This window comes from Pleurodeles waltl, chromosome 4_2, assembly GCF_031143425.1.
Source record: "Pleurodeles waltl isolate 20211129_DDA chromosome 4_2, aPleWal1.hap1.20221129, whole genome shotgun sequence".
Classification (NCBI taxonomy): Eukaryota; Metazoa; Chordata; class Amphibia; order Caudata; family Salamandridae; genus Pleurodeles; species Pleurodeles waltl.
In genome coordinates, this window is record NC_090443.1 from 116815891 (window position 1) to 117104248 (window position 288358).

Genomic DNA, 288358 nt, shown 5'->3' on the forward strand with positions numbered 1-288358 from the left:
CATCCAGTCGGGCCAGGCCCTGCGGATAAACCCTCACTGCGCATGGCCAAAGGCAGTGTGCAGCATTGATTATATTAACATGTATGCTAAAAACCCACAGAAATACACTGAAAACAACAAAGGGTACAGGAACGGTATACTTAGTGTCAGAATTCACTCACACAAAACCATCGACATTCAGCAATTATAGCTATGGTTAACTCAAGTTACTATAAATTGGGCTCTAAGGTAACTATAACTCACGCCCTCACCATGCACAGCTAATTACTCCACATATTATGTCACTCATGGCACCTTCTATGGCATCATTGAAATTTTCACTGAAAATTTTGCAATAAAATAATTTATGAAAAAACTGTGCATGGCGTGTGCACGAGTTATAGTTACTTTTGGTCGCGAGTTGTAGCTACTTGAGTTAACCATGACTATAACTGCTGAATTTCTAGTTTTGTGAAAGTAAATTCAGAACCTAACTATAACGTCGCTGTAATCTTTACTTTTTCAGTGAATATATATAGATATATTCACTGCAAAAACAAAAGTTACAAGGATGTTATAGTTAGGTTCTGAATTTACTTGCACAAAACTATAGAAATTCAGCAGTGAGAGTTATTTAAAGTAACTATAATTCATGGCCTAAGGTAACTATAACTTGCGCCACCGCCATGCACAGGTTTTTCTTCAATAAATTAACTTCTAATGTTTCATTGATATTTTTATTGACATTATAAAAGTTGTCATGGGTGCTGTAATATCTGGGGTAATTAGCAGTGCATGGCGAGGGTGGGAGTTAGAGTTACCTTAGGTTGCAACTTGGTGCTACTTGAAATAACTCTATAACTACTGAATTTCTATGGCTTTGTGTGAGTAAATTCGGAAACTATAACATTCCTGTAACCTTTGGTTTATTAAGTGAATTTTTAAGGTGTTTGTAATTATATTTCCTAACTATAATGCCCCTGCAACCTTTTGTTTTTTCAGTGAATTTCTATTTTTTATTTTACATAAAATAGTTTTCATTACTATCGGCAAATCCAACCACTGCCGTACACAAACTTCAGACGCGCGCAGCGGGGTTGGCCGCAGGGTCTGCAGTCAACCCCCTATAACCTCCCAACCCCATCCTGTGCAAGGCTGGCAGACGTTGGCCGCAGGACCTGCAGCCAACCCCTATATCCACCCAACCCCACGCTATGCAAGGCCTTTGGCATGCGCAGCTGGAGTTGGCCGCAGGGCCTATCTCTCTGGGTGTGAGAAGGTATCTCTGGGTTTGAGAGTTCTGTGAGAGGGTCTGCCTGGGTGTGAGAGTGGGTGTGAGAGGGTCTATGTGAGTGTGAGAGTGTCTGATTGCACTCCAATAGATGAAAGATGCATTTACGCTCACAAAGTATTTCAGATTGTTTTTCAATACGGAATAGCAAAGTAAACACACTTGCTTTGTGCTCAATAAAACCAGGAGGTATGATCATTTACCTTTCCAGAAACGGAGCTTCAACTGGGGCACCAACAACATTTATATTTGTAAGTTCTTCCTGGGATTTACTTTCTGTGAAATGAGCATCATGGGAAGAATGGAAGCTCACCCGCTCTTTTATTCAACAAGAGTCCACAGTTTGCACAAAATGTCTACCCAACTGGAGAACTATCTACTAGTTAGGTAGTAAGTGCTACCTCATTGGGTAAATGGGTAGTGTGGGAGAGAGAGGATGCTGGGGGGGAGGCTGTACTTGGTCCCGGGGACCCCATTCCCTGGCCTTCAATAAATGGAGGAGGAGAGGCGTAAGGCAGTCCCCCTCCCCTGGCCGATTTTGTCCCCGGGCACACCATCCCCAAGTGCCCGTCCTTAAAATATTTTTCTTTTTGGGAAGGGTGGCCGTGTGGTAGCTCCCCAGGCCACTCTCTGCCCCGGAAAGCCCATTGGCCAGGGCCCGGCCACACCATATACTTTTCTTTGAGGGGAGTGTGCCTCCCCGGGCCACTTCAGACCGGGGTCCCCATCCCCCGGGACCCAGCCATCTGTCCTAGGTGCCCCACAGCGAACCCAGTGTGGAATGGGACCATGGGGGAGATTCAAGGCCCCCGCTGTCCCAGACGGTTCTCTGCCTCCTTTGGGAGCCGGCATTGCTGTCACAGACAGGGAGTTCCTAAACATGCAGCTCCCTGTCTGATAGAACAATTGTTTCCTCTGTTTCCCTGCCCACATGTCTGCGAGCAAGGAAACAGAGGAACACTCTGCTCCCAGCAAACGAGAGCTGTATGACAGCTCTCGCTTGCTGGGAGTGGAGTGCTTAATCTGATTTAGCAGGAGCTCTCAAAGCGCCCACCAAGTCAGAGCAAAAAGATATGTTCTGGGGGTGGGTACCCCGGGATATAACAGGAGCTGGCCATGAGGGGGGGGGAGGGGGGGTCACTTCATACGAGGCGGCATGCCTGGCTGCGATCATCAGGGTTCTCTCCTGATGTTCAGACCACACTGCTTGACCTGCCATTTGATGGAGACAAACTTTTTGGATCGAAAGCCGACTCTGCCTTGGAGCAGTTTAAGGAGAGTAGAGCCACGGCAAGATCCTTGGGACTGCAAGCGGCCACCTCCTCTTCTTTAAGGTCATTTAGGAGGTTTAGAGGATTTGGTTGTGGCGCTTCCTTTCGTGGCAGGCTCCATGCAGCAGGACAGCAATCTTCAGAAGCTCTCCCTTATAGATCCTTCAGGGGCAGGGGTAGAGTACGCACTAGAGGGGCTGCCCAGCAGCACTCTGCATCTTCCTCTTCCTCCAGAGGGGTGCAGCAGGGAAAGCAACCTTAGTTCTCCATCACTCCCTGTTCACACATCTCCTGTAGGGGGGAGACTATCTCACTTTCTTCGAATGTCAGACTCCTGGGTCACCGATATTGTGGGGAAAGGTTATGCTCTTCCTTTTCAGGAGTTTCCTCCTCCCATCCCTCCCCGCCCATCCTTCTGTTCGGAAGACCATCTTCTGTTACTGCAACAGGAGGTGATATCCCTTTTGTTGAAAGGTGCAGTGGATTTGGTCCCAGAGCAGGAGAGGGGTCAGGGCTGCTATTCAAGATACTTCCTGATCCCCAAAAAGGATGGTCGGTTGAGGGCAATCCTGGACCTGAGGATTTTGAATTGGTTCCACAAGCAGGAAAAGTTGAAGATGCTGACCCTGTCACAGGTTCTTTTGGCGTTGAACGAAGGAGATTGGATGGTGTCCGTCGACTTGCAGGATGCTTACTTCCATATTCCGATCCTCAAGTCCCACAGGAAGTATCTACGGTTTGTGGTGGGGTCGCCACACTATCAGTTTGCGGTCCTTCCATTTGGTCTTACTTCGGCACCTCGAGTCTTCACAAAGGTAATGGCGGTGGTTGCAGCGGAGCTTAGAAGAACGGGGATAGCAGTATTTCCTTATCTGGACGATTGATTGATCAAAGCCAAGTCTCCGGAGCTCTTGCGGCATCACTTGCAATCGACAACTCAGTTGTTGTTCGATCTGGGCTTTTCGGTGAACGTGCCCAAATCTCACCTAGAGCCCTCTCAATGCCTCCTGTTCATAGGGGCAGTACTGGACACAACATTGAATCAGGCCTTTCGTCCGCCGCAGCGGATTCAGGACATTCAGGCGTTGATTCCAATGTTTCAGAATGGAGCGGTCGTTCCAGTCCTCAAGGTCCTTCGTCTGCTCGGTCTGTTCGCTTCTTGCATTCTGCTGGTCACTCATGCATGCTGGCATATGAGGGCCCTTCAGTGGTGCGTCCGCAGGCAGTGGTTTCAATACAAAGGAGATCTCGAGGACTCGATAACGATCTCCAGAGACGCTGCAGCAGATCTTCAATGGTGGGCTGCGGTCGGCAACCTTTCGCAAGGAAGGCCGTTCTCGCTACCTCCGCCGGTGGCCACGGTTGTAACGGATGCTTCCACTCTAGGGTGGGGAGCTCATCTGGGGGACCTGGGGATCAAAGGTTGTTGGTCTCCAGTGGAACAGAGGTTTCACATCAATCTGTTGGAACTGCGGGCGATACGTCTGGCTCTCAAGGCCTTCCTCCCTTCCCTTCGCAGTCAGTCGGTTCAGGTCCTGACAGACAATACTACTGCGATGTGGTATATAAACAAGCAGGGAGGAGTGGGGTCGTATCTTCTCTGCAGAGAAGCTCTTCGGCTCTGGTCCTGGCTTCAGGACCATCGGATTTGCTTGGTAGCAAATCATTTGGCCGGAGTTCTGAACGTGCGTGCGGACAGTATCAGTCGGCTCATCTCGACCGATCACGAGTGGCCTCTTCATCCAGATCTGGCCCTTTACATCTTCCAGAGGTGGGAATATCCACAGATAGATCTGTTTGCCACTCTGGAGAACGTGCACTGCCTGTCGTTTTTAAGCCTCCAGTATCCAATACAAGGAGCTTTGGGGGACGCTTTTCAGATGTCCTGGAAGGGTCAGTTGCTTTACGCGTTTCCTCCCATACCCTTGATTCCTCGGGTTTTGAGGAAGATCCGTCAAGATCGGGCCCAAGTCATCTTAATAGCCCCGGATTGGCCAAGAAGGGTATGGTACTCAGGTCTTCTCCAACTCTCTCTGTGCCCTCCACTCTGTCTCCCGTACAGGGCAGACCTCCTCTCGCAGTCGCAGGGGCAGGTTCTACACCCCCACTTCCAGAGCCTGCACCTTCATGCCTGGAGATTTAACAGGGCAATCTGAGTTCCTTTTCTCTCTCGCCAGAGGTGGTGGAAGTTATTTTATCGGCCAGGTGGCACTCCACCAAATCCATCTATGCAAGCAGGTGGGCTAGATTTGTGAGTTGGTGTGGAGAGAACCAAACTGATCCCTTGAGGGCCCATTTGTCTGACGTATTGTTATTTGTTCTATACTTGGCACAGAAGGGTTGTGCAGTCGCCACAGTTAAGGGTTATTTATCAGCGCTATCGGCTTTTCTGTGCCTTCCAGATCAACCATCCTTGTTTAAATCGCCCATTGTATTAAGGTTCCTTAAGGGTCTCACTAATAAGTTTCAGCCCACTCCGTTTGTTATGCCACAGTGGGATCTTAACTTGGTATTGGCCTTTCTTATGGGATTGCCATTTGAGCTAATGCACTCTTGTCCATTGAGACTTCTAGTTTTGAAGACTGTTTTTCTGGTGGCCATAACATCAGCTAGCAGAGTGAGTGAGCTGCAGGCTCTTAGCGTAGAACCCCCATTTATTTCCTCTTACAGGGACAAAGTGGTGTTAAGGACCAAGGCGGCTTTCCATCCGAAGGTTGTTACACTCTTTCATTTGGGACAGTCCTTTACTCTCTCTTCTTTCTATCCTCCACCTCATCCATCTAAGGAGGAAGAGAGGCTTCACCGGTTGTGTCCACGAAGAGCGTTGAGCTTCTTCGTCGACAGGACGAGGGAGTTCAGGCAAGATGATCAGCTCTTCGTCGGTTATGTGGGGAAGAGGAGAGGCAAAGCTGTCCACAAGAGAACGCTGTCCAGGTGGGTCATTCTTTGCATCAAGTTATGTTATTCTTTAGCAAAGAAAGAACCTCCTGTAGGGCTCCAAGCCCATTCCACCAGGGTTAAGGCTGCTTCGTCGGCCTTGGCTAGAGGTGTTCCTGTGGTTGACATCTGCAAAGCGGCAACTTGGGCATCCCTCCACACTTTTGCCAAGCATTATTGTTTGGACTCTGAGGTTAGGAGGGATGGCCATTTTGCACACTCAGTGCTGCAGGATTTCTTGGTTTGACCATTCAGGCACCCACCACCGGAGGCGGTACTGCTTTGGGACTCTATTCTTTAGGTGAGGAATCCACAAGTAGTTGTATCCATCAGAAGAACAAGTTACTTACCTTCGGTAATGCCTTTTCTGGTGGATACACTAGCTACCTATTCATCACGGTCCCACCCACCTCCCCGTTGCCTGACTGGTCTTACCATGAATTCCTTGGGTGAGTGCCCGTATATTGTACATATGTATATGATGATGCAATGTTTATATATATAAATAAAAGGAAACCTGTGTGGATATGTATATATATTTATACACATATTTTGTGTTGATCATTTCTATTGGTTACGTTTCATATTATTGAAATAAAAGTTGGTATATAAGTTTGATTGATGTACTCATATCACATCTGTAATGTCAATGTCCTCCTGTTCGCCTCAAAGGCACGTAAAAAATAGTGATAACTGACGTCTGCACGTCGACGAGGACCTCTTATTGGCTGGATGAAGTCATACGTCGTTGTGTGGGAGTCGGGCAATTGTTATGTCATCGTCGACGTGCAGAGCTAGAAGAAAATTTCCGTCGAGAGCTGGCACGTGGGGAAAATTCTTTAGGTGAAGAATCCACAGGTAGCTAGTGTATCCACCAGAAAAGGCGGTTACCGAAGGTAAGTAACTTGTTCTTCGCTTCCATAAAATTTTAGGTGCTATTTCTTTGAAGGGTCATTTTGTAAACCGTGTTGATGCATGCGAGTATTTCGAAAAAATATTCCTAATGGGAAATCAGTGTACCCATATTCAACAAGATTATGAGAAGCATGAAAATAATAAAGCACTGGCAAAGCCAACCTATCCGACATTTTTTGTGAGTCTTTTGGTCAATGCATGCCTTGTTTTGGCATGACTTTTGTAACAATTTATTGTTGTGGGAGCTGCCAGGCGCTCACCATTGTAAAAAACACTGGCAAAAAGAAAAAAACGTTTTTGGTCTTAAAAATCACACATTGCCACCACTGGCATAACAAAGGCCCTGCAGCCCCTCTCCAGGGTCCTCCTCAGCACAGCACCTGCCCTGGGTGTGTCTGGGGGGGGCTCCATGTTCTTTGCAGGGGGGACCCACTCCAGTTTCGTTATGCCACTGATTGCCATAGTAGTTCCTGGTCCTGAACAAAACTGCTTTGGGTGGCAATAGGTTCCTTACGGAAGAGCAGAATGTAATCACTCACAGTAAAGCCAGTTGATAGATAGAGAGAGAAATAGAAGTTAAATAAAAACAAAATGTTTCTGTTAATGGCAGACCTAATTAGGGATCCAATTCTCAAAGAAAGTCACAAAAGTGCCCCCAGGTATATGTCTTTGAATTTGTGGCTTTCATGAATTCACAAGAACTTCCAGAAGGAGACCAGGAGATCGTATTTGTGAACTGTATTTTAGCACGAGCAAATGTGCATGTGTAGATTTTCTGATGGGAAAACCTATTGAGTGTTTACAAGTTCACTTTCCCTCTAACCACTTTGTTCCCAACCCTGGATGAACTTCTACGTCTGCCATTGTCAGGAGTAAATTTCCAACCTTTCTCATTATGGGAAAAGATTAGGGTAGAGCTGGTGAAACTCCTTAAAAAATGCAAGTTAGTAGGTTTGCAGACTCAAAGGCATTCCAGCCCTGGAACTATTGCTTACTGCTTCCTCCATCCCCAGTATGTAGAACTGCGGAAAGGTGGCAAAATAAGGAAATTACTATAGTAGGAATTTAAATTGAAAGTATTCAAGCCTTACTATAGTAGTAGCCCTGGCATAATCAGAGAGGTTATTAGCAGTGCTCTTACATAATGAGATGGCGCCCATAATATGTCCTCTCACTACATGGCACCAAAGGGACAAGTAGAATTTTTTTACAGGACAATTAGATTTAAAAAGCAACCTGTCCCATGGACAAGTAGCTATTTTATTAGATTCCACACCCCTGATGTCCCTACATTTTCAAATTTAAATTTTCTTTAATCTCTCAAAAATTACTGAACTTATTTACACCAAATAACAAAAAGGGTGCTTTCTGGACCACAAGCTAGCTTTCTGCTAAATTTGTTGTAAATCCATCCAGTGGGCCGGCCGCTATTCTCGTTCGAAATCCCTATGAAAATTAACATGGAGAAAACATGTTTGGGGACCCCCTCCCCCTTTTTTCTCGGGCCCCTGCTTAACGGATCACCCCGAAACTTTACAGACCGCAGCTGACATTTTTTGGAACATTTCGTGAACATTAGTCAACCGGCACCAAAGATATAGCAAGTAAAATATGCTTTTTCTATAGAAACTAGGTCCTAACTTTAACTACCTAGTGGAGATTGCCACTAAGTAGAGAGAGAGAGAGAGAGAGAGAGAGAGAGAGAGAGCAAGAGAGATAGAGAGGGGGGGAGAAAGAAAGAAAGAGATACATAAATATATAGCCGTTGGGTTTCAGATCTGTCAAATTTAACCTTTATTGTTATGGAGCAAGAATTTATGTAAATCAACACTGGCAGTCACCTCCCTATGTTATTGTGTTACACAAATTTACACATTTCTTACATATTTTCTTCATAGACATATTCCTACACTAACACGTAATGTGATAAATGAAATTGCATTGTTTCCTAGGCACAATTTACTCATGTTTGTTTAGAATACAGTAATTGCTGGTTTACCACTCTGAGCTTTGCAGTTCCAAGGATGGAAGCTCCTTCTCATCTTTCTTAGCCTTGACAGATTTTTGCATTACATTATCAAACTGAGGAGGTGAGAGGAAGGTGTAGCAAATTTACTGCAGGATTTCTTCTGGTTCTGTTCTTTTAATTTTTGTTCTTCCCATTTCTCTAATGTCTCACCTAATTTACAGAGGCAAACTTACATTTCCTAACTATGTGCACTGTCTGACATGCTTCAATCTTAAAAAGTGCACATTTAGGAGCGATGTAGCCACTGGATTACCTGCTAGAACCCTTAAGTCACTGCCTTACTTTGCTAAATGTATTTCAAGCAATCATTTGTATACCTTTATGCATAACCATTCACAGCTAAAACAAGCATTAAATTTACACCTCTCAATACCAAGCTCATTAACCGTCCAGTTAAAAAAAGATAGAAAATATTATTGTACAGGAACAAATTAAATGGGGACATAATATTTCAACAAGAATGAAACACTAATCTGAAAGATCCCCACCACCCTACCATGCTGAGCCCTTTTTAGTCTATTTGGGGTAGTTTGTGCTTGGGCCTCCCTAACTTTTTTGTCCACATACACTATTGATGCCACATTTACACCCTTTTTCCCAACATCTTGCTGATTCTAAAGATACCCAAGGTTTGTGAATTCCCTTGGAGGGGACCGAGGAAATAGCAAAAATATTGGTAAATGAAAAATATTTTTTTTAAGTGCTCTGGCTAAAAGTATCTGTTTTTTTCCATAAACACATGGTTTGATGAGCTAAAGTAACCAACTTCCCAGCTTTCATGTACATGTCGAGCTGAATCAAAAAAACTAACTTTTCACCACGATTTTGACATTTTTCAAAGAGGTAGCCCATTTTTCCTATTTTTGTGCTTTCCTTCTACTTCAGGTTGTGGTAGAAACAGGCTGGAAGCCCATGGGTTATACAGGAAAGCTACATATTTCTGCCAAAAACTAGACACAATTCTAAATTCAGCACAGGTTCATATGTGTATATCCCTTAAGATTTTCCCAAATAAACAAATTGTTAAAATAAAGAAATATTGAAAACTAATAGGAAAGAAAGGCATTTGTGATCATGTTTTCATATGTAATTTTTTTTCGCGATGGGTGATTTACAAAAGCGATGTACTATTAAGTTCTCTAGACCCTTTTAGATGTAGGGATATATATATATATATATATATATATATATATATATATATATATATATTTTGTAGATACTACAAGAACCCAATATACCCGGATCCAACAACTGAGCTGCACGGTACAATGACTTTTCATTGTATACTGAGTATAGACCAATTCATGTGGTGAAATATTCATTTCTGTGATGGAAAGATTTGAAATCTGCAGGGAGCTACAAACTTCCAGCCACACAGCATTCCCCTAAGTCTTTTGATTTAAATGTTACCTCACTTGTGTGGTAAGGCCTAGTGAAAGCAATAGGAAACTGCCCAAAATGGAACATGGACACATCACATTTTCCACACCAAAAAGCTACACCATTTTTACAAAGTGGGTGACTCTCTATTTTGGGCACTAACTCAGACGCACCTAGAGAAACCTAGCAAACCTGCACATTTTTTTAAACTAGACAACAGGAGGTCAATTGTGATGTGCTCTGTGCGCATCCCATTAGTTGTTTTTACCCACAAAGCCATGCAAACCTCAAACTTTGCATGCAATCACACATTTTCTTTACATCTCTGTGATCACAACTTCTGGAATCCACAGGAACCCACAAAATTCCTGCCAATCAGCATTACTTGCCTTGTGCCAATAAAGACACTGCCCCACTTGTGCGGCTGGGCCTAGTGCCCATGACAAGAACAGGTCAGTCTGAGGTCAATGGGAGAAGGCACACCATACTGCAATCCCCTGCTTGTCTACTTTTCAAAAATGTCTGTGGTTAGTAGGTTTCCATGGATGGCAGCCAAGTACAGCTCCAAATCTCACAGCTGCCGCTATTGCTCATCTATTCATGTAACACTTGAGGGCCTTTTATATCAAGGTCTGTTGGCCCACCCACAGAAGTGAGGTACCATTTTGATTGGGAGACTTTGGGGAATACTGTATGGTAGGAAGTTTGTGGCTCCCCACATATTCCAGACATTTTCCTCCCAGAAATGTGAGGAAAATGTGTGTTTTTAGTCAAAGGTTGTGGTTTGTGGGGTGTTATGGGTAAGAAAATGGTGTGGGATGCATGCAAAGCACATTGGGGTATTCACCTGCATCTGCCCCACAGGGGGCAGAAAGGCTGCCTGCTTTGTTCTTTGGGTAGGGTCATGACCATGCACATGGTGGACGGCCCCACCCATACATTTCTTTTAAAATCAAATCCCTGATATATTGTGGGGTATACACCCCCATACTCCTATTGGGGCAGATCAGGGTTTACCTGGCCCCGAGGGTTAAAAGACTGATGCCCCATTTAAATGGAGTGGGGGCATGGTCTTGCCTGTGGGTGGGTACCCCTCACCGTTATATTTTAAAAAATGCTTTCCCTGGCATCTAGTGACCTTTCTGCAACATCCGGGGGAGGTGGGGCAGATTGGGGGTGCTTAACCCGATCTGCCCCACAGGGGGGCAGAAAGACTGATGACCCATTTAAATGGAGCGGGCCTGATCATGCCCATAGTGGGGAGATCTCCCTTCCCTGGTGTCTAGTGGGTTTTCTGCATCCCGGGGGGGGCAGATCGGGGGTAATTACCCCCATCTGACCCCCAAGGGAGGCTGAAAGATTGGTGCTCATTTAAACAGGGTGGAGGCATGGCCATGTTCATGTTAGGCAGCTCCCTCATTTATTTCTAAAAAAAAGAAATGCTTCCCTTATTTCTATTAGGTTTTCTGACACTCCCCGGGAAGGGCAGATTGGGAGTAATTACCCCATTGCCCCCCCAGGGGGGCAGAAAGACTGATGCCTCATTTAAATGGGGCAGGGGCTTGGCCATGCCCAGACTAGGCAGCACCCACCCTTATATTTTAAAATATATATTTTCCTGGCTACTAGTGGGCTGTCTGTCCCCCTCTCCTTGGGGAGATGATGGGGTAATTACCCATATCCTCCACCCCACCTGAAAGACTGATGCCCAATAAATGGGGTGGGGACATGGCCATGCCCATGTTCAGCAGCCCCCACCTATATATCTAAAAAAATAAATTATTTAAATATTTTGTGGGGAGCACAAGTCCTTACCCTAATGGGCCGCTGCCACCTACTGGGTGGATCCCTGCTTGGGGATCACTCTCCCTTGGCGATCCCCAGGCAGGGATCTACTGAGATAAAGTATTGTTGGAAAGGGGAGATTCTCTGTTCTCCAACAATACCTCTCCCACCCAAATCAGTGTCAGGGGGACTGAGATATGCCCCCGAGCACTGATGTAGAGAAAGTAAAATGAGTTATTTGGCTCACTTTACTTTCACTTTACTGTATTAATGTCAGTGTGCCCTGCCTGACAACCGCACTGGGGAGATAGTGCAGGTATCAGCCACTGGCCAACACCTGCACCCAAAGGGTTAAAGACAACCAAGAATTACAGTGTTTAAATTTATGTGAATTTCTTTAATGTTATTTTTGAAAGAGAGGTCTTTTTACTTACTTATTGCGAGAGCTGGGGGAAACTTGTTAAAGTGTCATAGAGTTCTTATTGGACTATAGAGACGGGACCTGAGGGCAGGGTTCTAGGTTTTTTTAAGCTAACAACCATAAATATCAGCTGGAAAGTGTGTGAGCAGCAGACGTATGCAGTGGGCACGACAATGGTGCCCCAAAGGCACGCCCGTCTGTGCACGAATGGGACCAGGGGCCAGGACCCTTGGTCCAGCTTCAAAAACTAAGGTTAGCTACACTGCAGATTCTCTACTCTCCTTGAGGCCCGTCTCTCCCTCCCAATCCTGCTTCCCACTTGGTTTTCAAGCCAACAAAAGTTATTGCTCTCTTTGTAACTTTACACTGGTGGGGAATGAAGGTGAGAGTATGAAGGATGATAAAATAAGATTATAGAAGCTTAGTCTCATCAACTGTAGATCCCTCCCTTTCCATAGGTATGAGCTTTTCACAGTTATAGAGGAGGAACCGTTTGATGCCTTGTCTCTGACGAAGACTTGGCTGCATGGCTGTTCCATATCAGATATCAATCAGGCACTTTCCACAGGATATTACATATGCCGGGGAGACCGTATGCAGAAAAAGGGAGGAGGAATTAGTTTAAAGGACACCTATAAACATGTCTATAACCACCTCGATATACCGGACTGTGAAAACCTGGAATTCACCATTAATCTCTCCCCTACTTTCTCCTTTTAGGGGATTTTATTGTATCAACCTCCTGGTCCAAGCTTCAGGTTCAAGGATACTCTGAGATTGTGGCAGGTCTCGGTATAAGAAAAACGAATTATACACTGGTACGAGATTTCAATATTCATCTTGAGGAAATTAACAATGCTCAAGTGTCTAAATCTAAATTGTTTGTTGTTAATTTAAGGGGCCTACCCACGTCAAAGGTCATCTGCTAGATACAGTGTTCAATAAAGAGGCCCTTCTTAAAGTTAAAAGTGTACGACAAATAGCTTTGACCAATTATGTCTATGTATAACTCACTCTGGAAGGTCCCTCTATGGTGCCAGGAGTTAAGACTCAGCCCATCCAGGGTCAGAGATGGTATTAATTGAATAAAGAGACCTGGCTATCTCCACTTGCTAATAATAAACCTTTGCCAGGTAATAACCTCAAAGTAGATAATACTAGAATCAACACCTGGATACAATTCCTACTGCCATTCTAAAATAAGGTAACAAAGAAAAGGTCGCCCCATGGTTCAACCAACATTTAATGCATCTTAAAAAAGGATGTAAAAAGCTGGAGAGGTTATGGAGGCATCAATATTACAATGAGGCAAAGGTGGCTTATCCGGCCACCACTTGCTTCTATCACCAAGAGATTAGAAGGGCACAAGCTGTCTATTACGAGGATCTATTGGTTAAAGCAGCCATTCCCCCTACGGAGCTGTTTCGGATCGTGAAATCCCTGAACAATCTCAATTCGGGAAACCCTCCACCTAATCCCTCAGAGGACCACTACAATGAGCTTGCAGCTTATTTGCAGACTAAAGTTGTCTTGATTTACAGTAAACTGTTAAAGGGGAGAGAGAGACTAGCTATAACAGGAGAGACAGTATCCATGATTGAAGAAATAGAGAATTACTTTGGTTACCACCCTATCACAGAAGACTCACTCCTGGCCTTCCTAGGGAAGGTGAAATCTGGGTCCCCTTTGGATGTGGCCGCCCTCATATTTTCTGGGAAGGAAGACAAGTAATATTACCTGTCATTCAGGATTTAATAAACCTTTCCAATACCTCAGGTGTGGCCCCCCAAGAATGGAAATGCGTGGTAGTCAAACCACTGCTAAAAAATGTTGCCCTTGACCCTGCTTTGCCAGCGAACTACAGAACTATTTCCTTGCTGCCATTTTTGGGCAACGTTCTCAAGAAGCATATCAACCAGCAGCTCTCTAGACATTTAGAGCTAAATTTGCTTCTCGACTAAACTCACAATGGTTTTCGTCCCAAACACAGCATGGAATCAGGCTTGTTGCTGGTTACAGAGGAAGTCAAACAAATAGGGGAGGTTTGGCAGCAACCATTCTCCTCGATCTGAGTGCTGCGTTCAACACTGTTGACTGTGGTATCTTAGCACACATGTTAAGTGAAATAAGGGTAATGAATGGTGCCTTAAAATGTCTGTTCTCCTTTCTTGAAGACAGATCTTTTCAAATCTGGAATCCTCTGTATTTTTCAGAGGTGCTGCCCCTTACATTTGGGTTCCCGCAGGGGCCTGCATTAAGCCCCCTCTCTTCAGCATTTACATGCAGCCACTAGCCGCCATGGTCAAGGAATTCGTTATGTCTATTATATCTTGTGCTGAGGTCATCTCCCTTATCCTAGTAACGGTACTCAGGAACAGTTGTGTCCCTGCCTGGAAAAAGTGGCTCAATGGATAGCAAGCTGTTCTCTGAAACTGAACAGAGACAAAACAAAGCAATTAATGGTGAGGAATAAAGGATCTCCTTTGAGTATACTAGGCTGGGCGAAGAGCATAGGGACCCCTAAAAAAGCCTCTGCACCATATAAAAAGCCTAGGAATATGGCTAGACAGCTCCTTGTCGATGGAAGCACAGGTAAAAAAAATTGACCTGTTCATGCTTTGCCATTTTGAGAACACTGGAAAATTATGGATCTTCCCCCACCACTCAATTTACAAGAAAGGTGGCCCAGGCACTAATATTGTCACGCTTGGACTAAGGAAACTTCTTATATGTTGGCTCACCTATAAAAGTCTTAAAGAGACTTCAAGTGGTCCAAAATGCTGCGGCCAGGACAATTTTTAAGCTGTCCAAGCTCCCCTCTGTCAAAGAGGCCTTGGCATCTCTGCACTGGCTCCCTGTGGAGAAAACAATAAAATTCAAGATCCTGTGTATCACACATAGGACATTCAATCACAGAGGACCCAAAATGATTAGGGATCTTCTCACTCCCTATACCCCCAAGAGGACATTAGGATCCTCTAATACGGGCCTGTTGAAGGTCCCTCACATCCAAAAGGCCTGATGGGGAGGAATATCCTTTCACTATATATCCCCCAAACTGCAGAAACTATGCTCATCGGATTGAGAACAGAAACGAATTAAATTAATTTTAGGAAACTTAGGCCTGTTTAGTGCTAACTCACACACTGCAGGGAAGCCTCACAGTAGCCATGCACTCTATAAATCCACATAAGATAAGATGTTATCAACATTCACACCCGAGATTTTGGCACGGAGAGAATAATAAAATGAGTTTAATTCCACAAGAATACCTGATTTTTGTGGGAGAAGACTTAACCCTCCCACTTGACCGCACTTTAGATAGATCCTCAAAATGCAAATATAACCATCCTAAGCTCCTAACGTTATGCAGAACCTCTGTACAAAGAATAAACTGAAAGATACATAGAGACAGAAGATTCTGATTCCAATGACCGCACATCCTTAGCATCCCCCCCATACAGATGACTGATAACTATCTACACACAATACCTCTATAACATGAAACACTTGCTGTTTGCAGTAAAAAGAAATAAAAGAAAAAAGTAGATTTAAAAAAAGTGATAGACAACAAATAACAGGAAAAGAAGTTGTGCCTACATTAAATTAATAAACGGCTGACCCTTACATGTCATTAAATGGCACTGTAAAAAAGGCCACAACAGTAGTGAAGAATGGGGGGTTTCAACTGGAATGGAACGCAGCAGGACATTCTGTCGGAAACACAACTGATCTGTTCAATGGCAGAGCTGGAACCTTTGTCAAAAGGGGAGTGTAGAGGGAGCAGGTACAATATGGCATCCCTGTATTAAATTAGAGAGGAATAATTAGAATAGGGTGAGGAGTGTCCCTACATGAAAGGGAAGTGGGGCGTGGTTGAGAAGGGAAAGGAAGAGAAGGTTGGGTAAGGGTGGAGGGGCACAGGGAGTAAAAGGAGAGGAATAGAGGTGTGAGATGTCTCTGCGAAACAAATGTATAGGAATGACAGGGTGGGAGTTGCCAGCAGAATAAAGGTGAGTGGAAGAAAGGCAAAGTGGTGGGGGGTTTTCACTGCGCAGTACAGCACTGTAGGGGATGGAAAGGGGAAAAAAGGAAAACAACATTTTGAGTATGACTCTGTTAAAATTGGCATCCTCAATGACAGATGTAACATTATTACCTCAGCAATTTCAAAACAATCTTAATGTAGTTGACATTTCTAATGCTGACTTAATTACATGCACCCCACAAACAAGCAAATGCATTTTGGAGAATGAATGACGAAGTTTTGAGAGACCCAGACATAATTGGTAAAATAAAAATTGCTGATGAAAATAACCTCAAAGTGAACTCCAAACCATACATACTACTTGGAGGCTCTTAAAGCTACTATCGGAGGCAGTCCACTCAGAACAAGATCAAATATGAAACAAAGAAATGAACCAGATATTAGAAAGGTTAGAAAAAGAAATAAAACTAGAAATTCAACAGACATGCTAAAAACAACAAGCTATTACATTAATTGAACAGGAAATGATACAAACACAACAAAATGTAACAATGTAGGGAAAGAATTTGGGTCACTGTAATGATATTTGTGTTTTGACCACTGACTCTGTCGCACCATTTTGCACTTGGTTTAGCTGTCCACGGTCACATTAGCGGTCACAAGTTTACAGACTCCATTTTGTATTCAGCTTAGCCTTAAGTTCACCGCCACCTTAAAGGTGTGTAGGAGGCTGGCCTGGTTTGTAGTGGGTACCTAGGGGTACTTACACTCTGCACCACGTCCAGGTATCCCTTATTAGTGTAGAAGAGGTGTTTCTAGCAGCTTTGGCTGATAGAAAAGGGTAGCTTAGCAGAGCAGCTTAGGCTGAACTAGGAGACATGCAAAGCTCTCACTATACCACTAGTGTCATATGCACAATATCATAAGAAAACACAATACACAGATATACTAAAAATAAAGGTACTTTATTCTTATGACAATATGCCAAAAGTATCTCAGTGAGTACCCTCAGTATGAGGATAGCAAATATACACAAGATATATGTACACAATACCAAAAATATGCAGTAATAGCAATAGAAAGCAATGCATGCAATGTACAGTCACAATAGATTGCAATGAGAGCACATAGGTATAGGGGCAACACAAACCATATACTCTAGAAGTGGAATGCGAACCACAAATGGACCCCAAACCTATGTGAGCTTGTAGAGGGTCGCTGGGACTGTAAGAAAACAGTGAGGGTTAGACAAATAGCCCACCCCAAGACCGTGAAAAGGGGGTGCAAAGTGCACCTAAGTTCCACAGAGAGCACAGAAGTCGTGATAGGGGAATTCTGCAAGGAAGACCAACACCAGCAATGCAACAACGATGGATTTCCAGACGAGAGTACCTGTGGAACAAGGGGACCAAGTCCAAGAGTCACACTCAAGTCGGGAGTGGGCAGATGCCCAGGAAATGCCAGCTGTGGGTGCAAAGAAGCTGCCACCGGATGGTAGAAGCTGTGGATTCTGCAAGAACGAAGAGGACTAGGAACTTCCCCTTTGGAGGATGGATGTCCCACGTCGTGAAGAAGCTTTGAGAGGTGTTTCCGTGCAGAAAGACCGCAAACAAGCCTTGCTAGCTGCAAGGGTCGCGGTTAAGGTTTTGGGATCCTGCTGTGGCCCAGGAGGGACCAGGATGTCGCCAATTACGTGAGGAGACAGAGGGGGCATCCAGCAAGACAAAGAGCCCACTCAGAAGCAAGCAGCACCCGCAGAAGTGCCGGAACAGGCACTACGAATAAGAGTGAACCGGAGCTCACCGGAAGTCACAAAAGGAGGTCCCATGACGCCGGAGGACAACTCAGGAGGTCGTGCACTGCAGGTTAGAGTGTCGGGGACCCAGGCTTGGCTGTGCACAAAGGAAATCCTGGAAGAGTGCACAGGAGCCGGAGCAGCTGCAAATCACGCGGTACCCAGCAATGCAGTCTAGCGTGGGGAGGCAAGGACTTACCTCCACCAAACTTGGACTGAAGAGTCACTGGACTGTGGGAGTCACTTGGACAGAGTTGCTGAGTTCCAGGGACCACGCTCGTCGTGCTGAGAGGGGACCCACAGGACCGTGATGCAGTCTTTTGGTGCCTGCGGTTGCAGGGGGAAGATTCCGTCGACCCACGGGAGATTTCTTCGGAGCTTCTAGTGCAGAGAGGAGGCAGACTACCCCCACAGCATGCACCACCAGGAAAGCAGACGAGAAGGCGGCTGGATCAGCGTCTTTGCTACTTGGTTGCGGTTTTGCAGGTGTCCAGAGCAGTCAGCGGTCGATTCCTTGGCAGAAGGTGAAGAGAGAGATGCAGAGGAACTCTGATGAGCTCTTGCATTCGTTATCTAAAGAATTCCCCAAAGCAGAGACCCTAAAAAGCCAGAAAAGGAGGTTTGGCTACTTAGTAAGGAGGATAGGCTTGCAACACAGGTAAGAGCCTATCAGAAGGAGTCTCTGACGTCACCTTCTGGCACTGGCCACTCAGAGCAGTCCAGAGTGCCAGCAGCACCTCTGTTTCCAAGATGGCAGAGGTCTGGAGCACACTGGAGGAGCTCTGGGCACCTCCCAGAGGAGGTGCAGGTCAGGGGAGTGGTCACTCCCCTTTCCTTTGTCCAGTTTCGCGCCAGAGCAGGGCTGGGGGATCCCTGAACCGGTGTAGACTGGCTTATGCAGAGATGGGCACCATCTGTGCCCATCAAAGCATTTCCAGAGGCTGGGGGAGGCTACTCCTCCCCAGCCTTGACACCTTTTTCCAAAGGGAGAGGGTGTAACACCCGCTCTCTGAGGAAGTCCTTTGTTCTGCCTTCCTGGGCCAAGCCTGGCTGGACCCCAAGAGGGCAGAAACCTGTCTGAGGGGTTGGCAGCAGCAGCAGCTGCAGTGAAACCCCGGGAAAGGTAGTTTGGCAGTACCCAGGTCTGTGCTAGAGACTCAGGGGATCATGGAATTGTCTCCCCAATGCCAGGATGGCATTGGGTGACAATTCCATGATCTTAGACATGTTACATGGCCATGTTCGGAGTTACCATTGTGACGCTATACATATGTAGTGACATATGTATAGTGCACGCGTGTAATGGTGTCCCCGCACTCACAAAGTCCGGGGAATTTGCCCTGAACAATGTGGGGGCACCTTGGCTAGTGCCAGGGTGCCCACACACTAAGTAACTTAGCACCCAACCTTTACCAGGTAAAGGTTAGACATATAGGTGACTTATAAGTTACTTAAGTGCAGTGGTAAATGGCTGTGAAATAACGTGGACGTTATTTCACTCAGGCTGCAATGGCAGGCCTGTGTAAGAATTGTCAGCGCTCCCTATGGGTGGCAAAAGAAATGCTGCAGCCCATAGGGATCTCCTGGAACCCCAATACCCTGGGTACCTCAGTACCATATACTAGGGAATTATAAGGGTGTTCCAGTATGCCAATCTGAATTGGTGAAATTGGTCACTAGCCTGTTAGTGACAATTTGTAAAGAGAGAGCATAACCACTGAGGTTCTGGTTAGCAGAGCCTCAGTGAGACAGTTAGGCATCACACAGGGAACACATACATATAGGTCACAAACTTATGAGCACTGGGGTCCTGACTAGCAGAGTCCCAGTGACACATAGCAAACATACTGAAAACATAGGGTTTTCACTATGAGCACTGGGCCCTGGCTAGCAGGAGCCCAGTGAGACAGTGAAAACACCTGACATATACTCACAAACGGGCCAAAAGTTGGGGTAACAAGGCTAGAAAGAGGCTACTTTCTCCCCCCCCCCCCCCCCCCCCCCCCAGCAAACGAAGGACAATAAGGCTAACCTTGGCCAGTTGAGACTTTATTGTCTAAGTGGTGATAAGTAGAGAGTAGCTCTGCAATAGACTGGTTACTCCCTTTATCATCCACTATATGGTTACTTCCCTGTGGGGATGTAAACCACCCTGTTTGAAGTTTTTTAGCTAAGCAACAATGTGAAGATATATTTTCAGAGTTTCTATCAGTAAGTTTTAGTTTAGAGCAGTGGAAATTGTCCACTGAACCTATTTCTAGTGATGAGAATGCCAGACAGGGATGCTGTCTCAGTAAAGCCATAGCTGGGCAAAAACTTTGTCCATATGGCTGGAAGAGGGAACAGGGATGCTGTTTCTCTTTAGTTGGAGCAGGGCAGGGATGCTGTCCTATGAGCTCCACACTAGGGCAGGGATGCTGTCCTAGGTGTTGTGAGGCAGTGCAGGGTTTCTGCACTAAAGTTTCTCTGGGAGGGTTGGAGGGATGCTCCATGTTAACTAAAATGGTGCTCTTTTTGTCACCAATATGAGTTATCCCACAGAGAGGTACTTCCACCTCAGGGAGTACAGCTATGCCAGCTGATGATTCCCTTGGAACAGGTGCCACCCCAGGAGAGGTTTCTCCCACCACATGAATGGTATCCTGAATGGTAGGGTGGTTAGGGGATACTGTGATACCCTTTTTACCTGTTGTTGGAGAGGGATCCTGAGTTTTCAGGCCTTCTCTCCTTTGCTTTTTAATTTCAGTAGAAATGAGAGGGAACAATTCCTCAGGGATACCCAGCATGGCTGCATGGGTATAAAACTCTACATCAGCCCAACCTGAGGCCTCTAGGTCATTACCTAAGAGACAGTCTACAGGTAAGCTAGGTGACACTACCACCTGCCTAGGGCCAGTAACTCCACCCCAACTAAGTTGAACTATAGCTAAGGGAAGAAACTTAGTGGAGTTATGGACATCAATAATCTTATACTGTTGTCCAATTATGTGTTGTTCAGGAGCCACTAGGTTTTCAGTCACCAAAGTGATACTGGCACCTGTGTCCCTGTAGGCCTGTGCCTCAACACCATTTATTGAAACTGTCTGCCCGTACTTATCCATTGTAAGGGGACAAGCAGCCAGTGTGGCAAGGCCAATGCCACTAGGTGTGACAGAAACTGGCTTGGGACTGACTACCCCAGTTTCTATGATGGACCCATAAGTGAACCCAACTACACCCTTAGTTTGACTGTTGCCAGCAGTCCCACCACTAGTACCACTACTGCTAGGGGCACTAGAGCTTGATGTATTAGTGGTGGTAGGCTCAGGGGGTTTACCTGGACAGGACTTATCCCCTGGACTATGGCCTCTATTTTTACACACAAAGCACCAAGGCTTTTTAATGTGTGCAGGTTGTGAAGAAGAGGAAGAATTTGTTTTATCCCCACCCCCTGAAGAGTGTTTAAGATTTGAAGAAGGATCTTTGGTTTTACCCTTATCCCCATGCTTATCTTGAGATTTCTCACCATCTTTCTTCTTGCCATCCTTGTCACCACCTGTATGAACTTTTCTGTTCACTCTGGTTCTGACCCATTTGTCTGCCTTCTTTCCCAATTCTTGTGGAGAGGTCAGATCTGAGTCCACTAGATACTGGTGCAACAAATCAGACACACAATTATTAAGAATATGCTCTCTCAGGATTAAGTTATACAGGCTTTCATAGTCAGAAACTTTACTCCCATGTAACCACCCCTCCAAGGCCTTCGCTGAATGGTCAACAAAGTCTACCCAGTCTTGTGAAGACTCCTTTTTGGTTTCTCTGGACTTGATCCTGTACTGTTCAGTGGTTAAGCCATAACCATCTAGGAGTGCATTCTTAAGAACTGTAAAATTATTGGCATCACTTTCCTTCACAGTAAGGAGCCTATCCCTACCCTTTCCACTGAAATATAGCCATAGGATAGCAGCCCACTGCCTTTGAGGGACCCCCTGTACAACATAGGCCCTCTCAAGTGCAGCAAACCACTTGTTAATGTCATCCCCCTCCTTGTAAGGGGAAACTATCTTGTGCAGATTCCTAGAATCATGCTCTTTTACAGGATTACTATCTTGAATACTGCTGCTGCCACCATGGGGTCCAACCCCAACCTCTGTCTTTCTTTTTCTAAGTCAAATGCTTCCCTGTCTAGATTCAGCTGTTGCTTTTTAAGCTTCAGCCTGGACTCTTCCACTCTCAATCTATTGAGTTCCCTTTCTAACACTCTGTCATCAGGGTTGGTGGGTTGGGCATGCCTAGACACAGAAAAATGGTGTGAATGGACAGAGGGAGACCTGTCCCTAACAGATGGCACTCTAACAACCTGGCCTAAAGGATTGACATCCCTACTGTGATGAGAGCTCACATTAGTACCAGCTATGCTAGGTGGCCTGCTAAGGAGCAGGTTGGGAAGGTTCCCATCTAACACTTTTGCTGGGGCTACCACAGAATCAGAGTGTGAACCATCAGCTAATCTGTCACCTGATGTGCCAGCTAAGGCCTTATCATCTTCTACGAGCAAATTAACTAACAATTCTCTAGAGGGATTCTTCCCTACCCCTAAACTTCTATCAATGCAGAGACTCCTTGCACCTTTCCAGTTAAGGTGGTCATAAGCTGTGCTGGCCAGATCCAGAGTTTGACCTGTAGCAGACATGATAGAAAAGGTTTAAGGGACAGAAAAAGAAAGAAAAAGTTTCAGAACTTTTTAAGGAACAGAAAAAAAACTTTTTCAACTTTTAAGAAACTTTTTGAAAGTTTAGAGTTACTTTTCAGCACTTAGCAATAGAGTAAGAGAAGAAAAGCAAAACTTTTTGGTTAGGTGTATATACACTGAACTTGTTTTGTATATTTTTCTCTTATGAAAAGTACCAAATGACAAAGTGATAAGTGGTTGCAAGTACTTATCCCACCGCTGCACAACCAATGTAGGAGGCTGGCCTGGTTTGTAGTGGGTACCAAGGGGTACTTGCACTCTGCACCAGGTCCAGGTATCCCTTATTAGTGTAGAAGAGGTGTCTAGCAGCTTTGGCTGATAGAAAAGGGTAGCTTAGCAGAGCAGCTTAGGCTGAACTAGGAGACATGCAAAGCTCCCACTATACCACTAGTGTCATATGCACAATATCATAAGAAAACACAATACACAGATATACTAAAAATAAAGGTACTTTATTTTTATGTCGATATGCCAAAAGTATCTCAGTGAGTACCCTCAGTATGAGGATAGCAAATATACACAAGATATATGTACACAATACCAAAAATATGCAGTAATAGCAATAGAAAGCAATGCAAGCAATGTACAGTCACAATAGATTGCAATGAGAGCACATAGGTATAGGGGCAACACAAACCATATACTCTAGAAGTGGAATGCGAACCACGAATGGACCCCAAACCTATGTGAGCTTGTAGAGGGTCGCTGGGACTGTAAGAAAACAGTGAGGGTTAGAAAAATAGCCCACCCCAAGACCCTGAAAAGTGGGTGCAAAGTGCACCTAAGTTCCCCAGAGAGCACAGAAGTCGCGATAGGGGAATTCTGCAAGGAAGACCAACACCAGCAATGCAACAACGGTGGATTTTCAGACAAGAGTACCTGTGGAGCAAGGGGACCAAGTCCAAGAGTCACACTCAAGTCGGGAGTGGGCAGATGCCCATGAAATGCCAGCTGTGGGTGCAAAGAAGCTGCCACCGGATGGTGGAAGCTGTGGATTCTGCAAGAACGAAGAGGACTAGGAACTTCCCCTTTGGAGGATGGATGACCCACGTCGTGAAGAAGCTTGCAGAGGTGTTTCCGTGCAGAAAGACCGCAAACAAGCCTTGCTAGCTGCAAGGGTCGCGGTTAGGGTTTTTGGATGCTGCTGTGGCCCAGGAGGGACCAGGATGTCGCCAATTGCGTGAGGAGACAGAGGGGGCGTCCAGCAAGACAAAGAGCCCACTCAGAAGCAAGCAGCACCCGCAGAAGTGCCAGAACAGGCACTACGAAGAAGAGTGAACCGGAGCTCACCCTAAGTCACAAAAGAAGGTCCCACGACGCCAGAGGACAACTCAGGAGGTCGTGCACTGCAGGTTAGAGTGTCGGGGACCCAGGCTTGGCTGTGCACAAAGAAAATCCTGGAACAATGCACAGGAGCCGGAGCAGCTGCAAATCACGCGGTACCCAGCAATGCAGTCTAGCGTGGGGAGGCAAGGACTTACCTCCACCAAACTTGGACTGAAGAGTCACTGGACTGTGGGAGTCACTTGGACAGAGTTGCTGAGTTCCAGGGACCACGCTCGTCATGCTGAGAGGGGACCCAGAGGACCGGTGATGCAGTCTTTTGGTGCCTGCGGTTGCAGGGGGAAGATTCCGTCGACCCACGGGAGATTTCTTCAGAGCTTCTAGTGCAGAGAGGAGGCAGACTACCCCCACAGCATGCACCACCAGGAAAGCAGACGAGAAGGCGGCTGGATCAGCGATACAAGGTTGCAGTAGTCGTCTTTGCTACTTTGTTGCGGTTTTGCAGGCGTCCAGAGCAGTCAGCGGTCGATTCCTTGGCAGAAGGTGAAGAGAGAGATGCAGAGAAACTCTGATGAGCTCTTGCATTCGTTATCTAAAGAATTCCCCAAAGTAGAGACCCTAAATAGCCAGAAAAGGAGGTTTGGCTACTCAGGAAGGAGAATAGGCTAGCAACACAGGTAAGAGCCTATCAGGAGGAGTCTCTGACGTCACCTGCTGGCACTGGCCACTCGGAGCAGTCCAGTGTGCCAGCAGCACCTCTGTTTCCAAGATGGCAGAGGTCTGGAGCACACTGGAGGAGCATTGGGCACCTCCCAGGGGAGGTGCAGGTCAGGGGAGTGGTCACTCCCCTTTCCTTTGTCCAGTTTCGCGCCAGAGCAGGGCTGGGGGATCCCTGAACAGGTGTAGACTGGCTTATACAGAGATGGGCACCATCTGTGCCCATCAAAGCATTTCCAGAGGCTGGGGAGGCTACTCCTCCCCAGCCCTGACACCTTTTTCCAAAGGGAGAGGGTGTAACACCCTCTCTCTGAGGAAGTCCTTTGTTCTTCCTTCCTGGGCCAAGCCTGGCTGGACCCCAGGAGGGCAGAAACCTGTCTGAGGGGTTGGCAGCAGCAGCAGCTGCAGTGAAACCCCGGGAAAGGTAGTTTGGCAGTACCCAGGTCTGTGCTAGAGACTCGGGGGATCATGGAATTGTCTCCCCAATGCCATTTGGCATTGGGGTGACAATTCCATGATCTTAGACATGTTACATGGCCATGTTCGGAGTTACCATTGTGACGCTATACATATGTAGTGACATATGTATAGTGCACGCGTGTAATAGTGTCCCCGCACTCACAAAGTCCGGGGAATTTGCCCTGAACAATGTGGGGGCACCTTGGCTAGTGCCAGGGTGCCCACACACTAAGTAACTTAGCACCCAACCTTTACCAGGTAAAGGTTAGACATATAGGTGACTTATAAGTTACTTAAGTGCAGTGGTAAATGGCTGTGAAATAACGTGGACGTTATTTCACTCAGGCTGCAATGGCAGGCCTATGTAAGAATTGTCAGCGCTCCCTATGGGTGGCAAAAGAAATGCTGCAGCCCATAGGGATCTCCTGGAACCCCAATACCCTGGGTAATTCAGTACCATATACTAGGGAATTATATGTGTGTTCCAGTATGCCAATCTGAATTGGTGAAATTGGTCACTAGCCTGTTAGTGACAATTTGTAAAGAGAGAGCATAACCACTGAGGTTCTGGTTAGCAGAGCCTCAGTGAGACAGTTAGGCATCACACAGGGAACACACACATATAGGTCACAAACTTATGAGCACTGGGGTCCTGACTAGCAGGGTCCCAGTGACACCTAACAAACATACTGAAAACATAGGGTTTTCACTATGAGCATTGGGCCATGGCTAGCAGGATCCCAGTGAGACAGTGAAAACACCTGACATATACTCACAAACAGGCCAAAAGTGGGGGTAACAAGGCTAGAACGAGGCTACTTTCTCACAAGGTGCAAGTATTTTTCCGTGCACAACATGTTATGCAACGTGTTTTCTCGTTTATGTTTTTATTCTGCGTGTCTGCAAGTTCTTTCTCATCAAGGGCTAGGACATGATGTGGAGGAGTCAGTCAGTCAGCAAGATAAGGATGTGCTAGGATGATATTTATGGTACGGCAGGGAACAGTTTAGTTTTGGGAGGGACACCTTGGGAACATGGCCAGTTCCAACGTGTTCCTTTCAAAGCTGACCTGAAGTAGCTTTGAATAACAGGGAGTGGGGGTTCTAGAAATCTCTTCTATGGCTGGTTTAAGGTATTTAAGAGACCCAGGATTGACAGTGGGAGGTTCAGAGACTTCGGTCAGGATTAGGACGTCAAATGCCTGACATCCTGTGAAGGTAGATCTCTCTTTCTCTTCCACTGCCGATCTTGGAGTCTACGGCTTGAAGCTATGTGACAGAAAGATGAAGAAGCAACTGTGCCCCATGGTGATGAAGTTGTACAAATTATTTGCTTTGCATTGTTTATGAATATATATAAATATAGGTATCTGTATCTTTGCATATATATATATTTGCTGTTTATAGATTGAAAATTCTTTGTACACGTTCTAATTTTATTGTGGTGCACATTTTAAAAGTGCACTTTGGTTGTACTGACCTTCCTTTATGAGCCTTGCAGAGTGATTTAATAAATGTCTTCTTTAGACTAAGAGGTGCATTCCGGAGATTCTTTTAGCTCAGTCAGCAGTAAAGCAAAACAGTCACCAAACAAAAATCTTACTGAAAATTTAAACAAACCTGATGAATTACTTCAGCAGAGATAATACATGCATAATTATTGTAAAACCACAAAAATGTAGTTAAAGTAGTAAAGAAGGTTGTTGGAAAAGTTACATTTTGCAAAGCACCAGGTCTAGACTGTTTTGTAGCTCAATTTTTCAAAGATTATGGTCCGAAAATGTATAACCTCTACTAATAAGGAGGGGTGTAATATTGAAACATATCCCTCTTAAACGGGGAAGGAGAGAATTCTATCCTTTTTTGCCAGCCTTATTCTAGAAATGTAACCACTATTACAATCTATCAGAAATAATCCAGACATCTCAGCAGGAAACTTTAATGACATAACAGTCAAAGCTGCAGTACATGCTTGTGACATTCTAGTATTAATTGAAAATGCTGACACCTCCATCAAGGGTCTGATAAAACAATTAAACAATATTCAGAAGTCTCAGAGTACTCCTTAAACAAAGGTAAATCTCAAGTAAGACATTTGAACGTTTTGTGATCTAAAGAAACACTTGACAACTCTGGTTTGGCCTGGCAATCATGCTTCTTAAAGTATCTGGGCATAGAGCTGAATGGCAATTAATTAAATATAATGAAGTGAAAAGCCTAAAGGTGGCCTTCAAAATTCTTATCTTGCTGGGTATGAGAAGACACTCTAAAAATAATGATAACCCCAATTGTTATTTACCCAATGAGGACGTTAATGGCTAATTTACCCAAGGGACTTTTGATTAGAGAAGACTTTAAACTATTTAATTTTTGGAAAGGTGAAAGATCATTAATTTCCCCAGTAAAGTGATAGCTTCCAAAAGATGAAGGTGGCATGAACTTAGCAAATTTCATATCCTGTCAAACGGCTGTCATGTTTAAACAGGAAGTCCTGTGGCTTTCACCAAGTAACTCTCATGAACCAGTTTGTTTCAGATTGAGAAATCTATCATACAAGACTTGCGTTTTTTCTTAGCTATCCCTAAGATAATAATTACATATTAAAGAAAAAAAAATCCCAGAAGATACCAAATATGTAATTTTAAAGATCAACTCGAAGCTAAAATCAAACACTCCAACCTTGCTTCACTTTAGCAAAACAAGCGAAAATAGAGGACTCAAGCTTAAACTGGAATTAGTGGATCTTGAAAAGTACTCATTAGTTTATTATCATCGATCTGAGAAAGATCCTCTTAGATTTATTAATCTTTAAGGGATCTTCTCAGTAGACAGTTTAATATTTTGTAATTTCCTACAACTAAAATCTATTATCTCCAGCTCACCAGATATGTGTGTGAATGTATTTGCTTTGCCTAATTTCAAAGTTAATCAAACAGGCCACAATGCCTCAAAACCTGTGGTCTTTTTCAACAATGATCCACACAATTACTTCTACAAATACAAGAAAATGGGAAAAAAGACGTTTCCGATAAACAATCCATTGACAAAGATCAGATTTATTGGCTGCAAACACACAGCTCTCAGTTTAAAGACAAATTACCCCCTCAATAGCCCAGAAGAATTTTATGTTGTTACATAGAGCACTTCGGACGTAGAATTGCCAATACAAACTGCGTATGAAAGACGAGATTTACACATTCTCAGAATTAATATCTAAGTCCAGCAATCCAATTCAGATCATACCGTGCAATGCATGTAAGTCTAACTTTGTGATTAATGAACATCCTTTACTGATTTCACATTTTTATTCATACAGTTGTCCGTACTTAACATGGTCCATTGGTCATGGACTTCTTAAGGGCTACAATCAAGAAAATGTATGAATATTACTATAAAAAGGAATTGTGATTAAAAACAATATAAACATTCAAAGTAATGTAGACATTTACATCAAAGATATGCAGAGTTGTGCATTACTGTTATATCATACGCCTTGAAGAGAATTTTCAAGATTTCGTTCTCCCCAGGAGTTAAACGCATAATGCATATGATAAGTGCTGTATGTTACATCTCAGTTCACATACTAGAACCATCGCTGGTTCACTCACTTTTAACATTGGAGTATGTGTGCTTGGGATGGGTATAAAACAGGGATAATGAAATACTGAGCATTGCATGCATGATGAATGTATGTGCTGGGTGTATATATGCCTAAAAATGATACAGCACATGGGGGTGTATTACTGTGCAGTGTGTGCAGGATAAATGCACATGATGGGTATAAGTGTATCTGTGAGTGGTAAAATACATGAAGGATGCAGTGTGTGCATGTATAATGAATATACTGGATTTATGTGTGCCTATGAGTGGTACAGCACTTGGAAGATGCAGTACTGTGCAGTGTTTGTATGCACTCGGTGTGTGTGTGTACCTGTGGATGGTACGATACATGGAGGACCCTGGGTTTCATTGTGTGAGGCCCAGGCCTGAATGGTGAAATTACTGTAAGCTGGGTAGGACACGCATTGGGGAGGGGAGAGACAAGCTTCTGCTGTACTCTTCAAATGGTGCTCTTTGATTTAGCAAGAGGTCACAAGGAAGGGGCCTGGTCAAATCTCAGGAGATGGGGCTGACATGAGAATCATAAAGAGTGGGGCAGAGGGCCCTGGGCTAACCTTTTGATGCGCATATCACTGTGGCTGACATCTAGGTGTGAACTCTAGCCACTCCCATGGCCTGTGTTCTGGGACTATGAGCTTTAGAGACACACCTGCTATGACAGACTGATTTTCATGAGGCAGAAGTAGAACCCCAACAAAAGATTTGAAAGACTCAGGCCCCAAATCTCATGTGGAGTCTGGAAATGGACCATAAGAAGAGGAGACTGAGAGCTCAAAAAACTGCCATCTGCCAAGCAGCCAGATGGGCTGTGAGAAGAAGGGGAAGCTCTGAAAGACTTCTGCCAGTGACCAGGACTGGGGGCCAATGCCTGCTAGTCTGCCTGCTGGGTGAGGGGACATCACCCATTGAATCCAGGAGCACATTCCCTGGGGAACTTGGAGCACTAGAACCAACCTGCTTCCAAAGACCAGTGTGCCCTGTGAAAAAGAGGTGAGTGTTGGAGAGTGCGAGATCCAGTAGGGGCCCTGTTGAGTGAACTCCCTTTGTGAGGTGAGAGGAAACAGCTGATGCACCAATCCGGTCATTGCCTGTGTGCAAGACGGAGTCACGACCCTGTATGCCAGGACAGGGATGCTGTGAATTGAGCTGTGTGTCGTACTGCACCCATCAGGCCACAGCCCTTGCACAGCACCAAGCTGGTGACCCTATCAGCCAGGGAAGGCCACCGTGAAGACTGCCGTGTGGTAAGGGCCAAAACCTTGCACCTTAGTGGGTGGTGACCTCATTTGTCAAGATGGGACGCAATGAGAATTTCACCATGCTGATAGAGATGGCGCCCTGGGCCTGTGAGTTGTGGTGACCTTGTACGCCAGAGGAGGTCACCGGGAGCACCAACAACTGCAACTTGTTTTGCCTCTGCCCTGGAGAAGTGAGGATGCTGTGAGACGACCTGCGCACCATCACCTGGGCGAACAAAACCAAGACAGGCTCGCCACAGCCATCCTCCAATAGGAGACGAGACTAATGCTTACCCCACAGGAGGAGCCGACGACAGCATCCCGTTGCTTCAGGAATGCATTTGTGAGTGAGAGACTCTGCACCCACTGAGTGCAGCTACCTGGCCTGCATACGGCTGACTCACCAGAAATCAGCTGCAGCAGGCGCTCGTGGACCGGAAGAACTCATGAACTCCGAAATCTTCACAGTTGCTGATGTGGGTTAAGGCTCATTTCAGGCCTGTTGGTTCCAGGGGAACTTGGTGCTAAGTTAGTGTGGTACCACTGGAACACTATTGACTTACAGTTAGAGCCATAGTGGACTCTTGAGGCTTGGACTAGTAGTCGGACATACCCTTAGTTACCAATAGTGAATGGGAATAATCTTGAGTGCTAATGCAAGGCAGGAGTGAGACTGGGAACCAGGAAAGAAATACTAGAGAACCGATCTCAGGGGAGGACTATGCAATTGTTTGTAAATGTTTTATATTTCTTTTGTGTGGCTAGCGGTAGAAATATAACCAGGAAAGAAATACTAGAGAAACGATCTAAGGGGAGGACTATGCAATTGTTTGTAAATGTTGTATATTTCTTCTGTGTGGCTAGCGGTAGAAATAAAATTATTCTTTCTTCATAAAAGTATTAGGCTGGACAATTACATATTGCTCCGGTTAAGCACATTTTGAGTTGTGAGCCTGAGTTCACTATTGTGTATCCACTTCGGTATGTTGGACTGCTTGGACCACGCTTCTATTGAGAGTAAAAAAATGTCTAGCTTACATGTCAAGAATTTTCACTTCTATTAAGGACACAGAGGCGAGGATTAGGCTTTCTCTTTCTTTTACTGTCTCAACACAGCATCCAATCAAATAACAGTAACACAAAAAAAACATCAACACCCATGATGCTTTACAGTAGATCACATGTACCAATCACATCTCACGACTCCTGTCCATATAAATCATGACCCCTTGTGTCACTTCCTCTTTCTTTGTCAAAGTCAGATAAACAACAAACATCAGGAAGGAAACTGCTTACAGAAGAACTTTTCTAAAGACCACCGGATCCGAAATCCTGGAACACTAACCAAGCTCAACAGGTGCCATATCCAGAAGGAGCAGAATCTCTTCCAAAGGGAACTAAATCCACAGAGCTGTCGTCTCCAAAAGCTGAACAGTGGAAGTTTCATACTTCACAGAGGCTTCTGATCAGACTCAAAATATCAAAAACTGAAGATACTATCTCCCAAATAATAGATATACAATTATCAACACTTTTGTGACCAAATCTATAAAAAACACAAGGGAGGGAAAAATTCATAAACATGCATAAAAAAAATTCCTAAATTCTTAACATTAAGCCCTGATAAGAGTCATAAAAATATATGGAAAATGTCACTTACCCAGTGTACATCTGCGACCAAAACACGGAGCAAAAAGGAACACGTCCGAACCCGATGGCGGAAAAAAAACAATCTAAGATGGAGTCGACGCCCATGCGCAATGGAACCGAAAGGGGAGGAGTCCCTCGGTCTCGTGACTCGAAAAGACTTCTTCGAAGAAAAACAACTTGTAACACTCCGAGCCCAACACCAGACGGCGGACTGTGCACAGCATGTGTATCTGCAGCTACACATGCCATCGAACATATATATATATCGGAGGGATAATCCTCGCCTCCGTGTCCTTAATAGAATTGAAAATTCTTGACAAGTAAGCTAGAACATTTTTTATTCTATGACAGGACCGGAGGCTCCGATTATGCTCGTTTAAAGTTGTCCAATTACCACTGTAGCTACATCAACCACAGCTTTGTGGTACAATTTTCAAAAAGTAGACTCAGAAGACCAGTCTGCCACTCTTATAATGACCTCTAAAAGAGAACCTAAGGCATATGCCTTGGAAGCCATGGCTCCCCTTGCCGAAAGTGCCCCAATTTTTTCTGTATCTATGCCAGCTTCACTCATCAACCATTTCAACCATCTAGATAATGTAGCGGGCAAACTGCCTTAAAAGGTTTCTGTAACGATATCAATGATTGACTCTTAGAGTCTTGTCTGAATTCTTCAGTGGCTACTTCATATGCTTTCAAACTTTGAATTATACACAATTGTGGGTTATCAGGAAACATTGGATATGTTACTGACCTGCAATTCGTTTTTGTCCTTCTTCTGATGGTAAAGGTAACACCTTCAGGAGAACAAACTCTCCCTGTTAAATCCAATGCCCTGACATCTGACACTCTTTTACAGGAAATAAGGCTTAGCAACATAGTTAATTTCGCTGCAATCTGTTTTCTAGAAAGATACCTATTAGAAGGCCAATTATCTAAAAATATCAACACAACATCCACATCCCATAAGGAAGAATACCAGGCCTGAGTAGTATTCAACATGCGGATACCTTTCAAACCAGAGGATGTTCCCCTACAGGCTTACCTTGAATAGGTTTATGACCAGCAGAATTGGCAGATCTGAAGTTATTGACCGTTCTATAAGCCAATCCTCAACCTGCGAGTTCAGCTAAGAAACTTACAATCAACCCAAAGTCTGAGCCCACAAAATCGAAACACTGCACGTCACACCAACTACTCCATCTGCGCCAGGCTGAAGAATACCATTTATGAGTGCCTGCAGGCCAAGCCTGTTTGATGAAGTCTACAGCTTGCTGCGAAATGCCTGGGGATTTCCATCTTGACCTGAAACCATCCAAGCCATCAATATCAGTTTCTCTGACAAGACCAGTGGATTTTGAAGGCCCTCTGGACTCATCAGAAGATTCTGACGAGGGGGAATGAGAAGCGGAGGAGCGCAAGCTAACTGCAGAGCTACCGGGAACCACGATTGAGCTCTCCAGAATGGGGTCATCAGAACAATCTCCACCTTCTGTCGCCGTATGTGAGACAGAACCCTGGAAATCATCATGAATGGTGGAAAAGCATACCCCCGAAAGTGCGTCCAGCCCTGAAGAAAGGCACTTTGCAAGAGCTAGAGAGTCCGGACGCCAGCTGAAAAAATCCATTATCTGAGAGTTGAGACGTGAAGCAAAAAGATCCACGTCGCAAGGGCCCCACTCCCTGATTATCTGGAGAAAAATCATTGGATCCTGTTTCCAATCGCTAGAATCCCTCAGAAATCTGGAGTTCCAGTCCGCTACTATATTCTGGGAACCCGGAAGATAAACCGCTATGACAACCAGACGATGGCGGAGGCAATAATGCCCGAATTCTTTGGCAATTATTGCCAGGATCCTGGACTTTGTCCACCCCTCCCCCAAATTGTTGACGTACAGGACTGCTGATATATTGTTCATCTTCAACAATATGCAACAGTTCGTCTTCAGAGGGGAGAAGCTCTTTATGGCAAATGAGCCCGCTAGAAGCTCCAAGCAATTGATGTGGGGACTCTGTTCCAATCTTGACCATCGTCCCCCTGTCACCAAAGAACCGCAACGAGCCCCCCAGCCACAAAAACTGGCATCTGATTCGATCACTACTTCTGGGTAAGAATCGAAAATGGCTCTGCCGTTCCAAGCCTCCATATGCCCTAGCCACCAATGAATTTCCAACCTGACTTAGTTGGAAACTGAATCTGTTCTCAATAATTCTGACCCTTCCGCAGATGTTGGATTTTGAGTCTTTGCGGAGCACGATAGTGAAGGCGAGCCAGAAATATGGCCTCAATAGCCGAGGCCAGAAGACCCACTAACCTGGCAATCGTCCTCAACAACACAGTGACTGACTAAAGCAATCTTCAATTCTCTCTTGATGTTGCAAATTTTCTGAGAGGGCAGAATAAGTTGTGATCAGACTGAATCTATCTTGAATCCCTGGAAATCTATCACCTGAGACGGACTCAATAGTGACCTCTGCACATTGATAAGGAAGCCCAGCTCCTGTAAGAGATGAATAGTCCATTCTAAATGAGTCAGAAGAGTATATGCATCTTGAGCCATCTTGAGCCACCAACAATATGTCGTCCAAATATATGATCAGTCACACCCCTTTGGCTTAAAGTGATTCCACCACTGGTCTTATCAGTTTGGTGAAGCACCAGGGGGCTGACGACAGACCGAAGGGGAGAGCATTGAACTCCAGACAGTGACCCCTCCACAGAAATTGTAAGTATCTCCTGTGTGGTGGGAAAATGGTAATCAAGAGACAGGCGTCCTTGAGGTCCTAGGGGACCATCCAGTCGCCTTCTAATAGAATATCTCTCAACATGTCTGTACAGAATCCCAAAACTGAAATCTTTGGGGTTTAACACATGTAGATGACCCCCACCTTTGTTGTCTACTAAGAAAATGGGGCTGATAAAACCGTATGGGTGGGGGGACCTCTGTGTCGATCGGGGCTTGAACCTTTAAGTCTATAAAGGACTGATCTGCAAGGGAAAAATACATCTGAGGAGGGGGTTGCAATTGTTTTCGAGTACTGAGAAACATCAACCTGAAGCCTAATACTGTGTGAAGAACCCAAGGATCTCCAGAAATCTGTTTCCAATCATCCAGGAATAATCCCACTCTGTCCCCCAGTAGTACCTGAGAGTGCGGAATAATGCTTACCAGAATATCCAGTGCCTTGAATTGCTACTTGTTGTCCTCAGCGGGATCCTCTACGAAATCTGGAACGCCCTGCTCTGGCGCGAGTGGGGTAGAAGGTGGTGTCTGAAGACTGCTCTCCATACCAACCTCCTCTTCTTCTTGGGTAGTAGCTCTGAGGACTTGAGAAAGATCTGCGGCCGGACATTCGCCCTCCGTAACGACCGGCCCTGAGAAAAAGGCCACTTTTGAAAACCTTTTTGAGTGACATATGTGCCTTGTCAAGGGAGGAATAAGTAGAATAGAATTTAGCCAGCTCTTTGATGAATGAGGCCCCAAAGAGAAATCGGTCGGCCAAAGGACCAGCTTCTGAGGTGGCCAAATCACTTAGTTTAGGGTCGATATGCATAACTATGGACTTCCTGCATTCGGATGAGATCGTGCAGTTAGTTTTGCCAAGTTGACAAATGACTCTTTGTGCCCAACCTATTAAAACGTTGGTTTCCGCCGATGTCTCTGATTCCTTGGCATGGAAAGCCAATTCCAGACTTTTTGTCAAAGGTCCAGACATGTCTAACAATTTGTCCTGGCAGTTAGGCCACCACCTGTCCAGACCCTTTTTAGGGTCCCTGGCGAATTTCTTCATAAAGGTCACCATAGTGGGGTAAATTTCTGGAGTGTCTGCAACCTTGCCATCTAGATCAGGTCTAGGACATTCCGCTCGAAGGCGTGACCGCACCTCCTTATCAAAACTCTTTTACGAATGTGGGGCTATACATACTTAGCTACCTCCGGAGGAGGAACCCAATTGGACGCCCTGTGGTGGATAATCTCGGTGGGATCGAAATCTAGTACCTTAGGAGGGGAAACTTGTTTTTTAGGCTTCTTACTAGCACCGGGAACTTCGGAATCATCAGAATCCTCAGATGAGGTATTTTTGTCTGAAGAAGAAAAGGAAACAAACAGGGTATTTTTTGACACTATATTTATGTTCACCCACCCGTTTGCGATGAAGTTTTTCAAAAGCGTCAGCATGGGCGTCCACAGACGCAGAATCTAAACACTTTCCTATGTTCTTAGATTTTTATGTAGATTTTGACCCTTCACCCTGAGTCTGGAGTTCTTGCATCCAACCCTGGGTGCGAGCGTAGTCAAGTAATTGACCAGAAAAAGGGCCCAAAGCCATAACTTAGGCATCGTTGACAGGTTGTTGAACCCTGCAATCAAGGGCTTCAACCAGGTTCATCTCCAACTGATTAACAGTATCTTCAGAGAAATACCCTGATTCATGCTCATCCCATTGAGCCATTCTCCTGATATATATATATATTTATTTAGATATAAAAATGATAGGCAGGAGATAATAATATAGGGGGAGTGTAAAAACCCATGAGAGGCTTAACAGGCCAATAAAATGTGGAAGGAGCAGCCTGTGTAAACAGACACTCTAGGCAAAGCCTTTTAATTTATTACAGCCCACGAGCTCCAAGCAGGAGGGCGTATGTGGAGCACACTGAATGAAATGGGGGCCTTCACGTGTTCGCGCTACGAAGAAACGAGCCGATCTCTCCGAGGAAACACTCCCATAAATAGCGTCTCGTCAAAATGTGGCGCAACACAGCAATCTACTGTAAAGCATCATGGGTGTTGATGTTTTTTGTTTTACTGTTATTTGATTGGCTGCTGTGTTGAGACAGTAAAAGAAAGAGAAAGCATAATCGGAGCCTCCGGTCCTGACATAGAATCAAGTACAGAGGGGGTACTTGGCCCAGAGTCTCTGAATCCACAGTAGGTTGGGCCTCCGAAGATGAGGAGTAAAACGCCTCAAATCCCACGGATGGGCCCAGTAACCCCTGCTTGCACCGTGGCCCTCTGAAAGAGGTTTTGACACTTCATATACTTTGCTGCATCAAAAAGTGGGTGTCATTTTAAGTTGAAGTGTAAGCCAGTAAGCTAAGTGTAACAGCTACATGAATTTGCAATCCTTCTACCCCCTGTACTGCAGTGACTTTGTCCGTTAAGCACTGTTACATGTTTCGACCTTCCTCTCAATTTGGAAAACTTAATAAAGTAGTCAAAGCTACCAAAAACACTGTTATCTGTATTTAATTAAACTTGAAATTCACACCAGAACACTGTTTTTTAATATTGAACTGCACTATACTCCTTTGCATAAAAGGGTGTAGGTGGCCTACTTTTGGGCATAATTTAATACATTTCCTGATTATTATTAATTCAAAACTTAAATGGCGTAAGGTGGAACAGGTTAAAAATCAGTAGGTGGATACTCTACTGAATTTTAGGCCAGACGTATGACCTTTTGTTTTGAGACTTGCATTTTGCGACCCTTTTGAGAATCACAACTTGCGAGTTGCAAAACAAAATGTACAAAAGTGTTAAGTACACTGTTTGCGATTCCCAATGGGGTCGCAAATGACCTACCTCATCAATATTCATGAGGGAGGTTGCAATTTGAGACCCAAATGGGAATGGTGACAGCAGACCACCATGCCTGTGACTGCTTTTTAAATAAAGCAGTTTTTTGTAAATGCAGCCAGTTTTCCTTAAAGGAAAACGGGGTGCATTTCAAACAAAAAATGAAAAGTTTTCTTTTCATTTTTCAGAGTAGGCACTGGTTCATGGGGCCACTACCTTCTCTGAAAAAATATTTGTGCTTCCATTCACAAAAGGGAGAACCCTCCTTGTTTGTGAATGAGTTGACACCAATTTGAAATAGGTGTTAATCTCAATTGTTTTGCAATCGCATTCACGGTTGCAAAACGATCATACAATTCAGATTCGGTATTAGGAAGGGACACCCTGAACACGCCCCTTCATAATTCTGAATTGCAAAACATAAATTGTGATTCGGTAACAAGTTACCAAATCGAAATTTGGGCTTTGTACATCCCAAAAAACTGTTTTCTCTTCGCAAACTGTTTGCCATTAGAAAAATGCTTTGTACATATTGCCCTTTATATTTTGTGTATATAGTATAGGACATAATCGTGTTTAAGATTTAAAAAAAATGTGGCATGATTTACATTCCCTGTCATATAGTCAGTTCTCTACTAAACTTTATTTGCTGTGAACCGCCCTCATAGGAGTTTACGCTGACTGACTGCAATCACCTCACAAACCCTTCTTTTTTGCCCGCCCATTTGCTCCCTCTTCTGCTTGTGAGAAGCTGCAGGGCCCTCCCTCTCTTTAGAGGAATCCTGTTTAGCATGCAGCCCTCGCCCTGCATAAATTATGTTCATGACGCAGTTGCTAAAAAAAATGTTCAACTAAAAAAACTGCATTCAAGTTTATAAGCGAGGGGACAGCGGATATCTATATATGATTTTTTACAAAACGTACCGCTTACGCGTCTGCGACAATTCTAAATTGGGAAAAAGTAGCACGGCACGGTTTTGGCATAAAATGTCTAAAATATTTATATAGTAATGAGACGAATACTGCTCCCCTTCGTACGTCTTTGTGCGGAAAGCCGAGACCTCCAAATTAACTGCCGCCCGTGTTTACACACCAGTTCACTTTCTATATCTTTCTGAGATAAACTGAAAAAAATACTTGGCGCAGAATAAAACGGGACACTCTTCGCCTCACGGATCATCTCAAAACGGGTAAGTAAACCAGGATTTTACTTACGGGGAAGGAAGCCCGGAAAATGGGAGGTTTTTCTTTCTTGTAGTGTTAATATGCAATGGGTATTAATTAGCATAATTTATATATTTATGAATAAAAGGAGAATTTAAGTATTAAAGATGGACGGTTGGTTAACGTTGAAAAACGCGGTGGAAATCCACTACCAGGAACACGTACCAATTTAATTATATAGCTATATATTAGTCTTGTTTGGGTCTTTGTGAATCGATGGGTCGCTTTTTATTTTTTTATTGTTAACCCGACCTTCGCAACGCGAAAATGGTGGCGAGAGCTTTGCGCGTTAGGCGTGAGAGGAACGTACTGCGCTGGCGCAGAAAGAAAGCCTGGTTTAAGTAGAAAGAGAAGATATACCTCATAGGGAATTGGCTAAGCTTGACCTGAGGGAATCTTGAGAAAGTGCTGTACACGCAGGCAGCCATTTTGAAATGGGCGGTGGTGTCGTAACTCCTATCTTATGTCCATCACCCCTTTACGCTTCTTCCCCAGGCAGAAGCGTATGTTTGTCGCTCGCTAGAGCAGTGACTTACAACAAGAGTCATGTAGCTATAATCACATAGCAAAATTGTATTTGGTTATGATTACTAGATGATGATCGTTTTCCCAGAAGCTGTCAAGGGGCAGCGGCATCGTTATTATTTACTGAGTGTGAGACTAATGTGTTTACCACGCAGTTTTATACCGGTAGTTCCATCTAAAGAAGATGTATTGCCTGCGTTCCACGGATTGTACTATTGATTATGTAATTGTATAAGATGCAATTCAGAAGGTTCAAATAACACACAAGGACTAGGACTAGAAGATGAGCCTTATAAACGTTACGTGACCGCTGTTTTTTTTAATAGTTCGAACGATGACATAGCAATCCTTTGCACCGTCAATAGTTCTCGCCTATGCACGAGCTAATGGCTTTGCCAATGTGTTTTAGGCATGCTGTACACCAGCGTTGCAGCTGTTTATCATGGCTAAAAGTTAGTGTTGGAGAGGAGTCACATAGACTGGAGTAGTGTGTGTGGTAACAGATGATACCAAGAACAATGATGTCCTTGAAACAACCTTTATTGGAGCACTCACACACGCTCCTAAGGAACAAAAGCTTCTCATCCTGAGAGGACAGAAAACGTTCCATTCTAAACATTCTAAAATCTGAATTCACTATTACACATCTCCTCAAACAAACAAGATGAAATAAACAAATGAATAAAACAAAAAACTGCAATAAACTTTGTAAGATAAGTTCCTACATTAGATAACACATCGTAATATAATTTTTTAAAAACACTAAACTAATGTTGTCTAATACATTATGTAATCATTGTATTTGTTTGGTAATTTTTTATGTCTGCTGGCCCTGACACCAGACTCATTCATATTAACATTTGAAGAATTATATTCTTCACGATGACCCAACAAAGTATTGTCGGTATAACCTGTTCTACTGTTTGAATAAACTTTGATTGATTCACACCAAAAATCAGGATCAGATAGATGACTTAATTCGTGACAGCCTTCAAAATTTACACGTGCTAATCTGGAACAAGGCCACCATGAACCATTACTCAACATAGCTGAAGACCTCCCAACCCTAATAACTTTCCAAGGTTTTGAATACTTTGATTCTCCCTTTCTGACATGTGTGGGAAGCTTGATCTTAACCCAATCATCAACATTAAAACTTAGACACCCTTGTTCATTTTCCTTGCACTTATTTTTGTTCTTAAACTCAACATTCATCTTGGCCTCATTGTATATCCTATTCATGTCATAAATCTGTACTTTGTTTTGCAACCAAGATGGATTTAGACCTAGTCTTGGTTTCGTTCCTTTCAACATCAAAAAAAGTAAAACATTTAGTTGAACAATGAGATATACAGTAATAGGACCAAATCATTTGTGCAACATGTTCCTTAACATTAATCTTAGCATTTAATGCCAGCTGTACTGCCTCTACTAAAGTTCTATTGAATCTTTCAACTAAACCGTTCATATTGGGTGCATATAAAGCAGTTTGTTTATGTTTAACTCCTAGATTAGACAAGAAATCTTGTAATTTAGAAGAAGTAAACTGTGTACCATTGTCAGTAGTGATACTATCAGGATAACCTTCTTTTCTGAAACAATCATTTAGAAACTCAATTACTTTATCAGTATTGGGTCGCTCAATCCACTTATACTCAACCCATTTGGAGAAATATTCAATAATAACCAATACATATACTTTTTCCAAACTAATACCTTCATAAGGACCAAGTAAATCCATAGCTAAATCCTTCCATGGTTGTTCTGGAAACGGTAATACATTAACCTCAGTTTTCTGTGTCTTCAAAACTTTATCAGAATCCTCAATGAAAACAACTACCTCTGAATCCATGTATGACCACCAAAACTGATCTCTCAATTTTTTTATAGTTCCAGATTGTCCCAAATGTCCAATATGGGCTATAGAAATCAACTTTCTTATTTCTGTAGGAGGTGCGAAACATTCACCCTTAAGTAACAACTCATTTTCTATGGACAATTCATTTCTAACTTTCCAGAAAACCTGTAAATCCTTTGTTAAAGATTTCTCTAGTGGCCAACCTTTTATGATAAAACCCTTCACAATTCCAAGAACTTCATCTTTGTCATATGCTGAAACCCATTCTTTTTCTGAAATGACTTCAGAGATCAACAGTACTGCATCTTTCGCACTTGCAACAACACATTCTTCAATCACTTCAGAATCTGTAGACATTTCCTTACTGCCAGATAATCTTGATAAACAATCCGCTCTAGTATTCCTTGTACCTGGCAAATAAGACACAGTAAAATTGTATTCATACAATTTTGCTAAAATACGCATGAGTCTTGAAGATGTTCTACTCATACCATTTTTAGATAATAAAGAAATAAGTGGTTTATGATCAGTTCTCAATTTGAAATGTTTCCCCCATATATACATTTTAAAGTGTTCAACAGACCACGCACAGGCAAGTGCCTCACGTTCAATAGTTGAATACCTACACTCAGTTTCAGACAATGCCCTAGAATCAAAAGCAATGGTTTGTTCAACATTCCCTTTGACTTGAGTTAATACTGCTCCTAATCCTGTTGAACTTGCATCCACAGTAATAACATTTACTGCATCACCAGAATTTGGTGAAAGTGGTTTCAAATTTACAATAGACTTCTTTAACTTGTTGAAAGCATCAACCTGATCATTAGACCACCCAAATGTTTCATTTTTCTTTAGTAATACACGTAAAGGCATAGCTAAATCGCTGAAATTTTTGACAAATTTAGAATAGTACTCACATAGGCCTAAAAAGGAATGAACCTGGTCTTTGTTTCTGGGCTCCTTAATGTTTTGTATCAGCTGTAGAGAATTTTTAATATGTGATATCTTTTTCTGATATAGAATGACCTAAATAGTCTATTTCATTAGTTAACAATGTACACTTGTCCAAATGAATCGTCATACCCCTATCACTTAGGATTGACATCACCTTGTCCAACTTTATATAGTGTTCCTCTTTTGTAGCTGTGTCGATCAAAATATCATCCCGAAAAGCAATGCCATTCCCAACATCTTTAAATAAACAATGCATACATTTTTGAAAAACAGAAGCAGCTGATGCCAAACCAAAATGCATGCATTTATACCGAAAAACACCATCTGGAGTAATAAAAGTAGTAATGCAACGAGACTCAGGAGTTAACTCTACTTGATGGTATGCTGCCTTCAGATCAATCTTTGAAAAAAAATTAGCACCCTCTAACTTTGTGAAAAGCTCTTGAATGTGTGGAAGTGGAAAACAATCCACCAAAATTTGCTTGTTCACAGATCTTAAATCAGCACACAAACGCAAATCTCCTGATTTTTTTCCGCACCAGAACAATTGGGGACACCCATTCTGCAGCATCAACAGGCTCAATAATATTCTCCTTACACATTCTGACTAACATCTCAGATAACTCCTTACTGACCGAAAGTGGAACATGCCTTAATTTGTGTTTGATAGGAACAGCATTTTTTTTTAAGTTGAATGTGATGTGAAAGTCCTGTCACCTTACCTAACTCTTTGCTAAACAAAATTTTAAATTTGTCTAATAACAACTCCAACTTATCTGTACTTGTGTTCAAAACTTGGACAGACTGTATATTATCAGACAGATACACTGGATTCTTGGCATTTGGATTGAGCACCATTCCCATTTTCTTTTGGTGACGCCAACCAATAACATGTAACCCACAATGGCAACATATACTTTTCCAATAATTGCCCTGTTTAAAAATTTGATCTCCGCTATAAAGAACCCAAGCATATCAATCTCTTTGCCCCCAAAACCATATACTTTGACATCATTTGGTTCTACCTTTTTATCACCCCAGTTTTCATAAAAAAACCGATCTGACAAGATAGTATATGGTGATCCAGAATGTGCCAAAACTTTCACATTCAAACCATCAATGACGATTTCACAATCAGGTGGAATATAGGGTTCTTTGTCAATTTCTGTGCAGTTAGTACCCTTCCTGGCCTTTTCTGTATCAGACTTATTTAAAACCTTATGTAAAGTTTTGCCTTCTTCATTAATGCATGAAACCTTTTCCTTAAGACTTAGAATGAAACTATCTTCCATCTCGTTATCAAACTTTGATTCCTGCAGCGTAGATATTCTTCTGTTGGCTACCGATCTGCAAACATTGGTCATTTTGGCAATCTTGTTGCACTTTAAACATTCTTTGCCTTTGGCTGGGCAAAACTTGAATTGAGATGCATGTGTTTTGGAACCACACTTATCACAAAATGTTTTATTGACATTGTATCCTGAACTTTGTTTGTTAATACTGACTTGTTTTCCTTTAGAACATTTTCCTTTGTTACTAGCCTCATATTTCTCTGTATCATGTAAAGCTACAGCTGCAATTTCTTTGCTAATGTCATCCACATTAATAGCTTTGAAAGATTTTATTGTACATTCAACACTCTTAGCCGTGTCAATTGCTTCTCTCAAAGTGGGATTGCGTTGTCTAAGCAATTGTTCCTGAATCTTTTTATTCGAACAGAAAATAATTAACTGATCTCTAATATAAATATCCGCTGTTTCTCCAAATTCACAGTCTGCAGCCAAAATTCGTAAAGCAGAAATATATGAGTCAACTGACTCATTAAGTTGTTGATGACGTGTGGAAAAACTTATACCTTTCCATAACAATGTGTGGTTCCTCCGAAAACCTTTTTTTAAACCTATCTACAGCTTCTGAAAAACAGTCATAATCTCTGGCCTCTGTGCCAGATGGTGGTAGAACTGGAGGTAAATGCTCAAAGATGTCTTCAGCTTCCAAGCCAATTAAGTTGAGTAGTAACGCTTTTTTTCTGTGTGATTCAAATGAATCTCCATTAATTGCCAACATGTAGTTTTTAAAATGTCAGAACCATTCTTCCCATTTCATAGTAGCCTCATTAGCAGAGTTTAAAAATGGCGGAGGAGGATTACCACAAATGTTATTCACCATGAATAAATAGTCAAGGATAGAAAATAAAAATGAGAGTTTTTCTTCTTGTTTTTTTTTTTTTAAACCGCAGTAATGTGCCTTTAAATGCACTTTGGTATTACAAAAAAACACTCTTCACCTAAGATGGCCGCCGATTAATGACGTTGTTCTGTTACTAATCTTTTATACAAACAAAACTGTCTCTAAGATGGCTGCCAAGCAACTGCCAATTCAGATAAATAGTATGCAGTTCAGTCAAAAATGTTCTGCCTCACCACTTCCAGTTCCTGAAAGTATAGCATCTATTCTCTGAGAAATCCAACATCACCGGAATGCAGGAACACTCCTAAACCGTCTTCGTCTGCCATCTACAAAGTGCTGAAGATTGTCGAGTCTGTGGTGAGTACTCCTGGTTTATAAATCGTCGCCAAAATGTGGTAATAGATGATACCAAGAACAACGATGTCCTTGAAACAAGTAACCTTTACTGGACCACTCACACACGCTCCTAACGAACAAAACGCTTCTCATCGTAAGCCGATAGAAAACGTTCCATTCTAAACATTCTAAAATCTGAATTCACTATTACAGAGTGTTGTGGAGTGGCAGAGTGTGTCAGGTATTGGATTGGCATAGTATGGAGTCGCGCTGAGTGGCATAAACTGGAGTGGCGTAAAGTCGGATGGTGTAGAGTGCATTGGCGTAGAGCAGTGGTCTCCAAACTTGTTTAAAAATAAAAATCATTGGGCCCCCTTCAGAATTTTTCACAATTATTTTATAAAGATGGCAATGTTTAAATATGTCTAGATGTATTTAAACATTACAGTTAAGGACTGTTGCCTTTTAAAAAATGTAATAACATGTTTCTGTCTAAAACAAACCAATGTTATCTGTGTAATGCTTCTTTTGGCCAGAGCCTGGCGCCCTCCCTGGGATCACTTGAGGCCCCCCAAGCGTGGCCCACCCCCCCAGTTTTAAGACCTCTGGCATAGAGTGTTGGAGAGTATAGTGGCGTAGAGTACATTGGCATTGAATTCAGAGGCATACAATGCAGTGTTGTAGAAAGCAGTGGCATAGATTAGGGTGGTGCAGTCATAGCTGCCAAGTTTCCCAGGTCCATGCATGACATGCTGCTCCAGTCCAGTTTTTTCCTTTGAATTCTAGGATTTGTAATCCTGATGTTTAATGGAATAAACAAAACTACAAGTGGCAGAATTCAAAGAAAAAACCTAGGCTGTGGCACCACATCATGCATGTAACTGGGAAACGTGACAGGGCTGCATAGTAGAGTGCAGTGGCACAGAGTAGAATGCAGTGCCATAGAGTAGAGTGGTGCAGAGTGGAGAAGAGTTGAGTGATGCAGAGGGCAGAGCGCAGAGGAGAATCGAGTGGCATAGAGTGCAGTGGCATAGAGTGATGTAAACTATAGTGCCATAGAGTAGCATAGAGAGGAGTAGTGCGGAGTATAGTGGTGTAGAGTTCAGTCGCAGAGAGTGCAGTTTTGCAGAGTAGAGTGTCAGAGTACAGTGGAGTAGAGAGGCGTAGAGTACTCTGAGGCAGAGTAGGGTGCAGTGGCATAGAGTACAGTTGTTAAGAGTAGAGTGGTGTAAAGTGGAGTGGCATGGAGTAGAGTGTTACAAAGAAGAGTGAAATGGCATAGAGTGGAGTGGTGCAGGGTAGAGTGCAGTTGCTTAGTGGCATAGAGTGTAATGGCATAGAGGAAAGTGGTGTAGAGTGCAGTAGCATAGAGTGCAATGGTGCAGAGTAGATAAGATTGGCATATTCTGTATTGGCAAAAAGTACAGTGGCGTAAAGTGCAGTGTTGCAGATTGGCATACAGTACAGTGGCGTAGAGTGTAGTTGTTCAGAGTAGTTTGGTGTGGCCTAGACTAGAGTGGTTTAAAGTAAAGTGGCGAAGAGTGCTCTGGTGTAGAGTAGTGAAGTGTGCATTGGCATAGAGTAGACTGGTACAGGGTATAGTAGAGAGGTGTAGCATAAAGTGTATTATGCAGTGGCATAGAGTGGCATAAAGTGGAGTGGTGCAAAGTAGAGTGCAGTGATGCATAGTAGAGTGGAGTGGTGTACAGCGGAGTATGCATGATATGGTAGCACACTGCCATTATAGATAACATAGTTTCAATTGAAAAGACCATTACATTTGCACAGGCATACCGTTTTACTAATAAAACTATACATTGCACAAATGAAAATGTGTGGAAATTGCATCACCTAGTGTAATTATTTGTTTTGATCATATAAAAGTATGTGTTTTCAACACACTTCAGAAGTATCCAAAAACTTTGCTTCATTTGTGTTACCTATTCTGAAATACTTACCCAGTTCATTTAAATGTAGTCATGTGCTAGAAAAAACCTCTTCCCTACCCCCGGTATCCAGCAGGATTGTCACATAAATCCTCTCACTTTGAGGTCAGAGAAAGAAAAGTAAACACGTGACCACAGAAGACAACACTTGACATTTGACCTTGGCCTTTGAATGCACAATAAATGTGACAAGATAAGAAGAAGATTTAAAGGACTGTTTACAGAAAGGAAGTTCGTGAAAGGATACAGTAAACACAGTTTAGGCAATGGAAGGAACAAACTGAACCTGGAGAGCCTAAAGCAAATAAAGCCAGCACATAGAAAGTCAGAAAATGTGAGTTACAAACCACAAGGCCAATGGTAATCAATGGGCATAATGCCTTCATAGGTCTTCTTTCTAAAAGTCCTTATGATGTCTTTAGCAAACTAGACAGCCTCGCTGTCTGGTGGGCTGCAACCTAAAAAAAGGGCTGGTGTAACTCTCAACTTGCCCATAGTTTGCAGTACCTTATCTGGGTAGGTACTGTCCGTAGGGAGTACCTGCACTTCTTTAATTTTGAAGGAATAGTACCTACACTTCTATATTTCCACTTCAAGCTCTGTCTTTTTGTGACCCTTACCCCGAGCTCATCAAACAACAAAGCAGTGAGATGACAGCAGATCCCAAAAATCTTTTTTTGCCTTCTGTTGGTGGTTGCCATGGTATTCCTTTATTAACTCAGGACTACAATTACCCAAACTGTCAACTCAGTTGTATTTCGCATGTCACCCACTTTTTTCTTCCATTCACCCGCCTAACAAAATTGCTGCATAAAATTTAATGGAGTTGCATGCTTTTCAAACCTACATCACCCTCCAAAAATTGAATCAGTCGCCATTGATCTTTATGGGATCACCATTTTAAATGTCTTATTTCACCTGCATGTTTGAGACAAGAGGTTGACAGGTATATGTACCAGAATGAAAGGACAAAGATTCACTGAAATAGCTCTTTTGGATAGTGCATACACTGTAGAATAATTTGCATCTATCCTACAAAACAATTGCCAATATTGTGCTGTACAGAGGCAGTGTTCTGAATGGTAACCCCCTGATTCTTGTCAATTTTGTTGGGAATTTTATGGCCAGACCGGAGGCTCCTATTATGCGTTTCTTTTCTTACTTTATTAAATAGCAGCAGTCAAGAAACTACAGTTCCCATAAGGCCAGAAGAAACGGGCCAATGGGAACTAAAAGGTGTACAACAACAACAACCAATGAACATGTACATAGGGTATTATGACATCACTTGACTGCGAACAGCCCTCTTTTTCTTGCTGCTTGCAGTCAAGTTAAGTACCTTAATTATTTGCTCTATACGTGTGTTTCGTTATATTTACTTAAAATTTATTAGGTGTACTGTATTTTCTTCGTTATTGGTATTACGTGCTTTAATGTTCCCTTTTTTTCACCCAGTCGGAAAGTTGCCGCAAATTTAGTTCGAGCGCCGCTCCGCGCGCTCTCTTATGCCCGGTAGCGTCTCCTCAGACTCGCGCGTTCTATTTCAGCGCGTCTGAGGAAACGCTGCCATTCAGTTCAGCGCACTTGCGCAACGGACGTTTCTGTCGCTCGGCGCGCACATTTGGACTTATTGCCAGCTATTGAAAGGCTTTCCTCCGGTTATTCTTTTGAAAATAATTCCACTTGCCTGCACATTCGTTCAACGCCCGCAGAGTCCTTCCCAGCACACGCTGCCGGCTTTTCAGCGTGAGAGGTTTTTCTCTAGACCCTTCTTCCTCATTCTTCCCTGGCCACACCTCCAGTACCTCTCCTGTAGAGAAAATTTGTTAAGGCACGCCCATAGGCGGGGTTTTGTTTTCCCTTGCATTTTTAACCCCTAGTTTGCTGATTTCACTTTGGAAAGAGATATTTCTCCTTCCAGACAGGATAATTTGGAGGATGTAAATGATATTAGACAAGAATTAAATTATTTTATAAAATCCTCTGTACAGCAGGCTGTTGCTTCATCTATAAACAAATTATCCAAGAACCTTGAGTCTTCATTTGCAAATTTAATATCCAAGACTCTGTCGGCCCAGGCTGCGGGGGAATGCAGTCAGCGCCTATCCCATTCTACTCATAAAAAACCTCAGAAATTGGCGCAAAAGGATGGTGAGGTTTCCTCACATATGGCGGAGGACGCAGTTCCTCAAAAGGCTCCTTCCAAGGAGTATAAAAATATGGAAAATACCCAGTCATCATTGAAACATAAACGGAAATCAAACAACATTGTACCCCCTATGATAATTTCTTCTGTTCAGGATACGATGATGACATGCCTGATGTGGATTCAGACTCTATTGTTTCTGACAAAGATGACAACGTTTCCCACTTCCAAAAAACCTAAAACATCCTCTGTAGACAATTCCGATTCCCGTCCTTTGTTGGATCCTGAGGGTTTCCCGATGTTTGACCCGATGAATTCCACGGAGTGGGCACCGGCAGACTATGTAGCCGAGTATATTTCAGCTAAAATAAATTGTCCCTTAGAAAAGCAAACCAGAGCAAAGCTAAAATCTGAATGCCCTCGCCCTTCCCTTCCCCATAAGTCCTCCTTAACTCCCTCGATTGATCAACCCTTGCTCATCTTTTTTACAAAGCTTGGCAAAGACCATTGCAAGGAAGTTGACAAGGCGTGTTCAGGCTGTCAAGATAAACTTTTAGATATTCTTGGTCCCCTTTCCCGTATATTTGATATTGCCGAAGCGGCCAGACTGGATGGTTTTTTTATAGATCCAGAGGAACTTTCACTGTGGGAACAACGCTCTGTCTGTCTCTTGGGGAATGCTAACACAGCTTTAACTCATGAGCGGAGAAAGAGCCTTCTATTGAAACTTGACCCCAGGTTGGTTAACTTGGCTACGGTGCAACCGTATTTTCATACTGAAGGTTTACTGTTTGGAGAATCCTTTATCAAGGATCTAGGAAAATACATAGCAACCTTCACGTCGTTGGACAAAGCCCAACAATCTTTAAAGAAGATGTTTAGCCAGCGTGTTTTTGGCAGGGCCGGCAGAGGGAGGAACCGCTTTGCCGGCCGCACCTTCCATAACCAAGGTTCCAGAGTCTACAATGGTTCCTCTTACCAAGATTACAGACCGCAATTTTACCCTCAGAGGGGCAGAGGGTTCCGCTCCAGAGGTTACAGGGGTGCCAGATCCTCCAGCCAGACAGGTAAGCCTTTCTTGTGGTCATGTCCCTATCGGAGGGCGTCTTCGCCATTTTCTTCCAAAATGGTTAGAAATTACTTCAGATCCTTGGCTTCTCAATACTGTACAAGGTTACATCATCGAACTTTATTCTACCCCAATTCAACCTCGTCCTCCTCTAATTCCACATTTCTCTGCAGAAATGTCAGTCCTTATTTCATCAGAAGTTCAGTCCCTTATTCAGAAAAAGGCCATCACTCTTACCACTTCAGATCCGACAGGTTTTATCAGCTCCATCTTTCTTGTTCAAAAGAAAAACAAGAAGATGCGTCCTGTTATAAATCTCAAACATTTCAATCATTTTGTAGTGTACCAACATTTCAAAATGGAAACCATCCTCCACCTCAGAGATATTCTTCTTCAAAACGATTGGATGGTGCGTCTGGACCATCAAGATGCATATCTGGTCGCTCCAATCCATCCAGAATCCAGGAAGGTTCTTCAGTTCCAAGAGCTATACCACCTCTATCACTCTACCTCTCTACCCTTCGGTCTCTCTTCTGCTCTGTGCTTCACCAAACTCATGAAGCCCGTAGTGGCTTTTCTCAGAGCTCAAGGTGTGAGACTCATCCTATATCTGGACGATATCCTTTTATTAAACCAATCTCCTCAGTTGCTTTCGTCCCATCTAACTCTCACGTGTTTTCTTCTATCGGATCTAGGATGTATCGTCAACAGCGAAAAGTCTCTTCTCACTCCCACTCAAGTTATAGAATTCTTAGGTTTTCAAATAAATTCAGTCTCAGCCATTCTTCTTCTTCCTTCCTCAAAGATCAAATCAATCAAGTCAGAAATTTTACAGGTCGTACGCAATTCCCTTATTTCACTAAGATCTCGGGCCCGTATCGCGGGTCTTCTCTCTTCCTCCATTCAAGCGATCTTCCCAGGTCCTCTCCATTACAGGGCTCTTCAAAGATTAAAGATTTGTCACCTCAGGAAAGGACTTTGGTATTCAGACACCATTCCGCTAGATCACGATTCTCGCACAGAACTTCAATGGTGGATAGACCATTTAGACGCATGGAACGGAAGAACTATCTTTGCATCAGCCCCAGATCTTGTGTTAGAATCAGATGCAAGCCTCTCAGGTTGGGGGGCCCGTTGTGGACCAATCTCGACTGAGGGTTCATGGTCTTTAGAGGAGATCAGATTGCATATCAATTGTTTAGAGATGCTTGCCCGCTCCTTTGCAATCAGAAGCCTGGCAAAGAACAGGGTATGTTGCGCTATTCTACTCAGAATGGACAATATTTCGGCAGTAAGATATATTAATCACCTCGGAGGGACAAAATCCAAACCTCTGGTGGAATTAGCCAAGAGCTTTTGGGAATTTTGCCTTTCAAACCATCTTTCAGTTCATGCAGAATATCTTCCAGGAACTCTGAATTCCGCCGCAGATTGGCACTCACGTTACCTCCGAGATGCCAGCGACTGGAAACTCCATCCAAATATTTTTCAGCGAATTCAGAATATGTGGGGTCCATTTCGGATCGACCTTTTCGCTTCCCGTCTCAATACTCAACTTCCCTTATTCTACAGTTGGCGTCCGGATCCATTAGCATTAGCAGCCAACGCTTTCTTTCAGGATTGGTCATGTTTTTTTAAACTATGCCTTCCCTCCTTTTCTCATGATCAGCAGGGTTCTAGCTCAGATCAGGCGCCAGCAGGCCTCGGTGATTCTCATAACTCTCTTTTGGTAGTCCCAAATTTGGTTCCCAACTCTGTTGGAACTGGCAATAGATATTCCTTACCTCCTCCCATCCTTCCCGAATCTTTTATCAGATCCCATGCATCATCCTCATCCCCTCATCTTAGACAACCTGCTTACCCTTTCCGCAAGGAAGATCTCGGGCATTCCCAATCTTGCCCTTTCATTTCGACAGAGGCTTCCCAATATTTATCACAATCTTGGGCTCCGGGCACCAAGAAAGGTCCTTATGGCATAGCTGGTGTTTGGGAAGACATAGCGATCCCTCTTCTGCAGATGTAATCTTCATTGCAAATTGTTTGGCAGCTGGAGCCAGTAAAGGCAAAGCTTTTCGTACCATTAACCTATATAGGTCAGCAATCTCCTCTAATCACTTATATGTTAATGGTAAGCCAGTTGGTGAACACCCACTTGTTTGTCGCTTATTGAAGGGAGTAAAATTTTCTAATCCTCCAATGCCAAAATACATACCGTTATTGGATGTTAATATTGTTTTAAATTTTTTATTGTCATGGCCTGATAATTGTATGCTTACTCTAAAAATGTTATCCGCTAAGTTAACTATGCTTTTATGACTTGTTTCTGTCAAACGTATTTCGGAAGTTAGAGCTTCGGATATTTCTAATCGTCAGTTTACCCATTCTGGTGTTTTGTTCACAGTGACTCGCCGGACCAAGACTAATTTAACTTCTGTTTTTTATCCTTATTTTCCAGATCACCCTAAACTATGTGTCGCACAATGTTTAAAAGTTTATGAACAAAAAACTGCAGATTTAAGAACCTCCTCTGCTTCTCAACTTCTGATTTCTTTCAGGAGACCTTTTAATCCGGTATCTGCAGCTACCTTAGCACGTTGGCTCAAATGGATTATGTCCCTAGCTGGCATCGATACTTCCATGTTTGGTGCTCATTCCTCTAGTGGTGTGATGGCTTCTAAAGCATTTTGGGTGGGGTCTCGCCTTGAGGATATTCTTAAATCTGCAGATTGGTCTAACGATAATGTTTTTATTGCAAACCTGTTGAGAATGTTTCATTGAATGTAAAATGCTTTGAACTCGCATAATAGGAGCCTCCGGTCTTGCAATAAAATATAGATTTTCCTAGTTCTTTGACGGAAAGTCTTAATTTTATTAAAGACACGGAGGCGAGTATTATCCCTCCACTTGGATGTAACATTTGTTATATTTTTTCCCCCCATCTTCTAGCCTCAGCACAGGCGATACCACCATCATCATAGGACTTCAACTGCGTCCTGGCGCTCCAGTTTCCTATCTTCGCTTTCTCCCGCTAGTGTTCTTCGAGGCATGGATGCTTCTCTCATCGACCGTTCTCCATTTGCTGGAGTATTGAACTTTTGCTCTGAACTGTTGGCCAGCATTCTGGCTATTCTTATTATTTTTGCCATATTTCCATTTTTTAACTCTGACTAACCTCTCGCAAGAAAAGAGGGTTGTTCGCAGTCAAGTGATGTCTTAATACCCTATGTACATGTTCATTGGTTGTTGTTGTACCCCTATTAGTTCCCATTGGCCCTTTTCTTCTGGCCTTATGGGAACTGTAGTTTCTTGACTGCTGCTATTTAATAAAGTAAGAAAAGAAACGCATAGTACTCGCCTAGGTGTCTTTAATAAAATTAAGACTTTCCATCAAAGAACTAGGAAAATCTACATTTTTGCTTCCTTTTCAGCCAATCCTGCTTCCCAACTGATAAGACTGCAGTATAAAGTCATAATGCTTTGCCTCTAAACTGGTGTACAACTGTAGTGCAGTACACCATTATATCATATTAAGATTATAATATCTTTATTTTGGACTTTCTCATTATTTGACAGTCAGGCGACATGTTGTCCAGGATGCAGCTGACTTTCTCATCTTCATCCTTAATTGGCTGATTGCACTGCAATGATTAAACGGTTGTCTTTTGACAGTCTTTCTGGGCTTACACTTGGCAGATGCAGGACATCTTGCAAAAAAACACCAAGCTCATGGTTCCCCCGTCCCATTTAAAGGTAACCTCTGGGTTATTTCTGGAAAGGTTGCTATAATCCAGGAAAATCAATACATATTATTCCTGTGTTGAGTTTAAGGGTTCACCCTTGATCAGAGATGATATAGCCCTGGAAAGACTTGGGGGGTCATTATGACCCCGGCGGACGGCGGTAAAATGGAGAAAAGCACTGCCAACAGGCTGGCGGTACTTTTCCCCATAATATGACATTGGCGGTTTGGCTCAAGCCAAACCGCCAAAGTACCACTCCGTCCGCCACAGTGGTAACAGGCGTCACTAGGCCTCCCGCAGGAATATGACCCCGCCTACCGCCATGGTTTTCGTGGCCTCCTTACCGCCACAAAAACCATGGTGGTAGGCACTATCAGTGACAGGGAATCCCTTCCCTGTCACTGATAGGGGTCTTGCCTGCCCCCTCCCTCTCCCCAGGTTCCCCCCCCCCACTCACCCAACCACTCCAGACCCACCCCAACATACATGCACCTTCACGCACCATCGTACACACTCATATACACACTCATACCCACATTCACCCACGCATGCATAGATCCGTTCACACACATATCCACACTCACTGAAATACATACAAGCACACGCACTCACACATCCATACATGCACACATATACAACACGCAAAACATACCTGTATTCACGCACACACAAACATTCACACACGCCCACACACACACACACAACACCTCCCTCCCCTGTCGGAGTACCCGACTTACCTGATTTCAGGGGTTCCTCCGGCAGGAGACGGGACAGGGCGCTGCTGCCAGCATCTGCGTCTGCCAGCAGAACACCGCCAGGCCCTATCATGTGTCATGATACGGTCTGTGGCGGTCTACTGGCGTGGTGCTGTTGCTGGCAGCAGCACCACCTTACCGCCATCTGCCACCATGGTCGCAGCCGGAATTCCGCCTTCCTTCTGGCGGAATTCTGGCTACAGTCATAATTTGGCAGATGGCTGGTAGCTGCAGCAACGGTCTTTTGGCAGCCGTCGCTGCGGCAGTAGATGTTTTTTACCACCAATGTTATAATTAGGGCCATAATTTTTGTCAACCTAGACAAAGCAGCCGACAAAATGGAAATGTCAAAAGAGTTGGACATTCTGACCCCCATCCTCCACACTCCCAATCAACATTGATATATGACAATAATGACTTCGTAATGATGGCATCCTTTGATGTCAAGAAAAATAAAGTAGAAAACTTGGATCAAAGGCTCCCACCACCACTTTTGGCAAGAGAAAATACTTATTACTTATCCCTCCCCTTTGGCTGCTTTCATATACTCTATCATTCTAAAGAATTCAACACAGAATAAGAAATCAGCTGTTTCAGAGGAAGCAGAACAAGGCCAGAGTATACACCTCCACATAGGCAGGGGCCAGAACAACAGGTACATGGTGGAAAAGCGAAAAAGAAATCCCAAATCTCTAAAAGGCAAGAAACACAGCACATCAACAAGGTATACTATATCCCAGACATTATGGTACACATACTCCTGGACAGGAACTCTTTTCCCTAATTTCTCCATCCACTTTCTATATACTGAGACCAGAACACTAGTCATTTTTTAAACCCTGCAAAACAGACCCATTTTACTGCCAGTGCTTCAAACCCGTGCTTTATTAAACTAGCGATAAACATATTTGAGTCAACCATAGAAGCACAAGATTTTTAAAAAAGTCGGGACCGTAGAGAGTAGCTTCTTGCAGAATACCTAAGTGAGCCTGGCTTTCCCATATAGAACCCTCCAAGAGATGATCAAACCAAACATGATGAGGATCAGCATTTTCAAAGGAATTCGCCTCCAGTGACCTGTGTAAACACACACACTACACAGACTGGAAAGCTTTTTTCTGCTCAAATACTGGCCACAATGTTCGAGGATGCTTTAGGTCAGGTAATTCCACTTCATAAGGTTACCACTTGAAGAACTAAAAACCTTAGCAATGGGCTAATCCCCCTCTCATGAAGCCTCTATGGTTTGAGACACTGCGTTACAAGAAAAAACAGTGATTCCTTTAGTACCAAGTCTTCTTAAACCTGTTAAGAACAATTCTTTATTCCATTTCCACCAGGACCTGGACAGAAGAGAGCCCTGATTCAAATCTTTGGTTTGATTAACACCCCTGCCTCACAAATTGGCTCCAAAGCAACATGACAGTGTTTTAGGCTCTACTTCAAATTGCCTAAGGGGAGCAGGTGGATGGGCTCTGTGTGTCGGAAGGTGTGCTAGAACTCATAACACCTGTGGCCCAAAGTATTTACTGGTGGTTGATATTAATTCAAGTATTCTGTTCTTAACATTTGTTTTTTCAGTAAAAGCTTGGCAACAATCTTGAGAGTTGTGAGTTATTCAGCCCTTATTGGTTGCTACAATGCCACATGTGCTTGTTGTTCTACATACAGAGGAATAAAGGCAAAATTGTTTTCAAGAGACAATCAAGGGAGGTTGTCAAGGAAGGTATGGTCACTTTGCATCAGACTTTACAGCAGACATCACTTATCCTCTCAATCAGAAATGGCTACTCTTTTTTGTGCATTTCTTTATTAAATTGTTCAGAGCAGCAATACGGTGGGCAGTTCCCATAATGCACATAAAAAAATCACCTTCTATTCTAATTGTATCATTACAAACTTACATCTACAGATTACCATGATTGATTCATGTGGGATCATACTTTTGTTGCAGTACATTTATGTCTTTATTGTCCAGTTTACTAGTGCTACTTTACAGTATGTTCCAATTCTGTACTGTATATGAATGTAACAAAATACGAGTCAGCAAACTAAAAATAAAGTAAAACAGAACATAAAGGCATATAACAGATTAATAAAACAGCAATTGACAGTGACTGCTGTGCAATAAAGTACAGTGTAGTATAGCATAATATAGTATAGATGTCCCAAATAAGTTCAGGGTTATGCTGCTAAATGCAACACTTCATTCCATATCACATCATAGCATCTCAGCAACCTTTCCTCACCCGTGAAGGGTATTTCGTATCTGTGTTTCAGAAGCCCAAGACATTACAGTATCATTTCTTATTCCCCCAAAACTTATAGGTGTATGGCTCCTGTATTGGTGGTTGGGGTGTCGAACGTTTTACCACATCATTTCCAACTTGCCCATAAGTTTATGATGCTTCTGCTAGCGGCCATTAGGGGTAGTGGAGGTAGAAGGGTGTGTGTAGGGTGGTTCCTCACAGGCTATGTACTATAAGTCAACAAGGTGCATAAATGGTCCCCATATCCTATCAAACATGAGGAGGTGGTCCTGTATCTTGTATATACACCTCTCATGGGTGGATAGTCAAAATAGTTCTGTCATTCACTCCTGGTGCATAGGTATGGTCGGGGTGCACTTGTGTCTCAGGATCACCATGGACTCTAAATGACCAGGTGTTAAAATAAAGAACTGCAGCACAACTCCACAGGATTGTCTGATGAATTATTGAAGAGAAGAGACAGAGAATATCAAGGGCCCAGGGAGCAGAGGTTACCTGTCACTGGGCTCATAACACTTAAATGTTCTCCAGTAGAATCAATTGTCCAACAATAAGAACAAACAAATAATATAAAATCATACACACCACAGAATGAAATGACAGCATGTAGAAAGAGTAATAAACCACACATCTTCCCCACATAAACAATGCGTTACATTAATACACAGAATACCGAGAAAAACAATTGCACTTTTTCAGTTACCAGATTACTCTTCAGTTCATGAACTTACAATGAACCTTTTATGACTCATGTACTGTGTGGACGTGCAGTTCCTTCAAAACCTTGACATTATAGCTGTTGTTTTGATGACACCATCTCTGCAGGTTATTAACCCATCCTCACTTTGACTGGGACACTCATTGTATGCTTTCTTACGATTCTCTAACCCACACACACACCTGCACCACCTCCTAGCAGGTCAAAAACAATTCTTGCTACTCTCAAAATATCCCACCGTTGACCATTCGTCACTCCCACTGCATTACCTCTCACTTCAGTCACTTGTACAGGATCTCTAAATTTGGATAGACCTTTCCATCACAAAATGGATCTCTAATGTGTACCCAGTACCCAAAAATGACTTTGGATGCTGCACACACTCCTCTCCTTTTGCCATTGCTGTTACTGTGCAATAAGCCCTGAATGTCACTTGTCTGTTTGGCTCCTTTGCACAAAATACTTATGTAGGAAAGTGCCACTGTTGGCATGGTTACCCCCCACTTTTTGCCTAGTGTCGATGCCAACTTTGATTGAAAGTGTGCTGGGACTCTGCTAACCAGGCCCCAGCACCAGAGTTCTTCCCCTAAAACTGCACCTTTGGCTCCACAATTGGCACAGCCATGGCACACAGTTAGGTCCCTTGTAAAAGGTACCCATGGTACTAAGGGCCCTGTGACCAGGGAAGGTCTCCAAGGGCTGCAAAATGTATTATGCCACTCTAGAAGACGCCTCACTTAGCACATGCACACTGCGTTGCAGCCTGTGTGTGCTGGTGGGGAGAAAAAGACAAAGTCGACATTGCACCCCTCTCAGGGTGTCATGCCCACAAACCACTACCTGTGGCATAGGTAAGTCACCCCTCTAGCAGGCCTTACAGCCCTAAGGCAGTGTGCATTGTACTACAGGTGAGGGCATAAGCTGCCTCAGCAATATGGCCCTACAGACTCTAAGTCCATTCGTAGACATTGTAAGTGCAGTGTAGCCATATTGTGTATATGGTCTGGGAGTTTGTCATTACGAACTCCACTGCACCATAATGGCTATACTGAATATTGGGAAATTTGATCTCAAAACATCTCAGCACAATAAACCCACACGGATGCCAGAGTGGGATTTATTGAACAATGCACACAGAGGGCATCTTAGAGATGCCCCCTGTATGTTAGCCAAACTGCTAGTGTAGGACTGACCGATCTGTGCCAGGCTGCCACTTTCAGACAAGTTTCTGACCACATGGGGTGAGAGCCTTTGTGCACTCTGTGGTCAGAAACAAAGCCTGTCCTTGGTGAAGGTGCTTCACACCTCCCCACTGCAGGAACTGTAACACCTGGTGGTGAGCCTTAGAGGCTCAAGCCTCGGGTTACAGCCCAGGAGCACTACAGCTAGTGGAGATGCCTGCCCCCCGGACAAAGCCCCACTTTTGGCGGCAAGTCAGATGGAAAAATTAGGGAAAACAGGGAAGAGTGACCACCCCAGCCAGGACCACTCCTAAGGTGTCCAGATCTGAAATGACCCCCTCCCTGCAGAATCTTCCATTTTGGTTTGGAGGACAGGGACCAAGAGGGATAGGAATATGCCCCCTCCCCAAAGAGACTGGGCACAAGGAGGGTGTAGCTACCCTCAGGGACAGTAGCCATTGGCTATTGCCCTCTGACCCCTAAAACGCCCCTAAATCTAAGATTTAAGGCCCTCCCTGAACCCAGCTCACCAGATTCCTGCCAACCTACAAGAAGAAGAAGGACTGCTACGCTGAAACCCCCAGGAGAGAAGAAGGAAGACAACAACTGCTTTGGTCCCAGCCCTACTGGCCTGTGCCCTGCTTCAAAGTACCTGCAAAAAGACCAGGGACCCGTTCAGCGGGCCCAGCGACCTCTGCTAACTCCAGAGGACTGCCCTGCACTCAAAAGGACCAAGAACTCCCGGGGACAGCAGCTCTATCTAAAGAATCCTTCAACCAAATACTCCCACCTGACTCCCGATGCGTGAGTCTTGACCCCTGTGCATCCGATGTCCAAGGCCCGTGTCCAGGTGGTCCACCCAGCAAGAGAGGCTCCCCAGGCGACTGCGAGCAAGTGCCTACCCTGGGTTGACCTCTCCACCCCTCCACGATGACGCCTGCAGAGGGAATCCCAAGGACCCCCTGACCGTGAAGCTCCGGATAAAGATATCCAACACCAAAGAACACACTGCACCTGCAGCCCCTCAGGCCTTGGAGAAGCTGACCCCTGGTGCCTCAACGTTCAGCAGGCGGCCCTCCTACCTGTCCGACCGGTGGTGTGCCCGAGACACCCCTCTGGACCTCACCTGCAGCCTCTGAGTGACCCCCGGGGTTGCCTCATAGACCAGCATTGGAAACCCGACGTCCTGGTTGCACCCTGCACCTGGCGGCCCCTGTGCCGCTGAGCCTGTGTGTTTGGTACCTATGTGTGGCCCTTCCAGTGTTCTTCTAATCACCCCTGGTTTACCCTCCGAGCCACAGGTACTTATCTTTAGGCAGACCTGACTCCAAGTACCCCCTGTCTCCATAGGAGCTCTCGTTAAATTTGCTCAAAATTTGACCTCTGCACCCGGCCGGCCCTGGGTTGCTGGTGATGGGTGTTTGGGGTTAACTTGAACCTCAACCAGTGCACTTCTTAAAACCCAAAGACTGAAACTGTAAGTGTTGTACTTACCTGTAAACCAACCTAACATTTATTTCCCCAGGAATTGTTTCTGAAAATTGCAGTGTCCATTTTTATAACAGATTATTGCCAATATTTCTAAAACTGTATTACTTACCTACTTCAAACAAAGTACTGTTGACACCTGTGTGAAATACGAAACGTTTAAGGTACTTACCTGAAACTTGAATCTTGTGGTTCTAAAAATAAATGAAGAAATATATTTTTATAACATAAAAAACATTGGTCTGGAGTTAAGTCATTGAGTGTGTGCTTCTTCTATTTTCTCTGTGTGTACCTCAAATGCTTTGCACTAACCTCTGATAAGCCTAACTGCTAGACCACACTACCACAAAAGAGAGCATTAGTATTATCTACTTTGTCCTCTGTTAAGCCTCTGGGGAACACCCCTGGACTCTGTGCACACTATATTTCACTTTGATATAGTATATACAGAGCCAGCTTCCTACAACTTATATCACACATCATTAAAACCCTTTACCATTCATAACTGACACTGCATTGAAACCACCTTCCTTCCTCACATTGCTTCAAATGGAACAACACCTGTGACAGACTGCTATAGGACCATAATATATCCCTAACAGACTCAATATAGTCTATTTTTCCCCTATATACAGTCTTAGAACACTCAACAAATACTCTATTGAATCTTTCCACCTTGCCATTGGCTTGGGGATGGTAGAGTGGTGTATGCAAATATTTCATACTTACTATAAAAATCCTTCAGAACAGTTGAAGTGAGCTGAATGCCGTTATTTATTATTAGCTTTTCAGGAACTCTCTTTTGCAAAAATATCTTGAGCTAAACATATAACATTGACTGTAGTAAGTTCAGATGCCGCTTTGACCTCCAGCCACCTCAAAATGTGATCTACTAACATAATCATATACTTCAAATGACCTGGAAGAACATGGAAAAGAACTAAGGAAACTACTGCCCCCCTCTGCCAAACCCTTGTAGGTCATTCCACTGGAGCTAGAGTGGAAACTGAAGCGACAATATGCTTGTCACTAAGGTTACAGTGAATACAGTTGGTTACTACCACTTACACCCCACATTCCATTACAGGCCACCAGAAACTGTTCTTAATTCTCCTTTAGGCTGCAGCCATTCCTATGTGATCTACATGAGCTGTTTCAATGATTCTTTGTCTTATGAGTAATCCAACTTCAATTGTTAACTCATCCACTCTTTGCAAAACGGTTGTAAACCAACCTCAAGTGACTTTTCCTTGGCGCAGGCTGTGATCACATATTTCATGACCTCATTCAATACCACATTCTTCTTTCGTTTAACCAACCCTTCATTCATGTCAGGATATCTCACATCATCTTCCACTTTAGCTATAATGCACACTTCTATATAGCTTTTTCAGGCAATTTATCCCGTATCCCATCATCATAACTCAAACTAGGGAAAAACGGCCTTCACATTTTTTCCTCCTGCAATCTACTCTACTTTGAATGTGAATTCAGAAACTATGCGGCTAGTCTAACATTTGATATTTTGATGCTTTCACCTGATAAAATGCACACTGATGGACAATGGTCTTTTCTGTTAATTCTGTACATATTCAGGGTTCAACAACTCTTCATCAAAAGTGTAGTACTAAAGAAATGCAGCACAAACCCCACAGAAGTTTCTGATGACTTTTTAAAGAGAAGGCTGCCACAACAAGGGCACAGGGAGCAGAGAGTAACTCACTGGGCTCATCAGACAACACTTGAATGATCTGTAAAAGAAGACACTGTCCACCAATAGGGGTGACTGGAATATTATAACACAGGGGTCTTCAAACTGTGGGGCGGGCCCCCCTAGGGGGGCCTCAAGTGATCCCAGGAGGGTGCGCAAGTTCTGGTCAAAGCAGCCATTACACAAAAAACAGTGTTTTGTTTTAAGAAAAAACATGTTATTGCATTTTAAAAAAGGTAACAGTACTTAATTGCAATGTTTAAATACATCTAGACATATTTAAACAATGCTATCTTTATTAAATAATTGTGAAAAAATTCTGAAGGGGGGGCCCCAATGATTTTTATTTTTCAACTGGGGGCCCTATGTATGAACACATTTTCCCATAGAATGGGTAAAACCCTTTGATATATCTGGCCCTAAATTACTAAATTACATAATGGAGAAATAGTAAAGCTCCACACCAGGTTATCATAATAATGCTTAACATCCAACATGACAAGCCCATCAAAAAAATAACTTTTGTTTGGCAGAAGACTGAACAGCTTACGTATGGGTTTTCATATTTCCTTATCAGACACTTTCTGGACGTAATATATGTTAGATAAGCAGCTGTGTATTTGGATACTACTAGTTTTTGCTGGAGTATCCTTGGTCTGGTTCCTAAGAATACTCAGTGGGTTAAGCACAGGGCATTACAGATGATACATTGTGAAATTGTAGACCAATTTAATGTTGTTCCGGGGTAATGTGATTCCAGGATTTGCTCTGAGTTTTGTTTAGGAGATTTGGTGCTCCTCGCTAAAGCTTGCTGACCTATTATGCATGAGAAAGTGTGTGGTGGGGTGTAGCTTAATTTAAACTCTATATGAAAAGTCTAGGTATGAGAAAAAAATGTTTTAGCATTCTGAGCGTATTCAGAGAAGATTTCACTACTCTGTTGTCCCTATTTAAGAATGCAAACTTGGGTCCAAATGTACGAGAATTCCTAGATTTCAATTAGGTCTTTTGAGGGTGTACCTGTCCTAAATCAACAGGCCAGGATAGCCTTCCTAATGCCGTAGACTCCATCAAGATGCAAGTATTGAGGTTTTGGAACTTAAACAACTAAGTATGAAGGATTGAATTAGTACTAGCAGAAAGCTAAGGTAAATCTTGAATATTTCCATGTAGTACTGGTCAAAGGTGTATGGGTACAAGGAAATGCACACATGTAAGAGTATAGTCAGTAGTGCTGTGGGATGGATAGTGTTGTATGCAGCAGAGAAGCCTTGCAGAATTAGTTCATCTGCCCCATTAGAGTTGGCCTAGATGCTGAGCTCATGTGTGGTTGAGAATAGGATGTAGTCAGCCCTTATCCTGGGACAAAAGCCAACAAGTACGTAAGAAAATGTGGATTTATTCCATAAGTTCCAGCCTCTCGATGCAGTGCCTTTTCCATCTGCTTGTCCAGGAACCATCTGTTTGTAAGGGAATTTATGTCAAGACCAGAGTTCTCTAACAGTGGCGTACTGCTAATCAATGCACATTTAATTTATTTTTACATGTTATCAGTAATGAAGGAAGCATTGGTGATAATCTCTGCTACTTCTGCAAATGTTTTGATTCATAGAATTTCCTTGAAAACTGTTAGAGCATAGCTTGGCCGGGGATCCAGTATTTTGCTTTGTAATATTAGTTATTTTAAAGATCCTTTGTACAGAGGAGGGAAGTCTCAAAATTGCTTCTTAGCTACAGAAGTTGGCAAATCTGGTTGCATGTATGTGTCATTTGGTGCTACCTTGAGAAAAGTATGTAGTTCTTTTATCTTTTCCAAGGAGCAAAAGGCAAGGGTATCAACACACATGTGCAAAGGAAACATTTTATTTATGCATGTGATATCTATTATAAGGTAGAAAGTGGCTTTTCAGAAGCCTACTTATAGGTACTTTATGATCTGACCAACATCCACGATTCCAGCCTAGAAAGTGATAATTTGCCTAATATTTCCCCCACTCCATTTAGTAATGAGAGAGGACAGCAGTTGGAGGGATCATCTCCTCATCCTTTCTTATGGATGGGTACGATTATGGCGGACTTCCAGGAGGAGGGTATAACCTTGTGGGTCCAGATGGAGTTACAGGCGAACATTAAGGCTATAGACCACTAGGCCTGATTGCTCAAAAACACATCTCTAGGAACTCTAGACCTGGGTGGGTGTTAATTGGTAAAACTGACTGCATTCCGTTCTCAGAGCCCTACCTTGTTAAATCTTCATACGCAGCTTTGTGGTTAAGGTAGTGAAATGCTGTATCCATGTCTCGAGCTTACATTTGAGTCTTGAGTTCTTTAGAGGTCCTTAACACCCCTATCTTACAAAATCCCAGAATGCTTTTTTTTGATCGACTGAGGCCTACCGGACTTCCTAAGCCATATACTGTAATTTGCTCTTTGTAAATTTGATTAATTGTTTATAAATCTTTTTCACATCTAAAAGCCTTATTTCCCCTTTCTCACTGTCATGTCTGTTCTTAAGTACAGCCGCAGGGGCTCTTTTAGAGTTAAGACATTCTTCGTGGAACAACTCAAGGTGGATAGATCTGAACGTACAAATGCAGGCTCCCTTCCTGTACTTCCAAACTAAAAGCCCATTGCTTCCCCTAGTAATTCCAGCTTTTGTATTATGACCTCACCTGAGTCGTCATTTGTATTTATAAGGTATAAATAAATAGCCTTTCATTGTTTCATTAATGTAAAATTGATTGATGTTCAATTGTTATTAGTTCTAGATATAGTTGACTGCTTAGATTCGTCACCACTTTGCAAAGCTGGGACCTACAATTTGGTAGCTTGTCATTTTGTACCACTGTTGGCAAGTAGAGCAGAAACTACTGCTGGTCGAGGTCACTTTCTAGTCTTTGCCCACAGACATGTTCATAATCAAGTGGCAGGCCTCCAAGTTCAATATCATATATTCAATAATACTTTCACGATTGCTAGATCTGTACGTGCGTTTTTGGTGGGTTGACTGGTACAGTGCAGACAGTAATGCTTGCATTTGTAAGGGGCACTGGCCTAATCTTCGAGAATCAGTACATACATCCTTTGATATTTTGTAATAATTAGGCAACTATGAAGGTGTGTTCCTTCACGAATACCTATAGTATAAGTTTTGGTGTTTCCAGAGAAGATGAAAAAATGTTTTATTAAAACAAATGAAATTATGTAAAATGAAACAAAAATATAATTGATGATCAAGAAACAATTTGGTAATTTCCATAAATAGTTGGGGCATTCTTTAATTGGAACGTTAGATTACTCATTGACGATCTACAAATCTTTAGTGGTAAAAATGTCAATTGCACCGAACCGTTTGAATCATTTCTTATAAACAATTAATGTGGGACGTTTAGATTTATGTGAAGTTAAAGTAGTACCAGAACTACATAGAAAGTGACACCACTGCAAAAAAAGACTTGTGTCACAAGTCAAGTACGTCTACCCTTGTTAAAAATCACAAACATAACACTGATATGTAACACCCGACTGTAAGATTAATATGAAAATATAGACATATGCCAGCTATTTTAACCATTACTATTTCTATAACCTGAGTTACAGCCCCGAAGTCTAAACCAGTAAGATCTTTATTACCTAAGGGATATCTGTGCTGTATACTGCCAGGAACTGTGAAAGCCTCAAGACACCTCTAAGTGTACTGTAGAAATGTAAGTACCCATGATGCAATGCATGATTGAGTCTCGGGATTTTGGCAGAAAACTGTTAGTGCTATCCAGACAGTGACGCAGATGGTGACAGTATAATTAGCATCCGTGCTCGCAGTATGACAGAAAAGGCTATAAAAGCACCACACTAGGACATGCATAGTGTCACGAGCTGGTAAAAAACATAACTCGCGCTCCTAATCAAGTATCTTGTGTGCACCGCGAATAGGTGTAAACTTACCAAGCACCTGGGATCCCGAATGTGAGACACAATGCTCTCCTTTATAGCTTGTATCTGCACAGCAAGTAATAAAATGATATTAAATAAGCTGCTCACTGAACGCTTTACCGTGAGGTTAAATTATCAGGGTGGAGACTTCCTCCCCTTAGGTGTAATTGTGCACTGTCTACATAATCTTACTATGTGTAATATATATTGTTTTTAGATTAATGGTTCATGATGTTTTTAAAATAATTTGTCTTTTAAATTGGTTGTACACACCATTGTTTTCTCCTGATGCGGCCTTTAAGAAATAGGCCCAAACGTGTCCACCATATGGATTGTCAGAAGCCCACGGTAAAGACTCATAAGAATCGTTTGGATTGTGGATCGTTGCTTTTGATTCATAGGAGATGTTGGACACACAATCTTTCCAGCCGATCCTTTATCTTGACTTTTCTATCATTTGATGGTTCATAATCGAAAATTTGGCCATGACCATCACTGTTAGGATAATGTTTGAACGAGGATTGAGTAGCAATGATGTTATATGATTTATAGGCTTGATTAGCAATACAATTTGCGTTTATGATAAACATCATAAGTGCTGTGTTATGTGTTAAATTTGTACATATATAAAAATATATCCGCTTTATAAAAAATTCTTCTAAAATAACATATACTGGAAAGTAATTATATAGCCGATAACAGTTCAAGTGTTATTGTCTATAATGAAAGATTTTGACTAATCCCGCTAGATAACCTATGTTTTTTATCTTATGCTTTATTGTCTGAAAGGCTGGCCCAGCCTAATTTCTTAACCATTTGTGCAAAACCCCCGTCTTAATTATTTCCAACCTTTTAGTGTGCAAGCCCACAGCTGGGCATCCAAGAGAGAGATTGTCAATACTGATGAAAGTTTCAGTCTTTTGACAGACATATGACTTTTAACTGCCTACAGCTCTATAACATGTGAGCTGTTGGAATGTGTGGTGTTAAGTTTTCTATTATAAAAATGAGCGCACTGTATCACTGGCTAAAAACCCAGAGTCATTGAAAGTCACTTTCATGACTCTGGCAAGTAGTTTTTTGGCAAGTAGTGCTCAGAAGGTACGGGAAAGAATTGATGGTATTTGTGTGACATGTATGATGGTCGGATATAAATTATATTTCTCTGGAAATGCCCCTCTGCTAAGGACTTGATGGCATTATCCAGACAGAATCGCATGCAACTTCTAATAGTTTAGTATCAGAGACGTTTTAAGGCATGGGCAAAGTTGGCTCTGGCCCATGGCCCCAGCCTTTTAGGCCCCCCCCCTTCGAGCCAGTTCTGTTCTGCAGAGAGTCTTGCCCTGATGATATTCAATCATTCTTAAGCAGATTGTTTTTAAATACCTTTAATTTATTTTTAGTGAGGGGGGTTTGTGAGAGCCTATTACAGATATTTTGCAGAGAAATGTTGTGTTTATGTTTCATGCAATATCCATAAAAAGTTTCTTTTAGATCAAAACAAGACCTCACATATGAGAAATGGGAGGGCGTCACAGAGATTATTTGCAGTAATATTAGTAAATTGCTGCTATGTTACACTATTGAAAACACACATCACTATACCTGAATATTTGATGTAAACATTTAGAATTTGGACACGTGTGCCTGTGCACTGTCAGTGATCTGGCTATGGAGGGCATGAAAGAGCTGAAATTGGATAATAAATGCAGAGCTGTTCCAAACAGGGCCCCTCAAATTACTTTTGGCCCAGGGCCCCTAAAATTCTTAAGATATCCCTATCTATTATTTTTCCAGTACGACAAAGAGGACAAAATCTCTTTCCAGAGCTTCAGGTGAAAAAGATGACGTACCTATCAATCTAGGGGAAAAAAAGGAAAATGCACTTTTAATTATGATTGTTTAATAGCTCACTGATGGAACTAAGTTTAGCAGAAAAGAAAGCAGTGGCAATCTACATTTGCAGATGAAATCTACAAGCAAAAGGTACTTTTCAGGTCCTGGAATACAATTTAAGTTTGCCTCATTGAAGACCACTGCGAGTTCAAGAGATACATTTGTACTAAGTCTGATTAGGTCTGCCTACGTTTCAGCACCTTCTCTCTTGGCCTCTACCATGGTTTACAAGTCTATCAACCCAACTCAGTAAGACTTGGTCCTTGGGCATGAACAGCCATATATGATTTATTCCTTCCTTTTGGATATTTACCTAGAGTAACCATACCAGGTTTGGTGTCTGTATCCCCCATTAATCTTTATTTCCCTTGCAGTGACATGCCTGAATAATCCCCAAAAATGCATACATGAGAGACAACCTCTCCCCACCAACATAACAATGGTAGTGCTTGCAAAGTATTGCAGGATACTGCGTTTCTACGTTTCCTTTCTGACTGGGTTGAAGAGGCGGTGTATGTACTGTTTTTCACGTTTAGGTACTAAGGACCACCCTAGCTGGCACTTGTCAGCAAACAAAGCACATATGACATTTTGTGTTCAGAGTCATACTACAAGAAGTGTATTATAAATATTCTTATTTTACTATTAGGTGGAGTGGAACAACCTCTGCATGGAGCCTGAACAAGATCCAAAAGACGAGTGCCAAAACGTGTTGGTGTGCGCACAGCGCATAGAGGAAAACAGAAGGTGCCTTACTATATATTTTATTATGTTACTGTAATTCTGCAAGACTAAAGCCTCCCTGTCTCCATGATCTGATACCTCTGCATTCAGGTACTCCCATCAGCATTGGACTCTAACCTTTCCTCATATTCAACAATAATAGGGCTGGCTAAGACTGCATTGGGGACCTTGTGGGAAAAGACGATACAGAAGAGGAAGGAGAGGCAAGGTTGCAATGACAAGGCTTTCAGTCAAATGGCAACTTTTTGTAAAGGCAGCATAATCCCAACACGTTTGTGAATGACGTTTCTCGCCATACTATTTCATATCTTTTTAACAAGGAAGAGATCAGTCCCTTCAATAAAGCTTTGAGTAGGACATTGGTGTAGACAGGCTTTTAAACAATGGTGTGAATTAGGTGGAAACTATGGATTCGCAAATTGTCTGGATATGCCTACTCCTTAAGTCACCATAACAATAACATGTATTGTTATATTTTGTCGTGTTAGTAGTTTTTTGTAGAGCGCACGTACACCAGAACAGTTTCTTTGTGTTGGGTAACAGAGGAAAGAACACTGCTTGCAGGAATTAATCATAGGCCTGTCTGAAGAGCCTAGTCTTCAGGAGTTGCCGGAATCTCATATAGTTGAGGGTGGATCTGATCTCTGGAAGGAAGGAGTCATAGAAGCAGGGAGTGAGAACAGAGAATCTGGAACCCCCCAGTCCGTTCTTTTTAAATGAGGGGACTGTGAGGAGATTAATGTGAGTGGACCTTAAGTTGTGATTGGGGGTGTATGTTTTGATTCTCGATGATGTGGAAGCTGTACTTTTGCCATTGAGGGATTTAAAGATTATAGCTAGTTTTAAGGATGGAAGGCTGTTCTGCTGGTAGCCAATTGTCTCATCAGAGGAGTGACATGGCAGCGTCTAGGCTGTTGAAAGATTAGCCTTGCTGACTGGTTTTGTGCCAATTGTAGTCTATGATTTAAATCTTTTGGGAGACCAAGGTAGAGAGAGTTTGCATAGTCTATCCTTCAGATTACTAATGCAATAATAACCTAACCCATGGCTTCAAATGTGAGGAGTTTGCCAATCTTCTTTATTTTGTGCAGCTGTAAAAAGCAGGAGGATGCTAATGCTCCTAACTGGGGTTTCATGGGCAAATTCGTGTTGACAGGGACTCTGAGACTCTTTACAGAGTTCTTGGGTTGGGGGCACTCATTTAGGGACAGGTGTGGAAAGAAGAATTCTACAAATCATGCTTATTTTAGGTTTTGACAATTTCTGTATTGGCAAAGTTTAGTTTTAGTTGATTGCAGTTCATCCAGTCATGGATGAACAACATAGTGTCCTGAAAGGTTTCCTTAGATTTGGTGGAGTTATCAATGGTAAACAGTAACTGCATATCATCCACATAGTTATAGATTCTGACTTTCATTCCTTTAGGGAATTCACTAGGAGATTAATGTACAGTTTGAATAGATAGGGGCATATATTAAGATGTTTATTGAAGAATTTCAGGGGCTAGCTTATCATCATAGATAAACCTTCATAAAGCTACATTTAAATAAAACATTGTGTGTTCAGATTCTGGCAGTACATTGGTTAACATGCGAAATTTATAGAATGTCCAACTATAAAAAAATGCCGAAATACAAAATCATGTTTTCTGTTGTGTAATAGTGTTAAATATGATAATTTAAATACATTGCATTTAGGATTTTTTAAACAGAACTTTGGCTTTGATGTACATTTTGCAATTGCAGACCTTGTGATTCACATAATCTTTGCGAATTTGACTGTGAAATGTTCTTTTGCTATCTACTACACCCATCACAATGAGATGTGTCACTGATTATATTCCTGCAGTTACATTTGCAAATATTTGAAAAGCTACAGACTTTTCAAAGCAGGCGGTTTCCCATTTGCAAAGTTGAAGCTGTCACGTTTGGATAGTTTCCCCTTTGGGAGTTGTGACAGGCGACCTCAAGGGGGGTAGGGAGTAGTCCAAGGGACCACTGCCTGCTCCCTCCAATGTGCTCCCAAAAGGAAAACATTTTTTTAAAGTCAGCAAAGGTTCCTTTAGAAACATGGCTTTACCACGTGGGAATTCAAACGCACGGATGGTAGTCTACTACTGATTGAAAGCCAGTATCCTTGTGTTTGTAGCCTGTTCCAGGAGGTCCCAAAAAGCACTGGTCCTATTTAATATGCACTAGGGAGATCATTCCGAAACCAAATCTGACTAGTGCTTGTGCCACGCAACCTATTAGTACATGGATTGCATCACAAAATCAGACACAGGTTGCAAACAGTTGGAGCCAGATGTACGACCTAGAGTTTTACGACTTGCAACTTGCGAGTTCCAAATTGCAAGTTGCTAAACCATATGTACAACAGTTTACCTCACACAGTTTGCGATTCCCAATGGGGTCACAAATGACCTATCTCATAAATTTGCAACCCCACTGGGAATGGCTGCACTCACAGGTATGGTGGTCTGCTGGGGAGAGCAGACCACCATGTCTGTGACAGCTTGTACATAAAGCAGTATATATTTTTTTAAATGCAGCCAGTTTTTACTTAAAGGAAAACAGAATGCATTTCAAAAACAAAAATGAAAAGTTTTCTTTTCATTTTTTCAGAGCAGGCAGTGGTCCGGGGGGACCACTGCCTGCTTAGAAAAAATATTTTCACATGCAGGCACAAAGAAGAAGGGGTCCCATTGGGCGGCGATGTCCCAAGTGCAGAACATTTGTCTCACAGAGCCCATTTAAGCACTCTCCAGCCGCAGTCACAGAGACGACAAAATAACCCTTCCCTTGAATTTCCACCATCTATGACAACTAGACAGATTGGTACTCTGCAGCATCTGGATCATATGACGTACAGTCAAGACTGCAAGTGGTAGTTTAAGATCGGTGGCTACATTTTTGGCCTCACTGGTGTCTTATATTGTTAAAAAGCTTGAACAGTGCTATTTTTACCACCATACTGGTAAATGGCTGCTTGTTAGAAGAACTTTAAAGACATGCTGCGTTCGCTGAAAAGGTCGCCGCATTTGTTGATAGCTCTAAAGTACAAAACAGAACTTAAAACAATAACAAACACAAAGCAACATTATCGAATACATAGAATAGCACTACGCAAATCAAATTTTGAATAACTCCTACCATATCTGCACAGCAAATGCTGCTCATCAAGCCAACTCAACCGTGGGTATGGTGTTTGGATACCAAAACCTCAAGTAACAATGAGCATGTTCCAAACCATGTATTATTTCTTATTATTGGCTAAACAGAGAAAGCACCTTGATCAGGCTGAAAAAAGTCTTATGGGATCAGTGGGAAATAGCAACGTGGCCTGGTGTATAGAATGCCGAGTATGGGAAATGTTGCAGTGTTCCTTAGTGTTTGCCCACATTTTAGAGTGGTGGCTTCACTCTTGTCTGTATTTTGGGCTAGTGTTCACGTAAGAGGGTCCTTTAATATACTGAATATTTTTCAATTGCTTGGAATATGCAACCTTACCCACTTTCTGCAATAGATCCACCAGTTAAAAATGGTGCTAATTCTTAGCAGGTAGCTCTTTTGCATGTGGAGTAGGATCCTTTGCATGCTAAAATGAAAGGTTATTGTTGCATTATTTTTTTCAGGTTGAAGGGATGAAAATTGCCTCCATTGGGCAAGCATGATCTAACAAGGCCCTAAGGTTTCCCAGGATCACTTTTAATCTGAGTCTAGCTAAGTATTTCCGTGGAAGGGTGGAGCACATTTGATAATATTGTAGGAGCAGTGATGAGGATAATGAAATATTTCCTAGCTATCATACAGAAGGATTAAATTATTTTAAGGACACAGAGGAAAGGATTAGGCTGTTCTTTCTTCACTTTTGTTTACCAACAACCATTCAGAAAACATTAGAAAAGCAAAACATCATATCAAAGACTTAATTTCCCATGAAACATTATGAAGAAACCAGAAGAAACAGTTTGTCCAATCAGAATTCAGTAACATCCTTTAAGACTCCCTGTGAATGCTGATTTCTCCTTTTTCTTCCTGCAACCACAGCCAATCATTTTGAGGTTCAGTCTTGCTTAGTGAAATCTGTCCCAGAGGAAAAACAAACACAACATAAGTTTCCGTCTCCAAAAAAGGATATATTATATCGACATGGGTTACAATACATTACCCAATGAAGATAACTTGTACATCATATTGAAACCAGAAACCAATCAACATCAGAACAATGGGTTACTTACATGTAACTCTCATATTATTCCTTGAATAACATACTCTGTCATAATCTCCTTCCTTTGGGTGGGGAGAAAGAGATCCAGTCTCAAGGGTGGGCTAATCCTCGTGCCTCTATGTCCTTAATAGAATTGAAACTTTCCGCTAGGATAGCTAGGTAATCTTTCATTCTGTGTCAGGACCGGAGCTGAGGATTATGCTGGTTTAAAACTTCCCTACCACAAGCAATGCCAGGTTTTGGACTGGTTGAAAATAAAACCTCTTAAATGTAAAATCCGTGGCTCAGTGCGCTGCATTAAGAATATCTTCCAAACGGGCCTCCAAAGAAAACGCTTTGGAGGTCATGGCTCCTCTTACAGAGTGCGCGCTAAACATGGTAATGTCAATGCCAGCTTCCTGCATAACCCATTTGACCCTCCTGGCAACAGTCAGAGAAGAAACTGCTCTATGAGGTTTAGTGAGAGCAATTGTCGTTCCCCTTGGGGGCAAAGATCCTTTGTCATACCTTCATACGCTTTGATTGCCCTTACAACACACAAGTTTGGAATATCTGGAAACGTAGGATATGATACAATCTTCGAATTACATTTTGTTCTTTTGGAAATATGAAAAGTATCTCCCTCCAGAGTGAATACTCTATCTGTTATGTGTAGGGCTCGCACGTCTGAGACTCTACGACATGATATCAAGCATAGTAAAGTGGCTAGTTTCGCTGACATCTGTTCATGTGACAGATACCTGGCCAGGATTTGAACAGGCGCAGGAACGTATTGACATCCCATAATGTAGAGTATCTGGGTTCAGGAGGGAGGGATAGGCTAATGCCCAAATACAGTTTACATACCAAAGGGTATTCTCCCACCAGATGTCTATCCAGCTGTAAGTGGCCTGCCGAGATTGCTGAGCGAAAGGTGTTAACAGACCTATACTCCAATCCTTCTGAGGCCAATGATGCAACGAAATTCAAAACACCAACCCAAACATCAAGACCAGGCTGAGCAGTATCTCTTGGTTGTGCTATCCGCCCAGGCTTTTGGGAGCAGTGAAGCAGCTTCTTGTGAAATGCCCAGGACTTTCCAACGCCTCCGGTATTCCAAGACCAAGTGATGAGCATTACCCTTGGGATCCCAGAGAAGATCTGGAAACAAGAGTAGACGGATTGAAAAATCCCAGGAAAATTCCATCAAAACTGGAAACCAAACTTCAGCTCTCCAAGTCGGTGTGATGACCACCAGGTCCGCCTGCTGTCTCCAAACTTGGGTGGACAGCTTCATGATCATGGCAAATGGAGGAAAAACATACCCCTGCTCCATGCTCCAGTCCTGGTGAAACACATTTGTCACCACTGCATTAGGGTCTGGTCTCCAACTGTAGTATCTGTCAAATTGATGATCCAGTCTGGAGGAAAAGAGGTCCATTATGAAAGGGCCCCACTTAGATTGTATCTCATGGAACACCCATGGGTGTAATTTCCAAAGGTTTGTATCCTGCCACTGTTGTGAGTGCTAATCCGCCACCTGACTTGTTTTCCCTGGAAGATGTTCTGCCATCACTGAAATCTGGTTGGCCAGGCAGTAGTTCCAAAAGCTTTGGGCTAAGTCAAAGAGGGTCTTAGATCTCGTTCTCCTGAGATGACTGGTGTAGCGAACTGACACTACATTATCTATTTTGAGGACGCAACATTGGGCCTTGTGCTTTGTCCAGCATTTCAATGTAAAGGATCCAGCTCCAAACAATTTATGTGAAGAATCTCTGTGGACAACCATTTTCCTCCTGCGGACAACTCCTCGCAGCGGGCTCCGCTACCCTAGCCCCTGGTGTCTAATTCTACCACCAAGTTGGGCTGGAAGCCAAAAATAGCTTTATAATTCCAAGCTTCCATGTGGGAGACCCACTAGTTCAGTTCCTCTTTGGCATCTTCCAAAAAGGGAATTGACTGAGAGCAGGTGAGGTCCCATTGATAATGGAAGATCTTGAGGCGTAGTAAGGCTTGATAATGTAGGAGCCCTGGGAAGATGGCCTCTATGGATGATGATAGAGACCCACTATGCGGGCGAGATGCCTCAGTGAGGTAGTAGGTTTTCTCAGAGTCCTTTTGAGTTTGTACTTTATCTTCAGGTTTCTAGATGGAAGACTGAGTGCGGCCTTGACTGAATGCAGTACAAACCCCAGAAATTGTGAGGTTTGGGTTGGAGTAAGGGAAGATTTCTTCTCATCGACCATGAATCCGAGTGATTCTAGAAGGTCGATGGCCAGTTGCAGATGACCTGACAATCTGTTTTGACATTGATCCATAAGGGGGATGTTGTCCAGGTAAATAATGTGTCAGATGCCTCGGGCTCTCAGGTGTTCCACCATGGGTTTCAAGAGCTTGGTGAAACATCATAGAACGGATGATAGACTGAATGAAAGGGAGGTAAATTTGAAGATCTGAAACCCCATTGAAATGGAAGGAAATGCCGGTGAGGAGGGAAGATGGGAATTGTGAGGTAGACGTCTTCAAGACCAAGCACATCATCCAATCGTTTGCTTCCAGCAAGTCCCTGAGGTAATGGATACCTTCCATCTTGAAGTGGTGAAAGACAAGCCACTTTTTGAATTCCCGTGGATTTATAATGGGATGTTGGCCCCCATCCCTCTTCTCAACCAGGAAGAGGTTTCTGAGAAAGCCATAGGGATGTAACTGAGATGAGACGATTGCCCCATTCTCCGTGAAATCTCTGAAACCAAAAGATTGTCCTGAGCTTGAGAAAAGGATATGGGGCTCTGTCTTTGTGGTTGGAATGAGGAACAGTAGAAATCTATTTAGAAGCCCCATATTGTTTGAAGAACCCAGGCATCTGATGTAAGAGCCTCCCAGTTGTGAAAAAGTCTGATAGTTTGCCCCAAGTCTGATCCCCAAGGGGGGTTTTGTAGGAGCTGGTGGGTCTAGAGTTTCCCCTAGAACCTTCCTGGCGGGGTTGCTTCTCATGGGATAGAAGTTGCCAAAATGGGAGGAGGAATGATGGAGAGTGTGGCTGGTTAAACGCTCCCTTCCATGACCAGCCCTGGCAAAAACACGTGGAGTAAAGATTCTCTTAATAGAGGTATGAGCCTTATCACAATTTGTGGATAAAGGGATCCCTGAAGAGACCTCCTTGAGCGACCGGACCTCTCTCAGATGTCGCTAATTCACCTAGTTTTGGGTAAACTTTTATTAAAAGGGATCTGTACCCTTTGGTGGAAATCGCACAGTTGGCATTTCCAGGAAAAATGATGGCCTGTTGCGCCCATCTTGACAATACCGCTGGGGAGATCAGGGTGCTGGATATGTTGGTCTCTTCAGCCATGTCCAGGATTTTGGATAGGGGTCCCCCCGCTATATCCAGTATCTTATCCTGACATGAGTTCCAGGAGTGATCTGTCCCCTTTTTTGAATTACGTACTAATTTTGCAAAGAAGGTGACCATCCTGGCATCGATTTCAGGAGTGAGGGCAACCTTGCTATCCAGGGCAGTGCAAGGACACTCTGCCCTCAGGCGACTGCAAACTTCTTTGTCCAGGAGTTTCCTCAAGCGCCTATTATGGAAGAAGTAATGTTTGGCACTGGAGATGACTCTGCGGAGCGGGGGTGTAACAGTTTGTCTAGGTCTAGTATGTCTGTGGCTTGGGGGTACGAGGGGGTCTTATCTAAATTGGAATCATCTGCCGGAGGGTGAGGGGATTGCTAGATGGTTGCCAAGGTCTAGTTGACGCATCATCGCCATTGGAGGCATTAGGAGATTCATCCCCATCTAAAGGTTCTGGGGAAAGGAGGAAAGGGGAGGGGCCCCCATAGTGCCAGGAAGTATGATAACTGGAGTTTCAGGAAGGGGGTTGGAGTCCATGAAATCTTTTTTAGGCCAGCAAAGGCGTCCAGATTGACCCCCAGAGTCGCCTGGGGGTTTGCACTTAGTGTCCGTAAGAACAGTTGGTTGCCCAGGAGATGCAGGGTCAAGAGGCCCAGAGGAGTCTTTCCTCAGAGCAATGGGTTGTTTGCACTGCGCTGCCATCTGGAGGAGTTTCTTCTCCAACGGCGCCACTGCCTGAGACACTGCCTTCATAATAGAAGCATCCATGATGTTACAGAAATTGTCATCAATAGGAACGTAGATAATTTCCTCTTAGTATGAATAAAGACTGTGCACAGATCATTAGGAAAAGGCAGAGTAAATACTGGGTCAAGCCCAGGAGAAATGCAAGAATACTATAAGGTATAGATAGGGCAGGCCCCCGGGACGCTAACACTCCCTTCAGATTTCCCTGAGAACTGATAATATAATACGGCCTGGGTTGCGTCCCAAAATGTAGCCGAACATCGGCCAAGTCTTACCAATACTCCAGGTGAGGGCTCAAGTAGTAATTTCCAGGTATCTTTAATTATTTGTAGGTGCTGACAGCACCTGTATACAGTACGGCCAGTCGCGCTTCACCTGAGGAATTGGGTGAAATTGATGCGCCGGCTGCCAAGGGTTAGAGCACCCTGAGTGTGAAGAGACTCAGGTGCGGGGACCTCTAGTGGTCAGATGACCGCACCACCCTATTGAGCCCTGAAACTGACATGATGAGCGGCCTCAACGGAGTGATAAATATTTGTAACAGCCGCGCTGCAAAAGTAAAACAGTGAGAAGGTACTTAGCTGAAGGATGCGGAGCAGTGAAGAAAGACGGGGAAGTTGCGTCTGCAAGGGGTCTTGAGGGAGGTTACTGGATGCTGATTGGCCAAACTATTTATTCTGTTTTCTTCCCAATGTTTCAAGCGAGATTAAGTCCTTGATATGATGCTTTACTCTTATAATGCTTTTTGAATTTCTACTGGCAAATAAAAGTGAAGAAAGAACAACCTAACCCTCGCCTTCGGTCCTGACTTACAATCAAAAATTGATATTCAGAGGTTAAGAAGAGATGTCAGAATTGATCACTGATTAAAGATGCCAGTACTCTCCCATGTATGACTTGCTTATCCACGTGCGCACATTGCCGCAAAATATTCAGAAATGGCCATTTTCAGCAACACATTCCCATAGTATGAATGTGCATCATCATCTTTCAAGAAACATGGATTCCTCAACCTTTTGCAGAACATTTGTTTACAATGTTTTATTTGGAGGCATATCTTGAACCAGAAGTCAACAGCGTTTATAAAGCAGTGTGGCGGAGAATGCCAAATCTTTTTCATTAGTTGTTTTTTACTCAAGGTATTTTTTAAAGATTTTAAACAATAACTGTAACAAAAAGCAAAACTCTAATTGCAAATAAAGAAAAATGCAATTTGCTTTTCCATCCCGTTCCGTGACTCTGTCACCAATCCCCCATTCTGTTGACATATTTGTTCATATAAGTATCAGCGGTTTTCTTAGCTTCCTTCTATGACATATCTCTAGGCTGATCACTCTGCCACCTCAAATGTTTGTGCAACGGTGGAATTTACATTCTCAGCCTGGAACTTGATGTCACATTGGTTAATTTTTTGCACTTTTTCCATCTGAATTTATCTGGCAGAGTTAGTTACGGTCAGAATGGGGAGTGCACTGTGCACTAAGCCCTTTGGTTTCCGTAGAGGGGTACAGCAGGGGTTCATCCCGGTAGCCATACTGTTTATTCTTTACTTTAACAATCTGAGCAACCATTTGCTGGGAAGTGGGCATCATGTACCACTGGTAGGGTGTTTCTTAGCACTACTACTTTGCCCGTGTTTCTCTAATTACCTCAATTCAGATTTTACATTGTGCTATGCTCTGCTGCTGAAATTTTATGTGTTTAAATCTGATTCTTTTACAATTGTGCTATTGAAATTAATCGGGGGTACCAGGGCCTTTTAGAACTGGTTTTACTTTGTGCTTACTTCCCTGCTGTCAATGTTCTGGGAGAGGGGGATTCGGGCAACATCACAAAATAAAATGATGTCCTAAGATCCTTGTTTCCAGTCCAGGGAGGACCTGGCCTTGCAGTTCGGGATGGACAGTTCCCAAGGGAAACAGGGTCAAGACTGATTTGCAAATGGCTGGGTCCAAACTGGGGTGGCATGGTGAGCAAAAGAACAATGGGTTAGACCCAGATCTGTGTCTGGGGATGAGTGCTTGAAAAGTTTCAACACTCCGTCCATCATCCTTGTGGGTTGCTAATAGAGGGGGACCCGGGGCCTTTTATTGTTGCTGCCATTCTTTTTTAGAGGCATGTTGAGTGAGGAACACTTGTTTAAGCGGTCTCGCTTGTAACTTTTGCTGCACAACTGCCATCTTGGGGGTGCAACGGATGGCCTGGTTAGAGGGCTATTCTTCCTCCTCTCTTGTTTACTTAAGGATGGCCATAGCGCAGACACGCTGAGACTGGTACGGTGTCTCTAGTCACCGCTACTTTGCCCGCGTTACTCTAATTGCTTCAATTCTGATTTTACATTGTACTACTGACTGCTGCTAAAATTGTATTTGTTTCTTTTATGATTGTGCTTTTCAAAACTAACCAGTTACCAGGGCCTTTTAGAACTGTTTTTACTTTGTTCTTACCTCCCTGCTGTCAGTTTAATGGGAGAGGGAGATCCGGAGCCATTTGTATTTGCAGCTATTCTTTTTTTGGAGGCATTTCTAGTGAGGCGCTCATGTTTAAGTGGCCTCACTTGTAACTTTTGCTGCATAACTGCCATCTTGGGGGTGCAACGTACAGCCTGGTTAGAGGGATAGTCTTTCTCCTCTCTCGCTTACTAAAGGATGGCCATAGCGCAGACATGCTGAGACTGGTAGGGTATCTCTCAGGCACTGATACTTTGCCTGCGTTACTCTAATTGCCTTAGTTCTGGTTTTACTTTGTACTACTCTCTGCCGCTAAAACTTGATCTGTTTAATTTTGTTTATTTTACAATTGTGCTATTGAAATTCGTTGTGAGTACAGGGGCCTTTTAAAATTGTTTTGACTTTGTTCTTACTTCCCTGTTTTCAATTTTATGTGGGGGGTCTGGGGCTTTTTATTGTTGCTGGCATTCTTTTTTGGGGGCATTTCGAGCAAGGCACACTAGTTTAAGTGGCCCAGTTCATACGTGTTTCTGCATAGCTGCTACCTTGGAGGTGCGAATGATGGCCCGGTTAGTTGGTTAGTCTTTATCCTCTCTCTCTTACTAGAGGATGGTCGTAGAGTGGATGTCCCACAGGCACGCAGAAGATGCGCCAAAGGCAAGCCCGTCAGCACCCGTCCGTGCCTGAATGGGTCAAGGGGGCAAGTCCCTTGTTACTCAGACTTGAGGACTTTCTCAGCTAAAGAACTTAGAGCTCTCTGGCCCACCTGCCCTAAAACCTGTAGAGCTTCACTTGGCCCATCTAAGAGTGCACAAACTTGTACTCTCTGTAATTTTTAAATACATCCACATGCTACCCAGGTGTACTCCACCATAGGACTTGCTCCCTCTCTAGACCTGACAAGGAGTAGCAAAGCCCCATCACCACACTCTGGGCCTAATAGCAAATTCTGTTTTTATAGCCTCAATGAGCATTCTCTACCCAGTCATCATCAATATTTCCATGACTTTAAGGTGGATCATGACCTAGATGTCACGTTCCTGACTGAAACATGGCTCCAGGAGCCCTCCTCGCCACATGTGATTGTGGCCCTTCCCTATGGCTACTCTGTCTTGAGGAGGAAGAGACCCAACAAAGCAGGAGTGAGTATTACTGTCATGTTTAAAAACACATATAAATGTAAACTACAAAAATTGTCTGTCCCTTGCTCGCGAAGCAGTGTCTTTCTCTATGGAACTTATCGATAAATTTGCCATATCTGGTGTTTTAATTTACTGCCCTCAGGGGTAAATACAAAAGTGCACTTACAAATTACCTTGAGCTCTGTAGAACAGTTTAAGCAACTTTCTATTCCAACCAAAATATTACAGCTCAAAATAGCCCCAAAACGCTTTTTAAGTTTGTGCGAGAATGATCAGACCTCAATAATGCTGCTGCCTGTCTTCTACTGTCCCAGGTCCAGTGTGAAGAAGTGGCACATTTTTGTTAAAAATGCTGAGGACATTCAACTTTTGCTGAAAGTGGGCAGGCATGTCCGACTCCAGCCCTGCACTAATCTACTGTCCTCGCTCACGGCATCCTCCATCATACCTGCCATAACGTCCACTCAAACAGTGAACTTCCCTGCCATTCAGAAACTTAACGCATGGGACACGTTGGACTTACTACTATTTAGATCATTGGTAAAATCCATAAGATCAGGGCTCCCTTTTCCTCTAGCGAAGCTTATTACCCTGGACCATGATATTCTGACAATGCTAGTGGGTCTTCTTCTTTCCTCCTTACAGGTACGGCACATTCCTCAGCCCTCGAAACATGCTGTGGTCTTGCTCCTCCTTGAGTAACCCAATTTGGACCCCTTGAATTTATCCAACTACAAACCAATCTCCATGCTTCCTATCATGGCCAAAATCATGGAAAAGCAGTTCAACAGACGAATCTGTACTTCTATGGAGATCCATAACCTGCTTCATCCCTCTCAGTCGGGGTTTAGATTGGACTACAGTACTGAATCCACCCTCCTAGGAGTGACAGAACATCTCAGGTGGCTCTTGGACAACAGCAAGACTGCAGCACTGATCTTACCAGATCGCAGCACTGCCTTTGACACAGTGTCAAACGCCACGTTGTTGGAAAGACTGGTCAACCTAGGTATACAAACATCAGCCTTATCTTGGATGACATCCTTCCTGAGCGACCACATTTTTCAGGTCTCCTCGGTGAATGCCTCTTCCTGTGTCATGCCCTTAAATCAAGAGTTCCTCAAGGTTCAGCTCCAAGTCTGTATTTATTCATCATCTGTGTCAGACCGTTGGCTGACCTGGTTGAAAGGTTTGGCCTGACTTTATTTTCCTATGTGGGGGACACACAAATCATCTTCTGTATGTCTTCTGCTCAGGACCCTAACCCGGAGTCCCAGAATTCCTGTCTGGTTGGTGTGCCTTCTTGGATGAATATTAACTCTCTCAAACTTAGCGGAGAAAAGACTGAGGTACTGGTGCTGGGAAAGGACTTGTCCCTATGGGGCCCATGCCACTAACCTCAAAACCTGGGCGCCCTTCCTACGCCGGCCCAAAAGGTGAAGAACCTGGGCTTCTTGCTGGATGATAAGCTATCCATGAAGCTTCAGGTGGTGAAAATGGCTGCCACTTGTTTTGCTGTACTAAAGTGGCTACAGAAATCTTTTGGATTCTTCTGTTCTAAGGCCAAAGAACTGTTATCCAGCCTCTTATTTTACTTAGATTAGATTACGGCAACGTTCTCTACTTGGGAGCAGACAAAGCTCTATTACGAATCTTTAAGTAGTCCAAAACTCGGCAGCCAGGATGCTCTACAGACTCCCTAAAAGTGCATCAACCTTCTCTCTTTTGAGGGCGCTGCACTGGCTTAAGAAGAGGGTCCAATTCAAAGCTCTGTGCCTTGTGCACAAAACTAGATCAGGAAATGGCCCCGCTTTCTACATGATTTGGTGAGACCCTATTTGCCGACTCACACCCTAAGCTCCAGCAATCTCTTTTTATGCAGTGTTCTTATGGGAGGCCGGCTATTTGGGCCCTAAGATATGGAACAACCATCTGTTAAACTTGAGAAGGTGCACCTCTCTGTCTTTCTTTCGGAAACAGTTGAAGACCTTGTTGTTCTGAGGTTGTGGACTCTGGCTGTATCCTATATGTCTCCTAGCACCGGGAAATCCGATGTAGGTAGCTGCTGCACTCAACAAATCTTAATAATACCACTGATTGGCAAGCAGCAGGTGCCTGCATTACTTTATGCTGACAACACTGTTCTGCCAGAAGCTTATTGTGCCAAATATCGTTGTCTTCTTCTTTTTTCGTCTTCTAAGTCCCATGTTATGGCGTGTGATGCAAAGGGTGGCAACTTGAGATCCACCCATGTTAACTCTAATATGTTGTCAGCTGTTTCTAGCTTCCCATATTTGGGGGTTTGCTTTGACTATAAATGCTCTGAGTCTAACAATTTAGCCAGTAGCACCACTTGTTGAAATCTATGGCACGTAATGCATTACTGCTGCAGTTTGTGGTGCAGGAGTATGGGAATATGCATCCACCCTCAGCCCGCAAATTGAAAAGAACCGCGATTGCCGCAGATTGTTGTTGCAGCCCCCTGGCTACCCACACTTTGCCTACCAGGAGGAACAGGCCCTCTCATACATTGAGGATTACATTAAACTTGCTCCCCTGTATCTTTTTAATAGAAACCTAGCCAGCAGTAAGCAAACAAACAGGTCACATGTATCTGTGTTTAGACACGGCTTAAAGTGGTTCAAAAGCATAACCTTAAGGCTTTTCCACCCTACTCTCTTCCTGTCACTCCATTGTGTGAGACGCAACCATTGGACGAGGTCAATGAGGTGGTTACGCCACCTGCTCAGTGTCCGAATAGGAACTAGTGATACCCTCTCTGCAGTCATTCCATATCACCCGTACCTTCTCCTATTTCTGAGGACAACCGTGGCTTTCATATGCCACCTTTTTGGCCACATGCACCAATCCATGTCCCACTTCCAGTCTTTCATCTGCGGTTCCAGCGACGCCCTCCACAGCTGCACACTATTACGCTTGGCTACAGCAAGGCCCAATGGCATCCAAATCTGCTGCAGTTTAAGTCAGTAGAGTCCCAGATACTAAGAAAGCACAATTTAGCTGATTTTGCCATTGTGCTCCCGCACAGATCATTCATGCATTTGATCACTGCCTGACAAAAATGTTGTATCTCGGGGCAAAGCCATATAATGTAAATGAATGAGCCTTAGTGGCCACACTGTTGGTCAGCAGTTAGCATCAGAGAATAATAATTTTTTAACCTAAGTATATATTGTTTGATTTTATTTGATACAATCTCAGCCATTATTATTCTGATATTCGCAGTGTTTTTATACTAGTGCCTACATTTCATGTTCTGGTTCCTTCGCATAATCAATTGTGGTTCCTCTTCTTCAAAAAACATTTTTTATCTTGTTTTAACGTGTTGGCTGAATTTTCCAGGCTGGAAGTTGCCACAGTTTATAGAACCAGTGAGCATGGCTTAGTGCCTTCCTCCTTTTTTATTGAGGAGCTAATATTCCCTTTGCTGTCCCTATCAGTTGTTAAAGGACCACCCTATGGGTGAAATGTATTTGCATATAGTTTTGATCATAACAAAGACCGAAGCAACTCAGTCCTCGTTGTTCCGGCACTTGGTACCCAAAAAGATCTCATTAATGTGACTGACAAGCTCTCTCCATAATATCACTAGTTTGGGGCATCTCCACCAGCTATGTAACATTGTACTTGTTTGTGTCCTACAACTCCTGCAGCTGGAGGCTGCTAATGGGAATGTGTAGTGTACTCCTTTTTGGGCTCATGTACCTTAGGAAAAATATGCTATAGACTGCTTCTATCAAGGTAATATCTCTGACATTTTGAGCATATGTTTTCAGTCCCTTACTCACTGTCAGAGATTTCTCTAGTGACAGCATCTCTCCTGATATCTCCACCATGGCCTAGCCTGTTCTTCCCCAAGGATTTTACACAGACCTCTAATCATGCTTCTAGATTCAAAATGTGCCCAATCAATTTTTTTTTAGTCTGGTCAATTCTCTTGTGTCAGGTTTCCTGTTGGTGGGGTGTTAGGCAGGATGCCTAAAGCTGTAAGTATTGTAAGCCAGCCACCTCCTTCAGGCCAAATATTAATTTACATTGCTCATATCATTTAATTTGCCCCTGATGAAGTAGGTCAGAGAAGAATCTACATTCACCATCTTGTGATCTCTGTTAAAAGACTCCGCGTTGAGACCTGTTGGAAATTCTGAGTTGTAATGTACTGACTGGGGTGCTCAGGTGGGGTAATATATGATAACCCTTTTGTTCTGACTCGCACCTCCAAAACCCTCATGACTGGAAAAGCTAGGTAAACGTTTTGTGGTGTTTATGTTTTGTGAAACAGGGCAGATCTAGTAGGGATCTACCTACTACCTAACTATCCATCTTTATCTATGTCTTATTCCACTCTCCCACTGTGCACTGTAATATAAAGTGCAAGCGTGCTTCATTATAGTGTTGGATGATATCCAGGCAAGCAAGATAATCCCCACTTTCTGTTTTGGAACCATCAACATGTGGTTGCTGAATCTGGTTCTTCCATCACCCGGGCAAATGCTAGCAATTTTCTTTGCTGGGTTTTTTACTCTTCTAGCAGAATTGGGATGGGTAACACCTGTAAAACCTGAGGACCATCAGAAGGGGCAAATCGTACATATTTGCTGTTTCATGTCCTCCGAATCTGCGACACCTCAGATTTCTGCATGTTGATTTTGTAATTAGACATTTAAATTCATTCCAGTTCCAATTCAGATAGGAGGCTGTTTAATGATGTCAGGGGAACAGTTAAAGTTATCTTGATATTGACTGTGTGCAGACATATTTTGTGTTCAACAATTTCAAATTTTTATCTTTTAATTTATTTTCTCCTACTTTTATCAGCAAATGGTTCTACAATCAGGATGAGTGACGGGGGCTCTCTTGCCTGGTGCCTCTTTGTCAGTAGGCTTGCACACTCAATCTGCCATTACCTATGATTCTTGCTAGGAGTGCCTGGCAGCTCGCTTATATCAATTGATCATGTTGGGGCCCAGGCCTGTATGTTTTTTAAATTGTCTATAAGAAATCCCAACTAACGCGACTGAATGCTTTTTCTCCATCCAGACTCACCAATGTTAGTGGGTTCTTTTTCTTTGAGGTCTTTTCAGCTTGGTGAGTGATTCATTGAACATTGTCTGAATCTTGCCGTCTTTGGACAAATCCTTCTTGGTCTTCATTTACTAGATATGTCAACCCCATGTCCAATCTATTTGTTAATTATTTTGGTGTAAATTCTGGCATGTGTTTTTCGGAGAGCTATTGGTCTACATGAGGCACACTCATTGGGTATTTCCCAGGCTTAGGAATGAGTGTAACGCGTGCCTCTGATTGCTGGAGTCATGCTGCCACTTTTTGAAAATTATTGTATAGATGTGTTTTTATAAAAGTGTACGGAGGTAGTCTGAAGCCCTGGGGTTTTGTTTAGCTGCATGTCTTTTATGGTTCTACGAGCTTCGTAGATTTCTATTGGGGTTTCCAATTCCTCTGCTTCATTTTGGAGAATGTGTGGTAAGTGACTTGCCTCTAGATATGTTTTGTGTTTATTGAAGGGTTGCTACTATTCCCTTAGCCCTCTTCCCGGCTTTAGTGGTTACCAAAGTACCTTCTTGAGCTTTAGAATTACCTACACATGCCTTCCCTTTCTGCAATTGTAATCTTTATCTTATTGATATGTAGTAGATTAAGTTGTCTTTTTGTATCCGTGCTCTTATGTCTTACAGTTCTGGTGAGATTAGTTACTTCAGCACTTCTGATGGCTTATTTTCTTGTAGCCTGGCCTCTCTTGATGTTTTATCAGTCCTAGTGATTGCTATCACTCCTACCATTGACTTGAAGGAGCCAGTGGCGGCTTGCACCTTTTTAAAGCGATGGGGCGGGTAAAGTGCCCCACCACTTTGCAATAAAAAGAAAACCCCTTTCCTCAAAAACCCCAACGTAAACCACCCCTCTGCCCTAAAACCCATTAACACAAATACTACACATACATGCACTACACACTTACAGGCACTACACACGTACATAACATTACCCACATGCATTACTCAAACATAAAAAAAAAAAATTCAAAGGCACTGCACGTCCTCCTCTGTGTGCTTTTGCTCTCCGATGTCAGAAGAGCTCCTCTAATCCATACAGGCGCTGCTCTCATGCTGTCAACCAGCTTAAAGAAGCGCCTGGATAGGATGGAGCGTGCTGGCTGGGCGATGCTCCCCCCTCCTTGAGTAGACACCGCCACTGGAAGGAACCCATGTTTGTTGCTGAGTTGGTATCCTCATCTTTATATCAAAGAACTCCTCAATTGCTTTTGAAATCAATGAATGAATGACAGGTCATTTGTTGAGCACACAGCTACTTCCAGGGAAGAGTTCTGGCGTTGAGATAGCCAGACCAACTGATTTGACTTGAATTAGTTTTCCCTTTAAAGGTATGCTTTCAGATTAGCCTTAAACGCTGCGTCTGAATCGGTCCTGTGGAGGCTTCCTGGTAAGGCATTTTGTAACTCCGCTACCCTGCCAGAAAACAATCTTCCTCCAGCTATAGCTTTCTGAATCAGAGGAATCTGCATCAATCTTTTTACGGCTGAGCAGATGGCTCTCTCGAGTTCCCATGCTCTCCCTCTTTCCTGTAGAAACCGAGGGACTTTTCCATTTATAGCTGCACGAGTTAGTATTATTCCTTTAGATTTGATTCTTTGTAAAATCTGAAGCCAGTGCAATTTCTTCAACCCTTCCCTGACAGATTGACTTATAAGAATGTTCAAAATCAGACGAGCTGCATTCTCAACTAGTTCCAACTTATTGAACAGATCCTCCGTTGCTCCAAGATACAGCACATTGGCATAGTCCAACCTGGCTGTAATCAGTGCATGGATAATAACCTTTCATGTGTAAACTGGAATAAATGTACAGATCTTTCTCATGGATTTTAAAAGTAGGTCGCTATCTCCATCTGCATTTGTGGTAGAAAGATAGATTCTTATCAAATATGATGTCTTGATTTTTTTGCTCCATTCGCAGCTATGGGAGGGTCACCCAAACCCTCAGGCCAAAATCTTCTAATGTCTAGGGGTTCTGTGGTCCCAAAAATTAGCATAAGGATCTTTGATTTGTCAGAGTTCAATTTCACTGATCTTTTAAGGATCCAACTGGCGACAACCAAGAGACAACCCTGAAAGTTAACAACTGTTAACTTCCCCCCCCTTTGAGTCTCTCCAAGAAATCTCGGGAGACTAAGTTTCCCAAGTTTCCAAGAGAACGTGGGAGAACGTGTCAGAGGCAGCCAATAGATCGAGCCAAATAAGAATTGTTTTCTTTCCATGATCAACATTAAACTGTATAAATTCTGTGACCTCTAATAGAGCACCTTAAGTACCATATCCAGGACTAAATCCTGATTGGGAAGGGTGAAGTACATATGCTTTGTTAGCAGAATCCATGAACAGTATTGGAACAAGTCTCCCACCCCTCCTCCATGTGTCATTTCAGTGTAATAAAGACATGGTAGGAGATTGAGATCACTGAAATCTTGCCTGAGGGAAGGTAATGGGTTCTGTATGCGTGGAAAAAGAAAATGTAGCCCCCTATAGTCTGTGTGCCTCTAGCTACATGCATCTCTTTGAAACCATACCCTAATCTTGCTTTTCAAACCTGATGAGACGGTGGCTGCTCCTCCTTCTGACCTACCTGATCTCTCTATGCATGCATCCCACACCATTTTGAAGTCTCTGCCTAAGAACACTTTGGGGGTCATTACAACCCTGGCGGTGATGTTTCGGCAGAAGCACCGCCAACAGGCTGGCGGTGCTTCCCATGGTTCCGCCGCGGTCACACCGCCGAGACCGGCGGTTTACCACCACTTCAGTCCTGGCGGTTTACCGCCACTTCAGTCCCGGCGGTTTTAATCTGCCAGCCTTTTCCTGGCGGTTTGAACTGCCAGGAAGAGGCTGGCGGTACGGGGAGTCATGGGGCCCCTGGCACTGGCATGGGCAGTGCAGGGGCCCCCTGACACGGCCCCATGCATAGCAGACAGTGAAAAGCGCGACGGATGCAACTGCACCCGTTGCACAGCCGCAACACCGCCGGCTCCGTGTTGCGCCCGTGATCCCCGCTGGGCTGGCGGGGATCTCAAAATGACCGCGGCGGGAGTGCGGCTGCCCGGCGGTCCAACCTTGGAAGGTTGTAATGAGGGCCTTTATCTTCTACTCCCTGCATTGTTTTTATCAATACTTCTTCTAAGAACCCTGTCTTCCCTATCTTTCGAGCGTAGATATTGATTCATTTTATATTTTAATAATAATAATTTTTACTCTATGAAAGCAGCCTTCACAATTTTTAAGGATACCAGTCCTTTGATTAGGTAGTTATTTCTTACACAGTATGGTATGCCTGCGTTTATAGAGTGGGCAGAGGCCAAGAATTGTACATGGTTTTCGGGCGTCGCATTCTAAATGTCAGCTGCTAGTAAATTCTAGCTGGAAATGTCCATCTATAATTAGTTTGTGGCCTTTGTAGCTCTTTTGCCAGAGACCAGGCATCCATCCTACATTGCAGTATGGTTGCAGAGAGACCTTGCTATAATAGTACTGTACTTTTCCCTAAGCAGAATTCTTTTTTTGATTACCTGGCCCGTGCTATGATTTCTTCCTTTTGTGTGCAGCTCTCCAGCTTTGCTACAATGTTGTGTGGTCTGGCACCTGGTTTGTTAGATCACTTCCCCACTCTGTGCGCTCTTACATTGCCTGCATGAGTTTTGTAAACTGTTCTGAGAGACAAGAAGAGATGTCACTCTGAATCTTCTCTAAGATGCAAGTATTATCCTGTTGAGATCTATTTTCTTGTAGAAATGTCTTCGGTTTTTTAAGGGTTGAGACGGAGTTATGGTGAATTCAGTTCTTAATTTGAGACTGGGGGGGCCACCGGCACTCATTATTTTGGGACTGGCATTTATTTTTCCCAATCCAACATTTCCAAGAGCAAGACTGGGGAAAATGTGCCAAGGAGAAACAATGAGAAAGAGAAAGATGGAAAAACCTTCATAAAGGGAGACAATCGTAATCGATGTGCCGGTGCCAGCCGCAGGCTTCTGATCAAAGTTTGGGCACAAGCACTTACTCTTCAACAAATTAAGCACTAGGGGCATTGTTCCAAGTGCCTCCCTGGAGTCAAGATGATTCTTTAGGGTTTCCAGCCTTTGATTCTTTAAGAGTATGTCAAATTTTCGTTCTGCAATGTCGTTTTTCAGGGTGGACTGGCCATCCTTAACTTTCTCTTAGATCTGTCAAGCAGTTCTTTAAGCCGTCATTCATGCCTGAGCCAGCCAAGTCTGCTGAGGGTTTAGTCCTGGTTTGGTTCTCTGAGATTGAGATGAAGAATTGGTCTCTGTTACTGGTCCCACTTTTTCTAGCAGATTTTGGCTTTCATAATTTGGTGTTGACAGGACCCAGTCACAATGTTTTTTGCTGAGTCCCCAGAAGTGGCCTTGGTGAATGTGTATGTATTAGTTAACAACTTATTCCCGACTTTAGTGCTGTGTTCTTGTGACTTCTCTTGAATGTGTTCTGGTACATCGTAAGTGTGAGCATGGCTCCGCTACTTTGATCAAGAGTACAATGTGTTTGTGTAGATTTTCCCTTAATTAGAGGGGCCTCGACCACAACAGGCATTGACCAGTCAATCTATTAATAATTGAAAACTTGCATCATTGGGTTTGAACAGATTGGTGTATGTCCTCTAATAACTCAGGGGTGCACGTTAAGTGTGCTCAGACAGCATTAAAAAATATATATTATTGTATGTATCAAGTTGATAGACGGTACCGGTTGCCTGTGCCGCCTGCGTGCGTTGGTGCTGCCCTGGGAGGTAACCTGATTTGAACTCACCCTGCAGCTTGTCCTTAGAGAATTTATAAATCTAGAATGCCTGTAAATTATTTTTAAAGGGGTATTCACCCTTAAAGTTGGCAGAGTTGTATCACCAAGATCATCTCCCACCTTTGATCTCCTCTGCATGGTCGGTGTGGGTCATGTGATCCCATGCCGCCAGACCATGTCTCCATCCCCCCACTGTCCGTCAGTCACTACAGGGTGCAGGCAAGCCCCCTATTCTCTCAATTCCCTGGGGCCGAAGTCTATTGGGGGCCTCAAAAATATAGGCTCCGCCGATGTACCCCTTGGCAGTCCTCTGACCAAAAGGGGCATGGGAGTCGCTGGGTGGATGAGTGCAGATTACATTTGGTGGGTGACTGGGGAGAGGATTGGTAGTATGTTCAGACAATCACACATCCGTCTTGGCTGGAAGTCCATTAGTAGCTTTAAGGAGTTCTTGTAGGTCTTTTACGAAGTTTTCATCGTTAGTTTATTTTGGCTATCTTCAGAGTGAAACCAGGGTGCGCCAGAGCTTATCCTTAAAGAATTTATTAATCTTATTATTTTGAAAGGGGTCCCCCAACCTGAGAATCGGCAAAGTTGTCTTACAAAGATCATTTACCACTTTTGATCTCCTCTGCATGATGGCGGCGTAGGCATTTGATCCCAGGCTGCCCCATCTGTCCCTGCAGGTGCAGACAAGCCAACTCTTCCCTCAGTTCCACGGGTCCGGTGACTAATGGGTGCCTCAAAAATATAGGATTTGCCAATATGCCCCATGGAAATCCTTCGACCAAAGGGGGGATTGTAGTCACTGGAAGGATGCAGCTTCCATTCAGTGGGTTTCTGGGTAGAGGAGTAGTATGTTCAGACTAACACACACCCATCTTGGCCGGAAGAGCATTAGGAGCTTTAAAGGTCTTTTGCCAAATTTTCTTGCCAAGAAGTTAATTATAGTTAAGTGCATTTTTTAGTTCAGCCTTACCTAGTTTATTTTCCAAAATATGTTGATTTGTGTGGGAATATACGTCTGTGTCTTGCAGTTAGCTGATGTGTGATTGTTATAAACACTCCAGATCTAATTACTAAAGGTAAATCTACAGGGTTCTCCACACAGGTAGAATTACACCGATTTTGGGAACCTGGGTGTAAAGCTCTGTCAAAGTAAAATTCCGTTACTACGGGTGAAGATTTACATTTAGTAATTTAAATACATTTCCTTATTCCCTTACATGAAGGTGCGGGGACACACACAACTCAACATACAACCAGTAACTACTATTGCCAACTGTACAGGAGTATTTTAGGCGTATGTCACCCCAATGTAGTTCTGCATAGCGTAGATTGAAATCTGCTCTCTGTAAAACTATGAATTAAAAATGATAGGTTAACAGACATCGTCTGAGGAAAATAATGCACCTGATAAACATCATATTTACAAGGCGTGAATACAGCCCATACTCTCAGTTCCGCCCTCTTCCCCTTATTGCTGCAGAACATTGTGGAGGAAGACATCAGCTACAGTTGTATTATGTCTTTGTGTGTGTGTGTGTGTGTGTGTACATGTATGTGTTTGTGGAACACACGATGTATTGTGATGTGCCTTTAAGTTCTTGTACAGATGCATTAGATGTCAGAAAATATGATTTGATTAGTTTGGGTGTCTGCAATGTGTAACATTATTTAACAGTCATTTTTCTCTGTTATTAATGTGTCAGTCTTTGTGTTGGTAGTGTCAGTCCCAGCCTCCCCTGAATTGCCACTTTACGTACTCTTTTGTAGGTGTGTTTTTGTATTTGCATGGCCATCCCTGTACCTCTCATTAATTTTCCCATTCTCATCACACTTTCTAGTGGATGGTTCCCTTTTCCACCCACTCCCCCTTGCCACTCCCACATTTACATGTATATTTTGTCTCACTCTCTGTGGCAAACTATGCATTTAACAGGAGTACTACTACATATACTTGTAAATGCCCTAGTCCATGTGTCATGCTTGCACGTGATAGGAGCCGTGGGCCATTAGTTTCATCATTTTTACCATAGTATGGCTTGAAATACAATGGAGACCCACATGGTAAAGCTTTGCAGAAAGTGTATTATTTGTCGTGGAATTGGAAGCCATCTGCCGAGAATTCAGAGGCCACTGTTCATGAAAGAGAAGCCAGCTATGCGCTCAAAAATGATGAAGCAGCATTAACAACCACAGAGGGAGTTCTTGGATGGAACAACAGGCCGGACTTGTCACATTTCTTATTATTTAGGAAACCTCACTGATGCCCCCCCAGGATATCATTGGGAGCAAAACATTTATTTTATGTGGGAAGAGATAGCTGTTTTATATGGTATACTGTAGAAAATACACATCATATTGACAATAATTTAGTAGTGTTTTTATTAAGGATAAGTGATGCGGGGGAGAAATCATTTCAGTATGAAGCAGGCAAGTTCAGTTCCAAGTGTATTAGTCCCCTGTTGCTCTTACTCCGTCATCATCATCACTCTAAAATACCATTTTTTACATCTTCTCTGGTATACCCTATGTGCCTTGAACAGTGCAGTTCATCCTTCTCCCACCCCACCTAGCCAGTTGGAGTTGAGGCAAGAGATGCGGGAGAAAAGAAGGAAGAAAATCTGAATCAAGTAACTCCATTCAAAACATATAGGAAATTCCCTTGGTGCTCCTTTAAGAAACCAATGACATGTTTTACAGCTCAAGATAACTAACTGTACATTAACTATGTTAAGGTATCAGTCGTTCAGTGTTCATCTTGTTCCCTCTGATGAATTCTTTGTCTGCCTTGGAGCACACACTTTCTCTGGATTAAACACCTTTAGTACTGCGCTGAAAGTGGCTGAAGTTGGGATTACACATCCATCCATTTTTTCAATACTTTTTCAGGGTGTTGTAATATGATTGCGTTTTGAAGCTCACGTCAGGAAGCAAAAGAACCCTTCTCCCGGTCGTTAGGGTCTTTGTGTACTGCGGTATCCAATTTAAGTATATTATTTTCTCCTGTTCTGAGCACACTACCAAAAACAGGCCAATACATGTCAGAACATCACCAATTTCACCGAGCGAGGAGAGGGTACAATCTTGATACTGTAAACACAGGACTTCACAGCATCTTGAAGGTACTCCTAGATCAACATTGTATAGCTGTCTGAGCTCAAGGCCTAATAGTGCAGGGGCATAGGGATGAAAGAAACTTTAAATAGAGATGACCAGCACGTTGTGAAAACCTCTGGATTGCCATGAAGTCAGTCTGTCTGCAGCTAAGGTCGTTCTAAAGACGAACATAATTTGGTTATTGTGCCCCTCATTGCTCAGAGCACCATGGGTGCACCCAACGTACTTCTGTGGTTACAGGTCTCTCAGTTCCTATCTGCATTCCTCATCTTCCTTCCTCTCACTTTCTCTCATCCCTCAAATGGTTTAATTTTCTCTCCTACCCATAATCCTCTCACTCATCCTTATGTTCTTCATGCCTGTTTTCGCTACCTCCAACACTTAGCTTCATTTTTTCTGTTTGCCCTCTCCATTCCTTCCTACTTTTACTCTATGTTCAAATCTCCCCTCTCCCTTTCTCCAAATGTTATTTCTCCCTCTCATGTCCCATCCTCTTCCTTCCTTAATGTGTGTCTTTCATATATTTTCTCTTTTCAACTTCAGTCCATTCTCATTTTTTAAATCTTCATTCCAATATATTTTATTGTCCTTTTTATGTCCTCTCCGGTCCCATTTTTTTATTTTTCACTTTGCCCTTCCTGCTTTTCTCTCTGTACACTCAAATTTCTACTCTCCATCGTGCTTTCTCTTTCCTATCGATTTCCTCTCTTGCGCTTTCCATCTCTTTCCTTTCTTTTATTTCAGATCATCCTATGTTTTTCCATTCTTCTCCCAGCCTCTCTGTCATTCCTAACTTCTACTTTTTCTATCTAATCCCGTTGCTACCTTTTCATTATGCTATATTTCTCTAGCTGTCTGTGCGCTTCTTTTATGCTATCTCATGTGCATCACCTTGGTCTATTTTCTCACTCTCACCATTCCTTCTCTTCTTTTTATCACCACCCTCCCTTCTCAATCACCTCTCCACCTGCCCTCGTCCTTATGGTACCTCGTGAAGTATTTTCTTCTGCATGTATCTCCTTCATACTTTCTTGACGTTTTCATTTTCTTTCCCACCACTGCTTCCTTTTTCCCCTCATCTAGCATTCTTCATACTTTACTTTCTCCTTTCTTTGTGTTAATTTTTTTTTCTTTTTGGTTCAAGTTTAGGAACCACTGCATATCACGTGGCAGCCTTACATACTCTGCAGTGATTAAAAGCTTTAATCACTGCAGAGTATGCAAGGGCACCAAGTGGTATTTGGCCATGCTATTTTTTTAGGCAAAGTGCATCCTCTTATCATTTTTGGACTAAGAAAATAGCATCTAATGCCCACTCAACCTCATCACGGAATTCTGCTGAATCTGGTGCAATTTTAATGTGATTCTCTGTATTAAACTCCGAGAACTCAGCCCACCCCTACTTACTAGCACATGTTCTAAGCATCCACAGTAGCAGACTCGCAGGTGGGGCCTTCTCACACATCGCTCCTGAAGCGTGTCACGACCTTTCACTATAGCTAGAAGGCTATACCAGCCATTAAAGGCCCGCTCCAGTGTTGGGCCTTTAACAAGGGAGTAGGACATTAATGGCTGGTGTAGCCCAGCTACAAAGGGCTATAAGGCTATTAAAACATTACACCACTAGAGGGCAGAATGTTGTAATAAATAAACCAAAGTCTTCATGGAGCCCGCAGGGATTTCTGGCTCTGTGAGGCCTTTGTTCACAGCTGTTGCTGTGAACAAAAAACATTGGAATGTTGAGGCTCTGGGCTTTTAGCAGCCATTAGAAGCCTGGAGCACTCCATTGTCTGCAATGGAGCTCCCAACATTCCAATGTTCTAATTCACATTAGAACATTCCAATGCTGGCAGCTTCATTGAAAACAATGGAGTGCTCCGGGCTTTTACTGGCCGCTAAAAGCCCACAGCGCCAACATTCCAATCTTCTTTGTTCACAGCAGCAGCTGTGAACAAGGCTTCACGGAGCCTGAGGGGATTTAATCCCCTCCGATTCCATGAAGCCTTTGTTTTATTTAGGAGAACATTCTGCCCTTTAATTGCAGAATGTTCTAATAGCCTTAGAACCTTCCTTAGCGGGCTCTACCGGCTATTAAAGGCCCTCTCCCTTCGGCTCGGGCCTTTAACGCAGAAGCGGGCCTTTAATAGCCGGTAGAGCCCGCTATGGCGGGTTCTAAGGCTATATTAGGGTCCCGCTCCTCTCTTCTTGAATTATGCAAGAAGTTGAAAATCTGTCTCCCTGCCTGTGATAAGATTCCCGCTCTTGCGTAGTGCCTGGATACCCTAACGGTGACAGTGTGCTATACAAATACATCTAACATAACATGGGGTCTGAGCCCCAGTGCTATTTTTCCTGCTTTCCCTTCCAGCACCACAGCTTCCGAACATACCAGGAGGTGATACAGAAAAAGCAAACACTGTACTTGCCACCCACATTAATTTGTCCACTCCATTGCAAATCAGTATTTAGTTAAAATGTTTAATTCTGACTTTGTATTATGTATGTGTGTGTGTTGGTATCTAAATAAACATGTATAGATGACTGTATGACGAAACAACGACTTCAAAAACAACTACTGCCTTAACAACAAGGTCGGAACACCGACCTCGTTGCTACTACTAATGATTTTACCACGAATGCCTTAACAATGATATTTCGTTGTAAAGGCATTCCTGATAAAAGCATTAGTAATAGGCACCATTCACCCTACATCCCTCACCCCACCCCCCCAACCCCACCCCAAAACCTAAAACCCCCTGACCCCCCACCCCCTCCCCAAGACCAAAAACCCCCCACCCCCCCAACCCCACCCCAAAACCTAAAACCCCCTGACCCCCACCCACTCCCCAAAACCAAAAACGCCCCACCCCCCAACCTCACCCCAAAACCTAAAAACCCCTGACCCCCCACCCCCTCCCCAAAACCAAAAACGCACCACCCCCCCACCCCACCCCAAAACCTAAAACCACCCCACCCCCTCCCCAAAATCTAAACCCACCACTTACCTTCGCCAACTCCCTTCTTTGTACCTTAACCACGCATGTTCGTTGTTCAGAACATACGTAGTTACGGCACAAAAAAACAGAGTCGTGGTTAAAAAAAGCATTGTTGCGTCTTCGTTAACCACGACTTTCGGGAAAAAAAAGTCGCAAAATAGGATGTTTCCCTGTATAGATATATACACAGAAAGACAGATTTATGCATTCTAAACAAACATGTACATGCATGTGGATATATCTAGATAGATAGAGGGATAGATAGATATGACTGGTATTTTATTGTTTCTGTGATACAAATTTTAGAAAAATCACCTAAAAGTCGTATTTTACTCCCCTTATCAGAACATTCTTTAAACAGTTAATGTAAGAAAAAACACTTTGAAATGTGCTTTAGTGCTGCCTTAATGACCTAACTTATAATTTCATTAAACTAAGACGGAAAGGCCAGGTTAATATAAATACAGAAAAATTATATACAGTTCTACTTAAGAATTATGTCGGCTTTTGCAGACTATTCAAAAGTGAACAGAGGGCCAGGCTTTTTCTCTGGGAAAGGTGTAAACCTTACTTACCTGTGTCCCAGTTTAGTCTGTTCTGCCTCTTTCCTTCTCAGAGGAGCAGTGCCCTGTGGAGGACCTCTCATTGAGGGGCCCCACCCACTCGTGTGAGGTGCCTGCCATGCTGGGATTGAAGACCAACAAATTATTTTGTTTCTCTTAAATTCTGGGTTAGCGCGAATCAACTCGAGGGACCCCCTTCATGTGCAGAAGACCACCCCCCTTTCCGCCCCTCGGGGTCTGCAGGGGTGTCCATGGAGTTTAAGGGGCAGTGGGAAAGTAGAGTAATATAGGTTGTTAGGGGTACTCAAAACACAAGATTTTGTTAAATACCCAAAATTTTATAAGGCATTCAAAACAGAGGAGAGAGAATGTGTGTGTCTTTGTCTATGTGTGTATATAAATATCTAAGGTGCACTCCGACAGATACCTCACCATACCCAACTGAAAGCACTTGTACACAACATTTGACTAGAGAAAACATTTATTGGAAGGGGCAACACTCCAAACACCCCACTGAAGCTACGCTCCTGCCTGCATACTGTTCACCAGGATTAGGCATGAGACACTTTTCTTCGGTGGTGCTGACCACTGCCACCACAGCACTAAAACAGAGAGGCCTTTCAGCAGGTTAAACAAGCACTGGTCTCAGTGACATTCAAATATAGGACAACAGAAGCCAAAACTCTGGTCTTTCCTCTCCTTCCTCGTGAGTGGCTTTGTAGGGTGCAGCTCCTTGTTGGAAATAGACGTTGAAGCTTGCCACCTGTCAAATGCATGGTTGGAAGATATAAACCTTTTCCATAGCTGCGAAGGTTTCAGATTGCTTATGTGTGACATTTTCATAATTTCAGTGTAATTATGAGTGACATTCAACGACTATGAGTGACTCTTTCTTGAGAGCAAAATCAAGCAATAAAGACGAGGGAAACATATAAATATCAGAAATTACGCCCATTAGAGCTACAAGAAACTCCAAGAAAATCTTAAAACTGCTGCAAAGCACCAGAAATGGAATGGCACTAACCTAGTTCCCAGTTTACTTAGGCCCATGATCATGACACACTAAAAGTAAATTAAGGAAGGATAGGAGATGGTGCTAGTGGCAATTACTAGTCTGCAGTGAGCAGCACAATTAGAAGGTATTGGATTTATTTTGCCACCCATGCACTACAGCACTACATTCAGCAAGTGTTTAGCTGCCCCATCTACTTGGCCCCAGTACTCTTACCAACAGCTGCAACATAGTTCTGGAACACTCACAAGCCAGGTCGGGTCTTTCACAACAATGCAGGGAATTAGAGATATCTTGCTTAGCTTTCTCTTTTTGTTTGCACAACAAATTACCGATCATGCATAATGCAGAAACTTTACTTAAATTGCGTTACGCCAACGCCACACGTGTGGCACTTGGCAGGACTGATTTTTCATTTATTAAATGAAGGTTTTTAACCAACACAGGGAATTTCATTCTTGACTGCAGCCTATTACTTTTACAGGAATTGGAAAGACTAGAGGGGCAGACCTTCGTTTAGAGGCACTTTCAAATGGAAAGACAGAAGGTTATCCCAAGGGGAGAAGAGGGTGGTAAGTGGCTGTCCTACAGGCAATACATATACCTAGGTCAGGCAGATGATATGTAGTCACAAAAGAAGGGAATCAATGATAGGGATGAAGAGAGAACAAGAGAAGGTTTCTGGCCCTATGCTGTTGTCCCCTGTCTGCCCTTTCTATGTGTGCTGCAGGATTAGGAAGTAACAAGGAAAAATAAAAATTAAGATATTTCTCCTTGTTATTCCTTAGTGGGGAAGGCACAGCATTTTGACACATTCCTAGGTTTACTAGCATTAATAAATCTGGGAATGCGCCACAATCCATGCGTCGATTCATCAGAACGTTCAAGTTTCACCCCTGGAAGGCCTTCCCAAAGCAAGGTAACACAAGGCAGTTATCAGGCTGCCTTGTATTACTTTGCATTTAGTCAACTACGCAAAGCAGCTTTGCACGGCTTAGTAAATTCAAAAGTGATTATTCGTCGGGTCTGTGACACAAAAGTGACTCAACCAGATGCAAATATTAGTACATCTGAATCTAGTGTATAGTTCTGGGCCAGAGCTGGCATTGTTGGAGAGAGAGAAGATGGGAGATCTCCTGGGATGGTCATTGTTACTATCATCTCATATCTGAAAACCATTGTGAAATGTAAAGATGTGGTCATAGTGTACACATATTTGGGACCTGCAGTCATGGACTAGATTAAAGTCCTCCAATTGTCCAGAAGCATGTGACAGATCTCTTCAGTTATCCAATGCCTGTTCATTTAGTGAAGGCTGTATTATTGGCTGCCCAGTACTGGTGATGAACAACCCCTGTAGCATATGTGTCTTAATTGAATGTAAGAGGTGTAAGTTACAGTTGTCTGCTGACCGCAGAGTATTATGGTCTTAGTCTTAGTATTATCAGTAGTGTGGGCCAGAAATGCTATGTATGAACTTACATAATTATTTAATACCCAGGTCAAGCATAGGTTAGCCCTCCTTATCTTACCTGCTTATCAAACGTAGTTTGCTGGTTTGGTTGCTTCCAAGCTGTGGATTGTAAGCTAAAGATTGAGCTTGAGGGTGCAACTGTTTTTCCAGGTTTTGTTGCCAGGATGTGTGGTGGTTGACTTAGAAATAGCAATGTTTTATCTGTCTTCTGAAGTGTATATACTCCTAGTCGCTTTGAATGCTGGTTGGTAGTTTATTTCAGAGCTTGGTGGCTGGAAGTGAGAAAGCAGTGCCTCCTACAGATTTCTGATGGTAAGTGGTACAAGCCCGGAGCACAGTGTCCAGATTTGTTTTTTATTGCTGAGACTTAACTTGTAGAGCCATGTGGGCTCTCATTATCCTAATGAAGCTGCTGGATTTGGGAGACAGAATCACCTGCATTGTGGGAAACTGAGTCCAATCCCACACCATGTGACAACTGTCGGCCGAATACGTTTTTACGGCTAACTGGCAGCGCCTCACCTCTGCCCAAGAGCAGGGGTGATTGTAGCAAACTGGCGCATGACAAGATTGACTTCTCAGGGAAATCGTGGTGTATCAGATCTCATCCTTTTCTCTCAGTTATATTAGTCTCACACATGCAGAGACAAACAGACGCAGAGAATGGTTCAATAGGATTTATTGAAACAACTGCATCTTAGGTAAAATGGCATGAATTGCAATAATTAGGATGATAAATCATGCTAAAAGCAAAATGGTGACAAGGAGAGTGAAACACAGGAAAAGTCCCACCATACTGTCACTGTGTGTAATATATGTGGTTCCTACCTAAGCTATGTTAAAGCACAGTGTCATAAGCCCTAACCTGACCTTCAGGTTTCCCCCCTGGGAAGACGTCATCCCTCATAACTGAGCTAGGAAGCCTGTTGTCTGTAGAGATGCCATCACCATGCAGGCCAGGGAACCGCTAGTCTCAGCAGGCAGCTGTAGCAAAGTCAATCAGCATGCAGTCATGGTCGTTTAGCTGTGTGGGACACGTGTGTGGGACAGAGATGTGTTTTATAATAAAACTGCTGACGTTCTGAGAAAATGTCCAACACGTAAGAATGTGTATGTTTTTATGAATGTTGGAGACATAGGGGGTCATTCCTACCCTGGCGGTCCAAGACCGCCAGGGTAGGGGACCGTGGATGTACCGCCAACAGGCTGGCGGTGCATCCAGGCCCATTCTGACCGCGGCGGTAAAGCTGCGGTCAGAAAAGGGAAACCGGCGGTTTCCCGCCGGTTTTCCCCTGGCCTGCAGAATCCCCCATGCCATGGGGATTCTGACCCCCTTCCCGCCAGCCTGGTTCTGGCGGTTTCGACCGCCAGAACCAGGCTGGCGGGAACGGTGTTGTGGGGCCCCTGGGGGCCCCTGCAGTGCCCATGCCAATGGCATGGGCACTGCAGGGGCCCCCTAACAGGGCCCCACATTGATTTCCAGTGTCTGCATAGCAGACACTGGAAATCGCAACGGGTGCAACTGCACCCGTCGCACAAAAGCAACTCCGCTGGCTCCATTCGGAGCCGGCTTCATCGTTGCTGTGGGTTTCCCGCTGGGTGGGCGGGCGGCCTTTTGGCGGTCGCCCGCCCGCCCAGCGGGAAAGCCAGAATGACCGCTGCGGTCTTTTGACCGCGGTACGGTCTTCTGGCGGTTCCCGCTTGGCCCGCCAAACTAGGAATCACCACCATAGTGTACCACATTGCCGGCAACTCTATTTCGCTGCAGCCTTGAGAAAGCACAACGTAAAAAGATAGTCTTCCTATAAAAGCAATGCTTTCCTAGAAAAATAAAATAAAACAGCACTACAGATGTGACCAATGCTGAAATAATAAAATGGAGCAGAATAAAATGTAACTGTGATAAAAGGCACAAGAGCAGGGCTATTTTCTAAAATAACATGCCTAAAAGCAGCACTAAAAATGGCTATACAATAGTAGGTATATCTGACTTTTTCCTCTGAGGCTTTGTGAACAACGCAAAATATCTTGGACATTGCCCTTCTTGCTATAGGTAGCCAGTGGTGTGATTGCAAGGCTGGAGACATGTATTCATTTGGGTGAAGGCAGAAAAGAAGTATTGCAGCAGCATTTTTGATGAGTTGATTTTGCATATGATGAATGCAGGTGTGCCAGGGTGTAGGCTGTTGGCATAGTCAAGCTTTGAGATTACACAGTTTGGCTTTTGGTTTACACATTTTGGCTTGCACAGTATGTTGATACCCAAGGTATGGGAGGATGCAACATAGTGTTCTCATTGTATGGGAGGCATTCTGTTTTGCGTTGTTAAGATGCAATATCATAAATAAGTTTTAATCCATGGTTATCCAATAGTTTTTTACTTCTCTTAGTATTGTTGGAGGGACCTCATGTTCCTTAGGACATATGGCGGTAGTGTAGTAGTTTGGACTCTTGCTCTGGGCAAGACTGCTGGTTTAAGGATGACAGTACTTTTGTTTGTAGGTGACTATGCCTATCCTACAACAAGTTGCAACTGTCGTCCCAACCTTACCGGCTCACTAGCAGCACCTCACCAAAAACACAATAGTAAAAGCTGATTTGTGGCAGCCTTTACGCATGGACTCGAGAGTAAGACATCTCAGGGAGTGTCGTGGTTAAATGGAGATTACCCCTTTCTCACAGATACACTATGTCTCATTCAAACACAGTCAATGACAAAGATGCAGTAAAGTTTCAATAGTTTTTATTTAACACAACTGCAATTTGCGATATGATGCATGGGCTGCAATGATTAGGATAATGAACAGTGCAAGAAACAGAATTGTGAAGACGAGAGTCATTATTACAAAGACCCCCACCATCTTGAAATGCATGTAAAAGACATAAGAGGTGTAATATGCCCTAATACTCTAATACCCTAATATGATAGGCCTAACCCCCTACCTAAAGGAGAGCTGGGTTTGTTAAACCTAATCTGCCAATGCCATGTCCATGAGAGGAGCCCCCAACCCTGTTACCTTGGAATGAGGTCTCTATCTCAGACTCCGCAGGGACATGAAGACTGGGTCAGCATCGGTATCAGCGATGGGAACAATGCCCTCTGGTCGGAATCCCTCTGATTATCTGTCTACAGTACGATGTATTTATACAGATCCACCAGGACCCTTGACGTAGGTGTGTTCCCAAACAACAGATAACAGACATGCTTGAGGCGGCAATTATTATAAACAAATCCCTCAAAAGTATAGAGAGGGAAAATCCCTAAGTGTGAACACCTACTGTTTGTTTGTCTTTGTTGCTTGATCTTAACACCTTAGCGCGGTGGCACTAATAATGCAAAGCATAACAAGTGGCCTAACTATAAACAAGGCACCCATCTTAGATGAATTAAATAATTAAATGCGCTAAGACAGAGCAAGCTAAGTAGGTTAAAAGTCACTAGGTGACACGAGTCTGCAAGCCAAAGGCTAAGCTAACTCCTGTTATCCAATTAAAATAAACTAGGATTCACTACACCCTCCCCATTGCCGTAACAGGTATGACGAAGGTACAGGAACCCAAACGCTAAAATTGCTCTGAACTAGAAAGCTAAAAGCCAAAAACTAGCTAAAAAAATCTTTAAAATGTGTTAAAAAAGGAATTAAAACAGTTCAGCTAAAATACATACAGGGATGTCAATGTCAACCATGACAAGCACAGCGTGCCAAAGCAAAGTTAATTTAAATGCATAATTTTAATCTGGAATGGCAAGCCAATTCATCAAATTATTTGCTGTAAGCATGATCTCGAAGAGTGTCATCGAAGTCACCAACCAAGGACCTCAAAAATGAGTCCACATCATCTGATGTTAAGTCGATTGCTGGGTGGACAAACGGATCCACAGAGCAGTAGTGAGCAGCAGTCTCTAGTGTAAAGTCATCGGTTGCAGTGCAGTCGTCCATGTTAGACCTCGAAACGGAAAGCTCATAGGTGGCATCGCGGAGCAACCTCAGCCTTAAGGGGCATGACCATGTATGAACCCTCATCAGGGACATCAGCAGTTCGTGGTCCACAGGAGATGTTAGTGCAACAGCAAGACAGACCATAGGCAGATGTTGAAAGAGGCACCACATGCAGCGGAAAACTGGTTGTACGCACCAGAGACGGGCCCGAAATGACAACGACCAATCATGCTCCCATTCCACCAGCAAGGGTGCACCAAAGTTCCGAACCATGCGTTCACGGCCCAGCGGAGTTGGTGGGCCGGCTCCATTGCTCTGCGTAGCTGGAAAGAAACAACCACTGTGAATCAGAAACAATAGCAGTAGTAGTCCGCCAATCAAAGCCAAAATAATTGGAAAGCCACCAAACACACTTGAAAAGAGCGAATGGATGGCTGACGGGATGACTCCGAAGACAGTCTGGAAGATGGACACAAAACCGGACCCGACAGCCTTAAAGAAGTGGACAATCCCAGTAGTGCTTGAAGCATTGAATATCCTGGATACCAGTTCTCCAAAGTGCTTGGGGAAGTTGGTATTTAATAGGGATTGTATCTCGGCTGATGAGCTCGCAATCTGGAGAGCATACGTCTCTCTGGCAGATGTCAAGGCGACCTGTTTTTGAAACAATAGCGCCTTTAGCCTGCTCAGCTTGTCATAGTTCACATTAAAAGTATCTATGTGGGGCCACATGTCAGATACTTTTATCTCTCGAGTGGGAGGGGGAGTAAAACATGTCCGCAACACGTAACGACCTTCGAGACCGAGATTGCGTAGGCAATTCCTGGTCGCATGCCGCAACAACTTTGATCATTCAGAACCACATAACTTCCATTTGAAAGTACATGAAACACCGGTCAAATCAAAGGGACGGGAGTACCCTTCAGAAAACAGGCCAAGTTTGCGTCCCCCGCATTTCGAAGGCCATGAAGGGACACCTGCTTACATATCATTCAATGACTCACAGTAGTCTCACATTCGCTTCTGCTAAGAAAGACCTCTGTTTCGCCGTTCAGACATTTATAATCAAATGGCAGCTCCCACTCTTCCTTAATATAGCTATCGCCTAGTTGCTCGTACCTTCCCACTGCAAGATGTTTCAGGCAGCTTGAGAAGCGAAAGGTCGAAATGGGTAAATTAATTATGCCATGTAAGAGCCAGATAGTTGAAGGACTCTCTGCTGAAGGGCAACTTGTCTAGCTTTTCTACGTGAAGCATGGTGAAACTAGCTTCCCTTTTAGCCATTGTCTGTTGTTCCCCGGAAAAATTAAAAGCAGTGAATAATTCACTCCTGTTAATATATTTCCATGGAATGCTGCCATTTTTCAGTGTCTGTAATGTCCAACCCAGCTGCATGATGGAACGTAGCTGTGTCTGTCCATGATATTACCGGGACAAGTCTGTCTGAGTGATATCAATAGCAGACAACACTATATTTGATAGTGAATAAATCCTGTTGGACAGAGTATTCATGCCATTGTAGACAACTGCTAAAGCCTTCTCTAAGTTTTCCTTATCCAATTGCCTTAAACGTGCAGCAGCCTCAATCTGTGAAAGTTTCAAAAATTTCATTATACATAGCATATAGGAACCTTTTTGATCGCTGTTTTCTAGGACCTAGCAGAAAATCCTGCAAGTCTAAATCTTCAGAAAGAGTGTTCAGATGTTTCTTAACTGCGGCTAACGTGTTAGTCTGTACCCATTGTTGGCACAGTTTGCCCACACTGTATGTTGTAATTACACCTGTATGTTGACTGATAAAAAGCAAGGGTCTGGCCTGTTAATTGAAAAAAAAAAACGAAGAGTTTAAAAAACGCTTTGCACTCATTAGTGCCTGTTAGCCATATTAACCACCTGCTGGGACTGGAAAGTGAAGAATTATAGGTACCAGCCTTAACCATTGCATCTAATCTTTCCCCAGTAATATTAAGGAAATATTGCCAGTCTTTAAACCTTGCCGGAGTAGGGATGCTGGGCGTATTCATGTCTTTAATTTTTGCTAACCCCAGATAGGATGTCTGCTGAATAGTGTCATTTAAGAAAATCATTTGCACAGGAATCAGGTATGCTCAAAATAAAGCCTTCCTACCCTGTATCTGCCAATCTTGTGTTTCCCCATACACTTTTCAAGTCAATAGTGCTCTTCCAGTATTCGTAACCTTCAACTGCGAGTCGGGAAACAAAGGGATCAGAAAAAATCAGTTTTGTGTCAGTTAGCAAAATTTTCCTAATTTGTGCTGGAGGTAATTTGAAATAATACGACTCCGCATTTTTTGTGTCATGCCCAGAAAAATATGTAAATTTATCAATATAGTATTTTAGGCTCCCCACTGGTGGTGATGAACAGTGTTCCCACTGTATGTAGTTTAATACTGGTCTACGTCTAGTGGCACGGTGTACGTAGTAATGTCCCCAATTGTTAAAACAGAACATTTCCCCATAATTCATTGTATGTTCATATACATCATCACTTTCAAAAGCGAAATAGTCCTTCATTTCAGTTAGCATGGAATCAACTGTTTAGACATCCCAATCATCAGAGACATCATCAGGTGTAATTACATCTGTGATAGATATTTTGAACACGTACGGTATTTGAATAATCTCTGTAGGCCCTTATTTATCAAAGGGAACTTTGTCCCATACAATCCCATCAGAAATCGGTATTGCTGTAATATTTACAAGGGACAAGTCTCTTCGGACCTTATGCGAGGAATGATATGGAGTTAAAACTTCATTAACATGTTAACAGAGGAGCGATCAGGAATATAGGGCCAGATGTAGGAAGACGGCAAATTGCGACTTGCAATTTGCGAGTCCGAGCGACTCGCAAATTGCAAGTCGCAATTTACTATGCAGAACGGTGTCTCAGACGCCTTCTGCAACTCGCAATGGGGCCGCAAAGACCCACCTCATTAATATTAATGAGGTGGGTCTCAGTTTGCGACCCTATTGCGAGTATGGGCACTCACGGGGATGGTGGCCTGCTGGAGACAGCAGACCACCATGTCCGTGACTGCTTTTTAATAAAGCAGTTTTTTCTTTTCTATCTGCAGCCCGTTTTCCTTGAAGGAAAACGAACTGCACTTAGGAAAAAAAAACGAAACCTTTAGTTTCGGTATTTTTCAGAGCAGGCAGTGGTCCATTGTTTTTGTGATCATTCACGAAGGGAAAGGGGTCCCATGGGGACCCCTTCCCGTTTGCGAATGAGTTACCATCCACTTCAAGTGGATGGTAACTGCGAGTTCATTTGCGACCGCTTTCGCTGTCGCAAATGAACTTGCCTAGCGTTGCGAGTCGCAAATAGGAAGGGAACACCCCTTCCTATTTGCGAGTCGGAGATGCATTTTGCGAGCCGGATCCGACTCGCAAAATGCATTTCTGCATCGCGGAGAGGCTTTTGCGCCTCGCAAACGGCGTTTTTCGCCGTTTGCGAGTCGCAAAACCCTTGCTACATCTGGCCCATAGTGACCATTTATGAGCAAAAAGAAGACAGTCACAAAACCAACCCATAAAAATAATGCTGAGAATGTCATGCAGAACCATAAATAGTTCCTCTTTATCAAATAGTTCTCTTTAAACCATTGAAACAGCTTACTTCTTGTTGAAACATTGTCAATCACAGTAGTGGATGAGTCTGAAGAAAAGTCATCAATGTCTACGAAATAGCCAGAGGCAGTCTCTGCAAACACGGGAGCCAGTGCATTAATCGTACTTCGGTCCACATCACATGGAGGTTCTTGGTCGACAGTGTCATCCGTCTGTGAAGTGTTTGTATGAAAAAACAGTCAAATCTTGGACAGGAGTTGTCATTGAAGTGGTGACTGGAACTCGCAAAAGTTCATTTTCCGCCCTCCCCATGGTCGAGGAGGTGTCTGGAACAGCGTTGGACATTGTTGCATAGTCCGTAGTAGTGTTGTTCATCCTACTATGTAGATGTATGTCCTGTTGGGTAGTGAGAGGGGATTGGGAACCACCCAAGGGACCTCTTGATCTACTGTGGAGGATCGGCCACATGGTGTAATTTGATGCCATCAATGGAAGTGAATCTGTTCGTTCGAGAACCAGACAGTGATGGTAAGATGGCAGTCCTGGACCTTGAATTCCCAAGACTGGGACAGGTGCTCTGTATGATGGACTAAATTCCTTCTTCACAGCGATCTTCTCACAAACCAGAACCCCCAACATTAGGAATCCAGCCAGTCGAAGTTTTCGCTAAATCCCTTATTCCTAAAGTGTCAGCTCTGGTAGATGATTTATCATCACGAAATTGCTGAAGCTCCTGGAAGACAGTGAGACGTTCATTTATGTCAAATGGTGTTTCTGCGGCCACCAAACCAGAGGCATCAAGATCTGGGACATACATAGGTATCCCAAAGAGAACCTCATAAGGAGTGTGTCCCCCAAGGATCGTCTTGGCACATTATTCAGTGCTCTCTGGACCCCATATAGGTGATGTAACCAACTGCGGCCTGAACCTAATACTTGAGCTGTTAAGAGCTGCTTTAGATAAAGATTTCTCCTCTCTACGACCAAATTTCCCTCTGGATGGTAAGGTGAGGAGTAATGGAGTTCAACACCCATCGTCCCCATGGTGTCCCTAAATGCAGGGCCCTGGTCCGAGTGGAATGCTGCAACCGCATATGTACCTATAAAGATCAGCAAGTCTTTTATAACAGTTCGAACGTCAGCCGACCGTTGCGGCCATACCCACAGGAATCTAGAACAAGAATCTACAGCGACTAGAGTATATTTGTATGCACCATCAGGCTGTAGGGGACCACAATGGTCCAGGTACACACACTGTAGTGGCCTGTTGGACACTAAGAGGGATGTCTGCGGTGTGCGTTTGATATTAGAACCCTTTATCTGCTGGCAGATGTCACAGCAAAGGGCATATTTCTTTGTCTGTCTGCATAGACCAGGCCACCAGAAGCGTTTCTGTAGAAGTGTTATTGTGGCCGATAAACCAGCATGTGCAGAAGCGACACCCTCATGCGCTGCTTTTACTAGATCTAATCTCTGGTCTTCGTTGGGGATCACTCGATCTCTAACCCCAGGAATTGTTGCGTAGGCAACATTCTGTGCACTGATATTGTAAGAATAGTTTATAGGGTATCCATTTGGAAGGGGCTTGCCTGCAGCTGAAGCTTTCACGGCAGTTAGAATTTCATTATCCAATCTCGTTTGTGAACGAGTCACTGCAGCCACAGAAGCCGTAGCTACTGCTGCTTTGGCCGCTTCATCAGCCAATGTGTTTCCAGTAACGTGTATTCCTACACGTTGGTGGCCCAATGTATGTACTATATGGACACACAGTAGCTTATCCTTAAGATCAGCCACCGTTCCCCACAATATTTTGTGTTTAATAGTGTTCCCTTTCTAATCTCTAAACCCGTTCAATTTCCAATGATTAAGGTAATCATTGTATGACTGAATGCAGTAATATGAGTCACAGACTATTAAATTCAGGCTTCCTGGCTCAGTATGTTCGAGCGCTAGTATTAGAGCTTTAAGTTCAGCCAACTGAGCTGTGCAGTCCCCTAAGGTCTGCGTGTAGGTTTTGTGAGGGTGGAAGACTCCATCTTCCATCACTGCGCTCACGGCTGTGCAAGCGGCTGAGTTTTGATGTTTAGTGCCTACAGCCGGTTGTGCTGAACCATCAGTGTATATGACAGTATGGTATCTGTCTAATGGCAGGATATTTAGAGGAGCGGGGTACTCCTGTTCGTACTGGAGAAACTCTTGTGTCTGAAGTTTTGGATCAAAAATGTAATCGACATCAGTGGCGGTCAGAGACGTTGCCCATTGTATCCAACGTGGATGTAATGCTTTAGCGTTAGGAACGCTAGCATTGGTGACGGCCGGCACCGGGGAAACCACAATAATACGTTTCCCTTGGGCAAGTGGTCTCTCTCTTTTATGACGGCCATCTGAACTGCCGTCAAAATCTTTTCTCTAGATGTGATTTATATGCAATGGGTACTGTGTCACCTTCGCTGAAGGTGAGATAAGTAAATCCAATGGCACTAGCAATTATTCTGATGACCAAATTTGATTGTCATGTGTGTGTAAGTGTTTAGCTTCTAGCATGTCCTGTTGCATTTCCCTAAGGATGCGTGTGTGTTCAACTGTCCAGTTTCTGCTAGAAAAATTGGGCTGAACCAAGTCATAAAGTGGCTTGATACGTTGTGCATAGTCTGGAATGTATGTTCTGCCAAAGTTAAAGAAACCTAGTAATGACAGCAGTTTCTTAAGGGTGTTAGGAGGGTGCAGTTGAGCACATTTCTCTAGAAAGTGCGGGCCAGGTTCTTCGCCTCGTTTGATAGCTCATATCCCAGGAACAGTACGTTGAGAAAGGCAATCTTACTTTTCTTAAAGTTGAATTTATAACCGAGGTCTGCAAATCCCAAAATGATCCGATCAACCCTTACAAGATAAATGTCGAGGTCGTCTGTGAGATATATGCCACCCACGTAGGATAACGCCTCAGAATCAATATCATGTAATATTGATGTTACACGGGTTGAAAATAGCCCTGGGCTGTTCTTATAGCTTTATGGTAAACGACAAAAGCATTTCTGAGAGCCAAATGAGAACGTACTCAGGTCCCGACTTTCATATGCTAAGTTCTGGCGGAAAAAGCCATTAGATATGTCTAATGTTGTTTTATATTTTTTACGCACTATATTGTTTATTAGTGCTGTGCTATGTGAATTTTGTATAGCATATGTACATGTATGACTATTTATGTGTCTGTAGTCAATGACTATTCTGTATGAATGGTGTGGCTTTGCAACGGGGAATAACGGGTTATTCATTGCAGATGTACAGGGCTCAATTACTCCCGGGTACTGGAGCTGGGTGAGGATCTCCCTCATTAGAGCTTTTGCTTCATGTTTTACAGGATATTGTGGCTATGGTTGGGGTGTGGACCTAACTGGAATAACATGACAAGGAGACTCCTTGTCCCAACCTACATGACTGCGGTATAACGCAGGTGCCTGCGCTAAAGCCCATTCAGCAGCATAGGCTTCTTTTTCCGCTTCCGGAACAAGATCGGAGAAAGAAGGCAAAACGACATCTTCCCCAGGTGGGAGCTTACGGACGTGCTCAGGTGGTCAATCTCTTTCGGCCAGAAGGATGTCACTAGTGAGGTAATCCCAGAATAAGACACCAATGGTGCACCCCACATCTCCCTCTATTTGAATTTTTAAGTCATAAACCCTGTCGGGTGGGAGAATGCTGCCGTCCGCAGTTTCAACTGCAATGAAATCGCTAGTTGCTGTCGCATCCAGATGATCTTTCAGACTCTGCCGACATATCGTGACCTCTGCTGCGCTGTCTAACAGTGTCACTGCCCACGTCTTGTTCCTCAACAGTGTTCTCAAGTGTACTGGCATTTTTAGCTGTCAGTGCTGCCACCTTTTTCTTTTTAAACTGTGGCTTTTGCTGAGGAGTCTTTTCTTCTTTTTTTAATGGTAGACTGTGGCGAGTCCTTGTTTTGTTTCACGTATTCAGGACGTCGATCAGGACGGCCCCCTCTCGCGCTACGTCTATCCGGTGCGTCCTGAAAGGAACGAGAGGGACGTGAATCAGTATATCTGTCTGGAGTTATAATATTCTCCCTATTTCTGAGATTGTATCTCCTTTCGGAGTTCTCCAGGTGTGGAGAATCAGCTCTCTTATTTCTTCTATCTTTGAATTCTTTTTGTTTTTCCCAGTGCTTGTTAGGGCCCTCTTGTGCCTGCTTTGTACCCTCCTTATGGGCGATACCTGGTAATTCAAATTTCTTTGGCTTGGCTCCCAAACTATCCCGCCCTATACTAGTATAGGTTTCGGAAATTATTTTTGGTAGCTGTCTTTCCTGTTCCAATTGTGGAGTTTCTTGGAGACGCTGGCGTTTTGCCAGTGCTACCGCTTCTCCTTTAATATTACCGAGTATTATTGAGGAAACCGCGTCAAAGTTACGCATTAATTTCATCTTCAAATCCAAGGCTGGTGCAGCCCCCTGCTCATTCTGTATCTGTTTTAACACTTCCGGTAAATTGGCAGGTGTCGGGGTACCATGTGTGGTAGTGTATATAGCAGCGAAGACTGTACCCCATGTGGCACAGTCATCCACCGGGGGAACCATCCCAAAGGGCAAGCACATAGTGAGCAGTCTATATTTTTCCTGTGGTCCCGTATGGGGAAACACAGCTTCCAGCTGATTAGTTTTCTGGGCAATCCAGAACGGCATTTTTTCCAGTTCTGTGGGTACTTTACCCATACTAGTATGCACTGTTTGTGGATTAATCCCAGTAGCCAATTGGTAACCCCCAGGTGCCTTCCGGTGCTGGACACGCTGTTACGGTGTTCAAAGTTCACACTGCGAACTGAACTAGTCGCCTATATAACGTCACTAATTCATTATATAAATCTCGCAGATCTGCTATTGGCATATTTTGTATGCCTGGGTGAGGTGTGCATGTGGCAAACATAGGCCATGTTGGTCCATCATTACTTAAAGGACCTAGCCTCACCCTTTGTAATATATGTGGTATGGCGCCTTCAAACCAGTTCTGGTGCTTTTGGTATGTGAGCGATATTTCATGATACTGGTATGCACGGTACCGTTGAGGTACGTTTGCAACTTTTTATGTGTGGAATGTATGTCGGGAAAGGTGACCCAACAATAAAATCGTTCTGTTTGGTATGCTTCATTAGCTTCTACTATAAGAGTAACATCCCCGCCCTCATCTGTAAGGCCATGCGCTAATAAGTGTGTGTTAGCGCTTGTCTAGCATTTTCAGGAATGTCAATGGCGTTAGCCATATTTGTTTAGAAAAACGGAACACCAAAAATGGGGAGTAAAGTCCTTTTATGAGTTCGAGCTCGAACAACCTACAGCTTAATCGAGCATTACCTTTTCAGCTGAGGAGGAATTTCCTAAAGACCACAGACATCTCTGTATAATGGTACTTAGGGTACCTGTTGTCTGTGAGACAGTGATAGTCGGGATATCCGTAAATTAGTGCCTAAACACCATTGTTGTGGCACCATGTCGTAGTTTGGACTATTGCTCTGGGCAAGACTGCTGGTTTAAGGATGACAGTACTTTTGTTTGTAGGTGACTATGCCTATCCTACAACAAGTTGCAACTGTCGTCCCAACCTTACCAGTTCACTAGAAGCACCTCACCAAAAACACAATAGTAAAAGGTGATTTGTGGCAGCCTTTACGCATGGGCTCGAGAGTAAAGCATCTCAACGAGTGTTGTGGTTAAACGGAGATTACCCCTTTCTCACAGATACACTATGGGCCTCATTACCACATTGGCGGTAAAAGCCGCTTACCGCCGTGCAGAAGACCGCCAACACACCGCCACGCCCGCGGAAATCCGCCACAGCCATTATGACCCACAGCACAAATCCCCCAAAATTCAGACACCCACACAAGTCCGCCACACCAAAGGTCAGTGATAAACTGGCGAAAACAAAACCTCCACTGTCACGCCAACAGAAATACGGCCACACTACCACGACACACGAATCCACGCGGCGGTCTTTTAACCGCGGTATTCCATTGGCGGTACACACCGCCGCACTCAAAATACACACACACATACAAAACACAGCCACATTGGACAATTCAAAATACACACACCTGATATGCATACACACACCACTCCCACACACCCAATACAATATAAAACACACACCCACATCCCCCACAAACCCCTACGACCACAACTGAGAAAGAAGCACACAGAGAGACACCACCATCAACAATACTAGCATCCACAGGCACACAACCCCATCACCCACATAACTTCCACGCACCTCACACAACACCCCATTACATATCAGCACACTTATCACCACACACACCAGCCCACACATCACCCATACCACCCCATGGCACGGCAAAGACACCCCAGGTTCTCTGAGGAGGAGCTCAGGGTCATGGTGGAGGAAATCGTCCGGATAGAGCCACAGCTATTCGGATCACAGGTGCAGCACACCTCCATTGCAAGGAAGATGGAGCTACGGCGAAGAATAGTGGACAGGGTCAACGCAGTGGGACAGCACCCAAGAAATCGGGATGACATTAGGAAGAGGTGGAACGACCTACGGGGGAAGGTGCGTTCCGTGGTCTCAAGACACCACCTTGCGGTTCAGCAGACTGGCGGCGGACCCCCACCTCCTCCCCCACAACTAACAACATGGTAGGAGCAGGTCTTGGCGATTCTGCATCCTGAGGGCCTCGTAGGAGTAGCTGGAGGAATGGACTCTGGTAAATCAAATCTTAACTATTACATCCCCCACCCTATCTGCACGCCATCACCTACCCCCACCCTCACACCCATCACTCCAACTCCTCACAAATGTCCCAACATCACAAACCACACATCCCAACACCAAGCCCTGCATGCAACACCAAAGCATGGACACCCATCACCAAAGCATGCCCACTGCACAAACCCATACACCCCCCCTAAACCATCATCACACAAGGTCCCACACAGGAATGCAAGCACTGGGGTACACGTTCACCCACCCATTGCACACCATGCCACACACAGATTTAATAAACATCCTATTATATCCCTGCAGGACCCCGAACCCAATGTCACCGGACAGGAGGGTCCACACATGTCCACACCACCAACAGAAGAGGCCCACAGTGATGACAGCAGCTCTGTCCAAATGGATCTAGATAACCAGCCCGGCCCATCGGGGACCTCGGGACAGTCGGTTCCCATCACACAGTCACAGGCCACTACAGAGCTTCCCCCCTCTGGAAACACCAGCACAGCACCCACCCAGCGGGCCCATACCTCTGTCCCCAGGACACGTCAATCAGCAGTGTGTCCACCACTACAGGGAACCCAAGCTAACCCACCACCCCAACAACAACAGGGACCTGGGGGCAGTGGCAGTGGGCACACGGTCCAGGGGACGGAGGCCCAGGAACACAGGGGAACTGGGAGGGCTGCTGTGCGACAGGGGGAGGACAGGCCAAGGGAACCCACTCTCGACGAGGCCCTCTCCAACATCATGGGAGCCTACCACCACACCCAGGAGACAATGGCAACGGTACTGGCCAAGTTTCAGGAGACCCAGCGCCTGCAGGAGGAACAGTATTTGGGATTCAGGGAGGAACTAAGAGCCATCAGTTCCACCCTGGGCACCATCGTAGGGGTGCTGAAGGAAGTACTCAACACTAGGAGGGACACTGTGGCACAACAAGGGGCAACTGACACTAGCCTGGACAATGAACTGCCCACCACCTCCGCCGGCGCTAGTGGACAGGAGGCACTGCCACAGGACCACCACACCAGCACCCCCTCCCCTGCAGAGGGAGAACTACCCTGAAAACGGTCCCTGAGATCAGGACAAAGACAGAGAATGATGCCAAGACCCCCGCCAAGAAATGAGACCACCCTGAATGTCATCCTTCTGTCCCACTTTGTCACCCTGTCCATCCTTAAACTGCCCCAGCTCCACTTCCTATGCCCATTTGGGCAATGCACCTGTGAGACTAATAGACTGGACTCTGCCATGGACATTCCTCCACCATCACCCCTCACCATTTTGCAACCCCCTCCAATATTGAGCACTTAAATAAACACAGTTGAAGCACAAAACAATCTGGAGTCAGTTTGTGATTTTGAAATAGTGTATTAGCAATTACTGTGGCAAAATGCTCTTTCAATTGTAATGTCAACATACCTCTGTCACACAGCTCTAGTCCATGAGGAATCAAAGCAGATGTCACACAGTGGGACCCACATCTGTGAAATCGTAAGGGAAAGTGACAACTCAGTAGAGAGGTAGTGGTGTTAAAGTACATGTAGTAGGCAGGTTTGTATTCTTACCTGTGTCTCACTGGAAATATTGCAGGATCACTGAGTCCCTGTTGTCCATGTCCTCTTCTTCTGCTTCCTCGTCTTCACTGTCCACAAGCTCCACAGCTGCAACAACACCGCCATCTGGACCATCCTCCTGCAGAAAAGGCACCTGTCGTCGCAAAGCTAAGTTGTGAAGCATACAGCAGGCCACGATGATCTGGCACACCTTCTTTGGTGAGTAGAATAGGGATCCACCTGTCATATGGAGGCACCTGAACCTGGCCTTCAGGAGGCCGAAGGTCCGCTCGATTATCCACCGTGTTCGCCCATGGGCCTCATTGTAGCGTTCCTCTGCCCTTGTCCTGGGATTCCTCACTGGGGTCAGTAGCCATGACAGGTTGGGGTAACCAGAGTCACCTGCAAATGTCGAGGGACAACTGTTAGATACACACAAACCTGTAGGGATAACCCCAGACCAGACAACCATTCCCACTGTCTTGCTTCCAGGTGCTCACCTAATAGCCACACACAGTGCCTCTGGAGTTGGCCCATCACATAAGGGATGCTGCTATTCCGCAGGATGTAGGTGTCATGCACTGAGCCAGGGAACTTGGCATTAACATGGGAGATGTACTGGTCTGCCAAACATACCATCTGTACATTCATCGAATGATAACTCTTCCGGTTTCTGTACACCTGTTCACTCCTGCGGGGGGACCAAAGCCACATGGGTCCCATCAATGGCACCTATGATGTTGGGGATATGTCCCAGGGAATTTAAATCACCTTTCACTGTAGGCAAATCCTCAACCTGAGGGAAAACGATGTAGCTCCGCGTGTGTTTCAGCAGGGCAGACAACACCCTGGACAACACGTTGGAAAACATAGGCTGGGACATCCCTGATGCAATGGCCACTGTTGTTGGAAATGACCCACTTGCGAGGAAATGGAGCACTGACAACACCTGCACTTGAGGGGAGATTCCTGTGGGATGGCAGATAGCTGACATCAGGTCTGGCTCCAGCTGGGTACACAGTTCCTGGATTGTGGCACGGTCAAGCCTGTATGTGATGATCACATGTCTTTCCTCCATTATCGACAGGTCCACCTTCGGTCTGTACACCAGAGGATGCCGCCACCTCCTCCCATGTCCCAGCGGACGGTGCCTATGAAGGACAACAGCGAGCACAGAGTCAAACAACTCAGAGGCTTACACAGAACAAAAATCATAATCCGAAGAGTGGCCTGTATATGTGTTGAGTCTAGGCCTAGGTATGTGTGACGCAGTTAAAAATGAAGCCATGTGGGCCCCTGAAATGGCGGCTGCCTGACCTCTAAAGTGGGACAATGGGATGTGAGGTAACTCCGCTGGCGTTGTACACCGTCGCGGTAGGCGGTCAAAGACCGCGGCGCAATGCTGCATTGGTTAACATTAGACCCTATGGGTCCCATGAGCCAATGATGATATACGCCGGCGGTGACGGTACGCACCGCCGTTGACGTGACCGCCATTTTCTATCTGTTCAGTCACTCGATACCTGATCTTCGACAGGAGAGGACCTACACTGCAAGTGCTGCCGTGACTTCTGTCTGGAAGAGACAATGGCTCGAGTGTCTGGGGAAAGGGCCCTGCCTTCACATCGGAGGTGTTGGAGAAACCCGTGGACGGTGTCCTTCCCCAGTACACGCTACTCTACGGTCCTCCAGACAAACAGGTAAGTACACTGGGAGCATGCTGTATGGGCTATGCCTGTGTGGTGTGGGGTGGATATAAGAAGGGGGGGGGAGGCAGATTGCGGCGTGCATGAAACGACGGTGAGTGCATGTGCCACATGGCAAGGGTAGGCATGGGGGCCAATGACTGTGACGGTGCAGTTGGTAATAAGTTTCTCTTTCCCCTGTACAATTCATGTAGGTCAGCGCCCACCAGAAAAAAGATATTTGCCGTGCCATCGCCAAGGACGTCCGGACCCTGGGGGTATACCACAGATGGAGCACCAACTGCTGGAAAAGATGGGAGGACATTTGCTGTTGGAGCAAGTAGACCGCAGAGGCTCATCTGGGGATGGCCTCCCAACGTGGGAAGGGTGCCCGTCGCACCATGACCCCCCTGATGTTCAGGATCCTGGCGGTGGCGTACCCGGAGTTGGATGGGCGCTTGAGGGCATCACAGCAGCCACAAGGGGTGAGTACACTCTCATCCTGCTGACTTTGCACGCAGTGGAGGGGTCTGGGTGGGAGAGGTGGGCTGTGGGTTTCCCTAGGACAGGGCGAGTTTAGTAGGGCCGGCCATGTGGCACCCCACCCCACCTCTGTAGAGTGCCAAGTACACCTAGTCATGCCCCTGTGTCATCCATGAGTGCAGATGTCGTCCATAGCCTAGTAGGCCATTTCCCAGGGATTGAACAGTGGAGACCAAGAGCGCGGCGTAGTGCAGGGGGCTTCTGTGTCTGTCGTGTCTGCCAACGGTAGCGGTAATGCATGCACTGAACATGTCTTTCTTCTGTCGCCCCCCCCTTTTTGTGGTCTCCCTGTTCTTGAGTGCATTAGCATCATCAGGCGGAGGAGCAGTGGCACCGGAGCACGAGGGAGCTGCATCCCACATGGCCATGGAGGGTGACACTACGGACTCGGAGTTCACCAGTGGGACGGAGGGTGAGGGGAGCTCCACAGCGGGGACAGGAGCTGACACCAGCGACACGGACTCGTCCTCTGATGGGAGCTCCCTTGTGGTGGCAGCAACATCTGTGACTGCGCATCTACAGGTACAGCCGCCACCCCCCCTACCAGCACCACCCTCCCAGCACCCCCTCAGCCTTTGCCCCGTGCCCGCTCACCCAGGAAGGTGGGCATCACCTTCGCCCCAGGCACCTCAGCCCCTGCCCCAGTCACCGCTGCTGCCCTCAGTGAGGAGGCCATTGACCTTCTCAGGTCCCTCACTGTTGGGCAGTCTACCATTTTGAATGTCATCCAGGGTGTAGAAAGGCAGTTGCAACAAACAAATGCATTCCTGGAGGGCATTCATTCTGGTCAGGCGGCCCTTCAGCGAGCTTTTCAGACTCTGGCCTCAGCACTGATGGCAGCCATTGTCCCTGTCTCTAGCCTCCCCCCTCCAACTTCCTCCACCCAGACCCAATCCCCTGTACCCAGCCTATCCCAAGCACACCTTCAGACCAGCATGCACACACCTCAACACACAAGGGAAGCTCTGGCAAACATAAGCACCACACATCCCACATGCACTCACCAAGCATCACACACATGCAGACACACCAACATCCACTGTGTCCCCCTCCTCCTCGTCTCCCTCCCAGTCTCGTCAACACTCACACCTGCATGCACTACATCTACAGCCACTACTGCCACCACCAGTACACCCACCACCACACCCCGCTCACGTGCAGTCACCAACCCCAGTACGATTCACACGTCCCCTGAGTCCTCTCCCAGTGTGTCTGTGAAGCCACCTCCCAAGATAAACAAACGCAGGCACACACCCACCCAACAGCCATCCACCTCACGACAGCCTCCAGCGCATGCACCTTCACCCAAAGACACCAAACGAACACCTCCTACAACCACAACCTCTTCCTCCACTCCCAAACCCCTTCCAGCTACCCGTCCCAGTGTCTCCCAAAAACTTTTCCTGTCCAACCTTGACCTCTTTCCCACACCTTCCCCACCCCGTCCGTCTCCTAGGGCCTGACTCTCCAGGTCCCAGCCTAGCACCTCAGCCACAACATCTCCGGGACCAGTAGTGCCTGTAGTCACCGGAATCTGGAGTGCACCGGCCACCAGGGCAGCCAGTGTGGCACGGAGCCACAGCACGGACAGTCCCCAACCTGTCAAGCATCAAAAGTTGGCCAGTGCCCGGCGGGAGAGGGGGAAGACTCCAGCCACCAAAGCCGCTCTCAGGGGTCCCGGTGGGAGTGTGGAGTCAGCTCCGACACCTCCCAAGGTGGGGAAGGGCCACAAGAAACCAGGAAAGTCTGGGAAGAGCAGCATGGAGGAGACCGCCATCATCCCCGCTGACCAGGAGGCCACCGCCATCATCCCCGCTGCCCAGGAGGCCACCGCCATCATCCCCGCTGGGACAGAGAGGACCGCCAGCACAAGCCCCGCTGGGACAGAGAGGACCGCCAGCACAAGCCCTGCTGGGACAGAGAGGACCGCCAGCACAAGCCCCGCTGGGACAGAGAGGACCACCAGCACAAGCCCTGCTGGGACAGAGAGGACCGCCAGCAGCTGAGTCACTGCAAAGGAGCCCACCGCTCCAAGCACCGCTGAACAGGGCACCGCCGCCTCAAGCACCACTGAACAGGGCACCGCCACCCCAAGCACCGCTGAACAGGGCACGGCCGCCTCAAGCACCGCTGAACAGGGCACCGCCGCTCCAAGTACCGCTGAACAGGGCACCGCCACTACAAGCACCGCTGGCCCATGAGCGCCAAGGGCACTGACGCTACTGAGTCCGTCACGAGCAGGATGAAGCACTCTGGGCACAGAGCCCCCTCCAGAACCAGTGGAGAAAGGCATCCACTACCTCTGTCCTTAGCAGGATGAAGCACTCTGGGCACCATGCCCCCTCCAGAACCAGTGGAGAAAGGCATCCACTACCTCTGTCCTTAGCAGGATGAAGCACTCTGGGCACAAGGCCCCCTCCAGAACCAGTGGAGAAAGGTATCCACTACCTCTGTCCTTAGCAGGATGAAGCACTCTGGGCACAAGGCCCCCTCCAGAACGAGTGGAGAAAGGCATCCACTACCTCTGTCCTTAGCAGGATGAAGCACTCTGGGCAAAAGGCCCCCTCCAGAACCAGTGGAGAAAGGTTTTGCACTCCCCAGGATGGAACAGTGGGCAAACCACCCACTGTATTGACTTGAGAGACTGTGGCTTTGCACTCCCCAGAATGGAACAGTGGGCAAACCACCCACTGTAGAGACTTGAGAGACTGTGGCTTTGCACTCCCCAGGATAAAGCAGTGGGAAACCACCCACTGTAGAGACTTGAGAAACTGTGGTTTTGCACTCCCCAGGATGGAACAGTGGGCAAACCACCCACTGTAGAGACTTGAGAGACTGTGGCTTTGCACTCCCCAGGATAAAGCAGTGGGCAAACCACCCACTGTAGAGACTTGTGAGTCTGTGGCTTTGCACTCCCCAGGATGGAACAGTGGGCAAACCACCCACTGTAGAGACTTGAGAGACTGTGGCTTTGCACTCCCCAGGATGGAACAGTGGGCAACCCACCCACTGTATAGAGTTGAGAGACTGTGGCTTTGCACTCCCCAGGATTGTACAGTGGGCATGTGGCCCCCTTGTGGATTTGGCGTTGTGCACTCAACCGGCTGAGGTGCCCCCCCCCCCCTTTCCCTCCCCCTGAGGTGCCTGTTTTCTTGCTCTCTGATGCCCCTGCAATCTTCTCTCCGTCATGGTCGGGATCTTGTGTGGGCCTCGCCCATACCGTGTGGGCCCAGTGTTCCACGGACTTCATTGGAGCACTACCTGGACTACTAAGCTTGGTGTATATTTTGTTTATGGTATATATATATATATATATTTTTGCGTACTTTATTTTAATATATTACAATGGTTACACTAATTTCCTTTTGTCTTTGCATTCTTCCGGGGGTTTGGGGGGTGTAACTATAATGTATAGATATGTATTAGTGTGTGTGAGGGTGGGGGTGTTGCGTGTGTGTCCCCCTGTTTTTTCCCTCCCCCCTCCCCTGTGTCGTAGGTGCAGTACTCACCGTGGTCTTCGCCGCCGGCGTTCGTGCTCCTGGTAGAGGAGCAAGAAGATGAGGGGTGGCAGGATGTGCAGATCTGGTTCCATGGCGTCCGGATTCCTTGTGGGGTGTGAGCGTTTTCCCTTCGAAGTCCTGTTTCCGCCGTGTTTTTGTCCGCTGTGAATCCGCCCCGGAAAAGGTGGTGGATTGGTAGGTTGTGATACTGTGGGCGGTACTTTGTCTTCATCCTGTCCGTTCGGCGGTCACCGCCAAGCTGTTTGTCTGTACCTCCGTGGTGGTCAGAGTGTTAAAGTGGCTGTCTTTGTTGGCGGTTTCCGCCACAGTCGTAATTGCAATTTTTTTACCGCCGGCTTGTTGGCGGTCTTACCGCCGCTTTAACACCGTCCGCCAGGGTTGTAATGACCACCTATGTCTCATTCAAACACAAAACAATGACAAAGATGCAGTAAAGTTTCCGTCGTTTTTATTTAACACAACTGCAATTTGCGATATTTTGCATGGGCTGCTATGATTAGGATAATGAACAGTGCAAGAAACAGAATTGTGAAGACGAGAGTCATTATTACAAAGACCCCCACCATCTTGAAATGCATGTAAAAGACATAAGAGGTGTAATATGCCCTAATACCCTAATATGATAGGCCTAACCTACTACCTAAAGGAGAGCTGGGTTTGTTAAACCTAATCTGCCAATGCCATTGCCATGAGAGGAGCCCCCAACCCTTGTTACCTTGGAATGAGGTCTCTATCTCAGACTCAGCAGGGACACGAAGACTGGGTCAGCGCCAAGACGACGTGCAGCATCGGTATCAGCAATGGTGGCGATGCCCTCTGGTCAGAATCCCTCTGATTATCTGTCTAAAGTGCGATGTATTTATACAGATCTACCAGGACCCCTGACGTAGGTGTGTTCCCAAACAACAGATAACAGACATGCTTGGGACGGTAATTATTATAAACGAATCCCTCAAAAGTATAGAGAGGGAAAATCCCTAAGTGTGAACACCTACTGTTTGTTTGTCTTTGTCGCTTGATCTTGACGCCTTAGTGCGGTGGTACTGATAATGCAAAGCATAACAAGTGGCCTAACTATAAACAAGGCAGCCATTTTAGATTAATTAAATAATTAAATGGGCTAAGACAGAGCAAGCTAAGTAGGTTAAAAGTCACTAGGTGACGGGGGCACGAGTCTGCAAGCCAAAGGCTAAGCTAACTCCTGTTATCCCATTAAAACAAACTAGGATTCACTACAGTAGACTGTTATTTTTGTAATTGTCAGCAGGTCATAATCTCTGTCTTTGCAGTATTTAGCTATAGATAGTTATTCACCATCCATATATTTGTGGCCCACAGGCAGTCACCAAGTTTTAAATTGTAGAGTTGTTCAGTACCATCCCTTTAAAAAAAAAGATTTGGGTGCCCTCTACGAAGTTGTAACAGGTGAGGTTGAATGATTTCATCAGGTTTGGTAAGGCGGTTAGGCAGATGTTGAATAAGAGAGGTGATATAAGGGACCCCTGTAGGACACCACAGTGTTGTGTTGTGTGTAATGAGCTGAGTTAAAAGGTGGAATCAGCACTAGTTCACTGTTACAGCTGAGAGGCCAAGAATTCAATGGACAATAGCTGAACTCCCTCTTCACCTTTCAGATATGGTATGTCAAACAAACATTTGCTGCGTGGAGCAATTGCACAACTGTACAGGTCATAGAGTCATGTTGTTCTTAAGCCAAAAGCTTTCATGACTTTCTATATAACAGATACAAAAGTGGTTATCATTACTAAAACCTATTAGTCATTCAGATGCAATGTTCATTTAGGAAACACCACTTTCCAAATTGGCATGGTGCTTTGATTAGCCTATTTTGCAGGGGCAGAGTATTCACAAGTCAGGTAGAACTTAAATTTGACTGACATTGCTCCAGTCTACACTGGTCTGTTGTGAAATATAGCCTGGTGAGATAATGTATCAGCTCTACAGATAGTTATTTTGCTGTAAGAGCCAGTTAGTTTGAGGGCTGCAAATACCTAACTAGCAGAAGCGAGAATCTGAAATGACCCAATATAGCCTGCCATGTCAAAAAGAGCTGCCATACCAGACTGTCTTTCAAAAATCATTTATCTAGAGAAGGCTGCCCGAGTCAACATACTCAGGATTAATCTCCTTGAACCAAATGTTATGGAAACCATAATCAAGGCATCTGTGGCTGAAAATATTTGTTTTATATTTTATTTCTCTTGACATCTTCTCAGAATATCAACTAATATTTTATGATTTTTGTATATTGAAGTTTAAGAAATTTGCAGTAAGAATCTGCTTTTTGAAATGTTTTCACTCCTTTGAAATTCCGCTTTATCGTTATCTAAATGATGGTCATAGCAAAGAAATTGCTGTTAGGAGAGCCTATGTAATTAATGTATACTAAATGCATAACATTTGGTGACCATCACTGGCTCTGAAAACTTTCTTCACAGAAATTTGAGGAACATCAGTGATTTAGCTAAAGCAGTGGATCCTGGGTAAGAAAATGTATTGGGATCCACGCGAGCTACACTACCCCAGAGTACCCAAGGTATGACCAAGCCCTGGCCTAAATACTGCAACTACCCACATTGTTGAACTGATCAGTTTTCAAGGTAATATCTTGATATTTCCTTGTATCTTAGGGGCTTAGGGAATATTTCCTTTAACATACAATAGCTCTGTCACACAAGTGGGTCCTTTTGATATTGGGAGAGGTGTAGGTTCACTGTGTGGTAGGACACTTGTGGATCCCCGCAGATTCTATATGCAAGGTCAGTTTTTTCTTTTGTTTTACTGTGTAGCGTCAGTGCACATACTATGCTGCACCATACAGCAAAACAAAAAACAACTAAATCATGGAAAGCATCTCCCCACATGCCAACTTTGATTTTGGATTAGAAAATGTTTCTGGTGTTTGTACCAGAAACATTATTTTCTAGTACTGTGGATGATCTGTTGAAGTCCACTGCACTTTGAAAGTAGTGTGGTGGACGTCAACAGGTTGTCAACTGCCCTAAAGCAGTTTAAACCCACCAAATCTGTGCAGCTTGATGTCTTGTCAAATAAGAATTGACAACCAGCTGCAGAGATATGATGACCACGTTGCACTAGTTTATTTTTTCCATGATCGTAGGTAACTTCCTCCATTCCAGGAGGTCCCCAGGATAGTAGGCTTCTGGGACTGGGTAACAACAAAAAGCACACTGGTCAGTGAAAGGTAGCAGGTGCTGCTAAAGGCAACGTTGACCCAAGAGAACATTTCAACTGCCATATGTGGTCAATGGGGAAGACAGCTAGAGAAAAAATAAAACATTTTGAAAAGTGTGCAGAAGGCAGAAGAGAAGATAGAGAGAAGAGGTTCTAGAAAAGTAGAGTTTGGGAGAAAGAAAACAGAGTAAATAGAAAAATCAAGAGAGAATGAGAGAGGGGAATGTGAAAATAGATACAGCAGCAAACACAAAGAGATAGTGGTGAAATTGTAGAGAGAAGAAGCAGGGCAGATAATGTGAGATTGGGAGAGAATAGAGAAAGTAAGAGAGAGCCTAAAGGAGAGAAATGAGAGCAAGGTACACATACCGAAATGGTGATTGCAGATTTTAGGTAGAATTTATAACTTATCATGTTTTGCTTAATACACCTGTCCCAGTGTGATTTTAAAGCACAGTTATGCACTTTATTTTCGAAAAGGGATCTTAGTGCAAGATTTAAAAAATCCCCTTGCATAGTAGTCTTTAAATCCTGATAAAGTCTAACTAGTCTTACATGATTCATATTGTTTTTTTGAAAATTGCTTAACAATGACACCCCATTGTTATTTGTTACTATATGCCCTTGGTGAGATGTGCTGAAGTCTTCTCTTTTATGCTTATCAGCCATGTCTACATCTGACGGTACAACCACTGGAAAGTACAAGCTACTTACTGAGAAGTCCAAGTTCTATTAAGGAAGTGATTTGGCTGTCTAGGGTGCATTTAAATAAAGCAGCCTATTAACCTTTTTATAACATGAAGCTTGACTTTTATCTGCACCTGTAGTAATACCGAACAATCCCTCTGCAAGTATTTTCCATTTCTAGTACACGTCAGGCTTCTATGCTTTTTATATTTGCCACTCAGAAAAGTGTATTCTCCTCCATTCAATGTTAGCCACTTAGAGGGTGCCACTTTGAGAGTCCGTATGTCTGCAATTGGATGACTGTAGAATCCAAATCTGAGGTACTATGCAAGCAGCATCAAATAGAGATGGTATTGCATCAGCAGACCCTATATTGGTTTAGTTTTTCAGTTGAAAATAAGAAGTTCAGTCAGCCTGCCTCCCATGGGGTACAGCTCACCAGGACTATTCGGTATGCCATTATAGGGTTGGCTTTCCCACCTCCAAAGATGACCACGGAGTTCTTGCCACTGTGGTCTGTAGATCAGACTCGGAATAAAAGAAATGCCAATACATTTTACTAAAAAGCTGCGTGATTAACCCCATCTTGGTAGAATCTGGGAATTCCTCCTTATGTGTCTTCCTTCTGAAGCCCATTCCCCCTTTAACCACACAGTCTGTGGACTCTTGAGTGCTTCGTGTGTGAGAAGTTGGCCTTGCGGGTAATGCCCAGAAGTCCATTCAACAGAGTTAAAATGTTTTCTGTGTGGTCTCTTTGGCTGTTTGATGGTGATGAGGCGAGAGCAGGAAGGCAGTCCTCTGAAAAACTGTGGGAGATATTAGGCGTGAAAACTAATCTAAATAATGATAGAATTAAGAAATAATGAACTTAGAAACCAAATCAAATGTTAGGTTTGTCTTTATCAAACAGACATGAAGGTAAAGGACTGCACTTAGGAAGACTGGCAATGTAAAGAGCCTTGAAAAGGGCCATTGTGTGCTTCAGTCATGTTGTGATAGAGGTTCAATGGTACGAGGAGGTGATGCTTGAGGGCTGTTTGGATGTCAAAATTGAGATACACATTTGAGTAAATGGGTGCAAGAAGAAAACTAAAATGGACAAAGATGAAGATTTGTGGCAGAGAGGTAATATTGTTTCGAAGAAATTAAGTGTCTGCTCAGTATGTAGGAGGTTATGGACTTAATGAGTAAGTGAAGGCCAGACTGGGTACTGACATGAAGACAATGGTCCAAACTTTGAAAATGAGCCAGTTTTGCACTGGGAGCTAGCCAGTACAGATCAAAGGCTGAATAAGGTCCATGTAGCGAAGTTGAGTACTTTCTCAAGGGGTTTGAACAAGTATTTTGAGGGCCCATGAAGAAGGAGAGGGTAGATATATTTGTTGGCTTTTTTAGAGGGAAAACGTTAGGTCGGGAGATTGTAAGTTAGCTTTTGAAGTTCACCTCTTGGTATGAAGTTGAGGCTTAGTACATGTTGGATTATGTGGGAAAAACGTTGTTGGGAGCTATGCAACTGGGAAAGTGTATGGTGATGGAGATTTTAGCCAGAGTCTGTGTCATGGATGGCGCTGTAAAACATGGTTAGCATCCTAAGTCTGATTAGCTCCTTAGTTGGGAGCTAGTGGATGCGTGGTCAAATTAGACATAAAGGGTAGTCTCCTTTGACTTTTTGTTTTGGATGAATTAGCCAGTTGATGTGTCATTTTTAAAGTGTAAATAATTTAAAGATACCTATGCAGCCTCCTACTTCTTTCACTATTTACCTACATTTCCTATGAGCTGGTAAAGTTAAGAAACTAACGATCCAGCAGTAATGCAGGTACTGTGTTAAGTAAATTTCCATTGGCATAACAGATAATCTGGATAATGCCTCTTTTATTAGAGAACTTGAGAACTCACTATTGCTGTGTTTCAAGATGGGAAGTTGGCAATCATATGAAGTCAATTAGAGCAGTTGCCTCTTTTGATATAATGAATATGTGTTATGTTGTTTATGGCAGTCATATGATTTTATATAAATTGTATCCCTCACAGTATGCAAGTAGGTTGAGGAAAGCTGCCATAGTGTCGAGCCATGGATCCTGGATCTGTGCCACATCAAGAGGCTGCACTCACAGTCAACGAGCAGGTATGAATGATTTCTTAATACATTAAATAACACTACCTGAAAATTGGGTACTTGTTGTGAACATTCACTGTTGCAGTAAGCCCTAATAAGGGTTTGACCAACAATAAGAACATTTTAGCAGTGTTTGATGTCAGCACAATGCTATGTAGCATGTCTAATCTGAAACTGAAAATATTTAAATATTGTACTGGTTAGACAATACAGCAATACCTCTGTGTGTTCAAGCCTTGCTTCAGAGCCGCCTGACTGAACACGCTAAGCTGCGTCATATTGTATCATACCTCTCCTTTTTTAGCTACACTAAGTTTCACCTAACACCTAAATAATATGTTGCAGATGGCCTTCAAAGAATCGTAGAATATTCTACCCAGAAAGACTTACGTGCGCATAAAACATATTGAAACCTTTATTTGTTGGTTAGGAAAATCATTTGAACTTCAGTGATCTTTCATGCAAAGGCAACGAGGTGGAATAAGGTGGGAACTTCTGTACTTCACCCTTACTCAAGTGAGAGATATTCAATCATCACTGGCTACATGACTCATAATATTGAGGAACTTCCTCAGATTTGTAGAAGTGAGAGGGTCTGAAAAACCTTACACCAAATTGTAGAAGCCCATTCAGGGTAGTCAACAGAAGATGCTGAAGTCATATCCTCACCAGCAGTATTTTACATGTTTGAATTGCAGAGTCACTAGGTAATCTCCAAAATCTTGGACAGCTTTTATGGGCAGAGATAATTTTAAGGAAGATGTTTATATTGTCCATGAGGGAGTTTTCATTATCTTTTTTTTGGAAATACTCTTTAACTACTGCAATGTCACCTTTGACAATTGTTTAGCATATGATCAATATGGCTGCACGCCCAACCACTTGAAGTTCAATTATCAAGCAACAACAAAGGAACCTCTAGCACATTTGATAATTTAGGGAGGCCATCAAGAGGTCTTAGGAAAGAAGAACTCACCTGACTGTCCTGACTCTGGCTCAATGCAAATGTGGTTCTACCAGAGTATGTGCTCAATAATTGTATCTTCTACCATCTGCAAATCAAGACATAGTTGCATAATCTCATTGTATTTTACTACATTTCTAGCCCTCCATCGTTTTACCTCTGTGTCTTTTTGGAGCACGGGAGAGCATTGGTCCATACTAGAAATTAAACTCCAGACTGTTGTTGCCTACTTGAGCTAAAGGAAAATATTATTCAATTTTTTTGCTTTGATCATAATCTAATATTTGCTAAATGGAAGCCAAATAAACCAAAATAATAAATATGTTCACATCTGATCATTCATTGTACATGACCACAAGTTTGATTGGCTACAATCAAGATAAATATTTAGGTTTCTTGTCTCTTTGCCCATGCCTCCGTCAGCTTGTGTCTTCACCAATGCCAGAGTTAAGTTTCCAAGGGAACTGCAAGAGGAAGCCCAACTTAGGCAGATTGTGGCATGCTTGCCAACATCTGCAATGCCGGTCTTTTAGTTCATTACGTGTGCTGCAGGCGTGATGAGATTACTGCTTTTAAGGCATTTAACAAACTCATGATGTGGACACTCAACCCTTCAAGTTTAACTCAGTAATATAGAAAGTATACCAAGATCAGTTCCTTGTATTTGTCCTAAGGAGGCCTTAATCAATGTGTGGACAAAACATATTAACTGTATTGTGGAGGAGTTGTGTATTCAATGATGTTAAAAAGCCACTTTTCTATTAAAACCACATTGAGGTGTTCTAAAGCAATGAGGAGCCTCTCAAAGTAACCATCTCCTGCTGATAATTGAGACAATTAAATCCTTTGTAACACCTTCTTCGTATACACTGGCTGAAGGACTTATGTTTTACTCTGAAGTCTTTCAATTACGTTTGGTGACGATTATGTTTGGTATAACTTTTTGAAATGCATTGTGATGAATTTTGATACATTACTCATAATTGATACAAATGTTCACGTTTTGGATTTTACAATGAGTGGGATGATTATTCTTACTACAGGAGGTATCAAAAAAGGAGAAATTCTTTGAAAAAGAAGCAACATAGATACCAATAATGATGATAGCATTATTGTGTGTTGAAATTTAAACATTTTAATTTATCCCCAAAGCTTTTGATTTATTGATTTCATAAATGTACAGGTTTCATAAGGGTTAGTTGGGCTACCTCATGTTTATAATTTGTCAACGTTCTTTCAGCAGTTCATCCAAATCCCCGTGAGGTCCACAATGACACATCCATTTCAGATGCAATGGAAGTTTTATAGACAAATCCACCACATACATATTCCACTTGGGGGATTTTGTTTCACTGACTATATGTACATGAAATGGTGCCATGGTATATAGCTTTTGTTGAGTACTAGTAGACCTATAGTTTCATGCTTCAGGAGCTGTCAACAATATACTGCAGAATGTAAAAGGAGCACTGAAGCGAAAGGGCTTTAAAGCATGCATGAAAGCAATAAGTGAGGGATGTTATGGAGGGATAATGGAAAATAATTCAAGATGGTAAGAGCAAGGACTTCACAAACAGGACTCCAGTACAGGATCTCTCACTGGTGGAGATTATTAGAATGTAGCAGAAGGTGACCTGAGATTACTTCTAGTAGAATAAATAAAGAGATACATAGATCTATGTACAGTGCACAAAGATTTGAACACTAGTCACCTTTTATGGGCAGACAATGAAGGGAGTATGAGAATGACTTTTCATGGCTGAAGCAGGGTCTGTCAGTGATCATTTCGTCTGCATGGTTCTGCAAAGCATGTAGTCTTTATATTTCATATTTAGATAGACCAACGTAGATAAAAATGTACATAATCGAGATGAGATCCTAGAAGCAGCACTTTGTAATATGTAATCTTGTGCTCGAAGACAAATAAATTGTACAGTCGTTCCTCAAATTACAACGCTGGTCGAACTTATTTTTTTCAAACTTTTCACTATTCATTTATCAGGTGTGAGAGATCACTGCAGAATATGCATGGAGTATAACGTATGTGGCAGTCTGTCTGACTAGTGCATAATTTGTAAAAGAGTGAGTGCCAGTACACAAAGCTCTGCCCAGATGCCATGGCCGGTGCAAATAAATGTCAGCAAGTTGAATAACAAACCTGAGCAGTTCTAAATGCACTTCAGTCTCTTTAATCCCCTACCAGACACACTCTGACCCTTTATCGCACTATAGAAGGTTTCTCCTTTCTCCCTTTGTGACAATTCTTCTGTCTTTTTCTTCTTCCATCTTTCCTCTGTGTGTTTTCCGTCTGTTGTTTTTGGTACATGTTTTATGTGGAAAATTAAGTGTCTGTACCCAAACATGAGCGCTGGTGCCCCCCATCAGCAACCACTGACTCATATTAAGTACTGTGTCTGAAAGCCTTCCAGAAAAAAACTCTGCCTTTAGCTAATTATTCATTGAACTCAACTACCCCTATTTGCCAACCTCCTATCCCGCGTATAAGAAGGAAAATCTCAAGGGGAGTCAAGGGAACAAATGAAAAATAGACTACAATCTCAGAACCCTACTTTTGGTGCCCTGGCTGTTCTCCATTCATGAGACTGGACTACCTCTTGACAATTGACCAGTAGAAGATCGCTATGAACCCCAGTGGAATCCAGAAACCTCTCTTCATGGAAAGGGAATATTGGTGTCAGCTCTTCATTCTTCATGGGTTACCTGGCCAGACTACTGCCCATCATATTTAGAGCTCTTTGTTAGTCCTGCAGAGATCTGTCCCTTCAGAGGAGGCACTGGAGCTTCTCCGAAGGCACTGAAAGTTTGCTGAGCGGCCACCATGTTTCAGGAAGTCAGTCAGCAAACTTTTTTGTTTTTCAAAATCAGACTGCCAAAGTATTGGTTAGTTTTCTCCCAAGGTGTAGGGATATTTTTTAGGTCGAAGCCTACCAGACAGTTGCAAAGACATATTGGGGACATCTGAAGGATTGCCTAGGAATTCATTCCACCCATTGCTTAACATTGGCTTCGTGTTTTGGTACTCACAATTGCTTGCAATCTGTTCCCTGGCTTTAATTGTTTTAGCATCTCCCTCATGTCTTTGTCCCTTCCATGGAGCATAGCTGCTATATGAATATTCACCAGCTGGAAGCCTTTGTTCTTGAGGGAAATATTTAGTTTAGTCATTTTTGTTATTGAGGCATGTTGTGAATGTATTTTTAATTTCTATTTTTAGATTTTGTGTTGCTCTGTGAATGAGCTTTTGTTGATGTTTGTTAATAGGAAATACACTTGCCACTACATACTTCAGTTGTGCAGGGGCGTATCTTTTTGGGGTGGAGGGGGTGGATAGGGGTGTAAATCCTCCCCCCAAATAAATGTATGCGGACGACATCCAGCTATACCAGGAAATATCCTCACTGGATGACGGATGCCAGATAAACGCCACACTCATAAAAGTCCAAGACTGGTGTCACTCAACCACCTTAAACCCAAACAAGAGAAGCCCAAATTCCTTCTCCTATCCCACCATGGACATACCCGTCCCAGGTTCTTCTCTTCGCCCCCAAAAGACAAACAAAAAGCCCTTTCACACCCTTTCTTGGGCAATGCCCTCAAAATCCCAAACTCTGTCCCAGTACATCTCAGAACTAACCCGTCTTTCATGATCTTTTAAGAGATAATTAGAAGAATTCCTCCTCAATCAGCACCTTAACCTGCTGGGCTTAAACATCTAATTTTCATCTGTGGAAACACAAACTCGATCAATGTGTGTTTCTCTCAAGAACAATGCAGTGGTTCGAGACTCGGCATCACTGCAGTGCATTGCAATATAATTGACTAATACTGTTTTTGACACTATTGTAAAACGCTCTGAAACCCTCGGGTCTTGCCAGCACTGTATACAACACTTTAAATAATAAAAATAAAATATTGTTAGCTTGCTAGTTGGGTTTGAGGCTCCTGTGTCGGGTCTGCTCTGTTGGTGTTAAGTTTTCTCATCGCCAAGATTTTTCTAAGAGGTTTTAACCTGTTCATTTTTGGAACACTAAATTAAATATATAAATAATGACTAATTTACCAAACAAGTAGCAAATTTGCACCCATAGCAGTACTCCTTGAACAGTTGAGTTTTTTTTGGCAACTTTGCCATTCTAGACAGACAACGTGATATAGGGAATGGCAGATGGAGGAAAGGAAGACAGGCTGGTGGAATGGTATTTCCACTGCCTAGCTTTTACTCTGCCCGCCAAATTTAGAGATGTCTGCTGGTTTTGTGGGCATCTCCTCGTTGGCAGGAACCGCTGTCAAGTAGGCGGCCAACACAGGAGAAGTTTGATGGATAGCTCCATCAAAAATAACAACTGGCCATCAAACTTTTTCAAGTTTCTTATTTTTTAAAAATAAAAAAAACAAATGATCCTTTCACCTTGGACGTTTTCTCCCATGATGTGAAAGTCAATTTTTTTAAAATGCTGTGTCACTGTCAAGATATAAGAAGTTTTACACATTGCAGAAAATTTAACTCCTTTGACGCAAAACTTGTGATCTGCCAGCTCAAAATAGCATCAGCAGACATTGAGTTCGACGGACGGGGTATTCTGTCGCTGTTGCAACAGAGTCCCTTTCTTGAAAACTCTAAAATCAACCCCAGTGGCCCACCTAATGCAAATCAGTACTGACCCTGCTCCTCATGGGAATAGTTAATTCCGAACCTTGGCCACCCCTCACGAATCTCAGTGACTAAGCAACGCCCCTGCAATTGTGCCATCTTATGACAGGGTGCCATTCAGACTGTAACAGGACTTCAAAGTAAATGGCAGCAATCATCAGAGTCAATCTACATCCATATTATCCATTTTTATTGCAGAAGTACAGTCCAACAATTTGTTTACAAAGGCAAAATGAGCAGAAGACACGCACACTTTAGAAAGCTTTACTTTAAAGTACGAGTTAAGACAATAACTTATACTTTAAAGTACATTAAAGTAAACAAGTGAAATTTTAAGTAATTTACTTTAAAGATAATGAGTGAAAGACAGTCCTGTAGCAGGAGGCTTTCACACCTTTGTTGGAGGCAGGTCATTCTGGTTGGCTGAGGCGAGGCCCTAGCCCGGAAGAACTTACCACTCCTTTCAGGGGTGGGTGATTACATTCACCGTATAATCTGCGCTCACCCTTGGGTAGCTTGGCAGTGAGCAAAGCATTGACACAGCACTCTTGCACAATAAATACACTGAGCGTCACCAAAGAGACTACACACAATTTGTATATAAAGAAAGTTTGTATTCAACACACACATTAGTTAACATAACATGAATATCATGTAAATCTGGGCATAAATCACATTCAGAAATATCACCAGCATTACTAGGCCCAACCATGTTAAAACAACATCAGCAATATGTACACCTGGGAAAAATCCTACGTTCCCTCCCAGCACCCTCATGTGGTGCAAAATGTTGTCAGCATGAGACCCATCCAGCAAGTGTCCCAATTCAGTATCACACAGTTCAGGGATGCACCCTGGTTCACAATGTTAGCAGCAGTATGCACACACAGATAATTCAAGCACTTTTAAATAGCTCTGCGATCTAGGCCGTGCGGGTAAGAACCAATGTCAACCGTGAAAGTCTTTTGGCAAGGAAACAATGTGTATAGCAACACCACCGTGCGGTGTAGTCAACCACAGGCTGTCACTCCCACACACTCACTCCACACTGCTACGCGATGCCACGGATATCAGACAGACTTGAATAGCATGCACTCACACACACTCGCTCTCAGCACCCTAATATGGTGCACTGATATCTGGCAGGTCAGTTGTCACTGTACTCGCAGACCCAGTGGGCCCAAAACTCCATCTACCCTTTAACCAATCCATACTACCCTGCCCCCCACAAGCTGGAGGTGAAAGCAACCTTTCCCCAGATACTAGGCCAATAGCGCCGGAGTCACACTTATTCAGGGTCTCAGGGGAAAGATGGGGGAAGGAATAGATAGCAGGCTTATCACGCAACAGTCGACAAATGGAAGTTTGGCAGTAACTCTGGAAGTTCACTCAAGGTTTTCCGCACTGTGCCTTCTGGTGTTGGCCAAGATCTGCAATGCACGGGAAGGGTCACTGTAGGACACATAATGATCACAATAGTGCCCACCCAGGCCAGGCAGCCCAGTACAATCAATTGGCATTTATAAAGTGCAACTTATCACCCGGGGGTGGTCTTAAGGCACTAGCTGGGGGCCCAGGTCAGTTGAAGAGCCAGGTCTTGAGGTCCTTCCTGAACTGAGCCAGCGAGGAGGACTGCCTGAGGTAGAGCAGCATTGTGTTCCAGGTCTGCACGGCGAAGTAGGAGAAGGATCTTCCTCCAGCCTTGTTCTTCTGGATCCTAGGGATGTTGTTGAGGGCCAGTTGAGCAGAGCAGAGTTGCCTGGAGGATGAGTAGAAGGAGATGCATGGTTGAGATAGGCAGGTCCGATGTTGTGAAGGGCCTTGTATGCATGCGTCAGGAGCTTGAAAGAGATGCTTTTTTTGACGCGGAGCCAGTGTACATCTCTCAGGTGGGCAGAGATGTCGCTGTGGCGGGGGATGTCCAGAATCAGTCTGGCCGCGTTGTTCTGTATTCTCTGAAGTCTAGTTTGGAGTTTCTTGTTGATTTCAGCATAGAGTGCGTTGCTGTAGTCAAGTTTACTGCTGATAAGTGCATGAGTGACTGTCCTTCTTGCGTCAATGGGTATCCACTTGAAGATCTTCCAGAGTAGGCGGAGAGTATGGAAGCATGAGGATGATACTGTGTTGACTTGGCGGGTCATGGATAGTGACAAGTCGAGGGTGATGCCGAGGTTGTGTGCGTGGTCAGTAGAAGGGGCAGTAGACAGTACACAAATAGTTACCAATTCCGCACCTCCCTGGAATGAGGCAAAATGTCTGGTGCGCGAGGACTTGAGTCACACCAGACAATTATGCTTGCACACGGAAAGATACCAATGCCACACCTCCCTGGAATGAGGCATAACATCTGGTGTGCAATGACTTGAGTCGCACCAGACAATTTCAAACACACACTAAGAGTTACCAACTTCCGTACCTTCCTGGAATGAGGCACAACATCTGATGCATGATGAACTGGGTCGCACCAGACAATTCCGGACACAGACATAAGTTCAGTGGTGCCACACAAGGCAGAATGCGGCATTGCTCTGGGTATGCCCCCACCTGTGAATTGGACGCAACATGCAATGAGCGTGCAGTTGGCACGTTGTACGAGAGAAATGCAGCTTGGTCAACAAAGCAGGCCATGCAGGGTCCCACAGCAGGTTAATCCACTCACAATCAGCATGACGCATTTTATGTCGTGGCCCCACTATGAACGACCACACTCCTTGAATGTGAGCAGTACTTTGATGGCTCCGTACCAGGCAATCTGGTCTCCAGGCACAATACTTAGTTTCAAACTCACATCGCTGTTACCAGGTGGAATCCAGCAGACGAGGTAGACACCTAGGAGGGCACCGCTCTCCATATGACACAGGTAGAAGGGGTTGGTTCCTCACAGGAGGTCTTTGATGTCCCTGAGAACTCCACCAAAAACAGGGGACAAGCGCTTGGAGTGCACTCTTCAGGATGCCACACAGCAGCAGGCAGTTTGCCAAGGCCAGCCACGATGCAGGAAGGGTTTGCGATCCCTTCCAAGGGCAGTAAATATTCCTGTGTACAACAGATTCCTCTGGCAGTGTGCACCACACAGTCCAAGGTCTCCAGTCCCTGCAAGTGTATCTCTAGTTTGCTGCAGTGGGGCACCAGACATTATACTGTAGTGTGCCTTTAAAGTTTGGATTGATTCAGAGGATCCCCCTTTGAACCACAGTTGTCTCTCTTAAATTTTAGTCCGGTCTGCTATGGGGCAATGGACTGCAGATCTCAATCTTTAGTGGGCCCCAAGAGGCCAAGTGGCAAAACCTCTCCCTCCAGTCTATCCAACCAGGTCCTCAAATGGCAGAGGTCTGTCTTTCCAGTTGTGCGTCCAAGGTTTATAGCTGTTGCTGGGGAATGCAGATATACCCCCAGCCTCCAGTGTGGAACAGCATCAAATTTAAAAAGGCATACAAAGCATTTTAGAGCAAAGGAATGCCTACTTTCTAGAAGTGGCATTTCTCAGTGATTATCGACAAAACCACCTTTACCATAGGAAGGGGTTTGTCAGGCCGATTTCAATGACAGGAAAAATTGAGGCTGCTCCACTGAAATCCACTATTGCAGTTTGGGGTAAAGGTAAACTTCCCCAATGTTAACTTATGGACAGAGCAATCCTCATTGGAAGTTAAAACACACATGGGAATTCTTCACTCCCTGGGCACAGTAGTCATGGTGTGCACACAAGCCTGCAGGAGAAGGCTGGACACAAGTTTCAGAACACCCAAAGGGGCAAGTGCACCCACATAGACCTGCTGTAACAGGCTCAGTACATATTAAAACACCATTGTGCAAGAGCGCGCACACTGGCCTATAGTGGCAGGCTCAGCACATGTTAAACTACCATTGGATAAGAGCACACACACTGGCCTACAGTGTGAGGCTCAGTACATATTAAAACATCATTGTGCAAATGCGCACACACTGGGCTACAGTGGTAGGCTCAGTACTTGTTAACACCATTGTGCAACTGTGCACACACTGGTGCCTACCACCTGCTCTGCCCTTCAGGGGGTGCTCTAGAGGTAGCGTAAGGCCTGCTCAGGGTTGGCCATAGAGTGGGAAATGCCACCCCGAGTGCACGCATAACTGCACCCCCACAGGCCTGCACTATCAGGCCTAACAGCTGTTTGATGCTATTCTGATGGGTGGCACAATCAGTGCAGCCAGGGCTGTATCCGCCCCTGGAATGTGGTTAACCTTTTACAGGGCACTCCTCGGTACAGCATCTCAACCAATCACATAAGCACCCCTTCCTGGCATGGGAGGTAACTTAATGATTAAGTTAACTCTTCATTTTTTTCAAAGTGTCATATTTACAAACTGCTGCAGTAGACACTGTGCCATATTTATAACTGAAAATTGCAGTCATTTTCTTTTAATGAGAGAAATTTAAAGTGAAGAAAATTATTTCTATGAAACATTAGGTCTTCCACTTTCAGTTAAGCCAATTACGTCTTAATGTTTTATAAAGCATATTTCTTCACTTTAAATTCCTCCTTTTTAAACAAATGGCTGTATGCTTCTGTTATATGGCACCATGCCCACAGGCCATTTGGAGGGAGATGCCTGCTTTTGTAAATATGACACTTTGAAATGGAAACAAATGTGAATCATGAGTTTAATTAAATCCATATAAACATAAAGCTAACTCTTCAGAATTAGCTGTTACTACAGGAAAGGTTGAAAACCCTGTTCTAGATTTACAGTGACAAGCAAAAAGGAGGTATTTCTGGCATTGTGTTTCTTTCTTTGAACTCCTTATGTAATTATAGAAACGTGTGACTGTTTCTACATATCCCAAGTTACCGCACCTTTTTAAAAAAAACAAAAAACTGACTAATACTAAACTAATTCTAATATCTTTTTGCAACAAATATCCAACATTTTTTGATGTGTATAATTTTGCACTAGCAATTCTATTTGTATTCTTCATGCATGAAAACATGCTCTCTCTTGCATATGAAATAGCTAAGCATCAAGGATTTAAGTGATTTGAGGAAAGGATGATGGTGTGACCATGAATTATAAGGAATAAAGTACCCCCTTCCCACCCCCATACATGATAAAAATATTGCAAGTCACCTCAGATTTCCATAACCTTAGAAAGGAACAACCTTTGGCCACATTCTTCTATATGGTCATGGAACGCAATATCCTTGTGATGTATGACAGGGGGGTACTTTATCTCATATATGTTTGTCATTAATCTTCAGTCTTCCTCCTATGAAGATTACACCACACTGGTTCTGTTGTCTTTTCTATTCTGAATGTCAGCTATTTCTCCAATATTGGTGGTTTTCTTCTTGAGGGCTTTCTTCTTGGATGGAGACATGGATCCACAATCAATGAACTTTCAAACCCTCACACAGTTATCATTTTCCTTTACAAAGCTGATGAGGACTTCTACAGTTTCTCCTTTACCATTTCTCATTTCTGCTTGAAAGTTCTTTGTAATTCATTTTCTCAGGTTCAGTCCTCAGTAATACAGCCTTTTCAAGAAAACTCCATGCATCATTTCAGCCTTCAGCCAGCTGGCCCCCATACCTAGACTGTTGTGCTCTGGCTTGGATTAACTGATTACTTATCTAACCTAGCATCCCTCAAAAAAACTGAAAAACAAGTATTTTCAAAGAAGCTTTCCTAACCATCGAGTTCACACCCCATGCCCCACATCAAGCAGAGGCAGGGGCCCTCAGTATCCATCTGTTGACAATTGGATCTTAAATATTCACCTTCATGACCCTACACATTTTGACTTCAGACACTGTACCTCCCATGAAAGTAACCAAGAATGGCCATCTCTACAAGCATAAGTGCTACAGAGTCGCAATCAGCAAGAAAATGTTGCTTTACAAAAATATTAAATACATGAATAAAAACTGGTTTCTAACCCAACCTATCTCACTGTGTTATGAAGTGATATAGAAACACTAGACTAGCACTGCCACCTATTCAAGTAATGGTTCTTTATTTGATTTGACATTGTGGCTGTCAGGGACTTCTCCTATTTTTTCTAACCAATAGGGCTCCATCCAGAGTTACCACTAACTGTTTGTCTGCAAGCCTCAGTAAAGCTCAACTTATAGAGACAAGGTCTAGTTTCTTCTTTTTTGCCTTTTTAGTAAAATCAGGGACAGACATACATACCTCCAAGGAATAAGCAAGAAGGAACCAGGTACCAACTGCCAAAACATTCTGCCTAGTCAATTACCAGCATCAGAGCCCTATACATGATAAGTGGTGCCATCCACAAAGAGAATTGGGTACCCTCTTTTCTCTTCTTGAGCTATCATGTACCCAGCTTAAACGTTGACATTTTTCTTTCACCCCCCTAGGTCTAACTCGTCTATCTTGGAGCTCATACTGCAAAAGTGTCGCCTCTCGTGCCAGGGTTGGATTAATTCACCTGCTCCCCTCTGGTGGCTTCCCACAATAGATACTTTTTAAGTTTAGAATAGAAAATACTTCCCCAGGTTTTCATTCTTACTAACTGTTGCCTTGTTTTCTTTCAATGAACAGAGATCCTCTTGTGACAGTGAGGAACAAGTGTTTGACAACTGTAAGAAAGTGGATTAATATTTGAGGTGGGCGACTACCCACCTCAAGGAATAATCACAATCCTTGTCAGAGTGAACCCTAAAGTCACTAAATTAACCTGAGCTCAACCCAAGGTAGCTATGGCACAAAGCTAACCAGCTTAACTTAGGGGAAAGTGTAAAGTATTTATGCAGTACCAAAATAGTAATAAAGTTTAAAATCAAAACAATACAAACCCGAAACTGAATTTGAAAAACAGAGTAAACTGTGAGAAACAAAATTATATAAAAATGACAAAAATCCCAAAAAGGTGAACCATAGGCATGAGTTTTTAAAGTTTTAAGTAATAAGGACTACAAAATGCCAGTGATAGTCAATGATCACAGTAGACCGGGACCTTGGTGCACTTTTGGGCTGACCGCAGTGGTCCATGTGTGGTATAAACTAATCAGATTAATCTTGGTCAAAGATTTTACTTTCTGAGTTTAATTCTTTAAGTTTCAGTCCACCACAGGAGTAATACCCCCTGCGACCTTAAGAAAGATATTCAGAGATGCCAGTGTCAGGTAGAGGTCAAAAACAAGGAACAGTAAAGGTCCAGTTGCCACTGGTCAGCTGGGCTGTTGCTGAAAAAAGCCTCATGTAGCTGGTTGTGTCCCTGTAGTTTTAATGAGAGGTTAGCCTTATGACCCTTGGAGTCCACATCTTTGTCCTCGCTACAAGAGGGATCTGGTCCAGTTCTTCAGGGCTTCTCTCAAGTCACAGATAGCAGGCCCAGTCCTCTTCTGTTCATCTTCATGTCCAGGAGTGTTCTGAAGTGGGTGCCTGGATGGGACTGACTCCTAAACACCCCCTAAGCAATGTATTGAAAGTTCCCAGGGCCATCCCTACTCACAATGGCTAGTGTTTCGCCATGCTAATGGTTGCGTGTGTGTTGAATGCACTATGGTAATCATAGTGCCTGCTCACGTTTGACACTAAACTTCATTTTGGGGCAGCCACTGTACCCACAATAAACCAAGAAGCAGAAGTCCTGTGGAATAAAACAGGGTTCATCGGCAACCAGTCAATAGATAAACAAGAACTGTCTTTCCATCCTGTTCCAAACTCGTCAAGCGCACCCTCAGTGTTATATGTGAGACGCAGAGACAGAAGTCTGGTGAGGCAAAGCAGGGTCCTTCAGCAACCAGACAGTGATACACAAGAATTTGCATCCTGTTCTCTGCCTTTCAAGTGTGCCCAATGTGTTATATGCAAACCCAGCACACCTGTCAAGCAGGATTTGACAACATAATTTCAAAAAGGATACTCACAGACACCCCCCTCCCCCCCCTGCATATTCTGGGAGATTCAGATGAGTCTCCTCTGCCCATTTATCAGCCTATTGTTTGTCCCTTGGGAGGAATTTCTCAACCTTTTTACACCTATTCCAGTGATAATCACTGTCTGGGAGAAGTAACTTGCTGCAGGAAAAGGGTAACTATCTAAAAGACACTGTTCAATGACATCTATGGCTGTAGATACACATGCTCAGCATACACCTGCCGTGCAGTGTTTGGTCCAGAGATGTTCAAGTAATTTTTCTTCAAAAAAGTTTTTCAAGTCACAAAGTCAAGTGACTCCTCCTCTCGGTGATATTGTCCATGGGCATCAACTCCATTGTTAGATTGTTTTCTCACTGCCATCAGGTTCAGACATGTGTGCCTCTGCTCCATGCTTGGACTCCGTTTCATATGCTTTTTCGGTTCTTTCCTGTCCTCTATGGTATTGTTTTCGATCACGCTTTTCCACTTCTGCCCTTCTCACAAAATGTGTTGGTTTGGTCTCCTTTGACCGACCATACCTCGGGGCACTCCCCGTTCGGGCCTTCCTTTCTGCGTGTCACCAGTTCCATCGAAAATGTGCTTCTGGTGATAGAACATACACAATTCAGATTCTGCCTGCATTGTCACGCGAAATATCTGCACCCTGACATCTGTGCCTTTCACCTGACCACAAAGAGATCGACTGCAATGCCTGCAAGTCGTACCAGTTAACGAAGACCCTTTGGGACTGCATAACTCGTCGGCTTGATATGTCGAAGAAGGCCTCGGATGTCACTCCTGACATCTTCAGCAAGGAAAATGCAGAGGAAGAGCTAACCGCCTTCTTGATCAAGGAAAGCTCCGGCTCGGACGTTGAGGTGAATTTGGAAATGCAGGAAATACCAGGTGCCCAACACGTGATGTCTGTGACCCCTGCTCTGACACCCAAGCCCTCCTAGAAATCTGTGGCTTCTCCACTCCCACTGTTGGAGGTCAGCGGACCACCACTGCCGTCTGGCCATGGTCAGATCCAAAAGACTGGTTTGGCCGTCCCGCCCTCTGGCCTGGTGCATAAGATTGCTACAAAGGCTAAGCCTTTGGCATCGACGTCCTACTCCTTGGACGGCATCGAACCAAACCTCAATGACGACCCGGCCGCCAACTCCATCTCCTTTGGCGCTGACAAAGCCTCAGCCTTCCAAACCAAAACTCTTGGTACCAAAACCTTCGAAGCTGAAAGACTCAAGACCACCTTCTGCTTCTACATCCCCTGTCAAGCCCATTCTAGAAAAACTGGACATTCGCCAGAGGAAGATTCAAGTGGGGATTGACTGTATCACTGCTACTCCTTCCTCTCCTCCACCTTTAAAGAGGAGGCTGACTTTTGAGGAGGATCTGGGTCTCCCCTTTCCTCCAAGGAAGAAAACTAAGGGCAAGGCTACCATCCTTCTCCATGACCATCACCACCTCCCCCCACTCTCCTCCATCATTGTCGCCTACACATGACCCACTGAATACCTCACCTCAGGGGTCACCACAATCGGACACTGGGGAGCTAGGGGGTTAATTAGGTGAGCCTGACTCTTGGGACATGTACGACACAGGTCCCACCACACCAAACAACACAGATTTATACCCAGCTTGTCCCTCCCTCCTGAGGATGCAATGTCCTACCAACAGGTCATTGTTAGAGTGGCAGCCTTTCATAATTTCGAATTGCACAAGGAATCCATGGAACAGGATTTTCGTTTTGTCACATTAGCCTCTACGCACAGGGACACTCAGTTTTTGCCCATGTTGCCAGGAATGATGAGGCATGCAAGGACCGCTTCAAAGATCCTGTCAGAGCTGGGGTCATCACCCCTAGGGTGGACAAGAAATATAAAGCAGCACCATCAGACCCCTTATCATTCATTCAGAGTCAAGTGCCACCAGACTCCATTGTTGCAACCACTGCATGTACGAGGGCTAAGTCAGGATACTGGTGACACCCCGTACTGAAAAGGAAAGAAAGCATATAGATGCTGTTGGGAGGAGGGTTGCTGTGCAGGCTGTCAACCACTGGGGCATCGCCAATTTTCAAGTCCTGCTAGCCCGCTATGATAGATCCCATTGGGACGAGATGGAGGAACTTTTCTTGTACGTCCTGGAAGAACACAGAAAGAGAGGCCAACAAATTGTTACCGAGGGGCAAGTCATCACTTTCAATTCCATTTGCTGTGCCCTTGATGCTGCAGAAACTGCGCTAGTGGAATAAATACTAGTGTCCTTCTTAGACGACATACCTGATTAAGGTGTTCTGGATTTAAACAGGAGGTCCAGCCAGCAGTTCTAAATATTCCCTTTGAAAAAAACACCTTTTTGGGCCGCTAATAGATTTTAGACAAAATGAAGAAGGACACAGACATGGCCAAGTCAATAGGAGCGTTGCAAACCTCCACTCCGAGGGGCTCCTTTCGTCGCCCAAGCTACAGGGGTACATATAAGTCCACCTCCACGGAGGCATCCACCTCTCAACAAAAACAGCCCAGAGCTCTTACACCAAGAGTTACTATAGAGCCTCCCTCAGGAGAATTAACAACAGGGATAGAGGCAAGGGTGCTTGCGCACGAGGAGCAACACCCACTGCAGAACAGTGACTATCCAGTCCTCCCCCTCAATCACACAACACCTGTTGGGGACAGACTAAAGTTTTTTCTCCCTGTATGGAATACCATCACCACAGACAAATGGGTACTAGCCATTATGCAACCTGGCTATTGCCTGGAGCTCATTACCACCATCTACAAAAAGGAGGGACCAGGAATGCCCAAAGGTCCAGCATACATGCTCCTAACTAGGCTAAATATTACAACCAGGGTATACAGTTCCTTTTGAAGAAAAGATGAGAGGCACCAGAAGAGGTCTGGTCTCTCAGGAGCAAGAGCCCTCACACACCCAGAAGGGTATCATGTTTCATCGTAGGGCATTCTCCTTAACCGGCCAGCGCTGCAATGCCCAACAGGCATCCACTAGGGGACTTTTTGTCAGATATCTTTTATGTAAAATGCCATATGTAAAGTACGGGTGTGGGCCTAATGGTGTGGATTAGAGACACAAAGTTGTGAGGGTGAAGGAATGTGCAGGATAAAATAGGCTAAATGTTCTAGTATCATGCTATTTACATTGTTTATATCTCATATCTTTTGTTTCTATTATTAGATGATATGCTTGAGTATTGTCATTGATCATACATTTGTTCCAGTTAAGAATGTTAAGATGCTTAGGTTTGAATGTTAGGTCCTTTGGAGGGTTCTCCTGGGCCCTTGTGTATGTTGGTAGCTGCTCACTTTCTAACTTCCAGTAAATCTTCTAATTATCTGGAGTGAAGTCTTTTTCAACACTTCACCAACCTTTCAACATCTCCATCAATTCCAGGCCACCAAAAGTAATTTCTTATTCTGCGTTTCATGGCAGTTATTCCCAAATGACTCACGTGCGGTTTCCAATATCCTGTAATGAAAACATTCAGGTGGTATCAATTTGTCTCCTCTCACCAACAATTCTCCTCCCAAAGATAATTCATTGGCTACTTTGCTAAAATGTTGTGAAGATACCTCCAACCCCTTTTCTCTTGGCCAGCCCACTTTCACAAAATGTATGACTTGACTTCAGACATCATCATTTCTCAACTGAGTGCGCTGTGTTTCAGTGTCTGAATACACTATCACATCCTCAACCTTAGCTATAATACATTCTTCAATTTCTTCATGATCGTCAATATCACATGAATCATCAATGGGAAGACAAGACAAAAAATCTGCTCCTGCGTTCTTTCCCCCTGCAATGTAAACAAACAGGAAATTGAATTCCAACAATTTAGTTGTTAATCTGGATAATCTTGCTGTTGCTTTCTTAATCTTTCTGCCTGATAAAATATCCACAAAAGGTTTGTGTTCTGTTTTTATGCAAAATCTTCTGCCCCAAATGTAGGACTTAAATTTCTCTACTCCCGAAGCACAAGCCAACATTTCTTTTTCAATAACTGAATGAATATCTTCTCTCTACATCTTTCATTCTTCTTGAAGCAAAACCTATAGTTACTTCTTTGTTGCCATCCTTTAGAGAAAGGACTGCACCCATACCAGAAGCGCTTGCATCAACAGTTACAAATGTTTCTCTCCCTTCAACATAAGGTTGCAGAAATAGTGCTGTCATAATGCTACGTTTAATACTTTCAAAGTGTTTGTTGACACATGGGAGACCAATCTAAAGTAGTGTTCTTTTTTAACAGAAACCTAAAACATTGTCATTCCTGCATAATCCTTAAAATACTTTGAGTAAAATTCACAAAAACCTAGGAAAGTTCTTAATTACTGTCTCTCTTTAGGGTGAGAAGCTTTGACAGTTCTGTCAATAATGCTTGGTTTGGGTTTCACACCTTCATATGTTAATAAGTGACCTAAATTACCACAAGTGGTCGTCAGAGGAATTTTTTATAGACAAGTCCATCTGTCTAATTAAAAGAATGGTCGTTATATAGACAGGCAATGATCTTCAATAGCTCAGTGGCTCAACATGTTTCTTGCCGTTCCAATTTAATACTGATCTTATGGCAATTCTTCAGTACCAATTGTTCTAATCTACACAGTGGTTGGCATCTAATTGTATGTGTTTCTAATAATTACCAATCAGAAATCACCATAACTTGGTGGAAGGTTATTACCTTGTTATTATTACGGAACCAACTTATGATAGAGAGTCAAAACACCATCAATAATGCAGTTTCCATGTATCACAGCTCAGAGTCTAGCCTCTGACAAGGGGAATAAAAATCTAATTGTTGTTGCTCTCACATGTAGCCATAGGTGTACATGCATCAAACAAAGTGAAACCTTTAAAGTATAGTAGCACCCACCACAAAAAGCACATGTGACATAACAATGGGAAACCATAATGCACAGATTGCACACACTGAATCTTGAAGGGTTAACTCACCCCATTTGGGAATCGAGTGAAGGCAGTTCAAACACTACTTAGCATGCTATGAAAGACAAATAATGGCCATTAGCACCCAAGATGGCTCTTGCCAGTTCTGAAAACTGTAATACTCACAAGAAAGCGGAATGGCATCCAGCAGTCAGCCTTCCCATACTCTGCTTCCTTGGAAATGAAGAAACAGGCTGGGAGGCTGCTGAATAGGTGTAGAGCTGAGGGCTGCCAATTGGCTGCGCCTGTGGAGGCCACCGTGTGCCAGAAGTTCAGAAAATTGTAGGTGCAATGTTGGATAGTTCAAAGCGGCCCAAAAAAGATCTAAAACACGGAGAGGGGGGGCAGAGTAGCCCCTCAACGTATTGCTGGAAAAATATAACCAAGCCTAATGTCTCAATGTAGAGAGTCCCACAAGTAAAACGGGCAAGGAAGCTTAAACCCTTCAAAAAAAGGAGGAGACGAGAGAATAAAATGGGTAACAGCCACCATCTTGGAACAGCAAACCCAGATAAAAGTGTAACAATAGACACTAGAAAAAAGGTGCCACGTGTAAGAATAACTGGTTCACACACTAGGGAAGTTAATGTGATAGACATTCACCAAGTGTCCTGAAATGGAAGCCCTGATGGATCTGAATGTGATGATTTATAATGGTAATGTCAAAAATTCAGAGAAGACACAAAATCCAAAAGGAATACATCCACAGGTCTGGGCCATCACATAGTGAAGTCAGCAATGTAGAGGGCCTTAGACCCGATGTGGAATATGTTAATGGTCCAATTCACTCCAGGTAATGTAATCATTCAGGCCATCTATGTGTTTGGACAGCCGGAAAATAATGTTTTGATCCCTTCTGAATAAATTGTTCTTACTCATATGTTTGTGTGCCTCTAGTATTTTCCAGCGTAAATAGTAACGTACGTAAGGTAGTGTGTGCACATTCTTGTGCTGTTTTTTTTTACAACGTATGCTGCTGCGATGTTCCGTTATTCATACTTTGATTGGTCTAGTTGTCATCCCTATGTTTCTTTTATAGCATGGGGATGTGATCATGTAGATGCAATTTTTTGAATTACAGTTGGTGTGTGTTGCCCTTTACTACAGCACCCAACGGTCCACCTTGCACAAAGAGGTTATCACTGGAACATCAGACACTTCTCAAGCCGGAGGTCCAAGCCCTTCTTCACAAAGGGGATACAGAACCTGTTCTCCTTCAACACCAAGGTTCAGTGGAATACTCCCTATACTTCGTAATCCCCAAAAAGGACGGGTCTTTCAACCAATCTCAGACCTCTAAACAAATAGATCCTATCAGAACCCTTCCATATGGTCACCTTACAGGATGTCATTCCCCTTCTTCAATAGGGCAACTTTATGGCAACAATAGACCTAAAGGATGCCTACTTCCACTTACCAAATCGCCCTGCTCACCACAAATACTTAAGGTTTGTCACAGCAGGCAAACATTATCAGTTCAAAGTTCTTCCATTCGGAGAGAGACTACCCCACCTTGAGTATTCACAAAATGCCTGGCATCGGTCGCAGCATATCTACGAAGATAAAATGTCCCTGGGTGATTGGCTCATCAAAGCCAGTACACATCAGCAGTGCCAACAACACACTCAGATGACAGTAGATCTACTTCACAGCCTAGGGTTTTTTATCAACATCCCCAGTTATCAGCTCCAACCTCTACAAGTTCAACCTTACTTGGAAGCAATCTTAAACACACAATTAGGATTAACCTACTTGAATCCAGCTCGACTACAGAACTTTCCGGTGACCTTGCCTCCGTTTCAGACAAATCAGACGCTCAATATGAGGACTGTTATGCGTCTGCTAGGAATGATGGCCTCCTGCATTGCCATAGTTCCCCATGCAAGGTTGCACATGCATCCTCTGCAGCAATGTCTAGCTCGCCTGTGGTCTCAGTCACAGGGTCAACTAGAAGATCTTGTGTTGATAGACCACCAGGCACACCATTCTCTGCAATGGTGGAACACCAACAACCTGTTAAAAGGCCGGCCTTTTCTGGACCCTGATCCCCCACATCTTTCTCACCAAAAGACGCATCACAGATGGATTGGGGTGTTCTCCTACAAGACCTGATAGTACAAGGTCCTTGAGACGCCAGACATCAATCTCTACACATCAACTACCTAAAGCTTCAGGCAGTCTACCTAGCACTGAAAGCTTTCCCTCCTCACCTGTCTCTTGTCCTAATCCAGACGGAAAATATGACACGCATTTATTACCTACAAAAATAGGGGGGACACGGTCTTCACAGCTATCTCACCTGTCTCAGACCATATGAAAGTGGGCTCTTCACCACAACATTCACCTGTTAGAGGAATACCTGCTGGGAGCAAACAACAACTTTGCAGACCTGCTCAGCAGGGTGCAGCAACAAGTCCACAAATGGGAACTCCACCCACATGTCCTTTTACCATACTTCCAAAAGAGGGGTTTCCCTCAGATAGACCTTTTCACCACAGCAGAAAACACCAAATGCCCAAACTTCACCTCCAGGTACCCACACCCACTATCTAAGAGCAGAGCACTATGGATGAGTTGGTCAGGGATATTTGCCTAAACTTTTCCACCTCTCCCTCTCCTTCTATTTCTGGTTCGGAAGCTCAGGCAAATGTCTCTCACAATGACCCTCGCAGTTCCCACTTGGGCGCCCTCAGACTCCCAGACCCCAAAACTCTTAACATAGCAATATGGCTCATGAGGTCATAGTTTGGCTACCTTGTCTTACCACCAGAATGTATGGATACTCTCAAGGAAGCATTCAGATCCACCACTAGAGCCTGTTATGCAGCTAAATGGAAGTGTTTTGTTTGTTACTGTCAAACCAAATAAATTGACCCTATCAAATCCACTATGCAAGGCATTGTCCGTGCTTTGCTTCACTTACAGAAGGCAAATTTAACTTACACTTCCATACAATTACACCTGGCTGCACGAGCTTCCTACAAATAGACATTATCTCTCACTTTTCAAAATTCCAGTCCTCAAAGCATTCATGGAAGGACTCAAACAAGTAATTCTGCCAAGGGTTCCTTCAGCTCCCTCCTGGAACCTTAACATTGTTCTCACCAGACGCATGGGTCCCCCTCCTAAGCCTCTTTTCTCATGGCATCTTCAATTTCTTTAATGGAAAGTTCCTTTCTTGGTTGCCATTACCTCACTCAGGCCTTTTAGTGAGCTCCAGGCTTTAACCATAGAAGAACCTTTCTTCTAAATACAAAGAGACAAAGTGGTTCTTTTTACTGGTCCTAAATTCCTACCTAAGGTAGTTTCATAATTTCACCTCAGTCAATCCATTGAGCTCCCATTTTTCTTCTCTCAACCAGACTCAGGTGCGTAAAGAGCTCTTTGTACCCTAGATGTAAAAAGAGCACTCATGTTCTACAAGGATAGAACTAAAACCTTTAAGAAAAGTTAACAACTCTTTGTTGCCTTTTCTCCAGCTGATAAAGGTAACAGATATCCAAATCAGGCATAGCCAGATGGATAGTCAAATGTATTTAAAGTTGCTACCTTAAGGCCATAAGACCTTTACCTGTTTGTCCCAGATCACACTCTATTCTTACAAAGGGAGCAACTATGGCCGTATAGCTGACATTTTTAAGGCAGCAACATGGTCTACACCACACACCTTCACCAAGCACTTTGTGGATGTTTTTAGCATGCCAATAAGCCAGTGTAGGACAGGCAGTGCAATGTACGCTTTTTCAGACTACTGCATCTCGGACAGGCTAGCCACTGCTTCCAAGAAGGAACTGCTTTACAGTCTATGCAGAGCATATGTATCTACAGCCGTACATGCCACTGAACGGCATATGTTACTTACCCTGTAAGCATCTGTTCGTGGCATGTAGTGCTGTAAATTCACATGTGCCCTCCCTCCTCCTCGCAAAACTCTGGGCGCTGCAAATACATAGTACATTTAAATTTAGCTTAGTAATCAAATTTTTTACACATACCTTACACTCCTCTCTCACCTGCCTGCGGGAAAACAATCTAGCAATGGAGTTGATGCCATGCACAATATTACCAAGAGGAGGAGTCACTCAACCATGTGACTCGAAAGACTTCTTCGAAGAAAAGCAACTTGCACAACTCCAGACCGAAATCCAGACGGCAGGAGTATGCAGAGCATGTGAATCTACAGCACTACATGCCACAAACAGATGCTTATATGGTAACTAAAATGTTCCTTTCCTTGATACTTATTCAAAATCTGACTTGACCATCGAATTACATTTTTAGTAACTATTAAAACAGTTGTTTAATTATTTTCCTACCTAGTTCTATTCCATGGATACAGTTTTGGGATGTTTAATCTGTATTCTGGTTTTCAACATAGGACAGCTAGGCCTGCTGCAGTAAAAAATAGTGTTTGGATTCTAGTCTCAGTAAAGACATGTCAGCATTAATTTGTATATGCCCTATTTTTAAATACTAAGCACCCTGCCTTGTGGGTGATAAGGCTGACTTATTAATATTTTAAAAGGAAGGAGTTAAGCTGTGAAAATAGTCTAATTTTGACAGGTCGGATTGCAGTTGTTACACCACTGCAGTGACGCTACACTGGTAGGCCTGAATATTTTAAAAGGAAGGAGTTAAGCTGTGAAAATAGTTTATTTTGACAGGTCGGATTGCAGTTGTTACACTACTGCAGTGACGCTACACTGGTAGGCCTGAATATTTTAAAAGGAAGGAGTTAAGCTGTGAAAATAGTTTATTTTGACAGGTCGGATTGCAGTTGTTACACTACTGCAGTGACGCTACACTGGTAGGCCTGAAGCCATGTTTGCATTGCCACTGTGGTGGATGGCACAATAGGTGTTGCAGTCCACTGGTGGTATTTAACTTCCAGGCCCTGGGTACACTTTGTACCATATACTAGGTTCTTATAGATAAGTTAAATATTCTAATCCGGGGTATACAAAATTCCTTCATGTGACAGGATAACAGGAGGAGTACATGCACTTTCCTACGGGTTAGTAGGGGTAAAGCGAACAGAGTTCAACGGGCAGCAAAACAGTTGAGGCAAAAATATGTTACACCACACAAAAGATGGTGATTTCCTACAACAACTTTTTGAAATTTGGGGAGCAGACCTGCAGCACCCTGGCCATAGGAGCACCCAGCCACTTCTGCACCTTGTGTGCACATGGTTCCTATTAGAAAATTAGGGCCTCCAGTCAGTATGCATGAAGTTTGGAAGAAACGTGTGCACTTAGAGAAGGGTTGGGGGAGTGAGCTGTATAATTATGCATTCAACAAGTCTCAATATCCAAAGTAATGTTTTGAGTTGTTCGGAAGTTATAAGGTTTCAGAAAAGCCAGGTGACAGACCTAAGTAACTCTTTGCATTCATATACTTGTAAAGTAAATTGTGTAATAAGGTCCCACTCAAAGAGATGGCTTTAAGGATAAGTTTGAACAAGGTCACCAATTACGATAATAAAAGTGTTAATATTTTCAGGTGCTCTCACAGCAGATCATCCCATTGTCCTAAACGGCATATTAGAATATTCCTAGAGCGTAATTTGTGCCAGTGTTGTCTGGTGCTCGTGACTGGCACCTTTTTCTACACACTGGCACATATTTATCCAACATATGGTGGCGCTGTGTGCCTATTTTTAAATCTAAAATCCCAAGTACCAATTTAATTTACATCGGCATTATTGTCACTGACATTTAGCAGCAGTGACAGGAACTGAGCGACACCAGTTGCAGTAGACTACCAAAAATACTTTGGGCCCTGGTACTAAGTTTATATAATAAATTATTATATATATATATATATATATATTATATATATATGTGTGTGTGTGTGTGTGTGTGTGTGTATATATATATATATATATATATATATATATATATAATATGTGTGTGTGTGTGTATATATATATATTATATATGTGTATATATATATATTATTATATATATGTGTATATATATATGTGTGTATATATATACATATATATATATATACATATGTATATATACATATGTGTATATATATATATATATATATATATATATATATATATATATATATCAAGAAAACATACGGAAAGAAGATTAGTGCTAGTGAAGGAATTGATCACCCCTAGATGCAACTGACATTGGTTGTCCTAATACAAAGTAAACAGAGTTGCAGGTGACAGAGTCAGAAGCAGAAAATCTCAAATGGGTGCAGTGGCAAAGCTCGATGCTGAACCAGCAGCTTTAGTGTCCGTAGACGTTGATATGTCTATGGTCTAAACAAATCTGTAACTTGATCAAGAGTTTCAAAGACCAGAAGTGTGGAAAGAAGATAACCCAGTTTATTATTAGCTAGTGCAATGGATTAACATAAAATTATATTTTTTCTGCAGATTTTGGCAAGATACTTCTTACATAACACTTAGGCTGGCAACCTCAGAAATATGAACAAAAACGCAGTCTTGGGAGGGAGGTGAGGCCCTCATGGTGTGAGGGAACCCTGTAGTGCATCAACTTCAGGGCTTAGTTATTGCACCTCAGCTAATGGAGAATAATGCAGTTGGTATTGGCGCAAGTCAATACAGTTTTGCGACCTTTGTCTTTTACACTGGAAGACTTAATATTGGGAGAACACTGCAGACATAGAAAGGCTAATCAAGGCAGTTGATGCTCACAGCGAGCCTGCTGATTCAACAGAAGAATAGAATAGATATATGAATAGACTATTAGACTAAGAGATTGTTTGAGGCCTTGAGGATTGACAGTGAGTAGAGAGGTGCAGAGATGCAACACAGACAATTGCCAGAATATCATATTTTAGGCGGCAAAATTGGCAAAGAACAGATGTGTGATTAGAAAAACAGAAAGTGAGAAGTCACTATATAACTGTGATAGATGAAAAAGATGTTATTGCTAAATGGCAAAACACCAGTATAAGACTATAGTTGCTTATATGGCTAACACTGATAGAAAAGAATACTTTATTGATGATCTTGTTACTTTACAGGTTATTGTAATGTCAGGCCAAGAGACGATCCGAGTGTTGGAAGTAGGTGTTGATGCCCCAGTCGAAGCAGAAGAGGCGGCAAAGGCATCAGAGCCAGAAGCCGCAGAAGCTACCGGAAATCTGCCTGGTGAGATCAGCGAGCCAGCCAGAGAAGCAGTGCAGCTAAACCCAGAGACACCTTCTCACGAGCCAGTGGGTAGGAGGCCTTCCTTGAGTAATAGGAATCCAAAAGGAGAGAGCATTCCATCAGTCTGAGGTTTTTCTGATATATGTTCAAAAGCAGTTGTGTAGAGTATTTGTTCAAGTGAAATATGTGCCAGGAACAATATGATAACGCAGATAACCACAAATCCATAGAAAAATGGTGTACACCTCAAATTGTACATCTGTTGTCAAACATATACCATAATTGTTCTCAGAAATATTTTTCTGAAAGACTTTAATCATGCTAAACCTGGGTTTAGTTGGTCAAAGGTTGGAAATACTAGATTCTAAAAGCATGCCCCTGTCTGATAACTAGATTTGTATAAATGTTATGTGCTTCTTCTAGATATATATTTTGCATGCTTTCTGTCTTGCACCTAATGAGCACTCTCTGATGATGTTTCATACTACTGCTCAGAATTCAATAGTAGGCAGTGGAGCATATTTCATAATTACATTTTTATTTGGATGCCAAGAACATTTGACAAGACTTCACAGAATTGAGTCTATGTCCTAACATTATTATTATTATTATTATTAGTAGTAGTAGTAGTAGTAGTAGTAGTAGTAGTAGTAATAGTATTATTATTATTTTCATCTTGTGTTGCCATACAGCAGTATGTCTAAAATACGCATAGATAAGTGACTTCTTGTGTGAAGGCATCTCATCTGGAGACTTGATTCGTGAAGTCTCTTAGCTGGGATTGTAACTAGGCTTTGCACATTTAACAAGGCCAGGGTGCACTTCTAGAAATGATGACCCATGCTTCTATGGAATCCTCTGTAACAGGATATTTTCAACCACTTCTGCCTTCCTCCTCCTATCTTAACCTGAAGTAAAGTCATCAGAAGGAATGATACCAACTCCTGTACCAACTGTCTTCACCAGCGCAGCCAGCCAGCCACAACAGACAGTCACTCCTTTTGCACTGCAAGCAGCTCCACAGGTGAGTGAAGAAGGAAAGACAGATACTGTATTCGTGGAATGGCAATTATTTGCTCCATAATGGTCAATGTTTTCAAAGAGGGCTGATAAACCGACAGAACTTTTTTTTTTTAGAACCCTAGCATAATTGGGTGGTTAAAGTCTACAGTTTAATGGCTGAACATATCTTAATCTGTATTACAATCATTCATTCAAACCACTGATAAAAAATACCATCTTCTGTCCAGTGCTAATTCACATAAGTCTGAAAGTTCTGATAACAGGTGTTGTTATCACCCAAGACAACAGCACCCATTGTATTGAACTATGAAGGATGAAGAGCTCTGGCGGTCAAGTCAAAATTAGAAAATCTGATTTGCAAGTTTATGTATTTATGTTTTTACAAACCACCGCTCTCCTGGTAAAGTAGATGCTTGGGTGTTTCACAAAAATCCAGCAGGGTTTTAAGGTCTCTCTACAAAATAGTCACAAAGCACAAAGTAATCATAACACATGAAAGTGTGAAAAAAACGGTTGAGAAAAAAATATTAGTACACCATATAGGTTAAAGTCAAGTCTATATTCGATTTACCGGTCAAAGAAAGAAAGGTTTAACACAGTTTTCAAATGTTTAAGGTCTATATGGGCTGTGTCAATGCAAAACTGCTGCGAGGGTTTTTTAGGGCACAGGTGGACTGGTGACAATTGGCACCCCTTTCCCTTACCCTGATCAGAGCCCCACATGGACAATGTTTCCTGGCCGGTCCTGCCTTGCCTTCAGCCTTGCCCAACCTTCCCACCTGGACCCTACACAGCATCGCCTGTCAGCAACCTGATCACAGCCCAATCCCCAGCTACTACCTTCACCAGTATCTACCGGTTATCCATCACTTCCTGCTCTACGATGTCCAACCAAGATATGTAGCACTCACTTACAATGATTTATAAAACAGTTGTCTAAGAGCAGGTTTTCAGTTAATTGAGGTGAAGAAAACAGATTAGGTATAGTTACTTTCTAACTCCGTTCTAAGGGTGTGCAACACACAAATGTTTCGTATAACAAGCACCACATAAACTTGTTCACACTTTGCTCTCCAGCTGCCATTAGGAGTTGCCCCCTGGATATAATTTTTTAAGATAATCGAAGAATAAACCATTTGTAACCAGTAAGAGATCTGTTGACCTTAATACATTTGATATTTGGAAATAGGGTAGTCCAGCATTGATCCACACTAGCCAGACCTATACGAGATTTTTGGGATACTCAGTTGACATAAATATACATGCAATAAATTGCAATGGTGACCTTTTACAATATCAGTGGTCATCTTCAAATTCTAACATGGGTCTGATGGCCATCTGAATCTTGTGTAGCTCTATGATTGATCGGCCATTAATCATAATTTTGTTTGTTTTAATTCCCTTTTGCAGCTATTGACTCAAGACAGCATAGCAGCCCTTCTGGCAGGAGTGATGACTCCAGCCACCACAGTCACACAACCTCTTCTTATTCCCATTAGCATTGCCAGTCCGATCGGTGGGCAGCAGGGTTTGACTGTCTGGAATTTTCCCACAGCAACCGTCGCCACCCTGCCCGGAATGACAGCACCCACCAATGCCACTGGAGTATTGAAGCTTCCTTTCTCCAATTTACAAAGTAAGAGCATACCAGTTAGACGTCATAATTTTAAAATATATACAACTTGAGAAGTACAAGGTCTGAAGCCTGAGTTATCTGTGTATTGTTCCAACCATATTTATCTGCTGATTTTCACAAGCTGTTTTTTTTAACCCTAATAATGCTTCCTGTTTCAAAAATAAATCTTGTTAATGCATGTGCCCACTCTTCGCCCCTTTAATGATATCATTAAGTCAAAGAGCCACCCTTGTGTTCTTTCAAAGCAAGTGAGTATAACAGGCTGCAGTTGATGCTGAGATTTTCTGTGTAGTCAAAAAGCTTTTCTTAAAACTAATGTGCAAAAGGAGTGAAGATGGAGTAGGGCACACTTCTACACTCCATCCTGATCCAATAAGACATTTGTAAAGCCCTTTTCCCCATCCAGAGTATTTGAGTTGTGAGCTGTAAAAGATATCTGGTGTTAAGGTTGTAGGTTCTTATATTGGGGTATTAGGAATCAAATAGGCAAGAGTAGTGGTAGCAAAGAGAACTCTGGGACTGTGGACAGTGGTTGTTAGCACTGGCATGTGGAAAGAACGTTCTTGAGATGGCAGCCATAAAAATACACCACACAGGCAAAATCCTCAGCAGTTTCTTGTCCTTGTGGGAAAGGTATGCTGCCCTGCAGAGGAGCATGCTTGACAGTGAGGACCTCCACCAAAGGTAAAGCAAAAGTGTTGAGCTGTTATGAGTGGAGGTGCTCAGCAGCTTCTGGAGTGGTCCATGAAACCTAAAGTGAACAGTAGCATATTTTCTGCGAGGGGTAGATGGATTAGCAGGTTACTGAAGAGCAGTGCTTAATGTGTAAATAGAAAAGTGCCGGTGCTCAGAGCTCTCCTCTGAAACACGCGGCTGCTGCAGCTAAATGTGTGAGCACGGAATACAGAGGCAGCGAAATCCTGAAGCCATCTCGGGCCTCTTTAATCCATTTAAAGCTACTCCCAGCCTTGATAGACTGATGAAATCAGACCTGGGTGTACCATGAGAGTGAGGGTTGTTGCATACATTCCAACATTTTAGAAGTGGAAAGTGGGAGATTTTAAAAAAATAATCTGGAGAATGTATTTCTCCCATTGACTTCTATAGAAGGAGAGGCATTTTCAGGTGAGAGACAGCGAAAATAAAGCCATTTTTGGTGTTAAAAATCGGTAGTCTCCCACCTGAATTGATCTATTGGCATGTATGTTATTGGGCAAGGAGCAGCAGCAGTACCTGGTCCTCTGAGGACAGATTGTATGCAGAGGGGAACAACTCTAGCTGGGGAAGAGGCTCTAAATCAAGTGTTTATAAGGGCCACTACTTGTGTGAAGAAGGCTGCTGGCCCTTTACCATTTGTGAATTCTAGCAAGCATAGAATGAGCAACAATGGCTGGGACCAAGTCAAGCTATCCCAGAATAAAGGAGACAGGTGAGCCTCCTCTGGGGCTAAGGAAAATGGGGACCACAGAGGAGCTTCCAAAGGAGCAAAGAGTTTGGTGAATCTTGACAGGTAGGGGGGATGGCCTCTGTATGTTAGAATCCATTCTTGTTAGGATGGATCCTGCAAGCCCCATTGTTCTACATGGCTCTAGGAGGTTCGCCCAGCCTCTGCAGAGCACAGGGCAAACATTCAGGGAAAAGGGAGAGATGACATGTGGGCCCATTCGAGGGCTCCTGAGGTCAGATGTCCTTCTGGTGGAGGATTGATGTGGGGAGTATTTCTTGCTTGTCCCTGGTGCTGTTGTAGGGGTGCAGCAGATTTCTGCAGATGCTAGCATTGTCAGAGGAGGAGATCCTTGGTGAGGGCTGCTGTGTAAGGAAAAGGTTGCAGTTTTTGACTGTGCCAGTGGGTGAGGAAGGCCTTAAGTGATGTGGACTGTCAATGGCTGGGCATTTTGCTATACAAAGACTGAGAATAAGAATGGGCACTTCTCTTTTTTTTGGAGTATAATTTTTTATTGGCATTTGGTACAAATTGTTACATATCACATTTATCACCATATGAACATCCAATGATTGGGTACTACTCTTGTGAGCACCGTGTAGCAGTCAGACAGAATACGTTAGCCTCCGTGCATTGAAAACCGCACCCAGGATGTAAGGAAAGGCAAAGCATTACCCATCCTTTAAGGAGTGGTAATGCTTTACCTCATTTATCTCATCCTGGACAGAATAGAGAGAGGGAGGTTGACTGGCCACTGTATATCTGAAAACCAGGAATGACATCACCAACAATTTATGTTTTGTTTTTTAAAAAATATTTTTATTTGCATTTTGGTCAAACTTAACAACATGCACCAGTCGGCCAGAAAACAGCAATGGCAATAGAGTAGATATCTGTTACATCTTCAGATTGGAGCTATACAGCAGTTTATTTTGATATTTGAACAGAGCCTCTTGCCTCCAGGGAGTCCTTGTCTTGGGAACCACTATCTTGGCAGGGTAGTGCTCAACTTGGATTGTGCCCCCCCTTCACCTCCCTCTAGGGTGTCGTAATAGGCCCTCCTGAACTCCCTCAGGCATCCTCTAACTTTATACTTTACTTCTTCAGCCAAAAGGTAAAGATCCATACCTGTCCTCCATTCCCTTGATGTTGGTATCTCTGGTGCTCCTCAGTGCTTCACCATGTCCCTCTTGGCTACTGCGAGCCCCAGGTTGCTAAAGAGGAGCTTAGATCGCGGTAGGTCTATGTCATAGCTATTCCCAGTAGCACATGCTTAGGGTTTGCCAGAATCTCTACCCTAAGTATCGCCCCCAGTTCTCCCAGGAATTTAGACCAAAAGGTCTGGATGCGAGAGCAGTTCCAGTGGGTGTGTAAATATGTCACTCTGTTCATCTCGCACTTCAGACAATCTAGCGATGAGCCCTCCTGCATCTATGAAGCCATGCCCCATCCTAGTAAACTCTGTGAAGGATCTTCAAATGTATTAGTCGGGTTTTAATTGCAACTTCACATGGGTGAATTAGGGCTGCCTCCCAGTCAGGGTCGTCCATGACCCCTAACACCCCTTCCCATTTCTCTCTCAGGCCTCTCAACGTGTCTGACATACTATTGTTAATTGTTTTATACATCCATGAAATTGCTTTCCCTTCCAGTTGTCCCAGTAGCAGTCTCCCATCGAGGGGGGCATAATTGGGGAGCTCTGCCAGGTCTAGTTTCTCTGCCTGCCAGGCATGTGTAAGCCGTAGGTATTTGTAATGTTGTGCTGGGGTCAGTTGGTATTCCTTTTGTAAGGCATTGAATGTCTTGAGTCCCCCATCTTCAATCAGGTCTCCCAGTCTGGAGTTCCATCATGTGTCATGTCCCAAATCCCTAGAGTTTCCTAATCTCTGTCAGTCAGGAGCCCTCCCACTGAGGTTTTTCGCTTATGAGTTTCACGAGCGAACCCATCTTTTCCCCGCCCTCATCCGGTCCTCTATAGTGAATTGTGTGGGCAGTAGTAGTCTCTTTACCCCTTTCCCCCCATAGAGGTAGTGTAGCTATTACTTGCTCTCAAACTGGCTTCTATCCAGCACATATGTGGGTGGTCTCCGGGTGCGTGTGTCCAGTCGTTGATGGTTATGAGGTGCGCCGCCCAGTAATACGCCGGTTTGTCAGGGAGGGCAATCCCCCTGTTATAGGGTTTGCGCTGGTGGGTGTTTTACATTCTAGAGCAGCTTTCGGACTTCCTTTTCATATCTGATGAAAATGGTCTCTGGTAGTTTAATGTATGTGTTTTGAAAAGCGTACAGTAGTTTCGGCAAGATAATCATCTTGCACATCGCTGCCCCAACCGAACAACGCCAATGGTATGTTCCCCCATCTCTCCACGTCTTTATGGATGTCCACCACGACCACTAATACGTTCCGTTGAGACTTCGCTCCCGGTCCGGTGTCACATAGATCCCCAAGTACCTAAATCCCTTCTTATCTATATGCAAATTACTCTGTATTTCAAACTGCCCCAAGGTGCCTCCCACCAGGTAGACTCGATTTGGCCCAGTTGATCTTTTAACCGGAGTATGAGCCAAAGTCTTCAAATGTTCTAAGTTTCCGGGGTAGCGTCTCTCTTGTACAGGTAATATATAAGAGGACGTCGTCTGAAAATAGGGATATCCTTTTGTCCTCTCCCTTCCCCTTTTGTATACGGAAACACAAGATATATGGATGTGAGAGGACGACACATGCCAGGGCTTCTAGTATGAGGGCAAACAACAATGGGGAGAGAGGGCAACTCTGTCTCGTCCCCCTATCTATAGGAAAATCAACAGATGTGATCCCATTTACATGAACTGCAGCTACCAGGTTTGTGTATAATAATGTAATCCATCCCAGAAATTTGGGCCTGAGCCCAAACCTCTCCAGCGTTCGCATCATGAAGGACCAATGGACCGTGATGAATACCTTCTTGGTGTCCAAGGACAACAGTATGTGGGGCTCTTTTCTCGATTGCTCTGCGTCCAGCCAGTTGTGAAGCCTGCAAAGGTTGAACCTCATAGATCTCCTGGGCATAAAGCCTGATTGGTCTTGGTGAATCATGGGAGATATGACTGCTATCAATCTTGTGGCCAGTATTGCTGCTAGGATCTTCATCTCAATTTTAAGAAGGGAAATCAGACGGTAGGAGCTACATTCTTTGGGGGGGTTTCCAGGCCTTCGGAATCACCACTGTTGTGGCCCTGTGGAGATGCCGTGGGAGGATGCCCTTCTCGCTAGCCTTGTTAAACATGTTAAGGAGATTTGGACATAAAATATTTTTGGGGAAGACAACTGGGTCCGGGTGTTTTCTCTGGTCTCAATTTGCCTATGGCCTATCTGACCTCTGGCAAGTTCAACGCCCTTTCCATGGATTCCTGAGTCTCTATCGATAACTGCGGGAAGTGCACTCTGTCCAGGTAGCCCCCTATTTAGGATGTGCCTGTGAGTGTGTGTTCTCTGTACAGTTCCCTGTAAAATTGTGCAAACTCACCGGCTATCCCACTGTTCCGTACACAGCTCTCAGCATTAGCCCGTTGAATTGTATGTACCCAGCATGCTTTTATCTCTAAAAAAAAAAAATACCTGCCTTATCTCCCGCCTCATACAAGCAGTGTTGTGTCTGTAATGCCTGAGACTTTGCTTCATCATATACTAACCCCTGGTATTCTTATGCAGGATTGCTGATGTTACAGAGTCTTTATTCTCCTTAAAATACAGTTCTGTCTCCACCCGAATCTCATGGGCTACCCTCTCGTCTTTCAGCTCCCAGGCATTCAGTCTCCAGCAATCCCTCCCATGGTGGGGCCGAGTCCTCATCGCTAGCCGTAGGGGTGAGTGATCTGACAGCCCTCTTGCTAGGTATTTCACCTCTTCTACCTCTCCCACTTCTCACGTAGAAGGTAGGATGTAATCTTGGCGGGAGAAGACCTTATGTGTACCGGAGAAGTAAGAGTATTGCCAGATCTCTGGGTGAAGGCGCCGCCAAAGATCAATTGCCTAGACCGTTAACCTTCTAGGACAATACTGTGTATCCATGAATATCCCGTTGTTTCTCTGGGCATTGCTCCTGTGTGTCTCTGTGTGAGCGTCCTTAGTGTGTGGGCCCCATCTCCGTCTAGCCATGTGCTTTGATCTGCTCCATTTTGCATTGCTCAACTCTCTCTTAAAAGTATTAGAAAATCGACCTCCCAACTCCCCGGTCCCACCCCCCACCCTCTTCTGTGAGCATGGTTTTACCCAAACATTGCAACTACTCAACCGCGAGATTGGAGAGGTCTGTAACCCCACCCCCTACCTATTATTACCACAACTTGTCACTTAGTTCAACGTGGTTGGGGCGGGGCACTTTGGAAGGCGGCAGCTCAGAGGTTGGTACAACCAAAGTTCAATCTGGTTCACTCCATTGAGCTGGTACCGCTGGATGAGAGGTGTCTATGTACATGTGCCCCTGAATTGTCCATATTTTGGTAATCTACAGTGTTTCAATCGAGTTGGCTGCAGTGTTGTCAGGTGGTGGAGCCTCAGGCTCCATGGATTCTAGCTCTAGGTTACCTATGGCCGCTGCTAGTGGGTGCAAAGAGTCAGGTTTCATTTCTTGCTCTGTTGCGAGTGGATCCCTCGATGGTGACACTGACTTGGTGTTCACCTTGCTTCTCTTTGTGGTGACTGGATGATTTCCCTCTGAATCTGAGGATGATGAGGTGTGGTTAGCCATTAGTTGGGATGGCCACTGTCTGGGTCCTCTTTTTGTTTTGGGGGGGTTTGCCCCTTTCTTTTAGTCATGTATTTCTCCCTGGGTTGGTTCGCCTCCCCTGTGTCTGTGTTAGTTCGGATCTCTTCTCTCCCAGAATGCTCATTCGTGGTCATTCCTCTAGCCACTCCCAGGCCTCCTCAGGAGTTTGAAAAAGGTGTCTTGCCTTGGAAGATTACCTTCAGCTTAGCTGGGCATAGCAACATATACTGCATCTAGAGGGCCCGTAGTTTAGCCTTGATAGCATCGAAGGTGCGTCTTTGACGCAGGACTTTGCGTGTGTAATCTAGAAAGATTTGTATCTGAGAGTTATCATGATATAACTCTTTCATATTGCTGGCCTACGAGAGGATCAAGTCTTGATCTTGGTAGTTTAAAAACCGAGCTATAACTAGCTTTGATCGGGCTCTGGGTGGTGGTTTATTACTCAATGCCTAATGAGGTCGCTCGACAGTGAAGCAGGGTGAAAATCTTTCTTTGAGGAATATTTGTTTGAGCCACTCCTCCAGAAAGTGCTGCATGTTTGAGCCTTCTACTCCCTCTGGAAAACCCACAAAGCAAGGGTTATTCCTCCAGGCTCGGTTCTCTGCATCTTCTAGTCTCCATACCACGTCTTTAGTCACCATACAGATTTCTGACATTTCTTTTCTGAGGGTCCGTACTGTGCTTTCCAAGTCAGATATTTGTGTTTCTGCTGCTGTGACCATCTTTGCCACATTTTGCAGGTCTTGTCGAAGGAGGGAGACCTCGGACTTGACTTCGCCCACGCTGCTCAGTGACACGGGGCAAAAGGCTGGGCTGAACCACACCTCCCAGGAGACCAGAGGGAGGAGGCCGCCCACAACGCTCCGACGCGCCCAAGGTGCCTTAGTTGAGACTCGGGCTTTCGCTGTGTGGAACGCACGCAGGATGTGCCCGGGCAAAGACCTGCTACATGGTGGAGGAACGGTCTAAACTAGCCCTGGTGACAGATACTAACAACGATAAATTGTTTTGGGAAACAATTAATGTACCCTTCCTACCAGAATGGGTGCCATAAGATTTGGGTTCAAGTGTAGACTGTGCAACATGGGTGGCCCACTACTCAGAGGTTTTAAGGAAGGGACTCCGTCGGTATATCTAATCGGGCAGATTGAGCTGGGGCAACCCAATTATCCACAGATTACTATGGATCAGGTTTATTCTGCTATTTTAGCTTGCGCTGAAGGTAAGGCCCCAGGACCTAATGGAGACCAGTGGATGTTTTTAAACATAATACCAATTTTGGGTACCATTTCTGACTAAACTATTCAATTTGTCCATATCTGGTGACATACCATTGTCCTGGTACACCTCCTTTATTATACCAATATATAAGAAAGGAGATAAGGCCTACCAAAAAATTATCGACCAATTTAATTGCTGGATTCTTCACTGAAAACATTTAGGGGGTGATTCCAACATTGGCGGGCGGCGGAGGCCGCCCGCCAATGTTCCCCTGACAAAATACCGCTCCGCGGTCACAAGACCGCTGAGGGTATTTTGAGATTTGCCCTGGGCTGGCGGGCGGCCGCCAAAAGGCCGCCCGCCAGCCCAGGGCAAATCTACCTTCCCACGAGGACGCCGGCTCCGAATGGAGCCGGCGTAGTGGGAAGGTGCGACGGGTGCAGTTGCACCCGTCGCGTATTTCAGTGTCTGCTTTGCAGACACTGAAATACTTTGTGGGGCCCTCTTACGGGGGCCCCTGCAGTGCCCATGCCAATGGCATGGGCACTGCAGGGGCCCCGCAGCACCCCCTACCGCCATCCTGTTCCTGGCGGGAGACCCGCCAGGAACAGGATGGCGGTAGGGGGTGTCAGAATCCCCATGGCGGATTCTCCCGAGCAGCGGAAAGTCAGCGGGAGACCGCGACTTTCCGTTTCTGACCGCGGCTGAACCGCCGCGGTCAGAATGCTCGACGGAGCACCGCCAGCCTGTTGGCGGTGCTCCCGTGGTCGGTGACCCTGGCGGTCACCGACCGCCAGGGTCAGAATGACCCCCTTAGTAGAATCTTTCTGGAAAGATTAAACAACTGGGTCATGGAAAACAACATCCTATCCCCAGTGTAGTTTAGTTTTAGGAAAGGATTAGGTACCATAGAGCAATGTGTTAACCTAGACCTAATTATAGGGAAGTACTCCAATGCCAAAAAAGGTGCTTTAGATTTATGTTTTGCAGACATCAGTAGCGCTTTCGATCTTGTGGAACATGCCCAGCTATGGCCTACATTATTAGAGATGGGTGCCCCAAGGTATGTCATCTATTTTTTGGCTCTCCTATATAGAGATTTGACATGCAAAGTTTGTTTTGGCCAACTAGGAGAATGCACCACTTCTTTTAAATTAGGGAGAGGTATCCGCCAAGGTTGCGTCCTTGCCCGTTATTGTTCTCCCTATTTATTAATAGTGTGGATAAATATGTGGCCGGACGCCCTGTTCCTGCCTTACTTTATGCAGATGACGTTGCCTGATTTCAAGAACACCCATGGGGCTCCAGAAACTAATGTGCAGATTTGAACAGTTTATGTCATCAAGGGGTATGATAATTAACAAATCCAAAACATTTACAATGGCTTGTGGCAAGAAAGTAAAGAAATGCAGAAATTTCTACATTGAGAAAATGGAAATCAGTACTGTCAATTGTTTTAATAATTTGGGGGTATTGTACTCTAGTAACGGGCAGTGGGACGAGCTGGTTTGTTTAGGCAGGAACAACCTAAGAAGAAATTCAGGTACTATATTCAGATTTGCTAGTAAACTAGGGAGTTGCCCCATACGCACTATGTTGAACATTTGCAGGGCCAGAGTTTTATCTACGGTAGCATATGGTGCAGGGGAGTGGGGTTACACTAAGAGCACTCCCCTACAAATAGAGGAGAACTGTTTTCTAAAATGCATGTTATGTTTACCCACTCAGCCTCTAACTGGATCACACATCAAGAAATGGGCATACAATATTTGGAAGATGTGCTACAGGTGAGACCTCTGCTCTTATGGCACAACATATGGTCTAAGGAAGGAGGGATGTGGAATTCCTATAGCCCGACACCCGGGACATATTGTTTGGGGTGAAGGGCAACAAGTTTTCATGTTTATTTTGCCCTTGGGACAAGTAGACAAAACCCCCTGCAGCACAAACCCTTTAGTTGCAAGTTTATAGAGAAGGGAACTGTCTGCAGTTGAGGTAGTGTGTGTGTTAAGCTGATGTTAATGCTGTTCAAACTTGTATTTATGGTTCATTAATGGGAAGCCTTAATTATTAGTGTGAGTGCTGTTAATAAACATTTTAAGGTCACACTGCACTACTGACAATGGTTCCACTAAAAGAAAATGTACATGTTTAAAAAGTTTAACAATATGAGGCTCCCAGAATGCTCTCCGATTAGATGCAAATATTTGCAATAGCTTGTAAGCAGGAGTGATGATTCTTTGCTTTCAAAATAAAATGTTCGGTAAAAACGCAAGTAGGAAAAAAATCGTTTCGCTACTATGACATTTTAGGTGCTATTTCTTTGAAGCATCATTTAGTAAAATGTGTTGATGCAACCTAGTATTTCCAAAAAATATTCCTAACGGAAACTCAGTGTAACCAGTTTCAAAATGATTTTGGGAAGCATGAAAATGAACAAGAAATGGCAAAGCCAACTGATCTGACTTTTTTTTAGAGTCTTTTGGTTTCGTGAATGCTTGTCTTGTTTTGACAATGCTTCTGTAGCACTTTATTGTTGAGAGAGCTGCCAAGCACTCACCATTGTAGCAAACACTGTTTTGGTCTCAAAAAGCACACATTGCCACCAGTGGCGTAAAAGGCCCCCTCCACAAGGCCCCCTGCAGCACCTGCCTTGAGTGAGTATAGAGGGGGGCCCCGCCAGTTTCATTACGCCACTGATTTCCACAGTAGTTCCTGGCACTGAACAAAACTACTTTGTGTGCCAATATGTTCCTTGTGGAAGAGCAGAATGCGATCACTCACAGTAAAGCCAACCGATAAAGAAATAGAAATTTAATAAAAACATCTTTGTTAATGCCAGAACTAATTAGGGACCCAATTCTTAAAGAAAGTCATAAAAGTGCATCCATGGTATGTCTTTGGTAGACCAGGAAATCGTAAACCTAGTAGATATTTGTGAACTGGATTCTAGCACGAGCAAATGTGTATCTGTAGATTTGCTCATGCGAAAATCTGTTGAGCTTTTACTAGTTCACTTTCCCTCCAACCACTTTATTCCCAGTTGCGGAAGAACTTCTGCTTCTGTCATTGTCAGGAGTAAATTTCCAACCTTTCTCATTATGGGAAAAGATGAGAGGAGAGCTAGTGAAAATCCTTAAAACATGCAAATTAGTAGATTTGCAGACTCAAAGGCATTCCAGCCCTGGAAGTATTGCTTTCTGCTTCCTCCAGCCCCAGTATGTAGATCTGCGGAATGGTGGTAAAATAAGGAAATTGCCATAGTAAAAATTTAAATTGTACATATTCAAGCCCTACTATAGTAGTAGAACTGGAATAATCAGAGGGGCTATTATCAGAGCTCGTACATAATGAGATGGCTGCTATAATCTGTCGCAGCACTACATGGCGCCAAAGCGACAAGTAGATTTTTATTAGAGGACAAGTAGATTTAAGAAGCAACCTGTCCAATGAAAAGTAGATATTTGATTAAATTCCACACCCCTGAGGAAGCCTCTGGCTTTACAAAAGATCTCATATTAGATTGTATGAAATTGGATAATGCCATGTGCCAAGGCTGGCTTTTATTGAGTCCTCTTTAAATCTGCTTTTAATAGATCTATAAAACCTAAATCAGCGGACCTGCTGTCACTATCTAGAAAATGTATAAAGGACACTTTTATGCAATACAAGGCGGTCGATAGGAAGCTAATTGAATCTACTAAAACCATTGTTGGCCTTTACTTGTCTTACTCATTAGATGCAAGTAGGTTTGGCTATCTCTCCATAGTCACCAACATGCAGCACTGGTTTGTTTTAACTAGACTAAGATTGGGCATTGCGCACCACCTAGTAGCATTTCCACAATAGTCTGTTAGATGCTCTTGTGATGCAGTTCGTAAACAATGCACATTGCATTTTGTCTTATTCTGTAAATTCTATGAACATCTTAGAAACGTCTACCTCAAACCACTTTTTATTGATCTCAATATAAGAAATTACTAGAATGAACTGGAATTTTTGTTATCTTTAGACTCCCCAAATGTGTGCTATAGGGTGGCAAATAATATTTTAAAAGAAATTCATGTTAGGAAAAGCCTTACTGCACTTTAAAAATTAGTTTACAGTTTCTATTGTACTTTTGTAAATGGTGACAGAATGCAGCTCGATTATTTATTTTATGATCTTAAGTATTTGAATCTTTTGATTTATTGTATTTTATTGTTTATGTGCTTTTATGACTTACTTTAGTTATAGCCAAATAAAGATTATGAACTGAACTGGACTTCGCCCAAACCTCCCTCTAGGGCCACTCGGGAGGACTGTATCGCCTGTATTAATGCGCCATGTCAGGCCCCGTCTGTGCGGGATGTGATGCTGTTTCTTCTGTAGGAGGGGTGACCACTCTGGCATATTTGTCCATCTTCCCCTGATGGGGTGGCCTCTGTTCTTTCTCCCGCATCATGGTGTCCTATGGTCAGCAGGCCCCTTAGTACAAGTCAGACAGTTTCCGAATGTAATTATGGGCTCCTTGTTACTGTGTTGTGGATCCTACACTTTAAGTCAGTATTTTTGGAGTTTCGAAACTAGGGTGTAAGGCTCAGCACCTCTGCACTGCCTGTATGTTTCCAATTGGGTCCTGCAGTGCTTCCAGTGCCTCATCATCTAAGCTACCTGAGTTGTCTACTGTTATCTCGTTTGTCCTATGGTGATGCTTATGGCACTGGGGCACCCTGTGATCTTCACCTGTTGGCCTTGGGGTCTCTGGTGTGGTCTCGCCAGCAGGATCAGGCCCGCATCTTTCTATCTGTGCCTGTCGTCCGCCCCATGGTCTCTGCGCCGCCCTCCAATTTGTCTTGCCTCTAGATCTTCCCTCCAGTTCTCCTCACTGGGTGGGCCGTGAGGCGGGATCGGTTCCTCTTACCGGCTCGGTCCCGCTGGCCACCCATAGCCCAGCACACCCCCTCTCTCCTGTAGATGTCCCAGACCACGTGGCTTAGCCCCTAGCCCTTTGATGTCATTTGTGGACCTCCTTAGAGTCTTTAGGTCCCTTATGTGCACTCTGAGGGGAGTGTTAAAGTGCCCCTGGGGGTCGAATGACTGAGTGTCTCCCCCCCCCGTACTAATGGTGTGTCACGCCTTTACTGGTACCTTCCAGCCCTGTCCTACCTCTGCCAAGTTGTAGCTCCCTTGATCCAGTGCTCCCTGGGCTTCAAGGGGTGGGAGGAAATGGAAGGTTGCGCAGCTCTGTGTCCTTCCTGATATATGTTGCTGTCTCCAGGCCCCTACTGTGTTTCCAACTCGTTCTGGAGGTGTATGGGGCAATGCTCTTCCCCCCTTTAGGAGAGCCGTCCTGTTGGCCGCAAGTTGTCCTCCGCTGGGCTCTGGAGAGGACTAGTGTGCAGCTGCTTCCCCCTCAGTGGCCATTCTGACAGGGTGCTCCGCAGTCCCGGTCCTGTTGTGTCTGTGTCGGACGGGCCTTCCTTCTAACATGTATTTTCCCACCAAAATCCACACGCTAGCAACCAGGGAGCACTCCCAGACCACACAGGCCCAACGGGAGTGAGGGGGACAGGTCCCACAGTCCGGTGTGGCTCCTCTACCACCAAACGTCACAGGAGTTCCTCTTCGCCTGTAAGCCTGACCAGGCCTCTACCACTTCCAGTGCGGTCTTGCAGGCGATTGTGGGTTCCCACTGGATGTGACCCAGATGCAGATGACAAATATGCTTATTTATCTCGCCGGTCAGTATCTGGGGCAAGCCCCTGTCTCAGTGTGGCTTTCCTCATTTAGATGATGCAGATGGTTTGCTGGGGGAAAGGTCAGCGCCCACGAGGGGTACTGGGTGCTACGGTTTCCTCTGTGCTGCAGCTGCTCGCTACTTTTGGCACTTTGATTGTTTTGCTGAAAATAAGTGTTCCCTGTGGGCAGGGTCACCACAGTTTCAGGATCTCTTTCCACTCTACCTCTCACGTCTCCCAGTGCCGCTCACTTTGAATTAATCAGGCTTCTGCGGGATTATTCAGGGCCTTCCATGGAGCGCTTCACCGAGCGACCGACCCCATCACTATCTTGGCCACCCAATTTATGTTTTTAATCATGGTTTTATATAACTCAGACCAGAGTAGCACAGCGCTTTACAGGAAACAAAAGATATGAAATGTAGAAAGCTGTCCTTTAGCGCATATTTAAACATTATGCAGCTGAACCTTGCTGCAACAAAGGATTGACTTAACTAACGTCAAAATAGTTTTTAATTGCCAAATATGGTTTCTGATCGCAAACCCGATTATGTTGTCTTTTAATGTTGTTTTGAACTTAGTTTTTTGCTGTTTGATAGGGGCGTATCTTCATGGGGGTATTACAACCCCCTAAAAATATTATTTAGTAAATAGTTGGATACAAGTGCTTTCAGTCGGATATGGTGAAGTGTCTGTCGGATTTACCTTAGGATTTATACATGCCCACACTGACAAGAACGCACATACTCTCTCGTCTCTATTTTGAAGGCCTTAAAATTGTGATTAGTTTGAAAAATGTTGTTTTAAGTGTCCCTAGCATTACGCCCTTCGTTCTCTTACCACGGCCCCGCAAGTCTCCCTCTTGTCCAGATTATCATATATTGTGTAACAAGGTGTCCTAGAGTGATTTCTGGTAAATCTGAAACTATCCCCCCCCCCCACCCCTACCCCAATATCTTATTAACCGTGCTACGCCCCCTGCTGTTTATGGTGTATGTACTTAATCAAGTTGCAATATATACCTACAGTCCAAGCGAGAAAGAGCGTTAGTATAACCACCAGGGCGCTCTTCAGTCTCCTGCGCCTGGAAATCAGAGCTCTTTCTGTGTAAATTACGTGAAATATGGTTTGTCACTTTCTGTATGTATTCAGGTCAGCTGATTTTTCAGAGGCAGAATCCTGTTGGGAAATCTCCGATACTCAGTGTAAGCCTACCGGGCTGTGGAAACTCTTAAGTGAAAACGTGAATCTGGTGTTTCGTTAAACAAAATAGCTTGAAGAATTAATGATTTTAGTAAACCGCTAACTGTGGCCCTTACCAGAGGAGTGAACTCTAAAAAAAGCTTTTCTTCTTTCTTTCTGCGATTCTGTTTGGGTTATGCTTTCGCTTCACCCTTCCGCCAGCTGCCTCTGTGCTGAACACAAACCTCCAGGCCACCGTGCAGGCCCCGCAGGTTTTTCAGGTGCAACAGACGGCGCAGCCGGCAGTCCAGCAGCAGCCGCTTGTTTCCGTGCCCGCAGCGCTCCAGCCCCAGGTGACGGCGATGGTGCAGGCGTCCGTGCAAAAGCCGTTGGACGCGCAGGCGCAGTACGCCGTTCAGCCAGCAGGTTTCGCCTTTAATCCAACTATAGTAAGTATGTAACATTCTTCTGTCTGAAATGCCGCTCAAACACTTGTGGACCACCACTGCTGTTATGCCAAATCTAAATTCTTTTTACATTTTGCAGTATTCTATTAAGTTATTTTCTGTGTATGCAGGCATATTGTGCTTTCCGGGTGGGACTCATGGTGACATATAATAGGCAAACTAAATGCAGGGGCAACTGGAATTAAGCAGCAAGTTATGTGACAGGGTTCACTAAATTATTTGGTAATTAACAATTATGCGGTAAAGCAATGCTACCTTACTATTTGTCATATCTACACGTTAATACAGTATGTGCAAATGTCACCTTAGTTCACCAGGTTAACTACTAAATGCAGTAATCAGCAACTGAAATGTGAGCTGCCTCTGGGGGACAAACCTGCATGGCAGTATTTTTTGTAACTTCAGATCCATTTTAGCTAGACATTTTTTTGCTAAAATACTCAAATTGTGCTGAAATCACCCTTCAAAAGCACCCTATGTCCCAAGACCTTGTCCTGTGTCACTGTTGAAATGTGGATATATCCGGCTGTCCCAATGGAAGCGGGTGACTGCACTCTGCTGAGGCCTTAGTTCGTATGATCTTCTAGGATGCTGTGCTTAGAGACGCCAAAGAACAAAACAAAGTCGTAGCATGTGAAAACAATTTGGATAAGCATCAGACCAGCATGGTTATAAAGCAAGTCATTTCTTCTCTGTTTGGTGCGCTCAGTGTGGGAGACAACACACAAGTGTTGTTCAGCTTCAGACACATTAAGGAAGGGTTGTCATATTTATCTTTCTTGAAATTTACTCTTGTATTCTCGTGGCTACGTTTTTGAGTTTTGATAGAGCATAGAGCGTGCGTGATACGTGTTTTCTATTCTCGACTTTCCCACTTTAACATATTGTTTGATCCTATGCAATCCCTTGAGGACCAGGACAGTTGTAGCTTCATTCAGCAGAATCCGCACATCCTAAGCTTATCACAGGTGTGTACCTTAATTAGGGCCCCAGACCACTGCAGGAAATAAAGCCATTGCATTTGTCATTTCGTTAATTCGGTATTCAACTGTTAATACTGTTTTACACTGGTCATTCCCTTTTTAAGCCATCATCACTGATGAAATCTCATGACATCATGAAGGTTTGCATTCCCTTTATCTTCCTGCTCCTCGACATCCTTCTCTCGTGTTTTGGTCACAATATGAAGAAAATATTCCTTAAAAATTAACAAATATGTTGTGCGGAACGGTCCTGTTTGAGTTGGAAGCCGGTGTGTAAATCATTGATTGTCAATCCTATGCACCTCATTCCGAATCACGGCTTTGCCACTGACACACTGTGTAATTTTGTGGGTGATTTATTTCTCTCTATACCAGGGTTTCACTTTCTGTGAGTGTTTGGAGTATATAAAACCAGGCCACCTTTAATTATACTCCTTCCTTAAAGCTGGACCTTTCCCAGAGAAGGGATTGTCAACTCACTAAATAAGAAAATCCAGACAGTTTTTCGGAATGACTAAATTTTTTTTACACACTAGGTTGACATGACCAAACAGAGAGTTCTGCCCATGCCCTGGCACTTATCCCTTCTGTTTCTTGGTTCACAGATCAGTGCTGCAACTTTTGGGGGTCAGGCACAGCTCCTTGGTTCTCTTACCGCCAGCCCGCTTATCACCAGTGCCATTCCTGGCATGCAAGGGATCACCGGACAGATAATCACTAATGCACAAGGACAGGTAAGCTATAGCGAAAGAAGGCTGAGAGCTGGAGAGTGTCATGTGTAGGTGAGATGATAAATACAAGTACAGCAAATATTCTTTCAAACCTCTTCTTAGTAGTTCTCATTGCCATTACTAGGTCTTTTCCCTCGTGGTTATCCCTGATTCCAGATTTGCAGGAGTCAGGAGACAAATTAGGTTCTCGGCTTTGGGAACAGGAGGATGAATGGGGGAGGGCGGCTCTGAGGCTGCTTTGGGAAATGATGCATGCTCCCCTGTGCTTTAGGAGGGGGTTGCGTAAGGTTTGCCTGCACCTGTGCCATATGAGTGTCCCGGACCTGGAGGTGATTGTACATGGCACAGTTTCATTCCTGCTAAAACCGGGCCTAGTGTTTCTGCACCCAGTCATTTCAGGTACAGGGACACTAGATCATTCAAATTTATCAGGGACGGTTTCCCCCTCTTCTGAGGATACTACTCAAGTCGATTTGTGATGAGAAGCTAGCATTTGTACCCAAATTCCTTCACATCACAATTTCATTCACCTTCTGGTTTCATTTCAATAACTACTGAGGCATGACTTGTTTTTTCGCTGTTTGGAGGGGCTTATTTCTTTTTTTAATGTAAAAATATTTTTTTGCCATGCAGTTTTTAAAAATGTATAATTGTCACCATTTTCCATTTTTAATTCTCCGGACGGAGAATTTGAAACTTAGCCCAGAGATTGTAACTGGTTTGTCAGCTTCATGAGGGAGTATTCGACAACATAAACTGTCAACAAAATAGTGATTTGTCATTGTGTAATCACCAGTCTGATATTTCCCAAAGTGCACTCCAGAAGTAGACACAGTACTCTAGATGTGGCTTTCAGAATTGGACACAGTACTCTAGTTAAGACCTCCAGCACTGGCCACAATGTCTTAGATTTGCTGAACTGGATGTGTAAGTCCAGATTTGTCCCACAGAACAACAGGACAAAGTACTGATCAGAGGCCATGAGAATTAGAATCAATACTCTACATGTGTCCTGATGTACTTGACGCATTACTCTTGTTGTGAGTGATAGGATACAAATAAGAACTGTGGATCTTCTATTATGTTTCTTATAACGTTTTGCGGCACTACTGAAGATGTGATCAACACACATGCAAATAAAATGATTGTCTTGGCCTGATCTACTCCAACAGCGGCTGCCTGAAAAAATAAGAAAACTGGCTGTGCCCAGCAACATAGGTTTGGCTTTGTAAAGGGTGTGCCTCCAATATTCTAAATGTGGACTATGGAACTGGACAAAATCTGTGTTACTTTATGAAAGCCTTTCATAGTGCTAATAATACTTCTTTTCATGACATTCAAACCTACACCCAAGAACCCCCTTACTGCCTCTTGATGCCATTGCAATGTGATAGTTACCCACTGTTGTGTGTCTTAATATGAGAATTTCCCTTACATTGTTGTCATAGTATCTGACTTAGGTGACAAATGGAGAGACAATAAACTGCTAAAATAAAGCCAAAGTAAATGTGCACAGGGACATTTGGGCTTCAAAGAAAGGGCAAATCCCGCTGAGCCCAGTAGCCAAATAAGACTTTGTTGGTATTTAAACCAGAGATTGATAAGCTGAGGAGAACAGAATGGTTAATTCATTGACGTTAAATAAGGGTAACCAGGGCTTGCATTTTTTTAAACATATTTTTATTGGCATTTGGCATGAAAGCACAGTACATAACCTTTCTACAATATATTACAGATTTCCCTCACCCCTCTTCCACAAAGATGCTGTATACCAATTCTGCCTCTCCCTGGGTGCCATTGTGTGTAGCACAGTTGTGGTGGGTATGCCCTAGGTCTCCCTGCTAGTCCCTAGAATCCGTGGGTTGTGTGTGGTATATTTTAATTCCCTCCTCCCAGTATCTGGCTCAGAACTGGCCTCAAGGATTCAGCTGTGCCGGGTCAGTGTGTGTGTGTGTGTGTGTGTGTGTGTGATGTGTAAATCACCTAAATTAACTCGTAAGAATGCCCTAAAAACTACTATACCCTTTTAACTTCATCTCAGGGGAGTTTTCTGCCAGTACTATGGTTAGTGGGTTGGGGCACAGCAGGTCCACCCCATCGTCATATATGGGAGGAGGATAGGTCCAAGACAAGAAGTGGGGGAGGGGGGGGCTCCAAAGTCCATTCAGTCCCTCTGTGCACCACGCACCCTGGCATCCTGCCCAGCAGGCCGGGAGGGGGCCACCCCTGTAACCCATTCTCCATCAGCCCTGAGCTAGTCATCCCCCCTCAACGTATTCCTCTGGTTCTGTTGGCCTCTCAGTCAGTCCAATACTGGCCTGTGTCCCCACCTTCTTCTTGAGGTCCCTCTGTCTGAGTCTCTGCGTCAGAGGGATGTTCCCACTCATTCACAACCTCCGACCACAGGTCTACTATGATATGCCTGGGGAACCCACCCCCAGGACTCCATCCTCTGCAGTGCTCTTCAGCTCGGGCCCTTAGCATCACATCCCTGAGTCCAGGTCTCAACTTTAGGTCCCCCGTCAACTTCAACGCCATGCCTATTCTCCTCTTTGCCATTATCAGGGCCAGGTCTAGAAATCTATTCCCTACATTTTTAGGACTGGGGACGACCAGACTATACTGTAGACCTCTATATTATTCCGTAGGGTACAGGTCAGGGTCACGTTAAGTTTTTCGAAAAAATGGGGGGCCTTTGGAGAGGGTATGGGTAAGCAAAGACTTAAACCTGTGAATGATGAATAAAGATGTGTATGATGTAATTCCGCTGCACCTCTCATTCTGTTAAAATAACAACTTTGTTCAAGTTTATTAACAATTTTGGTCTCTGGTAAACAAATATTACAAAGAAGAAATTGAACAAAACATAAAAAATACAGCACATAATAAGTAGTTTGAAGACCAGAGCCTTGAAGAACTAAATGTAAGAAGTATACATGCTGATAAAACAGAGGTACACGGTTTCGGATTAAGAAATACTATAACTATATATAATAATAATAATATAAAATGGAGTGTCTATTGGCATGATGGAAATATCCTTGTTATTACTCGTTTAGCTAGTGGGGGATGGTGTACAGTTGTGTTAATCAGGCCCATTCCACTGTCAGGTTTTGCTTCATCTGGCCTCTGTTTACCTCATGTCCCTTGTTTCTCACATTAGCAAAAATTGTAACCCCAGCCTTGCATATAAAACTGGAAATAGGGGCTTTATCTGGAGTACAACCAGATTTTGATTCTCCCCATGTCTCTTTAATAGACCTCGGTATTTAGAGCATCTGCAGCACAGAATTTTCATTATTTGGTTTGTGTCTCATTCCTATAGTTCATTTACCATAAAAGAAGCTTATATGTATTAAGATATTTGAATTTGTATTGCACCAACCCCAGTTATTAGGACATTGTAGTGCATTGTCTATCTGGGTGCCTTTACATTTGGATCCGAAAGGCTATTAACCCTACTTGAGGAACCATCATTTGACAGTGTCTGTAGTTTTGTTCTTGTTTGGCCGTGCATGGTGAGTAGATATTTTGGTTAGTGTTTAGATTCTGAAGGCTGTGTGTGATCTAGCCTTGTATTAAAAATACTTTGCACATGCTTACTGAATATAGGCACTGTGAGTGCGATCTGCAATTTAGGAATCTAAATTCATACAAGGCCGATGCTAAGCAGACAAACCTTGAATCCAATTGTACAAGGACGAGAAGGAGAGAACATGGACAGTCACGATTATGATTATGTTATGACAAAAGCGCAAGCGTAACACTCACTTTAATTTATGTTCGAGATCTCCATCAAACGTATGCAAAACAGACTGGTTAAATTATTTGTGCATAGTAATAGAATATCAGTAATTAATTAATTTCAATATTTGTCCAGCTAAAAATCTGTGAAACAGTACAAAAATCCTACCTTAATTGGATATAAAATCTAAAGAACTCTAAAATGTTTTTGTTGAACTAGTTCAGTATAGGTGTTAAATCTGGCTGCTTCAGTATTTCGTGGTTGCCATACGAAATTGGCTACTGCAAATGCTGTGAATTTAGCAAGGTTTGGCCCCAATTAGGGATACATTATGCTATATTGGCTGTAGCTGTCTGGCTGTAATTGAAGCATTGATCAGCAGAATATTTGAGGTGTTGGGACCATAACCGAATAAACCTAAACGGTTCGGAGCTTTAAAACATAGTGTCTCATGGACAGAAACTATGGGCCTCATTCCGACCCTGGCGGTCTAAGACCGCCAGGGCCGCGGGCAACGGAAGCACCGCCAACAGGCTGGCGGTGCTTCAGTGCCCATTCTGACCGCGGCGGTAAAGCCGCGGTCAGAAAAGGGGATCCGGCGGTTTCCCGCCGGATTTCCCCTGGCTGGGCTGAACCTCCATGGCTGCGCTGCAAGCAGCGCCGCCATGGGGATTCCGACCCCCTTCCCGCCAGCCTGTTTCTGGCGGTTTTGACCGCCAGGAACAGGATGGCGGGAACGGGTGTTGTGGGGCCCCTGGGGGCCCCTGCACTGCCCATGTCACTGGCATGGGCAGTGCAGGGGCCCCCTAACAGGGCCCCAGCATGATTTTCACTGTCTGCATAGCAGACAGTGAAAATCGCGACGGGTGCAACTGAACCCGTCGCACCCCTGCAACACCGCCGGCTCCATTCGGAGCCGGCCTCTGTGTTGCAGGGCCTTTCCCGCTGGGCTGGCGGGTGCTCCCTTGGCGGGCGCCCGCCGGCCCAGCTGGAAAGTCAGAATGGCCTCCGCGGTCTTCTGACCGCGGAGCGGCCATTTGGCGGTTCCCACCAGAATGACCCCCTATGTGTATACTCCTTTCATTTAGGGACTGGCAGATGCAGGATACTTGCCAATCCAGGCAGATTGTTGATTTCCTTATTTATTTGTTTATTTATGGTTATTGTAGTGCACCCACTAAGGTTATCTTGGTATTGAAAAAACACAAAGTCAAAATAGGCGTCTGAAAATGAAGCTGCTTCAGGGAACGTAAACAAAGGAAGCTTTTACTATTTTACAGAACTTAACAAATTGAGTTTCTTGTGTACATAAAGCAGCGTCAGATGATTCCACTGTGTGGGGCCAGCCACTGTAAAAGCTCATCCGCCCATGTTCTTCTAGCAAAGCTTGGGAATCCTCAGTATACTTGACCTTATTCTGGAGGTCTCAGATGGGGTGGTACCATTGAAAGCACTTGGTAAATGCAGAATGACAAAAATGTAAACTCCGCCATATGCCATATTGCCAAAGGAATTAGGCACGTAGACTAGAAAAGTATGCATTTTTTTCCCATATGCAGCAAGTGTAAACAAGTCACGGCGGGAGTAATATGATTCTTTGGATGTAAGCCAAGAACCAGTCTAGCTGCATAGTTGTGGAGTAACTTAAACTTATGGACTCAGAAGTCTAGGAGGTTGCGGTATATTGCCATGCATGTAATCAAGAAGCATATAATCTGTTTCACCTGATGAAGTTGAAAGAAACATGATTTAACAACTGGATTGATTTGAGGATATACAGTTGAGGCTGAGTCTATTTGCTCTCCCAAGTTCTACACTGCTTGGACTGTTGCTGGTTTCAGACTTAAGGCTAACATCCAGAATTTATTCTCGGACTAAGATAAAGAGATTTTCAGCCCAAACAACATCGTCATGCTAACGCCATTAATACACTATAGTGGCCGCCCGGGGACTCGTAGTTGTGTATGAACCCACTCGGGAACAGGTGTCTGTTTGCACCTGCACAACCTCTTGTCACTCCATCTCTCTGCCTATTTTTCCTCACCAAACAGCAATCCTCAAGTGAGCTACCAGCGTACTATTATGGCTAGCCACTGCCTAACACCTCGATTCTGATATATGTCCTTCTCAGTCACCCATATCACACGGCAGATCTCCCGCGATTTCGGGCCCTTCCTACCCCACAAGGAAGTAATTGAATATTTTCCACATCTACTTTTGTCCCCATCACATCAATAGGGCCTGGTCTCTGGGCTGTCTGCCATGGCCTCCTTTTTACTTTGTCCCGCTTCCGTTTACGATTGACCTGTGAATTCTGTTTTATGTAGGAATTAATTTACTGAACTCTTTTGGCCATCTATCTTGTCCCTGAATAGAACTCGTATACTTGCTTAGTTCCACGGTGTCTCACCTACTAATGTTTATCGTACCATATTGGGGATATGCATGTATGCTTAGCATAACAAAGCTTAGCCCTGATACTATCGAATAGATTTAAGTATGATAGAGACTGCTATCTGAAGAGTAATTACAGTGACTAAAATGTTATTCAAGTTTGTCTGTATTGTGAATCAAATGTATCGTAATGGACCACTATGCATTTCTGATTTCGTCATGATTGGGAACCTGATATTAGCTCAGCGCTAGGCAATTTACCTTTAATCATATTATGAACTAGTTTTAGAATATGTTGAAGATTGTGATTTGATGAGTAACTATTATTATCAACATGTCACCTTATCTTAATGTCTCTTAAATGTATGATCATGTTTTCGAAGTTCATAAAATGATTACTTGCTTATATACCTGTATACATATTGTCCAGATATATATTTTACTTTGAAGATGTTTCATAAATACGAACAGTTCTAAATATTGATTACTGCATCATTAACTCCTGGGTTTCAAAAATATATTATCTCCTCTTGACATGAATTAAATTATACTATAATGATGTATACTAAGGTATTTGCTATCCACATTGTTATAAAATATGTACATCCTGGGACTTGCACTAAGACTGTATGCTCTAGTTACTTATATTGGGAATGAAGCTCTGCAAATACTATCTCCTTTTCCATTCCCCTATTTCGTAACCCAATCATCTATCTGTTCACTTGGACCTTGAGTTACTTAGTTTAGATGCCTCCTAATAAAATAGCATGCCAGCACTGCTTCCTGTTTTTCTTGTCCCAGTCGTCTCTTGTCCAGATTGAAATATAAATCCCAGGTACCAATCCTAGAAGTTAAGAACACCGCTAGGTGTCACTACCTGATATGAACTACATCATGTTTCTGTCTTAATCACCGGTGCTTTTGTACACCTTTCCTTTTTCATCCTTTTATCTTCGCACATTTGGTGATTGACCCATTCACCTTCAATCAAACTTTTATTTTCCACTAAACCATGTGTAATCGATTTTGTAAGCCTTGAGAAACTGCAGGCGAAACATAGGTTGGTTGTACCTTATGAAAATATTCACACTGAGGAATAACTGAACTCTGTCTGACGTTCAATAAAACCTATTTGGAAAAATCGAAGAATCATCTCCTGACTGTTGCTTTTGGGTGGATTCACTTACCTTTTTACATAAGACTCAGAATTTTAGGCATAGGAGGTCCAAACCTCAATCAGTGATCCACCCATTCATATGAATATGGGTATTTCAATACAGGAGGATAGTGTTGGATTAGCTTTCTTAACGTCAATAAATTTTGTTTGCAGAATCAAGATTTTAACAATGGTCAAAGGTTTTTCTGTTTTATCGCAATTCTGTTGTAGGTGGTTATTGCTCATTACCCCCTAACTTTGTGAGGCAGTCAAAAAGTTGGCCGTCTGAGCATTTCTGAAGATTTTAATGAGTCTGAGTGTCATCGGCATAGAAGGCAAAAATCAAAGGATTCAATTGGGGGGGAAGAATCGAGTCCTGAGGAATTCCAGAAGAACATGATATGACTACGGATGTGTAGACAGAAATAATAATTTGAAAAACCTATCAGCCCGTCAGTTTCTAACTTCAACAGCACAGAGTCTCTTACTTCCAATTCTGATATCCCAGGCCATAGGCCATGGTCGTCTTGTTTGGAAAATAAATAATTGACTTCATAGTCATTGGAAAAACCAGGCTGCACCTCAGGATTATTCTGCTTTTTATTTTCAGAAACAGTACCCTCCTAGTATTCCTATCTGTAATCGAATTAAAATACAATGTTGTTGCCTTGATCTAGTGCCCAGCCACATCTGTAATTCTGGAATGTGTTATTAACAGGCAGTTACAAATGTAGCCAGAGAAGATAGAATACACGTGGAAACCAGTGCTATTGCGCCTATTTCCATAGGTGAATCTTTATTTTTGTGTCATTTTCGTCTGCGATATTCCGGTTGCTTGTTGTTGCTTGAATGTATCTACAAAACATTTGAACAGCAGTTTAAATTCACAACTCAGAATCCTGATTCAGCAAAACAAATAGAGCTTTCACATAATTTGGGAATTCTAATCTACGGCATTAGGAGTAAGAGCTGCAGTCGAAATTTCAAACAGATATTTAAGCTTTCTCTGGGTTTAACAATACCTAGTTAAACCTTGTGGCCCCTGTAAGATCTCTTCTCAAAAATAGGCTGAGGTCTTAAAGCAGCTTGCATTGCCTTGGCGTCTACGTAAGCCCAGTGATTCTTCTGTGGATCATAAGAACACAGCTCCATTAAATGGGAGACCGTAGATACGCATTGGTAGGGCCAAATTGATTAAAATATTTGCCACAGAAAGTAAAATGAAGGCCAAATATGTTGAGCTTAAGAAAATGGTTACTGCTTCCTATTCTCCCAGTGAGTATAGTAGCACTTCCATACAAGTGTTCTGGCAGTGAAAACTATGACACTTTAGGGTACACTGTTTTCTTACAGAGTTAGCAGCACCTAGAAACAATTATAATTTGCGCCAAATGAATGAAATACATGAATCAATCAGTAAATAAATAAAAGAAATGTTAATTGTACAGTTCATTGATCAAAGTATCTTTTTAATTGTCTCTCTTCCTGGGCAACTGCACCAACTCCCAGTTGGTTATATACACTAAGAGAGTAGAACTTGCATGGTTTTCGGATCATAGATATGGTCAGCTTGTATTTCTCGCCAGGGTCTCCTTCTCAGGGTGGTTTATTTAGACAAACACAGTACCTTCACCCATTTGTTTTCTTGTGGCGACAATAGTGCACCGCTGTGTAACAATTACTCACATCCAGGTACCGTAATCTGCGAGTTGAATTCTTTTACTCTTTCAGTGCATCTCTACTGCTACTTCCCTCCCACTTCTTGATATTATAAATATTACTGTGTAGACTATGCTCAGTTTAAAATTTATGTTACGGCTAGTTATACAGTGCTTTCCATAAACTTTATGAAGCCTAAAACACTTTTCAAGATGGTCTGATTTCATTACTTATTTATAGCTTCTTACCCCTGGCGAGGTTGTGAAGCATCAGTCCAGGGGTGCCCAAAGCAGTGCAGTGGTACATGGGCATTTCTTATGCCTATGTATGGGATGTGCTGAATTGAGTGTGTGAGGTTTGAGAGCATGGTGGATGCACAACACATTGAGTGTCAAAGTACATATGCAAGGAAGTTGCAGATGGGTGAGATTAGATCGAGCTAAGCAAACAGGTACGTATGTTAATTAGGTGTGCATTATATTACCTAGAACCTGCCATATATGTGTACCAGGAGTATAAAAGGGATTCTGCTCAGGAGCAACAAATGAGCAGAGAATCCTTGGGAGGTGCTTTTAAACTGCCTTGGAGCAACAGATTAGCAACGCATTTAAGGCACTGTTAAACTTCTTAAGAGGTATGGAGTAATAAATGAAGTGTGCCTAGGAGAGAAAATGTGAAGCACATTGGGTACTATGAAACCCAAAGAAGTTTTAAGAGGAGTCTACCCAAGAGCGACAGATGAGCTACTCATTGTCTGCCAAGTAGATTTATGTGGCGTTCACCCAGAAGCGACCCACTTCTTTTTGTAAACACATAACTTCTACTTCCAAGCAGCGAATCACTTTTATTACTTACCAGTGATCTGTGTTCATTTATTGTTCTGATTATAATTACAATACATGTTTTGTTAATCTGCTAAGGAGAATGAAATGATCTCATGCTCTGAGTTCAGATCTGTCTTTTACCATGTAGGATAATGAAGCCATCAGAGAGCATGGATGTGTTGATTTTGTGACCCTTCCTATTGAATTTGTGTATTCTTGGTGTCCATTTTCTAAGGCAATGTTTAATATGTACTTTTGCCTTTTCTAGGTCGTTGGGACTCTGCCGTGGGTACTGAACTCAGCTGGCTTCACTGCGAATGCTGCACCAGCTGCTCTGCCAGCACAGAATGTCCAGGTGCAGTCTGCTGCAACCCCACAGCTGTTGCTCAATGCACAAGGCCAAGTCATTGCCACATTAGCCAACAGCGCTGCACAGCCGCCCCCCATAAGAAAACAATCTGCCCCTGAAGTATTGAAGGCAGAACAGGTAATGCTTCCAGATGTGCAGGTATCATCTACAAAATGATTACGGGCCTCTGTTATTCTGTTGGCTTTAGTCTTTCAGGCCCGTCCCACCCAAAATGTATTATAAGTACACAGTAGTGGATGAAACAAAATGTAAACTGAAATGGCCTGGGTTCTACAAATGGAGACTGGTTTCAGTGTGGTCTATGTCTATCAACCCCTTTGTGTGTTCTCTTCACTTGTGTGTTTCTGTCCAGTTGGCTTTTTCCCTATTGACATTATCATTTCTAAGGAGTTTTATTTGATATGTTATTTTGGTTATGTTTAGTGGTTTGTACCCCCCAGGAATGTCAAGGATTATTTTAATACAGGATCCTCTTTCTGGGCCAATGCTTCTACAATGATATCTTTGTTTCTAATGCATGTAGAGGCAAGCGAATACCTCATTCTTGTTTATGGGTGCCATAGAGTGGTGTCCTACAGTGCAAGGGTCTCAGATGACCACCAAGTGCTCTTTATTTCTTCTGGACTATACTGTGTTTCCAGATGCCAGTCATGCATCCTATCCAGCCTGCCCCAACAGTATCTCAGCCACCACCAGCGATCACCAATACACCACTGGAGAACACATCATGCAGCACGCCAGTCACCATCACTTGCTCTGAGACTCCGACAGTGGGACAGCTGGTTTCTAGTAAGTACCTAATCCTATTATATGTTACCCAAAGCTTTATATTTGTATCTAGTACTATACTGCTGGTGTGAAGGTGTAATATGCCAAGAAATCTGAAACAGTAATTGTAATAAATATTAAAGGGATGAGGTTTCTACCAGTATTCTGAAGGATGGAGAAATAATGGATTCAAGACGAGAGAACTGATAATAATCATACACATTAGAACTCTAGTTGATTAGGCTAAGAGATTTAAGGCAATAGGAGTCACAGATCGTTCCACAAAACATATGTAGGCTCCAGTTGAGATGTATGGACATATTTTGAAAAGTTATTTTGTGTGGGGTACTAATAAAATATTACCCTGGCTTTGAAAAACATTGGATCCCTGTGCCAGCAGGAGCAAGGGATAAAATGTGATTACCTAGAGAGAAGTAGCAATAGGGTGCATTATCAGAGGACGGGTATCTCAAGACTCTGACATTGACAGGATTCACACTACATATACAAGTGCTCATTAAGATGTTATTATTTAACAAGGTTACATACTTATCTTTTCGGAGTCTTACAGTTTTCAGGAGTCTGAGTAGGTGATGACTGAAGAGATGGTGTTTGAGTTCCTGTTTCAGTCCCAGGTCTGTGTCTGCTGATGATGTTGGGAGGCACAGGTAGTTCTAGACCTTCAGTGTGTACAATGAAACTGCAGATCTTCATGTGTTTTCCTCCAAGCACTGTGGGATCTACAAGCTCATTGTGTCTTATAGTTAAGCAGCTTCAGAGATACAGACTTTTTCTGCAACACTTGTTTGATAGTCAATGCTAAGTAAATAAGGCAGTGAGATTTTAAAAAGATGCAGGCTTGGAGGAGGAGCCAATGTAGGCTGATCAGGAAGAGGTTATGTGGTCAATCTTTTTTGCCTTAAACAAGGCATTTTGGTATAAACAGTACTGTTTTTTAAATCACCAGTGTGAGGTCAAGACTGTTGAGGAGGTGTTGTCCAACTAGAGTTTGTTCTGTGGCATAGAAGTTAATCTTTAGAAGGTAAGGTTTGATCTTGCGGACACTAAGTTTGAGTCAAGTCGTTTGACCTTCTTGGCTATGTTGGTTGAATAGGGGTTTTGGCAGCAATTGGATTAGTGACAATGAGTGAGAGAAAGATACATTTTCTGGTTCCCCTTCATAAAGCCAGATTTAAACTTCAGTATGGAGATTTTTGTTGTATAGAAGAACAAATGAGGTTTTAGTAGACTGAGTTTATGATATACATTTTGCATCCATAGTTAGTTCTATGTGTGAGAGGCAGTTTGTCAGCTGGTAGATGTCTAGGGCTGATGAACCCCCTTCACATGGTTGGAGGTTATTGGCCTACTGGTGTTGGTAGAATCTTTGGATGTTAGGGAGAAATGAAAGTGACTCTGTGAGTGTTTAATATCAGAGGCAGTAGTATGGGTTTCTTCAGGTGAGAGTACTGCATAAAACACTGGGTTCAGAGATCCTTCAAGCACGAGTGGTAAGAATGTGGATGGCTCTGTGAAATGTTGAAATGTACAGTGTGGTTTCCATTTCAAAAAGCAAACTGCAGCACTTGTTAATCTTTAATAGTTAGATCATTGGTTTTAGATTCAAAAGCTGTATGTGGAATAAGAGCCAGCTGCTGAAAAATAAAACAATACTGTATTATTGTTTTATTGATCAGCTGCTGGCTGAGCCAGTGTGTGCAGGGAGGAGAGTGACTGGGCCATGGGACGGGGAGGATGAAACAGACATGCACACTTAGGTTTCTCCAATCCAGCTGTGTTGCACAGCCAAGTTGGAGAAACAGCACAGACTCTAATGCACTGTCTGAGTGGCAGACCAAGCCTCTCCGACCAATCCTGTCGCTGCTCTCATGCGATTTGTAGGAGACTGCTGGGACGTCATCAGGAGTGTGAAGAGGAGCGAATCAGCTGTCGGAAGAACAGGTCATTTAAAAAAAACTAATATTCCCCCCCTCTTTCCCTTGGGATGTGCAGCAACAGCAACTATGGAATACATACTGCAAACTATATCAATATCAAAAAGCAGAAAGGGGAAAAGACAGACTCTAACTCCACATATCATTGCCATAGATGTCTACAGAAGGAAAAAAAAATCCATGAGCCCATCTCCTTCTACAGAACCCTAAGGATCCCTCATTTTTCTGAATGAGGTTAGAGGATCAATGGTTTGGCATACTGGAAACTCCATTGTGTTTGTGATGGGGTACCCTGTTCACCAAACTCCAAATCAAGCAGTTAGTCCAGAGACCCTGCATTTACTTTCCAAACCTAAATTCAAGCTGGCCGTGTTGTAAAGGAAGCAGGTTGTCAGTGCTGGCCTCCAGAGTCTGGAATTATTGCCCTTCTATCTTAGAGTCACACTGAATTTTGGGACATTGAATTAAGTCTTACAACATTTATTTACAAAATACCCAAACAGGACTATCTTCCTGCTCCTCGTTTGAATGCATTATGATGAAGACCATCCCCTAGATCTGATTAGAGAGATAAAGGCTGCTATATTATGTCCACTGTATACTAAATAACTTATATAACTGTATATAAACATGAATTCAACTCACAACTATTTTACTAGCTGGAATGAAGTCAGACTATTCTGGTTCTGATTTTGGTCTAACCAGTGTGGCTTTCTGGATAGCTGTTTTATTGAACAATTAAAGAAGCGTGTAAATGTGTCTTGTATGTCCACGTAAGGTGCTTGTGCTGGTTAGCACCCTGGGCATCACAGTGTGCAAGGGATTTGGACATATGAATTATGTTTTACACAATTACTGCATTCATGCAGACTTATTAAATGCTTCCAATCTCAATAGTATTTGCCTTACTAGTTGTCTATGATATCAACCCCATTCACAAGGTTCTTTTTGAAAATAGTTTTGAAATGTATGAATAAAAAGGCACACAAACTCCCCTACAAATCCTTAGGACCAGCATGAACGCTAAGAGTGTCCGTGAACTTCTGAGTGTCTCTGACCTCTGGGACCCAAACTTAAGGAAATCTGTGGTACTGAAGCATAAATTGCAGAAAGAATTTTGATTTTAGCACCAAGACCAGCCGATGTCTAAATGTGTCTTTCCTTTGGAACCACAGACTCTGTCTGGAACCCTTCAGATCTGAGTAACCCACGGTAACAAGCAATATGTTTCCTCACACACAGAGGCCACACACTTTCTCTTGGAGGTCATAAAAGGCAGTATGTAAGTTGTGCAACCACTGTTTGGTTTTGAAGCCTCAGACATAAAATTCTCAAGATAGGGATGCTGTGCCAGATCTCATGGTATTCACTGACAGATATTACATGGGGTGGGGAAGAAGGATTGCATGAGTGATAGTGAAAAGGGTTTATTGTTGTGCCTTATGGAGTTCTCACCTATGCACCTCTTGTGTTTCCTCTTTCTATCTTTCATTTTCTCTTCCCCTTTTTTCCTTTCCACACCCCCATTCCCTTTCACTTCCTTGTGTATCCTTTTTCAGTGCTGTATTTAACCAGAGGATTTCATATTTTTATTGCACATTTATGGGTGTAGTGTATGTTAAATGTATCTTTTTCTGAAAATACTGTTACGTTCACTGAAGGCATGTTGTGCAACTGAATGATGGTTATTACGAGGGATGATATTGCTTATAGTTGATTTCTTCTTTTGTTCATATCCACATAAATGACCGTAAAGGCTTATATGGTGTGGAGTTTAATAAGGAAGATTTTAAAGAAAAAAGGTTTCTTACACTGAAAACCCTCTTCTTGTTTAGAGCCTCAGACTCCAAGTGTCAATGAAGATGGAATCAATCTGGAAGAGATTCGGGAATTTGCCAAGAACTTTAAGATCCGGCGCCTTTCACTAGGGCTGACTCAGACACAGGTGGGACAAGCCTTGACAGCAACAGAAGGGCCAGCCTACAGCCAGTCTGCTATCTGTCGGTAAGGTGCTGTATCTTCTACTTTCACCCACACAGTCTTCATACATTAAACATAGCAGGCTTGCACAAACACAATTTTTGTAAAACATTTTTTTCTGGATTTATTATTTGCAGAGCACCTAAAGACCAAGCACTTTCATAATTATACAGTATGTAGTAAATACATTTACAAAATGCACAAGACATCTCATGGATACAGTGTTTGCATGTTACTTTTTGGCATGGTAAACCTACTTGCTAGGTTGTGGTACCAGAGGGATTATTAGTTCACTTTTAAATGCCTGCAGGAATGCAACACAGCTGTAACTTACCTTGGAGCCATACACACATATTTACAGGCTCATGACAACATTTCCAAATAAACGTCCATGTACTATTTTAATAGTGCATAGTTTAAAACACTTTCTTTACTTTTATAGATTTTGAAAAATAGTTCTCTGTCACTTAATCTTTTCATAAATATAGGGTGCTGTGTGCCACCTTTCTGTATTAGATTTCCTGGCTGTTTCAGTGAGAATCCCAGAAAGAGAAACTGATAAGAAATTCATTACACATTAAGGCCCTCATTCCGACCCTGGCGGTTTTGAAACCGCCAGGGTGGAGGGCAACGGAAGCACGGCCAACAGGCTGGCGGTGCTTCCAGGGCTATTCTGACCGCGGCGGTAAAGCCGCGGTCAGAAAAGGGGAACCGGCGGTTTCCTGCCGGTTTTCCCCTGGCCCAGGGAATCCTCAGCGCCGCCATGGGGATTCCGACCCCCTTCCCGCCAGCCTGTTCCTGGCGGTAAAACCCGCCAGGAACAGGATGGCGGGAACGGGTGTCGAGGAGCCCCTGGGGGCCCCTGCACTGCCCATGCCACTGGCATGCCACTGGCATGGGCAGTGCAGGGGCCCCCTAACAGGGCCCCACCATGATTTTCACTGTCTGCTATGCAGACAGTGAAAATCGCGACGGGTGCTACTGCACCTGTCGCACCCCAGCAACTCCGCCGGCTCCATTTGGAGCCGGCTTCCTCGTTGCAGGGGCTTTCCCACTGGGCCGGCGGGCGATCTTCTGGAGATCGCCCGCCGGCCCAGCGGGAAAGTCAAAATGACCCCCGCGGTCATTTGACCGCGGTGCGGTCTTTGGGCGGTTTCCGCCCGCCGGGCGCCGCCCGCCGGACTCGGAATGAGCCCCTAAGTCTGTGAAAGATATCAATGCTGAAGAAATGCTTCCTCTAGAAGCATTAAATCTTATGTTCAATAAGTTGTAAACTTCCTTTGTGGCCTTAAGTAGGATCTAGAAGTGGAGTCCATAAAGGCATCACAATACATATGGAGGGTGTAAATAAATATAAATATACCAAAACATAGTTATATATGTGACTTTCTCTTCTGCACCATGAAATCTTTCATGGATTCTATATGATATGAACCTTTTCCCATCTTCAGTGAAAATCCCTGAAACTGGCACTGGAGGGAATGGTCACACCTTATCAAATCTATAAAAGCACTGTTGAATAATTGTTACACGTCATTAACCATATCCTCTCAGCATTAAATGAAAGTGAATAAAATGTGAGCTTCAATTTCAGCTTTTGATTCAGGAGCAGTAGAACTATCGTTACAGGCAAGCAACCTTTTTCTTCATCATAAAATCTTTCATAGAATAGTGTCATAGTGATGTGCTTTTTGTGCTTGGTTGGACTTTGTGAGGATCTCAGGATCTGACTTCAGAAACGCAGTTGACAGGATAATAATTCTAAAAAACTCCAAGCTTAATAATCTCTTATTCATAATGAAAACTTGCATAGTTTCTATTTCAAGTGTACTTACTTTCCACCTTTTGTGAGGTTCCCACAATTATTGTTACCAGTAAGTAACATTGACAGAAGGCTAAATTGACATATCACGAGTGACTAAACATTGATGATCAATAGTAAGGGACAAAAAAAGATGTAAGTGCTGAAGCTTATTCTGCTTCGCAGGGTATATTTTCACCCAGCATGTAAGTGTGTGGGACTCCTGGCATAACACTTCAACAAATCAGTTTCAATTTACAGTATGACTCGTTTAGCCACATGATTGACACTCCAAGCTGAAACAAAGTTGAAATGGCTTTATTACAAATTAATGCTCAGAGTAACATAAATGATTGTCAGAACAAGACTATAAATATATAAAACCATTATAGGCTGCCTAAACCTCCTAAAGAAGTTCAGACATTAGAAACACTAAACATTCAATTACGACTACACACGAGCAATAAAAAAATCTGAAAAGAATTAAACATCCGCTGCCTATATCTATTTGTCATTTAGCTCACTCTAACCTTGCATTTTAATAAACCCGACAAGGGGAAGCCCTACAGATTTGCAAATCCATTTAGCATGTGCTGGAACAAGCACAGGTGGACATAAAGGCAAAAAGCACAAACGGGACAAAAAGAATTTGGAAAAAGAACATCTGAGGAATCAAGAGACTAACTAAAGCTGACAAAAAGTAGGTAAGAAGGGAAGACGTCAACATGTCAGAAGCTCAGGCAAGAGTCTTCTTCTTTGGGTCAAATAAAAAATCTCTCCAAGTCTTAGCAAGGCATTCAAAGGGGGAAAGGGTAGATAGGAATATACCACTGAAAGCCTTCTAGATACAGCTTCTAAAGGGTAGGCAACAAGGGATTTCTAACACGTGGCTCTGCTTTGCAATCTGCTGCTTGGAAGGTGTTGGGAGTGCTGAAAGGCTGAATGCTGCTAATCCATCTGGGGAGCGGTATATTCAAGTCAATAGGGCAAGATGATTGGTCTATCAATCATTCCATATGACACAGAAGATGTAACATCAAATAGAAATCAATCATGCGACACAGGCTGCTACATTTACAAAAGTTTTCATTACCAACAGGTAGAAAATATTCCATCTGGTCTCATTCATGCAACTTTGATACATTTACATATGTTGCCAAACCACAGTTCTGAATGTACTGAATTCAAGGCCAGGTTTCCAAGCTCTCTATGTGTAAGACAATAGAACATCTATTACCAAGCTACCTTTCTCCTGAGAATTGAGTCTGAAAGAAAGTTCACTTCAGCAAGAATTACTTCATATTTTCTGCACTGTCACAAATCAAGGCCTTGCAGACCTTACTTAGGATAATGCAATTGTGTCAAAACAGCACATCCATCTATGCATTTAATATACATGTAACAGCTCTAAACCATAAATTAATTATTAATAAGCTATTAGACTTGTTCATGTTACAGTAATTTAAAAACAACAAGATTCTGTTAATCCTTTCATGTAATTATAACACATTAGTACATTCTCTATATTTGCAATTTACTTTAAAATATTTTTTCATGAGAACTAATATCGCTTTAATGCAGACTGTTAGTTTACATTATAAACCATAACATAAAGGCAACTTATTTCTTTAAACATAAAATTTAAACGCTATACCTCATGGGTTTCTACTGATGACCTAGAGTGAATGCACATTAATATGGCCTTCTGTGCACCAGATTACATTAGAACAATTAGTACTTTAATTAACGTAAGAAAAAAACTGTCATGTATAGATGATCACTGTGACATGAGGGACAATACTAATGTTTTTGCTATATCGGTCCCCCCTCTGATGGTGATTCAAGCCATCACATAAAATTTTAACTCTCATTTTCAATGAGAACGCTTACATTTTCTGAGTTTGTTCCAGGAAAGATCTTTTGGACTCCTCTAACTGCTTGATGTAACTATAATATATTCATTGTCCAGTCTCCATCTCAAACTATTCTTTTGTTTCTTGTTTCTTGGCTCTGACCTCTCACAGCTTCTTGATCAACTTATAGAGACCAACTGCAACTAGGGCATACAGGTCTATAATCAATATAGGCCTCAAGAAAGTTCCAATAAATCCCTTTTCTAGGATTCCAACCCACTTTCCAACAGCTGAAAAACCACTGCTAAATACCTCCAAGACACCTATTGCTTCTCACTCCTTCAGGTCATTTTTCAATCCTGTCATGTTAGAAATATACTTCCTCAACTCCTTAGTATTATCAGGGATAAATCTGCAGCACTGTTGGACTTGCAGCATTTTGCAAAGTCAGCACTCTTTTGCAAGAAGATTGTCTAACGCAAAACAATTTTGTAATATCTTTGAACTTAGGGCAACCATTTCAGTATCTACTAACAAAAACGCACCTGCAGTGTCCGTAGAAAGCTTATCCTCAATTGTTGATAACTTCCTTATCTTCTGGGATAACACCTACTGATGGAAGGAAGGTACCAAAGATATCACCGACTCCCTCTGAAGCACTGGCACCTCTCGACTCTGGTGTTTGACTTCTAATCCCGCACTGGAACATTAAAATGGTCCACATGATAAATCTTTGGAAAGTCTACTCTTGGATAATATATATCATACCAGCCTTTCAGCAGCTTGTAAAAGCATTTTTCCCACAAATAAATTAAATACCTGATATAGTGGGGACTTGTCCAGCTAACATAAAAGTCCACACACTTTTAAACAAAAACACATATCTATGTTCACTAGTCCCTACAAAAATTGTGTCAGTCTCTGATCTGGGTCTATATACACACACAACTTCCCTACATGTTGCCAATCAATTGCTAATAATCCTTGGCTTCCAGCTACTGAATAAGCTCCTCCTCTTTCCCAATCTGTTAATGGTATTCCCTTTTCTACTTTAGCTTTCATAGTTCTCCTCCTATCTTCAACTTGTCCAATGAATTCCCTTTCTGCGTGGTCAAAATACAGGTCAGGTTGTTTCTGTGAGCAAATACTGTTCCGAATGTCAAGGTAGGTTCAAAGAAACCTCACACTGTGTCAATAATTTTCAGTTTTGCAATAATGCTCATATGTTTCATGATCAGGACAATTGAGAAAATTAAATCATAGCTAGAGTAATAATATTGATAATACTCCTGCCGATACAAAAGAGTTAACAATATGATACAGGAAATTCAATGTGTCAAGGGGATACAATGATAAGTGATTGCTTCACTAACTGATGATGGCAACTGTGTGCACACATAGCAGTCCCCAACCGCCATTGTTTCTACGTATTCATAGAGTAGCTTATTATATACATTTGCAGACAAATCACCTCTGGATCCATCTGTATGCAAATCTTTCTCAATGTATAATGTTTCCTTATCATACTCAGGGCAATTGTTGATCTGACCTTCTCTGTACTACTAGATGTGGATAAACTCAATTCGACCAATAACAATATAATCACGATAACTGTTACAACTAATAAGGGGGACTGCCCAAGATGGCGGTCGTCTAACTGCGGAGCTCCCGGTCCGGGCCCGCTAAAAGTAATGAGTCTGGCAAGAACGGGGACCATCCAGTGACGAGGGATGACTACCAGCCCTCACATGGCAGCAGAGTACAATTTGGAGTGGTAGAGCACCTCTGATCGACGCTGCGGGAGCGTCGTCCGAAATGTGTGCCATGCCGGGCCTGGGAGGGAGGAAGCGGATCGTCTGCCGGGTCGGCGGCGCGGTCGTGAGGGTTGCTGGCTGTGTGGACGGGGCTTTCACGCTGTGGGCTCCGCCACTCCTGCTGTGCTTGGGTGGCGTCACCCCGGCCCTCGTATGGTGATAGACTGAGTGAGAGACAACGTGAGCTGGAGATTAAAAGAGGAGGACGGGCGGTGCTGCGGCCTTACCTGCTGGAGGTGCGGTGAACGGAGGAACACAGGAGGATACCTTGGACATGACGGGCGGTAGCGGTCTTGCGGGTGCGCGGCCGTGAGGGTTGCTGGCTGTGTGGACGGGGCTGCCATGCTGTGGGCTCCGCCACTCCTGCTGTGCTTGGGTGGCGTCGCCCCAGCCCTCCTATGGTGATAGACTCAGTGAGAGACAACGTGAGTCGGAGATTAAAAGAGGAGGACGGGCGGTGCCGCGGCCTTACCTGCTGGAGGTGCGGTGAACGGAGGAACACAGGAGGATACCTTGGACATGACGGGCGGTAGCGGTCTTGCGGGTGCGCGGCCGGCCACCACAATGAGAGAGCGGTAGCTAACGCTGCCGCTGTCGCCTAACCTACAACCGGATATTTACTGCAGGAAACGGAAGTATATCCGGGGCGGAGAGGACGGCGGCCCCCGTGGTTAACAACCCTTCAGCACAACAGGGCCGGGTGTACCATTGTACTGGGCTGACTGTTCCACATAGAAGATCAGTCATGGGCCGCACAAAGGGTAAGCACACTGATGGCATGGACGTTCCGACCTTTGGGGACCCAGAGCCAGCCATGACAATGGATGTCCCGATGGACAAGCTTGATGTCATCCTACAGGTAATCAGAGAGTCACGGTTGGCGATAGAACAAAGACTGGGGTCAATTACGATGGAACTCAGTATTCTGAAAGATGATCAGAAGAAATTAAAGGACAGACTGAAGCAGACAGAGACGAGTGATGCCAGCATTCTTCCAGACCATAAGGAGCACAAAACTGCTATTGAGCACTTACAATACCAGGTGGAAGCCCTACAGGAAAGAGTCAAAGACGCAGAGGGGAGATCTAGGTGTAATAATGTCCACATAATTGGTCTACCGGAGGGAAAAGAAGGTCGAGACGCCACACAGTATGTAGAAGACTGGTTGAAAGTCTTGGCAATGGATAAACTATCAATCCACTTTACAATAGAAAGAGCGCATTGTATCCCTGGTAGGAGACCCCCGCCGGGAGCACCACCATGCCCCTTAATAGACAAGGTACTATATTACAGAGATTGTGACACCCTGCTGCAAGTGGTGAGAGAAAAATACCACATTATAGTAGACAATGCTCATATTTCCCTATATCCAGATTATACACTGGCAGTTCAGAGACGAAGAGCTTCCTTCCAGTCAGTAAAGAAGCGACTTAAAGTGGAAGGAATATTGTTCGCCCTACTGTTTTCGGTCAGGCTACGAATTACACATAACCAAAAGGCACACTTCTTTGACACACCTGATTTAGTGCGCGACTGGCTGGATTTGACCTTCCCGCAACCGGGTCCCCAGAGTCAAAATGAGGCCCTACCACCAAGACAGAAGCACCAACCCCGCAAAAGCAGGAAGAACCGACAACTTTCAACTCGGAGAAAAACTGACCTACGATGTCGCAGATGTTGGAGGGTCGGAATAATGCGATTCAATCGGCATACGCCATACATAGAGCAGGCTCACCCTTCCCTGGAATTGCCTCATCTATAGATAGCATGGTCGCGTCAGACTCAGAAAGTAGCTCAACACTGTTTCCATTTATTACACCACAGACAGCACAGGAACTGACTGCACAGGAACTGTAATATAATCAGAGTGACAATTTGCCCTTAAATGACTTCCCTGATTGCCACAGTGTATGGACTACGAACACCCACGGGCTGCTCTCGCGATCTGAGCAATATCTCACAATGACTAACTGTAACATGGATGCGTCGCACCTTTGTGTGACCATTGATCGACGCGTGAAAGTGAGACTTGCTGTGCTACCTGATTGCGGAGATGTGATGCCGAAATCACACTAGCTCCCTACTACCGGATAGATCCCCTTCTCTTGAGGAGATCTTGGTATCTCCTTCCTTGATTGCGGGCCCAGATGGCCGAACTCTGTGATCCCTGTTTTACATAGGGAAACCTGTTGACCACGATGGGTTAGTATTGGATTTACAACTTGCACACCCCATTGCGTAGGCTTGTTTGACTGTTTACATAATGATGATTTTACATAGATTGAGTTTTTATTATGTAATGGTTTGGCAGAGTCCGTTCTGGCTCTGCCGAGTATTGGGCACCATTGAGGGCATAGTTTATTGTTTTGAAGTTCTGACATCAACAAATGTTTTATGCATGATATACCTGGAGTGAAGCAGATTGGTAGGAGCAGGGGGGAAAAGTAGTCTATTATGGTTTTATAATGCTGTCACAACATGATTATAATATTGTTCCTTGGAATGAACGTGGAATAGGATCTATCCACAAACAACATAGAATACTGGCCCAGTTGAATCGCTGCACACATAGCATATTTACAGGAAACGCATCTCACCACTCATGAGGTGGTGAAACTTTGCAAAAAATGGCAAGGACAGGTGCTTAGCACCTCATACTCTGCGTTTGCTCGCTGTGTGGCTGCGTGGATACGGTCTGGGGTCCCCTTTCAAGTATTGGATACAAAAGTAGATGAGGAGGGCAGATATACATTGGCCAAAGGTAACTTAGACAGGAAGCCTGTGGTCCTGGGTAGTGTATATGCCCCAAATAGTGGTCAAGATGCTTTCCTACAACGCCTATCGGTGGTGCTTACCCCATGGGCTGAGACCCCCTGCATAATAGGCAGAGACTTCAATGCAGTGCTGGGCACAGCCCTTGACCGATCCACCCCCGACTATCGGGCATTTATGCGCAGCGGCAAGCGGAGGCACTGCGGAATTGGCTACAAGGTTGGGCACTCACAGATATATGGCGAGCAAAAAAACGTATGGCTGAGAGAATATTCCTTTTACTCCCACCCACACAAAGTACACATGAGACTTGATTGTATTTTATGCACCACTACACTGCAAACGAAGATGACTCACGCTACATATTCAGGGAAAACGCTTTCAGATCACAACCCATTGGAGCTGACTATGAATTACGGGAGTGTGGGCAGAGGAGCGATGATGGGGGCGGTGGCAGGGGTACGGGCGGTCATACTGAGGGAGATAACTCGGGTGGAGGACAGCCTGGGATCCCTAGAAAAGAGAGCAGTGGCACAGACCCAGTCAGCTCAGCGGCTACGGGAAGCAAGAGCTGAACATACAGAGCTACTTGAACGCCTAAGAAAGGTAGATTACGCCTAAGAAATGTAGATTACGCCAAATATAGGGAACACACGAACAATGAATGAGATACGGTAGGTGCGCTCTTGGCGCTCCTTATAAAAGATGAGCCTTCCCCCACTCCATTTTACATATTAATACTCTATAACAAACTAGTATAAACACTCAGCTGGAAATTAACGAGGTATTCTGTGATCACTATAGAACTCTGTATTCCGCCCCCACCAGTATTAGATCAGGTACACCTTAAAGCTTTCCTCTCTGGCATTAAATTACAGACACTTGCTGATGAAGCCAAACAAATACTCAGTGCACAGATATCACAGGGGGAGATACGGGAGGCCATAAAGGATATGGCGCATAATAAATCACCAGGATCAGATGGTCTCCAATCCGAATTCTATTCCCTGTATAGTTCAAAACTGTCCCCCTAACTGGAGAGGTTATACAAGGCCTCTCTGGCCAACAGCTGCCTCCCGGATACAACTAAGCAAGCCATAGTGACCTCACTATTAAAACCTGGGAAGTCTCCAATAGATATGTCGTCTTATAGACCTCTATCCGTACTGAACACAGAATATAAAATATTAGCTAAATTGCTGGCGCGGAGACTCCTTCCCTTTATAGGAAACCTAATACACACCGACCAGAGTGGCTTTGTGCCATCTCGTAGCACCTCGCTAAATATACGCCGATTATATCATGTAATAGACTCCGCCAGAGAGAGCTACCCCCAAGCAGGGTGTCTTTCATTGGATCTCCGCCAGGCATTTGATTTTTTAAACTGGGAGTTTATGTTCGAAGTACTGGAAAGATTCGGAGTTCCTTGGAGTACATCCGATGGGTTTGCTTGCTGTATGCGGCTCCTATTGCAATGGCACGTACGGGGCAGAATATATCAACCTCCTACCATATTTACAGGGGAACTAGACAGGGCTGTCTATTGTCTCCCCTGCTGTTTGTTCTGGCAGTGGAGTCTTTGGCACACCACCGACTACGGCGAGACGCGGAATCATGGGGAATTGAGATAGGGAATACAAGGCACTCGATATCATTATACGCTGACATTATTTTGTATGTGAAAAACCTTACCCATAGCCCAATTCTGCTGCGCAAATATTTGAAGATTTTGCATCACTCTCAGGACTAGAAATAAACTATGAAAAGTCTATAGCATTCCTCTTCCGAGATTTGGATATAGGGACCGCAATGGGGTTCGGTGATAAGCGATTGCGGGTAGCTGTAGACACCTTTCGTTATCTAGGTATACAGGTTTATCGGATTCCGCTGGACTTACTGGAGGGCAACTTGCGGAGAGCGTTGACCTCACTCAAACCGCAGATTCAGTTTTGGGTAACATTGCCACTATCTATAGCAGGGCGCCTAGCGCTGGCCAAGATGGTGATGCTGCCTCGTATCCTGTATTTTTTTTAGAATATACCGGTGAGGGTCCCAGACGCCTACTTCAAGGCACTACATTCTATGTTGCTTGAACTTATCTGGGGAAGAGGAAGGTGCCGGATTGGATTGACGAAGTTGTAATGCCGGCGGACCAAGGGGGCATGAGTGCGCCCGACTTTAAAGCCTACTGTGTGGCGAGCCATCTTCAATGGCTTGCATACTGGCTGGCTGGGCGGAATCTGCAGGAAATTGAATTCACCCAGACAATGATTGATAGAGGTTGCCTGCACTCCTTGATTAGTCCTGGGTCCCGTCCCACCGAGAGGATGCCACTTCTGTTACGTGTGGCCCTACAATACTGGAAACTTGTGCTCAAGTATACAGCCGGAGCGATTCCCTATGCTCCTGACATCCCACTGATAGGGTTACCTGTACCGACTGGACCACTGACCCAAAACAGAATACAAAAATGGACACAGGAGGGAGTGGACACAATCGGGATGCTGTTCAGAGACTGTCATCTACTTACACATACGGAATTTGTCCATGAACATAATCTATCAACCTCATTATTTTCACTACATGCAAATATAATACACTTCGTTAAACAACACTGGGCTCCAGATGGCATAGAACCCCCTACACATGAGTTTGTTCATACCATATACATGGTGGGACATGGGATACATCTAATTAAATGGCTTTACCGCGGACTCAGGCGACATCTACTGCAGACCCTGACAGCTCTTAAATCTAAATGGGAAGTGGATATAGGCAAAGAATTGTCAGATGAAGAGTGGTCTTCAATACTAAAATACCCTAGTCGGGTTTCATGGAACACGAGATTAAAATGTATACAATATACTATACTGCATAGAGCGTATCTCACACCGCATAGGCTGCATTAGCTTTACCCTACACTATCATCCGGGTGCCCTAGATGTGGAATGGTAGAGGCAGACCTACTACACATGCTCTGGACCTGCCCTACTATTGCTGGGTACTGGGAAGAGGTTGGTACCGTCTTAAAGAAGGTAATAGGAAGAGGTATCTGGGAGACAGCGGAAGCGTGTTTGCTTGGTTTGTTTCCCCACACGAGAAAGGGGAGGGTGGCATCATGGTTCGCAGATTTGGCACTTATAGTGGCAAAGCGCTTATTGACTAGGCGGTGGAAGGCCGCATTGGCCCCCTCAACGACGCATGGAGGTGTTGGAATGGGGAAGAGCAGAGAGTGCTGCCCTCAGAAGAGAAGAGAAGAGAGTAGAGAAGTGAAAAGACACCCTATGGCTTCAGACTGGGATGAAGTATTGGATGCTTTTAAAACAGCATATGAGGCAGAGAAGACCCAAGGGTGACTATAGATACAGCCCTATTAGGAAATTTTGTTTTAATGAGATCTCACAACCACTGGTTAACGTGTTAATAATGGGAATGTGACTTTGTGGGTATGACTTTGGGCTCAGATGCCGGATAAGATCCACCCCGCATCCATCTAAACAATGACCATATGATCCACGTTACATGGCTGAATCCGGACATGCCCCTACTATGCTTCTCCGATGAGAATAGGATGTCAAGTTGAAAAGTTGTAAAGGAGGGAGGGGGGAGTATTAATTGTTATATGTTAAGAAATAGTAATTAGAACATAGCTTTCACCCGGGGAACTCTGCGAAAACAGGAATATCCTATATATACTAATACTGATTAAGAATGGACATGAATACGAAATCTGGGTATAGGATTACACGACTGAGTCAAATAATGTAAGGATGTTTCGCTGAGAAGATTGTAATGTGTATTAAATATTGTGATGATCACTGTATTGAAATATGCCACAAGCAATTTTATTGACCTCCAGAGAAAAAAATAAAAATGTGTTTAATTACAACTAATAAACCTACACATCTGTACCTAAGCTTACTCTTTTTATTTCCAGTAGGCTCCATGAGGTCTTTAGCATGAGACCAAAAATCCAAATTCAAAGATCAAAAATTCAAAAATCAAAATCAGAAATGCAAAGTGGCTTCAATACATCACTGTCTCTTCTACGTCCTTTTTTATTTGTGAGCACAGCAAATATTGAAAGTAGTCTTTTACAAAAACTCAAATTATTCATAAACGTTCCTTGATCTTGTTAAAGGTTAATCAAATATTTTCTCTATTAGCAAATGTTCAAAAAGGCTTCTAATAAAAGTCCAAATGTCTCTAATGACAGCACAAAGAACAGATGATGGACGGAATGCTGAACAATGCAAACATTCACCCCAGTCACAAATATATGATTTTAATCCAGTGTTTTTTGACCACCACGCCACCCCAATTTGGAGCAAGCCCTATGCAAATCAGTCTTGACTCCCATGTGAACAATCCAGCCTGAACTACCAAGTCAGGTCCTCTCTGGGCTGGAAACAAGCATCATGGGACCAGTTTTGAGGTATAACCCCTCATCAGCCAGGCTAGCATGAATCCAGTGGCGCAGTGAGCATGGTACCCATGTAATATCATTGTTCATCAAGCAGTAACTACATTTGAAAGTTCAGTTCCACTGCAATCACAAACTCAAGAATATTGAACTGGATTCAAGTTGTTAAACAAAAGGTTGCAAACTCCCTTTCCCATTCATTGTCAGCAAAATATGTCCATTCGGGTGCTGAGTATTTTTGACTAGGTACTCTTCTTCTCTTTGATCTCCGGATTTCTTGACCCTCAGCATTACTGTCACTTTGACTTGACTCTTCAGTTTCTTCAACAATTGTTGGGGGCACTTGAACAGCTGACACTGCTTGTTCACTTAGCTAATTGTCTCTTCGTACAGCTTTTCTCAATGCTGCGTTTGGTCCTTCGTCAGCATCTGAGCTCGCATGATTCAACTGATTCTGTCTCAACCCTTTTCTTCCAACTACTGTTGTTGACTCACTCAGACCCCCCTCAGACCATACTTGTGCTGTAGCAACCACTTGCCCTCTCACTCACTGTAACTAACCCTTTAGGAACAAGTGCTGTATTATGTTGGGGATCTGGAACTTTGTGAGTGTGGCTTGCATGCACTCAGTTACAGAGACCAGTGCACTTCACAGCTTTGGTGGTGAACAAAACTACCTCATGGTGCCCTTTCAGACAAAGTTCCAAGCAGGATTTCCTTACATGTTTCTTCACCTTGACCCAGTCTTCTGGACATAGGTCATGGAAGAGTTCCTGCTGCTCCTGCTTCTCAAACCTGATAACACACAGAATGAACCACGTCAGCTAGGAGTTTGCAGTAATCCTGTACCTAGTCATCTGTAATGTTCACAAGAGCATTTGCAGGCACAGCTGGTAATCTCATTTTTTGTCCCCATGAAAATTTCATGAGATGACAAACCAGTCTTTCTGTGAGGCGTACTGCACATACTCATCATAACACAAGGCAATGCCCTGGCCATGTCAAAATAGCGTATGCACAAAATTTCGCCAGTCTAGACTTCAGAGTACCGTAAACTTGTTCCACCAATATAGAAGCCTCAGATCTGTAACCGCAGTGTCATCTTTGCTGAACTTGTAATGCTGCACATAATTGTTTTAGGACCTCACGGTTGAAGTGTGTCCCTCGGTCTGAGTATACAGAAGTCAGAAAGCCGAATCTAGGAATCAACTACCTAAGTAACAGATTTGTAACTGTCAGACTGTCATTTCACTATCTCAGGTAAGCTTCAACCCAACTAGAGAAAACGCACACAGTGACCAAGATGTAGCTCAGTTCATTGTACACTGGTAGTTCTATAACAGCATTCTGTTATAGGCTCTTCCTGATCTGCCTATGTGACTCAGTGTGACTGTTGTGTGTTTTCCTACATTTGTCAGCTGACATGTGACACATGCATTCAATTTGAATCTAGTCACGCCTGCTTAAAAGTTCTGATCATTGTGTCTCAACCTACATGAGCCTGTCCATGATAGTGTCTAGCCATGGGTGGTAACAAGCTTTTTGGCACCACAGCTCTTCCATCACTTGAAATCCAAATATCATCCTCATCTCTTTTGACACATCCTGCTCTAAACTAACTCTGCTATTCTTCCTCCGTCACTTCTTCCTGCAATCTGTTACCTTCTCCTCCATGTATCAGTAGCAGTTAACGGGACATTTTGAATTGTTCCATCATTTGCCTCATTGTCCCTCAATCCATTAAAAGAAGTGCAGCTTAGGGCGCAGTATGTCGCCACCTCGTCTGCATATGTATTTCGCAAAGCTACATAGTAAGTGGATTTTCTGTAAGCAGTAAATTTCAAGACCACAATTTTGGCAGGCTATTGTAAGGCATTCAATAAATTATATATTTTGTCCCCGTTTCTTATTGGTGATCCAGAAGAGGTCACAAAACCTCTCTGGGACCTTAACTTTCCAAAGTCATAAACGACACCAAATCCATATTGACTATAATTGAATTTTGTCACTTTCAGCGGTTCAGAAACACAGCATGTTCTATTAAAAGTGACCAAATCGGCTACTTGGGAAGAAAAAACTCCTTGAAGCCAGGAAGGTTCATTCACACCTGAGACTGTGCATAACGCATAACCAGCTCTCAGTGTACAATCTTTGTCTCTTAATCAGGATCCATCAACTAGCATGACATAGTCATTTTCAGTTAGGAGAATGTCTTGAATATCAGGTCTTGACTGGGTGCACAGTTCAGTAACATCGAGACAGTAATGCTCAACTTCATCAATACAATCATTGTTTTTATCTACACGGGAAGACAGCAAGCTCGCAAGGTTCAGTACAGTACATCTCTTCAACATGATATTAGGACCGGCGAGGATGAGGTGCTCATAGCGAATCAAACATGCAGTGGCGTGAGGTACTGTGTCTTGGTCCGAGTTAACAATATCTCCACAGAGTGGGGTATAAAAGCGTTCAGGAGATGACCAATACCAATGCCTTTGCACTCTTCAGTGCTGACGCTGAGAGCCGCAAATGCCTTTAAACAACCAGGCAAAGCCAAAGCCAAATGATCAAAAGTTGCAGAAAAATAAGCAACTAGTTTGTTGGCATCGCCATGCAATTAAGGCAAAACTGAGAGAGTGCATCCTTCCCTTTTACAACAATATAAAGAGCAACATGTATTATAATCAGGCATTCCCAGTGATGGGCATGGCAGAGATTTTCTCTCAGCTCTGAGAAAGAACATTTGGAGTTGTCATCCATTGGTACCGGATCAGCCATATCTTTGTGTGTCAGCCTCTATAAAGGCTTGGCCAAAAGGGAAAAGATTGGAATCCACTGATAACAGTAGCCAACCATTCCCAGGGACATAATGACTTCTATCTGAGTGGTAGGAGGATTCATTTTTAAAATTGCAGAGATCCTTTCTTGTGACATCATCTTTGCACGTTTTTCAGTGTGGTAACCTAAGTACTGAACTTCTCTCCTACAATACTGTACTTTTGTCAGTGAAACTTTGTCCATTTTCTCCTAAATCATTCAAGAGAGCAATTGTGTCTCTCCTATAGGCTTCTTGAGTATTTCATGCCACAAGCAGGGCATCAATTTACTGAACTAAGACTGAATGATAGGACATTTTAAGTTACTCCAGATTCTTTTTCAAGATTTGTTTGAAAATTGATGGACTCTCAGTATACTCTTGTGGAACTCGGCATCATGCCAAAACACGACTGACAAACCAAAATCCAAAGAGAAACTGGCTGTCCTCCCTACAGCGGCATGGAGAATATTGATTGACACAGGTCAATCACGGTGAACCATTCTGAATCACATGGAATTTGGAATAAAATCAGTGCTGGATTCCGTACCACGGGACAACATGGGATAGCTATTTCATTCACCTTTGTACGGTCCTAGACTATGCAGTATTTTCCATTGAGCTTCCCGAAGTCCCATTGTGGGAGAGTTACATGGACTTCCCATTATCTCCTTTAGAATTCCCTGATCAGTTAGACAGTTTATTAGGGGTATAATTCCTGCAATTACCTTGGGTGTCATGTTATAGGAGGAATTCTTTAATACACTGCATTTGTCTTCACTGTCCTTCACTGTCATTTTTACATGCTCAACTCCTTTAATGAGTCCTAGCTCCATTCCTGAAAAATCAAAAATTTCAGGTGACACAGTGTCTTTTAAATCTTCGGGCAAATCACTGCATGTCAACATTGGGTACAATGTGACACTTGGATATTGTTTCACAGTTTTACCAGTTGCAGCTCACGGAAGGGGCGAGGCGGCCCACGGAGGGGGGAATAAACATCTCCGTTGTGCCTGCCCTGCAGCCCATCCTTACGCTGCCCAGACCAGTGTCAGGATTGGCTGGGAGCGCTGAGCCATGGCTCTCCCAAGCAGACTGGGAGCCTGTGCATGCTCTCTCCAGCCCGGCAACACAGTGCCGGGCTGACAAGAGCACACTGCACATGTGTGTTTGGCCGGCCCGTGACGGCTGGCAAAACACACATGCACTCTGCTTGTCACCCCGTGGCCCTGCCTCTTTACAAGAAAACAATAATAAACACGGTTTATTATAATTTTCTTGTAAAGGTTTTGCAGCTGCCGCTGCTGGCAGGGAGGCAATGCCCTCCGCCCTAACGGAGGAGTCACCCCTGAGTTTTACATGGCACATAATTTGTTTGGATCTCGATTTCGCTGGGTGTGCAGCTAATAGAACAGTTTAACTTACACAACAGGTCCCCTCCTAACAAGCTTACAGTACTTGAATTGCACACCACAAATTGATGCTCATCTTCAAATGCTCCTATTTTCACTTGACAGATTGTGCTACTGGGTTGGACAGTTGTTTATTTGTCACTCCTACAACCTGAATTTTCCTTCCTGAACGAACAAATTTGGCAGCTCAGCTGTTCTGAGCGTGTAGCCCCAGTGTCGACCAGAAATGATACATGGTGACACATTTCATCAGCATCTACATATGGACCACGCTAATCTACTTCTAAGGAAGCACCTAGCATGCAGTTTTCATCATCTGAACAATCCAATTAGAGAACTTCTGAAAAATCCTCATCACTCAGATCCATTAGGGGAAACTGTGATGCTAACTGATTCACATATACATTTGCACCCTGATTTAAATTCCGTTGGGGAACATTTATCTTCAGCTGAGCCATCGGAGCTTTCAGTATCAGTATCTGCTGTCCTTGGGGCACATTTACATTTTGCACTCTGGGGCTTTGGGCTCTCTGAATCAGAACTTGATTATTACCTTGTGTCTGCATCACATTTCCATTTTGAACTTGATTAGCATTCACATTAAGAGGACACTTCCTCTTCCAGTGTCCCAGATTGCTGCATGCATGACACAGATTAGTTCTTTTTAAAGTCTGGACATCAACAACAACTGCACTTTCGTCTACCTGAACACTGCCCCCTTTACATCTAGGTTGGAAAACATTGGCTTCTTGCTGTTGTACTCCTTGCATACCACCAGCGTTCACCACTATCTGCGGACTCTTTGTAGCTTTCTGTGCAGCTTTCAATTGCAAAACCATGATCTTCTCTTTTAATTTCCTCTCCTTCAATTCTAATTCATCACTGCAGTATTTTGCATACCGCAAGATCTTTTCAATTGGTTTGCTCTGCCAACAAATCAAATGATGCTAAATAATTTAACTTATCTCAGGTTTTAATCCCTGCACGAATCTGAACACAAAATGACCCATATCTTTAGCTCCTTTAGTCTCTGTACCACTGTAATGTTTGAAAGCCTGCAACAATCTCTCATAATAATAAGAATGAATAGACTCTTTCGTTTCCTGAGCGATCCTATCAGTTTTTACCCAATCAATATCCTTTGGGGACACTTTGTCCTTCAGAAAGCCAATTACATCATCTCTTCAAATGGCACACCTGTTACTAGATCTCTTGGAGGTTACCTTTCTGGCTGTTTTGCTTTCACTAAATGACTGAGCTGACAAAAATCTCTGGAATGCACTTCTAAGTTTAAAGAAAACATTTATTATTACTTCACCACAAGGTTCCTGAGAAAGGAGATTAGTACGTTGGAGGCACACGTTCAAAAATAGTCACAGCAATGAAAGGGAAATATATCAAAGTGATTCTCAACTGCAATGTACACAGCAAATATATGTGATTATATTATAGCATAATTGCAAAGCAAAGAATAAAGTCAAAATTCATCACCGTAGGGCCTGTCAATGCTCTACATCTTTCTTATGCCAGCAAGTTTATGACCCCTGTTCAACTACGAGAAAGAGTTTTCCACCCTCACGGGCTGAGTCAGGCATTTGACGTCCAATCCTGACTGAAGTTTTTGAAAATTCCCCTTGCTGCTGCCCAGGGACACCTTTTATAGATTGAATAGTCATGGGAAAAAGCCTTCTGAAAGGCCCTTCCCTCTCAGATGTGAATTATTCAGAAATTCTGGCTTGTTTAGGTAAGCTTTGACAGGAAAGTGTCGCAAGCTGGCCATCGTTCCGAGACACGCCCTTCAAGGTCAAACTGTTTTCTGCACTAAAGAAAAACACAAAATATATGCTTCCTTATCATGCTATCGTGTTCGGTAAGAGAAAATACGAAAAACACAAGCTTAGTTTACCATGTGGAAAAACACAGCTCATCTGCAATGTCTCAACTGCAATGTATAACGCCACGATAAAGCCAATAGGCAGCTAAACTGAATCCAAAATGTAATGTCTAATGCCACGATAAAGCCAATAGGCAGCTAAACTGAATACAAAATGTAATCTGCAACTGGTGAACATTAAACAACTAAAATGCATAGTGGTGAACCACAAAGTCAATGGTCAAACATACTTATTTTCACTACACTGGCCAATCAGCAAAAACTCTGCATTCAGTCCACAAGTCACTTGAAACCACAATATTAAACAGTGTATTCAAATCTTCCCACAGGCATTTTGAAAGTTTCACAAACCTTTCTGTCTGGTTATAACATCCTACACGTTACTCTCTCAATTTCCAGTAATCATTTGTGAATGACAATATATCACTTCTACTCCAAGGCCCATGAACATGACCTCCTCTGGGTATCTCCCTCATGGGAAGCATTTTCACATTTGCCTCAGCTTGATTTGCTTCTGCCAGAGGCACATCTGGTTTTGCCTTTTTCCGATCTCTTTTCTTTGCCCATGTCCCTTCCCATTTGTCTACTGCATCCCATTTATGGATGTAAGTGATTAAGGGCCAGATGTAAGAAGCGTTTTGCATGGCGCAAACTGCGAAAATCGCAGTTTGCGCCATGCAAAACGCACATGCACAATCCCATTTTGTGAGTCGGTTCCGACTCGCAAAATGGGAATGCGACTCGCAAATAGGAAGGGGTGTTCCCTTCCTATTTGTGACTCGCACTGCGATGCAGAATTGCTTTGTGACCGCAAAAGCGGTCGCAAAGCAATTCGCAGTTAGCACCCACGTGAAGTGGGTGCTAACTCATTCGCAAAAGGGAAGGGGTCCCTATGGGACCCCTTCCCCTTTGTGAATGTCGCAAAAAAATTTTTTTCAGAGCAGGCAGTGGTCCAGTGGACCACTGCCTACTCTGAAAAAACGAAACCAAATGGTTTCATTTTTTATTTTGTATTGCAACTCGTTTTCCTTTAAGGAAAACGGGCTGCAATACAAAAAAAAACTGCTTTATTGAAAAAGCAGTCACAGACATGGAGGTCTGCAGTCTCCAGCAGGCCACCATCCCTGTGAGTGCAGGGAATCGCAAGGGGGTCGCAAATTGCGACCCACCTCATTAATATTAATGAGGTGGGTCTTTTGGAACCCCTTGCGATTCGCAGAAGGTGTCTGAGACACCATTCTGCATATGATTTTGCGAATCAGAAATTGCGAGTCGCACCGACTCGCAATTTCCGATTCGCAAAAGCCTTTCTTGCTACATGTGGCCCCAATTCTCTTATCTGCAATTTCATTCGAGGAGCTCTCATGATCAATATACCCTTATTACTAAATAATTTTTTTTCAAGGGCTTTGATTTCTCTAAATCCATGTCATATTTCTTGGCTACTTCAGCCAATCATTCACAAGCCTGCCCTGCATATTGAGTAATGTTTTTCATACAAACCGCAGTACGTTGCTTGTGGAAGTGTCTAATTGTACACTTCCTAAAGTTCCCAGTATCGTCTCATTTAATTCCAGTTTCAGTCTGGACACATTCAGGGATCTATCTCTTTCAGGTGTTTCTTCTGTTATCGTATTGCAATTTGTTATGCCTGTTGCACCTTCAGCATTCAAATTATTTAACCAATCATTTAACTGTTGTGCAGTGAACCCTCCCAAGCTTACAGGATTATTTTGTAACATTTCTGCTCTAGGCGGAACCCCATTAATTTGGTTTGGGGTATTAGCTATGGACATGTTCTCTGGTGTGTTAAAAGGTATTCTTCCTTGTTGGGTACTGCAATTAACATTTAACATCTGCTCGGATCTGGGCACAAAATATTGTGAGGATCTCTGAGGTAACCTCGCATCAGGAGTAAATCCTGTCTGACTTGTTACTGGAGTCAGATCTGAATTCCATGTAGGAATTAATGGTCTCAGAAGAGAACCTGGTTCTCCATGGCCGAATCATTTGAATATACTGATATCTGCATACTGCTGGTGACAGCCTTTGGGATGCAACAGGTGCATGAGGAACAGTCAGGACATTTAATGAGTGTGCATTACTTATAGACATAACTGGAGCATACAAAGGAACAACTGGACCAATAGTTACCGGAACTGTTAATGCATCTGGCCCAACATAATTCATCTGGTTCAGAGGAATTCTCATTCCTATACTTTGCCTTGACAAGGTAGTGTCCTGTCTGAGTCGGGGTAACATTTGGTGTGGGCTGATTTGGACTGCATATTTGCAGAGGCTGAATTGAACTGAAATTTTGCAGACTCAATCAGGTCAAAATTTTGTACTGGCAGATTCACACAAGGTGCCTGCACTGACTGGTTCATGTTCGAATTCGGTAATTCTGATTCACATTTGAGCTCTATATAGGCTGAATTGTGGCAAAGCTCTGAACGGGTTGAATTACACTAGGTGTCTGTGTCACTGTGTTTACAGGTGTACCTGGTACTTTTTGATTCGGGGAGTAGCTTTGATGCCATGGCCTTGTCAAGAGGGACCCACATTTGTCCTTGTAAGGATTTCGCAGGGTGTCGAAGCCAAAAGTTAGTTAGGCAGCTTTGGATTTCAAAGAAGGTGCGTTTTGAATCAAAGGATATCGCGAGGTATTTGTATTTTGGTTTGTCTGTTAATCTGACCCCTTTCACCAGCCAGACTCCAAGTGTTTTTATTTTCTTGCTGAATTTCACCACTTTTGTTCTTTTTGTAATTGACTTTTAGTCTGTACCCCTCAGTGAAGTTTGAGAGAGTGTCTAGGAGCTGTTGCAGGCCTACTGTAGTCATGCTCATCAAAAACAGATTGTCTGCATATAGCATGAGAGTAAGGAGATGACCAACAAGTTTTGGTGGGTATGCGTATAGCGATTCCAATTCTGTTGACAGGCTTGAAAGCTAGATGTTAAAAAGTAAAGGGGCGAGCACACACCCTTGTTTCAACCCAGTGGTTGTATACATTTTATTGGAAGGGTTTGACCCATCGCCCAATGTAACACGCAGCCAGGTTTCAGTGTAAAGGAGTTGAATGGCTCTTCTGATTTTCAACGGTATCCCAAGGGTGATAAGTTTATTTCTATAATAGTTTTTGAGGAACCCTATAAAATGCTGCCTTAAAGTTAATGAAGCAGGCATATAGAGTTCATTTTGAGATGAAAGCCTCGGGTCAGAGCAGCAAGACTGTATGAAGTTCCCTGGCAAGTGTGAAATCCTACCATTCCGTGGGGTAAGTGCCAGATTATCCACTCATTCTTGCAGATTTTGCAACACTAGGGTTGTGTAACACTCGTAATCAATACCAAGCAGGGCTTTTAAGTGATAGTTTGCTGGATTGCCACGGTCTCCCCCCTTGAAGATTGGGTGGCTTACTGGTCTATGCGAGGAATCTGTGACTGCTTGATGAAGGTTTGCTGCGCTGGGGGGGCGGAGCTAGCCAGTGGCAAGATGGCCGGCACTCCGTGAGGCTCTGCTCCGGCGGGGGCCCAGTTTGCTAAATTCTCCGGTCAGGACAGAGCTGGCCGAGCGATGAGAAGGTGGGAGGATGCCTTATGTTGACGGCTCCCCCCGTTGCAGCGGCGGCAGTTGCGGTGTGGTGCGGGGGGTTGGGCCGGCCTCTTAGGGTCGCGGCGCGCTCCCGGCCGCCACGCTGAGTGGGACTGGCCTGCGCTTTCCCCCGGGGACCTGGAGGGCCTCGGGGGCATCGATCATTGGGGTGCTTTGGGGGGCCATATTGGCGGTGGTGTCGTGCCGCAGGCCCCCTCCCCTTTTTCTCCTCCACGACTGAAGGCCTTCTCTCGCCACGCCTGGGAATCGCGGCCTTGCCTTGAAGGCCTAGACCGCGTAGCCTGGAGGTAGGACGGCGTGCGGACGGCGGCGGGCGTTGGGTGGCCTGAGAGCCCCTTCTGCCGGGAAGGACTTGCGGCGTAGCCGGCCACCTTTGGAGGAGAGTGTCGCTGGGGTCGAGGGGGTTCCGGGGAGCCGCTCGGTGGTCAGATTGGACCGCAGGGGTTTAGCCTCTGCCCTCCCCCCTTCCCCACCTCCCCTCCTTCTGAGTGACCTTGGCTGGCCTGGTGGTTGGCTGCCGGTGTAGGACCTGATCTACTGGGGTCGGTGTGGATGGATACAAGGTACGGCAGACTGGTGTGATTATGACCCGGCGTTCTGGGCCCTGACTCTGGAGTTTGGTGAGGCCGTTGTGTCCCCCTGCTGCACGGATGCGGGAGATGCTGGTGTGACGGAGTCGATTGTGTGGCCTGGGGGGCACACTCAAAGACGATCGAACAAGTGGAGGTGGCGGGATCGTGGCTGGGGCCCGGAGGTTAGGTGGTGGCGAAGGAAAAGTCCGGAGAGGGAACTGGTGTAGTGGTGCTCTGGCCTAGCGCCGTTGACGCAGAGGCTTATTTGACGCCGGACATCGGCGAGATTCATAGCACCGCCGACGCTGGATAAAGCTGATTAGCAGGAGCCGGGTGGACTTTGTAAAGGTGGATTGAATATCTGGCCTCCCTTCCTGGACTTCAGCGAAGTGTGGTTGTCAACGACCCACTGGTTGAGTGATGGGGAAGGCGGAGCAGAGACAGGCTAAGCTCTCCTTTGAGGGGGGCCGACGGAAGGGGGGTGCTCCCGCATCCCAGTTGGAGGGGCCTGCAACGGATGAAGATAATTCAGATAGTTCGGTAAAGGCTCTGTTTCTGGACCTCAAAACCAGCCTGGCTGGAATAGATGGGAAGCTAGACCACGTGACAGAGCAACTTGATTGTATCAAGACTCGGGTGGACGAGCATGACGCCCGCCTTGACCAGTTGGAAGCGCGTACCTCTGGTCTGGAGGTGAGAGTGCACAATTGCTGGGCATGGAGAGGGTGTTGGAGGTCATCCGGGCAAAGAATGAAGATTTGGAGGCCCGATCGCGTCGGAACAACCTCAGGTTGATGGGGCTCCCAGAGACCACGGACATGGGCAGAATGGAGGATTTTGTGGAGGAGATGCTATCTGATCTGTTCCCCGACCAGTTGTCCCGCTTGCTGGTAGTGAAGAGGGCGCATAGATCGCCCCGCCTGGAGCTCCCCGCGTCCTATCATTATTCGGCTCCTGAACTATCGAGACCGTGACACGATTCTGCGTCTGGCCAGGGAGCGCCGCCCGGTGTTATATAAAAACACTGAATTGAACTTTTTTCCAGACTACACCCCTGGCGTGCAGGCGGCGTGCAGGGCGTTCTTACCGGTGAAGCGCTCGGTCGCCCAAACTGCTGCTAGGTTCTCGCTTATATACCCGGCGAAACTAAAGGTGCAACATGGTGGGTCTCTACAATTCTTTACGGACCCGAAGCTGGCGGCGAGGTATGCCAGGTCTCTTCCTCGGAAGCCTGAAGCGATGCCGGAGGCTGGGAGTGCCGCGGAACGAGAGTCGCTGAGTGATAATGACTGATCATCACTGATTATTTTTGTCTTTCAGCAGAGAAGACGCCGCTGCAACTAGTTGTGAGATGCACTTCTTTTTGTGCCGCTTGTCCTGAAGACATTCCTTTTGTGCTGGGCCCTCGCCTGCCCTCCCTGCCTGATACTAGGCGGGTTGGGCGGTTAGCTTCCACCCTCTGGATGAGTCCCCATTCTTTGCATATTTGGGTAATTGTGGTTTTTGGGGGGAGGGATATGTCTTTCACCCGTTTGGGGGGTCTGTGTGGGTGGGGGGGAGTGGGCCTTTGGGGTTGTTGTATTGTGTGCTTTTTTGTTTCTCATTCTGTGTTTTGTGGTTTTGGGAGATTGGCCGGGATGGCGGAGTGATGGAATTGCGTTGTATGTTCGCTGAGGAGAACAGATGACACAGATGAGAGAGTCTCTGATTCGCTGCTTAACATGGAATGTGCGTGGCTTGAATGATAGACGGAAGGTACGCCTTATGTCGGCACACGTCAAGAGGCAGAATATAGATATATGCATGCTACAGGAGACACACCTGGTGGAGAGTACCTTACATTATTTAAAGGCGTGATGGATTGGGGAATGCCACGGGTCTGTGTATTCGAGTTATGCTAGAGGCGTGGCGATTTTGATACGCAAGGGGTTGCAGTGGCGCACTCGTAGGGTGATTGTTGACCAATTGGGGCGGTATGTTCTGCTTAGCGGACTGCTGATGGATAGGCCGTGCCGCCTTGCGTCGGTGTACGGGCCTAATTCGGATGATCCCGAGTTCTTTAGCGAGGTCTGGCGACTGATCGGGTCTCTGGGGGGAGGAACTGTGCTTTGGGGAGGAGACTTCAATGTGATCCTTGATCTCATTTTGGATAGAGAAAGTTCGGCCCGGACACAGCGTACTTCTGCTGCTCGCGTTTTATCTGCGATTATGGACGATGCGTCGTTGGTAGATTTGTGGCGGATGAAACACCCTGCGGTACGGGAAGGCACCTGTGTAATTATGTACACACTAGCTGGTCGCGTCTTGACCGTTGGATAGGCTCTCGCGATGTGGCTTTATGGACCCGCTCGGTCGATCACATGGCGCGCACGCTGACTGACCACGCCCCGGTGCGCGTAGAGCTGGAAATATCCGGCGGACCTGCTCAGGCCTACATGTGGAGGTTGCCGCCTGGGGCACTTAGAGATGAGTTGTTCCGTGAGGAACTGCATCGCGATATCAGTCTTTACTTTGAACAGAATGTGGGCACGGTGAGGTCGGCTGGTACGCTGTGGGAAGCCTTTAAGGTGGTTGTACGTGGGATATGCATTTCAAAGCAGCACAGCGTGCTACGGGCGTTGCGTCGTGAGTTGGCTGAGTTTGAGGGCAGGATTGCGGATCCGGAGGCTCGACTGTTGTTGGACTGGTCCGAAGCCACATTAGCGGCCTTGAGGGCTGCGGTCTCCGCGTATGAAGAGGTTTCTTTGAGAGAAGTACATTTTTGGGGGAAATTTGCACGGGACAGGCGATATGGAGATGGTGATAGAGCCGGTCGCACTTTGGCGAATCTATTCCGCAGGCCGTGGGCTAGTGGCTATGTGACTGAAATGGATGATTCGAGTGGGGAGCGAGTGGCGGGTACGTCTGAGGTTCTGAGGATCTTTACTACCTTTTTCCAGGATCTTTATTCTGCTCCCTCCGCGGTGCCTGTGGAGGTGATTCGGGGATATTTCTCAGACATTAGCCTCATCTGGTTTGACAGGGTACACAGGGAATACTTTGATGCTCCTTTTACTATAGAAGAGATGAAGGCTGTTATTCAGAGCCTCCCTGGAGACAATGCCCCTGGGTTGGATGGATTGACCTCAGCATTTTATAAAGAGTTTGCAGACATTCTGGCGCCCTATTTGCTGGAGGTTTATGACGAGGCACTGCGGAATGGAGTGCTCCTGGCCTCTTTGCGCGAGCCACTTATTGTCACGATTCTCAAGCCGGGGAAGGCTGCAACTAGCTGTGATTCGTACCGACCCCTGGCGATGATTAACATTGATAATAAGATATTAGCCAAAATGATCGCGGCGCAACTGCGGCCTCTTATGACGAAACTGGTGCTGCCGGATCAGTCGGGGTTCATACCGGGGCGGTCCACGGCACAAGACTTACGTACATTCGTTGCTGTTGCTGGCTCAGTTCCTGTCGATGATGGAGCTGTGGTGGTGTTTTTGAACGCTACTAAGGCGTTCGACTCATTGCTGTGGCAATATCTGTTTGTGCTCCTGGAGAGAGTGGGGATGAGTAGTCGTTTTGTGAACTGGATATGTTTGCTATATTCGCAGCCAGTGGCTGTCACGACTCACGTGCTGCTTGCGCCTGGAATTTGCAGATCTGGTGGCGTGAATCTTCAATGTTCGGCCTTGGCCCAAAAAGGGGCGACTCTTTCTGGTAGCCACGGTGCTGTAGGCAATGGAGACACCAAGAACAGACCGTGCCCTTCAGAAAGTAGCGCCAGAGGGAAAAAACCCCTTAAAAAGGGGAAAAAACCTCCAAACAGGAAGACTCCTGGAGAAAAACAAGAACAAACAAACAGGAATCCAAAAGGAGCAAAAATCAGAAAACACAGAATGCTGAATCCAAAACCAAAAGGCAAGGAAATCAGGAGCGAAGACACTAACTGAGCAGAAAGTGTTGCAGCGCAAAGAAAGAGGAAAAACACAGCCCTTATATACCAAAAAACAGGAAGTGACCCACAGGAAGTAAAAGGACACCATCTTAGATAGGGAAACAATACATAGAACAGAATAGTAGAGGAACCATAGAGAATAGGGAACAAGGAATGCTGGGAAAGCACAGGAATCTGGGAAGGAGGAAAAAACATAAAGAAAGGCACACAACAGACTGCAAAAAAGAAGAAGGACAAAGAAACGAAGAAAAACAGGTAAGAGGGTTCAGAGACCCCTGGGACAGTGAAAGGCAGAAGGAAGAACGAGGCCCCAAGCAAATCTGGGGCCTCGAAACGCGCAGGAGAGGCTGGGGGCGCGCCGCGTCTTAATAACGCGGTGCGCGGCCCGAGCCGAACGCCCGGCAGAAGTCAAGCTCTCGGCTCGCGCCGCACCGCGCGGCGCGACAGTAGGTCCCCCTCCCGAAGGCCCAGGTTTAAGAGGGAATAAACGGTGAAAGCGTTGAATCAGGAGAGGAGCGTGAACGGAAGAGGCATCTTCCCATGAACATTCACTGAGAGGATAACCCTTCCAATGAATCAGATACTGAAGTCGTTTATGAAAAAGACGAGAGTCACAAATTTCCTGCACTTCATATTCAGGAGCATCATCCACAAGGACAGGAGGTGGACAAGGAAACTGACGTGAGTAAGGATCAGGCACATAAGGTTTAAGCTGAGAAACATGAAAAACCGGATGGATCTTCCATGTATGGGGTAAGTGAAGACGGACAGTGACAGGATTGACCAACTGGAGAATACGGAAAGGCCCATAGTAACGAGGTGTGAACTTGTTTTGAGAGAGACGTGAGGGCAAGAATTTGGAGGAGAGCCAGACTTTATCTTGCAGATGATAATTTGGATTGGTTGTACGTCTCTTGTCTGCAACCTTCTTCATATACCTCTTGGTAAGTAACAAATTAGATCGAATTAGTTTATGGAGTTGGAGAAGGCGTTTGGAGAAATAGTTAATAGCAGGTAGAGGAGAGTTGGATTGTGGAGAAGTAGGGAAAGAGGTAGGATGAAAACCATAGGAACAGAAAAAGGGAGTGACCTTGGAGGCACTATGGACTGAGTTATTGTAGGAAAACTCAGCTAAAGAGAGGTAAGTGCTCCAGTTACTTTGGGTAGAATTGCAAAAGCATCGAAGATATTGCTCTAGTCCTTGGTTCAGACGCTCAGTCTGTCCGTTGGTCTGAGGATGGAACCCTGAAGACAAGGCTCTATTTATATTCAGGGTTTTACAAAAATGCTTCCAAAATCGGGAGATGTACTGAGGTCCTCTATCAGATATTATGGTATGTGGAAGTCCATGGAGACGGAAGACATGATCTATGAATATTTGACTTAGTTCTTGAGAAGTAGGCAGCTTTTTTAGGCCAGTGAAATGAGCCATCTTTGTGAAAGAATCCACTGTGACCATGATAACCCGGTTTCCTGCTGATGGTGGGAGCGAACACATAAAATCAGTAGAGATAGTATGCCATGGGGCCGATGGAACAGGCAAAGGCTGTAGTAATCCTGCCGGTCTGGTGTGAGGTATTTTGACTTGGGCACATATGGGACAGGCCTGAACGTATTTTTCCACATCCAGTTTCCAGGTAGGCCACCAGAAAAATCGTGAAAGTAGTTCTTGTGTGGCTTTGATGCCTCTGTGACCAGCTACAGGGGAATCATGGCACATTTGTAATGCTTTCTTTTGCACCTTGTTTGTAGGGAGGAATATCAGGTCTTGGTAATAAAAATATCCTTGTTTCTTGTACAATAATGGTCTTAGTTCTTCTATGTCATGGTCCGATAGGTTGGCGTATTCTTGTTGTACTTCTTCCAGGAAAGACTGAGCCACTCCAATGATCTTACTGGGTTCTAGAAGATACTGGGATGAGGAAGGAGAACACTCTGGATATCGGCGAGACAGAGCATCAGCCAGAATGTTTTGAGATCCTGGAATATATGTAATATAAAAATCGTACTGACTGAAGAAAAAGGCCCAGCGGGCCTGACGACTATTCTGGCATACAAAATTTCTTAAACATTGTAAATTACGGTGGTCTGTCCTCACCTCAAATGGTTCCTTGGAACCCATCAGAAACTGTCTCCACTCAAGGCAGGCTGTTTTCAGAGCCAATAATTCCCTTTCAAGTACGGAATAATGTTGTTCAGCTGTGGAAAGGATATGAGACAAATAGAAAACAGGATGTTCAAGGCCATCATCCTCTTGTCGTTGGAGTAAGACAGCTCCGATGGCTCTCTCAGAAGCATCAGTTACTACTATAAATTGCTTGGTGGTATCTGGATGTCTTAAGATGGGGGCTTGGGTGAAGGCTCTCTTTAAGCTTTGAAAGGCTGCTTCAGCAGCCTCAGTCCAGACAAACCCCTTCTTTAAATTGTCCTTCTTTAAGGTGTGAGTTATGTGGCTAGTCTGACTGGCAAAGTCTAGAATGAATTGTCGATAGAAGTTTGCTAAACCTAGGAAACATTGTGTTTCTTTTATGGTAGAAGGAGAAGGCCACTCTAGGATAGCTTGTACCTTTTCTTGATCCATAGCTATGCCGGTGGGACTTAAATGATAGCCCAGATATTTGACTTCCGTCATGTCGAACTCACATTTCTCTGGTTTGCAAAATAGTTGATGATCACGAAGTCTTTGAAGAACTTGTTTAACATGGGAAGTATGGAGTTCAGGATTTCTAGAATAAATAAGAATGTCGTCTAGGTAGATCACGACTGTCTGATTCAGTAGGTCTGAAAACACTGAGTCCATAAATCTCTGGAAGATTGCGGGGGCGTTAGTAAGACCAAACGGCATAACCCTATATTCAAAATGGCCAAATGGGGTCCTGAATGCTGTCTTCCATTCGTCGCCTTCTCTTATGCGTAAAAGGTGGTAGGCTCCTCGTAAATCCAATTTAGTAAAACGTTGGGCCCCTCTGATTGCTTCCAGTATGTCCCTGATGAGAGGCAAAGGATAACGATCTTTAATGGTAATTTTATTCAGACCTCGAAAATCCAGGCACGGACGAAGATCCTTAGTCTTCTTGGGCACAAAAAAGAGAGGGGCCCCAGCCGGAGACGACGATGGAACAATAAGACCACTCTGTATATTTTCATCCAGATACTCCTTTAGAACTTCCTTTTCGGGTTCCGTGAGGGAGTACATCCTCCCAAAAGGAACAATTGTGCCGGGTTCCAATGGAATTGCACAATCATATTCTCGATGTGGAGGTAGCACAGGTTTTGACGGTTTTTGGAAAACATCCTGAAACTCCAAATAGTGGTCTGGGATCCCTTGGACCGTATTAATGGACATACCAGTGGCACCTTCAGTAGCTAAGGATCTTTTCGGAGACCAATACTTGTCGGAAGTAAAACAGTTCTCATGACAAAATTGCGAAGACAAAGAGACTGTCCGGGTAACCCAATTTATATATGGGTTATGTCTGATGAGCCACGGAATTCCAAGAATGATGGTATGGTTAGGGGACGTAATAAGATCGAAGGAGATGTGTTCTTGATGGTTTCCCACCTGTAGACTTAACATCAGGGTAGTGGTGTCTACAGGACCAGAGGATATCAAAGATCCATCCACAGTGTGTACCTGTTCGGGTACTTCTTTTGCTTGAGTAGGAACTAGGTTAGCAGCAGCCCACGTCTTGTCCATGTATATACCACTAGCACCACAATCTAGTAATGCCATAGTCTTTTCTTGACGACCGTCAGGAAGTTGTAACAGGACCGGAAAGATGAACAAGGCAGTTGTATTGTCATTAAAGGAGCTGATGGAAGGTATAGCTGTAGATCCCGTCCCCTCCCTTCTTACAGAGGACGGGAGGTGGCGTTTCCCGAAGGCCTGGACGGACGTACTGGACAGGTACGGAGCATGTGACCAGCAGAACCACAATACAGGCACAACCCTCTCTTGCGTCTGTCTTCTCGTTCACTAGCAGAGAGCGGACCTCGGGTAGTATCCACCTGCATGGGTTCCCCTTCGATGTCTCTAGCAGGAGTGCGAGGTTCCTCGGAACGCTGCAGGTAAGCACGTGAGCTACTTGGCTGGGCAAACCCTCTACTCCTTTTCTTCTCCGATCTCCGTTCCTGAAGACGATATTCGATGGACAGTGCTTGATCCATCAGGCCACGAAGATCTTCCGCTCTGGTAGAATGCACTAGTTCATCCTTTATTTCTTCTTTGAGTCCTCTACGAAATAATGTTACCAGAGTACGTTCCACCCAAGTGGTCTCTGCCGCCAGCTGACGAAAACGGGTTATATATTGCAGGACGTCTTGGGAGCCTTGTTGGATGTCGCACAAGGCTTCTTCAGCGGAGGCTTCCAATCCAGGACGACTAAACATCTGTTTGAAGCGACTCACAAAGGCGGAATAGTCTGACAATACAGGGTCGTTGGAGGACACCATCGGGGTTGCCCAGGCCAAGGCTGGACCGGATAAGGCACTGATAAGATAACCCACCTTGGTCCTGTCGTGGGAGAATTGAGTAGGTCGGAAGGCGAAATACACCGTTAAAGCATCCAAGAACTCGCGAAGCTTGGTTGGTTCACCAGAGAAACAAGGGGTAGAAGCGGAGATTGTCGGAACATCACTGGTGCGGAGGGCCAAAGCCTGTCGTAACGCAGCATTTTCATTACGTAGTTGTTGCAATTCCTGGACTTGTTGCTGAATCGTGGTCAACAGAGATTGCTCCGGATCTGCAGCAGCCGCCACTGTATTATCCATGGTGTTTGAGGACGTCGGAATGGTTTGGCGCTGCAATCTGTCACGACTCACGTGCTGCTTGCGCCTGGAATTTGCAGATCTGGTGGCGTGAATCTTCAATGTTCGGCCTTGGCCCAAAAAGGGGCGACTCTTTCTGGTAGCCACGGTGCTGTAGGCAATGGAGACACCAAGAACAGACCGTGCCCTTCAGAAAGTAGCGCCAGAGGGAAAAAACCCCTTAAAAAGGGGAAAAAACCTCCAAACAGGAAGACTCCTGGAGAAAAACAAGAACAAACAAACAGGAATCCAAAAGGAGCAAAAATCAGAAAACACAGAATGCTGAATCCAAAACCAAAAGGCAAGGAAATCAGGAGCGAAGACACTAACTGAGCAGAAAGTGTTGCAGCGCAAAGAAAGAGGAAAAACACAGCCCTTATATACCAAAAAACAGGAAGTGACCCACAGGAAGTAAAAGGACACCATCTTAGATAGGGAAACAATACATAGAACAGAATAGTAGAGGAACCATAGAGAATAGGGAACAAGGAATGCTGGGAAAGCACAGGAATCTGGGAAGGAGGAAAAAACATAAAGAAAGGCACACAACAGACTGCAAAAAAGAAGAAGGACAAAGAAACGAAGAAAAACAGGTAAGAGGGTTCAGAGACCCCTGGGACAGTGAAAGGCAGAAGGAAGAACGAGGCCCCAAGCAAATCTGGGGCCTCGAAACGCGCAGGAGAGGCTGGGGGCGCGCCGCGTCTTAATAACGCGGTGCGCGGCCCGAGCCGAACGCCCGGCAGAAGTCAAGCTCTCGGCTCGCGCCGCACCGCGCGGCGCGACAGTGGCTCGCTTGAGGGTGTACGGATGCGTGTCAGAGCCTTTCAAGGTGGCGCGTGGAACTAGGCAGGGTTGCCCCCTGTCACCATTGCTTTTTGCGATTGCGATGGAGCCGCTGGCAGCCTTTATGAGACAGCACCACAGTGAGCGGGGGATGCTGTTACGCCAGAGAGCGATTCTGATCTCCATGTACGCTGATGACATGGCACTGTATGTACGGGATCCTATGCGAAACCTGGATGTTTTGCTGGACGAAATTGTCAGGTTCGGAGACATATCTGGAGTGGCGATAAATTGGTCTAAGTCGGTTGTGCTGCCTCTGACGACTGGAATGGCAGAGTGTCGGTCCCGCTACCCTATTGCATGGGCGGACGGTCCTGTTAAATATCTGGGCATCTGGTTGAACTGGGATGTTGACACGCTCTGGCCTGCCAACTATGGTAGGGCCATGGCCTGGCTGGATGACAGAGTCACGGCATGGCGCTCCTTGCCATTGTCCCTGACTGGACGGATTGCGGCGGCTAAGATGCTTGTGCTGCCCAAGTTTTTGTATCTGTTTCTCAACCTTCCGCTGGTGCTTACGGCTAGTTTTTTGCAGCGCATTTGCTCTGCGCTGATCCGATTGGTGTGTGCGGGTGGTCAGCCTTGCATAGCCTGGAAAACACTGGTGCTGCCATTTGAGCTGGGTGATCTTGCGGCCCCTGATCTAGAGCTCTATTATCTCTGCGCGCAGGCTCTGTCTGGATCAACCCGATACGCTATCTGCCACACCTGGATCCCGAAAGTGATGCGGTGTGGCCGGATGGGCTCGAATGAGTGTTGGGCAATTTGGACAGAGCTCGCCCTCGGGGCATTGATACGGTGGCCTCCACGGTCCGGGCTTGGTCGGGTTTGCTGAAGCGTTCTGGGATAGGTGTGCAGTTTGCACCGTCTATGCATGTGGTGGCGGCGGGAGATGAGGTGATGTTTCAGGACTCGCGGCTGCGGAGTTTCCTACGGGACTTTGATCTGATAACCCTCGATGATTGGTTTGTTGATGACAGATTGATGTCCCCGGAGGAGATCCTGGGGGATAGACCGGCCACTGCTCTCCACCGGTTCTATGTGTTGAGGATATGCGCTATGCTGCGCGCTCGCTACCCCTGCTTGCCCGCGACCCCAACTCCTTGCCGCGCGTTGGAAGTGTTGTGGAGTGTGCGGACGCCTGAGAGGCTAATCACTAAGCTGTATGGCAGTACGCAGGGGCAGGGAGAGGGGACGGGGCTGTCTGTAAGGATGAAATGGGCGGAAGATGTGGGTGAGAAATTTGCAGAAGATGTTTGGAGGATGTGCTATACGCATATGAAGAAGTTGTCACCAAACTACAGATTACGCCTCATACATTTTAAGTTTTTGCACCGTCTGTACTACACCCCCAGAGGTTTATGTGCTATGGGGCTGCGTACGGATGATACCTGTGTAAGATGCCGGGCCCCTGCTGCTGATTTTATGCACTTGGCGTGGACCTGTCCGGCAGTATGTGCCTATTGGGGAAGGGTTTTTTGTGTACTCTCTGAGATGATTGGGCTGGAGATTCCTCCGTCTCCCTTGATGGCGCTGCTGGGAGGGGTGAATGAGGTGCAGACTACAATGCGGCGCCTGGTTGGCATGATGTTATTGTTAGCTAAGCGTAGGGTGGCAATTTGCTGGGGCCGGGCCCGGTCTCCCCAGATATCGGATTGGCTGCGAGATGCCGCTTTTTGCCAGGAACAATTAACAAATTACTGGGAGTTGACTCCGGCTGGCACCAGGCCACGAGACATCTGGGCACCGCTTCGATCCTATCTTGAATCTGCATCTGTCTGAAGAACCTGCTGCGGATCGGTACGTTGAGGTGATGAGTGCTGTTCACTCTACAATGGGATAAGGTTGTATAGAATGGTTGCTGAGAATTGTGCTTGCTCCTCCCGGCCTTCTCTCTCTCTTTATTTTTGTAGTTTCTGCTTTCCTTTTTTCCCTTTTTTCTGCCACAACTGTTTGGTCCTGCCCTTGGACTCGATGATCCGTTAGGTCCTTCCGGCAGGGGCATACTACTATATGGACATTCAGCAATGTTTTTTGGTCTCCCTCTGCCTGATTCATAAGAGTTACTGAGACTTGGAGAGCTTGGAGAGCCGAAGATAGATTAAAGTAGCTGACTGATCTATTACTGGAAGGACCATGGTGGTATTTCATTTTATGTTGTGTGTTGTTTACATAAAATTATAAATAAATAAATAAATAAATAAAGGTTCGCTGCGCTGCAAAGAAGGCTAAGATTTTTTGCCCATAGTTTGGGATTCGTTTTGCACAGTGCAGAGGGAAGACCATTCAGACCTGGAGCACCATCAGTTTGACTCCGTGTTATTGTTTCTATTTATTTTGGATTTGTTTCTTCTGGATTTTGTTCCTTTTTTAGCTGCTTTAACCCAGATTTTGCCATGACTATTTCTGTTTTCTGGACTTGCTGCCCTCTTTGCTAAGTCCCATCGTTATGAATGTCCTGTAGGTCAGGCTGTCTTGGTGGATAGATCTGTATCAAGAGGCTGCTGGAGTCTTGTTGGGTCTCTTTCGGCTGTGGTTGCCAATGGCTGTTCTTGCCGTGTTGAGTAATGTTTTCGCAGGTATTGGTACCATACCGCCTTGCTTATATTTGCCCCCAAAACTGCAGTGTTTTCATTGTTTAGCCTGTGGATTATTTTCCAAAAGGCTTTAGAGTCCCCGGAGTTGCATGTATGAAGAATCTTTGCTCAGAATGGATCTTGAGTGGTGTTTTTTTCACCAGCCATACTCTTTGTTCAATTTCCTGACTTTGTCTTGTTGTTCCTTCACCAGGTGATTGCGTTTTAACTGGCAGTATTCCAATTGTGTGTCCTTTTTTCAAAGATGATTTTTTTTACATCCATGGTGTGATTCTCTGTTTAGATATTCATTCATCTAATAAATTCATACAGTCTGATAGAATTTCATTCTGCCTTTGTGCTTGCCAGCTCAGCTGCTTCAGGTTTTCTGATATTAGGCAAGAGGATAAAATATTGGCTCGAGCATGAGCTTCAGGCAGGGAGTTAACTGCTATTATCAGTGGATTGTGGTCACTTTCTTCAGGCTCTTCGATTTTAAAATGTGCAATGTATTAAAAAAGCCAAAGAGGCTGCTGTGTAATCTATGACAGTGAAGGATCTTTTTGAGGTATGTGTCCAAGCCGGGGCTATGTCCCCTGTGAATCTCCATTTGAGGCTCTGTGGCCCTGAAATGGTTAAGCTTGAGGTAAGCGGTATGCCCCGATGGTCACTACATATGAATGGAGGCACTGCCTGTTGTGGAATGTTCCATATTTCATCTTGTACTGGAGATAGTCATCATTTTCCCTGAGAAATTGAGAGTTTAGCATTGAAGTCCACAGAGAATATTATGATCTGTGGTTGTTGACTGATTTCATTTATGATTGTTGTTTCTAGACTCGGGACCTCTGACAACTTTGACTTCTGTTCTGGGTTAATGTAGACATTCAGTAATATTAATGGATGTTTCACCTTGTGTACCCAGCCCTCTATTTTGACTTCCTGGAGCCAGTTCTCTGGACATGATATTGATTTAACTTGAAGGTTTAGTTGCAGCGCAGTATAAATGACCTGGCTGCCTTTTGCATGACCCTTGTTGCAGAGTTTAGTCTCCATGTACCCCACCAGGGGCACTGAATATCCATACCGTGTCTCTTGCAACAGTATCACTTGGAACTGTCTGAGGTATTCAACCACTTCCGGGTTTGTAGCCTTATTCTTGACTCCAGATATGTTCCACGAACATATTAAGAATGAGGGTGCCATCAGTCTGATGTTATCGGTGGCCTGCTTCTTGGTGGCATGTGGCTGGACTGCTTTCACCATTCATAAATCCCTCTTCTCTGTCAATACCAAGGGGAGCCAGACCAGTCAGATTTTATTGATGAGACACATCCAGAGTCATGTTAGTGGTTGGTATTTGAGACTGTAGAGTGTATCTTGCAGAACCTATGGGATTTCTAAGTATGGAGGGTAGGGGTGGAATGACTGCTTCATGCCAGCACGCATATCATAGTTGTCTGTTTTACATGGTAATGGGCTCGCAGAGGCTGGGTTTTGGGCAACGAGTGCAGTGCAAGATTTTCTCTGAGTGACGCGCCTCCATAGACACCTGAGTGTTTGCTAGAGGAGCTAGGTAGTAGATGTCATTATCAGGTGAGATCTTGATTCCCCATTCTTAAAAGGTTCTATTTAGCACTTTTTGAGCTACATTGGATGATGATATAGGATTCAAAGTGGGTTCTGTCATTTGGGACCCCCTGGATATTACAAATGCTACTTAGGAGATACCTGATGATTTAAAAATTTGAGGGACTTGATGTTCTTGAAGAGTGTCATCGGGTTTCCACGATTTAGTGTGTCATGGGGACCTAATGAGGCATATTGGGGCACCAGCAGAACTTAGTTGCTTATTTGGGTCGCCAGTAGCCCTTCCGTGTCATTGGTTGTCTTGTTAAGTGCTTGACTGTAGTCACTCGGTACCATTTCAGCTTCAGGTGCTCTGCGCTCCTATAATTGTGTATCATTGGATGCTGGTGCACAGTTACTAAAGGGCACGCTTACTGGAGATGAGCTTACTCGTGTCCTGCTGGGGCTTAAGGTTGAGTATTCGCCCATGCAGGGATTAGCCTTAATGTGGCTGTGAATAATTTCCCCATCGGAGGTTGATGTGCTTGTCCGAGTTTGATTTTTGTTAAGAATTAGGAATACCTTTCCCCTCGCACCCTTTGTCTTCTGTGCTGCAGTTCTAATGTCATGTTTCTGTCGTTTATGGGGCCTTTTGTGCACTCTTTGACAGGTTGCCACCTGCGTTTTTGATTTGGCTAGGGATTTCCTCACCTTGCCCTCGCCTTCCATGGTTTGATGTATGTTACCTGGAGGGCTTCTAGCCAGGCCTTGTAGAGACAGCCCATGTGGGTTTGTTGCTAAGGGTGCCTTAATTCGTGGCTGCGCTGGTGCGTGTAGGGGTGTATTACAATGGCTCATGTCACAAGTGATGGCTTGTGTGGCCACTTGGTGGGTTGGTGGATTTGGAGTAGTCTCTTGCACGCCCGTAGAGAATTTTTGATTTGCACCTGCCCCAAAAGTGATTGCTTTTGCATAGATGAGTAATATTGTCGGGCAGGTGTCTCAATCTTTGGGGCTTGGGCTTGCACCTCCTAGGTCTTGGGTGTATGGTTGGAGTCTCTTTTTCATTGGTTACATGGTGCTCCCAGCTTGCTATTTTCTTCAGTTCCTCAACAAGACTGCTTAAGAACTGTAGTAATGTACATAGTGTTTCCAATATGGATACACAACAGCCCGAGGCGAATACAGCCTCTGAATCTATCTGGACTTTGGAGGTTAATTTGTTTAGGGTCTCCAATGTAGCGTCTCCAATTTAGCGTCTCCTCCTGAGCTGTATGTTGCCATCATGTTTAGCAAATTGACCTGAATCTTTAACTGTGCTGATTACAGGAAGCTGTGATGGCAATAAACTTTCAACGTGTCTAAGTGTAAAGCTCAGCACTCAGGGTTGCTGCTGTCCTACCCCACTCAGTTGGTCCATTATTATGAGCTGCAAAGACTTGTTTCCTTTTTGTTGAATTTTGGCTCCTCAACCAGGAAAGGCTGGGGGAGAATTGTAATTCTCAACACTTATTGTTTTAGTTTTGGCTGTTGCTTGTATTTGGCTGAGAGACTGGGGTCCATTCTTTTCTTGCTAGCTTTTGCCTTGTGATAGGAGGAGGGCTTGCGTAGAAGGTAGTGCTAGCAGACCTCTGCCCATGGGGCCTGTGTAGTTGGTGAGCCGAATGTGGAATGGAAAAATGGTTGAAATAGTGAGTTCAGTAGGCCCTTACATTTGAGTTCAAAATCCAATTAATTCACACTCTGAGTAAAGACTCCAATTCCTTCCTGCTCGAAGCCTTTACCTGCGATGACTTGGTCAGTGGCGTTGCTGCTTGACGAGGCCTCACTGGCTAAGGTGTCTTTTTTTCTTGTAAAGAAACCAAACACCGTTTGAGAAGGAAGGCTGCTCGTAGACTCTGTGGGTTTGAATTTGGGACAGTGTTAGTGTGATTGGGCCTGACTTAGGGTGCTTGCTCTTGGTGTGATTTCTCCTTCTCCTTGTTGCTGTTGCTGATGGAGATCTGAGTCTTCCAGATCTCATTGTTGGCAACGCTTTTTCTCTAGCCTCAGGCTTCTGCTGAATGTGCAGGAGGGACAGGGGCTCTCTTCCCGAGGGTACAGAGGAAGCTCCTGTCGTACCAGCCGCACTGATACCTAGATCAGCCACCTCCATGTGTCTCTGGAATGCCAAAACCCTCCGGGTAGGAAGCCTTATTGGCATCTACCTAGCGTACCCAGCGGCCTGCCTGCCTTACCTGCCTACCCTGTTTGTCTGCTGTGCTTTTTCAGTTGCTGTTAAAGATGCACCATCTTGTGTGTGTGTTTGGCAGTCTGTTTTTGGTTTCCTTTGACATGGTGAGAGTAAGGGTCCTGACCTGGGCACTGGGTGATACAATGATGTATTTCAAGCGGCCATGCAAGTTTGCTCTGCGCTTCTTGCCCTTGCTGCTCCTTGCAGTGTTGCTCCTACCTTCTTGCATCTTCTGTCCTATTGCCATTTCCCTCTGTTGCCCTCTATACCATTTTGTGTCTTATTGTGGCCCCTTAAATGCTCCTTGATGGTCCTTTATGCTTAATGCTGCCACTGGTGTTGACCATGCGGGTCCTGGGGTCGGGGTGTAGAGGAGCCAAAAAGCTGCAGGGTGACAGGCCAGGCAATCCGCAACTATTTTTTATGGCCTGTTGCCTGATGAGAAGCCTGCTCGCAGGTTGACTTGTCTTGCTTGCTTGGAGAGCTCTATGGTAGCTTGGTGTGGAAGACCAGAAAGCATTGCAATGGTCACGGCAGGGTCCATGATATCCACTTGGCATGGCCCAACCCGCCCCGCTTGTTGTACTGTTACACTGCCTTGTCTCACCATCCCCTGGCCTCTCAGTCGTGGGCACTAGGGGTGCTGGAGGTCAGGTATGGAGATCTGAGATGGTTTTGGGTTCTGGGCGAGGCCTGGGCAGGGGCCTGAAGGATGCGATTGCAGTTGCGGCAGGGTCTTGTAACCTCCTCCTGCTCATTGCTGCGCGTCACTACCCACTGCCTGCTGCAGTCTGACCCGAGGCAACAAGCACGGGGACGATAGGGCCAGTTGGAGCTGCAAAGTGAAGACTCACCGGTGGCAGCTCGGCATCCAGAGTGCCAAGAGACGAAATCAGAAGAATGGTGTTCATTTCTGCCTGATAGACTACCCTGGCCCCACCCTTCTCTAGGGAAACGATCAGTCAGATCCAGTGACAAACATCCATCTGGGGAGGGGAAAAAACAGACTCAGATTAGGCTCAGAAAATTAGACTCCATGGCATGTAAGAAAATGCACGTTGTACCTTTTCCACAAGGTAATCACCTTGGAGCCCTGAACTTTCAGAAAGTCAACCTAAATAAGAGGAGTTAGGGACATGTCCCTGTAGTCACATAGTCGGCAGGGGTACCATGTTGCAGATGCACCTATTTGGTCTTCTCCTGCCACCATCAGGGATTATGTCATAGGAAAAGGCAAACATATATTCTTGCATTCTTTATGTGTATATATACATGTATATGTACTGTTTGTTGTGATTTGTCCTGACTAGAAACTGATGGTTAGGGCGACATTCATAGAGAAGAAAACTGTCATTATTGTGAGGCATAACATAGATTTAGTCTTGAAGAAAGCCCAGGACCCTTAGACTTCTCACATAGGGCTGAAACATGTTGACTTCACACATCAGCCCTGTGTAGGGTGATCGTTCCTGGGTACATTTTTCCTATTTTGGGCAGGCACAGCAGGGTATTCCTGAACAAGAAACAAAAGAAATGAGCACTTACGTACTGGGAGAAAACACCCAGCATGAAACTGTCATTATTTTTTGTTTTTCAATAATAAACTGTACTTTGGGATTTTGTTATTAAATGGGACAGCCAGGCAGCAAAACCTAAGTTCCTTCAGAGGAGTCACAATGGCAGTAGCTCTGCTAAAGTCACAGAAATTCATGCCTAATTTGTAGGTACCCCTAATTATGGCAGGCAGTCTTCTAACAGGGAGCCTGGAGGCTGTAAGGTTTAGGATGGCCTCTGTGTCTAGAACCAGCTTATGGTACCTAGTGATCGAACTAGATTCCTGTAACCATGGTTGGTATGAGCTTCTTGTTCCTTCCATGTAGTGTGGACATTGATTTCACCAACCTATGGGTTACATAATAGGTCACCCTCCCACGCGCCAGTCAGAAAATATCTAAAGATATTGTCAGTCTTCTGATCCACTTCCTACACCCCTGATAGAAGTCAAACTGCTTTTATTTAGAAAGGCATGAGGAAAGGATACAACATTGCATCATATTGTCCTAAAAGTGGTGTTTCAAATGAAAGCCTTGGGTTATTGCTGCATATAACACTCATTCGTACTTCTATAGCTTCCTACAGTCACTTTATAAAGATGGGTTTGCAGCATGAAGCTTTTGTGGATTCACATGCTGTGCATTATTCTGCCATCTAGAGGTTGGGTTCGGAATATTTCCCTTGTAGCCACAGTCTTTCTTCTCTTTCCTCTCTTTTTCTTTTTTACTGCTGGGCATCGACACATCCACCATTTAGTACTTTATCCAACCTCCTATGATGTCATACACCTTCTCCTTATGTTGTTTCCGTGGTCACCATCTTCAGATTCTTTTTTTTCTGCCATTGGGTGTGGATGCACAGCTGCAGGGTCCCCAAATTGTGGAGAAAAAGTGGATTGTGTTAAAGTTTTTTGTCAAAGATTCAGAAGAAATTCACACAGCATTGTCAAATAAGGTACCATTTAAAATAACACCATTGAGGAAAGAAATGTCCGTATGGGCAGCTCTTCGATCCGCATGATGGAGAAGACACCATTTAAGTTCTACACCAACTGACACCACAGATTTGTTCAAAAAGTTCAACACCAGGTCAGTGATCTTTACTTACCTCTCGAACACCAGAGTGAGAGCTGTGAAGTGCGCACGGTGTTCAAGGTGAAGACTTTGAAGGTGAGACAAAAACAAAGGCGGGCGCACCATGGCATGCAGGGACCGAAACCCGCACCTTCCCTGAAAGATCTGGGACTCTCAAGCGACAAAGACGACAGCATCATCAAGGGTACTGAAGGTAAAAGCTCGATGGGAAGCTAAAAGTGGCGAGGGTGAGCTGAAACAAATGAAAGAGAAGAAAACTCAGGTAAACCTGAAAATACACTCTGGGGGGAACTATATTTTCAGAGTTGAAATCGATAAAATCTGCCTCAGCAACAAAAAAGATGCCCTCGGGTCCCTTCATAGGGATACCGCAGGAGGAAAACATAAAGAAAAGACCAAAATGTCAAAGGACGATCCAAGTCGAGATGTTTCCATGTCAAAGGTATCAAGGATGGCAGAAACCCCCCAAAAAAATGGTGGTATATACGCCATAAAGAGAAAATCTTCGACAGTAGTCAACAGCAAAGACTTGAGCTGCCTAACTGGAACAGAAGAAAAAGCATCTAGAAGCCAAAATGGCGGCTCTAGTACAAAAGAAAAAATATTTTAATGCTTCACTAATAGAATACAGAATCCCACATAAATCTCAGCTACAAATGGAAGAACAACAAATAGAGGTCAAATATTTGGAACCAGCCTTAATTCCAGAACCCCAGGAGGAGGAGAAAGAAGAACAGCAAATATTCTTCAAGGAAGGAGAGGAAGACCAGAGCTTCGAAGTCTTCCAGGATTAGGATGGCTCAGAGTTTACAGAGACTCAGTGGCAAGACTTAGAGACAAAATCTCCTGAAAAGGGTATTGACATTTACTCATCAAGATCATCCACATCTTATGACAGAACCATGTATGGGTAGGTAATAAAAAGGGCAGCTGACAAATATGGAGCCCCACTGAACGAAGAAAAGACACAATCATGTTTTCTATTAGAAACTCTTTAACCATCTCAAACAAAGAACCAACTTTTGCCCAGGCTCTTGGGCATTCTTTATCACGGGAGAGAATCCTTTAAGGGCCCCACAGTATGCAGGGCAATAACTCCACGGACTGAGTAAATAAATAGCAAAATACCAAAAGTACCAAAGAACCAGCTTATATTAAGGGCACTGTACCTGCTGACTCAGTTATAATGGCAACTGCCAGGAAAAGGGAAAATATCCCGACAACTACAGGGCAACCCCCAGACAAAGAAAGGATAAATATGGACTTGGTTGGAAGAAAGTTTGAAAGGGGTGCGGCTAATCAGTGGAGGATAACTAATTCCAATGCCCTTCTTAATACATATGTCTATCAGCAATGGGAAGAAATAACAGATTTAATGAGGCATCTTCCGGAACAATACCTCAAAATAGCAGCAGCAATTATGGAAGAAGGCAAAAATTTTGCCAATTTGTGCTTAAAATCAGCAAGCAGACAGATGATGTAGGAACTACTCTAAAACGCCACACTTGGCTAACAATTTCAGGGAAGCCTGAGGTGCAAGCAAACATCATAAATGCACTGTTCAATGGGGAACAGTTCATTTGGAAGTACAGTAGATGACACACTTCAACAAATTAATAAAGGTAACGACACAGCAAAATCAAAAGGGACCTTACAATTCAGAGGAAATGTAAGGATAGGAACTCCTGTCACCAGAAGACCATCAGAAAGGGTAAACTTTATTTTTGCTTCATTTCATCAAGGATTTCAAAGCACTCCACAGACACAGTCATCATCTCATCAATGGCAGTTCCAGTCACAGTCATGGCAACCCTTTCACGGTCGACCAAGAGGAAGAGCTCAAACACACAAAGTTGGGACAACCTCCGCCTCAAAGTGACTGCATTACCCAAATAAATCTCTCACACGAGACACCTGTGGGAGGAAGCATAAAAACTTTCTCCAGGAGTGAAGGAAAGTAACATCAGACAAGTGGATTCTAAATATAATAACATTCGGATATTGCATAGAATTAATCAAGACATCTCCAACAAAAAGACCAAAGAAAAAGAAACATTCAAAGGAAGAGGCTTCAAGACTAACAAAAAGAAATAGAAGAGTTATTACAAAAGGAGACAATAGAGAAAGTACCACAGAAAGAAATCACCAAAGGAAACTACACAACTTATTTCCTAATTCCAAAGCCAGATGGAAGTCTTTGTCCAATTCTGGATCTAGGATTCGTAGACAAATTTATCAAAACACTAAAATTCTAAATGACAGCTACAAGAGGTCATCCCACAACTCTAAAAGGAGAACTACTTGGCAACAATAGTGCTAAAGGATGTATACTTACACATCCTAATGAACCAAGGTCACAAAATATACTTACGGTTCGTGGTGAACAACAAACATTACCAATTCAAGGTTTTAGCTTTCAGCATCAAATCTGCACCAAGGGTGTAGACAAAATACTTGTCATCGGTGGCAGCATATCTAAGAAGACAGGGCAGACCTGTATATCCCTACTTAGATGACTGGCTTAAAAGAGCAAACTCTTACAATAAATGCCAAAAAGATGTTCTAAAAGTTGTATCAACTCTATACAAGCTCGGATTTTCACTAAATATAAACAAAATCATCAACAAAACCAGAACAAGAAAATATTTTCCTAGGAGCAAGAATCAACATAGTAGAGGCAAGAGCTTATCCCAGCAAAAAGAGAATAGAATCTATTCTACAGGAAACTCTCCACTACCAGAAGGGTCAGTCTCTGACAGCGAGGAGAGTGGGGAAAATACTAGGAAAGATGGCTTCTTGCATGCCTTTAATACCAAACGCGAGACTACATGAGACCAATCCAGGAATGGCTACAGTCACAATGGTGATAAACAATAGGAAGTTAGGAATATCTAGTACAGTCCTTAATTTGTGCTTGTTGTTTCCGGTGTGGGGCACCGGCACTTATATTTGAGGGCCGGCACGTATTTGTCTGCCTCAAGCATTTGCTGCAAGCAAGACACACATAGGAAAGATAGAGGAAGAGAAAAATGAAAAAGCGTCACAATGGGAGAAAGCAGAAAGCTGCAAGAGTGAGCTGAAGGGGCAGGCCCTGGCTGTAAATGGAATAAGGAGGCCCGAGATGGCTTCAGGATTAGGTTACCTCAGTGTTCCTTGGGTGGGCATTTAATTGCAGAAGCTGCATGTTTAAGAGGAGAGCATTGAGCACCGGCACATTTTTATTTAAAAATTACGCACTGATATAGTGGTAACTCAGAAGATACAGGAGGAAATGGCATGGTGGAACAAAATTCATTTAACAGAGGGAAGATTATTTATACAACCAACCCCAACAGTAATCATCACTACGGATGCCTCTCACTTAGGTTGAGGTGCTCACTTGGGCACAATGAAAATCAGAGGAATTTTGAAGGGAAAAGAAAAGCAGTACAACGTATCAACATCCTGGAACTAAAAACAGTGTTCCTATTCTTAAAAGCCTTTTGGAAACAGTTGTGGGGAAAGGCAATTCTAATCCAGACAGACAATACAACAGCAATGTTTTATATCAAAAAACAGGGAGGAACACAATCTTAACCTTTATCAAAACTTGCACAAGAAATTTGGATTTGGGCACTACGAAGAAAGATACACTTAACAGTGATTCATCTACTACAGAAGGACAATGTTCGAATGGACAAATTAAGTAGAAAGGCCATATCCACCCATGAGTGGGAGTTGAATCAATCAGTACTCAGACAGATGTTTCATCAATGGGAAACATTAGATCTATTTGAAACATGTTCAAATGCCCAACCTTCGCCTCCAGGCACCCACGCCACTGGTCCCTGTCGATAAATTGGTCAGAAAAAGTTGCATACGCTTTTTCCCCAATTGCACTATTTCACAAATTAATCGAGCAATGCAAACAGAACAACGCAAAAATAATTCTGATTGTGCCACAATGGCCAAGACAAACTTGGTACTCCGAACTAATACAAAATGTATCAAGGAAACATTTCAAAACTACCAAGAAGACAAGATCAGCTATCAATGCAAAAAGGCAATGTACTCTGTCCAGACCCAGAATCTTTGAGACTAGCTGCCTGACTTCTGAAGACATAAAATATGGACATCTAAACATACCTGAAAAGACAGTGGCAGTATTAAGAGAAGCAAGAAGATCAACAACCAGAAGACGTTACAAAGCAAAATGACAAAAATACTACAATTGGAGCACAAATTCAAGATTATTACATCAGATCAGTTTGGATGTGACAGTGCTTAAATACCTCACATATTTCTTAGATTGCAACCTCACACATAAAGGTACATTTTGATGCAATTGTGGTATAAAACAGGGGTTGTGCAGCGGAAAGCTTATTCACATCCCCAATCATAAAAAGCTTTTTGGAAGGAACAAAGAAAATAGCACCACCCAGAGAGGTGCCAATGGAAGAATGGAATCTAAATTTAGTGTTAATGCAACTCATGACCAACCCTTTTGAGCCTTTACATAAAGTTTAGTTAAAAATGCTTACATTTAAAACTGTCTTGCTAGTGGCTATGATATCTCTCCGCATTGTAAGTGAACTACAGACACTTGCAGTACAGTAACAATATCTACATAAAGACAGAATGGTTCTAAGAATAAACCCCCTTCTTTCTTTCCAGAGGTTATTTCACAATTTTGTATTAACCAATCCACTCAAATACAATTTTTTTTCCAAGAACCAAAAACTAAAGTTGAGAAAGCATTGCACACACTAGATGCAAGAAGAACAGTCACGTATTATATTGAAAGAACAAAACAACAGTTGTTTCATTTGTAAACAATAACATGGGAATAGCAGTGACAAAAAGAACTATGGCTAAATGAATTTCTCAAACTATCCAAATTTGTCAACAAAAGCGGAGGTGCAACTAACTAACACACCAAAGGCACATTCTACAAAGAAAAAAGGAGCCACTATTGCTTTTTTACCAAATATTACACTTCAGGATATCTGCATGGCAGCTACTTGGTCATCAGTTCACACATTCACACAAACATTATTGTATAGACATTGGAGTGAACAAAGACGCACAGGTGGGACAAAAGATTTTAAAGCATGTATTTACAAATTCAAACCCATCTTCAACCCAGCAATCTCAATAAAGGATAAAACCGCTACAAAATCAGTGCACAGCATGTGAATCCAGAAAAGATTCATGCTGCAAAACAAAATGTTTTTTTATCTGTAATAGTAGTTTTGCAGTTTGAAGAATTTTCTGGATTCAAAAGTGATCAGCCCACCTCCCCAAGAAGATGGGGAAGAAAAAGAAAAAAAAGAAAATCAGCAAAAAACAAAAAAAAAGAATCTGAAGATGACGACCATGGAAACAGCGTAAGGAGAGGGCGTATTACATCACAGGGAGCTGGATAAAGCACAAAATGGTATATCAGTCAATGCCCAGCAGTAAAAAAGGAAACGAAAGAGAAAATAGAAGAAGTACTACAGCCACAAGGGAAATATTCCAGACCTAACCACTAGATGGTGGAAAAATGCACAGCATGGGAATCCAGAAAATTCTTCAAGCTGCAAAACTAAAATCACAAGTAGGAAACCATTTTGTTAACAACTTTACTTTGCATTCATCATTTTCTCCTTTCCTTGTTTGTGTTTAGTTGTAAGATCACCCAATACCCCTCCATTTTCTTGGGGACCCACTCACTTGCGGGGAAAAAGGTGTCATCAACCTTCTGTTGCATCTTATGCCTTTTTGTTGACTGAAGGCGGTGTCTGAAATATGGGTTGGTTCTGCCACGTTTACCCTTCCATTGCATATCTATTGGGCTTCGAGAAAATAAGTACCATGTGCCCAATTGCCTTTTTGTGGTTTTTATACCATGAATCCTCCCACTTTGTAATACTACCCTTCCACTCTAACTCCTGGCGTTTGAGGCAAAAATGGCAATCCAACAGGACACAGTCTATGTGCAGGATTGTCCCAAGGTTCGGGTAAGGCTATAACATAAAATGCTATCCTTGGGGCTCCCTTTGAACTTCCTTTACCAACAACACCCACTTTGTGGGTGTTGACACAATTTCCTTAATTCAGTCCAGTTTTTAGTTTCTAAAACAAAAGGGTTAATAGGGTGAATTTGCCAGCAGTCGCAGTCAGAAATAATATAATTAATATCATTTTAATCAGTCCTAATTATTTTATATTAAAATCATACAAGGTTGCTCTCCCAGTATTTGGTCCCAGTTAGCAATAGAGGTAGAGTGAGGGGACAGATGACAAGAGTGTAGAAATTTGAGTTAGACTTATGGCTGATTCATGATGTTAATTAACAAAACCTTCTGTTTCATCAGAGGCCTCTTTGGCAAAGCATCCTTTGTTGAATCCTGACCCTTTCCCGTTTGCAGTATTTGACTTATCGTATTTTAAGGATAATTTTCTGAATTCTGCAAAATTACACAGCATACATTCTCATAGCAAATCCATATGGTGTATGCTTTAATACTAAACTATTATTGCTAAAATACTTTGAATTTGGTTGACCGTACACTTTTGTAAAAACTTAATTAAATTAATATTGTATCAGGTCGTTCCAATCCAAAAAAGACAAAAAAACAAAAAGTCACAATAACACCCCCTCTGTTTTTTGGATAAGTGCAATACTTTCTACCAACAAATGTAGATGTTGTTTTGCTGTATCTTTGCAAGTTAATTTGGTGAGAATTAAGAAGAGAGATCTTTAAGCTGATTAGCCATGTGTGTCTCCAGTAACCCAGCCAAAGTTGAGAGAGTGAACGTTTTAGAAATAGGCATGCCACTAGGTAATAAACAAGGCTAGGAAAACTCTCCACTCAAATTAGGCCAGACAGTAATATGCAGTCAAATGGGAACACAGAACACAAGGCAAGGAGTCTTCATGTAACAAGGCAGGTCAAGAAGAGCGCAGACTGTAGACTATGATAGTAGAGATCTCCACTCAAACAAGACAAGATAGAAATATGCAGACAAACAGTAACGCAGAAAACCAGGCAAGGAGTCTGTATGTAAAAAGGCAAATCAGGAAGAGTGCAGCCAAGAGACTATAATCAATGGCTAACAGAAGATGCAGGAACACATGGGATAGAAACAGATACAGCAACATAGCCAAAAACAGGAAGATGGGGTTAGGGAATAAGAGAAACAGAACCAAAGAACAAGCTTGTAATAACAGGGGCAGGAATATACCAGAGCATAAGCAGACTCAACAGAAGTCAGTTGCAGGATTTATTCTAATAGTAGAGCCTTGATCATGTGAAAACGCAACTTAGAAAATATAGCCTGCATAAACAGACTCACAAATAAAGACGGCCAAGATAATGACTATTTATAAGTATAGTCCTACATAAATACTGACAGACACTTAACCCAATCCTGAGCTGTGCCTATAAATATGCTAGAACACAAGTTAGAATTGTAAATCAACCTACTTTTAGAAGACGTGAGAAGGAAGGTCAGGTGGATTTACGAATTTATAACAGGTCAAACTTTTTGTAGGGAAGTATGAAGGGTCGATAATTTGACAAACTATAATTCTGAGACTACCTTTTTCCAATGTGTTTACCATCTGTGTGTTGATGTGAGACCATGCAGATCTGGTGGCTATGTTTGCAGTGAAGGAAAGAATCTAGAAGTTAATAGAAAAATGAGTAGGACTGGTCTAAAAATATGCCATTCTAATAAGATTTTCATCATGACAGAACCCAGTACTTTCTAATGTTTGATTTTCCTTTAGGTTTGAGAAACTGGACATCACTCCTAAAAGTGCACAGAAGCTGAAGCCGGTCCTGGAAAAGTGGCTGAACGAGGCAGAGTTGCGGAACCAGGAAGGGCAGCAGAACCTCATGGAGTTTGTGGGAGGAGAACCCTCAAAGAAACGCAAGCGTCGAACCTCCTTCACCCCTCAGGCTATTGAGATCCTCAATGCCTACTTCGAGAAGAATGCCCTCCCTACTGGCCAGGAGATCACCGAGATCGCTAAGGAACTGAATTATGACCGAGAAGTTGTGAGGGTCTGGTTCTGCAATAGACGGCAGACACTCAAAAATACCAGCAAGCTTAATATCTTTCAGATTCCTTAAAGATGAAGGATTGGGCAAAAGAGACAGTTCTATCACAGTGTTGATAGTTGATCACATTCTTTGCGCTGAGCACTTTGAAGCCATCTATTTGGGCATCCTGCCTGTATAACTTGCAATAGGTCCTTGCTATGTTCAAGTGTACGATTAGACATTAACTGGCAGCCAGAGTCCTGTAATGCAGCAGAGAACTACTGTAGGAGCACTCACAACTTCTATGGCTATACAGTTGCACTGCAATGAATTCACAGGCTGTATTTGTGTGGTTCATCATGTCAGTGTCTTTCTATAACCAGAGCATGATGAACTGCCAAATAGCTACCCTTTAGCTGTCTCAAGCTGAGCAATGTAATAGACCATGATGGAGGAAGGTCTTGAAATGATGTACCAAATCCACTGACCTGCCCTCCCTGGTCACTCCTGCAGTTGCTGCTTTATGAGTAGCAGCAGATGGTATTCTGGTCCAGACACTATGTGATGGAACCTTGACTTCACACATGTAGCTGAGCACCCAGTGCTTTATGTTGGCTGTCTTTATTGTGAGCGCCAAATTTGAGCACCCGTTGCACTGTTGTTTCAACCATGTTATGCTCTTGGTGGTGTCAATCACCAGACATTGTGAAGAGCACTGAAGTTAGGACTGTTTTGTGAAGAACCAAAAGACCTGGAAAAGGTCACTTGTACATTTTATTTTAAAACATATTTTGAACAGAAAACGGAGCCAAGACCAGAAATTAGAAAGAGAAAATAGAAATTACAGAAATTTACAGGGAGAGTTTGAAACATGGGATAATCTTACATACAGATTTGGGACTGCTGTTATTATAATAACAGGTTATGTGTTTTATTCTTAGTTATCATCTAAGTGGCATGTGAGAAAAGAACAACAGGAGCGGTAAAATGAACTATATTTCTGAAATACAAATCCACTTTGGACAGAATTGACAACACAGACATCGGAAATAGTTTTAAGTACATTTGTATGCAGCCTCTGCTAGGCTTCCATTTGGTCAAGTTAAATGATGAGAGCTGGAAAATGAAGTGAATAACCAAATGTTTCAATTTTTTTAACTGAAGATGTAGATTTTCAATGAAGAACCTTTGAGAGATTGACCTACTCAAATTATCCCCTTTTGTGAACTGCAGATTTTAGAGCACTTTGAAAAATATCTTCTTTGCCATCTGCTGATTTTACCGGCCCATTGTTAAAACTGAGGTATATAATCTAGCCTGTTAACATATCTTTTGTGATCCTGTTCTCCTTTAGCTGCCCTCACTGGAAGATAATGGGACCAACTGCGGCTCCTTCGCAATGGTGAAGGAGCATTGCCCCACTGGCTCAGAGCCACCAGCTGAAAATTAAAACTACATTGTGGTTTATTTTTTAACTGCTGACTCTGAGCCAGCATGTGCAGGGAGGGGCAAGGCTGGGCCGAGGGAAGCGGGAGGAGTAGTGGAGTGCACTAAAGTGCGCATGTCCGTTTGGCCGGCTGTTCTAGGCCGGCCAAACAGACATGCACACCTAGGTTTCTCCAACTCAGTTGTATATGACAGACAGGTTGAAGAAACAGCACAGACTCCCTGTGCCTGAGCGAGCGGTAAACCAGCCCACTCAGGCTAATCCCCGTGCTGCTCTCATGCTTGGTAATAACATGAGAGCAATACGAGGATTGCACAAGGAGTATCTCAAGATGCTGGGACGGGAGGAGTACGGGGTGGCCATCAGAACCAGGTATGTTTTTTATTAAATGTTAAAACCCTCCATCGCCACCCCTGCATGCCCCCCGTCCCCTTTACCCGACTCACCCATTTTAATACGTGTCAGCCCCCCACCCCCTGATTGGGACGCTGTGTAATTCTTGTATGTGATTTTTACTTGGCGTTTTCAGTTGAATTTGTCTCCTAATTTCATTGCACCCTCCCTTTTCCAACAGGGTTCCTCCTCAGTTGGTCTTGGTAACCTTATTTTTTGGGAATAACACTGAACATTCTGGGTTTTCAATGACTTCTCCATAACATAACTTTCAGTAATGATTAGCATGTAGACCTCTACCACTAGCACCTCACCCAAGGGTTGAATCTAATACTCTTATGGTTGAGAGACATTTCAGCAGTGACACATTTGAAGCATCTTAGTAGTAGTGTCAAAATATAAAAATAAAAGCCGTGAAGATGGGGTAGACCCTTCCAGTCTCAGAGACTTTCTAAAAGAATATTGAAATGAACCCTTGAAATCAGTTGACTATTCATTTGTTGGGAAACGTTTAACATATCAGGGACATTTTCAGCTCATGCAAGCCTCTATCGGGTAACCAGCACAGACAATCAGTTTTAGAGGCAAGCCACAGTTTGTCACTTTTACTTTTAGGGCAGATACCGTGTGAGTATGTGTGCACATAATATATTAATAAATTATTATTCCTAGCTTATAATACACGTAGAGTTGTTACTTTACCATAGTTGGCAGGTAAATAATGAGTTTATATTTGACAGAACGACTACATTCTACATATAGAATTGAAGTACTTTCAAACACCAAGCTGGGCATGCCTTATGCTGTGGGTGTAAATATGCAGGTCACTGGTTGGAATCCCTGGAAAGGACACTTAGGCCCTCATTAGGACCCTGGCGGACTGCGGTATTTTGGAGAAAAGTACTGCCAACAGGCTGGCAGTACTCTTCCCCAATGTATGACATTGGCGGTTTGGCTCAGGCCTAACCGTCAATGTACCACTCCGTCCGCCAGGGCGGTAACAGCCGCCGGGCTGGAGACTTCAGTCTCCAGCCAGGCAGCCGTCACTGTCCCACCCGTGGGATTATGACCCCACCTACTACCATGGTTTTCATGGCTTCCTTTCCGCCACGAAAACTATGGCGGTAGGCACTATCAGTGACATGGAATTCCTTCCCTGTCACTGATTGGGGTCTCTCCGTCCCCCCTCCCCAACTTTCCCCCTCCAGACCCCCCCGACATACACGCACCATCATACACATGCATACACACACTCATACCCACATTCACCCACACATGCATACATCCATTCACACTCACATCCACACACACTGACATACATACACGCACCCATGCATTCAGACAACACAACATACACGCACACTCACAACCATGCATGCACACACGTATTCCGCATGCCACACACCTGCATGCACACACAGACAAACATACACCCACACCCCCACACAAACACACAACTCCCCCCTCCCTTGTCGGAGCACCCGACTTACCTGTGTCGTGGGGGGCCTCCGGCAGGAGGCAGGGTGCTGCTGCAAGCAGCAGCATCCGCCAGCAGAACTCCGCCATTCTGTATCATGGATCATGATACGGTCTGCGGCAGTCTATTGGCGTGGCACTGCTGCTGGCAGCAGCGCCACCTTACCGCCATGGCTGCAGCCGGAATTCCATCCTTCTGGCGGAATTCCGGCTACGGTCATAATACGGGAGAAGGTAGGTAGCCGCGGCGATGGTGTTTTGACGGCCGTCGCCGTAGCGGTATGAAGTTAATACCACCAATGTTATAATGAGGGCCTTAGCCTTTCATACTTCCTACATTTAAAAAATATGTATGATTGGATTTGGTAATACTAATCCATATTACTGCAGAGGGATATTTTCCCGGGTGTGACTTGCGGCGTGGAAAAGGTGAGGGGCAGGAGCGTGGTGGGGGATTGGGGGATGACGACCCACAGAAGCATTAAATAAAAATTAAAAAAAGCACTTACCTGATTCCCTGCTGCCGCGCTGCTTTTCTGTCTCCACTGCAGGCACAGGTTCCCAGCCTGCCCTGCGGCCAGTCTGAACGCAGCTCTCATGCATTCGGATTGGCCAGAGAGCCCTGGCTTGGCACTCCGAGGCAGACTGGGAACCTCTGCCTGCTTTCTCCAACCCGGCAACACGGTGCCGGGTTGGAGAGAGCCCAGTGGGCATGTGTGTTTGGCCGGCCCAAAACGGCCAGCCAAACACACATGCACACTGAGGAGAGTGCTGTGCACTCCCGCTCCGTCCCTGTCATGACTTGTGACCCGACCACCCTGAAAAAAACCAATAATAAACTCTGTTTATTATAGTTTTTATTTTTCAATTTGCAGCTGCTGTTGCTGGCGGGGGTGATGCTCCTCAGCTATAGCAGAGGAGCCGTCGATGTGTTTTACTTAATGTTTGGCACTATATATATTGTTGCCACAGAGCAACAAAGAACTGCAAAAGTTTAAAGATACATTTCTCCATGATGACTTCAGCTGGTAAGTCTTGACACCTTTTTTTCTAAGTAGCTTGGGGATGTGTAGGGGACTGTGTGTCACAGTCTTCAGTAAAATAATATTGTGCCTCCATAATATTGTGTCAAGAATATCGGCTACCAAAATATCATGAAGGTAAGTATATATGTGTCAGTACAGGTTTCCAAATTTGAACTCCACATCTACATTCTTTTTTGTGCATTACTTTAAGGAGACCTACGTTGTACACATAGTACACATCCGGAAACACCTTTCTCTGCTATTATAGTCATGAAAACATTGTGGATTGTTGCACTTCTTTACTTAACCTGTAGTAGAATAAATTATAAGTTTGGCTCCGATATGCGTTTTATCTAGTCACCTTTAGTCATGGGTGGTGTATCAACAAAATTGATGGAACCTAGAGAGCATAGGAGGGAATCACTTAAATATGTGGGGTTATTAAAGCTCAGTCTCTTATGTCTTGAACCCGTATCCTGAAATCTTTTATGTGCTATTGAAAGCAACCATTTACATTTCTGGAGAGGGCAAATTGTTAATTTTATAGATGTAAGCCAAGTATCTCTGTAGCAAACACTTTTTGATCAGTGAAACAAAAACTTAGAATAGAATTTCCTCTATGAGCTTGTTCTATGATGAGCAATTTTGAAAAGGAAGCTTCGCCAAAGAGGGTGGTTAAGAGTTGTTCGATGTAGTCTTCCATTCTACCTGTGTTGGCGGATTCCAGGATTCCCATAATTTGCAAGTTTTTCCGGCAAGACATTGCTTTGAAGTCTTCATTTTTAGCTGCAATTATCATTAAGGACCATATTTAGGAGTTGATCCTCACAGGTTGGCACTGTGTCTTCCACTGCAGATAGTCGTTGTTCTGCTTCTTTGATGCGGCTATCATGTTTTTTCCATTTTTCGTGTGAGGGTGTCCATACGTGTACATATAGTGTCCATTTTTGTTTTGATGGCTGATAAGCTGTTTTGCATGGGTATAAATAGCGTTTTCACATCTGCCTTATCTGCGTGGCTGTCTGGAGGAGGTTTGTTTGGCTGGGTTTGACCCACTGCACCAGTCAGCCCCGGGGCAAATTTACCAATGTTGTCTGCAGATCGCCGGGTAGTGGGGGCACAGGTGTGCACTAGTCTGAAGAAAGCTGGCAGTGCCCCAGCAGACAGACTCTTGTAGTGTAGTACTGTGGTTGACATGCAATGCTATTAGGTGTCGTCGCCACAGCCAGGAGACGAGGGTAACCGCTGGTCCATTAATGGATGGTTATGATTAACAAGGATGAAGCCAGAGCCACTGCTGAAGATTTGTTGTGAAAATGTTCATAGCCTGCCAATCCAGTCCCTCCACACTCCCGCCGTCCCCCGTTGGTGGGGGCACAAGCAGACATGGGCAAAGCTGGTGGAGCCATGGGCTTAAAGTGTGGTTGGGGATAATTTGAAGTAATTATAGACTTCACCTTGATCCCGTTCTCCTAATTTACTTTTGGCTTAGTAAATCCTAGGAAGCAGCTCTCATATCAATGGCATAATGTAGTGACCAGGATTGGGCGTCACAGACTGTAGCGTGCAGTATGCAAAGCACAGGCTGCACCATAAGGAATTGTGGCTGCCTGGGGGTGCAGGAGCATCTGAATCAGCACAGTAGAGATATCATGCGGGTACCATGAGAAAGTGTCTTAATGCAGTGGGCAAAGTTGTTTGTGTAGTGTTAGTGGGCCACCGTAATGCAGCTAAAGTAGTTTTGGGGTCACTAGGCCCGCAATGCAATCTTTCATGGGGAAAAAGCTGCAGAGGGTCTTCTGTTTATCTTCTTAGCCAGCTAGTGGTGTGTACAATGCAATGTTTAGATGTATATTCTATGTGGAGGTCGGGAGTTATTGAGGCATTTGTTTCCAGCAGGGCAAAAGCAGCCAAGGCTGTGTTTACTTAGGGCCCAGCTGAGCCTACACCTCCCTCGTTCCCAATGCAGACCTCAAACTCTCAGTGTGCATCTCAAGGCCACTCCACAGCTCTGAGGGCCCAGGTGCCACCCAGAACAGCAGAGGCACCACACCTCCTTTGCAAGTGCTGACAGTGCATCAAAGGCCACTGCCCGTCATCAGACACAGCCCGGCTGCTGCGCTAAAAGTAAGCATACTTCCAAACTCTCACATTGCAGCCACACGGCCCAGGATGCCTTCCTCAGCTCTGAGAAAGTGAAAAATCCTCAGATTCTTGTCAGGTGGTAAGGTTGATGGGGAGCGCTCCTGGGGTGACTGAAGCTCAGCAATCACTGCAAGGTAGTGTGCTACAGGTAGCGGTAAAATCCTCTCAACTTCTGGCAGATGCCACTTTTCCGCCGTTGCCTAGTCGAGGGACCTATTACGTCTGCCCCCCTCTCCCTCCTTGCCCCCCCCGCCCCGGACATTTATTAACAAATTAAAACTGAATCAGTGAATCGAAGTATTGGATGACAACGTACCCCAGTGGGCATAAAGCTACTGAGGCAGCGACAAGTAACAATTTTTCATACATAGGGCCCCAATTGACATCATATAATGAAACTGAAATAAATGTGTTTCACAGGTGCAGAATCTGAAGCCATGGGAGAGTTTGCAAATGACCTTCAAACAGATAATAGAAATGTAAATTTTCAGCACTGAGCAAACTATTCAGAAATTTCTCACGTACAATGTCAGACATGAGGCTTTACACGTAAGAGTAAAGCACAACTTAAAAATACATGGATAGCAGTGAGCAGAAAGATGGCTACAGCAATTACAGTTATGGAAAGGCAATATTTTAAAATGTCACAATCGCTCCCTTTTGCACGACTTTACTGGACAACCCTCAAAGCAATTCAATAGTCTTTAATCAGTTTACTTCTTGAAATACAACACACTAACATTTTCAAGTGAACCATAATAGGATTTCTCATCTGTTCAGTCATCATTTTCAGATATTTCAAGGGTGGAAGATAAAGATGATTTGTTATTTATAGTAGACTCTGATAGGTATATAAAGTAAGAGAAGTACCACAAAGACCACTAGAATGACTGTATAATCTTTGCTTTCACTGTCCCAACTATGCCCTTTAGTCATGACCAAAAACTCCACCCTTCAAGAATAAAGCCGTCATGAATGTTTTGTAGTTTAACACTATCATACATATAGTCAATTTGGTCATGCATGCTTAAAGAAACATTTCATATAAATGAGTAAAGTCTAATCCTACAATGGCTCTCACACTTCCTTTAGCAGCCAAGGCCACACCAATATCCATTTATGTTTGCAAAAGAAGAGTCCTTTGGACTCAGAGTGGGTCAAATATCAACCCTAAGGCTAGAGCTGTAGAGTTTGCAACCTCTTCTAACACTTAGCTATTTTTCAGATCTCCTGTGTATATAGCCTTATTCCTTGCAGTGGAAAGAGAATAGCAAAGAAGTGGGTAGTTTCATATATTTCTCTGGGAAGGGTCTCCTATTAAGGAGATTTGATAGGAGTGTGTCCGATTGCTGGAACAATATAAGAAAGGTTGCATGCTCTAGACCAGTCCTTGGCTAACCAGGCCAGTCCTTGGCTCGCCCAATTGCTGAAAAAAAATTGACAAGTTGCTCTTGGGAGTGCCTTTGAGACTATATAACTCTGGATGGAAGTAGAAGCCAAGTTCAGAATCACATTGGACCCATGAGAGAAGCCCCATTCACTATGGCCCATACAGATGCTGCCATTTCACATTCATCAGGATAGTGCACATACAACTACAAGTCGAGACGTTGTTCTTCCTCAAAAGAAATATGCCCCATAGGCACACACCTTTGGGCATCATTGGGAAGGTGGGCACAGTTCAAGCAAAAGAAGAGGTTAAGATTTTGTCAGTATTGCCCCTGAAAATGCATATAGGTGTTTTCACTATACAAAGATTGTATATCTTGAGGGTGTGTAGCAGGCAAGGTGTTGTTAATTTCTGGGCACTTACTACCTGGCCTTTTGTAGACTTAGCCACACAGTGAGCCAGACAACAGGACTTAAAGGAAAGAAAATTGGTCAGACCTAACAGGGAATCAAGTAGCTTCAACTTCAAACTACCTAGACCAGAGGTTGTGCTTGTGGCCAGGAGCAGGGGCTGCATCACAATGAGAGTGAGGCTGGGGAGTGCAGATGACAAGGCCTCTCCTGGTGGTAAGGAAGCATGAATGGTCGTTGGACCTAGAGCAGGATACATTGGAGTGCCTTGGACCACATTCACATAAGCAACCACAGGGTTGGGATTCCTTTGTTCAGTGGTCACTCTGTGGCTCTTCACAGGGATGTTTGTGGTGAGCAAGACTTAGAAGTGACAACAACAACAGGCTGGATAGCTGATGTTAGTTGATGAATCTGCATATGAACCCCTGGTTGCAGGACATTGTTGATCTTACCTATCTTTTCAAGGTTGAGTGCTCCACCATCCCTGAAGATTCAGGGTATGAGTTAGAACTCACTTTTACAGTTGTCTCATCTAAGTCTGTTTTTCTCTCTTTGATGGACATTCTCGCAATTCAGCGTTCGCATGAGAGATGGAGAGACCTACATACTTCATTCAAAACTCTGAGATTATGCAGCTTTATCAAATCTGTTTAATCAGCAAGACCTCTTGCCCTAGGTACATCATCTTGGGAGGATTTGTGTGCAGCTGTTTCGGAAAGCAACAAGCAACAAGACTTATTTTAATGTAAGTGCCATTCCTGATTCAGGGTTACTGCAGAGGTGAGGAATCCCTGTTACCGCCAGTCGATCCCAAAATTGTGAGCTACCCTCAAAGCACCTTTGAGTTTATAAATTTGGTAATTCTTTCAGCATCAAGAATATAGGCAAGTCAATTCAGCGACTTGAACAGAGTGCGCTTGAGGCCAACATTGGCTCTCAACTATTTCATAAGGAGTATATATAGCATAACTTTCCACTTTCCATCCATGGTCATGTCTTAGGCAAGAGCCATCAACATAATATACGAGGTCCCTGTTGGGTATTGCTGCATCATTGAGATCACTAAGGAAATTGATCAAATTAGCCATGAAGGTGAATCAGTCATGCAGTTCCACATCTTGGGCAGTGAGAAGCAAGAGGTGGAGTTTAGGATGGGATATCAGATCAGGGTGATGTGAGAGGTAGACAGCAAAAGCATTTTGACAGTCTCACCATAAACAAGTGTTGAGTTTTGGTAATAAATAACTAGGTAATTACAGCAAGGGGTATGGCAACTGTAGGGCTGGTGCCTCGGATTATATTTTCATAAGTTTCCACAAGGTGGGCATGTGCTATCACTACTTGCAGGCATGGCATCGCTCCTGCTTTGACCACATCAAGATCAAAGGAATAGTAACAAACAGGATTATTTTTTTATCAGTAGTCTTGGACCAATACCCCTGAGACAAAACTGTCTTTTTCATGACAGTACAATGTGAATGGTTCATAATAATCAATCAGTCCTAGAACAGGGGCAGAGGATAATGCTTGTTTTAAAGTCACAAAAGCTTGTTCTGTCCCCTAGATCAATGCAGTGGTTCTGGGGTGTCCTTCTTTACATACGCTTGGAGAGGTTTAACAATGGTTGCATAACCCAATATTCACTGTCTGCAATAACTCTCCACGCCAAGTCACATGCATACCTGAGACTCAGTGACCAGTCTAGGCAATTACAAATGACTTTGGTGTGGTCAGCAGCAGACAGGTGTCTTTTCCTCAGTGTGAAAGAAGACAAAATTTAAAACACAGAATTTTAATTTCTTTTGACACACTTTGTGCCCTTTCTTTGCTAATTCAGTGAGGAGATACAGGGAGTCAGACCTACACTGGTGCAAGGAGACAGATGCAGCTAACAAATCATCTACAAATTGAACTAAAGTGGGTCCTCAGGGAAAGATAAGAGTGTCAATATATTAGTTGAATGCTTCAGAAAAGATGAATGGTGACTCTGAAGCCTTGTGGCAATCGAGACCCCATGAGCTGGCCTCCCAGAGAATGAGATGGCAAAAAGGTACTGGCTCCTCTCAGGGTTTACAGCGACTGAAAAGAAAGCAGAGTAATGATCCACCACTGTGAGCCATTTGGCCAGCACTGTGAGCCCTTTGATGGGGGCTGCAAAATGACAATATGGTAGCAGGGTTTGGAACAAAGGAGAACTAGGTATTACACCATTAATTGCAAGCAGGGTCTGCACAAATCTGTATATCTTTCCCCGGCTTCCAGGCTTTTTGATTCTTAAAATGGAGTGTGACATACTCTTAAGGTAGACAACTGGTCCTGTTGTTTTATCAAAGCGCTAATTGCAGGTTACATTCCTGCTTCTGCAAAGGGCGTTAGGAGATCTGGGAAATATAAATGAGTTTCTTCACTGGATTAACCTTGATTTTTTTTACAGGCTCAGCAGTCAGGACAACCTAAATAATTTGCATGAGATCAAAAAGCGGGATATCTCCAATTACTGACCGGCAGGTCCATCATGACTAAATTTAGTCGCTTTTTAGTTGATGAACTAAAATTTGTGTTTTTTTTTTCTTTTAGTTTATAGTTCTATACAAAGTATTATTTTTACAACTGCTGGAATTACTTCCATCAAAATCTATTTTTCTGGAGCTGGGTCTTTTTGTTAATGATACCCCATGTTGTACCAGATATGCAAAGAAGTGTTTCAAGACTATGAAGATAAAGACATTGCTTCCTCAGGGCAAACAAACGTTACTTCTTTTACTTTCATTGCTTGAGATGTGTAGCTAAAACACCCTTAATTATGGCAAAATATTGATGTATGTGTTGTTCATTACTGATGTAGGAAGGGGTATGACAGCCCACTGAAATTTAAACCACTGTCCACTAGATAGTCTGTTGAGCAGAAGGAAATATTTTTAAAATTTCATGGAGGAAAGGGGTCATGAGTGATACAAAGCAGCAATGCTCATAGGAGATGCCCATAGCTGTACTGCACCTTTCCTTCCACCACTTGTTTTATTACAGGCTTCCCCAGAGAGTAGCTTGTGAGCTAGTGGTAGCTGGCCAGCTAGCAGTACGTAGCTGTCCTTTGTGGAACCTAGCCTACCACTAGAAATATTTGCTTAGTTATTTATTTTTACAATACATATATTACGGCCAGCATTAAGTAGTTATAGTTAGGACCTAGTTTCCAAAGAAAAAGCGTTCAACTTGCCTATATCTTTGCCACCGTTAAATGAATCTTCATGAATTTTTCCCAAAAAAGTGCATTTTAGGGTCTTGTTGTGAATTCAGAAGGTACCAAATGCACACCAGACAATATCCAATAATTTGTCAAAGCTCTCCGTGGTAAGGAAAATGTAGAAGCCAAACAAAGTTCAATTCCTTTATTTTATGTCGCATAATCAGTTCTTCCACTTGAATCAAATTTCCAACTCAACAGCCAACATGTATTTCGTAACAGAAGTGACTTTTTCAAGGCTGTGGAGGTACATAGGAAAACACACCAAATATAGTAAATCAAACTGGATGACAAAGAACAACCTGTTAGATATGTCAACAAACCAAGGTCACACCTTACGTTCCACCAAAAGTACCATGCGAAAAAGAACCATGCCAAAAAAGAAAATTGATATTATACATTTAAAAAAAAAACCTTCTGTATAAATACAAATAAATATACAAAGAAAGTACGCTGATAAGATCTGTGACCATGCCAGTCAGTCCGAAGCGTGCGTACCATGCAAATCGGCAAGAGACATCAACTGCAGAACCAAAGAAGGTGTGACTAGAAACATCCATATGTCAGCATCGACCACGCAGTAAGAAAGCACCAGGTTCAACCAAGAAAAAGTGAAGTCCAAGTGAAAGTAGATGTAAGCAAAGAAAAAGGGAGTAAGATGTGAGTAAGATATAGACAAGTAAGAAACTCAGTCCACGATTGAGACACGTGATTAACTAAAAAAAGGGCCACAAATATATCAGGCAGTAGTCCTAAGGGACAATAAGCTCACCGGAGTGTGTAATAATGTACCCGCAAAATATCACGGTCTTCACACAAAATTGTCGGTACACTAACTTGTCTAGAGTACACGGTTGAGCCCAAATGGCAAGGGTGAACATGTGCCAATAATCAAGATTATAGGATTCTCCAGTAAGTCTGATCCAAGTAAATAAGTGCCTGTATCTTATGGGAACAATCAAAAACAAAGGTAAATTATTAATAGTAATAGTAATAATCAGCCGAAAATTCAAAAACTACGGTAAAGACATGCCAAGTAAACAATGAAGCAACATAGCCTACACTGACAGGCGTGTCTCAAGTTATTGATGAAACCAAGTCCGGTCCATGATAAGTCTTGAATCGATAACTAAGTGAAAAAAAGACAACAGATAAAAAACCTTAAACAAGTGGTTATGTGGCACCAAACAGCCCTTCGGCAGTTAGCGAAAGGTAATAGGTACAAAACACCAGGCTTCTAAGTACAAATTAAAAGAAAGGTACCCCAAAATCCAGTAAAAGTAATGCTAAGTATTCCCGGTGAGAGTCAAGTACACCAGGCATCTGAAACACAACCCCTACTTGACGCTTACCAGCATATTTCAAGTTCTGCCTTATATGAAAGGAGCTGTGTCACAAACAAACCCCAAGAAAGCATGCCTGTAAATATAAGTAGACTTCTGTACATGTTATATGGCGAAAACCAAGGACGGACTAGTCCAAGTCATTACGTTAGGCTATGTACAGGCACCATATTGTAAGATTAAAGTTATGAAAAAACAAACACAAGGCATTGTTATATTTTGTGAAACTGTAAGTACTAAATAAAAGCCATGTAGAGCTAGTTGCACCAAAGGCCGCATCCTATTAAAAAGTGCAAACTAATAGCCATAAAGGAGGGAAACTGCACCTTATCAACCTAAGGTTGCAAAGTAAGTTGCCATATTGAAAAGTGCAAACTAAAAACCGCATATGAGAGGAACTACGTACAATCAACTTAAGGCTACAATGTAAAATGCATTATTACATGCATCATCTGCAGAGATTATTTCAAAGCGTTGTATGTCATAAAGATGCCAGACATAGTAGGGTAAATAAAGTAGATAAAACAGAGTATGAAAAAAGGAAGAAAAAATGTCTTGAAAGTGAAGTTACTATTAAATTTGCAGTTTCATGTAAAGTGGCTGAAAGGTGACATAATGCAATAATGTTTCTGTACATTGCATATCAGTATGGTATCCTGTGGTAGGTTTGGTGAAGGCAAAGTATAAACACCACAGCTAATTGCAACAATACTAGCACATTCCATATTGATTAATGTTGACCTATGCTGAAATTCTCACAGCATGGAGAGAGACAGTCTCACGGAGTCTGGTGATATCACTGAATAAGTGGCTATGTTCAAGATAGTGCACATGAAAATACCAAAAAACACTCCAATCACTGTGCCAGAAATACATGTAATTGTGTATCCATGTCCAGACCCATCTCGACCGCACGTAGCCTCAGGATTCATTGACAGTCAGATCTTCTCAGGGTACCCATTCTGTCACAACCCCTGGGATGAGCATCCACCCAGGCTATTCCGTGATACTTAATGTTACGCATATCCTGACCAGCATGTTCCCTATTGAAGTGTGTGGCCACTGGGTGATTGGAACTTTTGTTCCTGATGGCCCTAATATGTTATTGTATTCTTTCTTTAAGTGGTTGTATTGTGCTACCAATGTAGATTAATTTACAAATGCAGATAATATAATAAATTACAAATCTGGAATTACAATTGATAAAATTACAAATTGAGTGGACTCTGCACGTATTGTAACTTAATGTAATTTTCTTGTCATCATCATAAGTGCACATATTGCAATGAGTCCATTTGAAAATCCTTTTGGTTTAGCAGGTAGCCAGGCAGTAGGGATAACAGGTAAATCTGGTGTATATAGCTGCCACACAGTATATTTCTCAAAGTAGTACCTCTGTTATGGACATTGCTAGGTTTCTTAGTAATATGTTTGGACAGTACACCATCCAACTTAAATAAATGACAATGCTTGTTAAGAATTCAATAAAGTATGTGACTTTGAGAGCTGCATGGGGTACAAGGGACTTAAGTGTCTGTTTTCTTGGTGGCAGCCTTCTTATTAGTAAGTAAAGAGTGACGCGCAGTATTTCGAATCCTATTTCTGGCTTTCTGAAGTGCATGTTTGGAGTACCCTCTACTTCTGAAAAGGTTTTCAATCACACCCAATTCATACCTGAAAACATGATCCTCACTACAGTTGTGTCTCAAACATGTAATTTCTCTTAAAAGTATGGCATTAATCTGTTGCACTTGGGTGGCACTTTGTACATGTAGTACAGAGTTGCGTGCTGTAGGTTTCCTGTAGAGTCTAGACAGAATGTTAGAGCCTTTTACAAAAACTGTGACATCAAGAAAATCTATTTGTCTAGGATTAATGTGGTAAGTAAGGAAATGTTATACAGGATTCATGTTGAGATGGATTATGACACTATTGAGCTCGAGTAAGCTGCCAATCGAAATAACAAAAATGTCATCACTGTATCTCCTCCAATATAAAATGCAGTTGACAGTTTCTGGTGGGCAGGCCATCCATAGATGATTTCTTTCAAACTCGCCCATGTATAGATTGGCGGATGAGGGATAACATTTGGTCCCCATAGCTACTTCTTGTGTTTGTTAGTACTGATGTCCATTGTGAATAAACACATTGTTCTCTAGAACATGTCTTGTGAGGTCCAAGAGCATATCTGTGTGTTCAGTCACAGTAGCATCTCGAACTAAAAGACTAGATGTGAGGGCTTGTAGACCTTTCTCAAAGGTGATTCACATGTATAAAGAGTTCACATCTAAATTTACAAATGTACATGCATCTGTCCACTCTAAGTCCTCCAATTTTGTTAATAAATGTTTTGTATCCTGGATGGAGGAGGGTACATTATGTACTAGTGTTTGTAGAAACACATCAATAAATTCAGTAATTTGGACAGTAGGGGAACCAATGTCAGATATAATGGGTCTACCTGGAGGAAAGTTGCCGGCCTTGTGTATTTTAGGCAGTATGTACATGAAGAGGGTTTCTGGAGTGAGGTTTAGCAAAAAGCTATATTCCATATCTGAAATGAGGCGAAGATCCTACCAATAGGCCAACTTGTTTTGGATCTTTTTTAGTAATGTCTGGTAATGGGTTACCTGTAAGTTTTAAATAGGCTTTAGTATCTGACAGCTGACTATCTATCTTCGCTATATAGCCTGCTTTCTTCATGAGAACACTGTTGCTCCCTTTGTCAGCTTCCTTAATTACTATCTCGGGGAGTTGAGTAAGTTCATTGAGTGCCTCTGGTTACGTTTTAGTTCCTGTGTTTATTTTTACTATAGTAGTGATTTACCAATGTGTGTAAATCTTTGTTAACAGCCTTATAAAAAATATCAGCACTGTTATCCAAGGGTAAGTGGGGTACAAAAGTGGATTTTGGTTTCAGCCCACTATCAAGACTTAAATTAGGTGAAATGTCCAAGTCAGTTCAAATCTCCATCATAGAAGTAGAAGGAAAAATAGTATCTGATAAAAATAACAGTAGTTGTAGGTCCTGTATGTCTTTGATGGTTTAGTGACAGGCTGCAGGGGGAGGTACCACAGAAACAGCACACTAGGTTTCCCTTCCAAATCTATCTTTAATTTAAGGCACTTTATGAACTTGAACAAGTCAATGCAGGTGGTGTAGTGGGACACAAGCCAAGTCCTTCTGTAACACACTGGTTTGGTGTGCTGACAAAGTTAAGTCAAATAGATTTACAATTGAAATATTATCCATATGTGTAATTAGGTTGGCATTACCAGACACAGTATTTGTAGTAACATTCAATTTCTCTGATTGCTGGAAACGGATTGTGTCACCATGCACCCTCTCCCATTTCTTTCTGCCAGTGTTACTCCCTCCCCTGGTTTTAGGTTTTGCTGATTGTACTTTTTCCTTGTACCTTTCCATTTCTACTAAAAAGGATGATGAAAAAGAAGTGGCCCCAGCGGGTGGGATGTTTGCTGTGGTGTCATTGTCAGAGATTTCACTTCTGCCACTAGAGATACTAGACTTCAGACTCAGTGAAGGATGTTGTTGCAACCCTTTTGTCATCTCTGGGATTTCGGTAATGTTCTAATGTCATCAAACGTTTTTGCAAATGTGAATACCCTACCATTATGATAGTCATTGTTGTCCCTTTTAGTTTCTCATTGTTTTATCCTTGCTATGTATCTGATGCACATTTAGAACATATTTTAGTATTTTATAGTTTTTCTCTGTTGCTTGTAGTAAGTTCAAATCTTTAATATCACTCCCGAGTACCGTAGTCTCCTGTAAAATTGACTTCCTTTTGCTTTCAACATGTTTTATGAGTATATTGATCATACCTACTGAAGAGGATGAAATTAAGTGTTCTCATTCATTTAAGAGATCAAGATCCAGGTCCGATTTGCACGATAAACACGCTTTGGACTAACTCGCATGGTCACAGATCTTGCCTATTTGCACAGTAAACACACTTCGAACTGATTCGCATAGTCACAGACCTTGCAGATTTGCATGGTAAACCCACTTCATACTGACTCGCATGGTCACAGAGTCTTCCCGATTTGCACAGTAAACACGTTTCAGACTGTCTCACATGGTCACAGATGTTATCAGTTTACTTTCTTTTTGTGTTTGCACAGAAGTTTTTTTTTTTTTTTAATTGATGGCATCCACTTTCTTTTTTGGTATTGTACTTGTGGTGAAACGTCAGGTGTGACCCTGGTTCGTTGACATATTGGACTTGTATCTATCAGGTTGTTCTTTGGCATCCAGTTTGATTTACTATATTTGGTGTGGTTTTTCTATATACTTCTACAGCCTTGGTAATGTCACTGGTGTGATGAAACACGTGTTGGCTGTTGTGTTGGAAATTTGGTTCAAGTGGAAGAACTGATTATGCTACATAAAATAAAGGAATTGAATTTCATTTAGCTTCTACATCTTGTTTACCATGGAGAGCTTTGCCAAATTATTTGACTTTGTCTGGTGTGCATTTTTTTGCGTTCTGAATTTATAGTGTACGGAGAACCCTTCGGGCAACACTGACTACCAGCCCTTTGGCAGTAGGGCCTACATTTCAAATTGCATTTAGGATTCACTATTTGTTGCATAATGATTTGCCCATTACTATGCATGCCAAGTGAATATGGAAATGCAATTGTAATACCACTACTGCCATCTCTAATATTGTAAGGTCTTGTTGTGCATGGAAAATTTCGGGGTGATCTGTCAAGCGGGGGCTGAGAAAAAGAGGGGTCAAAAAAGTGTTTCCCAAGTTAGTTCCCATAGACTTTTTAGACTCGTCTAAAGCCCGAACCGCTGGACGGAATTAAACCAGATTTGGGTGAAAGATGTTTTTGGGTCGACAGATCACGCTTCTTATTACTTGGTATAAATCCATTCAGTAGTTTGAGATATTGAAGAAAAAACTAATTTGTATATCTAGAGGTGCGAATACTTCACAAATCCTTCTGATCTCGTGCAGGGATCTGATTGGCTGTCAACACTTCAAACAGAAAGTGTTGGCAGCCATTTTTAGACTCTGCTTCAGCCGAGTGTCAAAAACAAATGGGAAAAAAAGGGTGCAGGGTACGTTTACCTTAACCCCACCACCCCAGCCTTGGTCCAGGGGTCCCCTTGAGGCCCCGCCAGAGTAAAAGAGCATTTTTTTTAAATAAACAGCAAAATTTGTGAATATTAGCAAATTTAGCTGTGAGTTTAAAAAAAAAATAAGCACAGTATCCCACGCTTGCTTTTCATTTTGCCCCCAGAGAGGGCCAGGTTCCACGGGCATGTATATTTTTAAGATTAAGGACGGGGAGCATGGGGCCCCCATCCTAGGTCTTATTAAAACGCCATGGACCACCACTTCCCCGGGGCTCCTCAACAAAATAATGGGGAGGCCGCGTGGACCCTCCCCCCGGCTCTGGGTACTACCACCTCCCTGGAGCTTTGCCAAAATAAAATGCAGGTGAGCCACACTGACCCCCCCCGTGCCCGGGTGACCACCAACTCCCTGGGGCTCCAACAAAGAAATTATGCAGCAGGCCTTGTGGATCCTTCTTATCTCTGGGCCCACCACCTCCCCAAGGCCACAAACACATTTAAAAAGGGGGTCAGCGGGGACTCCCGGCCCAGGGGACCACCACCTCCTTGGAGCTATAAACATTTGTGAAAAGATGGCGGGGGCCCCTTCCGAGCTTTTCATGGCGCGGGTACCAGCACTTCCCTGGGGCCGGCCTGTGCCCCCCACCCCCTCCTGGAGCCTTTTATGGAGAACCAAAAATGTCTTCTACTGTAGCTTTCTATTCCTAGTTTTATAGTTTCTATTCCTAGTTTCCTTGTTGCCCATACACCAGCATAGACCAAAACATACTAGACTCATTGGGATATAATCGCTATTGGTAAATGGATTGAAAGGAATTTAGCACATTGGATGAATATTTAAGTGATAACTGCCTTAAAAGTAAACGAAGTAAATGAATATCGAGCAAGTACTGTTTCGCATGGGTTTTGATTTTATTCATCTGAAAACTAGCAGTTCAGTTCACAAAGCTACTTGTGAGTGGAAATTGAACTTACTCATCCAAATATCCCTTTTTAAAATGTATATACAGATATTCGGGAAACATTTTTTCTTCATGTGTACAAAGACTTACTTGCATGTGCTTTTTGTGTGATTAAATATGCTCCCAAAGCGGAAGACTATGGATTCCAATTCCAGTATGCCCGAAAGGCTGGTGTCACCCAAAATAAACACGCAAACTATTTGTCTTTACTTTTCCATCTTTGAAACAGTTGGATATTTGCCTTTTGTCACGGGCTGGAGAAAATATGCTTCAGGCATAACAATGAGGAGGAAATTTCTCCAAAACTGGTGGTGGAGTAGGGCTAGGGATTGCTTCATGAAAATGTTAAAACAAGGGCAACTGCCCTCATGCAAGACATTTTTCTAAATGGGAATTCTCAAACGTATTCCAAAAGTATTCCCGAATACCTTAGACTGTTGTGGCTTCCAAGGAGTACAACTCGGAGGATCTCAGAAACTTGACAATTTACATCCAAACATAGGTGTAATCATGCAAGAGTAGATGTTGTAATTTTTTGTAAATCTTTCCCAGTGAGTAAGTATTTCTGATTGTGTTGTCAGCATTGCTGCTTGAAGCACATGTGGTTATTTACAGTAGAGTTACTTTATTTTTAACTTTTTTAGACTTTCCTGTTTTAGGTTTGAGCCTATAATACCTGATAAAACCCTCTGACAGGAAACAGTCCTCATCAATGTTAACTTTTAAACTTTAAACACCGATAAACACCTGCATTTTATTTCTACCTGAATTGCCCAAATTCATATAACGTTCCTCTGTAAAATGGCAACAAGAAAGTTTGGTCCAAGATTATTTTGCTTAAATTTTGTTTTTACAGGATGTCTATTGTTTATTTTTCCTTTTGTTTCCTCCATTTGTAGATGAAAGGCATAGTATAAGTGTGATCTGATTATTTTATAAACGGTAGAGAATTTGGGAGTATTAAAATCATATTTGATCTTTTGGAAATGTTCAATTCTCTTGCTGATTGGTGAAACGGCTGGCTCATAAGAATCTTGGCCAATATATACTATCAAATTTACCCACAGACACAGACTGTGTAAAACATTTTTGATAAATCATGTGCCTTTTGTAAGAAGACAATATTAATAACAAATTAACTGCCAAACTCCCTATGCTTTAAACATTTGTTGCAGAGTGTAGTGACAGGTACCTATGAAAAGAGTGCTGTCACCATGCACACGGCATAGTGATGAAAACATGACACAAAAGGTGCAAGGGGAGCTATTATCGTATGTGTGATACCATAATCATTATCCTGGCTTTTTTCCCAACTGCAGTTTACTGCTGGGGTTTTGTGCCCATAGTTACAATGTCAACAACAAAATGTCAACTCCCAGAATACAATGTGATGTATTTCAAAATGTCATGACTGACTTAAGGTGAGACATTTGTCATGAGGACCCTTAGCAGCTACGAATGTCCACACAGTAGCAGTACCACGTAATGTAGTCTAGCAAAGAGGTCAGAAAAGCAGTGGCGGGCAAGCTTAAAGCACCATGTTTCAGGTGCCTTGCAATGCAGGGCTACAAATTAGTCTGGGGTATTCTGACATTTTGAAGGTTTCAAGGAGTAGGTGAATGACCCAACTGTGTATAGAAAACATTTTAATATAGCACTTTACATTTTTTATCTATTAATAGTCCTGTAAACTAGACAGTCTTGGCAGAGTGAGTGTAAGAATGTAATGAGATGTGAGTGAGAGTGCAATGCACAGACTTACTGACCTTAAAACAGTCTAAAATAAGTCAATTGGACATGCTTCCCCTAGGAAGACACTAAATACCCTACTTATTTTTTTTAAATTAAACATGTGCTTTGTAGAAATCACTGCAAAAAACAACATGGCTTGTAAACATTGGAAAAACACCGTTTTAGGGGGTTCATCGTCTGAATAAATATGGAAAAGCAGTGATTTCACAATGTTTTATAGCCACTGATAAAACACCACTGAAAACTACAAAATATGAACAAAGAAAACAGCCTAAATGTATCATATGTCTTGCAACACTGTGTTTGGCCTTCACTAAGCTTCTGTGTTATGCCAGTGTTCCTTTGAATCTGCCTACTCGATGGACATTCAATGCATGTAAGTGGCTCACCAATCAGAAATTCTGACCAACAAGGACAGTCAAGCTCATCTGGCACGTGAGCAGTTTACTAACTCTATGGTAAAGCGGTGCTGTTTGTTTAGACGTTAAGTACAGGGGTACGTGAAAAGAAATGGATATTTTAATAAATTATGTGATCCAAGAATTTTGATATTTCACATTCAATCTGTTAGTCCCAGAGATTAAAATCAGTTTGATAAAAACAAGACTTTTGTGGTTTGTGTCTGCTCTCATTTTTATTTAAGGAAACGCCGGCACTCCAGACTCACTTATAAGTCCATCATTTTATTCATTATATGACTGTACGCAGCAGAATAATTCCAAAGCTTTAGGGCTGACACGTTTCAACCATGTCAGTCTTATTCATAGCCCACATTAATCTTAATTTGAAAAACAGGCCCTTCCACATCTCAACCTTATATCCTGTCTGTTAGTAAACATAAACAAAATCTTCATACTAGTGCGATATATTCACAACTTAAATCTCTTAAATTCATTGATATGTTTCTTATCCATTCTCTCATCCCCTTCTCCACATTTTTCTCTTTATTTTTCTATTCTTGCCTGATACATAACAGTTATCCCAATTTTTTCAATCTAAATAATGTATCCATCCTCTTCTAAATATTCATTCTTCACTCAAATTCCTCAACTAAACACAGAAACTCTTGTTTCCTTAATTAATTTCAAATTAACACATTTTCTTTGACTACTCACAATATTTCTATGTTCGACAGTTCAGTGGTATGAGCCAAATTACTGAGCGCCCGATCAATATCATCCCCAGTGATTAACATTGCAGCATTTCTAATTTGAAAAAAACAACAAATCATAAGTGTTTTATTATCCCGCATGTACATAAACTTCTTTGTCCTGGTTCACACCCCACAGGGTTCTACTGTTAAGTCTGATTATGTATTCCAATTCCATCCTCCAAATGGTCCGTTCCCTGGCTTGTCCTCTTGGCGACAGCAATACCCTGTCAATTCCAAAAAATAACATATCATTTCATGTTCCTGTCTGCAAAGTCTCGCTATCGGATAATTTACATCATTGTTTTTTTTTTAATGGGCCGCCAATGTTCCAAAATGCTCTCATTTTTATGTCTACTTTTCACCTGTGTTAAATTGTGTACTTACGCGGCTAAACACATGTGGCGCGCTTCCACAGCCCGGGTCTACGGATGGGGGAATAAGACTGGGAAATTGCTATATTGGTTGGTATCCCAACAGCAGACTTCTCGAATCGTCCCCAAAGTTTGTAACGAGCATGGGGAGCATGTATACAGGCTCGAAGAAGTGGCTGAGGCATTCGCTGCATACTACAGGGTCCTGTATCGGGAGACTGGTCCGGGGAGGTCGGACATCTCCGATCAATTTTTGGCGGACATTCCGCTCCCGGCGCTGCCCGAGGTGGAGGTCTGGGCACTGGACGAGCTGCTCACTGAATCGGAAATTGGCGAGGCCATTGCGGCGATAGGGGTGGGAAAGACTCCTGGGCCGGATGGGTTTCCACCAGAATATTATAAAGTGTTTGGGGATGACCTGGTGCCGCGTCTTGCAAATCTTTATGCAGAGGTGGACTAGTTTGGCTCCTTTCCGGCGGGGTTGGATGTAGCCACCGTTGTCGTTTTGCCCAAGACTCAACCCAGTCCCTTCACTGTGCGGACTACAGACCTATATCCCTGATTAATAGTGAAGTAAAAATGTATGCTGCGATCCTAGCCTCCCGCCTCAAGAGGGTGATGCCCCTGCTGATACACCCTGATCAATGTGGATTCATGGCCGGCCGCAACACGCGCCACTGTATATGATGGCTCTACGTGGCCCTTGCGGGGCACCACCGACTGACCCAGAACCTGGCCCTTTTATTTATAGACTTCAAGAAGGCTTTTGACTCCGTTGACTGGGGGTTCCTCTTCTCAGCGCTACGGCTGGCTGGCTTTGGACCAAGGTTTTGCCAAATGGTCCGGGCCTTGTATGCTAACCCTACGGCACGTATACAGGTGAATGGAGTCTTATCTTCGGCCTTCCCTATCCACCGGGGAACGCAACAGGGCTGCCCCCTCTCTCCTCTCCTCTTTGCTCTGGCCATTGAGCCCTTGGCACGAATGATAAGGGAAGACCCAATATATCGAGGATGAAAGTGGGGCACCTTGTGTGAAGACCGAGTGGCCCTATACGCGGACGATGTCCTGCTGTACATGGAGAACCCGGGGGAGTCTGGGCCCCGAAGTTTTCATCTCCTTCGGTTTTTTGAGGAGGCCTCCGGGCTCAAGATGAACCCCGCCAAATCGGTGTTGGTCCCCCTAGCAGGGTCACGGTAATGCTTTGACTGGCAAGAGGTGGTGCCACTGCGTAGGTTGAGCTTTAAGTACCTCGGAATATGGATCGCACTGCTCCTAGATTTATCCTGGGCTCTGAACCTGACACCACTTGTATCTCGCACATGGGAGGATCTTCAGCGGTGGCAAACATTGCCTTTAAACGTCTTGGGCCGTGTAGCTTTATATAAGATGATCGTCCTGCCGCGTCTCTTATATGTGCTCCAAAACTTGCCGTTTACGATTCCCCGCTCGTGGTTCAGAAAGTTAGAGGGAACTACTGCCTCCTTCCTGTGGGGCGGTCCGCAGCATCGGGTAGCATCCCAAAGCTGTCGTAGAGGGGTGTATGATGGAGGACTAGGCATGGCCGATCTATACTTGTACTATCTGGCGACTCACCTCCTGGTCGCCCACGACTGGTTCAATGGGGGATGGACGGACCCATCCTATCAGGTGGAACTGGATGCACTGGGGTTTTCCCGTATTCTAGATCTCCTCTATGGTGCGCCGATCCCCAGAGAATTTGAGGCAATCACCAAGGCGTTTTTTCTTGCATGGCGCGCAGCACTAAGGTACACTGGATGGAATAACGTCGTCACCCTGCAAACTCCATTGTGGTATGGCAAATGGCTAAAAGAAACAGCCACACTGGGGGGCTTCTTGAAGTGGGATACACTGGGCATTTCCCTGGTGGGAGACGTATGGAAAGGGAGCACAATGAAGTCCTTCCAGGAGTTACAGTGCGAGTTTCAATTGTCCCCGAACCAATTCTTTAGAAATCTTCAACTCCAGCATGCCATAGGTAAGCATCTGACCGACGCGGACCCAATACCGGAATTTAATCCACTCGAGGCTAAGCTACTCATGGGAAGTTTGGGGAGGAAAGGCGTCTCCCATATCTACAGAATGTTAGTAAACAACGCACCCGGGGATCTGAGCCACCTCAGGAGTGGGTGGGAGAGGTGGGTGGGGACGCTTGACAATGCTGAGTGGGCGGAGGCTTTGATGGCTCCTCGATCGTTGGCGGTGTCGGTGAGGTTGAGGGTGATACAATTCTACTTCTTACACAAAGCATATCTATCGCCCGACAGATTGCACAAGATGAGCATCTGGAACTCTGCCCAATGCCCACGGTGCGATAGGGGCCCAGCCGATTTCTTCCACATGGTATGGTCCTGCCCTGTTATCCAAGTGTATTGGGGGGAAATAAATCATGAGCTGAACAAGGCGATGGGGAAAACGCAACTACTGACCCAAAAATTGGTGCTATTGGGTGCAATGGAGGACCTGGAAGGTTCTAGAGCGGACCGGATATTTGTCGGAACGGCCACGCTGGCGGCAAAGAGGGACATTGCAGCCGCATGGAACCCCGCCAGGGACCCCTCTCTTCCAAAATAGAGACAGGGAGTGGACTGGGGTGCAGCCCAAGAAAAAGTGGTGTATGAATCAAGGGGGTGCCCCCGTAAGCATGAGAAGATCTGGGGGAAATATACGGGCTTACTTGGTTAAAACTGCACCTGTGATTGTATGTACCTGCACTTTCCTTTTCTCTGTATTATTCCGATATATAGCTTCAGCGGAATCTAGTGTGTTCAATGAAAAGAAAAGACTTTCGGCACAAGTACAGGCTGTGACTAGTGTGTTATTTGCGTATTTTACATGTTTTTCATAAAAAGCAATAAAAATTTGTTAATATAAAAAAAAAAAATGTGTACTTACGTTGCACAGCAAATAAATCTTTGAAAATGCAATAACAATCCAGATTTTAAGGAATGGGAAAAGAAGCAAAATAAAATAGCCTTAAGCATTCAAATATACGTTTCAAAATGACATATGATATACATAGGATAATTTCATATGCAATTCATTTAAATAGTTGGGCTTTTTCTTCTACTTCCTTCTCTGAAGATCAATAATATCCTTGAAACATACATAAGAGGATTGCATAATTGCCAAGAAAAATAAGAAATATTGTGATATACTAGACTATAAGTACCAAAATATACTGGGGTTTTAATGACTAACTACTGCATACCAAAGTAGATGTGATAATAAAGACTGCTAATAAAGATGAAGAACATTAATTTTGCGTTATTTGTCACAAAGCAGCCTCGAGTCAGCCCTCTTTAGTCTTCTAAATTCAGAGAGATGAAGGCACCTTGCCAGTTCTCAAAAAATGAAAAAGTGAGTGATGTGGTGCAAAATTAGGTATCAAAATGAGGATGAAGCAGTGTTAAGAAGCAAAGGAATGCATTAGAGGAAGGAAAAAGACATGGGGGGTCATTCCAACCCTGGCGGTCGGTGTTAAAGTGGCGGTCAAACCGCCAACAGGCTGGCGGTAAAAAAAATGCAATTCCGACCCTGGCGGAAACCGCCAACAGAGACCGCCACTTTAACACACCGCCCGCCACGGCGGGACAAACAAACAGCGCGGCGGTCACCGCCAACAGACAGGCGGGAGACAATGTACCGCTCACCCTATCACAACCCACCAATCCGCCACCTTTTCCGGGGCAGTAGCCCCGGCGTTAAAAACATGGCGGAAACAGCCATTTCAAACGGAAAACGCTCACCTCCATACACCCCACGAGGAATCTGGACAGCATGGAATCAGAACTACACATCCTACCAGCCATTGTCTTCCTGCTCCTCTACCAGGAGCACGAACGCCGGCGCAGAAGACAACGGTGAGTACTGCACCTACGACACAGGGGAAGGGGAGGCAAATAATTACGGGGACACACATATGCGACACACCCACCCTCACCCTCAACCACTACAACACACACATCAATGCATAGCAACACATCACAGTTACACCCCCAAACCCCCCGGAAGAATGCAAAGGCAAAAGGAAATGATTATAAATAAAGAATTATATTGTAAGACTGAGTATAAAATATATCACACATCCATAACTTTATATACATAAATTGTCCTGTCCGATATGTCTATCAGCCATTGTTCGTGGGCCACTGGGCCAAAACACATGGGCAAAGCCCACACAGGATACCTGCCTCCAACGGAGAGAACACTGCAGGGGCATCAGATAGGAAAACTACAGGCACCTCAGGGGGAAGGGAAGGGGGGGGGCACCTCAGCCAGATGAGTCCACGACGCCAGATCCACGAGGGGCCTCCATGGCCACTGTGCCATCCTGGGGAGTGCAAAGCCACAGTCTCACAAGTCTCTACAGTGGGTGAGTTGCCCACTGTGCCATCTTGGGGGGTGCAAAGCCACAGTCTCTCAAGTCTCTACAGTGGGTGGGGTGCCCACTGTGCCATCCTGGGGAGTGCAAAGCCACAGTCTCTCAAGTCTCTACAGTGGGTGGGGTGCCCACTATGCCATCCTGGGGAGTGCAAAGCCACAGTCTCTCAAGTCTCTACAGTGGGTGGCTTGCCCACTGTACCATCCTGGGGAGTGCAAAGCCACAGTCTCACAAGTCTCTACAGTGGGTGGCTTGCCCACTGCCATATCCTGGGGAGTGCAAAGCCAGTCTCTCAAGTCTCTACAGTGGGTGGTTTGCCCACTGTGCCATCCTGGGGAGTGCAAAGCCACAGTCTCTCAAGTGGATAACAGTCTCCACTGGTACTGTAGGGGGACTAGTGCCCAGAGTGCTTCGTGCAGCCCTGCCCGACACAGATGCGGGCCTGCCCCTTCCGCCAATGGGCCAGCGGTGCTTGAGATGAAGGGCCCAGTTCAGCGGTTCTTGAGACGGTGTGCCCAGCGGAGCGGTGCTTGAGATGAAGGGCCCAGCGGAGCGGTGCTTGAGATGAAGGGCCCTGTTCAGCGGTGCTTGAGACGGCGGTGCCCAGTTCAGCGGTGCTTGAGATGAAGGGCCCAGTTCAGCGGTTCCTGAGACGGCGGTGCACAGCGGAGCGGTGCTTGAGACGGCGGTGCCCAGCGGAGTGGTGCTTGAGATGAAGGGCCCAGCGGAGCGGTGCTTGAGATGAAGGGCCCTGTTCAGCGGTGCTTGAGACGGCGGTGCCCAGTTCAGCGGTGCTTGAGACGGCGGTGCCCAGTTCAGCGGTGCTTGAGATGAAGGGCCCAGTTCAGCGGTTCCTGAGATGGCGGTGCCCAGCGGAGCGGTGCTTGAGACGGCGGTGCCCAGCGGAGCGGTGCTTGAGATGAAGGGCCCAGCGGAGCGGTGCTTGAGATGAAGAGCCCTGTTCAGCGGTGCTTGAGACGGCGGTGCCCAGTTCAGCGGTGCTTGAGATGAAGGGCCCAGTTCAGCGGTTCCTGAGACGGCGGTGCCCAGCGGAGCGGTGCTTGAGACGGCGGTGCCCAGCGGAGCAGTGCTTGAGATGAAGGGCGGAGCGGTGCTTGAGATGAAGGGCCCTGTTCAGCGGTGCTTGAGATGGCGGTGCCCAGTTCAGCGGTGCTTGAGATGAAGGGCCCAGTTCAGCGGTTCCTGAGACGGCGGTGCCCAGCGGAGCGGTGCTTAAGATGAAGGGCCCAGTTCAGCGGTTCTTGAGACGGCGGTGCCCAGCGGAGCGGTGCTTGAGATGAAGGGCCCAGTTCAGCGGTGCTTGAGACGGCGGTATCCTGTTCAGCGGTGCTTGAGATGAAGGGCCCAGTTCAGCGGTGCTTGAGACGGCGGTGCCCTGTTCAGCGGTGCTTGAGATGAAGGGCCCAGTTCAGCGGTGTTTGAGACGGCGGTGCCCTGTTCAGCGGTGCTTGAGATGAAGGGCCCAGTTCAGCTGTGCTTGAGACGGCGGTGCCCTGTTCAGCGGTGCTTGAGACGGCGGTGCCCTGTTCAGCGGTGCTTGAGATGAAGGGCCCAGTTCAGCGGTGCTTGAGACGGCGGTGCCCTGTTCAGCGGTGCTTGAGATGAAGGGCCCAGTTCAGCGGTTCTTGAGACGGCGGTGCCCAGCGGAGCGGTGCTTGAGATGAGTGTCCTGGTCAGCGGATCCGGCCCAGGCATGGATGTCACTCGCCACCTGACATGTGGCTGGCGGGGCCTTCCTGCCCATCTGTCTGGTGGCTTGCGGGGCCCTCCTGGGCTGCAGTTCTCGGCCTGTGGGTGTCCTCCTGCCCACCTGGGACGTGGCTTGCGGGGCCCTCCTGGGCTGCAGTACCGGGCCTGTGTGTGTCCTCCTGCACACCTGGGATGGGGCTGGTGGGGCCCTCCTGGCCAGCTGGCCTGCTGCCGGACTTGTCGGGCGTGCTGCCCTTCCCACCCTTCCCTGCACGCTTGTGGCCCTTTCCCACCTTTGGCGGTGTGCCAGGTGGCACCCGACTTCCTGGCGGAGCCAATGTAGGGATTTTTGTCCCTGGGGTCTTTGGTCGCTCGCGCCGGGCACTGGCAATATTAGGATGCTTTTCCGGTGGTGGGCTTGCCGTGCCTTGGCTCCTAGCTGAACTGGATGCCCTTGAGGGTGGGGGACTCCACAGTCCATGGACAACAGTCTTCACAGGTCCCGGTTTTGTGGTGGCTGAGGTGCTGATTGGAGTCTTATTAGATGGACAGGGTGGGGGAGTTGTTGGAAAGAGGTTAAGGTTGGCAAGGAAAAGCAATTTGGAAAGAGAGGGATGGGTAGGTGTAGTGGGTATGGGAGTGGAGGAAGAGGATGTGGTTGTAGGAGTGTGAAGTCTGGTGTCTTTGGGTGCAGGTGCTTGGGCTGGAGGCTGTCGTGAGGTGGATGGCTGTTGGGTGGGTGGCTGCCTGCGTTTGTGTAGTTTGTAAGAGGGGGTGACAGACACACTGGGAGAGGACACAGGGGACGTGTAAATGGTAGTGGGGGTGGTGATTGCACGTGTGCGGAGTGTTCTGGTGGGTGTGCTGGTGATGGACGTAGTGGCTGAAGATGTTGTGCATGCAAGTGCGAGTGGAGATGTGACAGGGAGGGAGGAGGAGGGGGACACAGTGGAGGCAGTGGCTGTTGGTATGTCTGCATGTGGATGTTGCTTGTGTGAATGCTTGTGTGATGTGTGGTGCTTATGTCTGGATGAGCTTCCCTTGGGTGTTGAGGTGTGTGCAGGCTGGTCTGATGGTGTGTCTGGGATAGGCAGAGGTACAGGGGATTGGGTCTGGGTGGAGGGAGTTGGAGGGGGGAGGCTAGAGACAGGGACAATTGCTGCCGTTAGTGCTGAGGCCAGAGCGTTGAACGATCGCTGATGGGCAGCCTGACCCGAATGAATGCCCTCCAGGTATGCATTACTCTGGTGCACCTCCCTTTGTACACCCTGGATGGCATTCAAAAGGGTAGACTGCCCAACAATGATGGTCCTCAGGAGGTCAATGACCTCCTCACTGAGGGCAACAGGGGCGACAGGGGCAAGGCCTGAGGTGCCTGGGGCGAAGGAGATGCCCGCCTTCCTGGGTGAGCGGGCACGGGGCAAACGCTGAGGGGCTGCTGGGAGGGTAGTGCTGGTGCGCTGGGTGGCTGCTGTACTTGTTGCGGGGGGCACGGATGTTGCCGCCACCACAAGGGAGCTCCCTTCAGAGGACGAGTCGCTGTCACTGACATCAGCACGAGTCCCCGCTGTGGAGCTCCCCTCGCCCTCCGTCTCACTGGTGAAATCCGAGTCAGTTGCATGGCCCGCCAAGGCCATGTGAGATGCAGCTCCCTCGTGCTCCGATGCCACTTCTCCTCCGCCTGATGATGCTAATGCACACATGAACAGGAAGACCACAAAAAAGGGGGGGAGGAGAAATAAAGACATGTTGAGTGCATGGATTACCGCTACCGTTGGCGGACAAGACAGACACAGAAGCCCCCTGCACTACGCCGCGCACTTGGGGTCCACTACGCAATCCGTGGGACATGGCCTAAAAGCCTATGGACGACAACTGCACACATAGATGACACAGGGCCATGGATACCTGTACTTAGCACCCTACAGAGGTGGGGGGCGGGGGCACAGGGCCATGCCTTACGGAGGGGCCTAGCCTACAGAAATCGCCCTGGCCTAGGGATACCCACAGCCCTCCTCCCCCACCCAGACACCTCCACTGCGCGCAAAGTCAGCAGAATGTATTTGTACTCACCCCCTTGTGTCTGCTGTGATGTCCTCACGCGCCCATCCAAATCGGGGTAGGCCACCGCCAGGATCCGGGACATCAGGGGGGTCAAATGACGACTGGCACCCTTCCTACATTGGGAGGCCATCCCCAGCTGAGCCTCCGCCGTCTTCCTGCTCCAGCGTCGGATGTCCTCCCACCTCTTCCGGCAGTGGGTGCCCTGTCTGTTGTGGACCCCCAGGGTCCGGACGTCCTTGGCGATGGCACGCCAAATCGCGACTTTCTGGTGGGCGCTGACCTATGTGACATGTACAGGGAGAGAAAAATTGTCATCACCTTCTGCATGCTTGATGTGAGTGGCCCCCCCATCCCCACCCTTGCCATGTGGCACATGCTTTCATCTGTCGTTTGATGCATGCCTCAATCGCTCCCCTCCCCACCATCTTTCATCCACCCCACTCAACCCAGGCATTGCCCACTAAGCATGGTCCCAGTGTACTTACCTGTTGGTCTGGAGGACCGTAGAGTAGCGCATACTAGGGGAGGACCCCATCCACAAGTTTCTCCAACTCCTCCGCAGTGAAGGCAGGGGCCCTTTCCCCAGTCGCATGAGCCATTGTCTCTTCCAGACCGAGGTCACAGCAGCACTTGCAGTGTAGGTCCTCTCCTGTGGAAGATCAGGTATCGAGTGATTAAGCAGATAGAAAATGGCGGTCACGCCCGCGGTGGTGCGTACCACGGCGGTGCGTACCGCGACCGCCGGCGCACATCGTCATTGGCTCCTGAAACCCATAGGGTTCAATGTTAACCAATGCGGCTTAGCGCCGCGGTCTTCGACCGCCTACCGCCGCGGTGTGCCACGCCAGGGCATTGACCTCACATCCCACTGTCGCACTTCACAGGTCAGGCAGCCGCCATTTCAAGGGCCCACATGGCCTAGTTACCAACTGCGTCACACATACCTAGGCCATGCACCAACACTCATACAAGCCATTCAATGCATTGGGAATCGTGTTCTGTGCAAGCGGTGGTTACGTACCTGTGGGTTGCTTGGCTCTGTGCTCGCTGTTGTCCTTCATAGGCACCGTCCGCTGGGACATGCGAGGAGATGGAGGAATCTTCCCGTGTACAGACCGCTGGTGGACCTGTCGACAATGGAGGAACGACATGTCATACTGACATACAGGCTTGACCGAGCCACTATACATGAACTGTGTGCCCAGCTGGAGGCAGACCTGATGTCACCCATCCGCCAACCCACAGGGATCCCCCCTCTAGTGCAGGTGCTGTCAGTACTCCATTTCTTAGCAAGTGGGTCATTTCAAACAACAGTGGCCATATCATCAGGGATGTCCCAGCCTATGTTTTCCAAGGTGTTGTCCAGAGTGTTGTCTGCCCTGCTGAAACACATGCGGAGCTACATCGTTTTCCCTGAGGTGGGGGATTTGCCTACAGTGAAGGGTGATTTCTATGCCCTTGGACATATCCCCAACATCATAGGTGCCATTGATGGGACACATGTTGCTTTGGTCCCCCCCAGCAGGAGTGAACAGGTGTACAGGAACCGGAAGAGTTATCATTCCATGAATGTACAGATGGTGTGTTTGGCTGACCAGTACATCTCCCATGTTAATGCCAAGTTCCCTGGGTCAGTGCATGACGCCTACATCCTGCGGAATAGCAGCATCCCGTATGTGATGGGTCAACTCCAGAGGCACCAGGTGTGGCTATTAGGGGACTCTGGTTACCCCAACCTGTCCTGGCTACTGACCCCAGTGAGGAATCCCAGGACAAGGGCAGAGCAACGGTACAATGAGGCCCATGGGCGGACTAGGAGGGTGATCGAGCGAACCTTTGGCCTCCTGAAGGCCAGGTTCAGGTGCCTCCATATGACAGGTGGATCCCTAATGTACTCACCAAAGAAGGTGTGCCAGATCATCGTGGCCTGCTGTATGCTTCACAACCTGGCTTTGCGCCGCCAGGTGCCTTTTCTGCAGGAGGATGGTCCAGATGGTGGTGTTGTAGCAGCTGTGGAGCCTGTGGAGAGTGAAGAGGAGGAAGCCGAAGAGGACGACATAGAGAACAGGAACACAGTAATACAGCAGTATTTTCAGTGACACACAGGTAAGAGTAGACACCGGCATATTACATTTACTTAATGACTCCTACCTCTCTACTGTCTGACTTTTTCCCCCAGTGTATGGTAACTGTGTTGTGACTTTTCCTTCCGTTTTCAGAGATGTGGGCCCCACTGCGTGACATCTGCTTTGTTTCCCCATGGACTACAGCTGTGTGACAGCGGTTTGTTAGCATCCCAATGTGAATGAACATTTTGGCACGGTCATGTCTAATACATTTGTTCTAAATCACAGCCAGACTCCAGATTGTTTTGTGCAATAAGTGTTTTTATTCAAGTGATCTAAATTGGATGGGTGGTTGCAAATCGGTGAGGGGTGATGGTGGAGGATTGTCCATGTCAGAGTCCAGACTATCAGTTTCACAGGTGCATTGTCCAAATGCCTGTGGGAAGTGGAGCAGGGGCAGTTTAAGGTTGGACAGGGTGACAATGTGGGACAGTGGGATGACAATCAGGGCGGTATCCTTTGCTGGCGGGGGTCTTGACATCTTACTCTGTCTTCTTCCTGGATCTCAGGGCCCGCTTGCGGGGTGGTTCTCCTTCTGCAGGGGGTGGGGTTCTGGTGGCCTGTTGGTCTTGTGTCGGGGCCTCCTGTCCACTAGCGCCGGCGGAGGTGGTAGGCAGTTCTTGGTGCATGCTAGTGTCAGGGGCCCTTTGAGGTGCCACAGTGTCCCGCAATGTCGTGACTACCTCATTCAGGGCCACTACGATGGTACCCATGGCGGAACTGATGTTTCTTAGTTCCTCCCTGAACCCCATATACTGTTGCTCCTGCAGAAGCTGGATCTCCTGAAACCTGGCCAGGACCGTCGCCATCGTCTCCTGGCAGCGGTGGTATGCTCCCCTGATGGAGGGGAGGGCCTCGTGGAGAGTGGGTTCCCTGGGCCTGTCCCCCCCCCTGTCGCACAGCAGCCCTCCCAGTTCCCCTGTTTCCCTGGGCCTCTGTCCCCTGGACCGTGTGCCCACTACCACTGCCCCCAGATCCCTGTTGTTGTTGGGGTGGTGGGTTAGCCTGGGTTCCCTGTAGTGGTGGACACACCGCTGATTGACGTGTCCTGGGGACAGAGGTATGGGCCCGCTGGGTGGGTGCTGTGCTGGTGTTCCCAGAGGGGGGAAGGTCTACTGTGGCCTGTGGCTGTGTGAGGGGAACCGACTGTCCCGAGGTCCCCGATGGACCGGGCTGGTCATCTAGATCCAGGGAGACAGAGCTGCTGTCCTCACTGTGGGCCTCTTCTGGGGGTGGAGTGGACATTTGTGGACCCTCCTGCGCGGTGACGTGGCGTTCGGGTCCTGCAGGGGTATAAAAGTATGGTTATTGCTTCTGTGTGTGTCATAGCGTGCAATGGGTGGGTGCCCGTGTACCCCAGTGCTGGCATTCCTTTGTTTGTGGCTGTTGTGATGGTGGTTGGGGGGGGGGTTGTATGTGTATGTGCAGTGGGCATGCTTAGGTGATGGGTGTCCATGCTTTGTGGACGCATGCAGGGCTAGGTGTTGGGATGGGTGGGTTGTGATGGTGAAACAGTTGCAAGGAGTAGGATGTGATGGGGGTGAGGGTGAGGGTGGGGGTATGAGTTGGCATGCAGGTGGGGTGGGGGGAAGAAGTAGTTAAGATTTGCCTTACCAGAGTCCATTCCTCTGCCTACTCCTGCGAGGCCCTCAGGATGCAGGATGTTCAAGACTTGCTCCTCCCATGTTGTAAATTCTGGGGGAGGAGGTGGGGGTCCGCCGCCAGTCTCCTGCACCGCGATGTTGTGCCTGGATACCATGGAACGCACCTTCCCCCGTAGGTCGTTCCACCTCTTCCTGATGTCGTCCCGATTTCTTGGGTGCTGTCCCACAGCGTTGACCCTGTCCACTATTATGCTCCATAGCTCCATCTTCCTGGCAATGGTGGTGTGCTGCACCTGTGCCCCGAACAGCTGTGGCTCTACTCGTACAATTTCCTCCACCATGACCCTGAGTTCATCATCAGAGAACCTGGGGTGTCTTTGCCGTGCCATGGGGTGGTGTGGGTGATGTGTAGGGTGGATTGTGTGGTGCTAAGTGTGGTGATGTGTATTGTTGTGTTGTGTGAAGTGCGTGCAAATATTGCTGGGTGACAGTGAATTGGGCGTCTGGGTGCTCGGATGTCTTTTCTCGGTGCGTGTTCACGTATCTCTAGGAGTGGAGGTTTGTGGGTGATGTGGGTGTGTATTTTATATTTATTTGGGTGTGTGGGAGTGGTGTGTGTATGTGTCTCAGGTGTGTGTATTTTGAATTGTCCAATGTGGTTGTATTTTGTAAGTGTGTGTGTATTTTGAGCGCGGCGGTGTGTACCGCCAATGGAATACCGCGGTTGAAAGACCCCCGCGTGGATTCGTGTGTCGTGATAGTGTGGGCGTATTTCTGTTGGCGTGACGGTGGAGGTTTGGTCATCGCCAGTTTCTCGCTGCCTTTTGGTGTGGCGGACTTTTGTGGATGTCTGTATTTTGGCGGTTTGCCTGTTGTGGGTCAGAATGACCGTGGCGGTTTACCGCGGCCGCGGCGGTGTTATGGCGGTCTTCTGAACGGCGGTAAGCACCTTTTACCGCCAAGGTTGGAATGACCACCATAGAGCCAGATGTATCAAACTCCCGGTTTGCATTTCTTAAATAGCAAATTTTAAGAAATCGCTATTTTAGAAATGCAAAGTGGGATGTATCAAAATTGCGAGTCGGTAATAGTGATTTCGTAAAATTTGCAAACGCAATTTGCGATTAGCAAATACCGATTGCAAATAAATTGCGATTCGGTATCTGAAAATCGCAAATTGCGAAAACAGCAAACCGGAACAGCCTGATGACATCACAACCGGGCAGTGAGTCAGCCCATGCTATTTCCAGGAGCAGGCGTAGAGACACAGCCCAGCACCAGGGAGCCATCTTTGTGAGCCTGCCAGGACCAAACTGCAAAATAGCCAATGATGGGAATGTGAAGGACAAAGGAGACAGGAAGCACAAGCTCAAATTCAGTGAGCAGGAATTTGAGGTGCTCACTGAGGAGGTGGTCAGGAACCACAACAAACTGTCTGGGAAGAACTCACTCCAGGTACCTGAAAGTGAGAAGAGGAAACTGTGGTCAGAAATTCAGAGCAAAATATGCGCAGTTGGTGTTGCGCAGCGCTCTGTTGAGGAGATACACAAGCGACGGTATGACTTGCATTCCAGTGCCAAAGAGAGGGTGACCAGGAGACAAGGAGCACCGGAGGAGGACCACCCACCCAGGTACCGTCCACACCAATGGAAGACATGCTGGAGTCCACACTGCTACCTAAAGCTGTCCTTGGTGTCACTGACATTGACACCTCACGGACACCCAGCACCAGCAAAGGTAAGGCCAGCAATGATGTGTATCCCCTTATGTGCATGTACAAATGCCCCTTAGAAGATAGCTATTAGTTAGATGCATTGTGATAATTAGGCCATGCCACATCTTACATACAACACAACTATGCCTTATGGGAGTGGTAGTCCACAACCCTAAAGTCAAAATACCACATAAATAGCAAGATTCTGTTCAGCCACATAGAGAAACAACACACACAACTCACAGTGATACAATGTTAGTGTACAATTATTACTATTGTGCAACTTCTTGTTATATATTCATAAATGACATGCTCTACATTGTCGTTGCAGATGTCCCGGGCCCTGCAGCAGCAGAATGTGGAAATGTGGGGGATGTCGAAGCACAGCCACAGTCTGACTCAAACAACAGTGTGTCTTTCAGTATTGCACCAACTAGACGCAGGGCAATGGTGTTACCTCTCCCAGAGTATAACCTGGACTCAGATGAAATGCCGGATGAAGTCCCCACACCACCCCCAGAGGCTAGATTCACAGGAAGACAGCAGTCCCTGCCCCAGCTTCTGTCAACTCCTCTCAGGAGGCGCCACAAAGCAGGCAGACAGTGCACAGATGAAGGAGAGGGCCCATCAATCTTTGGCGGCCTTGAAGCTTCCATGCTGAAAGTGCAGCACCTGCAATGCAAATACATGAGGTCAATGCACAGGCAGTTGGTGTCAATCGATCAGAACATGGGCGCAATGCACAGGCAGTTTGATGCTCACAATGACAATGTGGGAGTACTGTCTGGTCAAAAAGGGTTATGCGCTCCTGTCTCCTCCTCCCTCTCCTCAAACCTGCCAAGATCCTCATTCTCCTCGCCATCACACAGAGTGCAGCCATTGTGGAAAAGAGGCTGAGTCATTCTGGGCCTCTTTATATAGGTTGCACCTGGTAACCACCTGATTTCAATTCATGGTAAATTGCATGTGCAAAAGGCCATTCTGCGAATATTCGCAAATTGCCAATTTTTGATGCATCGCATTGCAACATGGTTTTGCGTGTTGCAAACAGTGTATCGCAATTTGTGTCAGGATTTTGTGGGTCGCTATCTACAATTCGCACAACTTTATCGCAGTTTGAGTCACGCAAATAGCGATTTGGTAAATCATGTCGCTATTTGCGATACGCAAAACCATGTCATATTCGCAAATATTTGCGATTCCTTATTTTCATACTGCGAATGCCTTTCATACATCATGGAAGGCATTTTTACAATTGCAAACGGCCGAAATTTGCAATTCGCACTGTTTGCAAATGCAAAAAAGTTTGATACATCTGGCCCAAAATGTCATGCTCTCCTTCCCAGCCAAAATCCTGGAAAAAGCCATCAACAAACGGCTCTCAGAGCACCTAAAAAGACACAAGCTACTGGACACCTCCCAATGCGGCTTCCGCTCCAACTACAGCACTGAGACCCAACTTATCGCCCCAACAGACAACATCAGGTCCACCCTGGACCATGGAAAGAAGGAAGCCCTAATCCTACTCGACCTTTCTGGCTTATCCGACAACATCTCCTACTACACCCTCACCGTAAGACTCCACCATATTGTGATCTGAAGAAACGCCCTCAAATGGATCCACACCTTCATCACAGGACGCACCCAGAGAGTCCGCCTTCCACCGCTTACTTCAGAACCGAAGGGCACCGTATGCAGCGCCTCTTTGTGTTCCTCTCTCAGCCCCAACTTTAACACCTACATGACGTCCCTAGCCAAGATTGTGTGTTCCCATGGGCTCAACATCATCTCATACGCCAACAACACTCAACTCATACTCTCCCTCTCTGAAGACCATGCCTCTCACAGAACTAACTTCAGCAATGCCATGACCCACATCGCTGAATGGATAAAATCCATCTGCCTGAAAGTGAACACAGACAAGACTGGGTCATCATCTTCAGAAACAATTCCTCCCTCTGGGATGACTCCCTGTGGCCCTCCACACTTCGACAACCCCTGACCTCTACTACCCAGGCCTGCAATCTCGGAATCGACTGCAAACTCACCTTCAAATGACAGATAAACACTGTAGCCTCTGCCAGCTTCCATAACCTCTGCATGCTAAAGAAGATCTTCTGATGGATCCCCCTCGAAACCAGAAGATAGGAACCCAAGACATCATCACCAGCAGACTAGCCTACGGAAACTCCCTCTGCATCGGACTTCCTGATCAACACCTCTGCCGCCTCCAGTTCATCTAAAATGCGGCTACGAGACTAGTCTTGGATCTTACCAGGTGGACCCACATCTCCCCCCACCTGAGGGAGCTACACTGGCTGCTTATGCACAAGAGGTGCAAATTCAAGGACCTCACCATTGCGTACAAGGCCCTCCACAACATCAGACCCAATCTCATCAACCATAGACTCTCCTTTCACTGGCCGCGAGGAAGTTATGATCAACGGCCTTCGCCCTAAGAATTCTACGCAGTCTCAGCGAAAGATGCGCATTTTCCCACCTCATTGCCAAGATCTAGAACTACCCCCACCCACCTGCAGACCAGACGCACCCTTATCAACGTCAGAAGAAAGCGCAAAACTTGGCTCTTTGAGGAATAGATACTAGCCAGCAATGACAACCCCAGCAACTGGATACCCCCTAATGAGGAATATATATATATATATATATATATATATATATATATATATATATATATATATATATATATATATAATATATATATGCAATTTATTCTTTTCTCTTTTCTCTTACCAAGATGCTTGCTCCTCTCATTCACAGAGTAGCAGAATAGATCCACTCATCCACATTACTATTTTAGCAGTGCCCCAAGACTTCCCTGCTGATCTCTCTGACACCTATGCCAGCTGTGCAAACAAACCTCTCCAAGCCACGTTGTTAATTTTAGCTCGGTCTCACACTTTAAGTTCAGCCAGTCAGCAACCCAGCCCCTTTTTTCTTGCAGTCTACCTGTTGTCTGTTCACTTGTTTCTGCCCACACTGCACTATGTATAGATTTTACTCTGTGGTCTTCAAGTTTTGTATATGAAGCATTTCTTTTTTGTATATTCTTGCCCATGTTTGGACTCTGTCCCCTTTTGGGGTTTTGCTGTGACAGCACTTTCAAGGATATATAACTGCCTGACTTAAATGTCTCAGGGCAGAATATGCTTACTTGTAAGATGTAACACTGGGGTGTGCATCTGCCTTCTGCCTTGGCCTGCCAATAAACCTTGGTACCTCAACAAACATTTCATCTCTTCTGGAGCCTTACCTGGTAGGGGTGGAAAATTATTTTCCCTACCAAATGGCGTCAGAGGTGGGATACATGAGATGCCACCACCGGTAAGTTAATTAAATATCTTGCTGCTGTGGCCTTTCAATCTTACAATATAGCTGATAGTAGAGCTGGGGATTGAGGTGTCAATACAAATATAGCTGGCAATTAAACAGGGGACTGAGGAGTAACTAAGTTATCCGTATCATTATGTTAAACGATAGTGGCAAATTCTTACGGGGAATAGTAAGACCACGCAGGAGAGCCTGGGCCAGAGAGAAGCAATTTGTTTTGGGTTTTAAGGGAACCCCAGAGAGAAAATAAATAAATGAATTAAAACCTTCCCACGGTGTAGCTTGGGAAACATTTCATCAGCTAGTGCCGGAACACAGAAAAATGATTTTGAAATGTGCACAAACAAATAGTCTGCCATTGATCAATGGTTGTATTTCAATTATGTGATGATTAAGGATAAATGTGCCACTATGTTTCATTGAATTATATGTAAAGTAGAACATTACTGCATTAGAGAAGAAAAACTGTTTATGTGGTGTCTCTAAGTTGTCAACAGCTCTTGATTTTCTCTATCTGTCTAGCCAACTCTGCATAACAATGCTTTTCCTGCTTAACAATTGTTTTGCAAGATACTACCATTGTGTTTCTTTTTAAGGTTGTAAAATTGTGAGGGAAGGGTACAATGGGCAGAGGCAAGTCTAAAGGAAATGTAATGGTGCTAAGCCTGAGAATGTTGAAAAAGACAAAAAAGTTGTTTTCACAGCTGACAGGAGAGAAAGGCTTTAAATTACCACCAGATAGCCCTGCAGCCCATGTTCTAGAAGATTCAAATTGTCTGGACTAAGTGACACCTTTCTGCATGCTAGTCTGGAGTTGGAGGGGGAATAACGGGAGGTGACCTAGATTTGGTTCTCTTGAGATAGATGATATTGAACACTTGACAGAGACTATAGAATTCTGGGGTGACCAATCATTGGATTCACACTATATAAGCGATTGCTTGCAGGGTTGGCTTTCAATTGCTAAAAAGAAAGCTCTACTTTAAAAAAAAGAGGCCACAGAGTCCGGAGACTGTTCTGCAGTAGCAGTGGCTAACAGAGAGTGTGAAAAACCCTAATAAAAAGGAGACAGAACTAACAAAGGATTGGCCCACAATATATAGCCAATATTTATTAGAATTAGGTAACTGTGCAAACAGAGCAGCATTTTTTGTCCCTATGTAACCACTGTGGTTTGACGACAGCTGAAGAAGACAGAGTTAAAACAATACCAAATGCCACTACTAAAAGGGCTGCTGCTCTGCTTTGTAGTTGGACTCCCCGCCAAGTGTATATTGACATAAATAAATTGAAGAAACTGTTAATCACCTCCAAGCCTCATTACCTTTATGTAAAATTAGGGGAAGGAGAAAACAGTGACCAATTAACTGATAGTACATTAACTGAGGATGATATACTGTTGTTACTAGAGGAAGAAAAGAAAAGACAGAGATTAGATGTGAATAGTAAATTAAATTCCTGTGGCACAGGTAGAGATAACCACCAGAGCAGTCCCCTAACATTGGAACAAAGCATCCATTCTGCAGGGCCAATTCTACCTCCTCAAATAACTTTAATTTACCCATCACTTTCAGGCCCCTAAATACACTGTGAAAGAAGTAACAAACACAAGCAGGCTCTGGGTCCAAAACCAGACATACCACATGTGCCTTATTTCCACATATCCCTGGAAGGTGATTTAACTAGAGTATACGACAAGCCAACTAGTCTAAGAGAAGGTGGAGCCTCAACATCAGTCCTGAATAGACACCTATTCTTTGGGGGGGGGGAATACTGCTTGCTTTTGAAACCCCTGCAACAACTTCCACTTTTGGTCTAAGGGAGGATTTAGGGCTGAGTGCAGAAGAGAAAAACAATTGGAAGGAAAACGACCATTTAGCTCACTAAAGGTGGGAGGCAGATAAGTTCCAGGAAGAGGTGAACACAGAAAGGGAGAAAATACAACGCTCCTTTAATAATCTTCAGGATAAGACAGATAGCAGAGAAAGGCTGATACTTACAGAGTCATGCACACGGGCGCTAAAGGGAAAGGGTGACAGCTCATATAGTGATGAAGCACTATTACATCCTAAAATGACTGCACCAAAAATAGTGTTAGGAGGGACAGCAATGTTAAAACCATGGACCCCCTTGGAACCAGCTCCGATGGCTAAGGATGCCCCAGACCCATTCACAGCCAGTGTGAAATATTATGAATGGCTCCATAAAATATGCATTGCTTATACCCTTCTTTCCAGAGATGTAGAAATGTTACTAAAACTAGGATATGATAGCAGAAGTTGGTTGGTAAAGAGTGCATTCCAAATTCCATCGGGAAGAGATTGGACAATACTGACTAATAATATGGATGTCACAGAAAATAGATTGATGAATTGGTTAGAGTCTGTCAGGGACAAAATAAATGGCTTAACAGTGAAACGTTGATTTTCCTCAAGTAACAGCCACGTTGCAGAAGTCGGGCGAATCTGTGGCTGATTACATCCTAAGGTTCAATGAATCATGGGATAATAGTGCAGGAGTACCACGCACAACAGAGGCATATAAAGTATTGGCTACTCGGGCACTTATGAATGGATTACTAGCATCAGTGGCCCATAGTTGTAAACTGCGCCACCCTGACTGGTCTACTAAAGGATATCAAGAGTTGTGCACGCTTCTGGCAACTATGGAAAGGGGTGGTATTTTCAAAGTAAAGAAGGACTCAGCTAAAACTGACAAAGGGATGATGTTGCAGCAAGCACCAAGGGAGGAGGAGCCGGAGGGAATGTACTATCAGGGGGAGTGGCATAGACAGGATGAAGGGCAAGAGTAGTGGCCAGTGTTATGTTTGCAGAAGGTATGAGCTCTGGGGCCAAAATTGTAAAATTTATAGAAGTAGAAGAGATGGAAATGACAGAAATGACCGGAATGAGACTGAGAGAAAAGATAGAAACAACAGGTATGACAGGTTTGACAGGGATGAGGTCTGGCCATCAGCACCACCCATGCCTAGAGACATCAAGAAAACACAGCACACCCTGAGGAACCCTTTTCAGGAACAACTTGAATCGGCATAAGACTACGCGGAGAGAGAGATCACCCAAGCAGCAGAAAGCCAACGAGCCCAGTGCTCTATGATAAAGGTATCTAACACACCTGAGGAGAATCCCATGTTCCCAATTAAGGTACGAGGTAAGGAAATTGATTTCCTTATAGAGAGTGGTGCTACCGTCTCAGCAGTAATAAACTAGTTGGGTCCCAGTAGTAGTGAAACAATAACTACTCTAACGGTAAATGGAATGCTGATGCATGAAGAATAATCAGAACCCCCTACCAGTTTCTGTTGAGGATTTTACAACGACCCATCAGTTTCTCCTGTCACCAGATATACCCATAAATTTGCTGGGAAGAGACCTCCTCTGTAAATTGCATGCAACATCATATTTTTCACAAAATGGAATTTACCTAGAAGTACCTGAGTATAGGTTACAATTGGCTAATATAGTGCTTACTTCTTGCAAATTAAGTGAGGATTCTATGTTATGCCCAACACCTGTCTTTTCTCCCTCTCCAACACGCTACCAATGGACTCCATTACAAGGAGATTTCTACAATGAAATGTTTCAAGAACTGTTTAAATACAGCCCTGACACTGAGAGTTACTTGATGTCTAAGTTAGTGCAGTTGGCATTAGTACCTGGACCCAGACACTGCACTACAGCATTTTTTACAGGTCAAGTGCCTGAATGGTACGCTTACATGGCAGACAAGTATTTGTACCGGAAAAGGGAATTGAACTAAGATGCGTATGTAGGAAAAGAAGGGTGTGCTGTGAGCATTGAGCTAGGACCACAGGAAGAGAGGTTATTTCAAGTACCAGCTTCAGAACCACATGTCTATAGCTGTAGCACCAGGATTGTACCCTAAAGATTTGGGCCCCATGGTCAAACGTCTCCAGGACTTACCAAGAACTAAGGATTTTACATTTCCTTTTGGAGTTGTGTCTTTGTTGGGAGATGGAGAAGGATGGTGTTGGACTTTGTGTATGCTCAGAAACGACAGGACTGCAGTTTTTGACGAGCTTGAAGGGAATATGGCTTTACAGCTGACTAAAAACAAGGACCTAGAACAAGTGAACTCAGAGGCAAAAATGAGGCAGGATTGTTAAAAACATGCCCTCCTAATAAAGTGACGCTTAAGGAAAATGCAGAACTACCTTATGTGCATCAGTATAGACTGTCACCTCAGGCAGAGGAGGGAATAAAACCTGTGATTGAGTCTCTCCTACAACAGGGTATCATTAAAAAGACCAATTCCCCGTAATAGCCCAATAATTCCATTTACCAAGGGCAACAATGGGCAATATAGATTCATACAGGATTTACGTCAGATAAACAACATTGTGTTTCCCTTAGCACCTGTTGTGCCTGACACCAATGCTATGTTATCTTCTATAACTGCAGAAGCAGAGTACTTTTCAGTTATAGATCTCACAAGTGCGTTTTTCAGTATTAGAGTTCATCCAGAGAGTGAGTACCTCTTTGCCTTCACAATAAAAGATACCCAGTACACTTTCACAAGACTCACCCAAGGTTTTACAGAGAGTACCATGGTCTATGCACAGAAAGTAAAGAGAGACCAGGACAGCCTACACCTGGAAGGCAGCAGTGTCATCTTGCAGTACACTGACGATCTCCTTGTTACAAAAAAACAAAACCCCTCGGCAGAGAAACTACTATACAACTCTTCAACATACATACACATCATTACCCTTCAATTATCTCAAACAACAATTTATTTCATGCAATACATAAATATCATCATTTAAATACAATACATAACCCCCCCCCATCCTATCATAAAAAGAGAGAAAAACCACTGTAAAAGATTTAAAGGGCTCATTTGCTTATACTAAAGAGTAAGAAATGATCCCTCAAACCATTCCAAAGATACCGCTTAAAAATATACACTTAAAAGAGAAAGCCTGTTGGTTAAACCTTTCACCACATTTAAATCATCATATTATTATTTCTTCATAAGAATAGAGTCCTATTCCCCATTCCAAATTCTCTCCAAAGACAATCCAACCAATCCAGGCATGAGCATTATCGTCGACGTTTCGACCCCCTCACGCTCCAAGGCCAGATACCCGCTCCAAAGGGGTCTTCATCAGGACTGATAGGGGAGCCTATAAATAGTCCAATAATATAAATCAATCTACATATAATGCAAATCATTATCCGGGTAATGCCTCACACTCAATATACTCACCCAAAAAAAAAACCACTCAAGATACAATGTCCCTCTTCGTCAAAACATCCTCACGAAATCCATTAATCTAAAAACATAAAAACTTCAAATCAACTCATGCAACCTACATCACTGACCCACACATACAAAACTGTGAACTCAACTCTTACCTCTCCTCATCTAATACCTACTCATTTCCGTAGTTTTAAAGGTATTCATAGTCCTTCCCTAAGCTCTTCCAGACAAAACACCTCTGCTCCAATTGCACACCTTAAAACAGAAGCAAAATTACTTATTGTTTTTTCACCAAAAACCAGGTTCCTAGCCATGTATATCACACTTAATCATCCCAGAATTAACACAGAAACTCAATATTGGATATTAATATCCAACCAGAATATGGGCAGCTTTTCATATCTAGTAAATTTGGCTACCCCAAGAGAAACAAACTACTTTTCAGATTTAATAAAGCTTATATGCATTTCCTTCAATCGCTCCTTCAAAAATACACATGGAGAAAACCAACAATTCGCAACTCACCTTTTTTCAAATGTTCGCGCAGAGTCCAAATTAAACCACTTCAAAAACTCTGATAATCAACTTGCGTACTTCCGTATCCGCGTAACCGAGCACATCAGCACGCTCAGAATCCGGAAGTTGTGCAGTGTCGTCCGACCCGCACATGTGTATTCAAGTCTGCAGTCAAAACATAAAAAAAGGACAACAACTTCCAAATACAATTACTCTACCCCAAATGTGTTCACCAATATCGGGCGATCGTGTTAAAAGGTGAACACAGAAATCTTATGTCAAACAGACTCGGTAATTTCATCAAAGCCCTCCAAATAAAGGTCAAATATATCAGCCATATAGAATGTGTTGGGAGGAAATAAATAAATCCAATAACCTTTTTCTTCCACAAACTGTTGTTTCAAAAAATCGGATTTACCAATTATAACCTTACAATATCTCCACAGGAAAAATGTACAAATTAAAATTCCATAAATCCATAGAAATCTTCCATTTTATTACAATTCCATATCAGATCCATTCTCCCAACGGCCTTCTTTTATTACATATAAAGATATATACCCATTTCTTATCTAATCAAAAACCATCGAAAACCATAATATATCCATATTGTTAAAAATACCTAAAAATGATCCTTTAATGCCAAACCAAGAAATTTTTTGTGTAGCAAAACACCATAATCACTAACCCCCTTTATCAATTCCTCAGCCATTTACGGCTAGCAGTTTGTCTGGCTATCGATTCGTTTGGCCAACTTATACAAGGTCACATGGACATTGAATAACATAAATGACATTGTTGCTATTACAATTTGTATGTTCCCTCAGTGTCACTGACACATGCTTATGCCTGAATACTTTTGTTTCTAGGCATTTTACACACATCTTACATGATCCACATTTAAAATGTGCTGCCACCTCTGGTAAATTCAGCATTGTTGCCAGAGATGGTCTAACTGGCTCCGGCAAAAAAGAACTTACCACCCAATCTTTGATATTCTTGCCCCTTTTAAAGGCATACATTGGGGGATCATTAATTTCAAGTTCATCTGCAATTAAATTCCAATGGTAGTTGATGATCTTCTTAATTTCCGTACTTCTAGTACAGAAGGTAGTAACACATATCATCCTATCATTTTCCCCCTCCGTACGTACTTTTGGGTCAAGTAGGAATTCATGGTGACAAAACCATGCCCTTTTACAAGCTTTTCTCAGCAATCCCCTTGGATAACCACGCATCTGTAAGCGGTTCATTAGTTCTTCAGATTCTGAAAAAATAGTCATCTTTTCGAGAACAATTCCTCCGGAGATGAAGGAACTGTCCATATGGTAAATTGTCTCTCACATTCCGAGGGTGGTGACTCGTATATTTTAAGAGCGAGTTCCTCTCACTCTCTTTTCTATACAAAGTGGTATGTAAACAACCATCCTGTATCTTTATAGTAAGGTCCAGGAAGTTAATCTCCACCGTGCTATATTGTATGGTAAATTGTATATCTTTTAAACACATATTTAACCATCTATGAAAACTCAACAATTCATTCTGAGTGCCTGTCCAGATCATCAACACATCATCTATATACCGTTTCCACAGGGTGATGTGTGCAAAATATGGTGACATTTCATCAAAAATAAATCGCATCTCAAAGTCATTCATATATAAAATTGCCACATCAGGTGCAAATTTTGCACCCATTGCTACACCCTTTGTTTGCATATAATATTCTCCTTGAAACAAAAAAAAAATTGTCATTGCTATCTCCAATAGTTTAACAATGAAATTCGTCTGTACTTGGACCGGCTGTGGCCTCCCCTCCAAAGTCTCTCTAATAACCTGTAAGGCATGACCTTGAGGAAAGTTGGTATATAAAGAGACAATATCCATTGTCACAAGGATTTGATTCCTATAATCAAAATGTGCACCATCAATCAATTTAATCATATCCATTGAATCTCTAACATAGGCCACTGTCCCAGGTATTAAGGGTTTGAGAAAAAAATCAATATATCTACAAACAGGTTCAAGTATGGATCCACACCCTGAAACAATCGGGCGACCAGGGTTTTTTTCTGATTTTTATGTATTTTTGGAAGTGTATAAATTGTCGGAACCCGGGGATCTTTTTTATTCAGATATTCGAGTTCCAAATCTGATAAAAAAAACTTCCCGGTGTCCCTCATTTGTCGCCTGTATAATCAAGTCCTTAATTTAATTTGTAGGATCCTTGCCCAATCTTCTATAACACTCCTGATCAGATAGCTGCATTAAGATCTCATTTTCATAGTCATTCGTATTTTGTATCACTATGGCTCCGCCCCTGTCCGCCATCTTGATCACTATATCCTTGTTTGAACCTAAAGATGGTAAGGCCTCCCTTTCTGTTTTGGTAATATTATATTTCACATATCTGCCTTTTGATATCAAATCCATAGTATCCCTCATGACTACCTGTTCAAATGGCAGAAGTTTATGTGACATCAAATGAGCTGGTGGGGTGAAAACCAAGGGTATCCTAAGTCCTGTTACTGATTGAGGTGTCTGAAAATTCGAGTGTCTAAAATAATATCTCAATCTCACTTTCCGAAAGAAATTATGTAATTCCATTTTTAGATTGAAGGAACTGGACAAATTAGTCGGGACAAAAGACAAACCTTTAGATAAAGCCTGCTCCTCAGATGGCAGCAGCTGATAGGATGATAAATTAACCACTGGGCTCGATTGTGTCACCACCTGTAGTGCTTTCTGCGGGTTTGTATTTCCCCGTGTTCCTCCTGTTGGAACCGCACCTGTCTCCTGCCCCTGTATCTGCCTCTCCCCCATCCTCGCTCCCTGGGGAGACCTCTGTTCCATATTCGGCCTCCCCCTCTGGATTGTGTCCATTGGGTTTGTCCTAAAAAAGGCCCAGATGTCAAATCTACTGGATACAAATCAGAGACCTGGGGTGCTGTACTTGTACTTGGTTGTTCATTATCACTTTCACCTCCACTTCCCCCAGAAGATTCTGAAAAAGTGGTATATTGTCTATACCCACCACGGTTCCTAGAAAATAATCTGCCTCTTGAGTCTTGTTTATAATAATCATCCACCAAATATGGATATGTAACCCTTTTGTCATACAGGTTAATATCTCTAGCCAATTTGTCTAACTTAAAGGCTTGTGTTCTCACATCAAAGTCCTTTACAGTTCTTTCCAAACGATCCAATGTCTCTTTAGCATTGACTAAAGCATTATTATCTAAAATCTCCTTCTTTATTTCAGCAATTTCTTTCATTAATTTATTCGCTTCCTCCAGGGCCGTCTCGACCCCTAATACCATCCAAAGTCTAGAGCAGTTATTCGCTACCCAACTAAAGCTCTCTTTAAATTTAGGGTTATCAACAAAGATCGCGGGTTCATTCCTAACCTGTAGCCGCATTGGAATCGTGTTTGATTGTAAATGCTTAGTCAACAAATGTCCATGTAGGCGAGTACGTATTAACTTTTTTTCAAGCCTTTCCAGTTTATTTATTCTTTCAGTTAAAGTCAAATCCATCGTTGGGGGTATATTACCCAAAAAGCCGGCCTGTCTGTCCTTGTATCAATCTGTTAATATAATCCTCACTATATGCAAGTGTCTCTTTATCAGAAGTCATTGTGCACAAAATTAATTTGTCAAATGATCAAACAAACCCTTCGCAGGAATCCTGCTCTCAGAGTATTTTTACCAACCACAGAAGGTAACCCTTAATTATCCCCGACGGGGTTTGGGTCTATCTAATTACAAAAAAACAACACCCCTCAGCAGAGAAACTACTATACAACTCTTTAACATACATACACATCATTACCCTTCAATTATCTCAAACAACAATTTATTTCAATGCAATACATAAATATCATAATTTAAATACAATGCATAACCCCCATCTTATCATAAAAAGAGAGAAAAACCAGTGTAAAAGATATAAAGTGCTCGTGTGCTTATAGTAAAGAGTAAGAAATGATCCCTCAAACCATTCCAAATATAACTCTTAAAAATATACACTTAAAAGAGAAAGCCTGTTGGTTAAACCTTTCACCACATTTAAATCATCATATTATTTCTTCATAAGAATAGAGTCCTATTCCCCATTCCAAATTCTCTCCAAAGACAATCCAACCAATCCAGGCATGAGCATTATCGTTGACGTTTCGACCCCCTCACGCTCCAGGGCCAGATACCCACTCCATAGGGGTCTTCATCAGGACTGATAGATAGGGGAGCCTATAAATAATCAAATAATATAAAGCAATCTACATATAATCCAAATCATTATCTGGGTAATGCCTCACACTCAACATACTCACCCAAAAAAACACGCAAGATACAATGTCCCTCTTCGTCAAAACATCCTCGCGAAATCCATTAATCTAAATACATAGGGGGTTATTCTAACTGTGGAGGAGTGTTAATCCGTCCCAAAAGTGACGGTAAAGTGACGGATATACCACCAGCCGTATTACGAGTTCCATAGGATATAATGGACTCGTAATACGGCTGGTGGTAAATCCGTCACTTTTCCGTCACTTTTGGGACGGATTAACACCTCCTCCAAAGTTAGAATAACCCCCATAAAAACTCCAAATCAACTCATGCAACCTACATCACTGACCCACACATACAAAACTGTGAACTCAACTCTCACCTCTCCTCATCTAATACCTACTCATTTCCGTAGTTTTAAAGGTATTCATAGTCCTTCCCTAAGCTCTTCCAGACATAACACCTCTGCTCCAATTGCACACCTTAAAACAGAAGCAAAATTACTTATTGTTTTTTCACCAAAAACCAGGTTCCTAGCCACGTATGTCACACTTAATCATCCCAGAATTTACATGGAAACTCAATATTGGATATTAATATACAACCAGAATACGGGCAGCTTTTCATATCTAGTAAATTTGCCTGCCCCAAGAGAAACAAACTACTTTTCAGATTTAATAAAGCTTATATGCATTTCCTTCAATCGCTCCTTCAAAAATACACATGGAGAAAAACAACGATTCGCAACTCACCTTTTTTCAAACGTTCGTGCTGAGTCCAAAGTAAACCACTTCAAAAACACGATAATCAACTCGCGTATTTCAAACACTTCCGTATCCGCGTAACCGAGCGCGTCAGCACGCTCAGAATCCGGAAGTTGTGCAGTGTCGTCTGACCCGCACATGCGTATTCAAGTCTGCAGGCAAAACACCAAAAAGGGACAACAACTTCCAAATACAATTACTCTACCCCAAATCGGTTCACCAATATCGCGCGACCGTGTCGAAAGGTGAACACAGAAATCTTATGTCAAACAGACTTGGTAATTTCATCAAAGCCCTCCAAATAAAGGTCAAATATATCAGCCATATAGAATGTGTTGGGAGGAAAGAAATAAATCCAATAACCTTTTTCTTCCACAAACTGTTGTTTCAAAAAATCAGATTTACCGATTATAACCCTACAATATCTCCACAGGAAAAATGTAGAAATTAAAATTCCATAAATCTATAGAAATCTTCCATTTTATTACAATCCCATAGCAGATCCATTCTCCCAACGGCCTTCTTTTATTACATATAAAGATATATACCCATTTCTTATCTAATCAAAAACCATAATTTATCCATATTGTTAAAAATACCTAAACAATTTCCTTTAATGCCAAACCAAGAACTTTTTTGTGTAGCAAAACACCATAATCACTAACCCCTTTATCAACTCCTCAACCATTTGACAGGCTAGCAGTTTGTCTGGCTATCTCTTCATATTTGTTAGGGCCATGGGAGACGGAGTCCAAAAGAAGAGTCCATTTCCATTCCCGTAAATTAAGGTTATCTGAGAGGTTCCCCCCGTACATTCACCTTGATTTTTTCCAGTACAAACCATCTCAATTAATCAGCGGAATGATTCAATGCGGTGAAATGATCAACCAAAGGAGCCCCTTCGGTTTTGCATTGAATTCGACTACAATGTTGCATAATGCGCACTTTCACTTTTTGCTTCGTTTGGCCAACATATAAAAGGTCACATGGACATTGAATAACATAAATGACATTGTTGCTATTACAATTGATCTCCTTGTGGCACCTCCATCACTTGAGGCTTTTGAAAAAGACACTGTAGTTCTGCTGAACCACCTCCAAAAGAGAGGACACAAAGCCTCATTGTCAAAATTTCAGTGCTGCCTAAAAGAGGTGACTTACCTGGGTCATGTGGTATCCAAAAGTACACACCGCATATCACCTGACAGAATAAAAATGATTCAAAGCTTGCAGCCCCTGTCCACCAAGAAAGTAATGACGTCCTTTCTGGGGATGATGAACTACTGCCGCCAGTGGATCTCAGAGAACAGATCGTATGATGCAATCTTGAGGCAATGCTTACTACAAAATGCACCTGACAACATTGTATGGACTAATGAACTTGCAGAATGTTTCAAGAAACTGAAAGGGACATTGGGTAGTGCGCCAGCATTGGGGCTGCCTGATTACAAACTGCCCTTCCATCTCTATGTGTCAGAGCATAACGGCATTGCAAATGGTGTGCTGACACAGCAACATGGCTCTTGAAAAAGACCTGTAGCGTATTACTCTGTGACTTTGCCTTCAGCAGTGACTGGGCATCCAGCTTGTTTGAGAGCAGTGGCTGTAGCCGCTGTGATGGTAGAGAGGGAGGCTCCCATTGTGATGGACTACCCTTCTATTGCTTATATGCCACATGCGGTATACTTGTTTCTGTCATCATCAGCAACACTGCATTTTTTGGCAGCTAGGCACACACGCTATGAGGTAATGTTGTTGTCTAACACTAATATCACTTTAAAAAAATGCCCATCTGTTAATTTGGCAACATTATTACCTGCATTAGGTGATTCTGATGAGACTCCTGACCGTGATTGTGTTGAGTTTGTAGAAATATGCACCACCCCAGACCAGATTTACAGCAGACACCAGTAGAAAAGGCAGACTATGAATGGTACACTGATGGTTCCTCCAGCAGACTAACAGACACTGATTACAGAGCAGGGTATGCTATAACAACAGAAGACACCATAAGTGAAAGTGCAGCCCTGCCCCCTTGTGCATCTGCCCAGTAAGTTGAGCTGTATGCTGTAACAACAGCATGCATCCTAGCCGAAGGGAAAACTGTTAACATTTATACTGACTCACGCTATGCCTTTAAATTTCCACGATTTTGGCCAGCTGTGGCAGTATTGTGGTTTCATATCAGCAGCAGGGCGCCCCATTCAAAATGGCCTTTTAGTAATGAACTTGTTAAAAGAAATACTACTACCCAGTAGCATAGCAGTCATAAAATGTGAGGCCTATACAGGAGCTAATACCAAGATAGCCAGAGGAAACGCCATGGCTGACACAGCAGCAAGAGAGAGCATGTTACAGCCAGTACAGATGGTGCCCCTAATAGCAAAAAGCATTCCAAAAATTCAGCTCATTCAGAGACAATAGTTGCTAGCTGATGTGAAGGAAGCACAATGGTCTGCAACACCAGGTGAGGAGAGAGTGTGGATTGATGCTGGGTGTGAGCAAAATGATGAGGGTTTGTCGGTCCACCGGGATGGGAGACCTGTGGCTCCGCGCAGTATGTTACTTCCCCTTACAAGGCTTGCTCATGGACCCACTAACAAGGGATAAGGGGGGGATGAATGAGATAATTAGACAGGAATAGTTTGCACCAGGGATAACAGCCTTCACGGCACAATTCTGCTCCCTATGTCTTTTCTGTGCCAAACATACTAAAAGCTGGTACCCTGGTACACATGATCACTTACCAGTACCACAGGGTCCCTTTACTAACATCCAAATAGATTTTGCCTATATGCCCCAGTGAATGGATTCAAATATTTGCTGGCGTGTGTGGATCAAT

The 288358-nt window shown here is 44.1% G+C and overlaps 1 protein-coding gene across 5 annotated transcripts; it reads left to right on the plus strand.

Moving 5' to 3' along the window:
- The first annotated feature begins 37826 nt into the window (after positions 1-37826).
- POU6F1 (POU class 6 homeobox 1) lies at positions 37827-238576 on the plus strand. 5 transcript variants are annotated; one of them, XM_069230900.1, is made up of 12 exons: positions 37827-38263; positions 67663-67760; positions 126208-126301; positions 151776-151971; positions 152817-152926; positions 154336-154561; positions 169101-169327; positions 170934-171062; positions 181106-181324; positions 181849-181996; positions 185766-185934; positions 235253-238575. In XM_069230900.1, the coding sequence occupies exons 3-12, from the start codon at positions 126248-126250 to the stop codon at positions 235596-235598; spliced, it is 1824 nt and encodes a 607-aa protein (XP_069087001.1). In that variant the 5' UTR covers positions 37827-38263; positions 67663-67760; positions 126208-126247; the 3' UTR covers positions 235599-238575. The 5 variants fall into 5 exon arrangements, with proteins under 5 accessions (XP_069087001.1, XP_069087002.1, XP_069087005.1 ...); XM_069230901.1 differs by having other exon boundaries at positions 37908-38263; positions 151776-151902; positions 235253-238576; XM_069230904.1 differs by having other exon boundaries at positions 37908-38263; positions 185766-185939; positions 235253-235345.
- The last annotated feature ends 49782 nt before the right edge of the window (positions 238577-288358 follow it).

What these genes read in the sequence shown, in the direction of transcription:
- POU6F1 (XM_069230900.1), top strand. Translation starts at nt 126,248, where the DNA reads ATGGATCCTGGATCTGTGCCACATCAAGAGGCTGCACTCACAGTCAAC. An exon ending in AAGTATTGAAGGCAGAACAG is followed by an intron (nt 181,325 to 181,848) that starts GTAATGCTTCCA and finishes CTGTGTTTCCAG; the next exon opens with ATGCCAGTCATGCATCCTAT. An exon ending in AGTGGGACAGCTGGTTTCTA is followed by an intron (nt 181,997 to 185,765) that starts GTAAGTACCTAA and finishes CTTCTTGTTTAG; the next exon opens with AGCCTCAGACTCCAAGTGTC.